At 41.8% G+C, this 288358-nt stretch overlaps 6 protein-coding genes and 1 non-coding gene across 30 annotated transcripts; 2 read left to right on the top strand and 5 right to left on the bottom strand.

Moving 5' to 3' along the window:
- Positions 1-89391: 89391 nt before the first annotated feature.
- Positions 89392-102713, bottom strand: RSL24D1 (ribosomal L24 domain containing 1). 3 transcript variants are annotated; one of them, XM_059700710.1, is made up of 6 exons: positions 102259-102412; positions 98157-98270; positions 96448-96520; positions 93066-93129; positions 92277-92362; positions 89392-90308 (listed from the first exon to the last, which is right to left on the bottom strand). In XM_059700710.1, the coding sequence occupies exons 1-6, from the start codon at positions 102337-102339 to the stop codon at positions 90223-90225; spliced, it is 504 nt and encodes a 167-aa protein (XP_059556693.1). In that variant the 5' UTR covers positions 102340-102412; the 3' UTR covers positions 89392-90222. The 3 variants fall into 3 exon arrangements, with proteins under 3 accessions (XP_059556693.1, XP_059556702.1, XP_059556682.1); XM_059700719.1 differs by lacking the exon at positions 102259-102412 and adding an exon at positions 100788-100929; XM_059700699.1 differs by lacking the exons at positions 89392-90308; positions 92277-92362; positions 93066-93129; positions 96448-96520; positions 98157-98270 and adding an exon at positions 100936-101312 and having other exon boundaries at positions 102259-102713.
- An 11389-nt stretch (positions 102714-114102) lies between these two features.
- Positions 114103-185615, bottom strand: RAB27A (RAB27A, member RAS oncogene family). 6 transcript variants are annotated; one of them, XM_059700648.1, is made up of 8 exons: positions 185456-185615; positions 167284-167401; positions 149477-149585; positions 139940-140112; positions 135930-136015; positions 134098-134201; positions 127197-127320; positions 114103-116437 (listed from the first exon to the last, which is right to left on the bottom strand). In XM_059700648.1, the coding sequence occupies exons 4-8, from the start codon at positions 140090-140092 to the stop codon at positions 116239-116241; spliced, it is 666 nt and encodes a 221-aa protein (XP_059556631.1). In that variant the 5' UTR covers positions 140093-140112; positions 149477-149585; positions 167284-167401; positions 185456-185615; the 3' UTR covers positions 114103-116238. The 6 variants fall into 6 exon arrangements, with proteins under 6 accessions (XP_059556631.1, XP_059556640.1, XP_059556623.1 ...); XM_059700657.1 differs by lacking the exon at positions 185456-185615 and adding an exon at positions 185183-185205; XM_059700640.1 differs by lacking the exon at positions 149477-149585 and having other exon boundaries at positions 185456-185614.
- A 13040-nt stretch (positions 185616-198655) lies between these two features.
- On the bottom strand, positions 198656-202188 carry PIGBOS1 (PIGB opposite strand 1). 8 transcript variants are annotated; one of them, XM_059700561.1, is made up of 2 exons: positions 202048-202188; positions 198656-199025 (listed from the first exon to the last, which is right to left on the bottom strand). In XM_059700561.1, the coding sequence occupies exon 2, from the start codon at positions 198949-198951 to the stop codon at positions 198787-198789; it is 165 nt and encodes a 54-aa protein (XP_059556544.1). In that variant the 5' UTR covers positions 198952-199025; positions 202048-202188; the 3' UTR covers positions 198656-198786. The 8 variants fall into 8 exon arrangements, with proteins under 8 accessions (XP_059556544.1, XP_059556583.1, XP_059556554.1 ...); XM_059700600.1 differs by lacking the exon at positions 202048-202188 and adding an exon at positions 201778-201915; XM_059700571.1 differs by lacking the exon at positions 202048-202188 and adding an exon at positions 201740-201880.
- Positions 201675-232041, top strand: PIGB (phosphatidylinositol glycan anchor biosynthesis class B). Of its 4 annotated transcripts, none has more exons than XM_059700517.1 (12): positions 201675-202218; positions 203733-203868; positions 204304-204421; positions 209021-209125; positions 215152-215282; positions 218102-218242; positions 219766-219817; positions 221122-221333; positions 221906-221970; positions 229366-229582; positions 231170-231350; positions 231667-232041. In XM_059700517.1, the coding sequence occupies exons 1-12, from the start codon at positions 201675-201677 to the stop codon at positions 231802-231804; spliced, it is 2040 nt and encodes a 679-aa protein (XP_059556500.1). In that variant the 3' UTR covers positions 231805-232041. The 4 variants fall into 4 exon arrangements, with proteins under 4 accessions (XP_059556500.1, XP_059556490.1, XP_059556479.1 ...); XM_059700507.1 differs by having other exon boundaries at positions 201675-202476; positions 215164-215282; XM_059700496.1 differs by having other exon boundaries at positions 201675-202476.
- CCPG1 (cell cycle progression 1) lies at positions 226148-278746 on the bottom strand. 7 transcript variants are annotated; one of them, XM_059700429.1, is made up of 11 exons: positions 278608-278746; positions 261492-261560; positions 256111-256231; positions 253204-253280; positions 250130-250334; positions 247854-247949; positions 245880-246131; positions 240166-240287; positions 235152-236560; positions 232695-232792; positions 226148-226660 (listed from the first exon to the last, which is right to left on the bottom strand). In XM_059700429.1, the coding sequence occupies exons 2-11, from the start codon at positions 261549-261551 to the stop codon at positions 226185-226187; spliced, it is 2916 nt and encodes a 971-aa protein (XP_059556412.1). In that variant the 5' UTR covers positions 261552-261560; positions 278608-278746; the 3' UTR covers positions 226148-226184. The 7 variants fall into 7 exon arrangements, with proteins under 7 accessions (XP_059556412.1, XP_059556422.1, XP_059556428.1 ...); XM_059700439.1 differs by lacking the exon at positions 278608-278746 and adding an exon at positions 277947-278088; XM_059700464.1 differs by lacking the exon at positions 226148-226660 and adding an exon at positions 232028-232153.
- On the bottom strand, positions 240812-240918 carry LOC132223799 (U6 spliceosomal RNA). Its single transcript, XR_009450522.1, has one exon. It is a non-coding gene; the product is annotated as a U6 spliceosomal RNA (small nuclear RNA).
- A 286-nt stretch (positions 278747-279032) lies between the features above and the next one.
- Positions 279033-284965, top strand: PIERCE2 (piercer of microtubule wall 2). Its single transcript, XM_059700625.1, has 2 exons — positions 279033-279138; positions 284480-284965. The coding sequence occupies exons 1-2, from the start codon at positions 279124-279126 to the stop codon at positions 284816-284818; spliced, it is 354 nt and encodes a 117-aa protein (XP_059556608.1). The 5' UTR covers positions 279033-279123; the 3' UTR covers positions 284819-284965.
- Positions 284966-288358: the final 3393 nt, after the last annotated feature.

Here is a 288358-nt window from a genome sequence, read left to right as displayed (position 1 = left end):
CTGGAGAGGAACATCTCAGTAATAAGAGACCTGGATCAGGTGAGGAAACCACAGCCCAGAGAAGTGCCCAATTTTCCTGGTTGGAAGTGTGAATAGGAACTAAAGAAACTGAGATGGTAAATGTTGATTCCACTTTTCAACAATCTGGTGGTGAAAGGAAAGAAGGCAATAGGAACTCCTTAAATACTTCATATGTCATGGCAATCACTGGTGTCATAGGGCCTCACCAATGGAGAAACTGTTAACAAATTATGTTGAATCACAGTTCATGATACTGACTGATGAAAGGGTGATGATGTAATGAGCTGTAGAAAATCAACTTTTTTAAATAAGAAGAAAGATACAATTTGATTGCACACTCTTAGATCTACCAATGCATTCAGCTTTTACCTTTTGAGAACTAAGATAAGTAGCTCCTATAAAATCTTTAGGAGACATAGTAATGGAGCCCCAAAGATGCTCATGTCCTAATCCCTAAAACCTACAAATATATTACTTTACATGGCAAAAGGGACTTTTCAGATGTGATTATATCAGCGGTTCTCAACCTGTGGGTCGTGACCCCTTTGGGGGTCGAACGACCTTTTCACAGGGGTCACCTAAGACCATCGGAAAACACATATATAATTACATATTGTTTTTGTGATTAATCACTATGCTTTAATTATGTTCAATTTGTAACAATGAAATTGGGGGTCACCACAACATGAGGAACTGTATTAAAGGGTCGCGGCATTAGGAAGGTTGAGAAGCACTGGATTATATTAAGAACCTTGAGATAGGGAGATTATCCTGGCTTATCCAGCTGGGCCCAATGTAATCAGAAGAATCCCTATGAGACGGAGGCAGGAGGGTTAGAATGTGAGGAGAGGTGATGATGGAAGAGATCAAAATGAGGTGAAGAATGGGTCATGAGCCAAAGAATGCAGGCAGCCTATAGAAGCTGGAAAAGGAAAAAAAAAAAAAAAAAAAAAAAAACTCTCATAGAGCCTCGAGGAGCACAGCTCTGCTGACACCTTGAATTTCTGACCTCCAAAACTGCAACATAAGTTTGTGTTGCTGTAGTCCTCTAAATTTGTTGTGATTTGTTATGGTAGCAATAGGAAACTAATACAGAATCTAAAGTGGATAATGAAGAGAAGATTAATTTGAACATTAAAAAAAAAGATAGGACAATATTAAGTATTATGATATTTGTTTCCTGTCTCTTTGGGATCATTGTTTTTTGTTTGTTTGTTTTGTTTTGTTTTCTGATAACCAAAGTCTTGAGAGTTGTTTCTTTTTTTTTTTTTTTCCAGCTTTTTAATGGTCTGGGCAATTGCATGAACCCAATTCTTGTTACTCCATCTTGGTTGGAAATAGAAGTTTTGTGCTAACTTGTATAAATACTGCCTGGTAAAAGCTTATTTTATCAACTTATTCTAAACAGCTTGCTGATAAGTATTTAATACGTTTATTTATGCACATGATTCCACCCCCATTCAGTGTCTTATAGGTTTTCCTGGCATCCCTGTGAGATGAATGGGGGCATGTAAACAGCCATAAGGACATCTCTTAGGCTTATAGGATGGGGAGAGCTACCCCTTTCCCGTATATTACCAGAAGTGACAGATGGCAGCTTTCTTGCCTAATAATCACCAGATGGCACATAGCCCTGTTGTGCAGGAAGGAGGAAACTGGGTTGATCATGTATTTTCTACACTTAAGCTCTTCTTGCTTGATTGAAATTTGTCTATGCTATTGGCTATATGTCTGTGTTAGAAGATTTTAAAGAATGTGACCAGAACTTTATTGTGGCTGCAGAAGTATTACCATATTATACCAGCTAGTAACTTTTTAGTCTGCTGAACAGACTCAGATTTCTATTCACTTGTATTCTGAGTCATGATATCTGTTTCTATATGCTCTGATCCATTCTAAAACATGTTATTCAGCTATTTTCAGGAATGATAAAATGTCTAAAGAAATGAAGTTTAATCTTTTGAGTATCAGAATTTTTATTATAAAATTTCAAAATAAGTGATCCCCTAAATTTTACATAATGTATTTGATTTTATTGAATGATATCTTATCTAATAAAAGAGAAAGATGCAAATTGACCGTACCTCTGCTACACTCACAAGCCATGCCCACAAGCCACACCCACAAGCCAATTAGAGCAACTATATGCAAATTAACCCTACCAAGATGGTGGCCGTCAGCCAGGAAGCTGGAGCAAGCAGGAGGCTCGGTTGCCAGGTGATGGAGGAAGCCAAGCTTCCTGCCTGCCCTGACAAGCTGTAGCCTCTGCTCAAGGCAACAAAGTTTCAATTATAGAAGACAAATAAATCCCAGATACCTGCTTCCAGACAGCCTCCACTGGGAGCTTGGGTGGCTGGGGGCCGTGGCCAGCCTGCAAACAGCCATTAGCCCCTCACCCAGGCTGACCAGGCACCCCAGTGGAGACCCCCACCCTGAAAGGGTGTGGCCAGCCTGCAAACGGTCCTTAGCCCCTCACCCGGGCTGACCAGGCACCCCAGTGGAGACCCCCACCCTGAAGGGGTGTGGCCAGCCTGAAACGGTCCTTAGCCCCTCATCCGGGCTGGCTAGGCACCCCAGTGGGGACCCCCACCCTGAAGGGGCTGTGGCCAAACTGCAAACAGCAATCGGACCCTCACTCAGGCTGTCCAGGCACCCCAGCAGAGTTCCCCACCCTGAAGGGGCTGTGGCTAGCCTGCAAACAGCCATCAGCCCCTCACCCAGGCTGGCCACACCCTCATGGGGTGAGGGTCCCCTTTGGGGGGCTTGGCCAGCCTGAAAACAGCCATCAGCCCCTCACCCAGGTACCCCAGCGGGGAACCCTACCCTGTAGGGGGTGTGGCCAGTCTGAAAACGGCCCTCAGCCCCTTACCCAGGCTGGCCAGGTACCCCAGCAGGACCCCCACCCTGATACGGGACACCCTTCAGGGCAAGCCAGCCAGCCCCCACCCATGCACCAGGCCTCTATCCTATATATAAAAGGGTAATATGCAAATTTACCCTAACAGCAGAACGACTGAAAATGACTGGTTACTATGACACACACTGACTACCAGGGGGCAGACGCTCAATGCAGGAGCTGCCCCCTGGTGGTCAGTGCGCTCCCATAGGGGGAGCTCTGCTCAGCCACAAGCCAGGCTAATGGCTGCCAGTACAGTGGTAGCCTCTCCTGCCTCCTCAGCAGTGCTAAGGATGTCTGACTGCAGCTTAGGCCTGCTACCCGCTGGCAAGTGGACATCCCCCAAGGGCTCCCGGGCTGCCAGAGGGATGTCTGACTGCCAGCTTAGGCCCAATCCCCTAGGGAGCGGGCCTACCTAAGCCAGCAGGTTGACATCCCCCAAGGGGTCCCAGACTGCGAGAGGGCACAGGCCAGGCTGAGTGACCCCCCCCCCCCCCGAGTGCACAGATTTTTGTGCACCGGGCCTCTAGTTCTAAACATAATTTAATTGTTTCTGTTAGAGACATCAATTGCAGTACAGATAGAGTTGATGTTGTGAAAACAAATGAAACTAAAAACAGAATGAATTTTAATTCTAGAGATAATTCTAGAACTACAATTTAAAAAAGAAGCTGTAAGTAATTATCCTTTGATTAACAGATTATAATGACTCAATGGGAATGAAGTACCTTGTATTATAATCAAAACCAAATTATACCAACATTAATCTGACATGTTTCAATAGGTTCCAAAATTGTAGGGGTCCTGAACTTACTAGTAAAATATGCTTTTTCTTGTCTTTATTTGGCTGGTAGGTTAATCTTTGTAGGATTACAAAAATAGTACCTTTAATGTATAGAGATGATACATGGTATATTATAAAGAGGGAGGCTGCTGTGTCATTGGTAATATTTTCTAAGTTACATTTACGTAAATACTGACCTTTAACTTTCTGGTTCCATTTCCTGTTCAGTATTTTTGCCTCACAGGCTGGCGAACACCTTTTCTCTTCAAAAGGAATTCATTCTACTTAAAGCTACATCACCATGATTCTTATATGTTCATAGATTTGAATGCATATAAAGATGTTTTAATGTCATATAGGTTAAATACGCAAACAATGCCATTTAAGAAATAAAGAGAAGTTCAAAAAACGGTGTTGAGAAAACTGATATCCACATACAAAAGAATTAACTGATTCATTTGAGCTTGTTATTATGTACATTAAAAAATATATATCAACAATTTTATGTAATTTAATCTATTACATAAAACAAACAAAAACCTCAAAAAATGAACAAAATCTATGATGGAATTATTATCCCTGATTGATTTCCATGCATAGTGACTGTCATATCTTTGTCAGTCACCATTTCTTCATCTGAAATCAAGCTTTCCGAGTTGGCAGTTTAGTTGTTTCTTTGAGCGAGGACCTTCAACCCAATCCAAGAAATAACTTTGTTTAATTTAAATTGTTTTATATTGGTATTTTTCACTGTCATTGTTGGAAAATGTAATGCATTTCTTGTCATGTTGGGGTCAACATAAGCCTTATTGCTTTCTTTGAATCTACTCATGAAAAACAAATAATAATGCTTTATTGACATAAATACTCTTTTATTGATATCCTCTTGCTTTGTTAGAATTACAGCCCTGCCCAGGTGGCTCAGCTGGTTGAAGCATCATCCAGTATACCAAAAGGTTACAGGTTTGATTCCTGGTCAGGGCACATACCTAGGTTGTGGGTTCAATCCCTGGCACATATAGGAGGCAACCAATCAAAGTTTCTCTCTCACATCAATGTTTCTCTCTTTCTTTTTCTCTCTCTAAAATCAATTTAAAAACATATCCTTGAGTGAGGATTAATAATAAATAATAAATAAACTTACCCCATGTACAAAAATTAACTAAAAATGAATCAAAGACCTAAACATAAGAGCTAAAACTATAAAGCTCATAGAAGAAATCACAGGGGAAAGCTTCATAACATTGGATTTGGCAATGATTTCTTGCATCTGACACTAAAAGCACGGGCAACAAAAGTGGCAGTAGGTAAGTTGTACTACATCAAAACGAAAAGCTTCTGTGCATCAAGGAACACAATCAACAGAGTAAAAAGGCAACCTGCAAAATGGGAGAACATATTAGCAAATTATACATGTGATAAGGGGTTAATATTCAGCATATATAAAAAACTCCTACAACTCAACAACAAACAACTAGATTTAAAAAGAGGCAAAGGACTTGACTAGTCATCTCCTCGAAGATGATATACAAATGGCCAACAAGTATATGGAAAGATGCTCCACATCACTAATCACTAGGGATATTAAAATTAAAACCATAAAGGTAGCTAAGTATAAATTAAAAAAAAAAAAAAAGCCCAGCAAATAAGTGTTGGCAAAGATGGAGAATGGAGCCCAGTACACTGTTGGGGGTAATGTAAAATGGTTAACCTGCTATGGAAAACAGAATGGCAGCTCCTCAAAAATTTAAAAATAAAATCACCAGGTTATCTAGCAATTCCACCTTTGGGTCTTGAAGAGATAGTTGGATGTTCGCGTTCAAAGTAGAATTATCCACAATAGCAAAAAAGAGGAAACTATCCAAATATGCATTAACAGATGAATGAATAAACAAAGTGTGGTATATACATACAGTTCAATGGAATATATTTAGCCTTACAAAGAATAGAGCCAGGCTGGCTTGGTTCAGTGGTTAAGCATCGACCTATGAACTAGCAGATCACAGTTCGATCCCCAGTCAGGGTACATGCCCAGATTGCGGACTCCATCCCCAATGTTGGGCATGCAGGAGGCAGCCAATCAATGATTCTCTCTCATCATTGATGTTTCTATCCCTCTCTTCTTCTCCCTTCCTCTCTGAAATCAATAAAAAACATATTTTTTAAAAAAGAGTAGAAACTCTGATACATGCTGCAATATGGGTGAACCTTGAAGACATATGCTAAATGAAATAAGCCAATTACAAAAAGAAAAATGTGTGATTCTGCTTAGAGGAGGTATCTTTAATAGTACAATCAGTAGAGACCGAAAATAGAATGGTGGTTGCCAGGGACTGGAAGGAAAGGGAAAGGGAAAGCGGGTTGGTAGGGTGTTATTATCTAAAGGGTATAGAATTTGTTTTGCAAGATAAAAAGGTTCTGGAGATTGGTTGTACAACAGTGTGGATGTACTTACTACTGAACAGCACACTTGAAAATGGTAAATGTGATCAAAAGAGTTCCCAGACCAATTCCAGTGTGTATGGGGAGCAGGGAGGGAGGGGTAGTAGTCCCCAACACCAACAAACAATTCACAGACTGAAAGGACAAAGCAGAAACATACTCCCCTCCCTCTCCCCCATCTTGCCTTGTAGGGCTGGGCCCTCAGCCCAAGCCCCCTCCTTTTCTGAGTGACCACAAGAATGCCGGTATTGACCTAACTCCCCCAACCACCACCTGAGTGGACCAGTGAAGCTCCAGGAATGCAGCTAAGGTCCTGATAAGGCTATAGTGGGGGACGGCCCAAGCCTCAGAATGTGCTGGTCACTTCCTGACCTTTGTGCTGTAAGACCCTGATGTAAAACCCTGACCTAAATGACCAATCTCTGTAACCCACGTCACCCCCTAAGCCCACCCAAATAACTAGCCCTATATAACCTTTGTTCTCCTGGGACACGGTCTCTGGCCTTACCGCTGTGTCGGACAGAGGCTGGGAGCCAATCCTAGGATTGATTAATAAAATTAATAAAGACTCCTTTCTTTTGCATCGGAATAGGCTCCCTGGTGGTGGATTATTGGGGACCCTGAACTCTGGGCATAACAAGACACCAGCAGGGTACCCCAAAATTCAACTCAATTCTGACACTGTCTACCCAGAGTTAGTATCAAATTCCATAGGTTAAGGGTTCAGTCCTACAACACATACACACACACTCTTCAGATGCCAGCCACATGCCCAGGCTACCTGTGCTTCCGACGGACTGGCTACAGACTGGAGATTCCAATGACCCTCTCCAACTCAAAATGGCAATGCAAGTCCAGGGTGTCACCTGTACTTTTGGCCTAAGCTATAAATCAAACCTACTAACTGCCTTCTTAGGTTTGATTAATTTGCTAGAATGGCTCACAGAACTCAGAGAAACATGTTCCTTACCAGTTTACTGCAAAAGGATATAACTCAAGAACAGCCTGGTGGAAGAGATGCATAGGGCAAGTTACATAGGAAGGGGCGCAGAGGCTGCAAGCTCTCTGCAGGTGCACTTTACGTGTTCATGAACCTGGAAGTTCTCTAAAACAATCCGTTGGGGGGTTTTTATGGAGGCTTCATTACACAGCCATGGTTGATTAAAGTATTGGCCATTGGCAATTGATTCAATCCTCCAACCCCTTTCTGCTCCATAGAGTGAGGGTGGTGACATAGCATTGTAAGTTCCAACCCTCCTGCAAACCACCCCTATCTTCAGGGGCTTTCCAAAGTCGCCTCATTAACATAACAAAAGATACCTTTTTTCACATTCAATAGTCAGGAAATTTCAAGGGTTCCAGGAGCTGTGAGCCAGGAATTCTGGATGAAGACCAAATATATATGAGAAAAATATTTTAGTCATCTGAATGACCAAGTATATAGTTCTTACAAATCACAATATCACAGATGATAAATTTTGTTATGTGTATTTTGTGACAATTTTTAAAATTTTTTAAATGTTTTCATCAATTGTTGCTGTAAGTATTCATGCACAGGTTTGTATGGACATAAGTTCTTTGGGAGAAATATCCAAGAGTGCAATTGCTAGGTCATATGGCAGTTGTATGTTTAGTTTTTAAAGTAACTGCCAAACTTATCTTCCCGAATTGTATCAATTTGCATCCCACAGCTATGAATGATCCAGTTTCTCTGTATCTTCTCCAGCATTTTGGACATGTCGTTTTAGCCATTCTGATAGGTGTGTGGTGATATCTCATTAAGGTTGTTTTATTTTAAATATATTTATACTGATTTTAAAGAGAGAGGAAAGAAGAGGGATGAGAGAGAAATATCAATCGGCTGCCTCCTGCATGCCCCACACTGGGGATCAAACCCACAACCCAGGCATGTGCCCTGACCAGGAATCAAACCAACAACCTCTTGGTTCATGGGTCGATGCTCAATCACTGAACCACACCAGCCAGGCTCATTAAGGTTTTAATTTGCATTTCCCTAATGGCTAATGATGTTAAACATCTTCTCATCTGCTTAGTTCCATTTGTGTGTTCTCTTTGGCAAAATGTCTCTTTAAGTCTTTCACCCATTTTCTAATTGGATCATTTTACTACCTGCTTTGCAAACTATGTAAATTTGGGGGAGTCTCGGAAACAATAGCATCTACTTATTGATTCGGGTTGTTTTCCTGAGCAGGATGCAAGGGTGATTTCTTTCCCGGGTCCTTGTCCAGATGGATTTGAAGAATGAAGCCATGGACAAAAGGTGGTAGATGAAAAGGGTGGGAATTTCTTGGATATAAATACAGGGTCCCGCGTAGATAGGGGGGTCCCAAGAGGGTAACCCACAAAGCCCCTTTTCTAAGGTTTATAAAGGCTGTAGTTCCTTGTTTCTTCATGCTCCCTTCTAATTGGTCACTCTTTTGGAGAATATCAGCTTCAAAGCCCAGACCTCACATAGTGCCCTCCTCCCTCTCTCCCCCTTAACTTGTAACATTTCTCTTTCTTCTGTGAAAATCTGTTTTCCTCTTTCTGCCATTTGTTGGCATTTCTCTATCCTCTGAAAGTTTGTTTCCTTTTTCCCTATTCTTTGGCTTTTCCTTATCTTCTGTGACTGTATGCCTTCCTCTCCCCTTTCCCTGGGGCACTTTTTTATTCTCTGTGAATGCATGCTTTCTGGTGGCTTCAAGCCCTCACCTATGTATTCCGCCCCCATGGACCCTCTTTATTCCTAAAACTCCTTAAGCCTGGCTATTTTATCCCTAAAATTCCTTTCACTATGAACAAAACAACCGTGTGAGTAGAAATAAAATTTTTAAAAATAAGTAATATAACGGTTAAACAAATAAAAGAATAAAAGTAACACTCCACAGCAGTTTCTCAGTAGTGACATATAACTAACACCTGTGGTGTTAATTATATTAATAATCCTCCACCCCACTGAGACACTTTGAAATGGATCCAGCAGCCTGGCTGTCGCCCATGGTGTTGTGACAGCTTCCAATCCCCAGGCTCTGCAGGAATCACTGCAGGGTTAACCCCTGGATCAGTCTCTTCTGATCCAGGAACCAACCATGTCCTTTAATGAGGCTGAGATAAGCCAGGCAATTCCATCTAAAGAGGTTTGTTTCTCCTTCCCCAAATTTACCTGCAGAAAAACAGTAACCATAATTGCAATAACTACTAGCATTAGCATAGTTTTTTAGAGTTTACAAAGGGTTTCAAAATCAATTTCACCCTCTCTTGTATTATCTGAGTAAAATTAAAATGGAATTGCAATAAAATAAAATTAACTGATAATCTATGATTCTCTGGAATGCTGCAAATCCAGACAATAATTGCTAGCTCTGTACTGATTCTGCTGAATCAATAAATTCTTTGGAAACAACTTCAGACCCTTCTCGTCAAAGGTAGCTGAGCCATGCTTAAAGAAACTCAGAGTTTATTTTCTCCAAAAAAATGTTGGATTTTTTTTTAATTGACCTCCCCAGCTAGGCTAAAGAACTGAGATCAGACTAAGCAGGGGTCCTCAAACTACATGCAGCCCACCGAAAACATTTATCCGGCCCGCCAGGTGCTTTTGCCACCACTGCCTGTTGCTTAGCAGCCGACTAGTTTTTTTTTAAACTATAGTCCGGCCCTCCAAAGGTCTGAGGGACAGTGAACTGGCCCCCTGTTTAAAAAGTTTGAGGACCCCTGGACTAAAGTCTAAAAACATCTGCCTTCTCTGTGCATAGGATCCCTCCAGCTGTTTACCAAAGCTTTATAAATTATTCTTGAATTACATTTGGAGTGGGCATGTTCATCTTTCAGCTGAAGAACTGAATTCACCTTGTCTTCACGTGTTGCTAGAGGATTCAGCCTTCCAGACTTTCACAATGGATTTTCAACACTGGGATTTTTCGTTGCCTATTCAAAAGTGTTTCCACTAAACAACTGGTGCCCATGTCCTTCCTAGATTTAAATTGTGCACTAGCCTCCCTCTTCTTGGTTAAGAAAACTTCTTCACTTTAATTCCACTTTCTTGGTTTTCTGAAGTTTTTCTTTCTGTCTGGTTCTTAACCAACTCCAACTCTGTAGTCTTGAAGAGTATCTTTTATACTCCTTCAGTTAATGCCAAGTAAGAAATCAACAGACAATAAAGGTCATCTTTCAAACAGTTAAAAGCATGGAGATTCTTCAGAGTCACCATCTATATCTAAAAAACCCTAAGCGACCAGAACACCTGGAATGACAGGAACGACTGGTCGCTATGACACGCACTGACCACGGGGGGGGGGGGGGGGGGGCAGACATTCAACGCAGGAGCTGCCCCTGGTGGTCAGTGCGCTCCTACAGCCAAGCTCCCACAGTCTCTCCCCCACCCCACCCCGCCGGCAGACCCCAAGTGCCTCATTGGGACCAGGCCCTGGGCTGGGACAGGGACCAGTGGTGGGTGGCGGTAGACGCAGCCCCTTTCCCAGAGGGGACAAGGGCCAGCTCCCTCCTCAGGGCTGGCAGCCAACCTCCCATGCCCTTTCTCCACCCTCCCGCCCGCCCGACATTGGCCAGCAGGCCCTGATCAGTCCGCTGCTCGCCCACCTCGGTGGCAGCACGCTGGTGTGGGAAGGGGGGAGGGGAGGTGGAGAACCGTGCTGTGGTGGGGCACTGACAATGGCGGTGGCGGCATCCAGTGTCCATTCCTGCCATTCCCGGCCCAGTGACCACTGCCTCCTCTCCAGCCCAGCCCTGATCGCTGGCCAGGCCTAGAGACCCCACCCATGCATGAATTTTGTGCACCAGACCTCTACTTTTTATAAAGAAATCTGGGATATTTCTTCAGTGCCTTCCTCCATCTGTTGGATTCAAAGAACTGGTGAAGCAATGATTAATTAGACGTGATCTCAGCCCTTGAGGAGCTGACATTTGAGAGATAGATGCACAAACCAGCAATTGCAATACAGTGTGCTCATTGCCATAGCAAAGCTGTGGGCAAAGTGCCTTGAAATCCTGAGAAGAAAACCGAAGAAGATGTGAGTAGAAAACAATGAAGATGTGAGTTTGGAAAAGAAAGAAAATAAATATTAAGTAAGCAACAAGTGCTGGAGATTCATACATACATGCAGAAAACTTTTACTGAACTCCCACCAGAGGCAAGATATTAACCTAGGCCCAAAACACCATTAGAATAAATAAGGTTTCCATGTATCTTGTGCTCTACTAAGGAAGGCAACTTTTTAATGAGATGAAGCTTATAAGTAAGGATTTTTTTAAAGTTTTTGTTTGTGATTTCTTTTCCTTAGTTGCTGATGAGAAACTAAGTGAGGGTAAAGTAGAATCACTGCTTAGGGAAGATAATTCTAAACAGAGAAAGCCATGCAATTGAATTCTTATTTTGTAAACTGTCTCACCAGGAAGAACAATCTCCAAACCAGAAAGGTTAAAACAAATACTGATTGAAAGGAACTGAAGTCCAGTATTAAAGAGAAGAAATGCTCTGTCTAGCTATTTAACGGAATCCAGTGTTCAAATCCAGATGAATTACCTTCAGGCATCCATGATTTAAGAAGTCACGAAGAATGAAAAAGCCTCCAGAAGGTGAGAGAGAGGAAATGTACCAATTTTCCAAGAATAATGGGGACAAGAGAGAACAGAGTTTTTATTTCCAGCAATTATAGATCAGCACATTAGATGTCAATGTTCAGCAAATATTCATTTAGAAATTAAAGCAATAACTGCTTAGGCCATCAGGAACTGCTTATAGTTTGTTTGTTTGTTTGTTTGTTTGTTTACCAAACACTTTTTTAAATGTCTACAAAACACACTACACTATTCTAGGTGCCATTTTTCTGCAAATCGATATTTTTTCCTTCGTTATACAGGCCATAGTTGATCATTTACCTTTAATTCTTTTGGAACATCCTCAGGAGCAAGTAAACAAACTAATCAATACTTGTAGATAAACAGAATCATTTGCATTGAGTGTGCTTGTATTTCAGCAAGACTTTTGATATTCTTTCAATATATATCCTTGTTAAGAGGGAGAAATGTGTGTAAAATGAGTAAAGAAGATCCACAGCTACTTGACGTTTCTGGGCAGTGCCAGGCTAGAACAACTGTTCCCAGTATGATCGCTCATTGAAATCACAATCCTAGGGAGTGCTTCGTAAATGCTGAGTTACTATCTCTACCCCACATACACAAAACCAAACTATCTGATGGCAGGAATTAGTTGTTGAAAGTTTTCCAGATATCACTGATGTAGCTGGTGCAAATTTTGCGTTCAGTAAACCATGATCTGCTGGAGAGTGTTTAGTGGTCTTCTCCAGGGCTCAGGTAGTGACCCTCTAAGAGTTTATTGGCATCATGGGTGAAGGCTCAGAGATCATCATTTTTATATCGGCCAATGGCACCAAGTTGAACATGCTAATCTATACACTGGAAAGCAAAATCAGGTTTCAGAAGGACGACTATGAACTGGAAAAATAAAGAATACCAAACAAGATGTAATTTAAACAGCTAAATTTAAAGTTCTACACCTTGGTTTTTCCCTAAAAAAAAAAAAAATAGTTGAAAAATACAGGCAACCTCTGGTTTAATAATGAGTGAAAACTACCCTAAGGAGGTTAGGTGACCACTAGCTTCAAATGAGTCAACAGTGTGAAATGAATGAATGCCGGGGTTCTTGTCCCAGCATCAAGAAGGGTTCAGGAATCTGGAGAAGGCTGTGCATAGATATTAAATAAGAATCCAGAGACTAATAAAGAGTCCGGAGACGAGATATAATTTTGAAAGGCATTGGGGTTCAGAGGAGCTTAGCTAAAGGAGCTAAGGTCCAAGATCTTAAGTCTAAGGTCTTAGGTTCTCAAGGTCTTAGGTTCTCTCATAGTCCCCAGGACCCCATGCTTTTTATTAACACAACTTGTCCTGAGGCGAGGCAGAAATATACACTTCAAAGGGTATACAGAAACATTGTCAGAATGGAAGAATTAGCCTATGGCTGTACAGGTGTTTGGCCAATAGGAGGCAATAACATGTAGATTAAGATGCCCTTTAACTGTCTGGCAGCCAAGAAATCAATTTAATGTATCCTATTCAGGTTTGGGGAAATTCCTTCAGCCATTCCCAACAGGTAACTACATGTGTGACTCAACCCTGTTAAGTCCCAAAGTCTCATCAACCTTTTGATTGATTGACATGCTGGAATTGGTCTCCGGCAAATGAATGCTAAAAGCCAGTGAAGTATTTCACTGCATTAATAACCATCTTTGTTTCTTGCCAAAGAAAGGGAATAGTTGCACTGTGGTTTTCTGCTCAGGCTGCATATGGAGTGTCTGTCCAGGAAGAACAGGTTGCTCAATGTCAACGTGATTGACATTTTGGACAGGATACTTCTGTGTTGTAGGGGCCTGTCTTGTGCATTGTAGGATGTTTAGCAGCATCCTTGGTCTCTACCCACTGGATGCCAGTCGTATCTGTCCCTAGTCATGACAATCAAAGTTGTCTGTAGACAGTGCCAGTTGTCCACTGGGAGGCAAAAATTGCCTCCAGTTGAGAACCACTGAGTTAGAGGTGCCTCAGCAGAATAGCTGCTCTCATGTTGAAGGGACACTTTGGTGTAGTGGCTGAAAATGTGACCTAAAAAACTTAAAGCCAGTCCTGACTTTGATAATATCTTATGACCTTAAGCAAGTCACTGAACCCAGCTGTGTGTTGCTCTTCTCATCTATAAAACAGGGATAAAAAAAAATACCAGAAGTTATTAGGTTGTTGTAAGGATTTAATGAGTTAATTAATATATATGGTGGCAGATGCTTGATGTTATACAAATATTAGTTGTTATTATTAATTAACTTAAATCAGTCCACTGGCTTCCTGGTGGAAGCCTCAGAAGACGTCCCTACATCTTCCCTTTCCTTTCTCCACCCCACACCCTTTCCAGACCAGCACAGTGTGGTCCTTCTTGAGAATCATGACTGTAAGCCCAAATAGCAAAGGAAGGAGGCAAGAGCAGACAGTGTAGAAACAAGGGGAGGAGACAGGAAGGAAAATCAACAACAAAAACCAGGCCCCGGCCCTAGCCGGTTTGGCTCAGTAGATAGAGCGTTGGCCTGTGGACTGAAGGGTCCAGGGTTCAATTCTGGTCAAGGGCACATGCCCGGGTTGCAGGCTGGATCCCCAGTAGGGGGCGTGCAGGAGGCAGCCAATCAATGATTCTCTCTCATCATTGATATTTCTATCTCTCTCTCCCTCTCCCTTTCTCTCAGAAATCAATAAAAAAATATATATTTTTTTAAAAATACCTGATGTATGAATGAATGAATGAACTATGAGAACCATCACACGGCTGCTCTGTTGAGAAAAAAGCGGATTGGAGACAACCTACTCATAAGTCTGGTCCTTAATGCCAGTTAAGGAGACCCTTTAAGAAATGTTTCCCCTTAGGTACTAGTCAAATTTCTACATAATTTTTGCAAGAGTTTCAACGGCTAGAAAGGCAAAGGACCTTTTGATGAAATCTGTTTAGTTCTGCAGTGGGTGATCTAGGCTTTTCTGGATAATTCTTTAAAAATCGCATTTATAAACAAATGTTTTCCTTGTAATTTTTACCTCTTTCTCATTCCACCAAGTTTTTGTCCCTTCTTATGCCAATTCAAGTGAGAAAACACCTGTGAGGCTGTGAAGCCATGTGTGTCCCTGGAGATGAGCAGGTGTCGGGTGGGGAGGGCGCAGTGCAGGAAGGCATCATGGCACCTTCCCTCTGTCACTGCCGTGTTTTGGGAGAAATGTCAGGCAGCTGTAAAAGGTGAGGGTGAGGGGAGTGGATGGACTAGAGAATCTCTATAAGCCTCAGGCCCTAACATGGAGTAAAGCTGAATATGCAGTGTAACCATATTGTAGTAAGACTGAGTTTTCCCTTGGATTTACCAATATAAGTAACTGGTTCTATGTGCTAGACATGAACATACCCTGTTCCCACCCTACCTCTCCCTTCAAGGAAGGACCTTGGGGACTGTGATCCTCAGGACAGCTTCCAGCAGTCAGCTCCCTGCAGGTCTGCTTCGGCCACAGAGAGCTGCCACGGCAAGGTCACACCGTTCAGGGGGCAGCCTGCTTCCTTCCAGTGACTGAGCAAGGAAAGGCACCGCCATTTTGGTCTGAAGCAAAACACCCTAACAAACAACACTTGCTCCACATCGCCTGCCTGGGCTGGTGGACGCTTTGTCAGGCCTACGCCCAGTTCAATTTCTCCCTCTGCCCAGTCCTGCTTTCCCCCTTCCCTTCACAGGTGTGGCGTCCTAATAAACATCTGTCACCCCGAACTCTTCCAGAAGCATCTGCTTCCAGAGAACCCAACCTAAGGCATTTTAAATGATGACCCCAAAGGATGAGTTCCTAAATTATTTGGAATAAATAAACGGCCTCCCAAGATATCTTTTTAAAGAAAAAATGCTCACTGCGATAGGTCAGTCCTATTATGTCAGTTGGGGGGGAGGGGGTGGGGGGACAGAACTGCATCAAAGTTTATGCAGTTCAATCGTTTAAGGAAGTGACTGTGCTCCTCTGTTATGGGCAAAGGACAGACTTTGTGGCTGAGAAGGAAAGGTTGTGAATCAGAGACTCATGAGCTAGATTTGCCCTCCGTTTTACATCTTTTTGATGCTGGAAAGCAATCGATGCAAATCAGTCAATTCGTGCAAATTGAAGATGGATCTGCTTGTATCTTGTCAAGAACCAAGGTGAAGCTGGCATTGTTGATGAGAGAGCAGCTCAAGGAGAAAAAGGTCATTTTTGAGGCGATGTAAAGGGGCTGGGGAGGGACCTCCACTGCCTCTTTTCCACAGGGAAATCAGCGATGGGAACAGGACAACACACAGAAATTTCTGACTCAAAACCTACCAGGTTGTCTTAAGATCTCCCCCAAAGAAAGAACCCATTATGACTATCATGATTTTAATGAAGGGGGTTTCTGGTTTGTTACAGTAGAAATAAAGCAAGAATTAAAAAGATCTTTGTATTGCACACGATGATAGGCATCAACAAAATACACATTTGTGTGGTTATTCAGTTTAAACACACTTTGGAAAGTTTTACTAAATATGAAGCTAGTGTTATGGCTGCTTTTATAAAATGTTGATTAGGAAAATAATTTCATTTGAATCCAGAGTGATCATTGGTAGCAGACGGTGTCGGATCCTTACCTGCACTTGCAGAGAACCAGGTACCTAGGAATGTACCTTCCCCTGGAGCAGCCCTTGACCAATTACTGGCAAACTATCTATAATAATAAAAGTGTAATATGCTAATTAGGCCTGACGGCCTTCCAGATGACCTTCCGGACAAAGCCAGGGCTGTGAGGGAAGCCCAGGTCCTGGGTGCCAGAGAGAAGCCGGTGCTGGCAGCCAGGGGAAGAAAGGCCTACTCTTGCACGAATTTCGTACATCGGGCCTCTAGTAGCATATAAAAGTCCAGCCCCCTTGCATGGGAGTGGGAGTGAAAGCTGGTGCCCCTCCAACCCCCAGGGTTAACTTATCCTCCAGAGTTCCCTGAAGGAGCAGGCTGTGGCACTTTGCCTGAAATTGCTCTCTAAATTGGCTGCCGCTCCATCCCTGTCTTTCTTCCTTCCTCTACTCCATACATAGGGGGAAACATGGAGAATAGAAGAAACAATTTTTTTTTAAATGCTGTAATGTTAAATCTTATTTATAAACATGATTTTTAAAAATATACATTCCTATCTCTGTCCACTTGGGAGGATCAAAAAGCAATGGCAGTTCAGTAGGAATAAAGATATCTATCCCCTAGATCTTGGTTTCTAATTCTCCACTAAAATATATATGGGGGTTCTTCAGGAAAATTAGCTGAGTTTAGGTCTTGGAACAGGAGTATACAAGATGAGACCAAGGCATCTTATTCTGTCAAAAAGCAAGAAAGCACTAAAAACCAACAGAATCATGTCAAAAAGACCAGCTTGAAGGGGCTTCCATTGAAACAAATGCAAACATCACAAAGACTAATGACTATAATGGATACAAAGCACTAAATAAACAAGCATCCATGAACCTATTATAAAACTCAAGAAAGTGAGACCAAAAAAAATGGGAGAAAAAGAAAGTTCTTATTTCATAACAAATGCAAAAGTATTGATGGAAATTAGAAAATTATTGCATTTCTACCTCTACTGTCAAAATCAATTTTAGGCAAGGATCCTCAATAGTTACTAAAACCACTGAATGAAAATTTATCCTATGGTACAAAATCTGTCTCCATAGATTTCTTACAAATTGCACAGCAAAAAGTATGCCTTTACAATAGAGCATCTAAGAGTCACCAGCTTAACCAAGCAGCCAACCTTGAATTTCTAACAGCAGCACAACCTGACCTTGAGTGTCTCATCATGTGATGCTATATAAAATATGCCATACATGTGAAATATTCTTTCCCAAAAGGTTTAACCTGAATCTAATCAAGCCTCTAAAAGTAATCTGCAATTTACGGACAATATAGGATATAGCAGTACAAGTTCAATAACACCATAAGGAAACAATCAGAAAAATCCAGAATTTGTGGCATTTTACATGACAACTAGTCTGGACTCTTTAAAAGTCAATGCTATTGAGGAGGGGGGAGCTAACTCTTCTAGATTAAGAGATACTAAATATTCATAACAACCAAACGCTAATTGTGAATCTTGATTACATCTTGATTTAAAAAGTAATATATAAATGACGTTCTTGGGACAACTGCAAAAATTAGACTGAATAACAAGTATTATAGCATAGAATATTATAGATATGAACTGTGCATAAATATTATAGCACACTTATTAATTTTAATTTTGATAACAGTATCATGTATGTGTTCTTATTCTTAAAGTGATACATTCTGAATGTATATACTAGTAGAAGCAATTTATAATATCTGCATCTTACTTTCAAATGGTACCACCAAAAAGTAGATATAAGAAATATGGTAAAATATTAACAATTATTGAATATAGGTGTAGGGTGTACAGATGTTCACCATACTACTCTTGCAAGTTTTCTGGTGCTTAAATTTTTTTAAATAAAGAGATGGAAAAGAAAACATGAGGCTCCATGATAGTCATGAGTCCTTGTCAAGAAGTAGTGACAACACTCCCCAGTTGGCCATTTTTTTCCTTCTGTAGTTATTATAGAGCTACAATATACCAGTGATGACTAAAAGAACTTGAACTTAATATTTAAAAGGATGCATGGTTTAGGCCTTAATGATAAATATTTTAGAAAAACTTAATTTTTTCCAGTGGTCTCAAAAGTCATATCATTTTAAAAATATATGGCTTCCTTTAAACTTGAGCCATTTCAGATATTCATTTAATTGGCTTAATTTTAAGCACTTGCTAAGGTTTGAGGCATCATTGGCCTCTTGCCAGTATCAACTGAGGTATTGAATTGTATCTCTGAGCAATCTGCAGTTTCTATAAATACTTGATAAGATCTACTTTCTCTGTTTGAAATTAAAAAACATTTGAACTCTGCTAGAAGAAAAAATATTCTTACTATTCAAGTGGAAAAGTACCTTTACTTATTTGGTTTTCTAGATTCTACCACTTTTAACATGAAATAAATTTATATTATGCATAGGACCCTGAGTATTACAACTTAACATCTCACAGATAAAGAACACAGGCCTGCAGAACTTTAATTATTTGTACAGGATCACATAGCTAACTGGGGGTAAGGTTTTTGACTTCTAGTTAAAATGTAAAGATTTCTACACAACATTGCTCTACCACTTACTGTGTGATCTTGAGTAAGTTGCACTAAACTTAGGGGATAACAGTCTTGTTGGATTATTATCAGGGATCCAGGCTCACAAACCCTTCGCCCACCTCTGATTGCAGATGTGGGCATGATGTGCATTTTTGTGGGAGAGTCGGGCACCTTGTGCTGAATTCTCTACCTCAAACATTCACTGCTTGTCCTTCCCATTCATTGCCTCCACCCTTCTTCCTCCTCATCCAAAGGGAAAAGGTGGGGCTCTGAGAAGTCAAGGTAGGTCTGGCCATTTACATTTTTGAGGTTTATTTTAAAAATCTAAAATAAGTTACAAAAATGATCGTATATTAAGTGAGAAAAGAGTTTCAGACGCTACCCCCCCCCCCCCCAAAAAAAAAAGCACGGGCGGCCGGGGGAGGAGAGGATGTTTAGGATTCCTAAATTTCTGTCCTCTTGCAGATTTAATTATTTCAGAGAGAGAGGCAGGGGGGAGAGGAGTCCTTACATAGACAGTCTAACCATCTCCATTCCCATTCATGCTGTGACGCAGCTGGCTAAGTAGAAGGAAAGCGTAGTAATTCACTTGCAAGTCCTCTTCATAATCAAGTGAGAGGTTGAAAAGAATGGAAGGGGTGACACTGGGAATTCAGGCAGTGCTGTTTTTCAAAATAATACATTGAGAGCCCTCTTATCTGACAAAACTGGGACCAACTGGTAAGTGAATAAATGAAAGTCAGTATAAAGAGGGAACCATATGAAGTGATGCACTCATTAAAATTGTCATTTTAACTTAATGCATAAATCCAAATGCATTCACCAATCTTCTGATGTAGGACCAAGGCCTCTGCTTTTACTATGATAGGGATCGCAATGATCTGACAGCAATATTTGTTAGTGGCTTGGCTTTAGCAAGTGTTTCCAAAACATTACATTGAACTTTCAGAGCAATGGTCTTTTTCACAATTAAAATGCTGTGGTTTATATAATATTTAACTAAATTACATAATTCCAGTAGCACAAGGACAACTGGTATAAAGAGCTTTGGGAGCAAACAACTGACGCCTGGGAGCATACAACTCAACTGGCGGGAGCCGAGTGGGCAGAGGTTTTATAATCATCAATGGATGTGGAAATTTATCAAAAGCTTTGTGCTGCTTTTAACCAAGATCACCATGAAAGAATTCTTATTTAGTCAATACGGTGAATTACATTGATAGAATTTCTGAAGCTAAGCCACTCTTACTTGGTCCAACATTTGTAATACAGGATGGGTTTACTTATATCTGTTGCTTTGGATTTTTATACACCGTCCATAAGTGAAATGGACTTATAGTTATCTTTTCTTGTACTGTCTTTATCTGGCCTAAGATCATACTAGCCTAATAAAATGAGCTGGGAAGTCCCCCCCCCCTTTCTTTCTAAAACTTATAATAAGACGTTAATTTCCTTTCCTTGAAACTTTGGTAGAACTCTCCGTTAAAGGCATCTTTGTCTAGGGCTTTTTAGGGCTTTGGGGGAGTACGGCTGGGGTAACAGTGATTACTACTTCAAATTCAAATGTTCTTTGTTTTCACACCAATTTTGTAATTTCATGGTTAAGATAAAAAAAACAACCTACCTTATTTAATTTTTCAAAACATTTTTGTAATAATCTTGTAAAAAATCACTTTTGAGGGAAAAAAGACTAGAAGTTGTGGCCTCCCAAGAAACGTCAGCAGTCCTCTGATGTTACAGTCTGCACCCATTTGGCACTGATCTGCTTCAAGACTCCCCTCCCTCCATCCTGGCACCCTGCTCTCAACCTGGAGAAGGTACTGGGGAGGAAGGGAAGGTTGAAGGCCAGCACCTATTGTCAACACCCATACCCCAGCCAGGCTTACCTCCACGCTGATGCTATCCAGCTATTAGGATGGCTACTGTTTTGTGGGGGGTTTTGTTTTTGTTTCTTTCTTTTCTTTTTTCTTCATGGTGGCAGTGGAGCCAACCATGAGCTATCAGGTAAATACTTACTTAAAGATTCACACCTAAAATCCTCTCCCACCCTACCTACTGCCCATGGTAGGTACATTCAACCACTGTAGTTGAGCATGTATTTGTGGCAGGCTCTGTTCAAGGTAGCAGGAAACTTCAGTAGGAACAACATACAAAGGAGCCTGCCCTTTTGGAGTTATAGTCTAATGCCATGCTGTCCAATAGAAATATAATGCAAGCCATGGGTGTAATTTTTTATTTTCTAGTAACACACTTTTTAAGCTAAAAAGAAACAGGTGAATTGGATTTTAATAATGTTATGGGCTCATTTATGCCCCTTCCCCCAATTCATATGTTCAACTCCTAACCTCAGCACTTCACAACGTGTATTTGGAAAGAAGGCCTATAAAGAACTAATTAAATTAAAATAAGGTCATTAGAGTGGGCCCTGTTCCAATATGACTGGCCTCATAAAAAAAAGCAGATTAGGACACAGACACACACAGGGAAGACAACATGAAGATACAGGGAACATATAGCCATTTAAAAGCCGACCAGAGGTGACCCAGAAGTAACCAACCCTGCTGACACCTTGATCTTGGACTTGGAGGCTCTAGCACGATGAAAAAATAAATTTCTGTTGCTTAAACTACCCAACCTACAGTACTTTGCTACAGCAGCCCCAGAAAACTAATACCTATATTTAGTCCAATATAGGTGAAACATTATCATCTCAACATGTGAGCATTATAAAAATGAATTACTGAGCTGTTTTACCTTCATTTTTTGTACTAAGCCTTGAAAATCGGGGGGCTATTTTACAGGAGCAGCACGTCTCATGTCAGACTAGACACGGCTATAAGTGCTCAGTAGCCACCTGAGGCCAGCAGCTGCCATCGTGGGCAGCGGAGGTCTAGAGACCAGCCCTCTTCCAAGCCACACCCTGAAGCCCACACGTGCGCTTTGCCTCAGCGCCCCTTGCAGTCTGTATGTGTGCTTTCCATCCCTCTGCTTCTGCAGCATCTTATCGCTGGTTATGGAGAGGGAGCCAGCAACCCAGGCTGAGTTCATCATCCTGCCAGAAATCAGAGGTCTCCAAACAAGACGAGGGGGCTTTTGAACACACACTGTTCTTGGCTGGTCGGGATTCAAATCAAAGAGCATTGTAATGGCTCAGTCATCTCCCTGCTCAGTGTTACACAAGTTTTCCTCTGTGGAGAGTTGGGTTTTTCCACAGCTTCAAACGCAGAGAAATTGAGTAGGACATTCAAAGGTTTCAAATGTGCACTCAGGGCTATGAAAAGAAATAATAGCATAGAACTCCTCCAACTTCCAGGGTCCCCGTAGCAAAAACACACTTCTGTGAAAGACCCTACTGAGATCCAGACGAATAAGATAATTCTTGGCCAAAGACAGCTTTATTCCCATCTATTAAAAGGAAGAGCTATTTCATGTATTCTTCAAATGTTTCCTTCCCCTTCGTGTTGAGCACTGGAGTTTCAGCTTTCATCTTCACTTCTAAAGTTCTAATTCACTAACATCCTAATGAAAATTCATAATACTCTTTAGAGTATACGTAATCCAGATATCAGCTGGCATTGACCTATTTCTTAATATCTAATAAATTAAAATCTCCATGTTATGGATTGTATAAAAATGCAGTGGCCTTCTTGAGACTTCTGTCCATTTCAGAGGGTGGGGGAACTCCCTAACTGCTATTTCTGCTTCTGCCCCTACTGAGTAGATATTGAGATGAGGGGTCCTTTATCGTCCATTCCCATCCTGCTCAACCCTGTTCTGCCCTGTTTGTTCTTGTCCCTAATGTCTCCCCGATGTACCCCTCTAATCAAGACATTTTGAGTGAATAGAAAGCATTATTGAAGGTAATACAGAAATAATTTAAAATTCAATAATAGAGATCTGTATTTGTAAAGGTCTGGTGGCTATTTCCTTAACTTGGGCACCAGCCACTGTCCATATTGCTGCTTCTCTCTCTCCTTCATCCCCCTCCTCTTTTGTCTCTCCCTCTACCCTGAGCTGTGTCTATAACTCTATTCGTTTCTAAGGTACACTACTTCCCTTCTCACAAGTTTGCCTTGCCTCCCACAGACCCCCACACCCTACCCTATGGTTTCACCTGTGCTTCAAGTAGCTTATCAAGGTATATTTGCTCTTTTAAAAATACCTATAACTATACTTCCAAAGGTCTCAATTGAGTCAATTTCAAGATTTGGATTCATCTGTTCTGTGAAATTAAATAATATCCTTTTTCTCTCGTTCTTCATCCATCCTTCCACCTCGTACTCTTTCCATCCATTACCTCTTCATTGAAGTCTTCTATTTCCTCCTTGCCAGAATCCTATTCCTATTTTTAAAGTAAGAATGTGCCCTCGCCAGATGGCTCAGTTGGTTGGAATGGTGTCCTGTACACCAAAAGTTGAGGGTTTGATTCCCTCCCAGTTGGGGAGAGTATGGGAGGCAACTGATCAATGTTTCTCACATTGATATTTCTCTCTCTCTCTCTCTCTCTCTCTCTCTCTCTCTGTCTCTCTCTCTCTCTCTCTCTCTCTCTCTCTCTCTCTCATTTTCTCTTATTCTAGAAATCAATGAAAGCATATCCTCAGATGTGGAGAAGGAAAGAAAGAAAGAAAGAAAGAAAGAAAGAAAGAAAGAAAGAAAGAAAGAAAGAAAGAAAGAAAGAAAGAAAGAAAGAAAGAAAGAAAGAGGAGGGAGGGAGGAAGGAAGGGAATATTATAGAATCTTCTAAGTTTCACTTTCATAGTTCCTTGTTTTCATTTTCTCTGGCTAATAGCCAAATGTGAGTTGATGTTATATTAAGGTGCTTTCTTTTTCAGTGGGTATTTGCATTCTAGCAGAAAAGCTAGGACCAGATCAAGCTGACCAAAGCAAGTAAAAATGCAGGTGTCCTAATCTTAAGCACAAGTTACAGTTATCTAAAAACAACAGCACTCAAAAATAAATAAATAAAATAAAATAAAAACAGAGCACTCCCTTTGCCTTCCTGCCTTTGGTGGCCATCATTAGGCTTGAACAGAAGGTAGGTCTTATAAATAAGAAATATGACTTAGAGGAGTCTAAAACCAGAAGAAGTAAACAAATAATGTCACTCATTTCCATCTTGATTAGAATCTCAGCACCTTAACCAGAGGGCACCTTTGGTTAGGGGTGCAGCCCCCATGGTCTCATAATCAAAGAGACTGGTCATGTTTTAGGAGAGGGTCACGGGGAGAGAGAGGCTGTGCTATGAGGTGTCAGAGTGTGTGAGATACCCCCTGAGAAGCGAGGTTTCATCTTCACCCCCTCCCCAGCAGGCAATTATTTCCCCTTCTTCTTAACTCACCCAGTATCTCTTCATCTCTGCCTTCCTACGGCACTTACTGTCTACCTTCTGAGGGCCTTGGTACTTGCTCTTCCCTCACATAAATGTACCTCTGCTCAAATATCATCTTATCAGAGAGCCTTTCCCTGACCAGCCTATGTAAAAAGAATGCACTGTCTATTCTCGCCTCTCTCTCCATCCTCTGCTTCATTTTTATCCACAACTCTTACCACTGCTTGACATGACATTTTTTACCTGTCTCCTCAATGCACAGCCAGGAATATAACTCAGTGAGAAGAGAGACCTTAATGTATACTCAGCTTTGTTCCTAGCTTGCAAATAGGCTGGCATATAGTAGGCACTCAATAAATATTCATTAAATGGATTGAAAAATCAATCATATTTTTTCATCTATTTTCTATGTATCCCCCCACAGTACTTGGTATATGGCCTAGCATTTCTTGGGAACCTAGTAATTATTTGATGAAGGGAAAATGAAGAAAAGAAGGCAGTAAGGAATGAAAGAGGAGAGGAAGAACAATAGATGAAAGAAAGAGGGAGGGAAGGAAAAAGAAAGGAGGAGGAAGAACTAAATGGCTAAATAAATGAATAAGTGAACAGGTTCTACATAAGCAACATATTATCTTGGGGAATTATGGGAAAGACTGCACGCATCATTAAAACTGACTGGAACAAGAAAGAATAGAGGCTTCTTTCCTTGGTATAGGCATTTACTGCAGAGAATCAAGATGCAAGGAAAATTACTGTAGGAGAATGTCATCCTCCAGTCTGGCCAAGTGAAATATTAGATGAATTTAGGCACTGGCATTGCTTGGCCAAGAGCCACAGAGCTAATTGTTACTTGTTTGGGTCTCTTAAGATTGCATCATTAAAACTTGTATTCTCAGTACAATGAACAAATAAATGTCTGTGAGCCCCATAATTAAAGGATCATCTAGCAAATTAAGAAAATTACTTTTTCAAAAAAGAGGAAATTAAGATATGGAATCAGTCCAGGAACATATTCAACTGCCTCTGTATGGGACCAATTCATATTTTCCCCTTGTCTCTTCAAACATCTTTTGGCCATAAAACCACTCCTTTTTATCCTCATCTGCCTCTTATTAGCCAAGCCATGCTGACTAGCCTTCATGTTCCAGCTACTCGACCATTAGGTACATATGAGGATGGATGGGTTTATTCCCTAATGAATAACCAAAGGGCACTGAAGGAGTCCATAAGATAGTAAAGCATTATGACTGAGAGTTCAGAATCTGAGGTCAGATTCCTGGGTTCAGATCCTGGATCAGTCTTTTAATTGCTGTGTGACTTTGGACAGCTATTTAGCCTCTTAAGTCTCAGTTTTTATCAGTAAAAATATATAATAATAATGCCCAGCTCATATTTGTGTAACAAATATGGTTTATGCCAAAAAAAATGTGATACATTGTATATACAAACATGGTGCTGTAATGGTATATTTAGTATAGTTCTTAGCAAAATAATTAGTGCCCAATAAATGTTAGTCCTTTTCTGTCTTGTTTGGATTCTTTTTTACTCCTTTGACAGATAAATTTCTTAAAGGAAGAAACCATGTCTTCTCTTTTCTTGATAATGATTTATTTTTACTAATAAAATGTTCTTTAAAAAAAAAAGGTGTGCGCTCACTTTAGGGAATCAGCAACCTCCACTTATATTTTGCTAAAAATATCCAGTGTGAAGTCATAGAAAGACTCGTGAGTTTGCAAGTGGTTAGTATGGAACCTACATGGTATTTTCAAGTAATATTTTGTTCCCTAGCATTCCTTTTTTTTTACTCTTCTCTTACTCTCAACCTTGCTGTCATCTTTGACTTCATTCTCCTACTCCAAAAAGTTATATTGGATATTTGACACCAAATTCTTCCCACTTATTTGTTGTATAGTCTTACAAAACTAAAACCACAGTCTCCCATAAAACACAAAACCTAACTGATGAAGGATGATGTGATTTTCCAAAGTTAGGGGTCTGGTCTCCCCACTCTCCCCACTTCCTGATGAGTCAAAATGCTGCTCCTTGTATCAGCTGGAATGGAAACAAGCACGGTAGACACCCTGCTCTAGAATACTGAGGCCAGCAGATGAGACCACCGCACTGACATCTTTGACCCTGACCTACAGTCCTGCTGAGTGACCTTGCCAAGTTAAAGATTGTGTTCTTGCCATTGTTGAAGCTATAAGGAACCATCCCATTAGTCCCACCAACTTCATCTCATTGATTCATCCCCCTTCCATGCCCCAGATCCGTCAAGAGGGATCACAGTGAGAAAGCTAAAAAGGCTAATTCCAATGTAACCCTGATATTTGGAGGGCTAGCAATCTGAATCTGTGCCAGCAAGCCCAGTGTACATTCTTGATAACCTATAATTAAGTCACTGCCTCTTTCCCAGAAACTGGTCTTGCAGGACCTGTTACCTAAATGCTCACATTTCACAGAGGCCATAAACTATGAACAGTGCACAGCCCCAGAGCGGGGTTATTAGTGCTGGTGCCAGGCCAGACCATGAGCTATGGCCTGGAGACACCCAACACCTGGGGCCTTTATGCAAAGGCCCGTGAAAAGGACTGGAAGCATAATCCATATTTGAGGACAAAGACACCAGAAAGATAGAAAAGAGAAGCTCCCTGCATGTTACTTTGCTCAGATTTGGGAAGTTATTCTGCTGAGTCTGCCGGTGTAATAAACAGTGTAACTCCTTTTCTCTAGAGTGTTGCTTGGTTTTTCTCTGGTCTTCTGCAACAAGTATCGTAGCAAGAATCTCCCACCCACCATGGAGCCCATTTGCACTATGGCAAGTCAGAGGTTTCCCATAGAAAGAGAATTTTTAAAAAGGTTAAGAAAGAAAAGAAAATAACACCTTAATTTTGGTCCTCACATCTTTTGGAGAATAAATTTTTGTTGTTGAAAAAAAAAAAGAAAGAAAGAAAGAAAGAAAGAAAGAAAGAAAGAAAGAAAGAAAGAAAGAAAGGAAGGAAGAAAGAAAGAAAGAAAGGAAGAAAGAAAGAAAGGAAGAAAGAAAGAAAGAAAGGAAGAAAGAAAGAAAAGAAAGGCTAATAGAAGTCTGCACATGTCAAAAAAAAAGACTCAAAATGCATTAGAAAATGATAAACCTGAGTATGCAAATAATAATAATAATAAGTGCACAGTTGCTTTCTAAAGAACAGAATCACATTTGGAGATCACTGGGATAATTCTAGTTTCACCATCTGTCAAAAGTTTAAGCTTGTTTTCTTACATAATCAAAACCTGAGTTACAGCTGATATTTATAACATCTGTATTAACCATAATTGCTTCAAGCTCCATTTTGGCACAATTAAGGATAAGCATCATCCTTTGAAAAGTCTATAGTTTATTCTGTTTAAAGCTACTGTTAGAGTTAATGCATTTTTATTTTTCTACTTTTCATTCAATTAATCTGAAATCAAATACACATTTCTTCTGATTGTGTCAACTTTTATGTTTTGTTCCATATATCAAAGCAATAAGTTTGAGTGTCTAGCATAAAGGAATAGATTTATGCATTTTCATTACCAAATCCTATAAAAATTCTTAAAATACACACAATAGTATCACATTTATGCAAAGGTCATATGTAAAGTGGCTTTAGCCATCTGGCTTGAAGCTAAAGAGCCCATGAGTAATTGAAGACTAAGGAACCTGGCACAAAATGTAGAACTTGCTACTGGCTACATAGCTACCCAGTGGTCTTCTATTGCTGGTTTACTGCCAGCTAGTCACATCTGCAACCAGGCAAAGTCAGGCTGCCAAAGGCAGGGGGTCACCATTAAACTATCCCGAAGACATTCTGTTTTCGGGTACCTTCTCACACTACCAGTCTCTCATATTTCACCATCATTCTGCCACTCATGACTTCCTTGGAAATGTGAAAACTCCTCAACAAGACTTCCTTCCCACCTTCAGCAGACTCTTGGCTCTATGTATTTCTTACTGCACTTTCAAAGCACACCCCACCCCAAGCCTTCAGGAGAAGGACCAGGCTCTGAAATTCTTTGTAATGAAGTTATCAGTGTTACTGCCTGCACACTGCACACTCCTACAAAAATGCCAATTAATTACCCCCACACGCTCCCCTCTCCCCAGTAGCCAGCTTTCTTAATAGAAGGGCTGTAGTCAACTCCATCTAGACTGAAGGTCTTACTTCCCAAGCCAACCCATCTGTTCTGTCCTTCCAATCTCCCAAGCATCCCCAAGAGAGAAACCTTTTCTCACGGTTTCCTATAATCAGCATCCCTCTTACCTCTGTCCTACAACTTCTCTGCTTAGTGTTCTAGCCTCCCAAAAATAAGATGCAGATTACCTGAAGTCACTGAGCCTAACGGCCTCAGGTTTTGACTGGGCCAATTCTTTTCCTAGCTAACTACCTGGAAAATACAGTGCCTTGCTAAGTGGCTCCAGCACACCCTGCTTATCACTGAACTATGTGCATCCTAGGACACGGGTGGTGGGCCCACTGTGTGCAGGCAACGCCCCTCCCATGCCATCTATGAGACACTGACATCCGAAACAACCATGCGTGAGACAGGTTTGGGACCCTGCTGATGATGCAGCAGGGGGATGCCTCAGGCTCCCCTGTGTCGCAGACAACGACTCAAGTCACCTCAGGCTTTCTACGGCCCCCTTTCTACTATGTAGGCCACACTGCACATTAAACTCTGACACAACTGGCAACAGTGACCGTTAGGTGCATCCAAAACAGAATTCTATTAAGGATGAGAAGTCAGATTTTAAGAGCTTATATCATATGCAATCCATAGCAGAGGTGCCCCTTGTGTATCTGACCAACAATGATTTGATTTTCTATAGAATGCAGCATTCTGTAAAGTGTAGTAAAGGGCATCTTTGGAAATTCATTATGAAATAATCTGTATTAAGGCATTTATAGCAAGAGACTTGAAACATGTTAGGTTTTCAGAGTAAAGTGTGGATAAGGTTTACGAATGGAGTCCTCAGTTTAACACTACTTTATTCCTTTCACCCGTTCCTACTGTCTTGGGAGAAAGGAACAATTCATCTCTTTGACTCTTTCTACTCATTTACATGTTCCTCAAATTATCTTTCTTATAATTATTTCACAGGTCTCCTCTAAGATAAATTCTCAAAAACAGACAAATCTTACTCTGCATCTTACTTGGTTTTCCACATTCTCCCTCCTTCTTCCTGCTGGTTCCTCCGGGGGTCAAACTGATCTCGTCTCAACCTTTCCCCTGACAGATATTCTCGACCACTGTTTCAGCTGGCTTGTCTAAGCAACCTACCTGCATTAGTTTCACATGAATAAATTACCTTACAACCATCCTGTTCAAGTCATATGATTCTTTTCAAAGTAAATGATGCCAGATGAGTTAGTATCCCTAAAGAACTTGAGTCCAACAATTCACTGAAGTAATCTGAGTGAGGTTTTATAAATTGACTTTCAAAACAGGTATGATCAGTATAAGTTGTTGTTGGTTTTTAATGCAGAAGAATTCAGAGAGAAGAGTTGGAGCATTCCTTGCTTAAGAGCACATTTATATTGCTACTAGGGGCCCGGTGCACGAAATTCGTGCACTGGGTGGCGGGGGGGAGTGTCCCTCAGCCCAGCCTGCCCCCTCTCACATACTGGGAGCCCTCAGGCGTTGACCCCCATCACCCTCCAAGCGTAGGATCGGCCCCTTGCCCAGGCCTGATGCCTCTGGCCTAGGCGTCCGGCCCGGGCAGCAGGGACCCGCAGCTGCAGCGGCCCCGCGATCGTGGGCTTCGCTTTAGGCCCAGGCAAGGGGCCCCTAGCTCCTGGGACTGCCAGCTTCAACCGTGCCCAGCTCCCATCGCTGGCTCCACCCCTACTTCCTGCTATCACTGGCCAGGGCGGAAAAGGCGCCTGATTCTCCGATCATGGCTGGGGGGCAGGGCAAAGGCGGCCCCAGGGCTGCCTTTGCCCTGCCCCCCAGCTCTTAGCTCCCCCCCTGGGTTTCTGATCACTGTCAGTGGCAGAGGGCTTCTTCCTGCTTTCCCTTTCGCCTCCCTGCATTGTGCCTACATATGCAAATTAACCGCCATCTTGTTGGCAGTTAACTGCCAATCTTAGTTGGCAGTTAATTTGCATATAGCCCTGATTAGCCAATGAAAAGGGTATCGTCGTACGCCAATTACCATTTTTCTCTTTTATTAGTGTTGATAACAAATCTGAAAGTCCTGAGATAATTACTAGTTTTTGCTTTTCTTTGATAATATATCTGTATATTGTTTTTATGAGATGTTTTCAACCTGTAGCAGTGAAAATCGCTTATTGATCCGGCCAGCTGTGACAGTATTAACTGAAGAGATAAATATGAAACAATTTCAGGACACCATGGATACCAGAGGCCTGAAAATCTACTGAGAAGTTTGTGGAGTGAAAAAGAGGTTTGGCTATGTGTCTAAAAAAGGAGGTGGGCCCTGACCGGTTTTGCTCAGTGGATAGAGCCTTGGCCCGAGGACTCAAGGGTCCTGGGTTCGATTCTGGTTGGGGGCATGTACCTTGGTTGTGGGCACATCCCCAGTGGGGAGTGTGCAGGAGGCAGCTGATCAATGTTTCTCTCTCATCAATGTTTCTAACTCTCTATTCCTCTCCCTTCCTCTCTGTAAAAACTCAATAAAATATATTAAAAAAAAAAAAAGGAGGCGGTGGGGGCGGGGGCACTAGGAGAAGAGGTGGGTAAAGAGCTGAGGAACCCAAGCAACCAGAAGGCCACTGGAGATTCTTTCCAAACTCAGCCAACCCCTTGCTCCTGCTTCCTCCTTCTTCCCCCTTCCTCCTAACTTTTTCCAGCTGAGGTTCCTAGAGAAAGGAGAGGAGATGAGGAGAGGGACAAGAGTCAGTCATGGCACCCGAGGATGCCAAGGGAAGGAACAGCAGAGCATCAGCTTCCCAGTTGTTCCCCCAAAGATTATGGAAACAAAACACCAACTCCAACTTCTGAAGGACCCTAGGAAGGAAGGGAGGGAGGGAGGGAGAGAGGGAATTGGAATTCCTGAGGGAAAAACAAAATGTTCATTAGAAACCAGATATTGCATAATCAGCATTTCTTTTATTCCTACTGTCTTCTACAAAAATTAAAAGTCATATAACTTCCCAAAGCCAATCTTTGGGTAATTTAAGTGCCTTACGATTGCCTCCAGGCAAACTGAAATATATTAGGACAAGGGAGTGTGTGTGCACATTAGGTTGTATAAGCTCTTTGTAACTGATAGCCAGTGTTGAAAACTTTCATTGCATCAAATTTAGACCTAAAGATATACAAGAATTTTTCCATTTTCATGTTTTAAAATTTCATTGTACTTCTAACAGAATTAGTGAAACAAAAAATGCTGTGAGGTTTTGTTCTGTTTTGTTTTTGTTTTTTACTTTTTTGTGTTTTATTTTTTTATCCTATAGACTAGTAAGCAGACTTCGCCAGCCCTTTCAATGTTATCACAAATAACTCAGTGCCCTCTACTGGCCGTCCAGCCACACTGCTTCTCCGTGGCCTCTGAGGGCTTCCAGGGTTGTTTTAAACCTTCTGCAGCCACAGTGCTGTTTGGATTGAACATAAATCATTTGAGAAACAAAAGGGGAAATAGGTATAATGGACTCTAAAATCAAGCATGAAAATTATTTACAGCAGGGTCAATAATTATGTATATTTCCTCTTTCAATAAAAGATTTAATTGGAACCTAAGGGTATTATTATGCTAAGTGAAAAAAGTCAGATGGAAAAAAACAAACACGTGTGATTTCACTCATATGTGGAATATAAAAAACTCCCAAACAAACAACTAACAACAAATAAACAGAAAACAAACTCTAGAGGCAGATAACGGATTAGTGGTTTGCGGGTGAAGGAAGTGAGAAGGAGGGCTGAACAGATAAAGGGGGTCAATGGATGGTGGATGGAAGCCAGGCTTTTGGTGGTGAACACACTGTAGTATATACAGATGTCCAGTTAGAATGTTGCACACCTAAAACTTATATAATGCTGTAAACCAACATTACCTCAGAAAGAAAGGGGGAGTGATGAAGGAAGGAAGGAAGGAAGGAAGGAAGGAAGGAAGGAAGGAAGGAAGGAAGGAAGGAAGGAAGGAAGGAAGGAAGGAAACGGAGGGAGGGAAGGAGGGAGGGAGGGAGGGAGAGAAGGAGGGAGGGAGGGAGGAAGACATGTGTAGTGAACAAGATTTTGAAAAAAAAGGAAAGTGTAGCCGAAACCGGTTTGGCTCAGTGGATAGAGCGTCGGCTTGCGGACTGAGGGGTCCCAGGTTCGATTCCGGTTAAGGGCATGTGCCTGGGTTGCGGGCACATCCCCAGTGGGGGATGTGCAGGAGGCAGCTGATCGATGTCTCTCTCATTGATGTTTCTAGCTCTCTATCTCTCTCCCTTCCTCTCTGTAAAAAATCAATAAAACATATTTAAAAAAAAAAAAAAAGGAAAGTGTAAAAAATATAACCGTAGAATTTGGGTTGCAAACTAAAGAATTCTGGCTAACTTAGGCAGAAAAGAAATTTACTAAAGGAATTTCAGGTAGCTCATAAACTGATGAGAGATCTAGAAGCTGGAAAAAATATCAGGAGAGAACTCAGACACAGTAACAAAACTGAAATAGACTAGTTAAGATTCCATGGTAACTGCCATAGCGAATAATCTCTAATTGTCCTAAATCTATATGTCATTGCCTCAGGAGTCAAAGCCTAACAAAGGAAGTTATTGGGTCATCTGGCAAAATCTCAATAAGGTTAGATAATAGCATTGTATCAATGTTCATTCCCTGCATTTAACAATTGTGCTATGGTTATGGGAGAGTTTCTCTTGCTTTGAGGAATGACACACTGAAGTGTTTAGGAGTAGAGGGGATCATGTCTATCACTTCCTCTTATAATTTTTTTAATCTTAAAAAAAGATTTAATTGAATTTTTCTTAAAAACAGCCTTGCAAAATGGCTGAATTAGCAATAATTGTGACTTTACGTGACTCGTTTCAGGAGTAGACAATGAACTGAATCAAATCTAACCAAAGTCATCCAGCAAGCAGGGGCGGTGCTGAGAGACCATCATGGTAGCCCGTAAAGGGGGGAAGCTAATTCTCTCCAGGTTTAAACATCTTAGGCTGACCTGGGAATGGGCTTAGGGAATCAGACGCTGTAAGAAGTTCCTTGAGGAGGAAAGTTGGGCATTGTCAGAGAGAACCCATTCAAACTCCTAGAGAACCATTTCTTTGCAGGAACCTTGAACCCTGTAGTGTTTGTTCCAATTGTTTTTAAATGACATTACAGGATGACTCTTGTTGGTTTTTTTCCGATAGAAGACTTTGTCCTCCATACAAAGGTTTATTTTATCCTCAAATATGGGAAACTCAGAGCTTACCAATTTGCTGGGGGTAAAAAAGAGAAAAGTAGTAAATAATCCAAGAGTAATTTGCTCTGTGAGGTCTCATGTGAAACAGAAGGGACATCCCACAGCCCCCTGCCCCTTTCTGGCTGATCTGTTCCTGGGGCTAGAGACTCCATAAGCAACATTCCCTTGCAACACAAGATAGTTATCAGGAAACGGCTTCTCTTGCTGCTAAAAGAGTGAATTGTGGTCCTGACTCAGCAGTGCTGAATCTTTGTGGGCCAGGAACTGTACAGGGGTTGGAGGAACAGAAATACATAAAACAGTCTCTACCCACAAGGATTCCAGTTAAGTAGGATACAAAGACAAGTGAACAAAATTAGAATATAACACTGTATACTCAATGGTAAAATTATGCACAAAGTGGGAGCAAAGAAGAGAAGGCTCAGTAAGATCCATGATTTCAAAGTCACAGTTTGTATTGCACCCCCAAATTCACCACATTCAGTCAGTGAGGATTTGGAGGTCACCTGAATTTCTCTCAAATACTTTTGATAGATGGTTGCAGAGGAAGAAGCTGGTGGTAAATATATTAACAAAGTATGATTTACCTATAATCAGACAAGCATCAAACATAACTAGCAAGCTACTAGGAAATGTGCAAGAGAGAGTTCCAAGGAAAGAATGGTAGGCTGTGTCAGAGAGAGAGGAGGTTGAGGAAAATTCAGATTCCTGGAGTTGGCAAAAGGTCACTACTGCATTCAAGACAAGCCACTTGAGTACAGTGATGAATACAAGAAGCCAGGCTCAAAGATGCACTTGAAAAGGAAATAAATACTGTTGTAGGTGTAATTACCTTAAGACTTGGTTGGCAAACTGTGGCTCGCAAGCCACATGCGGCTCTTTGGCCCCTTGAGTGTGGCTCTTCCTAAGCCTTAGGAGTCCCCTAATTAAGTTAATAACAATGTACCTACCTATATAGTTTAAGTTTAGAAAATTTGGCTCTCAAAGGAAATTTCAATCGTACTGTTGATATTTGGCTTTGTTGACTAATGAGTTTGCCGACCACTGATCTAGAAGAGTCTCAACTGGGCTGACTGGGCACTTCAAGTCTCTGCCACGTATCTGTTCCATGCCAGTAGGCTGCCTCAGGAATGTCCTCATGGAGATGACAGAAACACAAGAAAGAGCACGGCCTCTCGAGTTGTAGACTTAGAAGCACCATACTTGCACTTCTGCTTCATTCTATTACCCAAAGCCAGGCACATGGTCAAGTCCAGAGACAGAGGCAAAGGACACTTCAAAGTTAAATGCCCAAGGGGGTGGATGCAGAGAGGGTTAAAGATCATTCAACCCATCAGCAAGACCTATCAATTCTACCTTAGAAATACTTTCCACACCTGTCCAATACTCCTTCTATGTTATTGCTACCACCACTTCAGTTCACCATGATCTCTCTTACCCATCACCACCTGACTGCTCTGTCCAAATCGTTCTTGTCCATTCCTTCTCAGACCATTCTCACTGCAGCAACGAGAATAAACTGAAAAAGAAAACCTGCTCTGACCACTCATTTAATTAAGTCTGCCAAATGGTTTCCTATTGTTCTCAGGATAAAGGTGAAAATCCTAAGGCCTGAATTGTTTCCAATTTGCAATTGAGGGGTTTTTTTTTTTTAAAGCAAATAGGTGAACCTGGTGAAAGGGAGAAAGAGAGTGAAGAGAGAGTGTGGGAAAGAGAGGCTTTGTAATGACTTCCATGTGAGGACAGCCTGGGAGCCCTTTCTCCAACCTCGTTTCCTTCCATCCTTTCTTTCACTTTATGGTTGGAACACATCATAATTCCCCAACTTGTACACTATTTCAAGCCTTTGGGGTCTTACTTGGACTGCTCTGTGTCCAAGTAGAGTTCCTTTTCCCTCCTTTTGGTACGGATCCAAAACCCTCTGCCTTTCTCCTTTCCTTCTTCCAGGGAAAAAGAAGAGAGGAGAAAAGCCTTGATTGGTTTGGCTCAGTGGAGAGAGAGAGAGAGAGAGAGAGAGAGAGAGAGAGAGAGAGAAAGAAGAAGAAGAAGAAGAAGAAGAAGAAGAAGAAGAAGAAGAAGAAGAAGAAGAAGAAGAAGAAGAAGAAGGAGGAGGAGGAGGAGGAGGAGGAGGAGGAGGAGGAGGAGGAGGAGGAGGAGGAGGAGGAGGAGGAGGAGGAGGAGGAGGAGGAGAAGGAGGAGAAGGAGGAGGAGGGAGAGGACGCTTTTAGCAAAGGCCAGCTTAGGAGTACCCTAATTAAGTTTATAACAATGTACCTACCTATATAGTTTAAGTTTAAAAAATTTGGCTCTCAAAAGAAATTTCAATCGTTGTACTGGTGATATTTGGCTCTGTTGACAAGTGAGTTTGCCGACCACTGCCTTAAGGTAATGCCATGGGAGACAGCAGAGGGGAGCATTTTCCTCTCAGACAATGGCGGTCGAGAGCGTGGGCTTTGCAGTCCTAGAGACCGAGGTTCAAATCCCAGCTCTGCCACTTAAAATAATTGGCCTGCAAGTCTCCAAAAAATGGGTAATTGCAGAACCTGCCTCATAAAAGTGCCGAGCACAGAGGAGACACTCATTGTGGAAACTCTAAAGAAGCCAAAGAAAGCACCATAGTTCTTCAATTCTAAAACTCCTATTTTAACATTTCTGAAATCAGATGTGTCATAGTTCAATTGCCAGCATTTTCCCTCCTTAGCAGCACATAAAATAATGACTCATCTAACAATCAATGGCATCTTAGATTTAATGAGAGTTCATCTCTAACCCCGAAGCAGCCGAGTAACTGGCCTAGCCTTATGCAAATTGGCTTGTGAAGAAATGTCAAAGTGCACATTTTGCTTAAACTCACGGGGTTTAAAGGAATCTCCGGCTCCTTGCTACTAACAATATGGGCCACAAACTAGCAGTATCAGCATCTCCTGGGTCTTGTGAGAAATGCAGCATCTCAGGCCCCATCCCAGACCCATCGAGTCAGAATCCTCCTTTAACAAGGCCCCGAGGTAAGTCATGTTTACAGTCAAATTTGAAACGCACCATTCTAGCTGGCGATTTTTCTTAAATACTCGCCAAAATTTTATTCTTTCATTAAAAATATAATGGCAAATTGGGGTTTAGTTGATGCTTTAAAATCTTTCAATATTTATGATATATTGGGGGATTAATGTAATTAGAAATCAAAATCTATTGAAAGCACAGATAATATTAATGCCAAAGGTAGGGAGATGGAGAATAAAGTTTTAATTTAAAAAAAAAAAACTATTTCTCTACAGCTTTGCTGAATTTGGTTTTGCTATGATGCTCCAAACCGGCACATTTGTACTGCTGGCCAAGTGGAGTACCAACCAGATTGAACACTTACTTTGCACAAGGACTGAACACTTCAGGGCTCCAATTAACCTGGCCTGGCCAGCCTAGGCAAACAATAGGCTGCCAGATATTTGATTGAACATCATATAATTAGAAATACTGGAGTGTTATGAAATTTGTTGCTTGGTGATAGCTACTGTAGAAAACATAAGTCATTAAAATGGACTTTTGTGATGTCCTGATTGAGGATAATAGTACAATCATGACCAGAGGTAGCACAACTTTGATTATCCTATTATTCTCCGTGGTGCGTTCAATCCAAAGAGAACATAAAGTTAAAAAGCACAGCCCCGAAATGGAATAGTTAATGCTCCACATAAAGAGTCTGAATTGCCTGCCAGAATGCAAATAACTGGAGTGATGAATGTGAAAAGATTGCTAGTTCAGATAAACCCCTGGACACTGTTACTTTATAATGCAAATAAATTGGGTTTTCCATCATTAATGTAGGTAGAAGGAATTGGGGTTGGCTTTCTTTTTTTCTTTTTCAATCCTCTTGGTTTTATTACACTGAGTAGGCACACATGACTCCTCTTATAGCCCCCAGGAATCTGGTGGCCTCCCCAGCTTCTGCTGCAGGGGTCCCTTTGCCAGCTGGTCGGAACCTAGCCAAGTCCACACAGACTCTCTCACCTAGGACCCACCTCTGCCCCAAGGAAAACACCCTCACTCACTCTCCTTTGTCCCAACAAACACCGGGTTACTTCCTAAGGGTAACAGTTCTGCTGCCCCATCAGCAAAGCAGTCTGTCTCTCCTTTCCGATTCCCAGTTTCCTATGTGTGGCAGCAACGGTGGGCCCACAGCATGCTTTCCAAGTAGGGCTGTGAAAGTCCTGTCTTGACTTGGGTTCCTCCAGAAGCAGACACTGACACAGGATTCAAGGGCAACTGGTTCATTCAGGAGATTATCTCAGGACACACTGGTGGAGGACTGGGAGCCCGGATGTGGTGGGCGCTGTGAGGCGCTGCCCAGGTCCCTTGGGAAGGAAGTCTCTGAGTGTTACCGGAAGAGCCTCAGCTCTCAGCCCTCCTCTGAGATTGCCTTGCTGAGGAAAACTGCCTCTCCCCAGGTCAGGCCTCCTTCTTGGCACACCCCTCACCCAGTGACTAATCACTGTAAGGTATAAACATCCAACCCACTCACCCCAACTCAGGAAAGCTATAAAGGACCAATCCAACTTGAGAGCTGCCCAAAGGGTCAACTGAGGCCTCTGTTTAAACTACATTGCAGTCCAACTTCTCCCTCTGCTACTCAGCTTCCTTCCCCTCCTTTCTATAGGGTTGACCCCAGAAGAACTCTCTAATAAACAACCAGCATGCTCATGAAGGCAACCTGCACTACAGGAAAGGGGAGGCAGCCCACAGAGGGTGTGTTATCGCGCAGTTTACCACTATGGGTAACTGGAGCTCAATCCACTGGAAAACTTTGAGACACATGCATCTCAGAATTATCTGAGGGGTAAAGGAGCTGAGGTATTCATTGGTTAAAGATATAATTCCTTCAGGCAGAGTCATGGGGCGTGTGCTTGGGCTGGAGTATACAGAAATCAGAGATGCCAGTAGGATATGGGTGGGCTCTGGTGGGTCAGCTTCTAGTCACCTGCTCCAATTTAGGCCTGACCAGGAATCATGTTGCCAGACTAACGATGCTATGAACTCAGAAAGAAAGAAGAACCAGATATGGAAGAGTATGGGAAATGCCAACCACAATGAGGAGTGGATTTGAGCGTGGAGCCCAAAGAGTGGCCATACGTCAAACATTTGTTGAGTAAATAATATCTGCCAGCTATTCTATTTGGCTGTTCTCACACATGAACTCGGTCTTCACAAAAATTCTCCGAGGTATTTCTAGTTAACAAATGAGGAAAGAAAATTCAGAGGAGGAAACTTCTCCAACTTAGAAACTGAATCCCGGATCTTATACAAATTTCTATATTTTTAACCAGACTGCACTGTTCCACCTCTCTAGGAGCAAGAAATAGACTTCTCAAAAAAGGAACATTTTTAGTGAGTCTTAGAAGCAAGAGGGGCACTATCCATAAAGCTAACCATCATTCACTTGTGTGATAAGTGAAGAACCACACCCCCTCCCCCCTGCAAGCAGTCAGTGTGGCGGTCAGGGGGAGAGAATGTAATATCCCCTAACATTAGGCATTCAACAGCTGAATTGAGAATTTGTTTGCAACTTAAAGTGACTATGACAGTGTTATTAACTGAGAGTAACCAGAAGAGTCATGGCTTGGCCATTTTTCATCCAGTGTCGAGCACAGAGGAAGATGGGAGACCAAATAAAGTTGGTGTCAATCACAGGCCACGTCCCACACATCAAGCCAGTTCAACTTATGGGTTACAGGCTGCCTAACCTACGAAATTCACATTGACAGTCTTCCCAACTTCTAAGAACTAGAGCAATAACGGCTACTAAAATACCTATGGAGGGCACCTGGGTTTCATTACAAATCCCATTTTCTTTTTTGAACTTAAAATGAGATTAAACCTGCCACTTATCTAAACTGATGGCGCTCTCAGCAACTTACTTCAAAATATAGAGAATGACACAAAAGGAAGTGGCAGAAGACCAAATCAACTTATAGACTGAGTACAGAAGCCAAAACCAAGGCAGACTTCTCCCCCTTGGCCACAGTCTCCAGATGGTAGGAGGCAGCTGAGGCACCACAAAGGCTCCGAGGAAATATCTGTTCCTCTCCTTCTCCTCAGGCATCAGACTGAGAAACTTCTCAAATGTTCCTTTGTAGTAAATGGTCAATTTTTAGGGCATTTTTCCAAGACTGGGCTTTCAGGCTCAAAAAAAAAAAAAAATAGTGGGGAAAATATTCCACATGGTTCCATAAAACCAGACAAACCAGATGAGCAGGTGGGTGCTGGAGCAAATTAAGCCTGAAACATCACTGGAGGCAGAAATGGCAAAACTGAAGTTGTCCAGCTTCAGGTATGTCATGAATGACAAGGCAGGTTTCTTTGGAAAAGAAAATAATGCAGGACAAATAGAAGGTAGCAGAAAAAGAGGAAGCTAAATATGAGATTAATTGACTTCATAAAAGAAGCCATAGGCATGAGTCTACAGGAGCTGAGCGGGGCTGTTAAGGACAGGACATTGGGAAGTCACTTATTCATAGTGTCGCCAGGAGGCAAAGGTGACGCAACAGCACACAACAAGAGGGAAAAGTAGGTATGTCAGGTGATGGTGAATTAGTGAGAACAGAAAGAAGAAAGACACATCGAATCAAAAGAACAGAAGTAAAAAGTGGCAAGTTACTTTCAGGGTTTTAAGTGGAAGTAGAGAAAATAAGATAGGATTACAGGCAGATAGACATTTTTAAAGAAATAGACATCTAATTCTAGAATATAAGTAAACTGCTATAATGCTCTGTGAAGATTCTGAATACTTCTCATCATTTCCTTTTGGAATCCTAATTAAAGGATAGATCATAGTTCATAGCGTATCAGCTGCTCTTCATCTATTTAAAATAATCCGTGAGGAAATGTTAGCTCAAGGCTGTTAACAGTGCAAACAAATAATACCTCAGAGGGTAATCACCTTGGGAGGAAGTTGGGGTGGCCGGGAGAGAGGGGAGGAAATGCTCCCAACTCCACTATAGAAAAATTGCTAAACTTACGACCTCAGTAATTACTTTGAAAATCGCAGAATGGTTCTTGTTATGGGGATGGGTAAAACCTCGCCATTTATCTATATCTAAGTCTGGGACAGCTGGCTACCCTAACCTTGTCTACTAGACAGAGCATAAATCACAGGCCAGGAAGCTATGAACAGTGAAAGGCACAAAGTTATGAAAATTTATGGTTGTCCAAACAAAACCAAGTGACTATATACTGATTTATTTTTAGATCATCCTCCAGTCACCTCTCCATCATGGTTTGAATTTAGGGAAAGGCAAGTTTGACACAACTGGTGACTTATAACTAAAGCTCATGTTTAAAATAGTACTCAAAAACAGTGACAAAAACTTCATTGCTCCTAATAAAAAAACATTTATCATCAAAGGATTGCTTTATTATTAAAGCTTTTTTAGGAAGTTAGTCCTCCATCCAGAGGATTAGTTTGTCTGAATCCTGTGAATATTGGTCTATGCCTAAAAAGATCAGAAGTGGATGACTGGAGGGCAGATTAGCAATGGGCAAAATTATTTTCTATTTTAAAATGTCAAAAATTATAAATATTGAGTGGGAAAGCAAATTGCAGAATTGAATATATAGTGTGATTACTTTTTAATAATCTCAAAAAACTATATTGTGTGTGTGTGTGTGTGTGTGTGTGTGTGTGTGTGTGTAGATAGAGTAAAAAAGAGATAAGAGGAGACTATACAGGTGTCCCAAAAAATCTATACACATTTTAACAGCTGATAGCTCAATTATGAAAATGTAATGTATTTTAATAAACACTCTCTTTATAATTATTCAAAGTATATGCATACATTTTTTTGGGATACCCTATATATTAAGTTCTAAATAAAGGTTATCCCTAATGTACATAGTTTTTTTTGTACATATGTATGTTTGTTTGTTTGTTTAAAAATAAGCAGTCATTTATTTTTTTAAACCAATGGAAATACTTTTTTTTTAAATCTCATCCTAAGCCTTACCAGCATGCAATCTTTAGCAGTTTTCTCCTCAGTAGTAAAAACAGGGCATACACACAGTTTATAAAGAAAATTAGACAATCTATTTCATTGGCTTATAACATTTTCTAAAACCAACAACCCAAAATTAAAATTTATAATCAAATTATATTATGGATTGTTATTTATTTTCATGAGTGTATGACAACCTTACAAATCAAATGAAAATAAGACTCTTGAGGAAAAAGTGTTTTAATAAAACAATCTTGCATTATATAATGAATTCCATTAATAATAAAGTGTTATAACATTCTGCTTCTCTGACATTTATTGAATTTTTTACCAGCATATCATTATACAAAATAAAAGTTTGGAAACACTCTGGTTCCCTTATTCTAATCCAACTGAAGTATAATAAAAACCGATAATATGAAAAACAAAGCTCAAACATTATGATCTAAATGATAGCAGAAGACACAGAGAAAATGATGCTGTGGACTCAGAAAGAAAGGAGAATTGGACCCAGAATGAAACATGAGGCATGAACTCCGTCATCTTCTTGTCTCCACACCTGGGTATCTAACTCAGCTCACCATGCTTCACCCCCCCTGCCAATGGAAGCATTTTCTCTCTTCCCATATATCACCTTTTCTCTAAGATTGCAACCCAACTTTACTAATTCTCCCTTACTTTACTTTACATTTTCTTTCTCCTTTTCCCTCAAGATCTTTGAAAAGACTCTCCTTCAGCCATATAACCTTCTCAACCTACTGTCCTACAGCTCTTCTCTCATTGGCAACTTTCTCAAGGAAGTTAAATTATCTCTACTTTCTTATGCCAATTCACTCACTGTAGCAAGGCTTCAAACACTCCATCCCCAACACTCCCATGTCGCCTAACAAAGGTCACTGATGACCTCCATTGTCAAGTCCAATGTACTTTCCCCTGACCCTGTTAGAATTCTACACCTCTCTACTGCACGCAATGCCATCAACCACTTCATCCTCCTTGAAACTCTTGTTTCTTGAAACTCTTGATTCCTCTATCACAGATGTCTGCCTCCATCTCTCTGACTGCTTCTTGTTCAGTTTCATTTGCTGACTCCGCTCCTCTGTCTCTGATGGCCCTTATATGTTGACACTCTCTGGGGTACTGTCATTCTTGTCAATAGTGTCAGTGATCCACCAGATTCTCTTCACCATTTTAATACATAGTTTCAGCAACCTGATCCTGCTTCTCTTTACAGAGGGCTGCTCCAGGGTGCTGGGGTTCACTTTGCCTGTCTGCACTAAGACATGGAAGTGCTTGAGCGGTCACGTCACCGAAAGCAGCCACTAGCCGGTGCTGGCAGGTGCCGGATTATAAATACTCCATCTCCCTAAGTCCCAATCAGGTCATCTCCCAAGTGGAACCTACCCTGTCTCCAGAGCTTCCCTTGGGTTTAAAGCAAGGTTATTCTCTGTGGCGTTTTGCTTCCTAACACACACCTTTCTTGACTTACTTCCTTTTCCTAACCCACCTACTTCCTTTCTTACTTGTCTTGCCTATTAAGTAATATTTACATGAATTCCCGTCTCTAGACTACTCCTGGGGAGCCCAGTCTAAGGCAGACATTGGAATCTTTCCTCACACTGCTCACTCTCTCTGGGTAATTATATTCATGTTCACATTATCATCCCTTACCTGTATGCTGATGACTTCTAAATAGTTCCATTAAGCCCTAGTTCCCTCTTGATCTTAGACCTGTGTACTCAACTGTCAACTTGGAAACCTCACCCCTGGTGTCCCCCACATGACCCAAACCCAACACATGTACAAACCTGAACTCAGAATCTAGCACCAGTTGGCTCTTTCTGTATCTTCCCCTTGTGATAGAATAAGGAGAGGATACAAACTCTCCTTCTTTCTGCACCACCAGGAACCTGGGACACATCCAGGAACCTGGGACACATCATCCTCAGGAGGTCTGTCCTTCCCTTACCCTCCATATCTATCCTGTCAGTTCTAACTTCTTAACACCTGTCATATCTATCCCCTCAGCTCTGTCCTCTGGTATTGCCTTGGTCAGATCCCCACTAACTGTTTCATATACTTTTTTGTGTGAAAAGAAAGCATAGTGTACTGTGAGATACTACAGTGTAGGACAGCTCAGCTCAGGCACTTGTGGGTGCAAATCCTAACTGTCCCACATACTATCTGTGAAATGTTGAGAAAATTATCCTTTATGCACCTCAGTTTCCTTATCTGTAAAAAAAAAAAAAATTAACGGTATAATTACCTATCTCCATAGGATTGTTGCCGGGTGTAAATGCAACTTAATGAAGATAATACACTTAGGAGAGCATCTGGCATTTTCTGTTAAAACACACACACAAGCCCTGGCCAGTGGCTCAGTTGGTTGGAGCCTCATCCCATACACCAAAAACACACACACAGCCCTAACCGGTTTGGCTCAATGGATAGAGCATCAGCCTGCGCACTCAAGGGTCCCAGGTTCGATTCCAATCAAGGGCATGTACCTTGGTTGCTGGCACATCCCCAGTGGGGGGTGTGCAGGAGGCAGCTGAATCAATGTTTCTCTCTCATCGATGTTTCTAACTCTCTATCCCTCTCCCTTCCTCTCTGAAAAAAAATCAATAAAATATATATTTTAAAAAATTAATTAATTAATTAAAACATATATATATATATATACATATATATATATATATATATATAAAATTGTTTTTTTATGTCTTCCAAATAGTGAATGGCAGTAAGACTAGTTCATGACAGCAACTAGAATTGGGGATGAGATACTGAGTGTATTCCATCCCAAGTCAGGAGAGGCCCAGGAGTAAGACCTCAGTGACTCCAACACAGAGAGCATCGATAGCACCACCCCAGCCCCTCAGAGCTACCAGAGGCTCTTAGGAACTACAATAAGTCCTCACTTAATGTCATCAATAGGTTCTCGGAAACTGAAACTTTAAGTGAATGACATGTAATAAAACTGATTTTACCATAGGCTGCCTGATATCAGCAAGAGTTAAATTCCTATGGCATATTTCTGGTCACAAAAACATCACCAAACTTTTAAATAAAAACCCAAAGCACTTGTAATATCAAACACTGAACTAAATGTGAGTTTTACATACATTTAAAAAAGACTGATAAAAACAAAAGTGGGAACCAGCCCTGGAAAGGCTGCCCTTCCATCAAAGGGTGCACTCACCCGCACACCCACACTCACTCAGACTGGAACAACTTAGACACGCCAATCAACCTAACAGGCACATCTTCTGAATGTGGGAGGAAACTGGAGAAAGACATGGGGAGAACATGCAAACTTCAACCAGACAGTGGCCCCAGCTGGGAATCTGTATTTTTTTCTCATCAGTGCTATAGAAAAACAATGTTGAATGCCACAACACCATTCAAGAAAATGCTACCTATGGAATTACCATTTTTGTATTATTGCCATTTCACATGGCTCAATTTGATACTTTAATAAAATGTGCAGAAATACGTCTACACCAGAAAAATAATATTTAAACCTACTTTGCTAAGTAGGTTTAAAAAGTGGCCCCTCTTCTTTAAATCATTTCGGAGTTTCTCTGAGCCATATTCCTGTAACTAAATGTTAGATCTCACCTCCATCAAGACCTCATCACCGTGTGATCAGGCAGAGCCAGGACAAGCTTCTGTTTCTCGGCCCTCACTGAACAGATTCCCTGGGCCTCTGCCATGAAACCTGTGAGCCGCCCGATGCTAATTTTAGCCCGAGATCACGGAGTTCTTAGCTTCTCTTCTTGACTTGAACATTAACATCCTCGGCGGAGATGTTCCTCCCTGCAGATGTTCTAAAAAGCTGGTGCAGCGCCTATTTTCAACTTGCGCAGCATGTCAGCAAGTTTCCTGGTCCATTTTGATGGCGTCTGGAAATGACAGTGGCAGCAGTTGCTGCAGACGCATCTCCATCTTACAAAAAGAGGAGAGGAAAAGCACGCCGGCTGATGCTGAAGGTGTGGGGCTGTGATGGCGAACCTTTTGAGCTCGGCGTGTCAGCATTTTGAAAAACCCTAACTTAACTCTGGTGCCGTGTCACATACAGAAATTTTTTGATATTTGCAACCATAGTAAAACAAAGACTTATATTTTTGATATTTATTTTATATATTTAAATGCCATTTAACAAAGAAAAATCCACCAAAAACATGAGTTTGCGTGTCACCTCTGACACGCGTGTCATAGGTTCGCCATCACTGGTGTGGGGTGTTGAACAACTAGATGTGCTGACTTTGCAAAGGCAGCTTGGTTTTCATCATTATGTCCCCGTGAACTCCCACCGCAGGTCCGAATAGTTCAAACTCAACATCACAGCTTCTGGTTGACTGTCCGGGGAGAGGAACATTCTTACTAATCAATGATTTCCCCACATGGCGTCTCTCATCCACTTTTAATCTAGATCCCTGGGCACTTGTGGCAGATCCTATAAGAGAAGGCGTTTTAGGAAACTGGAAGAGCAAGTCAACAAGAATACTAGGTCTGGGGACGACTCTGACATACTGCGAGGTAAAGCAAGGCCCTCCGATTGAGAAACGTTGAATCAAGAGTGGGAGTGAGGAAGACGCCCCGCCCATCTCCAGGCACTGATGCGTGGGGCTGGAAAGACAGCCAGGATAGAAGGGAGCGCATTCATATGTACATTGTAGTGGCCTGACTCCAGTGGCCACTAACAGGCTGACAGTAAGGAGACAGGGTGGCAGCAACAAAGGAACTCAAAGGAGGAGGCCAAACGCTGCTCAGAAAAGGGAAAGGAGAAAAGCAACCAAGCAAGGGCTTTGAAAGGAAGCACATACGTCTAAAGGGGGTTTGCTTTTTAAGTTGTTTGTGTTGGGATGTGACACGGATCCTCTCCTCCGCCTTTCCTGCACAGTCTTCTATCTCAGCCGCTGATTATTTTGCGCAACCGGAAAGCTTTCTGTTGGTTACCGACCCTAAAGAGATTCTGAGTGTGGCATCTAGATTGACCTCGGAGATGCTGAAACTGGGCTGGCGCGAACATCTGGTGGGAGTTCATACTCTACGGCACCCACAGAGGCCGCGCTACGTCTTGAAACGCTCCCCTCACTTCAGAGGAGACTTGACTGACTCAGGATTTACCTTAGCTCTACGAACAGAGGCTTCTTACAACGCAAACACTTGACCCTGCGTGACATCTGCAACTGCCCCCGACACAAAGCCAGCAAAGAACCATTCCCTGAGTTGCAATAAATAATGTATGTTTTCTTTTCATTTATAAATAGAAGGGAAAGGCATCCCAGGGTGATGAGCCTAATGAAATGATGATGTTGTAGTAACACCGCAGCAAAGCTGCACAAAAGGTAAACACCAGATGGAAACAGCACTCAGGGGCCCAGGAGAACCATAAACACCCTCCAGCCTCTACTACAGCAGCGGGCTTTGCGCAGAGGCAGCCGCTCTCAATGCGGCTCTCAGTGCGAGGGGGCCTAGCTCCCTCTGAAGCCCCTCCTGGGGTCAGCACTGCCAGTAGCTCCCAGCCTGAAGGGTAGTCCTCTGAAAAGAAGCCGGAGTGACGTCTAAAAGAAACCAAGCAGATGAGACAGATTTGTACATTTTCATCTATGACTTTCACACAGATGTGTTTGTAGAAACAATCTGAATGGATTTAGCTAAAATAATAAAGAAAATGGGGCACCTAACTATGTACAAAGCACTTCCAGGCAATCCTGGCTGACAGAGACTATCTAGTCGTTCTCGCTGTAAGCTGGTCTCTCAGCACAATCGTTAAATGGATAGAAGTTGGGGAGTAGAAGGCGGTGGTGGCAGCACCTGACATTAGGGTCAGTAGGCAGAGGAAGCAGTTGCACCCCCAACCTCCCAAAATGCTAATATCAACCCGACCAGCCAGCAGGCCTGTGAAGGCAGGGGACCATCTGGGATGCAGGGATGGCCGTGCAGTGGGCAGAGAGCGAACTGCAGGAGATGAGGGTAAGTGGGGACAGTGGAAAGATTTTTGTTGAATTCCAGCTTGGAAGCTGTGATTCACACTAACTCAGCCATTGACATCTCCCGATTGATTTGGGCAAGGCAGGAGACGCTGTGTTATGTAACTGATTTACCAAGCCAGCTGAGCTCCCGGAGCTGATTCTGCAAACTAAGAGAGGAAGAGTGGTCAACCCAGCTAAATAAATAAAATTCCCAAGACCTGGGGTACATTTAGTTATCAACTTCCTGTTGTGCAGGAGTGGGCAAAAGTAGGTTTACAGTCGTTCATATGGAAAAAGACATTCAGGTTAAATACAAAATAACACAAGAATAAACTCTGTGTTTTCTGTACTCACAACTATAAACCTACTTTGACCCACCCTGTATATCAAATCATCACATTGTACACTTTAAATATCTTACAATTTTGTTCAGCAGTTATAACTCAAGAAAGCTACCGGGAATTCTAATGTGTTCCCAAGGTTGAGAATTCCTTAATGTAGGCAGTTGACACAAAGGTGTTTTCAAATAGTGCCTTTTCAAGAGAAATTTTACTAAACATTTTTTATTTGTTTCTTTATGTTATCAAATGGTTTGACACAGCAAGGTGGACATTTTTAACATGATGTTTGTATAAATTCAGCTGCAGTTACATAATTATCCACGTACCTAATGACTCCACCATGTTGGCTAACTGGATGCTTCTTGAGTTTGAAACAAATTGGGGTACAAAGAATCATTTCTTTTCTTTATTGGAGTTTGGGTAATACTCCTTCTGGAATGTGACCTTGGAATTGAGCAGTGAGGATGGCATGGTCCATTTGCCAGGATCTGTATCATCTTTAATTCTCCCAATTATGAACGGCCTGGCTAGGACTCCTCCTTGAATCTTAAATGAGATGCCCACCATATTCCTGTCCTTCCATTTGTGCTCCTGTCTTGGTGCATCTTATCACAAAAAATAAAACTCATCTACCTTTCAAGAGAGGTGAACAGGATGTCTGAGTGGAAGGAGTTGGGGTCTTTATTTTAAGAGACATTTAATGTACCATTTGTGGGTGGATATAACTGAAAGAAGAAATGTTACTTGAAGCATTTTTTTATATCCTTGTTATAATCAGATTTGCATTTTCCCAATGACTTTGGGGTTCCAGGTCCACTAATTAGATATTAGCAGGTACATAGCATTAATGCACATGAACTATTCAATCTCATTTTGGAATATTTCCATCACAAACACAAATGTTTAGTCAAAGAGGCATCTTCCAAATGTTGTAGTCTTTATTTTTTTATTTTTATACTAGGGGCCCGGTGCACGAAATTCGTGCACTGGGTGTGGGGGGGGGGGGAGTGTCCCTCAGCCCAGCCTGCCCCTCCCACATACTGGGAGCCCTCAGGCGTTGACCCCCATCACCCTCCAATCGCAGGATCGGCCCCTTGCCCAGGCCTGACGCCTCTGACAGAGGTGTCAGGCCTGGGCAGGGGACCCTCATTTCCCCCCATCACTGGTTCTGCCCCCAACCCAGGCCTGATGCCTCTGGCCCAGGCATCAGGCCTGGGCAGGGGACCCCCAGACCCCTCTGATTGCTGGCTCTGCCCCTGGCCCAGGCCTCATGCCTCGGCCAGAGGCGTAGACCCCCATCACCCTCCGATCGCCTGATCGGCCCCTTGCCCAGGCCTGACGCCTCTGCCAGAGGTGTCAGCCTTGGACAGGGGACCCCCATCTCCCCCCGATCACTGGCTCTGGCCCCTGCCCAGGCCTGAGGCCTCTGGCCCAGGAATCATGCCTGGGAAGGGGACCCCCATCTCCCTCTGATTGCTTGCTCCACCCCCCGCCCAAGCCTGACGCCTCTGACCCAGGCTTCAGGCCTGGGCAAGGGGACCATCATATCCCCCCAATCCCCATCTCCGCCCCCCACCCAGGCCTGATGCCTCAGCCAGAGGAGTTGACCCTCATCACCCTCCGATCACCAATCACCGGATCGTCCCCTTGACCAGACCTGAGGCCTCCGGCAGAGGTGTCAGGCCTGGGCAGGGGACCCCCCAGCTCCCCGCGGTTGCAGGCTCCGCCCATGCCCAGGCCTAATGCCTCTAGCCTAGGCATCCGGCCCGGGCAGCGGGGACCCGCAGCTGCAGCGGCCCTGCGATCGTGGGCTCCGCTTTAGGCCCAGGCAAGGGACCCCTAGCTCCCGGGACTGCCAGCTTTGACCGTGCCCAGCTCCCATCGCTGGCTCCACCCCTACTTCCTGCTATCACTGGCCAGGGCGGCAAAGGCGCCTGATTCTCCGATCATGGCTGGGGGGCCTTTGCCCTGCCCCCCAGTTCTAAGCTCCCCCCTGGGTTTCTGATCACTGTCAGTGGCAGGGGGCTTCTTCCTGCTTTCCCTTTCGCCTCCCTGCATTGTGCCTACATATGCAAATTAGCCACCATCTTGTTGGCAGTTAACTGCCAATCTTAGTTGGCAGTTAACTGCCAATCATAGTTGGCAGTTAATTTGCATATAGTCCTGATTAGCCAATGAAAAGGGTATCGTCATACGCCAATTACCATTTTTCTCTTTTATTAGTGTAGATATTTTATTGATTTTTTACAGAGAGGAAGGGAGAGGGATAGAGAGTTAGAAACATTGATGAGAGAGAAACATCGATTAGCTGCCTCCTGCACACTCCCTACTGGGTATGTGCCCGCAACCAAGGTACATGCCCTTGATTGGAATCGAACCTGGGACCCTTGAGTCCACAGGCCGACGCTCTATCCATTGAGCCAAACCGGTTAGGGCAAAATGTTGTAGTCTTGACTAACAAAAATATTCAAAGACAGCATTTTTTGTCTCTATAATTTCCTTTCCAGGAAGGAAGCTGCACAGTCATGAGGGCAGCAAACAGGTATTATCTTCTAAAGAAGCAATTCAACAGATGATTCATTACTTCCTGACCTCCACCCAAATCTCTTCAATCCAACTGCAAACTTTAAACTCTGAAGTGTTCAAGTCTTGGACTTCTAATCTGTCTCTTTTTTAAATTTTTATTTATTGATTTGGGAGAGAGAGAAGAAGGGAGAGTCAGACAGACAGACAGACATTGACTTGTTGTGCCACCCATTTATGCATTCATTGGTTGCCTCCTGCATGTACCCTGACAATGGATTGAACCTGCAACTCTGGCACATCAGACAATATTCCAACCAACTAAGCTACCTGGCCAGGACTCAATCTGTTTCTTTTTAATACCTTCCTTCTTCTTTGAAGTCAAAATGCATCTATTGCCTTCAAGCTCAACCTCAAATATGTTCTTTCTGGATAAGTTTCAAAACTAGTAATTTGCCAGGTGTTTTAAATTTTAACTGCCATTCTCTCACTAACCCTGTCATCTATTCAACAAATGTTGAGCTGCTACTACGTGCCAGGCACTGTTCTGGACTCCATGTAGACGTTGTAGAAAACAGAGAAGATGGCACTTGCTCCCTGTACTCGTGGAGTAGTGTGGGAGGGAATGTCCCAGGTAGAGGCTGACACCAATCTCAAACAGAAAATGATGCAATGATGTGTCAACAGTTTCAAAATAAAATTTTAAAAGCACACAAAATACGCTAAGCGAAATAAGTCAGACAGAAAAGGTTAAGAACCATACGCTTTCACTCATATGTGAGATATAAAACTGAAAACAATAAAGGAACAAACGAGAAAAACAAGCAAACAAAGACTCATAGACACAGACAACAGTATTGTGGTTACCAGAGGGAAGGGGGGTGGGTAGTAAAGGGTAAAGGAGGTCAAATATATGGTGACGGAAGATGATTTGACTTTGGGTGGTGGGAACACACACAATACATATCATGTATCAGAAATGTACACTTGAAAGCTATATAATCGCATTAGCCAATGTCGACCCAATAAGTTTAATTTAAAAAAACAAAATAAACTTTTATCTTGAAATCTTAAGAAATATATTCTAAGGAAGTGATCATGTGCCCAAATACATATATATACAAGGATCTTCATATTTTAGCACATTTATTTATTTTTGTGGTGGGGGGAGGGGTGTTAATCCTTACTCAAGTATACTTTTCCATTGATCTTTTAGAGAGAGTGGAAGAGAAAAGGAAAGATCAATGTGAGAGAAACACATCAATTGGTTACCTCCTGCACGCACCCTGACCAGGGCCTGGGCCGGGGAGGAGCCTGCAACCAAGATATGTGCCCTTAACCAGAATTGAACCTGGGACTCCTTGGTCTGCAGGCCAATGCTCTATCCACTGAGCCACACCAGCTAGGGCTAGCACAACATGTAAAACCATGGTTAAATAAATGACAGACTGGTTAAATAAGCTATAGTGCATTATATAAGCTATTCTGAATCCATTAAAAAGATGCTGCTGAAATGTTTCTAAATACATAAAAATATGCTTACAACATAATGTTAAGTGAAAATTGCTAGTTTCAAAATTGTATGCAATGATTCCTCTAAAACAGTGGTTCTTAACGGGGGTCTATTTGTCTCCCAAGACATTTGTCAATGATGGGAGAAACTTTCGGCTGTCACACTGGGATGGTGCTATTGGTATCCAGTGGGTGGAGGCCATGGCTCCCGATGGCATCCTACAAAGCATAGGACAGTCTCCACACGATCATTTGGTCCAAAAGATCAATAGCGCTGACGTTGAAAAAACCGGCTCTTAAACGATCACATAGACACTGAAAGCACAAATGCCTTTCGCATAAGTAGTGTCATGGATGATTTTGGTGTTATTTTCCTCGGTGTGTTCATTCGGATTTAAGGGAGGAAGTATTGACTTTGTAATTAAAAACAAAGAGAAACTATTCACAAATGTGGTGCTGAAGTCTGGGCTCATTACCTCAGCCTCGCAGTGTGTTTCCTCAACTGGCTCTGGCATTTTTGTCTTTTCCCGCCGCCCTCCTGGCCTGTGCACACCTGGCTGCCTGTCTGTGTGATGGGTCTGAGTATTATCTGGTCCTGGCTTAGTCCTGGGACGTGGGTTGATGTACTTGTCTGCTTAGTAATGAGCTAATATCCATCCAGGGAAGTCATCTGTTTTGTTTTGAATAGCATGTTCTTCGATGTCAGTGGATTTTATTCTAAGGAAGTTGGGAGACCTTCTATCCCTCGTCACAGGTTCCAGAAAGACCAGGATGCACAGTGAATGCCTCAATTGCTGAAGTTCCTCTGCAGTAAACCTGCGGTGCAGTTCAGTGTCTCTTTTTTTATTGTTAAAATAGTGTGGTTTATAGGGGTCTAAATGGGCTTGCTAATTTGACTACCTCTTTTTTAAAAATATATTTGTATTGATTTTAGAAAGGAAGGGCAAGGGAGAAAGGAATAGAAACATCAATCATGAAAGAGAATCATTGATTGGCTGCAACCTGGGCATGTGTCCCAACCAGGAATTGAACCAGTAACTTCCTGGTTCATAGGTCAACGCTCAACCACTGAGTCACACCAACTGGGCTTGGCTACCGCTTTTTAAGACCACCATAGACATAAAGAGTAGCAATAAATGCCTTTAACGAGCTCCCAAATTTTATCCGTAGGGAACTCGGGGCCAGGGGTGCTCTACTGGTTTGTGAAATGCTATTGGGGTCCCTGCAGAAACTTTTTCAGGGTTTCTATTACTTTAAACATGCATGTTTTATTCATCAGGGAAGGACGAGCACTGTCAAGTGGGCAAGGCAGATTCTGTTTTCTCTTTCACTGGACTCCTTACTTTTCCAACTAGAGCTTGCATATCCTGTGCTAGACGAGCTTGAAATTAATTTACTGTCACTCTTGCAACATACGCATTTACTGGGACCCACAATCGTGGGTGCAGTCCATTTGATTACATCAAATGTTCTCCCTGCCAAATAAAGAGTGCAGTTAATTCATCAGTAGCTGGGTTGTTTCCATGTGTAAGTACCAGTTTATGATGATTCCATCAACACTTGCACATGAATTTATTTCCCATTCAATCAGTGTTTAAATGGACGTGGGATCAGGCAGAACAAAACACACAGTTTTGCATAATTATAACAGAGCAAACAGAAATCGTCATAGGACGTTAGGATTAGCAACCTCGCTGCAGAAGCACAGCTGAATTAGGAGATGTTGATTTTTAAAAAAATGTCTCCAGGAATAAATCCTCTATAAGCACTGTATTAAATTCCTAATCCCCATCTGGCAATTAACTTTGCATTAATTACTTTAAATTTTCTTATGCTGCATGCAGCTCTGAGTAGAAATCCTACAGACTGAGCTAACTGTGGAGGCACTTCTTGTCATGCTCCATTAACTTAAATTATTAGGTTGTTCACAAAGGCATTTCTTCCCAGACTTGTCTAGGGGGCAAGTTCAATATTTAGTAGCTGTCCCTCTGTGCTTCTCTCGCCTTCTTCAAGCCGTGTTGCTGATGTACGGGTTTGCCTGTGGGAAGCTGGGCTCGCTTGGAAAACTGATTTTAGATTGACAATTGTCTAGGAACTCTCAACTAAAAATTGCACTTGCTGGTTTCTTGCCTCCTCCACACTACTAAGAGAGAGGCTGAATGAAAAATGCTCTAAGTGCCCTAGCTGGTTTGGCTCAGTAGACAGAGAGCATCAGCCTGTGAACTGAAGGGTCCCAGGTTTGATTCCGGGCAAGGGCACATGCCTGGGTTGTGGGCTCAATCCCCAGTAGGGGGCGTGCAGGAGGCAGCCAATTAATAATCCTCTCTCATCATTGATGTTTCTATCTCTCTTTCCCTCTCCTTTCCCCTCTGAAATCAATAAAAATATATTTTTTTAAAAAGTGCTCTAAGTTTTTGTCTTGGAATTTTTTCCCTCCTCCTCCTCCTTAATAAATCATCACAAATACTATTGAATTCTCCTCTTCTACTCTGTCACCCAATTTCCCTCCTTCCATCCCCAGAGGACCACTGTTTCTGAAGTGGGTATCTCTTTCCAAGCATGTCTTTGTAATTTCACTACACTGATGTATATCCACAAACAATGTAGTACATTATTTTACATGTATTTAAACTTCAAAAAAAATGGTCTCCTATTGAAGGTGTCCTATTATATATCACATTTTTTTCACTAAACATCTTAAAGTTATATCTATGTTGTGCACACATATAGATCTAGTTTCTTCACTGAAATGACGGCACTGTGCTCCCGCATGAGACTATGCCACAACTCATCACCTATTCTTGTAGTGAGGGACCTGTAAACAAATGTTTAATTTTTCACTGTTACAACCAGTTGGCTAAGATCCTTTTGACGATCATTATGCTGGGATTTGTATTTGAGACCGACTGACTATAAATTCTGTGCTCTCTCCTCACTCTATCAAACTGGCTCTTCAGTGACATGCTTTTATTATAATCCAGTTTTGTTTTAGCTAAGCATTAAAACTTGGTGATGCCATTTCATCTCCAAATGGGAATCACTTTACTAATCTCATCAGACATGAAGGGTAGACTTAAGGTCAGAGGCTGAGCTGTAGAGCACTGTAGCCACTAGTCACATGTGGCTACTGAGTACTTGGAATCTAAATAGTCCAAATTACAACACGTTGTGGGTGTAAAAGACATACCAGATTCCGGTGGCAAATAGCATGTAAACTATGTCAACAAATTTTTGATATCAAAATGATATTTTGGATATATCAGGTTAAATAAAATATATCATTAAAATTAATTTCATCTATTTATTTTTACTTTGCTAATGTGGCTTCTAGAAAATTTAGTTACATACATGATGATTGGACAGTGCTGGTATAAGATTAATTAGGCTGAAGTGATGGAGTTTGTCTATACCTCTATATGCCACATGAGGGCAGCAGAAAGTTGCTAGAATCAAGATTTCATGTCTGGTAGCACCTTGCAAAGGTGCTGTGCTACCAAGCTGAGAGGCTCAGAAAGGCAGGATGTCCTCAGCCAAGGGGTTACAATGGACTGTCATCAGCCAGAATCCAGGAATTAGATCTGGATCCTGGCTGAGAGGGATTGGAGCCAGGGCGATTCTAGGGGAGAGAGGGCTGTTTAAAATGGACGCTCTAATATGGCACAGGTTTGAAGTTACACAAACCTGTTTGAATCCTATGTGAACCTGGGCAAGTAATTTGACCTCTGCAAGTCTCAGATAGCCCGTATGTAAATTGAGGATGACAGCACTTACTATTTTTGGTTGATAAAATAAAGAGCTGGTTACACATAGTGAATGTTTGCTATTTTCATCCTCTTTATTTTAATCAGTCTTCGACAAAGCGTAAGAAGTGGGCGCCTTCCCTTTGGGATAGGCCCGGCTGCGGGTATCACCACACCCAGGTTTAAAGTGACCTCTATAAAACTCAAAGTTCTCTCAGCTGAGAAGTGATACATTGGATATTTTGTTATCCTTTCTCTTGCCAAGGAAGAGCTTTAAATTGGTTTCGTTTTCTGGCTCTAAGCTGGAGTAATATATGCATTTGTTCATCACAGAAGTTTCCTGGTCCTGTGTGAAGCAAGCATTAGGGATGCAAATGAGTGGAATGTAATCAAGATGCTTACAGTTCAGTAAAAGAGATAGATGGGTTGTCACCTAGCTATGACACACTGTGACGGAGTCCAAGTTGAGTTATGAGGAAGTTGTTAATTCCGTGGGAGAGTGCAGAGGGCTCCAATGATGGCGTTAAAAATAGAGGACATTATTGAGCTGAGAGTCATTCTGCCTCTGAATTCCCGTCTGCCGAGGCCAAATGTCCTTTCTCTCTACTAATGATCTCCATCAACCAACAGAAAAGTGCCACCCTAGAGGGCATCACCAATAGAAACTGCTCCATTGTCTCAGGCCTGAGCTCTGGTTTTCTTCTAAGTGCTACCCCCCTTCTCGCACCCTCCTAAACTTCACTCATGGTGGTCTCTAAAGTGGGTGGGCTATTCAGAGGCTTTGCAAGACAATTCAGAGGGGTGAAGAAAACATTGAATCTTTTATTTGTATTTAGCTTTCAATAATCCTTTCATAATATATATGTGTGTGTGGTATTTTTACAATTACATGTTAGTACATCAACACAATAATGTAACAAACACATGCATATACATATATATTGAGAGTGAGCAAAATTTTTTTAGCGATGGGGTGCACATAATCATCAAAGACAACTACCTTAATGTGTTAGTTAGAAATTGTGGTTTCTAGTGAAAAAAAAAACCTGCTCACACTAGCTTACGGAGAGGGGGTACTTTATGGTGCTCTGAGCTGAAAAGACTAGGTAACCTCAAGCATGTGGGCTCCAGGTTGCCATGATAACGTCATTTAGTTACATACGTGGCGAATGGACAGTGCTGGTAAAGTGCCCTCATTCTCTGTCTCTCGGCTCTTTCTCTGTGCTGGGCAAGATGGCAAATGTGGGCCTGAACTTACGCTCTTTCAACCTAACACCCAGGCAAGGGCCAAAGACACCCCTGCAACAGCAGCGAAGTCCCAGGGCAGGCTAATTAGTCTGGGCGGGGGGGTGGGGGGGCCTGCCCATACAACCCCTGAGGTCAGTGGGAAAGGAATATTCTGGCCACTTGATTTAAGACCATGCTGGGGGGTGGGGGGGGGGCAGGGTTCATGTGGATAAACCCCACAGGAACCACACGGCAAAGGTTTGACCCTGGAAGGAGGAAGGAGACCTGGGGAATCGGGCAGACAGGACACGTCTGAGAGTGGAACCGATTGCCCTGGGGCAGGTCAGGATGGGACAGGTCCCATGCAAAGATGCTAACTAAGATCCATACCCAATGGGCAGCCTTTCTAGCATTCTAGGTGGGCATGAAAAACGGAGGTCAGCTGCTGCACTCATTTCTAGGCGGGGGAAAGCTTTATGTGAAATGTGCATAAAGGCGACACCGCCAAGGCTAGGCGGACATGGTTTCTGATGCTCCCAAATTATAAAAGACCCAGATGGAATGTCTGCCCCTTTAGAACCACAGGTGTACTTTCTCCGAGCGTATCTTACGGTGATCATCACGTTACAGGTCAGAGTGGCCTTGGTTTTCCTCTTGAGTCTGCCACCCACTAGCTGTGCACATGCCGGTAATTTACCAGAAACTCAGGCTCCCGCTTATATCGCCTGTACCTCCCTGGCAGTGCTGTTGTTGGGAGGATGAAATGAGAATACCTAGCATAGTTCCTAGGACTTAATAAATAGGAACTATTGTGTTGACGCTGCTAAGGCTATTTTCCTTTACTGGCGGGCTGGCCCATTTCCTGTAGCTAAGGACACAGGGCTGATTTGTCTTTGGAAACCCCACGGAGTCCCCACGGAGCCCAGCGTGTAGCAGATGTTCCATAAATACTTGTGGAATGATGAGTGAGGGAATGAACGTAGCTTATTTTGTTTCCCAGCATTCCCAGGAGGCTCTATTATGAAATGCTGCTCAGACTTTCAGCTCTACCAAAGGGCCAACTATTCTTTGAAGAAGAAAATTATTTTTTAGGGCTCTGCCTGTAGTCTGCTGAAATATGGACCAACATCACTGCAGAGAAACTGATCAGCGCCCTGGGATTTCAGCACTGGATCTGTGCTGAAGTGCAGAATTTTTCATGGCTTATTCCACGACTCTGTGAAATATGTTGATCTGTTTTCCCAAACGGACCACAAGAACCTTGACTGAGCTGTTCTGGCCCTCTCCAAAGACCCTCCCCTAGTTTGGAAGACTGACAAGGCCTGGGACTGTCTGGCTGCTTGGAAGAGTAACTTGGGAATAAAGGTTACGGGTTTTCTCAGGCCAGCTCTGGACTACCGCGACTCTCAGTGTGGAAGACGTTGCCATGGAAAACAGTTATTTAAAAAGACAGGCTGTTATTTTGGGAAGTAGTGGTCAAGCGGAAAGTGGTACACATTTGTCCACATGCTGCTGAGGAACTCAGTTTCGAAAGTTCTATTTGTCCAAGAACCCGGTGTACCGGTGCCCATAAGGAAACACAGCGGTATCCTCCCCCAGACGCTCTCAGAACCCCCAGCCTCCGAAAGTGATCCTGGCGTCAGCAGGCTCTCACCTCAAGCCCCAGCCGGTAAGCTTCCTGAAGAGCAAAGGCCTGGGAAGGGCTGGCTCACGGCCAGGGGAGCTCTCTGCTGCCTGGATGCTGATGGTACAACAAATGAAGCGGTAGCGTCAGGGCTAACTTCTGATCAGGACCAGAGTCACTTTGGACTTTTTGTGTGACGTTGGAAAGATTCTACTCAAGGCAAGGAACCTCCTTCATGCAGTCCCTCAGTCCAGGCGCCGGACAAGGTGGAAACGACTGCGTAAGTGGGGAAATGAAGCTAACGTGACAGTATTCAACAGTGCGATTCAGGAGGGATGTCACCAGCCGCGGTCCATCAGCAAAGATCAACAAGGAGACGGCGATCCATGAATGAAAACAGCTCAGGGAGCTCTGGAATCCACTTCGGCAACGTTAGCAACACAGTGTGCATGGAACCTGAGAATGACTGCACACGGAGGAGGCGGGCAGCTCCGTTTCCCTGCACCACCCCACCCCAAGGGGGCACTGCTCAGCAGGGAGAGGAAGCTTCCGGCAGAAAGAGTTCCCCTCACTCAGAACGAAGAGTGGGGTGAGCGGCCAACGACCTAGCCTTTCAGGGCACTGCCTCACTTTCACCCGCTCCGACTGGCACGGCTGAGACGCACAGAGAGGGCCAGGAACACGGAAGAAAAGCGGGGCTGCCAGCAGCAGCAGCCACGCAGCAGGAGTGGCCTTGGCTCCCAGTGATCTGTTCTGCAGACAAACCTGGCAGATTTCACCACCAAAGGAACGGATGGCACAGCTGCCCTGGGCCTCCCGTAGATTTCATCAGCTTTTGCCCCACATCTGCTGATGCTGCCCCCAGAATCCCTCTCCACTCCAACCCATGCCAAGCCCCTGCTGGAGCCCAGGAACCATGCTGGCAGCCAGTCCAAGCCTCTGTACAGGACAGCAGCCAGATTCCCAGCACTCAGGGCTAGCCCCTCCAGCTGTACCAACCTGATTCCCATCACCGGCCTCCCTGCAGTGTGCGTGCCCCAGGGAAGACTGTGCAGCCCCGGACGGCACACCGACAGCCAGCTCCTTTGGGGCCTAGGCAAGGCCCTGTCCCCTGTCACTGGCTTGCGCCACTGCCTCACCTGCAGCTAGCCCCTTCAGCTGTGTACCTGCATAGCTCTGACCTGACCCCTCTACCTGACCTCCACAGCTGCCATGTGCCTGTGGTGAGATCCAGCAGCCAAGCCAATACCCACTGAGCTAGGGCCCCTGCAGCTGCCAAGGTGCCTGCAGGTGGCCCCGGCCTTTGCTGCCTGCCCGGGCCCCAACCATTATGTGCACATCTGCGACTGGCCCCGCCACCACACAGGTACCTGCAGCTAAGGAGTGTGCGCACAGCACTGGCTCTGGCCTTCCCTGCTGCTGACCCGGGTCCCTAGCTGCTGGACCTGGAGGCACCACTGAGAACTCAGTGGCCCTTGAATCTGCTGTAGATACGCATCCTGTTCACCAAACCATGCAGTCGTTGATGCTGTGGGCCCCAGCAGGCTAGGAGAGAGGCATCCCATTCTGCTGGCCCCATGCTGCCACTCACCCTTACACTTGGTGCCCTGCACCACAAGACCCCGGGTCACAGCATGCTCTAGCGCACCCTAGGCCAGGGGAAGTTCTTCCCTTACCAAAGGGAGTCCAAACCTCTGGGAGAGGCGGCTGCTTCTTCAAATGGGCAGCCCTCGATGCAGTTACCGTGGTCACAAAGAAGCAGGGCAACAGGCTCCACCAGAGGACACAGTAAACCTCCAGTTACTGGCCCCAAAGAAACAGAGACCCAGGAATACCCAACAAAGAATCCAAAGTAATTGTTCTAAAGATGCTCAGAGAGCTACAAGGGAGCACGGTAAACAATGGAGTTATATCAGAAAAACAATCCAAAGACAACGTGAGATGTTCAGGAGAAAAACAGAGAGCATAAAGAACCAAATACAAATTTTGGAGCTGAAGAATATCATAACTGAACTGAAAAGTCAATAGAAAATTTCAACATCAGACTTTACCAAACAGAAAAGAATCTGTGAGCCTGAAGATAGACCACTTGAAAATATCCAATCATTGGAGCAAAAGGGTAAAAAAAATGAAGGATTGAGATGGCAATGTATGAGGATCCTGAATTTGCTTCATGGCACAGACACACAAATCTACAGCTGCATATGGAACAGAGCCCTATGAGAGAAATCCAAAAACTAACTGAACAATTCTATATTGGGCGAATGAGGAAAAAGGCCCAACCTGCAATGGGGAGGAGAGGCTGACACAATCCTGCCATCACCCCCCACCTGCCGGGAGCCGATCCATCCTTGCTGTTTCAAGGGACCTGGCATATATGGCATACGGTTCTTAATATGTTTGCTCACCTTCTTGGCGCTGTGTTTTAACCAAAGTCACCTCTCCGAGAAAGGTTGAATCCCCAGGTAGGGATTTTCCCCTGAAGTTAGGAAGGGAATAAAACCCCTCAACTAAGTGCCAGGTGGGTAATTAATCCCTTTAACTACGAACAATCATGCTTAAACTACATAATCTTTTCCCCCTGGAATGGAGATAAGAAACGCCCTAACCTTTGTAATAGAGATTGATAGGATTGAATCAACTGGTATAAATACAGTTGTAACAAGACAGAACTCAGAATCTAGAGACAGAGACAGAAACTCAGAACACACCTTTGGGAACCCTGGAGATCCGGGCTAGAGATCCTGGCTAGGTTGCTGATCAACTGAACGCTGTCTCCGTGTCCTTCCTTCTTCGCCGACTCCGTCTACGCCTTTGGGGACCCCTGGACCTGCTGGGGTTGGACCCCGGCATATGGCGCCCGAACAGGGACCCCTAGGTAAGCGCCCCGCACTCGGGACGGATCGGACTCCACCGTAGGAAGAAGGTGGATAGTCTTCGCCGACTCCGTCCACACCTTTGGGAACCCCTGGAACAGGATTCCCCTAGGTAAGCCCCCCTCCCCCATTGAGAACCCCCACACTCGGGACGGATCAGACTCCACCGTAGGAAGAGGGTGGATAGTCTTCGCCGAATCCGTCCACACCTTTGGGAACCCCTGGAACAGGATTCCCTTAGGTAAGCCCCCCCCCATTGAGAACCCCACACTCGGGACGGATAGGACTCCACCAGGGTGCTACAGACCCCCCTATAGAGGATAAGTAGGGTAAGAAGGTGGATAGTACAGAACTTAGATTGAGAAGATGTGCCATACTGAGTCCAAAGAAAGAAGACTCTGTATTGATTCTTAGATTGAGAAGATGTGCCATACTGAGTCCAAAGAAAGAAGACTCTGTATTGATCTTTAGATTAAGAAGATGTGCCATACTGAGTCTAAAGAAAAAAGACTCCGTATTGATCTTTTAACATATATGCTTGTTAGCAGAGGAATTAAGGTTACTCCCAGTCAGACAGAACATTTTATACAAGAAGTATGTCCATGCTTTTCTGAGGAAGGAAAGGTGCCGGAAAGGTAAATGTAGAGGCATGGGAGAAGGTAGGCCCAAGGAGCCTTATCCTTAACCCCACTGCAGCCTTTCTACCCTGGGAAAGTGCAGGATTGGCAAGCTCTCCCTGGGATGATAGATCAGGACTCAGGTAATAGCAGAAAGCGCCAATCCTACTCTTAAAATGGATACAAGAGAGCGTTTCAGGTTTTTCTTTTTAATGCTTGCTTTTAAAAAATAAAAAAGGGGGAATTTGCCGGGAGCCGATCCATCCTTGCTGTTTCAAGGGACCTGGCATATATGGCATACGGTTCTTAATATGTTTGCTCACCTTCTTGGCGCTGTGTTTTAACCAAAGTCACCTCTCCGAGAAAGGTTGAATCCCCAGGTAGGGATTTTCCCCTGAAGTTAGGAAGGGAATAAAACCCCTCAACTAAGTGCCAGGTGGGTAATTAATCCCTTTAACTACGAACAATCATGCTTAAACTACATAATCTTTTCCCCCTGGAATGGAGATAAGAAACGCCCTAACCTTTGTAATAGAGATTGATAGGATTGAATCAACTGGTATAAATACAGTTGTAACAAGACAGAACTCAGAATCTAGAGACAGAGACAGAAACTCAGAACACACCTTTGGGAACCCTGGAGATCCGGGCTAGAGATCCTGGCTAGGTTGCTGATCAACTGAACGCTGTCTCCGTGTCCTTCCTTCTTCGCCGACTCCGTCTACGCCTTTGGGGACCCCTGGACCTGCTGGGGTTGGACCCCGGCACCCACCCTTCGTGCGGTGACTCACAATCAGGAGGAAACTTGCAATTCTGAGATTTCCCTGAGGAGTGAAGGGCTTGAAGTTGGCACCCCTACTTTTAAGAGCTGCAGCTGAAGGCCAATGGGGCTTGCATCCAAGAGACCCAGAAGATTATAGCAAACTGAGAACCAGTTGTGAAAGGGCTCGGGCAGGGCACCCCAAAACTCCCAAGTGCTAACCACACACCTCCCCCCACTCTGTTGCTGGCTCTGTGGGTGTGTTCCTGAGTGCATCCCTAAGAGTGAGCTCTGGTAGAGTGTGCTCGGGAATTAGGCCATGGTCAGTGGACAAGGAGAAACCACAAACTTGAGCTATAGCACCACCTTCTGGAATACAAAAGACAGGTTTGAATTGTAAGAACCAAAGTATACTAGTAAAAGCTTAGTTATAATGATCACTATTTGCTGATGATATGATCTTATTTATGGAAAATACCAAAGACTCAAGCAAAAAAACTGCTGGATCTAATCAATACATTCAGTAACATTGCAGGATATAAAATTAATACAGAAAAATAAGTTGCTTTTCTATACACTAACAAGAAAACATCTAAAAATTTAAAAAAATACACTATCCATTCACATTAGCATCAAAACCAATAAAATACTTAAGCATAAATTTATTTTTTTAATGTATTTTATTGATTTTTTTACAGAGAGGAAGGGAGAGGGATGGAGAGTTAGAAACATCGATGAGAGAGAAACATTGATCAGCTGCCTCCTGCACACTCCCCACTGGGTATGTGCCCGCAACCAAGGTACATGCCCTTGACCGGAATCAAACCTGGGACCCTTGAGTCCGCAGGCTGATGCTCTATCCACTGAGCTAAACCGGTTAGGGCTTAAGAATAAATTTATCCAAGGTAGTAAAAGATCTATAAAATGAAAACAAGATTTTGTAAAAGAATTCAAAGAAGATACAAACAAATGGAAATACATCCCATGTTCACGCATTGTAAGAGTTAATATTGTTAAAATGTCCATGATACACAAAACTATGTATAGATTTAACATAGTGCCTATAAAAATTCCAATGGCATTTTTCACAGAAATAGAAAAAGATCCTAAAATTTGGATGGAACCACAAAAGATCCCAAATAGGCAAAGCGATCCTGAGAAAGAACAACAAAATTGGAGGCATCAAACTATACACTGAGTGGCCAGATTATTGTGACCACCTGACGTTTGTAGGCAAATTAGCTATAATTTCACACTGAAGTTGCTAGAGGGCCAGACCATTATAAATAGGGAAGCAGGTTGTTTACCATGACAGTAAAAGTGATTTTTTTTCTGAAGATATGTTAAACAACATGATTTGACAGCCTTTGAACATGGGAAATATAAATATATACTGAGTGGCCAGATTATTATGACCACCTGATGTTTGTAGGCAAATTAGCCGTACACTGCATCGTATGGGATATGGAAGCCGAAGGCCTGTTCGAACACTTTTGCTGTCTGCAGTTACCAAGATCAAACGTCTCCAATTCGCACAGGAACAAAGGATTGGACAGTCGAGCATTGGAAAAAAGTCATGTGGTCCGATGAATCACGTTTCCAGTTGCACCATACAGATGGTAGAGTGAGAATTTGGCAAAAACAGCATGAAAGCATGCACCCCACATGTATGAGTACAACCCTTCAAGCTGGTGGGGGCAATGTTATGCTTTGGGGCATGTTTTCCTGGCATGATTTGGGCCCTTTAATTCATATGGAACAACGTCTGAATAGCACAACATACCTAAGTATCATTGCTGATCAAGTTCATCCTATCATGTTGATGGCGTATCCCAATGGAGATGGCTTCTTCCAACAAGACAACGCGCCATGCCACAGTGCTCATATTGTGCAGGAGTGGTTTCAAGAACATGAGGGAGACTTTACCTTGCTTAGGTGGCCCCCACAATCACCAGATCTCAATCCAATTGAGCATTTGTGGGACGAAGTTAAAAGAGCCATCAGGCAGCTGGTTCCACAACCATCAAATCTCACAGAACTGGACAGTGCTATTCATCAGGCATGGTGTCAGATTCCTCGCATCACCTTTCAACATATCGTGGAGTCAATGCCAAGAAGAGTCGCCATAATATTAAAGGCAAAAGGTGGCCCAATGAAGTACTGATGGGGTGGTCATAATAATCTGGCCATTCAGTGTGTGTGTGTGTGTGTGAGAGAGAGAGAGAGAGAGAGAGAGAGAGAGAGAGAGAGAGAGAGAGAGAGAATCCCACATTCAAAGGCTGTTAAATTGCGTTGTTTACCCATATCTTCAGAAAAAAAATCACTTCTACTGTTGTGGTAATCAGCCTGCTTCCCTATTTATAATGGCCTGGCCCTCTAGCAACTTCAGTGCAAAATTATAGCTAATTTGCCTACAAACGTCAGGTGGTCATAATAATCTGGCCACTCAGTGTATATACTACAAGGCTATCGTAATTTTACAAGTATGCTACAGCCCGGCCGGCGTGGCTCAGTGGTTGAGCATTGCCCTATGAACCAGGAGGTTGAGTTTGATTCCCAGTCAGGGCACATGCCTGGGTTTTGGGCTTGATCCCCTGTGTGGGGCATGCAGGAGGCAGCAGATCAATGATTCTCTCTCATCATTGATGTTTCTATCTCTCTCTCTCACTCTCTTTTCCTCTGATATGAATAAAAATATTTTTTAAAGTATGGTACAGCATCACAATAGACACAGAGACCAATGGAACAGAATAGAAAGCCCAGAATTAACCCTTAATATATGGAAAGCTAATATTTAATAAAGGAGCCAGGAGCATCCAGTGCAAGGACGGTCTCTCAACAAATGGTGCTAGGAAGAAACTGGGGAAATGAATTGAACCGCTCAATAAATTAACTCAAGTGAAATGTGTGAAGGGGTCAAAAGGTAAAAGGGGAAGAAACATACATAAGTCATCTATGGGCTGCTTATTTTGTTTCCCAAAGCTTAATTCCAGGGCTCTATTTTTCTCCCCGCCACCTTCCCTGTCTCCTTCCCTTACCATATAACAGGTAGAAACTGGTTGGGGACATAGTGGGTAAGGAAGGGAGGGAGGGGTAATAATAGTCTGTCCTCAAGGAAGCTGCAAAAGAGATAAACCGTGGGCAAAAGAAGACAAGAGTAAAGACGGGTGCACGTTCTGTTCTGCTTCTATTTCCTTTCCTTGCCCCTAAGACAGTGAAGGTGAACCTTTTGAGCTCGGCGTGTCAGCATTTTGAAAAACCCTAACTTAACTCTGGTGCCATGTCACATATAGAAACTTTTTGATATTTGCAACCATAGTAAAACAAAGATTTATATATTTGATATTTATTTTATATATTTAAATGCCATTTAACAAAGAAAAATCAACCAAAAAAATGAGTTCACGTGTCACCTCTGACACGCGTGTCATAGGTTTGCCATAACTGGCCTAAGATGATCCTAACCCCAAGCAGAAAACAGACCATTGGACTCTGCAACGTTAGGTTGCTGGTGCAGCTCTTGAGATTAGGTAAAGATTCCGTGGAAAGCAATAAAACTCCAGCATTCAGCTTTTCTTCCCCATTAAACATTTGGCAGTAGAGCCTTTATTATTCCTCAGAGGGAAGGGAAGGGGGGAGGGAGGGGAGAGATGAAAGAACTTGTATGCATATATGCATAACCCATGGACACAGGATGGTGGAGGTGTGGGGTGAGCAGTGAGGGTGGGCTAGAAGAAGTCAATGGGAGGTGGGGGGACATAAATATTATTCTAATTAGAGAGAGTTGTGTTTGTAGAGGAACTGACTCCTTTCATCTGCACCCAGCATTCCATTTTTGACCCTTGTCTTGACCCAGAACTGTCTCTGCCATGTGTATGCTATTTAGCCAGTATGAGGTTTGTTAGGATATGGGCGGAAATTAACTCAAATGGATAAAAGAATTAAACAAAAGACCTGAAACTGTAAACCTCCTAGAAGAAAACAGGGCAGGAGATCCTTGACCTCAATGATGTCTATTGTGGCAAAGATTTTCTGGCTATGACACAAAAGCACAAACAGCCAAAGAAAATCCAACAGCAACAAACACGTGGGAATATATCAAACTTAAAAGCTTCTGCACAGCAAAAGAAACAATTAATCAAATGAAAAGCCCACCTAAAAGCTGGAGAACGTTTTTGCAAACCATGTATTGGATAAGGAGTTAATATCTAAAATATAAAAAACTTACACAACTGAATAGCAAAAAAAAATCTGATTGTAAATGAGCAGAGGAAATTGACATTTTCCCAAAGAAGACATAGGAAAGGCCAACAGGTACATTAAAAACATCGCTAATCATTAGGGAAATACAACCAAAACCACAATGATATACCACCTCACACCTGTTAGAATGGCTAGTACCAAAAAGACAAGAAATAACAAGTGTTCTATAAGGATGTGGAGAAAAGGGGACCCTTGTGAACTGTTGGTGGAAATGTCCATTGGTGCAGCTACTGTGGAAAACAGTATTGAAGTTCCTAAAAACTCAAAATAGAACTACCATGTGATCCAGCAATTCCACTGGATTATATATACCCACTGCAGCTGCAGTGTGCCGCAGGTGGCCCCAGCCTTTGCTGCCTTCCCTGGCTATCTATTTATATAGAAACCCTGGGTGGTGTTCATCACGACCAGAACTGTGACCAAGCAGAAGGAAGTCAATCCTGCAGGGGTTGTCTTGGCAACGGCTGCGCCCTCCCCCAAGCTGTTTCCTGTAAGGGCAGGGTTTGAGGCAGGAATCCGCCCTGGAAGTGTGGAGGCATCCTATCTAATAATAGACAAACATGGTAATTGACCGTACCTTTGCTACGCCTCCCATTGGCTAATCAGTGCGATATGAAAATTAACCACCAACAAAGATGACAGCTAATTTGCATACTGCAGGCAGGGTGGGTCAGCGCCATCCCGCCTGCCCCGCCGCCATCCGGGCCTGCTATTTGCCACCTGGGGCAGTGGGGCAGGACAGTGCCATCCCGCTTACCCTGGCGCCATCCGGGCCTACTATCTGTGACCCAGGGCAGCAGGCATCCCATGTGCGACCCAACCCGGGGCAGCCAGGCAGTGCAGCAGCGATCAGCCGGCCCGCCCGGGTGTCCCGTGTGCGACCCGACCCGCGGTGGCGGGGTGGGACAGCGTGGCTCCTCTGTCACCCCAGCTTCCTCATCACAGCTCCCTTGGGGGCCTGAGCCTTTAGTCGGACATCCCCCGAGGGCTCCCTGGCTGCCAGAAGGATGTCTGACTGCAAGCTTAGGCCTGGTCCCCCAGGGAGTTGGCCTAAGTTGACAGGTGGACATCCCCCAAGGGGTCCTGGACTGCAAATGGGCGCAGGCCGGGCTGAGGGACACCGCCCCAGTGCACAAATTTTTGTGCACCGGGCCTCTAGTATCTTTATAAAGTGTGCTGCGCCAGCACAGCCAAGGGTGTACCTGAGTGGGGGTGGCTGAAAGGCTTAGAAAAGACAGACAAGAGAATGAAAGCCGGGTCTCAGTGGGACACTGCTTCTCTGGGAGACAGTGACCATGCCCACAGCCATGTCTTTATTTTATAGCAGATGCTACAAGGCAAAGTAAGGGCGTGACCAAGATGTTTACAACATTCTCCTGGGTTTCAATCCTACTCAACTACATGCACCTGAACTCTATCAAGACTACATCACTCAGGCACGTGGGGCCACATGTTTGGACCATAGGTTCAAGCTTACAACTACAGCTGTTGGCTATAATTGTGCTGGGAGGGCCCTGCCTTCCAAGCTGGGACTTGCACATGGCAATGAGAGGACTGTGCCCTCTCATCAGTCCAAGGCTTGAACCTGTCCAAAACACTGTAGTGGCTCCCCACAATAAAGTTCTAATTCTGTTTCTTTGTTACTAATGTTGTGGCCCCACCCCATAACAAAGAAACAATTTCCAGAGGATGAGGCCCAGGAATCAGGATTTTAAAAAGATTCCCAGGTGATTCTAATATGCAGCCAAGGTTGAGAACCACTGCTTTAGATAATATTAAAAATATATCTAAACGTGCAATTCTTTGTCCAAAAAATGAGCATGTTCAAAAATTAAATGAAGAAAATTTGGATATACTCGATGGAGATTTTCACACATATTTGAGTGATGATTCCATTGATTCCACAGATGATGCTGAAAGAGAAAATTTTCCCATCGAATTTCTTAATAGTATTACTCCTTCGGGAATGCCGTGTCATAAATTAAAATTGAAAGTGGGTGCAATCATCATGCTATTGAGAAATCTCAATAGTAAATGGGGTCTTTGTAATGGTATGTCATGCACAGAGCAGGGCAGATCGGGAGGTTGCGATGCCACCCTCAGTCACGCTCAGGGTAGGGCCGATTGGGGGGTTGGGGCACGGCCCCCTGTCACACTCAAGGCAGGGTCGATGGGGAGGTTGCAGCGCCACCCCCTGTCACGCACAGAGCAGGGCCAATCAGGGGGTTGGGGAGCTCCCCCCTGTCACTCACAGAGTAGGGCCGATAGGAGAGTTGGGGCACTGCCCCCGTCACACACAGAGCAGGGCGGATCAGAGGGTTGGGGCACCGCACCCTGTCACACTCAGGGCAGGGCCGATGGGGAGGTTATGGTTCTACCCCATCACACAGAGAGCAGGGCCCATGGGGGGGGGGGGGGATTGGGCGCCGCACCCTGTCACACACAGAGCAGGGCCGATCAGGGGGTTGGGGAGCTCCCCCCTATCAGGCACAGAGCAGGGCTGATCAGGGGTTGGGGCGCCTTCCCCTGTCACGAACAGAGCAGGGCCCATGGGGGGGGGCGGGGGTTGGGGCACTGCACCCTGTCACACACAGAGCCGCAGGGCGATCAGGGGGTTTGGGCGCTGCCCCCTATCACGCTGATCCTGGTGCTGGGAGGCATATTACCCTTTTATTATATAGGATAGAGGCCTGGTGCATGGGTGGGGGCCGGCTGGTTTGCCCTGAAAGGTGTCCTGGATCAGGGAGGGGGTCCCGCTTGGGTGCCTGGCCAGCCTGGGTGAGGGGCTGAGGGCTGTTTCAGGCTGGTGGGTGACTGAAGCTCCCAACCGCTCCTTTTTTTTTTTTTTTTCTTATTCTGGGCCAGCTTTAGCTCTGAGGCTTGGCTCCAGCTCTGAGGCCTCGGCTGCTGAAAGCAGGTCTCTGGTTTGTTTGGGTTCTATAATCGAAACACTGTTTCAACTCCAGCTCTGAGGTCCCGGCTGGCTGATAGCAGGTTTCTGGGGTTTTGTTTAGCTCAGCCATGGGCAAAGTACGGCCCACGGATCTGGCCCGTTCGGCTGTTCTATCTGGCCCGCCGAGCTGAAAGAGCGGAGGGTTCTCTTGCTCTCCCCTCCGCCCCTTCACCAGCAGCAGTGTTAACATGGCAACGTTGGGAAACACGGCCACAGCTCCTTCTTCTGAGCCCAGTTTAAGAACCCATTGTGGCCCTCGAGTCAAAAAGTTTGCCCACCCCTGGTTTAGCTCTTGTATTTGTAACAATGCTTCAAACTGCAAGCTCAGAGGCCGGCAGTGGCAGGTGGGTGCTGGGGTCCAACCCCAGCAGGTCCAGGGGTCCCCAAAGGTGTGGACGGAGTCGGCGAAGAAGGAATGACACAGAGATAGCGTTCAGTTGATCAGCAGTCTAGCCAGGATCTCTAGCCAAGTTCTGGTCAGGATCTCCAGCGAAGTTCTGGTTAGGATCTCCAGCCAGGTTCTGTGTCCATGTTCTCTTGCTAGGTACTCCAGCCAGGTTCTCCAGGTTCTCCAGCCAGGTTCTGTAGCCATGTTCCCTCGCTAGGTTCTGTCCAGGTTCTCCAGCCAGGTTCGGTCACCAGGTTCTAGTCAGGTTCTCTTGCCATGTTCTATCCAGGTTCTGTCTCTAGGTTCTTCAGCCAGGTTCTCTCGCTAGGCTCTGTGTCTAGGTTCTGTGGCCAGTTTCTGTCCAGGATCTTTTGCCATGTTCTCTCCAGCAAAGTTCTTCTGTCTCTAGGTTCTGTGTAGGTTCTGTGTCTAGGTTCTGTGTCTAGGTTCTGAGTCTAGGTTCTGTGTCTCTTGGTTCTGTCTTCTAAGTTCTGTCTCCTGTTGTCTTGTTACACCTGTATTTATACCAGTTGATTCAATCCTATCAATCTCTATTACAAAGGTTAGGGCGTTTCTTATCTCCATTCCAGGGAGTAAAGATTATGTAGCTTAAGTATGATTGTTCGTAGTTAAAGTGATTAATTACCCACCTGGCACTTAGTTAAGGGGTTTTATTCCTTCCCTAACTTCAGGGGAAAATCCCTACCTGGGGAAACAACCTTTCTCAGAGAGGAGACCTTGGTTAAAACACAGCGCCAAGAAGGTGAGCAAACATTTTAAGAACAGTATGCCATATATGCCAGGTCCCTTGAAACACCAAGGATGGACCGGCTCCCAGCAAATTCCCCCTTTTTTATTTTTCAAAAGCCGGTATTAAAAAGAAAAACCCCAAATGCTCTCTTGTATCCATTTTAAGAGTAGGATTGGTGCTTTCCGCAATTACCTGAGTCCTGATCTATCATCCCAGGGAGAGCTTGCCAATCCTGCACTTTCCCGGGGTGGAAAGGCTGCAGTGGGGTTAAGGATAAGGCTCCTTGGGCCTACCTTCTCCCATGCCTCTACATTTACCTTTCCTTCCTCAGAAAAGCATGGACATACTTCTTGTATAAAACGTTCTGTCTGACTGGGAGTAACCTTAATTCCTCTGCTAGCAAGCATATGTGTTAAAAGATCAATACAGAGTCTTATTTCTTTAGACTCAGTATAGCACATCTTCTCAATCTAAGAATCAACACATAGTCTTCTTTCTTTGGACTCAGTATGGCACATCTTCTCAATCTAAGAATCAATACAGAGTCTTCTTTCTTTGGACTCAGTATGGCACATTTTCTCAATCTAAGTTCTGTACTATCTACCTTCGTACCCTACTTATCCTCTATAGGGGGGTCTGCAGTACCCTGGTGGAGTCCTATCCATCCTGAGTGTGGGGTTCTCAATGGTGGTGGGGGGCTTACCTAGGGGAATCCTGTTCCAGGGGTTCCCAAAGGTGTGGACGGAGTTGGCGAAGACTATCCACCCTCTTCCTACGGTGGAGTCCTATCCATCCCGAGAGTGGGGCTTACCTAGGGGTCCCTGTTTGGGCGCCAGATGCTGGAGTCCAACCCCAGCAGGTCCAGGGGTCCCCAAAGGTGTGGACAGAGTCGGCGAAGAAGGAATGACACAGAGACAGCGTTCAGTTGATCAGCAGCCTAGCCAGGATCTCTAGCCAGCAAGCAAGCCTCATGTTCGCTTCAAGCTGCCTGGCTGCCGGCCGCCATCTTGGCTGGCAGTTAATTTGCATATCGCCCTGATTAGCCAATGGGAAGAGTAGTGGAGGCATGGCTAATTACCATGTTTCTCTTTTATTAGATAGGATAAAGCTGTAATGCCTACTCTCCCAAACCCCAAAAAGAACCAAAGTACAATTCAAATCCTATTTTGTTCAATGGAGGAGCGGGAGGAGGAAGAAAGATTCTACTGGAAAGATTGGAAATTCCTTAGGTCTTAACTGTAGGAAATGAATTGTGTTTGAATATGGCAACTTAAATTTGCTCACTGCTGGGGAGGAGGATACATAAGTAATAGGGCTTGTGCATGCTGGGGGGAAAAATAGGGCCCAAAGCTTCAAACTCAAGCTGAAGAATGGAAGGCAAAGAGGGGCATGAAGTAGGGCTATGACTCCAAGGGCAATGGAAAGGCTGCATCCATCTTGCAAACAGATGTATGAGCCTGCTGAGGCTACTGACAATCATGTGACCAGTCTGCCAGTTGGGACGATCTGTCTACAAGGCAGTCATGAACGCTGGACAGGAAATATTTTCTCCAATAAGAGAAGCTAAGGATTAGGACAGACTCTGGTCAAAGTCTCAAATGAAAAAGCAAAGGGAATGGGTTACTCTCTTCTGCCCTCTTTCCTCCTATCTTTACTTTTAGTTCTATCAGAGAAAGGCATTGGGTTCTCATGCATGGGTTAAATTATTCAGCTGTTGATTTGAAAGAAAAATTCTGTGTGAAATAATAATAGTGAAATGACCTTATTTATAAGGGTGATTTGGGATATGTCCCATCAATGAAGCATCAAGAACCTCTGTATCAGTGGTTCTCAACCTTCTGGCCCTTTAAATACAGTTCCTCATGTTGTGACCCAACCATAAAATTATTTTCATTGCTACTTCACAACTGTAATGTTGCTACTCTTATGAATTTGATATGCAGGATGGTCTTAGGTGACCCCTGTGAAAGGGTCGTTCGACTGCCAAAGGGGTCGGACCCACAGGTTGAGAACCACTGCTCTGTATTAACATGACCAGAAGATGACATCTTCTGCTTTAACTGAGCCAGTTCTTTTTTTTTTTTTTTTTAATGTATTTTATTTATTTTTTACAGAGAGGAAGGGAGAGAGATAGTTAGAAACATCGATGAGAGAGAAACATCAATCAGCTGCCTCCTGCATATCTCCTACTGGGGATATGCCCGCAACCCAGGTACATGCCCTTGACTGGAATCGAACCTGGGACCTTTCAGTCCGCAGGCCGACGCTCTATCCACTGAGCCAAACCGGTTTTGGCGTCTGAGCCAGTTCTTAAATGACCCAGACTTTCATGTGGACGATTCCAGCCTAATATGGTGTTCAGAGGAGCAGCTAGAGCAGGGGTGGGCAAACTTTTTGACTAGAGGGCCACCATGGGTTCTTAAAATAGACTGGAGGGCCGGAACAAAAGCATGGATGGAGTGTTTGTGTGAACTAATATAAATTCAAAGTAAACATCATTACATTAAAGAGTACGGTCTTTTTTTTCAATAGTTTTATTCATTTCAAACTGGCTGGATCCGGCCCGCGGGCCATAGTTTGCCCACGGCTGAACTAGAGGCTAACTGTAGGAAGAGGGCAACTGCTACTTCTTTCCAAGAGGAAGAACAGAATGGTTTAAACAGACTTGAAGGTGAACATCTCCCTTTGAAAAACTGTTTTGTAGAGATCGAGACCTTTCTGTAGCAGCCTACTGCAGAGGTAATTATGATGGTCTAAATCAATTGTGCTCTTGGTGGATAATTTTATATCTCCAAAATTATGCTTGGAGAGTTTTAAATGGCCAGAGTTTTTCAACATATCAGTAAGTAGAAAATGAGCAAATCAAATTCCAATTCATTTTATGGATCTAATATTGCAATGATGCTTTTAGTCACATAAAAATATATTCACTTGGAATATAAGTATATCGGAAAATGGGCAAATGCAGCTATACTATCAGTAATTAATGTTTTATGTTTCCTTTATTGATATTTATTTTCTGCATCAAAGGATATTCACTAGGTATTATTTTCTGTGAATGATATCTATGAGTAGAGCAAATTTTCATAATTTTTGGAGGGCTCTCCTTTGTTTCCCATTTATAAGGCTACAATAGAGTTGAGAATTTCTTCTTCCAGTTAAGGGCCATTTGCCATAAGGGCAATCAATGCTTCACACCCAAGAAGGGGCATTTGTTTGGATTAAACACTGTCATGGGCCTTGGGGAACTATTTAAGATGAAAAAAAATATTCATGACTCTCTCCCTTTCCTCAAGGCCAAGAGTTGGTGTCTTTAGGTATCCTACCAACGACACAGGCAGGCAATTGGACCTTCATTCTCTCAGTCAGAAGAGTTGAAGCGGCCCCAGATTTTTCTCTCTCACCTGGTTCATGATTTTACAGGGCAGCTTGCAGGACTTCCCTTACTTGGCTGGATTGTCAGAGTGGTTCTGGTTGTGGGCTGACCTGGTGAGAACACTGGTCACAAGGACCTGAAGTACCAGTTAGCAGAATTAGGCAGAGTATTTACTGAGAGTGGCAGAAAGCAGAGTGCCAAATCAGGGTCCAGGGGCGAGGCCAGGAGAAATAGTCTAAGATGCAAAAGGTGAAATGATACTTTAACCAAGAATCAGAGTCAGAAGCTGGGAGTAAGTTGGGTGGCTGAGTGGGAGGCAGGTGGGGGTCTGTGGTTCTGGACAGAGGTCATGAATAAGGAGAAGTTCTGGAAGATTACAGCGACATCTTGAAGAAGGGTGTACCTGACCTGGTCAAAGAAAAGGCTAGTCGCAATGAAAAGCAAGAAAACCACTTTCTCAGGAGAAGGTTTAGAAACTCCTGCACAGGTTCAACAGGGGACCATCCATCAAGGGGATGATAGGAACACTGCTTCTGAATCTGCAACCAAACATTTGGAGAAGATGAAGTACAGCAGGTCCTCAAATAATGTTTTGTTCAACGTTGTTTTGTTAGCACTTTGGTGAGATGCCGTAAGAACTTAACTCTTGTTTATGTCAACGAACCTATAGTAAAATTGGTTTCTTTATACATCATGTCACTTAAAGTGTGGAAACTATAGATGATGCTTAATGAGAACTTACGTGCAAGAGAGCCAATGTGATGGCAACACCAAGGTCTGGATAGACACCAAGAAATGATCCTGAGTATTTCAGGTCCCGTGAGGGAGATGTGAACAACTCCAGAGAGAAACCAAGATGGCGACATAGGTAAACACCAGAGTTTGCTGCCTCGAACAACCACTTCAAAAATACAACTAAAAGACGGAACGGACATCATCCAGAACCACGGGAAGGCTGGCTGAGTGGAAATTCCACAACTAGAAAAGCATACCATGACTCAGAGGAGGCGCAGTGCGGAAGTAAAATACTAAGGTGCGGAGGTGCATGCGGAGCGGGCTGGCGGCTGAGGGTGCGGTTGTCGTTTTCAATCAGGAGGGAGTCTCAGGCTCTGAGCTCCAGTTCCGGGCTAGTCTCTGGGGACCCAGACTCATACGGGAGAAGCGGGATTGTCTGGCATCGGTCAGAACTTGAGGGCAGCTTTCTCTCGGAGGAGCTTGGAGCAATTACCGGGACACTGAGAAGTGGGGCCTCTGAGAGCAGCCATAACTGCTAGGCCCGCCCTGTTGATCCCGTGGGACCCACCCCGCCCCACCCAAGCCCTGCAGGGAGGCTTTTGCTGGATAGCTTAAGGCAGAGGCTAGATTAGCACCTCCCTAGAGATCCAGGAGCTGGTGTACCCAGAGGTCAGAGTGGGACTATCCAGTTTGCAGCTCCGTGGAACCATAAAGGACACACTCAGGGGGCAGACTCAGTGAGCACCAAAGACCCATTGAAGCAAGTCTTGCCCCGGAGGGGTGTCTCCAGCACAGAAGTTCTCCCACTGCAGACACAGCTGATTCTCACAGCCAATTGGCCTGGAGGCCAATTCCTCCTAGTGATACCTACAACAATCAAGACTTAACTACAACAAGGCTGTGCACAAAGACCACAAGGGGGTGCACCAAGAGTGTCCTTCTCAGGTAATTGGGGAGGCTGAACCACTGGGCCCTAGAGGACACTTAGAACAGAAAACCACTTTATCAACACAGGGAAGCATAAAAAATGCGGAGACAAAGAAAAAGGACACAAATGACAGAAATGGAGGAAAGCAAACTACTGGATATAGAGTTCAAAACCACACTTTTAAGGTTTTTCAAGAATTTTCTAGAAACTGCCGATAAACTTAATGAGACCTACAAGAAATCGAACAACTCTAAACAGGAATTTCACTCTCATAATTAGGCTTGAGGCTTTTCTAGATAAAATTTCACCAGATTGGAGTTAGTGTGCAATATGTGGTTGAGTGGTTTCAACTTTCAGTGAGGCAGGCAGCTGTCTCTCTGGGTCTTCCTAACATCACTCCCCTGGCTGCCCGCTGCAACAGAACTTCCTTGGCCCATACGGATTGAGTGCACACTCCTATAGGAAAAAAGAGCAGGCATTTCAGCAGTAATGCTTCTCTCTTCTCAACTCCTCCTTCTCTCTTTGCATTTCTTTCCATTCTAGCACAAAGAACCTTAGCTCTAAACTATTTCTGAATTTTTATGCAAGCAATTTATCATAGAGTCTTAGAGCTGGAAGGAGCATAGAAACCATCTTGTGTAAAGGCATTATTTTGTGGATTAAAAATCGAGGTCTGTGATGCTTACCCACAGTGATAGATGGGGGCTGCACTTAGAGCACAGGTGTCCTGACCTCATTACATCACACGGAAGATAAGGGAAATAATGAACTTTTTCAAAGGTAAATTATGGGGATGCCCTCAGAGCATAGAGATGGTGATTATTTTACTGCCTTGAGCTTGGATTACTGATCTAGATGTGTGAATCTCTTTTCACAGCTAGTTAAAAAACAACAGACACAACATTAACAAAAACTAAAAAGCAGCTCTTATCTGTCCTTAAAACTGGTCAGTCCACAGACTAGTCAAAATAAGTTATAATAAAATAATTTATTTCTAGGTCAAAGATCACTAAATTGGTTTAGCAGTTTCACTTACTACAAAAATTTAATAACAGAAACAACTGTTTCCTCATTCCTGTACTATTTCTTTCCCAAATCCTTCAGGTTTGACAAGACATCTCCTTGAAACCAATTGGATGAAACTGAGGACCCCGGCTCTGAGATTGCTAGCACTGATGTCCAGTCCCATTTCTGGTTGTCTCTTTCCCTTTGCCCTTTGCTGTCCTGTGTAACAATGGAGTGGGGAGAGATAAGCAGACGAATCCCTTGCCATTGTGCTGGGAATGGGAGGGCAGGGAGTGTCAGGCAGCCACGTGTCACTGGAAAATGTTTTGAGGCTATTAAACAAGGATCTTCTCTTTTTTGGAAATTTCCCCTTTGCTTCTGCTACTCATGTAGGTAGAGAGCAGTTGATGCTGATTCCCTTATGAGTGGGTGGGGCAGTATAGAAAGAAGAAACACATGCAATTCTTCCCAGATTTGGCTTCCAAAAGCCTTATAATAGCCAAGACATGAACACAACCTGTCTTTTGATGGGTGATTAGATATAGAAGATGTAGTACATATATACTCAGCCATAAAATAATAAATATTGCCATTTTCAACAACATGGATGGATCTTGAGATTAATATGCTAAGTAAAATAAGTCAGATGGATAAGAACTGTATAATTTCATTCATATGTGGGATATAAAACAAAAAGCAACAAATGAGCTAACAAAACTCATACATACAGACAACAGAATGGTGGTTACCACAAGAGGTTGAAGGAGACCAAACATGTGGTGGAAGAAGACTGGACTTCAAGTGGTGAACACAGAGTAGACAGATGTCTATTATAAAGTTGAACACCTGAAGTTTATGTAATGTTATTAACCAATGTTATTCCAATAAATTTAACTTTTAAAAATGTCTTGGCCCATCTTTTAACTTCCCTTTCTGAGGGAGTACGGGAAGTTAATTGAGATTTTGTGTGTTTTTTCAACTATTAAAAAATTGCAATGTATACCATATATAATTTTATATGTATGTATAGCTGTGATCATATCATACATGCTATGAAGCTCTATATTACTTTAAAAGGGCCTTTATTCTACCCTCACACTTGATAGTTTGGCCATATAAAGAACTTTTGGGACAGAACCTAGCGAGAGAACATGGCAAAAGACCCTGGACAGAACCTGGCTACAGAACTTGGCTGGAGAACCTAGACAGAACCTGGCTGAAGAACCTGGCTACAGAATCTGGCAACTGAACCTGCCTGGAGAACCTGGAGAACCTAGCAAGAGAACATGGATACAGAATTTGGCTGGAGAACCTGGATAGAACCTGGCTGAAGAATCTGGCAACAGAATCTGGCGACCGAACCTGGCTGGAGATCCTGGTTAGAACCTGGCTAGAGAACCTCGCTATGCTGATCAACTGAAAAAAAAAAAAAAAAAAAAAAAAAGAACTTTTGGGGTGTTGCAGACCTGGGGGATGGGGCTCATAGCTGATACAGAATTTTTTTAAAACCTTCCTATTCTCAACATCTCTGTAGTATTTGGTGACTACAGTTCCCAATTCTTTCACAAATTTAAATCATTTGGCTTCTCACCAATAATATCTGCTCATCTCTTTCCTAGTTGCTGAGTCACTTACCATTTCTCCATCAGCTTTCCAGCCCCATGTGGGTGGTGCGCTGGAGGTTTACTAGAATGGAGTGTGTATGTATGTTTCTCATTCTAATTACTTTGGTCTTGGATTACATTCCTCATGGAGACATGTTGGGTTTTACACTTTAGGCCCCTTCACCAGAGGACAAAACATTAAACTGTAAGGAAGCAGCTGAACCAGCATTTACCAAAGAGGGCTGGATTATCCCGGGTGGTGTATTAAATAAAACACAGACGGCACAGGTGGTGCATGGCCAAGTAAATTTTTGTTTTAAGTATAACTTATTGTAATGTGTATTAGAAAAATTATCACCAGCCCATTGTGTCAATCAGGACTGCATTTAGGTGCATGTAAAATGAAGATATGTAAAAAAAAGGTGAGATTTAAAGAAAAACACTAAGCAAAGAAGGTGGTATACAAATTAATAAGATTTAAAACACATTGACTTCTTTTACAGAGGCAAGAGGAGCCTTGAGAAATTAGCATGCATGGTTATTAAGAACGTGGGCTCTGGAATAGTTCTTGCTTGAATTTGAATCTTGACTCTACCCTCTGCGAACTGGGTAATACTTTACATAACCTTTATAAGTTTCTGTATCTGTAAAATGGGGATGAAAATAAAAATACCTGTGTCATAGGACTGTTCTGAGGAGTAAATTAAAGGGTTAATATCTAGAACATAGTAGTAAGTCTTCAATTAACGTTAACTATTATAATTATTTTAGCGATGGAATGATACGGAATCCTTGGGTCAGTTTGTTAAAAAATGTAACAGCCGGGAAAAAGAAAGTTAAAGAAATGAAGGCCAGTGAGTTGTCAATAATGAGACTGATTCTTACAGGTCCGGGCTTCTCAACGTCAGGACTATTGACTTTGGGGCCGGATAACCCTTTGCTGTGGTCCTGTCCTGTGCATTGTAGGGTGTTGAGCAGCATCCCTGGCCTCCTCCCACTAGATGCCAGGAGCACTCCTCCCCTGGCTGTGACAACCAAAAGGACCTCCAGACGTGAGTGAGCAAATGTCCCCGGGCCGAAAGCGCGGCCCACCTCCCTGGACTGAGTGAGAAGTACCCGCAGTGTCGGGCCAGGCGGTCGGCACTCACTAGATGCTAGTCCTCACTCTTACCTCCTTCTCTTCTTTCCACTTCCCCCAACATGGGCTGTGAGAGCAGGAGGAACAAAGGACTGAGATAGGTGGCCCTTCCGGTCCAAATTCTAATCTCATACCCAGTAGCAGAGACTTGTGAGCTCCATTAGCCTTGAGAAGAGAAACACATCAGTTTTGGCCATAAGGAATACATAAGAGCTTTGCACCTGGAGGCCTCTAAGGATGTGTATACCTATGCATATTTATAACACATTGCTGAAATCATTGCACATAAAGCACGGAGACTGCCTCCAGAGAGGCAAGGGCAGAAGGTGGCCGTTTAAACGTTGACGTTGTACCTGTAGACCGTATTCTGACTGGCATCCTGAAAAGTGATCCCTCTTGGGGAAACCGAAGCAACCACACATATATCTACCCTTAGACCTTTCTATAGACCCGTGGAGTGCTGAGGGTGATGGTCACACTTGTTTATGGGGCTAAAAACTTGAAAACTCTTATCAGCTCTGACCGCTATTGCCAACCTACAGCAAGCACACGATTCTAAATGGAAGATCAAATATTTTCCCTCCTTTTCTTTTTTTCCACCATCTCCAATTTGCACGCCTGTGTTCTGCCTAATAGGTACTATTTCAATATGTATCTTTTTTAAAAATATATTTTTATTGATTTCAGAGAGAGAGAGGGAGACATAGAAACATCAATAATGAGAAAGAATCATTGATCAGTTGCCTCCTGCACGCCCCACACTAGGGATTGAGTCTGCAACCCAGGCATGTGCCCTGGCCGGGAATCAAACCATGATCTCCTGGTTCATATGTCAATGCTCAACCACTGAGCCACACTGGCTGGGTTCAATATGTATCTTTTAAAAAAAAATTTAAGAAATATAGGCAGGCTCTGATCTAGCAAATCTGTTAAATGAAAAAAAATAATAATACTTCCATTCTCCAGACCCTGCCCAGCAGCTTGGACACAGTGTCTTTGTTGCACAACCCAGGTGGGAGGATTTGTGCGGTGGGCAGCTAAGGCTAAGGTAGAAGGTTAGACACCGCACAGGGAAGCGGGAGGCTGGCTGTATAAGTGTGGGAAAGGAATAGCATGACACACCTCAAACGAAACAGCACGAAGGGTCCTGCTGGGAGGCCCCACAAATAGAAAGAACCACGCTGCATATGGAAACCAGAGACAGGATCCAAAGACATTTAGCGGGGAGACAGTGGCACGAGTACCATCGTGTTTGCCTTCTCGACTTTTCTTTGCCACTTAATAGCCTACAAATCACCTCAACTTTTCACACCTGTTTCTGCCTCTGTAAAACAATAAAGCTTACTCTGCCTACCTCTCAAGATACAGTCAAGATCAAATGAGGCAGTACATGTGAACAAAAATGTGAAGACCTGAGTGTGGCAGGTCTGAGTGAGGCCTAATGTAGCACTGGGTCCAAGAAACAAAATAGTCAGTATTACAGTAATAATTTTGCATGGTGACAGACGGTAACTAGACTTACTGTGGGGACCACACTTATAAGGAATATGAACGTTGAATCACTACGTTGTACACTCAGAACCAATATTACATGTCAACTATGCAAAATACCCTTTTGGTCCTTTAAAAAAAAAGCAGCCGCACACGTTGCAAGAGGTGGGTAAGAGCAACAGTGAGGAATGCATTAAATGTGCGCTGCCTGGAGAGTTACACGCATTATTGATCTTCGCAGCTCTCTGAACTAGGCATTTTTATTTCTGTTTTGCCAACCAAGTTAAGTGATTTCTTCCAGGAACTACTCAGTCCTGCCTATTCCCAGACATCGTGCTCTTCTCACTCTCACATCCTCCCCTCATTTTTTGTACATTCATAGGCTGTCAGTGTGGGGAGTCTGAAGTATGACTCATTTTTAAGCTTTCCATTCCTTGTAACTTAGTCCACAGCCCTGTCATTCCCACCTAAGAAATATAGGCCGGCTCTGATCTAGCAAATCTGATAAAAAATGAAGTTTAGAGACCAGCCTTCCATTTTCCAGGGTATGTGGGATCTGACCAGGAAAGACTCGGGCGTCTTGGTCACGGCCCCAGGGGCAGCATGGAAGGCCACCGGTGGCAGACTTCCCTTCATACACAGAAAAGCACAGAGGCTGCGACAAGACAAGGTGTGTGTGGAGGGGGGTGGGGGTAGGGGGGTCTTTAATCCCAGTATTACTGTTCTGTTGTTGCTGTAATACTCAACACAAATTCAGTAGCTTCAATCAGCACGAATGCCTTATCTTACAGTTCTGTCGGCCAGAAGTCTGCCACAGGTTTCACTGGCCTAACGTTTCTTTCTGGAGACTCCAGAGGAGCACCTGTGTGCTTACCTTTTCCAGTGTCTAGAGGCGGCCCTCATTCCTTGGCTCGGGACCATTTTCTGCATCTTTAAAGCTAGTTACTCTCTGAGGTCTTCCCACCATCACATTTCTCTCTGAAGGACACAGGCAGAAAAAGTTCTCCTCTTAAAAGGATTTGTGCGATTAGATTGGGCACACCTGGGCAATCCAGTCTACTCTCAAATTCTTAACTTGAATCACATGCAAAATCCCTGTTGCCAACAAGGTACCACATATTCCTAAATTCTGAGGATTAGAGTGTGAACATCTTTGGTGGCATTATTCTGCCAACCACAATCCCCATTCCAATTACAACAGATATAAACAGGTTTGGGAACAAACACAATTGACTCTTGGTAAACGTACAACTAACATAGGGGAAGCAGCGACATGTGGGTGTACTAGCGTCCCTAATTAGCCGACGTACTGTGACTGCTCAGTACCCACTGTGCATCTGTTTTATGGAGTGAATGGACAGAGTTGGTTAAGCTGGTGCAATGTTAAACAGGAGTCAATATGGGCTAGGAAAAAACAGGAATCAGCAGATTTTTAAAAATTTGAACTTGGCTCAGTTCTTCTCTGCAAGGATGTCTTTTTCCCCCACTCCTCAGAGATTTTAACATCTTCTGAGTTCCAAATGACCTGTGTATATGTCTCACTTGTAGTTTGGTTGTAATTATTCGGTTTCACACTCAGACTGGAAGCTCCTTGAGGACAGGCCTTGTATCTGATTTACTGTTGCATCCCATAATCTAGTTCAGTGTCTGAGAAGAGTGAGGGCATGCAAAGGTTTAAAGGGATAAATGAGGAATACCCACCTTCCACATCCCCTTCTTCCAGGAATAGGTACTCAGGGGAATTTACATCCTTGTTTGTCAGCCAGAGTCTTACACAGTCCTCCAGAGCAATGGTCGCCAACCTTTCAGACCTCACCCCCGCGGACCACCAGTTGGCAACCGGTGCTCCAGAGGACTATTTAAGTGCCTCATGGGAGGCTGGAAATGGTGCTTGGCAATGAAGGCTTCAATTAGAACCACTTCCATGTCTTGGCCAACGTGAATAATGCTGCAATGAAATAGGGGTGCATATGTCTTTGGGAATAGATGAATTTGAGTTTTTTAGGTATATATATATATCCAGGAGAGGGGTTGCTACAATAGACAAAGATGTAGTACATTACACAATGGAATACTACACAGCCACAGGAAAGGATGAAATAGCACCATTTGCAACACGGACGGACCTGGAAGACATTATGCTAAATGCAGTCAGTCGGTCAGAAAAGGCTAAGAACCATGCTTTCACTCATATGTGGGATAGAAAACTGAAACTCGTGAACACAAACAGCATGTGGTGATTGCCAGAGAAGGGAATGGGAAGAGACGGGGGTCCTAATATACAGTGGCAGATTTGTCTTTGGGTGGTGGGCACACAGTGCAATATACAGATCTTGTAACATAGAAACCCACACCTGAAACCTTTGTTCATGTTGACTAATGTCACCCCAATAAATAAATAAATTAGAACAATCTTGTTGATGGGGAAAGGGCTGTCTCCCAGATCACTTCTGCAGGGGATTGTAGGGTTCTATTGCCCCGGCTGGTTCTCGTTTTCTCTTTGATTGGCTTAAAAGCAGGTTCACATGGATGAGTGCAGCAGGAACCAGTAGAGCTAATTGCCCTAGAGGCAGCCGGCAAGATTGTGTCGATGCAGTTGTACAATCCTCTTAAGATATAGGATTGCGAGGAGAACCAAGATGGCGGCATAGGTTAACGCCGGAGTTTGCTGCTTTGAACAACTACTTCAAAAGTGAAACCAAAAAACGGAAGGGACATCACCCAGAACCACAGGAACGCTGGCTGAGTGGAAGTCCTACAACTAGGAGGAAAGAGAAACGCACACGGACACTCAGAGGAGGCGCAGTGCTGAAGTCAAATTCTGAGGTGCGGAGTGCGCTGAGCGGGCTGGCGGCGGAGAGCGCGGTTGGCGTTTTCAATCGGGAGGGAGTCGCAGACTCTGAGCTCCAGATCCGGGCGAGTCTTTAGGGACCCAGACTCAAACGGGAGAAGCGGGACTGTCTGGCTTCGGTCAGAGCGAGTGCAGCTTTCTCTCCGAGCTTTGCAGCGGGTGCTGGGACTCAGAGAGGCAGAGCCCCTTGGGACAGGACTGAGAGCCGCCATAACTGCTCTCTCCGGCCCACCCTGTTGATCCTGTGTGACCCGCCCCGCCCAAGCCCTGCACAGAGGCATTTGCCGGATAGCCTCAGGCAAAGGCTAGATTAGCACCTCCCTAGAGGACAGAAGTTCTCTCACTGCTGACACAGCTGATTCTCATAGCCACTTGGCCTGGAGGTCAAACCCTCCCTGGAATTAGCTACAACAATCAAGATTTATCTATAAGACTGCGAACAAAGACCACTAGGGGGTGCACCAAGGAAGCATAACAAAATGCGGAGACAAAGAAACAGGACAAAATTGTCAATGGAAGAAATAGAGTTCAGAACCACACTTTTAAGGTCTCAAGAACTGTTTAGAAGCTGCCGATAAACTTAATGAGCTCTACACGAAAACTAATAAGACCCTCGATCTTATATTGGGGAACCAACGAGAAATTAAGCACACACAGACTGAAATAACGAATATTATACAGACGCCCGACAGCAGACCAGAGGAGCGCAAGAATCAAGTCAATGATTTGAAATGCGAGGAAGCAAAAAACATCCAACCGGAAAAGCAAAATGAAAAAAGAATCCAAAAATGCGAGGATAGTGTAAGGAGCCTCTGGGACAGCTTCAAGCGTACCAACATCAGAATTATAGGGGTGCCAGAAGATGAGAGAGAGCAAGATATTGAAAACCTATTTGAAGAAATAATGACAGAAAACTTCCCCCACCTGGTGAAAGAAATGGACTTACAGGTCCAGGAAGCGCAGAGAACCCCAAACAAAAGGAATCCAAAGAGGACCACACCAAGACACATCATAATTAAAATGCCAAGAGCAAAAGATAAAGAGAGAATCTTAAAAGCAGCAAGAGAAAGAAACTCAGTTACCTACAAGGGAATACCCATACGACTGTCAGCTGATTTCTCAACAGAAACTTTGCAGGCCAGAAGGGAGTGGCAAGAAATATTCAAAGTGATGAATACCAAGAACCTACAACCAAGATTACTTTATCCAGCAAAGCTATCATTCAGAATTGAAGGTCAGATAAAGAGCTTCACAGATAAGGAAAAGCTAAAGGAGTTCATCACCACCAAACCAGGATTATATGAAATGCTGAAAGGTATCCTTTAAGAAGAGGAAGAGGAAGAAAAAGGTAAAGATACAAATTATGAACAACAAATATGCATCTATCAACAAGTGAATCTAAGAATCAAGTGAATAAATAATCTGATGAACAGAATGAACTGGTGATTATAATAGAATCAGGGACATAGAAAGGGAATGGACTGACTATTCTTGGGGGGGAAAGGGGTGTGGGAGATGTGGGAAGAGACTGGACAAAAATCGTGCACCTATGGATGAGGACAGTGGGTGGGGAGTGAGGGCGGAGGGTGGGGCGGGAACTGGGAGGAGGGGAGTTATGGGGGGAAAAAAAAAGGAACAAATGTAATAATCTGAACAATAAAGATTTAATTAAAAAAAATGTTACAAAGCAAAAAAAAAAAAAAAAAAGATATAGGATTGCTATATGTGGTGATTTATAATGATCAGGTAAGCCAGTGAAACACTTCATGTCCTTTTCCCTTTAAATATGTTTAATGAAGGAGACATAGCATCATTTAAGTAGGGTTAAACAGAGTTGCTTCACAATGTGTTTACTATTTGCTTGGTGTTTTTGTCAGTTATTTCAGGGTCATTGTTTCTGCCAGATTATTTCATCAATGGTGCAAACAAGCTCAGACTATTGTTCACAGAATTGGGACAGATTATGGACGTGGAATATGGATAGTAACCTTGTCACAATTGCAGGTTCATCATTAGACTTCAACAATTCTCCCACCACTTTTTATTTAGATTTGGACGTTGTCTAAACTCATTTTGGAAGTTCTTTAGAAATAATCCAGGTATGTTTTGTATGGCCATAAGGGTGCCCTCTGTGAATGGTAGAGAAATCAGTGGAAAGTATAGTGTGGTTTTATCTGCATTCTTGGTCTGATTGCTCTTGTCCTCAATTCACTTGAATATTTCTATTTAATTGGTTAATGTTATTAAAGCTTGGCTTTATGGTGATTTGTATGCATTCAGGGTATTTTAGTCTCATGGTAGTTCTGAGTTAAATGCAGCTGAAAGGATGAAAAGTAGTTTTACTTTTACAATTTACTTTCTTAGTCCACATTTATGAGTAAAAGAAGTGGAAGAAACCATGAGTGACCTCCTGAAATTTGTGCTGAGGCTAAGCCCCTTAATCATTTAGATTGTAGGGTTATCAACTCTGAGAATTACCTGCAGCAGCAAAATTCTACAAAAGGTGGTGGTATGTGTGTTACCCAGGGTGCTCCGGATAAACAGAGCCAAAAGGATGGCTGAAAACTTCCCATATTTAATGAAAACTATTCATCTGCATATTCAAGGTCAACAAATTCCAAGTAGGATAACCTCAAAGACTCATACCCAGACATATCATTGTAAAAATGATAAAATACAGACAAAGAAAAATTTGAAACCATCAAGAGAAAAATGTCATGGATGTTGTCATGTATAAGGGAACACCAGTACGACTGGCGGCTGACTTCTCATCAGAAACAATGGAGGCCAGAAGGCCACTGTCCTGATTCAGTAATGCTACGTCTATAAATCATAGATCTACAGAGCTGCAGCCCCAGTATAGAACTTCTACATACATGTTTACCATCCCAGCCTCATTCCCCAGGCAAGGAAATCAATGGCTACATGTCACACAGGGTTGGAGACAGATGCAGAAGCAGCTCCCAGTCTCCTGACAACTGGTCCAGGGCACCACTCTGCATTTGTTCAGACCCAGCCAACATCACAGGTCCTTTTATATTTCTACCTACGCTTTTGAATTTTAAAAAACCAACCAAGCTTGTTTGTACTGCTCCAGAGAGCTCTAGGACTGGAGCATTCATGCTTGAAAAGGAATAATTCATCAACACTTAGAGAGGTTATTATATAAACTAGAGGCCTAATGCACAAAAATTTATTCAAGAGTAGGTCTTCCTTCCCTCCGGCACCCGGGACCCTGGCTGCCGGCACCAGCTTCCCTCTGACACCCAGGACACGGGCTTCCCTCTGACACCCAGGACACGGGCTTCCCTCCTCCGGCTGCCAGCAAGCACCCTGAACCTGGGCTGGCTTCCCCTATGCTGCCCCCAAGTACCCGGGACCTGGCTGGCTTCCCTCCAACCCCAGTTTCATCAGGAAGGATGCCTGGAATGACGTCCGGAAGGCATCCAGTCTAATTAGCATATTACCCTTTTATTATTATAGATTATTATTATAGATATTAGAGGCCCGGTGCACAAAATTCTTGCACGGAGGGGGGGTGTCCATCAGCCCAGCCTGCACCTTCTCGCAATCTGGGAAACCTCAGGGGATGTTTGACTGCCAGTTTAGGCCCAATCCCGCAACTGGCAGTCGAACATCCCTCCCGCAATCCAGGACCGCTGGCTCCTAACCGCTCACCTGCCTGCCTGCCTACCTGATTATCCCTAACCACCTCTGCCTGCCTGCCTGATCACCCCTAACCTCCTCTGCCTCAGCCCCCGGCACCGCGGCTTTGTCTGGAAGGAAATCCGGAAGGCCGATCAGCTGTCCAGTCTAATTAGCATATTACACATTTATTATTATAGACTAGACGCCTGATGCACAAAATTTGTGCAAGAGTAGGCCTTCTTTCCCCTGCTGCCAGCTCTGGCTTCCCTCTGGCACCCGAGACTCAGGCTTCCCTCGGCAGCTGACAGGCACCAGGACCTGGGCTTCCTTGCAGCCCTGGCTTCATCCAGAAGGTCGTCCGGTCTAATTAGTATATTGCGCTTTTATTATTATAGATTTTTCAAACCCCACTCTCACCCCTAGCCAGTTTGGCTCAGTGGACAGAGAATCAGCCTGAAGGTTCAGGGTTCATTTCTGGTCAAGGGCAGGTACCTTGGCTGCAGGCTTGATCCCTGGTCAAGGTCAGGAGGTGTGCGGGACACAACCAATTGATATGTCTCTCACATTGATGTTTCTCTCTCTCTGTCTCCCCCTTCCCTTTCTCTTTCTCTAAAAATCAATGGAAAATATATCCTTGGATGAGAATTCAAAAAATTTTTTAATCTGAAAAACAAACACCAAAAAAACCAAACAAACCCACTCTCATATTTCAGGATTCCCTAGGATTTCCCTGGGGTTCAAAGCTATGTTCCCAAAGCTCCCCTTTCAGTCTTCCTGGAGGTTGTAGATTTGGCTGAGGTGAGAAAGCAGCTTCTGGCCATCCCACTCCCCAGCTCCCTACACAGGAAACCACCTGCTGACGAGACCTTTACTAGTGCCCCAGAGAAAGATCTAAATTTCCACAGGTTATCTCTCATCTGTCTCAAGTTTTGAAGATGGTACTAGGCAGACCATCGGGTGCCTCAGGTTAGAGAACTACAGCAAGTATAGCTCTTACTTATTAATACAGGGTAATTTTACAAATGTCTTTGATTACATATATATTTCCCCTAATTGTTATCAATAATATTCTTTATAAATGAGCCATATTTTACAAATAAGAACACAAAGGCAAAACCACACTGGAATTCAGGTCTTTTAACACTTGGTCCAGTGATCAGTCCACTTTATTACTAATATTGAAATAAAAATTTAGCCATTACTATATACGTAGTTCTATAACCCTAAAATCTCTCATTTATTCTAATTTCTATCCTAAAAAATAATATAAATATGAGTTACTAATACTATTAACATGCTTAACTTGTAAATAATGTAAAAATACAGAAACATGAAGTATTTAAGTATATACTTTTCTTTAAACATTTCTCCTACCTCAATAGTACATGTGGCTGAAGTTATTTTCTTCCAAGTAATTGATACTTTACCTTCATTTAGTACATTTAAATAATAAATACGTAGACAATGACTATAGAAATTACTTTATGTGCAAATAACGTGTTGACATTCTACCCATAAATTCCATTTTCCCGAAAACAATTATAGCTTTTGAAAAGAAAAGCTCACATAATGTTTTAAGAGGCCCTGGATTCCCCTGCTTCTAAATCATTGTTGAGTAAAAAAAAAAAAAAAAGCCTGTTCTAATAGGAATCTCAAGTTAGAATGTTCTCCAAAGAGAAATGAGAGAGCAGAGTGCCATTCAGGAACGACTATTCAGCACTCACCCCAACCTCCACAAGTCTTTCCAAGCAGGTCAACCAGGTCAAAAGAGTCCAACAGAATTAGGCTTCAGCATGAGGCCATATGTGCTTCTAATGTGTTAATAAACCAAAACATGAAATACTGAAATCAAAATAAGAGATATGAGTACTTGAGGCTAATTACCATGCAGATTGTTAGTTCCTTGTCATATCCCTCCGTCTATAGAGTTAATAAAGGGAAGATTTTTACTGAAAATAACATTTTATTTTATATAACACTAGCCATGAATGTTTGTCATCAGTTACTACATAAGGGCTGCCTGGTGCCATTATCCAAGTGGCACCATCATTTTATGTCCACAATTCACTTGGTATTTATAAAATTTTCATAATTTACATAAGTACATCTATCATTGAAGATTTTACACTGAGATGCAATCTAGCATCCATATTGTCTGATATTTTGCAGATAGTAATGTAGAAGAGATGTTATTTTTAATCACCTTTTCATCTGAGTCACCTTATGTAAAAAATAAATCAATAACTTAGAGCACCTAAGTCTCTAAAGCAAATTTCCAATGTACTCATAGAAATGGTTAAACAGGATTGTCAGAAACAACTTCCATGGCCACATCCTCTTGTAGTTTATGTACCATTTTGTCTTCCAGCTGCTTTCCTTTGCCTTAAAAAAAAAGAAAAATTAAAAATTTTATCAACTCAATGTGACCTTACAGAACTCAACACTTTATAAAGGATCTTGGATGTTTTAAAATAACATTGGCAATTTCTAAGATATTTAAGAATAGTAAATAAACTTATACAGATCTTATAATATGCCACACATTAAGGATTCTACTTACATTTGCTCATTTCACCCTCATAACTACTTGTATTTTATTTCATTTTAGTTATTGCTTTGAGGGGGTGAGAGAGAGAAAGAGAAGAGAGAGAAGGAAGGAGGGAGAGAGAGTTATAGAGAAACACTGATCTGTAATTTCACTAATTTATGCATTCATTGGTTGATTCTTGCATGTGCCCTGACCAGGGATCTAGCCCACAACTTTGAAGTATCAGGACAACACTCTAAACAACTTAGCAACCCGACCAGGGCACATTTTAAAAAAGAGAAAAGCCCTAACCGGGTTTGGCTCAGTGGATAGAGCGTCGGCCTGCGGATTGAAAGGTCCCAGGTTCAATTCCGGTCAAGGGCATGTACCTTGGTTGTGGGCACATCCCCATTGGGGAGTGTGCAGGAGGCAGCTGGTCAATGTATGTTTCTAACTCTCTATCCCTCTCCCTTCCTCTCTGTAAAAAATCAATAAAAAATATATATATATATAAAAAAAAAAAGAAGAAGAAGAAGAGAAAAGCTGAGGCACAGGGACAGGTGAACTTGCCCAAGATCCCTCAGTTGGTAAGTCCAGTAAGTCAAAGTGATGAAATTTGAACCCTGGCCCTCATGGATCCATGGTCCCTGTTCTAAACACTGTACTACCAACCTCAGAGGGTTATCTAAAAACTTAGATAACAATGTTTCATTCCTGTTGTTTTCTGGGTGTCAGTTTGTAACGTCTGTATGTGAAACAAATGCTCCAGGATTCTATTTTGTTTTAATAAAATTTGGTACAAAAACAACCAAAGTACAACTTTAACACAAATCTACTCAGTATGTGCTTACAGAATTTGACCTTTCCTAATAAGCTGTAGGCATGGGATCATTCAGAAATCAAGTCTGCAAGTAAATCTCACCAAAGTACTTGGTGCCAGATGAGTAAAAGGCTGGTTTTCTCACACCTCACAAACTGCACAGACAACTGCCCAAACGAGTGACTGCCAATCCTATACAATAAAAGCCTAAAATGCTAAGGGTCCCACCATTCATTCGACCGTTCAACCAGTTGCTATGACGCGCACTGACCAACAGGGGCCGACGCTCCGACTGGTAGGTTAGCTTGCTGCTGGAGGTCTGGCTGATCCGGACTGGACGAGACGGGCCAGACATGCCCTGGAGCCCTCCCGTGGTCCCTTCCCGGGCCCTGATCGTGCACTGGTGGGGTCCTGGATTGCGAGGGTGCAGGCCAGGTCAAGGGACCCCACCAGTGCACGAATCCATGCACCGGGCCTCTAGTAAGTTACATAAACACAAAGAGAAGGTTTTAATACAAAACTGTAGTTCTCACAACTTACATTATCAGAATTGCCTGGAGACCTACTTAAAGAACAGAGGCCCAGAATCAAAGGGCCAGAGTCTCTGTGTTTATGCTAAGTTCCCCAAGTAATTCCCATACTGACCCGTCTGAGAACCACTAACATAGAACACTATCCTTTAATAAAAACAGGTATGGGGCAAAACTATCTATGAAATTATAACTCAACTCATTTTTATTAACTTGGAGAGATAACTCACAGAAAATAAGATTTTATGGAGAAGAAAAAAAACATGTAAAAAAACTGACTGAAACTGGGAAATATACTGAATAACTTGTAACTGTTTAACCAAGTCATATCATAAATGTTCTGAGATAACATTTACCTGAAAAAATACTCAACCTTAAAAAGCTAATTGATACCAAATTACATAGACCACAAAAATCTAGGTTTTTCATCTCTCTACTTAAAGCAGAAAATTCCTACGCAATGCTTTACTTACATGCAAAAGGTGCTCGGATGAGATGGATGTTTTGCTTGACTTCTTTGATGTCCTGAGCTTTCTGTAGTTCTTTATTTTTCTTCAATCTAGGGTTAACAACATTTAAGGCCAGAATTTTAGTTACTAAACCTTTAGACTGTAATTTTTAATTAATTAATCTGTAATTTTTAAAAATAAAATTTACTAATAAGCCATATAGATGAGGAATGGGAACTCAATCATTTTCTAGTTACAAATTAGATTAAATAGGATTCCTACACTACAAACTTGTTCATTCAGTATACCTAGTGCCTAATAAAATGAGGATTCAATATATATTAGTGGAGTAAATGAAGGAATGAGATTGAAGGAAGAAGTTAAATTTCAGAAATCAATGTCTATTATATACATATAGTGCAAATCTTCAAGCCTAGATCGTCTCTCCTCAAACAGAGAACAGTCTCTGTTACCTAATTTTTTAAAATAATTCAGTAATTACAAGAGACAAACTCGTAACACATTCAACAAAAAACTAACAGACTTGTTCCCAAATATTCTGGCCCCTTCTCTGCAATGCTTTAACAATTTTTTAAAGCTAAAAAGGTGTTGGCACATGCTTCTTTTCTATGACAGCCTGCCATAGAGACAAGAATTAAAGTAAATGTGGCAAAAGCTAATAGAATATGCAAGAGTTATTTATACTATTCTTACCAGTTTTTGTAAGTCTGAAGTTATGTGGGGGAAAAACATGCCTCTAAATGTCTACTAGCAATTATGTTTCCAAGAGTTACTCTATACATATATTCATACCTGTTCATTATAAATTTAGCTTGACGTTTCTGTTTGATCTCTTCAACTCTCTTCATTGCATCAACTACAAAACAATTCATAGGAGTTAGCAAATTATTCACATTCAAGCAAGAGCTTTAACAATAACTTCTTTATTCTGATTTAGAAATTGAATAAATGAAAAACTCATTTTTTTAAAAAAAAACCCTACTAAAACAGCTGAGGCACCCTTTGCTGACACCACTGTTAACTATTTTTTACAAGTGTCATTTCTCTAAGTTTTAATTTACAAAAGCTACTAAATTGCTACTAAAATTGTCCTTCTATAGTAAAGCAGTCTAATGCTTTTCAAATTTTATTCTACAGAGAACTCAGATTAACAGCAACTAATACCATTCTTAGCTTGTCATCTCCATAAATGAAAGACAGCACCTTTCTGGTCATAAAGACCAGTTTTCCTTCAAGTGCCTGAGAGATAATCAGCACATTACGAATACTGGTAAAATGAACCAACCAATTTTACCACATTCTCAACCACTAAAATCCAACTGTTTTTGAAAATGTGTACAGAAGCTGAGTCCAACTATGCTCTAGCCCAGGGGTGGGCAAACTTTTTGACTCGAGGGCCACAATGGGTTCTTAAACTGGACCGGAGGGCCGGAACAAAAGCATGGATAGAGTGTTTGTGTGAACTAATATAAATTCAAAGTAAACATCATTACATAAAAAGGTACGGTCTTTTTTTCTTTTTTTTTAGTTTTATTCATTTCAAACGGGCCGGATCTGGCCCGCGGGCCGTAGTTTGCCCACGGCTGCTCTACTATCTGTATCAGCACCGTCCAATGTAAGATACACCACATATGTAATTTTAAATTTCTAGCAGACACATAAAAAAAAAACAGGTCAAATTAAGTTTAAAGATATATTTTGTTTCACCCAACATATCTAGAATATTGTCATTTCAACATGCAATCAGTATAAAAAATTGTTACAGACATTTTATGCTTGTTTTCATACTAAGTCTTCAAAAACCACATGTATTTTGTATTTACAGCACATTTCAATGCAGACTAGCCACATTTCAAGGGCTCAGCAGACCCTGTGGCTAGTGGCTACCATACTGGACAACATACTCCCAATCTAGAAGCACAGCAAGATAGTCACAGTCTTAAAGTATCTCCCCACAATAGAGCTATTAGTTACAAAGGGCAAAACACAAACTTTACCGTGTGGCAATCTGGCAGACACCCCTTTAGCCAAAGATCAAAGTTAGCATTGCCAGTAATAGGACTAATGAACAGCAGGTGTCTCCTGACAGGAGAATGACAAGAACTTCCCATTACTTGAAACCAAATACCTGGCCAATTTTCTTCAAAGTGGTCAATTTTGTGAAATATGAAAATAAACTCAGCAACTGTTCCAAACTGAATGAGACTAAAACAGACAGGACATGTACTATTCTAGCAACTTTTGCAATAAAAGATATTGGCACAATTAGAAAAATCTAAACAGGTCTATGATTAAATGATACTACTCTATCAATGTTAACTTCTTGACTCTAATAATTACACTGTGGTTTTATGAGAGAATGTTCTATTTTTAGGAAATACATATCAAGCTATTTAGGGACAGAGGAGCGTATGTATGCAACTTAAACAGTTCAGAAAAAAAAAATATAGAAGGAAGGAAAGGGAGAGAGAGAGAAGAAAAGGTAAAAATAATAGAATGTTAACATTCAGGGAATCTGGATAAAGGTATCAGAGAATTCTACTCCTGCCACTTCTGTTTAATCTGAAATTATGTCAAACAAAAGCTTTCTTTCCAGCAACATTGGCATAACCTGGGAGTTTGTTAGAAATGCAGAATCTTAGGTCCCACCCAGACAAACTCTATCAGAATCTGCATTTTAATAAGACCCCCTCCCCCCCAGAAGGCCCCATGGTGCCTCTGGCATTAAGATGACATTTATATGAATAACTCTAAGACAATGTCAACTCTAAATCTGCACATGCTGTGGCTTAGAATAATACAAGATGCGGCAAAAGTAGGTTTACAGTTGTTTCTATTGAAAATACATTAATTAATTAATAATAAAAGAATAAACTATTTCGCATACTCACAACTGTAAACTTACTTTTGCCCTACCCTGTATGCTTGATATGTATCTTTTTTGGTTCTTTCTTTGCCTTTCACAGCAAAAATGATACAGGCAAGTTCTACTACTCCGAAGCACTTTCATACCTTGAAGTTACTCAGAAGGGAACTAACACAAGGGGCAGGCATATCCTTTCTAATAATCAGATACTGCACTTCTGGATATTCCAGAAGACTGAAAACTTTTAAACATAAGATTCTAATAAATACTAAAAATTGGTCTGCAATACAGAGACATGATGGATAAAATACAAATTATTCTTCCTACTATTACTGTTTTCAAACTTCTCCTACTGCTGTTTCTGTGGATATCCACTTCTTAACCAAGATTGCTCAGTCCACATCTTCACACAATTTGATAATATAAGCAATAAATATAAAAATATTGTCAACTGGCTAGTTTACAGGCAAGATGATATTGAAATAGGGAGTGTGGGGAATCAAGAAATCTTTTAAAAGAATATTTTTTTTCTGGAACACTACTAACAGCTATTATTGTGTAAGCCAGCAGGAAATAGTTTTAAGTTCCAAAAGACTCATGCTGTCTACCCAGGAGTTCTTTAGAAAGTCTATTTTTAAGACCCCAATACAAAAGGACATCAGAATCTGTGTAGGAAAAAAATACTCAATAGAGCACTGCTTCTTACAGAACTTGCAGAAGTATAAACAAGTGGGCCAAGGGAATGAGACTGTGATCATAGCGGAACCAATTACCATCTAACAGAAGCAGTGAAATAGGAGAACTCAGTAAGATGCACGAAGAGGGCAGGGACTGTGTGCACTCTGTTCATCCTCACATGCTTGAGTCAGCACTTACTGTTCAAGTATAAGAGTCTCACAGAACACAACATTATTTCTGGCGATCAATGTAACACAAAACCAGCATGAAGGGTCATAGTAACTGAATATCCACATCCGACTAAAATAAGATATGCATGTCAGTTTCAACATCAAGCTGAATAACCACTAAATAACAGCAGTTATAAAATATGTCAGGGTGATATGCAGCTACTGTCGTCAAGGAGTAACAAAAGAGAAAACAAAGGCCAAAATGAAATACATCCCACACTCACCCAACAAAGTATTCTCTCTCTCTTTTTTTCCTTCAGATTTCTGGGTGTTTTGTGTGTGAGCACTTCAAATATTATCAAATTTAATAATTACATTATTTTTATAATGGACACATCAGCCACTTGGGGAAAGGATTTGGGTAGCTTATGAAAATTCCTGGCATTCCCTTGTGACTTACTCGTTTTATTCCACAGCTCTCGCTGGTATTTGACAGGTTCATTTCTGCGCTTTTCAAATTCAAATGAATTATCCTGTAAGAGGGCGAAGGAAACATTTAAAATTTATTCTCCTTTTCACAAGCATTCAGAATGTATTAAACTATGGACACACATTAAGATTCCCCCCAGGGTGATCCCAGCAATACAAGTTTTTAAACGGTTTCTCCTTTACACACCACGATGTACAAGACAGCCGTACTGAAAACATTTCTCTATATCCAAGTGATTGTCAAAGGGAGGGAAGGGAAGAGCCCAAACCCCATTTCTCAGGAGAGGCATATAACACTCATGGGATCAAACAAATTGAAAAAGCTTCCCTAACCTCCCACTCCTACATGAGACTCACAGTCAAAAAACTTTGTCTTAGGCTGAACCATATGAAATTACCATTTTTCATAGATCAAAAGAGTCAAACATTGAGAATTTCATGTGGTTCAACCTAAATACCCATCATGCTTATACATTTGAAGACCTATACACCTTTGTGCTAAAGCATAAAGCTATGAAACTACGTATCTTCAAATCAATGTAGTGCTACTCTACATGACATAAGCTTTGCCCTGAAATTCTTCAGGTCCCTTCTAAGTGTAGTTGGTATTTTGACAGTTAATAATCCTATTTATCTTAAAACATGCAAAATAATTTTGGAAAAACTACAGGTATTTATTGGTTTCCAAATCTACCTAACAGGAATATGGAACAGCACTAGCTCTGTGTCTGGCTAGTTTATTTATAATACACACGACTCTATTTAGATCACAATAACATCAACCATGACAAGGTCACCAGCAAGTGACTGGGACTGGTGTCCTTTCTTCGTTCATATAGCTGCCACCTACAGGTGAAGTGCCTGTTTCTTCTTGCCATACTGAAAATTACTTTTGTAACAGTAACTATAATTTGGCCTTGCATCTTGTCAAAAAATATTCATTACATTCATTGGAAACCTCTGGTTTTGTTAAGGAAGCCAGCAAAGGGCCTCATGGCAATTCTTAGATACTGCCCTTAAGGAGTAGGGGGGTGGGAAAATAGCCATGGGTTTGGGGGGAAAGGAAGTCATGGAGGACGGGGACAGTTGAGATCTTCCTCCCTCAAGGGTAGCCTGTGCAGCAGCGTTCAGCTCCTCCCTTTGAAGGGGCTGAATGTGGACAAGCTTCCCCAGATCCTTTGACCAATTCAGGAATAGCAGCAATATGATGACAGGGACTCACACGAAATTCCCTCCTCACAACAACACTACGAACTAATTTCTCCGCCACCAGACACAAAGTCCTGCTAAGGAAATCTGTGCACTGATAAGTGAATCTATTACAAATCTCATCTGAGTCCTCACTGCTGTTTAGGGATCCTTTAGTTAATTTCATAACTTCCTCTCAAAATCCCTAAGCAGCCATTTCCAACTTTACCTTTTTCTTTGCAAGAGCTAAAAATAGTTTTTTTGAGAATAAGAAAAATCACTTCTACAAACTGGATCACAATTTTTTTTTCCTCTTCAGAATTCTACAGATTTATGGGTTTTAGGATCATGTAAGAATTATTACTATAACCAAATACAAAAAAGTCATTCATCAATCATGCTGTAAGAAGCTTTGTTATAGTTAATTAAATCATATAACCGCCCCCCCCCAATAAAAACCTGAAATTTTTAAATTGTAAAAACTATACTCACCACTGTGAGCTCTTTACCAGCTGCTTTACGGAAAGCTTTAGTCCACCTGACCTTGCGAGGATTGCGCTTCTTTTTAAAGTTTTTATGACACTTGGATTTACAAAACCTGAACACCTACAAGAAAAGTTAAAATAGTGAGAAGTCAATATTAGAGTTTTTTCTATCATAAGGTATTACCCCTCCCAGACAAAATATACTGTAAAGTCTAAGAAATGACAATGTTTCTCAAGCACAATTGCTTCTATTACCATACTATTAAGAAATATATGAACATGCCAGATTAAATGGAAATTGAACTATTTTTTTACTATCAAGCATCATCATAAATAAAAGCTGAGGACCCTGAAAATATGGTTAAAAACTACCGTTTTTATAAAACAACAGTAAAAACCTTACAATGATCTTGAATCAGGAATAGTTTTAAGGAAAGTCATTTATTTAAATCACTTCCCATTTCAGAATAATTTTCAAAATTCACTTTCTATATACCTCAGTGGAAGTAAAAGTTTCAAGCCACCATCCAGAAATCTCCTTTGGTTCTTTCCATCCTTGCACAAAATAATTTCAAAAAGCAACTAAAACTGGCTATAGATTTGTTTTCTAAAATCTACTTGGAAGAATCTTCGTTACTACTTTAATTCTCTACCTTAGTAATGCTTACAATTGAAGGATGCCTCAATGTGCTCCAAAATGGCTTATAGGGACTCATTGTGTAAGTCTAAAATGTATTATTTTGTTACTTTGTAATGTCTTAAAACACATTACAATTTGTGTGTTACCAAAAGAAATATGGCCAAAACCGGTTTGGCTCAGTGGATAGAGCGTCGGCCTGCGGACTGAAAGGTCCCAGGTTCGATTCCGGTCAAGGGCATGTACCTGGGTTGCGGGCACATCCCCAGTAGGAGATGTGCAGGAGGCAGCTGATCAATGTTCCTCTCTCATCGATGTTTCTAACTCTCTATCTCTCTCCCTTCCTCTCTGTAAAAAATCAATAAAATATATTTAAAAAAAAAAAAAAAGAAATATGAGGAGAAAAAGTCATTTTTTTGAGTTAAATTATCACAACTAAGAACAGGTAACCCATTTTCAAAAACAAATCAAAATGAGTTATAAACATTTCAAACTTAAATAAGGCAAAATACTTGCAGATGTAACAAGCCAAAATACTTTTCATTTTATATATACTTTCTTCTATGGGGAACGTCAAGCAGATCATTATACACACGAGGACATACCTTTCTTAGAAATGGTCAGTACTAGGTTAATCTGATCTAGGCTCACACCTCCTGCAGGGCCCTCTTCAGAGAGGTGTGGACGTTTGTCTACATTCTTGAATTCATTTCAAAGTAACAAGAAAATATGAGAACTACTATAGTCTCCTGGGGTAACTCACTATGAAATCATTATCAGTAAAATTTCTTTGAGCATTTCCAGGCCAAAGTATAATAACCTTTTTAAGTAAAAGCCTCCTGTGTTTAATACTTACTAGGTAACTCCTAGACATATTCCCATTTCTAAGATATGTCTAATGAGGGATTTGAACTTGTCCTGGGTATCCTCAATTCCAGAAAGAGTCCATGCGAAGTTACAGGGAAGTCTATTTGAACTCCAAACCTACAGACATTATCTGACAAGCACAATAAAATATCTGAAGAGGGGATGGGGATTCAATCAGCAAATAAGGTGCATCTACTATGTGCCTGATGTTATACTAGGTATAGGGATACAAGAATAACTAAAACATAAATCCCCACCTTGAGAACTTAGGCTAGCAAGCTAAGTATATAAAGTCTCACTTTGCAAATAAGAGAGATTGAGATCAGACTAGGATATAAAAAATGGTATAAAGCTATTTACAATAATCATGTATAAAATAATACGAAAAAAACCACAATAAGGTGGTTAAATCTATAGTGGAGTAGGTGGTGGATGGATTATGTGTGAGACAAAGCTTGAAGGCTCAAGTTTCCCTTTTAATCTTGTCCTCTATCCGTGGTTGGCAAACCGAGGCTCAGGAGCCACACGCAGCTCTTTGGCCCCTTGAGTGTGGCTCTTCCACAAAACACCACGTGCGGGCGCGCACGTACAGTGCAATCGAAACTTCATGGCCCATGCACAGAAGTCTGTATTTTGTGGAAGAGCCACACTCAAGGGGCCAAAGAGCCACATGTGGCTCGCGATCCATGGTTTGCCAAGCTGCAGTTTGCCGACCACTGCTCTAGACCATCCTATCGTCAACTCGCAACAAATGATCCATCAAATCATACCTCAGTCCTCTGACCTTTTCTTATTCCTTCAATTCAACATTTATTAAGCACTCAGTAGGATGTATATATTTTTCCTGTTTATAAACTATGTGAAAATATGGAGCATTATTACTAATTATACCTTTAAGAAGCTACCTAAGAAGTGTAAGCAGGGAAGTCTCTATGAAAGATGGTCTCAAAAGCTAAGAGCATAAAGGCAGAAAGACTAGTTAGGAGGCCAGAAAAATGATGGGTGATGAACCTGGAACCAGGGCAGGAAAAGAGAAAGCAAAAACACCACTCACTATCCACTGCAAAGGCAGAATGAACAGCACTCTTAACAATGAGATAGAAACAAAAGCTGAAAGATTCAAAGATGACTTACATTTCCAGCCAAGCTCTCTAGCAGATGAGAGAGATTCATTCAGAGAGCAAAATGATCTGAGGCAGTAAGGCACCCTCCTTCGTGGGCTCACTCTTAGGTACAAACAGGATCACCCTGTTGGGTGGAAAGTTCAGACCTGGAGCTAAGGAGATACGGCTCTGGGACTCATCAACACAGATAAAATGAGACACCAGCACGCCCCACTATATGGCACTTGGCCAGATGGCACATCACAGGTGTTGCGCTTTTTTACCAGATTACGACTCACTTCATGGTGGTGGTCTGGAGCCAAACCTACAATATCGCCAAGGTGTGCCTGTACTTTTCCTTCATTAATGCTTCAGGGTCCCCACTACTTCTGATTTCCCCAATCGATCTGTTCTGACCCACTGGTCTCCCCTCTCCTTCCCTATGACTACCCACCTCACCGACCTGAACTTCCCACGTGTCTGTCAGATCAACATCCAGCTCTAGAAAGCTGCTCCCACGTCTGTGGTTCTAATTCCAACGCCCAGCTGACAGGCACTGCTGGACAAAGACCATTAAATATGACGACAGATCATCTACAAAGCCATACTGCCCACTGTGAATTTGACTCCAACCTGGCAATGATTCATGTTATACTTTTTTTAAATCATCTTCTCATTGCTCTTTCAAGTACCCAAACACAGATTTGGTCTCTCACTTTCAGGAAGAACCCTCGCTCCTGATGCAATGAGCTCAGTATCTTCCATCTATAACAGAGAGGGAACGCAATGAAGTAGGAACTGAAATTCCTTGTCAAAATCACCTCCAAATGCATGCATCGTTCACAAAGTCTTTCACAACCAGCCCTTACGGTGTATCTATGTGTGCCATCTTATGTTTACAAACTAATCTTTTTGCAAATACTCCTACCCCAGGCCTCTATTTCCACCCACGATGCTTCGTCCTGTGCCTTTGCTCAAACTGCACACTTTCTTTCCACCTAGAATGCCCTCTCCACACTTTCTCATGCACAATTCAAGATCCAGGATAAATGTCATCTCCTCTCCATGCCTTCTCATATATACGACACCCCCCCCCTCCAATAACTGCATAATACATAAGCCGATGAAACATTTCCATCAACCTCCACACACTATGGACAGTCCCAAGGCTGATGCACCCCTACGCTACGGACATTAGCAACGACGCCTGAAGGGGCACACGTTCAGCAAAGCTCACTGAGCTGTAGAGCGGCCACGCTGCCCCGCGGGCCCCGCTTCCCCGTCGGGGCTGGCTGCCCCGCTCCTCCTGCACCTTGCAGCTGCCCACCTCGCCCAAGGTGGCCTGGGACCAGCTCCGATTCGGACGCCCGCAAGGCGCAACTCCCCGGGCGGGAGGCGGAGGCCGGAGCCGACGCGAAGCCTCCCTCTCTCCCGGGGGGAAAGCGGGGACCCCGGCCGAACGCCGCGGGCGCAGCGGTGCGCTCCGACCCTGGCCACCTCACCTTGCAGTCGTTGCGGACGAACATCATGCCGTGGCCCGGGTATATGGGCCCGGAACAGAAGTAACACTTCTCTATACGCATGTTGAACGCGCGTGGGGACCCACCATCCAGACGCCGAGCGTGAGAGGAAGTGACGTACTCCGTCACAGGAAGTGGTTCTCTTCCAAGTCCCCGACCCGGAAGAGGCGAACTCCCGGCTCCTGGGGCCGTGGGAGAGCGACGCGGACCTGACGGCGCCCCCGCGTGGCCGCGCCGGCAAAAGCGCTGCCGGGGGCGCAGGCGCAGAGCTGCGCGTCAGCCTCGCCGCCGTCTGTGGGAAAAGCGAGGCGTGGCTGTGTGCTGTCTGCCGAGCGCGCTCTCGCAGCGCCTCGTTTTCCTCTCTACCGCGCGCTGCCACGGCGCCCGTGCTCATCTCTGGTTTGCGCTTGGCCCCATGGGTCTTTCCCCGCATTGGGTTGCCCTACAAACTCATTTCTCCAGCCCCTTCCGCAGACCCGCCCCAGACTCCCGCCCCTGCACTCCTGCCTGGCGCCCGCTGCGGAACCTCCGCTCCCTGGGGCGCTGGACGGCGCAGTTGAGTCTCTGAGGTTTGGTGGGTTTTACCAGCAATTTTTAAGAGACTTACAGTGCTGTTCTCCATCTTTGCGTCGGCCCCCTTTTAAACGATATACATATGTGGCAAAAAAAAAAAACCCAAAAAAACACACCAAAAACCCAAACCCAAACATTTTCACGGAAAGCTAAGGTTGCTTCCCCAGAGCTCAGTACTCCTCCTCAGGGACAATCAGGTCCTTTTAGTACCTGCCAGAGGTTTTCTGTGCAGAGCCAAACATATATTGTGTGTGTGTGTGTGTGTGTGTGTGCGCGTGCGTGCCCACTCTCTATTGTAACATCGATCAGCATCCCAGGCGCCCTTTTCTGCGTTATCCGTCTCCTCAATGCAAAATGAGCTCCATGAGGGCAGGGGTTTTTGTCGTTTTGTTTACAGCTATATCCCCGGTACCTGGCTCATGAATAAGCCTTTAATACACTTTTTTAAAAAGTCGATGAACATGTAACATTCTTTTTCATAGTGATTTATATGCAATTGTATGAAGGTATGTTGATTGCCTATAGGTAAATGTCCCGACCCGCAGGACAACAATGTGGGAACGAAGAGACACCCTAGGAGAATGAGACAAACAAGGGACACGAGAGAATAGAGGCAAGACAAGAATCTGATCAAGCCTCAAAATTTTTATTTTACAGCGGCAGAATATATATTGTTCCAGGGACGGGGGTGGGTAGCAGGGGTGGGTAGCAAAGCTTATAGTAATAGCCTATCAGCAAGTGGCAGCTATTTGCTTGTGATGTGACAAATGGTGTGTGACAGTTATTCTTTATTGTTAGCTACAGGACACGCGTGGCTTCCAGCAACTGGGAACTGGAACTTTTAGTTTCTAGCAACTGGGAACTAGAGACTTCTAACATTTAGTTTCTAGCAACTGGGAACTAGAGACTTCTAGTTTCTAAGATGGAGTTGCTTGTGCCATGGCTCCCAACATTTCCTCCCTTTTTCTTTAATTAGGGGTGGGCTTTAACCGACTGGGGGAGTAGGGACCTGGTTCCTCCCGTGGGATTGTGGGATCCCACTGCCAATGGCTCTTGGTATCTTTTGGGGAGGAGAGGCAGAGCCAATAGTTATGTATGGATACCAACCTCTATGCAAACCAGGTGTGCTCACAGGGAAATCCAGAGGAGGTCGAAGAAATTTTTTTGTGACCTTCCCTTGCAGTGCTTTGCCGTGCACCCAGGTCGGTGCCCATGCCTTTCTCCTACTATAGGGAGTAGGCAAGCATCCCTCTGGCTTTATGCTGTCCCCACAGGGAGGGAGTTTTGGCAGTCATTATAATCACGTTCACGGTCTAACATGGCTAGACGGTGGTAGTGTACCTGAATAGGTTTGGCCAGAATGCTATCAACTTGTTGTTTTATAAAGTTTGTTAATTTTCTAAAGGCCCAGGGGCCAAAGGTTAGGAATAGGAAAAAGCTGACAAGGGGGAAATCTCTTAGGCCTGTCTAAAAGCCCATGCAACTGCTTCAGAACTTCCAACCCTGTATGCTGATACCACTTCCCAGTCACATTCACAGGTATTATTACAAAGGCAGGTTGGTGCAAGAGCATAACATCAAATGGTCCCACCTCAGTGGAGATACAGTAGGTAAGGTTACAACTTGAACAGGTGATCTCAAACCCTTGATCCCCATGCACAATAGATCCCAATGGGTTAATATGAATAATATCAATAAGCAAAAGGTAAGGAGGAGGAACAGGATTAGTCCAAGTCTGCAGAGTGAAGGTTGGTGGATTAATCATATGAGTCCACTGAACCTCAGCCAAAGTTACTGGCAAGAGTCCCGTCAAGGCGATTAAAGCCAAAATTAACTCCTAGGAAGAGTCCCGAGTGAATGCTTTGAGCTTCCGCATCCAGCCTCTTCAAAGAGCCCCAGGTGAGGAGGGGCCATCTCCGTCTGAAGGGTCCGCCAAGGACGCCTCCACTGGAGCGTGTTCTGCCTCTTCCTCAGAGCTCCGATTGCAAACTCGGTCACTGGGGTCTGCATCTGGAACTTAAGCACAAGTATACCCTCTTCCCCAAGTTAGCAACTTCATACTGTTAGGATCTTTCTATTTTACTAAGGCAGCCCGATGGGCTCCCATGGTCCATTGTCGATCTGCAGCAGACAAACCCTGCGCGTCCAGATTTAAAAAATTTAAAGTAAATAGTGAATGTTGTAATATTTGGTGAGGAGAGTACGGATCCCCTAGCTCCCCCTTCTTTGTTTTTTTTAGATCTGATTTTTCAGGGAACGATGTGCCCTTTTAACTATGCTTTGTCCTTGGGAAATATAGGGGATTCTAGTAATATGAGTGAAGAATTTATTTTACTAGGATTTAATTGCTTATAAAGATACTGGCTTCTTATGGTAGGTATCTTTATTAATAAAGTTAGTAAATTTAGTAAAGTTTTATGTCTGATTTACGAGGTGTAAATACTGTCTATCTTTAGCCTAATTTAAAATGTAGTAGTAAAGAGCTTTTGTTATTTCAAATTATATCTCAAAATTTATTGCTATATTTTAAGAAATTTTAAATAAAATAACTTGTTTTGCCCTTTCTTAGAGGCAAAAACTTAAAATATATATTTATTAATTTTTTATTTAATAAAGCTTTTTATGTGATTTTAAGTATATTAAATTGGCTTTATTAAAAAATTCTTTAAGAGAATAGACTTTTGAAAACATTTCAGGGCCCATGAAATGTCCCAAAGTCATTTCTTGGTTATAGTTTTGAAATCTAACTTGAGAGACCATTAAATATATATATAATTTAACAATTATATACTTTTTATAATTATTAAGAGATATTAATTAAATTTAAACTGGTTTTTGCATTGAAAATTTCAGTTGAGATCACAAAATTAGTCCTCTTTTTATCAGAGCAATAAGCAACATATTTTGAATTCTAATTATTTCAGAGGAAACCTCAATCAGTAACATTAAGACTAAACTTCAAAAATGCAAGGCATAATCAACCAACAGATTTAATACTGTCCTCTAGATTTTGTATGAGGCATACTTAGATTTCATTTAATTCAGTATTATGTCATTTCAAGATATCTAGGTATAAACTCCAAGGTCTTAAATTTTACAACAGCTTTGGAAAGTCACACTTGAGCCTGGCAAGGCAGCCCTGGCCTTTGATTTTAAAACGACCATAATTTTTTCCTCTGGAGAAGGTCCAGAAACAAGCTTGTAGCTATTGTTTTCTGCCCCTTGCTTGCCGGTGGGAAGTTTCAAAATTGGCCTGGGGGAGGAAGGGGGGGGGGCTGTTTTCCCTGGAAGAACAGGTTTAGCCTACCCTGGACCAATCAGATGTAAATTGACCACAATCTTTAAGAATTTGCTACAGGAGGGAAGCAGCCCCTTTCTCCATCAGAAAGGCTTGGCTAGCCTTTTTAATTAATAAAGGGCTGGTTTTTTACCGGGCCAGGTTTTCTCTTTACACGTGAACAGAAATCCTAGACGCATTTTTTTAAATTTTGTAAAACTTTTCAATTACAAGAAGGAGACTTTAAATTAGAATACTGGGGAGGGGGCGTCCATATTAGATGGCCATGTGCTCTCTTTTTCTTTCCACCACATCCTGCTTTAGGGGAAGTTTCAGCACGCGTGGGTTTCTCAGGGATATCAACAGATATTGAAGGGCAGGCAGAGGGTGGCCAGGAACTATCTCTAAGGGCTGTTTCCGCTGTTTTTATAACGTCTTGGATGTCAGGGTCTTTAGGGTGGACCTTAAGGATATCTTGAATAAGATTCCAATATGAGAAGGTGGAGACAGGGATTTTTTCAGGGCCAAAGGTTCGATAGAAATCTTGAAGAGCATCGTCTACTCTTTTCCATCGTTTATGATTAATAGTGCCCTCTAGGGGAAACTATGGACAAGTTTCATGAATAAAGGAGAAGAATCGCCTAAGATCTTTTTTCTTAACCCTTACTCCCCGTGTCCTGAGGGACTCCTTGAGCCCACCTAGAAATACCTCATGAGAGTTCAATGAGTTGCCCATTATTTTTGGCTGGGTAGTTCTCAAGATCTCCTCCTCCACGGAAGCCTCTGGGACGTATAAACCCCGTGCCAGGTCAGCTCGGAATTTTATAAATCTCTGGTGATCCTTATGTAACCGCTCTCCTTTTACCTTACGGCCTCTGCTCGCGTGTCATAGGTCGGGATGTATAACCCCCATACCAGGATATCGACCACTAAGACATAGCGAGCTCAGAGTTTGCCAGAGAGGGAGACACAGGTCGGGCCAGAGAAAAATTACTTTTCCGAGTGATTCAGAGGTTTCACTGCTGGCTTCGGGTACCTTTCATTCTTCCCCGAACGGCGAGGTGAAGCGCTTATTAGTGGACTGGAGGGAGATCAAAGAAAACTAAAAAGGCCAGTCAAAGAAGGTGCCAAAAAGGGTGAAAGCTCTCAAGAGATATTTTGAAAATCTTGTTTGACAAGGTTCGGCTGCTTACCTCTCCAATGATCCATCTCACGGTCGGGCGAAACCGCAGCGATCTGAATGCTGAGTCTTCACTTGCGAGTCAATACTGCGCGGTGACTCAAAGGGGTGCCTGGCCAGGCGCTTCCAAGCAGCCGTTCTCGCAGGGGGTCCCCAAGCCCCACGTTGGGCGCCAGAGCGTCCCGGCCCGCGGGACAACAACAGGGGGAACGAAGAGACACCCTAGGAGAATGAGACAAACAAGGGACACGAGAGAATGGAGGCAAGACAAGAATCTGATCAAGCCTCAAAATTTTTATTTTACAGCGGCAGAATATATATTGTTCCAGGGACGGGGGTGGGTAGCAGGGGTGGGTAGCAAAGCTTATAGTAATAGCCTATCAGCAAGTGGCAGCTATTTGCTTGTGATGTGACAAATGGTGTGTGACAGTTATTCTTTATTGTTAGCTACAGGACACGCGTGGCTTCCAGCAACTGGGAACTGGAACTTTTAGTTTCTAGCAACTGGGAACTAGAGACTTCTAACATTTAGTTTCTAGCAACTGGGAACTAGAGACTTCTAGTTTCTAAGATGGAGTTGCTTGTGCCATGGCTCCCAACAGGTAAACATGTTTCCTATCTTTTTACATAATAGCTATCTACACTGATAAACCTTTAAAAGGAGGGGGGCGTTAATCTATATAGAACTGCTGGGTCGGAGGATACATACAGTTTTAAAATTTGATATATAATACTAAATGTCTTCCAAAAGTTTTAACAACCAATAAGATGCCTCTTTCACCACCTCTTTATCCAAGGTGATTTTGCCAGTCTGAGGTCAAATTTTTCTATTATTTTTTAAAATATATTTTTATTGATTTCAGAGAGGAAGGGAGAGAGAGAGAGAGAGAGAGAGAGAGAGAGAGACATCAATGTTGAGAGAGAACCATTGATTGGCTGCCTCCTGCACGCCCCCTACTGCAGATGGAGCCCCTCAGGCAGACACTATCCACTGGGGGAAACCAGCCAGGGACGAATTTTTCTATTATTTTAATTTCATTTAATTATGCATGAAGTTAGAATCTTCCCAAATGTTTGAAATACACTTTTTTTTGCCTGTTCATACCCATCAGTTTTCTACTGTGTTATTTTTTAATAGTACTTTACATGTTAAGATTAGCCCTCTACTGGCATTTAGAAATTATTTCCTAATTTATCAAGCATTTTCCTCTTCAAAATTGTATTCCATACTTTTCCCCATTATTTCAATAGTATCATTTTCACATTTGAATTTGCAACTACTCTGGAATTTGCTTAAGTGTAAATAATGACATAGAATTCCAGTTTGGCTCCCCCAACTAATTCAAAACGTCACTTCACTTTGGGTCTACCTTTGGACTCTCTGCTTTGTTTGATAAATTTATCTATTTATGTGCCTGTTACAAAGTGTTTATTGTAATTTAAAAATATATATATTTGTATTGATTTCAGAGAGAAAGGGAGAGGGAGAGATAAAAACACTAATGATGAGAATCATTGATCAGCTACCTCCTGTACATCCCACATTGAGGATCGAGCCCACAACCTGGGCATGTTCCCTGACCGGGAATTGAACCGTGATCTCCTTGTTCATAGGTCGATGCTCAACCACTGAGTTACGCCAGCTGGGCTGTAGTTTTTTGTTTTTTGGTTTTTTATAATAACTGGGTTTACCTGCAGTCCTCCTCTCCCTTCCTTCCTTTGCCTTCTTATTCGTTGTTTCTCTGGCTATTCTTCACAGTTTTTTGTGGTGTTGTTTTTGTTTTGTTTTTCATTTAAACTCTAGCATCAGCCCTAGCCAGTTTGGCTCAGTGGATAGAGTGTTAGCCTATGGACTGAAGGGTTACTGGTTCTATTCTGGTCAAGGGCACATGCCCCAGTTGCGTGCTCGATCCCCAGTAGGGGGCGTGCAGGAGGCAGCTGATGAATGGTTCTGTCATTATTGATGTTTCTATCTTTCTCTTCCTCTCCCTTCCTCTCTGAAATCAATGGAAATATATTTTAAAAATAAACTCTAGCATCAGTTTGTCTGGTTATAATCTGCAAATGCATATAATTTTTCCTTTTATCTGGTACTTATATTTTTCTTGTCTAATCATTTAATTAGCAATTCATACCAGAAATTTTAGTAATAAACATTTGCCCAACACTTCATTATCAATCAAGAGACTGAAAAATATTTTACCCTTGTTTAATCTTGTCCTTCTCTTATCCCCCTCAACAACAGAGAGGAACCTCACCAGTCTTCCCAAGCCCTTTACACAGATCCTCTGTTTTATCCTGCTACTTGAACAAGAAATGTCCTGCCTTCACATCTAAATGACCACCCCGCTTTACCCTTTCAATGTCAGAATCCACATCCGTTATCTATGTTTTAATCCCATACTCAGTGCTTCACTTTAGGTTGAATGGGTGAGTAAGCAGTCTTAGAAATTATGTTTTCCTTTCAATTCGAATAGAATATAAGAGAGGGGAGAAGAGCATGTGTTCCACATCCAACAAATTGAATTGAAATCTTGGAAATACTATTTTTTTTTTTTATGTATCCTGCTTGAGAATTATGATTCCTTATAGGGAACAACTATAGGGTTAAGGCTCGGACTGACCTGTTGGCAAAGCCACAAACAAGTCCCAGCTTAGAGGGCACAGCCCTCTTAGCATAATTAGGCTTGGCCTTATGACCATCCCTAGATCTTATCTGGGTAGCTAATGGGCTGTGGGAGATACAACAAGTGCTGCCAAAACAAGTGAAACTCACAAGAACATTGTAACTATGGTGACCACTACCTTGTTTACCTCTGGCTATAAAATAAAGGCTCAGCTTGCCTCTGGATCTCTCTCTGTGGCCTCGGCCAGGCACAGGAAGATCCATCTCTTTGTCTTTTCTACATCCTTCACCGCGCCCCCGCCGCCCCCCCACCCCCCAGACTCCCACACAGCACAATTCCTGAAACTGAAGGTGTGTGTCTCATTATTTCTGAAAAATTCCTCAGCTATTTCCTTTTCAAATATTGCCTCTTCCTTTATTTTCTCTACTTTCTACTTCTAAAATTCCTGTTAGACATAAGTTGGGGCTTTTACCTTTCCCCTATATCTCTCAGTCTCTTTCACACTAACTCTTCATCTATCTACTAATTTCTGTGTAATTTCCACTGACCCAGCTTCTGGGTCACCAATTTTTGCTTCAACTCTGTCAAACTTACCACTTAACATCTGACCATTCAGTTTTGAATATCAGTGGCTCTATTTTTCATAGGTGAGGTCATTTATTTTAATTCAAACCAGTCTTGTATCTTTAATAATGTCTTCTTCTTTTCCCAGATGTTTCAATTCCTTTTATGTTTATAACTAGAGGCCTGGTGCATGAATTCGTGCATGGGTGGGGTCCCTCAGCCTGGCCAGCAATCGAGGCCTATCCGGGGGGCAAGCTGGGGGGGGGGGGGGAGGGCTGTGGGTGGTTGGAAGAGGCTGATCTCGAGGCCCAAATTGGGCTGGTTGGCCACTGCAGTGCATGTCATAGCAACCAGTTATTCTGCTGTTCTGGTTGCTGGGCTTTTACAAATATATACTAGAGGCCCGGTGCATGAAATTCGTGCACAGGGGAGGGGTCCCCTCAGCCCAGCATGCACCCTCTCCAATCCGGTACATCCCTCTCACAATCTGGGACCGCTGGCTCCTAACTGCTCACCTGCCTGCCTGCCTGATTGCCCCTAACTGCCCCCCCCCCCCCGCCAGCCTGATCACCCCTAACTGCCTCTGACTGCCCCTAACTGCCTCTCCTGCCTGCCTGCCTGCCCCTAACTGCCTCTCCTGCCAGCCTAATCACCCCTAACCGCCTCTGCCTGCCAGCCTGATCGCCTTATTCAGCCTGCTGTTCAGTTGTTTGGTCGTCCCTCACTAACCCCCCTGCCAGCCTGGTCGCCCCCCGCAGCCTGCTGTTCAGTCATTTGGTCGTCCCTCACTAACCTCCTGCTAACCTGGTCACCCAACGCAGCCTGCTGTTCGGTCGTCCATCTGGTTGTTTTGGTCATGACGACCCTGGCTTTTTATATATTAGGATAGATTCTCTTAAACATTTTTGTTTTATGGTCTCCATCTGATAAGTATATTACTTAAAGTTCTTAATGACCAAATCCTGCTGGTTTTGGTTTATTGAGGCTGGGGGTTGGGGAAGTAATGAGCTGTTATTTTAAACTGTGAGTCCATGCTTAGTAGGGTGTTTTCCATAAGAATCATGTAAGGCCTGGCCAGCAGGCTCAGTGGTTGAGCATCAACCTGGTCAGGGCACACGCCTGGGTTATGGGCCTGTCCCCAGTGTGCAGGAGGCATCCAATCAATGATTCTCTCTCATCATTAATGTTTCTATCTCTCTCTCATCTCCCTTCTTCTCTGAAATAAATATATATGTATATATAATTTTTTTTTTAAAGAATCTTGTAAGGTCTGAGTGAAGATGTTCCCTCTGAAAAGATTTTGTTCTGCTTCTACCAAGTAAACCAGAGGTATCATCAACCACAAATCACATTGTTAATTCTTTTATCAATTTCTTGGCTTTAAGATACTCCCGGGGGGGCGGGGGAAGGTAGTACACTTGTAAGCTCAAACCTCAAAACTTTGTAATAACTTGGGGTTATAAATTCTCAGGGGAGACTAAGACAGACTGGGCGCAGGCTTTGTGTGTTTGGGGGTGGGTGGCTCTCCACTCCAGCGCGCTACTTCTAACAGATCCAAAGCTCTCTCTCCTGATGGCATATAGGCATTAAAACCAAGCAACACGATTACTAATATTGTCAAAACCCAACCACACTCAGAATCATGTTGTTGTAAGTTCCCTCTGTTGCTGCTATGGTTGCTGTTGTCTGAGTTGTGGGTGAAGAAAGGCAGTATTTCTTCCCTTACTTTCGTGAGAGGTCAACAGTACATTTAAATAATGTGTTCGTTATATATATTTTTAAATATATTTTATTGATTTTTTATGGAGAGGAAGGGAGAGGAATAGAAAGTTAGAAACATTGATGAGAGAGAAACATCGATCAGTGCCTCCTGCACACCCCCTACTGGGGATGTGCCGGCATCCAAGGTACATGCCCTTGCCTGGAATTGTACCTGGGACCCTTCAGTCCGCTCTATCCACTGAGCCAAACCGGTCAGGGCTATTCGTTATATTTTATCCAGCTACTCAAGTGTTGCATAGTGGGAGTTTTTCAGTTATATAGTCTCTATTACATAGCCAGCTTGCTCAAAATAGAAGACCTGGGGATACCATATAGAGTTTTCCATTTATATATAAAAAAAAGGCCAAACAAAGCATTCCTTATTAAACATTTCTTAAACAGATTAACTATCTTAACATGAATTTTAAAAGATCAGAATGTACTTCTCAGTTTTCCTGTCTCATAATAAACCAATATGGATTTATTATATGTGACCATGTCTAAATATTATTGAAGCTGTTTTTATTTTCAAATTCTACCCTCTTTGAACATTCAGTGACTCCAATTTTGAAAACTCTTTCACTTGACCTTGCTGCCTCTGAAGTACTTCATTCAATCAACCAATAACCATTTGAGTATCTAATGTGCACCAGGCATTTTTCTGGGTAGTGGCAAAACAATTTTGGAGCTTATATCTTAGTAGATGGAGACAAACATAAAGATATACCAGGTGGTGATGAAGGACATGTACAAAAGCACAGCTGGGTAACAGGTCAGGAGGTAACAATCTGGTTGGGGCCATGGGGGGGGAGGCGGGGGGAACAACTATTCCCCCCCCTTAACATTTTATTGAAGCAGCTACTATTTTATAGAAGGTGGGCAGTAAAGTCCTTTTGGACAAGGTGACAGAACACCTTTAAAGGGTGGGAGAGAGAGCCATGCAGATATATGGAAGAGTAGCTACCCAGACAGAAAGAACTGCTAATATTCCTGAGGCAGGAGCATATTTGACTGCTCCAAAGCCAGGGTACCTGCAGAGTGAGTGAAATAAGGTCAGAGAGTCCATCTCCCCACATATTCCCTCCTCATCCAATCAGTTACTCTAACCTTCCCAATGCCTCTTGACTCCATCTCTCAGACTTGGTCTTTGTTCAGGCCCTTACCATCCTTGTTTAGTTCATTTAAGACTGGCTAGTACAACACTTCCCATGTGATACGTGCTCTACATATGTTTGATGTAACATATTTGGCTTACTTTCTCCAGAACATGTTGTCTTGGTTGGCCCCTCATCAAGGAACTGATGGAAATTGTGCCCCTGGATTTGGCTTCCTTTAGTGTTATGACCTCTGGTTTGAAACAATGTGATGGGAAATGAAGTTACATTCATATACAAACTTGAGAGACTAGACCACGATCTATAATAATAAAAGCGTAATATGCTAATTAGACTGGACAGCTGAACGACCTTCCAGACATCATTCTGGACATCCTTCCTGATGAAGCTTTGGTGGTGGGGGCTGAGGCAGAGGTGGTTAGGGGTGATCAGGCAGGCAGGCAGAGGTGGTTGGGGGCAATCAGACAGGCAGGCAGAGTAGTTAGGAGTGATCAGGCAGACAAGCGAGTGGTTAGGGGCAATGAGGCAGGCAGGCAGAGTGGTTCAGGGCGATCAGGCAGGCAGGCAAGTGGTTAGGGGCGAACAGGCAGGCAGGCAAGCAGTTAGGAGCCAGCGGTCCTGGATTGCGAGAGGGATGTCTGACAGCTGGCAGTAGGACATCCCTCAAGGGGTCCCGGATTGTGAGAGGGTGCAGACCGGGCTGAGGGACACACACATCCCATGCATAAATTTCTTGCACTGGGCCTCTAGCTTTATTATAAGCTCAATTGGCACAATACTCACTGAAGATACAATTTACTTTTACACAGACTTATAAATAGAAAAATACATTGACTCACAAAAATATGGCACTTCAATAACAAATTTAAACAATGAATTTCCAAAGAGAATACAATTTATTTATTTCAATAATTAAAGACAGTTCATGTATGTGCACTGTATCAGGTATACATCTTTTAATTGTATATTATGTTTAAGGCCAATAGGATCTGTGGCTAATTGCTCATTTGGTTCTTAAAAAAACAGAAACATACAAAATCATCTTCTTTTTAATTATACAAACAGACCATATAAAATGTTCCCTGATATGTAAATGTAAAAATATGATTTACTCCACTGACATGGCCGCTTGAGAAGGTACCACTGTGAGCATGACTCTGCCCTTGAAGTGTCTGAATCTGTCCTCACCAGCATATACAATTCAAATGCATAGGACACAATGGCTTCTTTAGGATTTAAAAGAAGTTCTCATATTAAGGACAGAAATACAAAACATCTTAGTAACCACAGCTAAGTTTTTTAAGGGCGTTGTGGCAAAAATAAACAAAACAAAACAGAATAGGTACTCAAGAAAAAGCCATTTGAAAATAATCATGTAAAAGCAATTACTTTCCAAAAAAGTTGTATTTTTCTAATTACACTTTGCCAAACATCTGCTACCACAACATACATTTATATTTATTTTATGTAAATACATTTATTTAAATTATAATGTGTTGTTCTCTAAATAGTTATTAAACTTTTTGGAAATTTTAATCTATTTAAACAAACCACTTTAATAAATAAGAATTGTCCCCTTTGACCTTTATAAACTGCCACAAAGCACATTTTAAAACCATCTTTAGTTGGGTATAAAGACACTTTGGCAATGTAGAAGAATACGTGACCTTGGCAAGACCCAGCAAATACAGATGCCCCTGATCCCAGTAAAGAATACAGGCCGCAGAACACTTTATTTTCCTTATATTGAGCTGGAGTGCAAATGTAACCACTTAAATTAAATTGTCCACTAAATAGCAAAAGGACGTTTTACATAATTAAGAACAAATTCCTTCAACTCCGCCAATGCAAAAATAAAACAAGTTGCACAGATCAACAATCCAGAGCCTGATGGTGAAGACAGAAGATTGGTAGTTCACATGCCAATTGAAAGAGGACACCAGACCAACATTACAAATATGAAGAAAAAGAAGCTAAATATTTACTTATGACAAACAACTTAGCATAAGCACCAGCTATGTTCAGATGTGGCCTCGTGTAGGCCAAGGATAAATGCTAAGATCACAGTGAACTAAAGCCACGACAGTCTAGTTCTCTGTCCCTTCTATCAAACCTTAAGAGCAATGGGAATACAGCAGCCGCACTGGGCGTTAAGCCCCATTTCAGTTGCTCATGCTATATAGTAAGCCACCCCTGGCCTCAGCCCCAATCCCTTCCCCACAAACAAGAATCACGGTCAGTACATACTTGATTGATCCAGTTTATCCAGGGTCTAGAGATGTGGCCATCATTTGTCCAGTACTCATTTTAAAGAGAATGCTTACATGAATTAATATTTGAGGACACTGAACCAGATATTTGTGCATATTCTTGTTTAATATTCAAGGGGTTTAATATTCAAGGCATTTTAGAAGGTTACCACCTACAGTACAAGTAAGATATTTCCATTTGGGTTAAAGACTGATAGTTTTATAATTGCCTCTAAGGTCTCGAATGTGAGACACTGGGCCGATCTCTGTTAAGGCAGGTGACGATATATTCAGTCATTCTTCACAATAAATGCACTCTTCTGTGGCTACAAAATCCCGAATCCTTGAATGATCTACTGCCATTGGCTAAGTAAGGTTTTAGAAGGCACTTTTGGCTATGTGCAGCATTCCTCCTAACTCTCGGGCTGAATCTTAGAGAAATATTTAAAAAGCTGCGGCAAACTGATTTTAAAACTGGATGCTTTATTGATTGGCCTAATCGGGATCGTGAGGAGTCTGTACACAATGCCCGTCAATCCCTCTCTGTGCCATGTGTCACCATAGAGGAGATTACAGACACGGGCCACTCAATTCATCGTGGAGCTCACTTGACTCTTCAACAGCCGCAGGCCCCCTTCGGCTTTCCTTCACTTAACTGGTCAGCAGAGGGGTGGCCATTGGGCCGCACCACGCCTTCGGGAATCCAGGACTTGTCCACGCACCGCTCCATCCGCTTCATGATCAGGTCCAGGAGCGTCTCGATCGCTTCGCTTATGTTTGTCCCATTGGCAGCGCTAGTTTCAAAGTAGGGGATTCTGGAAGACAGAGAGACGACTCAGAAAATGACCGGTAGAGGGAAAGGACAGTGGGCTCTGCCCTTGATAATTCAACTTATAAAATAGAGAACAAATATGCAGGCAACAAAAGCATTTTACTGCCCTGGCAGGTTTGGCTCAGTGGATAGAGCCGTGTGCAGGCTGAAGGGTGCTGGGTTCAATGTCCATCAAGGGTACAGACCTCGGTTGCAGGCTCAATCCCCGGCCCTGGTTGGGACACAAGGGGGAGGTAACCAATTGATGTGTCTCTCTCACATTGATGTTTCTCTCCCTCTGTCTCTCCCCCTCCCTCCCTTCCACTCTAAAAATCGATGGAAAAATATCCTCAGGTAAGAATTAACAAAACAAAACAAAAGCATTTTGCTACCATAGGGTACATTAAAAAGTGAAAAAGACCTGGCCGGTGTGGTTCATTGGTTGGACATCATCCCGCACACCAAAAGGCTGTCCATTCAATTTCGGATCAGGGCCATGCTGGGTTGCAGGCCCAACCCCTGACCCCTCATAGGGGCATGCAGGAGGCAGCCATGGATGCTTGCTGGCTCTCTCTCCCTCTTCCTTCCTAAAAATCAATAAAACTATTTTTAAGTTAAAAAAAATTAAAAAAATAATTAACACTGCATCCCTAATAGAGATGTAAAACTTCTGAAAGTTTTTATTCCCATTTTACAAATATTAAACTGTGGCCCAGAAAGACAAAGTAACTTGCCCCATTTCGCAATGCTAGAAAAGAACAGAGCTGGTAGTGGGATCACAGCTGTTTGATTCCAGTAACCAACTTAGTCATAGGCTCTACTGGTTGCAAACTTACATACATTATATGGGGATTTCCAAAACAGGTAAATCTCTTTTACTTGCTGCACATAGCAGGGGGGGGGGGGGCGGGGGGCAAGGGGAGAGATGGGACTGCATTAGAGAGAAATGAGAGGTCTCTGGCTGTGTCTGCCAAACGCTTTACTGCCTGTCAACTCCAGGGGGTATTCCTGCACCAGCCACTTGCAGACATTCTGAATTCTGCATCTCAGAGTTCCTCAAGGGTACCTATCTTAAGTGTGCTTATTTTGTTATCCAAAGGCCTGTGGTATATGTATAATTTTTTAAGTAACTCACAAAGCATTATTTCAAAACGCTAAGGCTGCTTTTCACATAATCTCTTGGTGGCCACCCTTTATACATTTAAATTAATCTTTACCACAGGATCAATCAACTGCCAAATTCTTCCTGCTTCTTAATAAAGCCATGAAAATAATAATCAAGTTGTATTTCCTCAAACTGTTGATTTCATTTCTACCACTTAGTAAGGAATTTGACCAAAATGATCTCTGATGTGAAAAAACTCTGAAAGAAAACTGTTTTAGCACCTCAGAGAGTCCTGCAAATGAATTCAGTAAAATATTTTTACATTTATAGGGACTTTAAAATTGTCCACTATTACTTTTCTTATAGAATGTCTTTGTTTTCCTGCATTCTCCTAGCATCTTACGCCTACATCAATGACTCTGATTACAATTTCAGTTACTCTTGTTTTATTTCCTGGCTAGAAGCAGCTTCCACATGAGAACTTTTACAGTTTTAAAACCTTCTTGAGCTTGTACAGATGTTTGCTTCTGTTCTGCTTCTCATGTCACCACAAGTAGGTTAGGCCGGTAGGGTGTTCACGTGTAGGGACAGAAGGCTATTTCTCCATTGGGATTCCCCAAGGTGCTATCTTCCTGCACGCTTCCTATAGAAGCAGAACTTGACCTCTGCAATTCTCTCCTGCTCTAGTATAGCTTCTAAAAACTGGGTAAGAAACTACGATTTCATTTGAGTATTTCTCTATCCATCTCTAAATTTTGCAAGACATGGTTGCTGCAATGATTCTCCCATGCCCTTCATATGCTGACTCTAAAATATCTTGATCAGAAAAGGGCCTACCAGGCGAATTACATGGTCTTAGTGGTTTTGTAACCACTGCCTATCTACCACTTTGGTTACTGTCAGTCTTTTTTCCTCCCTCTTTATCTGTCACCTTATCCACAAAATGAAGATAATACATATTTTCTAACCCCCTGGTCTCATGCAGTATTTGATTAGCAAGTGTTAAGAGAGCACCCTTTATGTGGACTCAATAAATTATTATTCATCAAGTACCTATGACGTTATTGAATTAAGTCCGAGGGAAAGTTTGTGATATTGCCATTGTTACAGAAATTGAATTTAGGATTGAGAGGACTCAAAACTTAAACACTTACATTTTCTTCATTATGTTCTTTCTCAGTTACACCCATGAAGAATCATTTAATGTCTACAGAACATTTCTTATACTTAAGGGGAAGACCTGCTCACTCTGTTACCATTAGAAATATACTGTTTCATGGAAAGGCAACTGAAAAATGCATCCCTCCCTCTAAGAATAATAGACTGAAATTGAAAATACAAAAAAAAAACCCCAATGTAGTCAAACAGTAAACTTCTTGTAAATACTAGTCATGATAATGTACATCTAACTTTTAAAATTTGCACAAATGCAATTATAAACATCTTTCCAACTCTAGTGTCCTCAAACTCATGGAATGTCTCAATGGAATCTCCTTAAGCTCTTTCTACTTTCCATAGTTTCTTCCCTTTCAGCTCCTGAATATTACCTCATAGTAACTTTGAAGGCATAAATGAAAAAACATAGTTGAAAGTATTTTTAAAAACTAGAAAACCTAGGCGTGGAAGTTGCAGACAATTTGAACAATGGTCAGGACCCCTAACCTCTAGAGTCAGGCTTCCTGGAGTCAAATCTAGTAACACTTGTTACCAACTGCGTAACACCGGCAAGCTATTCATCTCTGTGCCTCAGCTGCTTCATCTGTAAAACTAGATGTCAGGATCTTCTTATAAGGATTAAGTGAGTTGACTTTAAAGCACTTATAATAATAATAATAGTAGTAATTAGCTACCCTTTTTTCTTCAAAATATAAAGATATCTGGTACCAAGAATTAGCCAATCAGCTGCAAACTTATCATGCAATGTGACCAAGATGCAACTTTATTATATGACTTGTATATTTATGGTTCAAGACAGGGCATTCATACTGGATGGCTATTGCTGTGTTGGATTGTTGTCATTTTTTAAATTTGACAATCTAAGGGAAAAGAAGTCAGTGCCCCTGACTAAATTTGATATCTGGGACCAGGCCTTCCTGCATCAGGATGGTTCAGTCAGACTTACCTGTCCCAGCCAAAGTGCTCCAAAGCATTTGCCTCCCTTCACTCCTCAAACACCTCATTCCCCAAAGTGGCCATCCCTAAGTGCTGACACAAAATGGACCTTGCTTTATTAATACTACAATATAAATGACGATGCCTCTAGCAGCGCTATGAGCTATTGTCTAATGTTTACTAACTTAAGCAAATATTTGATCGGTAGTATTTCAGGGTATACGAGTTAAGATGTATATTTCAAGTCTCTCATATTAAGAGATGTACAATATTAACAAGATGTACAATATTAAACAAGTTTAGATTTATAACCCCAAATGCAAGTAACAAACTTATACCCTTCAATTAAAGTACACTTTCCTGCCCTTTGTGACTCCAGGTCATGTGACCAGGAGTCAGGTTAACAACCTGAAAATCCTTAGACTGATCATTCGGAGTCTTCTGAGCAATTAGGGCAAACGCGGGTTTTGTTTCTACGGGAATAAAATACTAGAGCTCACTCCACTCTCAGCTCTTTGAACAGCCAGACAAAAAGCAAACCAGATGAGATCCATAGAGAAGACCCCGAACTAAGACTTTCCTTCCGTAATAAAATGATGCCTCAGAGACAGAAATGTGCCTTGTGCTCACATTTGAAAGCTGGACTGCTCAGCTTGTCTTAAGGGCATAGAAAGTTTAGTGGATGGAGTTAATAATGTTTTTATGTGCATATCTTCTTGGTGTTGACTTTTAGAAGGCATTTGAGGTGCTTAATCTGAACACTTCCCTGTATCTGTAAAGAGGAGTAACCGTGGCTCATGGGTCATGGTAAGGAGGCAATGAGATTATACATGTAAAGGGCTTAGCACAAGCCTAGCATCCAGCAAACGCTCAATAAAAGTTCATCTAACGAGGTTTTCTCTAAAAATGATGTTCTGTTCTTCCTAAAATATGGTAGGCAAAAGTTTAGTAATCTTAAATTCAAGAGGATCAGTTTGTTTGTTTTTAACCATAGAAAGAATAGTATTGTTCCTTCTCTCCACATGGTGGCGCTAATATAGCATTACCAGGGAGCAGTATCTCCAAACGTTTGGGGGAAAAAATCTGTGCAGCTAATGGTGATATCAATCTGTAAATGACCATTTAATGGCCATTTGGAACACATGCAGAACACCAATCTAGTGTGCTTTTAAAAAATAGATGAATCACAAATTTAAAAATGAAATGAAATAAAACAAACAAAATGACAAACAGCTTCAAATCAATGAGGAGCATTATCACGTGCCGGTTTTTCACTAAGATATCTATATCCCTACCTCATGCCATAGATTAAGACCCACATCTAACTGGTTGCTTTTCTATTATTTATTTCCAAAAAAAAACCCAGAAGATTCAAGTTTCCAGTCAGAATTTTTCAGAAATAAAAGCAAGTGCATTTGATAATTCTCCCAAATGGTTCTAGATATTTGGCTCACATGTGGATCAGAAATTATGGAGAAATTTTTCACTAAAGTAGGAAAGGAAGTCTCATACTTTTCATAATCTATTGGATGCTAAATGAATAAGCTAGTACAGTCAAGAAGCAATTTTCAACCTTTCTCACCTCATGGCACATGTAAACTAATTACTAAAATTCTGTGGCACACCAAAAAATATATATTTTGCTGATCTGACAAAAATAGGTATAATTTTTACTAATTTACCAAAAAAAGATAGTAATTACCAACCCTTTTTACTCCAAAGGGATTTTTAAAATTATTTTTATTTGTTTTAAATATGTTTTTATTGATTTCAGAGAGGAAGGAAGAGGGAGAGATATAAACATCAGTGATGAGAGAGAATCATCAACCAGCTGCCTCCCACATGCCTCCTACTGGGGATTGAGCCAACAACCCAGGCATGTGCCCTGAATGGGAATTGAACCATGATCTCCTGGGTCAGAGGTCAATGTTCAACCACTGAACCATACCAGCCCGGCTCCAAAACAATTTTTTTTTTAATAAGGTGCCTATACTTGTATATAAAGATTTCTGGTACCAAGAATTAACCAATCAGATGAAACTTTATTATGCAATGTAACCAATTAGATGCAACTCTGTTATATGACCTATATTTATGGCTCAAGACAGGACATTCCCACAGAATGGCTACTGTTGTGTTGACTGTTGTCCTTTCTTATTTGACAATCAAAGAGGTCAGTGCTCCTAACTAAATAGTCAGGCATTGCATGTTTTAAATTCTGTGGCACACCAGCTGAAAATCGCTGCAGTAAAGGGCTGGGGTATGGACTGTCCAGCCTGGGAGATGGTGCCAAATGAACTCCAGATCCTGTTCGGACTTGTGTGGGGCTCTGGAAATTGTCTTGTGTGTTTAGTTGCAGCTGATGTTTGTGGTTTCAAAACATGCCCAATGATACATCCTTAATTTATTTCTCAAACAAAGAAAGGATGTCGTCCAATTAGCAAAGCATCAAACTACTAGAGATCAGGCTATTCATACCCCATTTCCTCTAGTTCAGGCAGACACGGAGCGTTCTGCTGAGCTAAACCGCTTGAAATTCCAGAATTGGTCTGTACTCATGTTATTAATGTGGTAAATAAATGTTTTTAAAGTCATCCTTCATTCCAGAAACTTTTGAGCACCTTCCTCATCGATAGCCAACAGCCTTCAGTGGGAAAACAAGTTGTTTTAATTTTGCAGCCCCTAAAAGTGTAAACCTTAAAAGTTCCCGTCACACACAAAAAAAGTGTAGCTATATGTGGTGATGAGTGTTAACTACACTTATTTTGGTAATCATTTTGCAATATATACACACATCAAATCATTATATTGTACACCAAAAGCTAATACAGTATGTCAATTATCTCAGTGTTTAAACATTTGCTGCCTATTTCTTGGCACAGCACATGAAATATGTACATTCAATCATCATGCTTTCATCGCATTCACAATTTTCTGTATTATCCTCAACTCTGAATCAAGGACAAAGTCTTCTAATGACCACCGACTATCCTCTGTAAGTAAAGCAGAGTGTGGGAGGCAATTTAGGTGCAACCAGAGTAAGGTCCTTGCTTGCCTACTGAGGCTGGTGCTCCCTCCGTACCAATCCTAGTGTGTCCCCCCCCCCCCCAATCTATATCACAGCTGGCGCAATGAACTGTGTGAGAAAAAAAAATCCTTTTTCTTTTTAGCATAGATTTTCCAATGAGAAGTCACTGAGCATGTTACCCTCACCCATGCATGGTATCAGCAGATAAGTGCTTTCTATTCTGGGCATAAGTGTTCTGTCCAGCTATTTTGTCCAGGAAAGTATCTGCCAGCAGGCACACCTGACAGTAACTTGGCATCGACACCAGTGGTTCTCGCCATCCTCAACCACCACCAGCAGCGGCATCTACCAAAAGCAGAAATGGTGGGACACAGCTCTCAGGTGATTCTGATGCACACTAAAGCTTCAGCTCCGACAGCGTCACCTACAAGAGGAATGTTGGCAATACTGCTGCTCTCTTCTGCTATCTTTGTCACTGACTTTGTGGCTATTCTCTCTCTCTCTGTGTGTGTGTGTGTGTGTGTGTGTGTGTTAATCCTCACCTGAGGATATTTTTCCATCGACTTTTAGAGAGAGTGAAAGGGAGGGAGGGAGAGAGGGAGAAAAAAATATGAATGTGAGAGAGAGACATCAATTGGTTGCCTCCCCACACATGTCCCCAGGGTGGGGAATTGAGCCCTAAACCCAGGTACAGGTCCTTGACCAGGAAATTGAACCCCCGACGCTTTGATTCACGGGTCATGCTCTAACCACTGAAAAACACAGGCCAGGGCTTTGTAACTGTTCTTAAAAATGTTTCAGCAACAGGTTGACTTGTAATAGTTTTTACTGGTGGGACTAAAAATTTGAATAAACCTCTATTTTGTTCTCTCCTCTGACTTCAATGACAATATTAGTCAATGTAACATACTGCAAAGCATTGTTTTGCACTTGTTCTACAAGAACTTGATTGGTTTACCAATAATCCACTTTGTTGTGCTAGGAAGTGGCTTAAGAACATCATATTACAATTTAACCAAGTGTATAGCAAAAAAGATTCTGCAGGAAATTAGGGATAAATGGATTCTTAGTCTACTAAAACTAAATTTCCTGACAGTCATCATCATGCATTCAGCTCGCTCTTTCCATTTCGGGCTGCTGCATGGAGTTCTCATTCTCTGATTTCCTTGTCCCAGCACACACAGATGTATGTTCCGTATTTGCACTTAACACGTCCTTTGTTAGGTTTGCAAAGCTTTTCTGAGACACAGTGTGTCATTCTCTGAATGTATATTTCAGAGAATCACTTGTGAACCACTGATCTATTTTTATGAATTGAGGATAGAAGGCAGCACAATAGTAACAAAAATGCAAATTTATCAGACAACATATGTAGATATGTCATGCCCAGCTGGTGTGACTCAGTGGTTGAGCATTGGCCCATGAGCCTGGAGGTCACAGTTCAGTTCCCGGGCAGGGCACAGCCTACAGAACTATACTCTATACTTCCTAAATGTTCAAGGAATTTTGTTTTCCATTCCTTTCCATTCTTCTCCAATAGTTTCAATTCCCTTATCTGCTAATCCCATCTCTCCTCATCTTTATTCAATCCAGAAACTTTAGATTGAGCCTCTCTCTTTAAAATACTCCCCAAACCTGTAATCTGAGCACAGATGAAAAGCAATCCCTGTATCCCCAGATTCCCCACAGAGTCCGAAAGCAACCTGGGGCTCAGGCAGGATGTGGAATGAACCAAGGAAACCAGCAAAGGGCTGAAGAAGCTCGAGGAGGAGGAATCAATCCCGACTCTGCCCCAGACTTGAGAAAACACTTGTTTGACGTAGCTAACTGCACTGGCTGCCCTAGGTTTTGTTCTTTTGGCCTTTACTAACCCGCTTCTCAAAAGCACGGTCTAGGCCCCTGGTTTCCATTGCTTCTTCACTTACTTCCTCCTCACCTCCTTGCGACATGGCTCCCAGCTTCAATGCTGTGTTCTTGTGGTATCTGATCCCTCCCACTACATTACAGCAGTGCCTCTCAAGGGAGGAAGAGAGCATATCTCAACCCCTGTGCATGCAATCACATGGGGAGCTTTGAAAGATACCAATGTCCAGGCTTTGAATATGTGGTGGCTTTGAATATGTCTATGACATTTCCCAGAATTCCCTTCCCAGGTAGGTCGGACCACAGAGAGATTTGGGGGACGGAAGTGAAGCAGAAGCTATTCTGTAGCTCTCACACGTTGTTGCTTACCTGCTGGCTCCTCTCGTTGGCATAAGCCAGCAGCCAGACCTGCACCTGCTCCATCTTCCCCTAGATCCTCCTCCAGCTTCTCCGACTCCTGGGCCAGGTGTGAGTGTTTAGCTCGGTGAGCAGAGCCCTGGCTGCTGCAGGACACCCATGCCACCCAGTTCTGAGGCAATCCCTGTATCCCCAGATCCTCCACATAGTCCGAAAGCAACCTCGTGTTCAGGCAGGATGTGGAATGAACCAAGGAAACCAGCAGAGGGCTGAAGAAGCTCAGAGGAGAAGGAATCAATCCCAACTCTGCCCCAAATGACTGACAAGGTTTGGGTCAGTAAGTATGGGTCCGGCTGCTTCTTGCTCTCTCCCACTGTGGATCCAGCTTCCCTTCCTGACTGCCTGTCCTCTGGACCTCGAGCTTCAGCATCAGACACGAAACTACACCTGACAGAGACTGCCTACCCAGCTCCACGAGAGCATAAAGTCAAACCCCTCTGTAAGTATGTTTGTTCACGGAACCCCGCCTAGTAAGCCACTCCAGACCAATTATGTCAGAAGCTCAGAGGCGAGGCCCGAACATGAGTATTTGTTAAAAGCTCCCCAGGTGCTTCTAACATGGTTCCCCGCCCTCTACCCTGAGTGAAAACCTCCACATCTGACTGCAGATCCTCACCAGCGTGAGCCAGCCTAGTAGATGGGAACCACACCCTTCCTGGTGCTGGATTTAAGATGTAAAATCCTGTTCTGCCCGACCCTGACCCTGTGTATTTTCTCTGATTTAGTCCTTTTCCTTCTCCACAAACACAGCCCCTCTCTACTTCACAGATCACTGCAACCTCCCTGTCTCCAGTCTTTCCTCCTGTTCCATCTCCCCTCTCCTCCTGCCCAGACCCCCTCACAGCCCCCCGCACCCCCCGCCCACCCTGACTGATCTGGAAAAGTGCTGATGACATCCCTCTGTGCTCAAAGGCTTTCAGCAACTCCCTGTCCCCCAGGAAACCAATTTCACTCTCCTGAGGTGATATTCAAAGCTTTGCAGCCTCTGGCCTCTTCCCACGGGGCCAACCTATCCTTGCACTCTCTTCCCAGTGTGACTCCCATCCTTGAGTGCTTTCTGAACCTCCATCAGCCCCAGGAAGAGCACAGCCGTGCTCAGACAATGAGAAGGGAAAGGGCCTCCTCTGGCCTCTTTGGATTCTAACAACCAAGGCCACTAGCCAGGTACCGTCCCTGTAGACCTCACCCCTCCACACCACACATTCCTCCTCTCTCCACCCCTTCCTTCTCAACCCCACTGGCTGCCTCCCCCTGATATTAGGGGTAATTAATACACATACATTTGGGTGCTCATTTTTTTTTTTGAGGCAGAAAAAAAGTAAAGTACAAATTCCTGTGTAAGGGTGCCCTTGACACTTTAATAAAAAGGGCTGACCCCTCCTTTCATGTCCAATGAATGCTGCTGCTATACGATCCTCTTCCCAGAGCTCAAGGACGAAGACAGTTTTAGTTGATTCTCCATAAAAGCACAGCCTAAACCACAGGGGATCTTCACACCCCTCTCCCAGCACAGAAACTTCAAAGCCAAGAAGGCCCTCGTGTATGCTGGAGCTCTCTACAGCAGCACATGAACTGGCTTTGAAATGTCCTTGTTGAACATAAAGGATGTCCTTATCCCAGGGGTCACCTACTTGCATCTTGTAAAGGAGGCCTTACAAAATTAGGACATCTACCCTCAACGCTGTCTTTCTTCAAACACCAAGAGATTGAGAAAATGGGACGGAAGAACTGAACAAAGGCCCTTCTCCAATACTTTTTCTATGATCCCCACTATTATATAATACTAGAGGCCCGGTGCACAACATTCGTGCACTGGGGGAGGGCCCCTCAGCATGGCCTGCGCCCTCTCGCAGCCCAGAACCCCTTGGGGGATGTCCTCCTGCCAGCTTAGGCCCGCTCCCTGCCACTGCGCTCGCCAGCCGTGAGCCCGGCTTCTGGCTGAGTGGCGCTCCCCCTGTGGGAGTGCACTGACCACCAGGGGGCAGCTCCTGCGTTGAGTGTCTGCCCCCTAGTGGTCAGTGTGCATCATAGTGACTTGTCGTTCTGCTGTTCTGTCAATTAGCATATTAGGGTGTTATTATATAGGATTAACATGCAAAGTAGATATTTGATACCTCCTAAGGCCTACAGCTGAGTGTTTTGTTTCTATATTTTGCTTTTACCTTTTTTGTTATTTATTCGTGTGCTAATGTTTAAATTGGACATGTTTTCTCTAGATTTCTCCACAAAAATACTCACCCATATTTCTCTGCAAGTCCTCTGGCCTCCTCCTCTTTCACTGCTCGCTGGTCTTCCAGATCACTCTTATTCCCACATAACACTATATCTGGGTTTTCACAATATGCATGCATTTGTAGCTGGCCTATTAATGTAAGAAGATAAGAAAATTATAGGTGAAAAATAATGTAAGTGTATGATCAACGGAGAATACATGCAAAAGTGCTGTGAAAACTAAATGGAAATACAGATATAGGGACCTGATACAGTGCTTTCGAAGCATCAGCGCCTTCACCTATCAAACTGAATGGATGAGGCAGATATGAAACTACTCCCGCCCTCAAACACAGACCCCAGCTTATGTATATCAGAGAGGAAAGGGAATACTTAACCCTCCAAAGGTGTGCACGTGTGCAAGTGCACCCACATGTGCACGCATGCATACACACACAGACACACACACACACACACACAAACAGGTGGCAGGTGGCAGTCTTTTTATGAAGGCCATTTGAAAAAAACTTAGAGGATTTCCTAGAGCTTATTGCTAATCTTTTTTTTTTTAGAGAGAAAAAGAAATATCGATTTGTTGCTCTACTTATTTAAGCATTCACTGGTAGATTCTTGTTTGTGCCCTGACTGGGAGTCGAACACACAACCTTGGGGTATCAGGACAATGCTCTAACCAACTGAGCTACCCAACCAGGCTACTTATTGTTCATCTTAAAATTGTTTTTTACTTATTTCCTCTCCACAGCAATCACAATTTTAAGAGCTGTCTTCCTATTAGCTAACCTATTTCTACCTGAAGTGTTTCTCATATTTTTCTATTATTCTAAGGCCGAATCAATTCATTTAACGCACAATACAGGATTAAATGAAGAGAGAAAACCCAGAATAAAGAGTCAATGATTCATTCACCAGAACCAAGAAAAAGCAGGAGACTACAATTCTTATTCCACAGCTTTTAGTTCTTTTCACTGGAAAACTGGTAAATAGGCATAATTTTAAATCAAACAAAAGAAATTCATTAAGCTGAGTAGTTAATCTCCCAAAGAAGGAAAATAAAGTCTTATTTCTTACTTGTCACACCCCATAATGAAATTAAAACAGCCCAAGCTTTCACAAAATTGATGGCCTAATTTATTTTTCACATGGTTAACCAGAGAAGTGTTGACATTTTTGTTCCTCATTATGAAGTCATGTTCATTTTATCTTATCAGACATGATAAGTCAAGGCAGCAGGCATGAATTTCAGCTTGATACTTGGTGTGGAATTTCAGAACAACGACCTTTGCCCTAAAGGGACAAGCAGGAAAATAAGAGCTATACAGGGCAAGACCAAGCTGTGTAGCTTCCAATAAGAGCCATGCCCTTTCTTTCCTCTGGGCTGTTACACACGCTGTCCCCACACCCATGAATACCCAACCGCAACCTTCCTTCCCCACCCTTCCTCTAAGACTTGCTTCTTAGTTACCTCTGCTGTGAAATCCTTCTGGTCTCCAGAGTGGCTCTGTGCCTGTTCACACCTTATATGTCCAGTGTCATGGTTATAAGCATGAACTCAGGACCCAGTGTGGCTAAGGTGGAAGCCTGGCTCTGCCATTTGCTACCTGTGCCGCTCTGGGAAATTTATTTGACTGCTTTGTGCCTCAGTTTCCATATGTAAATGCCGATAATAATGGTACTTACTGTTAGGGTCACCGAAGGAGGAATGCATGAGGTCAAAAGTGGTAAAGAATTATAAATTTATTAATGATCTGGAAACCAGATGGGCTGAGCCCCAAAATGGCACTAGCACCCAGGGACAGAGAGTCAGAGATTTTAAAGGACTCCAGGCGGGTTTTTCCGGTGGGGAATTTACTGGGTGGGTCTGGATCCTGGGTAAGTCCATAGCAAATGGAATGTGGTCTAAACAAAAGGGAATGTCAGTTGTGAACTGATCTAAAGGTCAGTTTCCCAGGGGAGGGGATATCAATTCAATTATTTGATCAGACTTAACACTTACTTCATAGGGTTAAAGTGGGGATTGAGTGAGTTAATTCAGTGATTACTCAGGTTAGGTCCATGGACTAGCAGCCTAAGAACTTGTCCCATATCATAAAGAGCCAATATGCTAATTAGACCAAGCGGCAGAATGACCATCTGGATGACCTTCTGGATGCAGCCTGGGCTGCATGAATTTTGTGCATCAGGCCTCTAGTTAGAAATATAATTCTAAGGTCCCAACCCAGATCTACTGAATCAGGAACACTCGGTAGAGGGTCCAGAATCTGTGTTTGTTGTGATAGACAGACAGATAGACAGAATATCTATACTAATAATAGAGGAATATGCAAATTGTCCAGGACGCCATCACAGTAACAGTAACAACCAGCAGGCTGCATGGGGTGACCAGGCCAGCAGGGGGGTTAGTGAGGGACGACCAAACGACTGAACAGCAGACTGCGAGGGGCGACCAGGCCGGCGGGGGGGGGGGGGGGATTGGAGGGGGGAGTAAGGGGCAACCAAGCCAGCAGGGGAGGGAAGTTGGGGTGACCAGGCCAGCAGGGGGGCAGTTAGGGGAGATCAGGCTGGCGGGGGGGGGGCAGTTAGGGGCGATCATGCAGGCAAGCAGGTGAGCAGTTAGGAGTCAGCAGTCCCGAATTGTGAGAGGGATGTCCTCTGGATCAGGCCTAAACCGGCAGTTAGACATCCCCCAAGGGGTCCTGGATTGGAGAGGGTGCAGGCTGGGCTGAGGGGATCCCCCCCCCTCCTGCACAAATTTCATGCACTGGACCTCTAGTACACACATACACACATACACATACATGTATATATGTATATATTTTAAACTATTATTTAGTAAAATAATATTTTTATAGAAGTTATATTAGTAAAATAAGTTTATATAAGTTAAATAAAAATGAAGAAATGCTAGAAGTGAGAAGAAAAATAAAATGTATAAGTCAACAAATGTTTACTTCTAATTAAGATTTGATATTACCAACTCTAACACTGAACATTATATCTTTAAAAAAACAGGACTAGAGAAGAGGAGAATACTTTCCATTGAAGATATGAAATCTTCAATATGAATATTTTATTTACCTAACTGGGCAGTAAGGACTCTTTTATCCTTTAAGGGGAAAAATACATACATACCCATAATTTCACATAATTTTGTCTATTATCTAAAATATATAAAGCCCAGAAGGGCAAGATTTATCTAACGTCTCAGTTTCCCTTTCTACCGATGGAAAAAGAAGTGGGTTTATTCTTTTTCAGTGTCAAAATTCTATGAGCACATATCTAACAAGAGTCCTTATAAAGTGCTTGAGCCTGGCAGGCGTGGCTCAGCGGTTGAGCCAGGAGGTCGCGGTTTGATTCCTAGTCAGGGAAAACGCTCAGGTTGTGAACTCAATCCCCAATGTGGGGGTGTGCAAGAGGCAGCCAATCAATGATTCTCTCTTATCATTGATGTTTCTATCTCTCTCTCCTTCTCCATTCCTCTCTGAAATCAATAAAAACATTTTTTAAAAAGAACACGACCTGAGTAGCTCCACAAGCAGCATATCACATCAAAGGGAGGGCTCCGTCCTATCTGGTTTGGCTCAGTGGATTGAGTGTCAGCCTGAGGACTGAAGGGTCCTGGGTTCCATTCTGGTCAAGGGCACATGCCTGGGTTGTGGGCTCGGTCCCCAGTGGGGGACATGCAGGAGGCAGCAATCAATGATTCTCTCTCCTCATTGATGTTTCTATCTCTCTCTCTCTTTCCCTTCTTCTAGGAAATCAATAAAAATATATTTTAAAAAAGGGAGGGCTCATCAGGCACCGGACCCTGCTGGGGCAAGTTCTGCTTTGTGGGGTCAACCCTCACATAGCAGCTCATACACTGTGACAAGGTTAATCCTCACAGTCAGTGAGCCTGAGAGCCAACCCTACCCATGAATGGGCCAAGAGCAATCAAGACTAAACTACAACAGGAGGGCTCATCTAACCTACAGAATGTACACTTCTTGGGTCACCCAAATAAGGTGAAGGTTCCATCAAAAAACTATGAAAACTGCCCAGCTGGTGTGGATCAATGGTTGAGCATGAACCTATGAACCAGGAGATCACAGTTCGATTCCAGGTCAGGGCACATGCTCATGGGCTCGATCCCCAGCAGGAGGAAGCCAATCAATGATTCTCTCTCATCATTAATGTTCCTATCTCTCTCTCCCTCTCTCTTCTTCTCTGAAATCAATAAAAATATATTTTTTAAAAAGATCAATGGAGCAAAATAGAAAGTCCCAAAATAAACCCACGCCAATATGATCAAGTAATATTTGACTGAGGCCAAGAATATACAATGAGATAAAGGAGATCTATTCAGTAAATGGTGTTGAAAAATTGGACAGGTACATGCAAAATATAAACTAGACCACCTTCTTACACCATATATAAGAAAAAACTCAAAATGGACTAAAGATGTAAATGTAAGACTCAAAACCCTTAAAACTAGAAGAAAACATAAGGGGTAAAATCTCAGACACTTCTCTTAGCAATAGTTTTTCTGATAATTTCCTCTGGCAAGAGAAACAAAAGAAAAAATAAACAAATGGGGCTACATCGAATTTAAAAGGTTTTGCATAACAAAGGAAACCATCAACAAAATGAAAACACAACCTACTAAATGAAAAAAGATATTCACCAATGATGCATCCAGTAAGGGTTAATATCCAAATTTTATAAACAACTTAACACCAAAAAAAACAAATAATCTGGTTAGAAAATGGGTAAAGGACCTGAATAGACACTTCTCCAAAGAGAAGAAATAGAGGGCCATATGACATATGTAAAGATGCTCAACATTACTAATCATCAGAGAGATACAAAGTAGAACTACAATGAAATATCACTGCACTCCTGCCAGAAAGGCTATCATCTATAAATCAACAAACAAGTGTTGGCAGGGATATGGAGAAAAGGGAACCCAGATGCACTGTTGGTGGGAATGCAGATTGGCGCAGCCACTTTGGCAAGCAGTATGGAAGTTCCTTAAAAAATTAAAAAGGAAACTGCCTTATGACCTAATGATTTCACTTCTGGGTATATATCCAAAGACACTCAAAACACTAATTCAAAGGAATATATTCACCCCTATGTTCATTGCAGCATTATTTATAACTAGAGGCCCGGTGCACAAAATTCTTGCATGGGGGGGGGGTGGTCCCTCAGCCTGGCCTGCACCCTCTTGCAGTCTGGGATCCCTCGGGGGATGTCCGACTGCTGGCCTAGGCCTGATCCCGTGGCAATCGGACATCCCTCTAGCAGTCTGGGACCCCTCGGGAGATGTAGCAGTGCACCAAGCAGCAGGTGGCCGGGGGGAAGTGAGCCTAAGCCATCAGTCAGACATCCCCTGAAGGCTCCCGGACTGCGAGAGGGAGAAGGCAAGGCTGAGGGACCCCCTCGAATGCATGAATTTCGTGCAGAGGGCCTCTAGTATTGTAATAACTATGTACAGTGCCAATTCAGTACTGGAAATACCAGTAGGAACACTTTGTAAAGTATACGACTGTCTAACCACTATGCTGTATACCTGAAACTAATACAAAATAATATTAAATGTAAACTCTAATCTATAATATTAAAAGCATAATATGCTAATTAGACCAGATGTCCTTCTGGACGACCTTCCGGACGAAGGCAGGGCTGCAAGGGAAGCCTGGGTCCTGGGTGCCAGAGGGAAGCCGGTGCCAGCAGCCGGGAAGGGAAGGCCTACTCCTGCATGAATTTTGTGCATCGGGCCTCTAGTACAATAAAATTAAAAAACAGAACTATGGTTTTCTATTATCAAAACCACAGCCAATGCCCTAGGCAGTTTGTCTCAGTGGATAGAGTGTCGCCCTGCAGACTGAAGGGTCCTGAGCTCGATTCTGGTCAAGGGCATGTACCTCGGTTGCAGGCTCCTCCCCTGCCCAGGCCATGGTTAGGGGATGTGCAGGAGGCAACCAATCAGTGAGTTTCTCTCACATTGATCTTTCTCTCTGTCTTTCCCTCTCTCTTCTTCTCTCTAAAAATCAATGGAAAAATATCCTCGAGTGAGGATTTGAAAACAAAACAAAATAAAACAAAAAAAGCCACAGCCAATACTAACAAATCACCAAGTAATTTTGAAGTAGGAGGTAATTTTTAAGTGTTTTCATTATAAAGATTTGGATGTTAAAAATTTAACATCAGAGCCTTTCCCAATAGATTTTCTAGGTTTATACTAATGCAACTTATAAAGGTAAATGTACATTCGCAGGTTGTTATTTGGTCCAGTAGCAGGATTTTAGATTAGTATCTCTCCAAAAAGCCAAAATGAAGATATATATAGACACACACACACACACACACACACACACACACACACACACACACACACACACACAGTGCTGGGACCACTTTTGCCAATGGAGTTCTAGAGTCCTTCAGGCAAATGCCTGGCCCTCAAAACAGAGAAGGGGCCTCTAAGCATAGAAGAGACATGCAGCCAGGGGTCTAATCCATTAAGCCTTGTATGTAATCTGTGTAATGTTTTAAACCCTGGGATGATACAAGACTTGATAGCACACAATAGGCAAGCAGATACTTAGTGATTAACCCCTCTAGGCCTGTATATCCTCATCTATAAAAGAGGGATGAGTCTCCTCCGTGGGAAAGACTGATTAAGAGATTTGCATGGAGAGCAGGGCCTTATACCTGGAGCATGGGAAGTATTCGACACATCAAAGTTGGTATTATTAGAAAAAGCAGAATATTTTGGTTATCTTTTCCCCTAAATTAATAGCCATGCTCCTTTATATAGCATTTTAAACAGCACTAGGATTTCTCCCAAGTCAATTTACAACAAAAGTAGAATATAAGAGGGCATTTTATTGTAGGGGGTGGGAGGCAGGGAGACAATAACACTTACTTATCCAGTTCCTGACATTGAGGAAACTTTGTTCATTTGTCAGATCAAAAAGCAGAAGAAATCCCATAGCATCTCTGAAGAATGCTGTTGTCAAGCTCCGAAACCTAGGGACATAAAAGCAGACTGATCACCTAAACCACGGCCCTGTTCCTGAAACATAAAGCCTCTCACCATAGTTCATCAATAACAAATTAGATGTTTAATAACGTGCCATTGTTTATAATAACTTCACATTATACATGAAAGTTATAGCTCTTAGTTATACTAGATTTAGTGAAAAATGTGATTATAAATGACAATTTAACAGTATAAAGTTATGAGTATAATCAATATTAGGTATCTCACAAAATATAATAAATAGCTATCTAGAGCAAGAATAATTGAAAAAATTCAGACTTTTAAAAATGCCAACAATTATCAAAAGTTATACTTGGAACATTCTTCTAAAATAAAAATAACCTATATCAATGAAAAGAATTTTTTTAAACAAATTAGGTGCTGACATTCCAAAAGTACATAAGACAGTTATTTGTCACTTCTGTAAGTTTATGTATTAACAGACCATGTGATTCAAAAACCCAGCCCGCTGGACAGGGATGACAGAACTAGTTCATGATCCTTTAGTATCACCCAGGAATTTATTGTCCAACTGAGAGTTAATTAGACCCAAACAATGGAGCTTGCTATGTATGTTTTCCTTGTCCGGTGAAGGTTGGCTTGACTTGACATTACAATGTGTTTCATGACCTTTTGATTTCAATCTCAGGAGTTAAGGTGGTAGTAGCAATGACTCAGTCCCTGTTCCTTTTTGGTACTTTCTCTTCCAAGGCTTTATCCTGCCGTCTCCCCTCTCTCCCTCCACCAGTCCTATTCACACCTCTTACTTTGCCTTTATACAAAGCCTACAATGGACAGACACAGGCTCCAAGGAAGAAAATACTGGTATGAATTTGTCATCTAATCTTCTAAGCTTTCTCAAATATTTTTAATCAATATTTTTACAAGAATAGTTCTTATCCTTAGAGATACATACCAAAATAGTTAGGAATGAATAATCTGATATTTGGAATTTGCTTAAAAATAATTTGGGAGAGGGAGTGAATAGAAATGAGGGGCATACATAAAATAAGATTGGCCACAGCTTGATGACTGTTGAAACTGGGAAATGAATACATGAGTTCATTATATACTTGAAGTTTTCCATAATGAAAAGTTTTTAAAAAGCCTTCAAAGAATCTGAGAGAAAAATCTGAAACCTTAGCTAACGAAAAGCAATTTTACATCAAGATTCCATGTGGCTAATTTTGGTTAAGCAACTCTGACCATATGGATTAATTCCAACCAGATTTTCCACTCGGTTTTCAAGAATAATACAGACAGGGGTGGGCAAAAGTAGGTTTGCAATCGCGAGTCCACGAAAGTGTATTCTTGTATTATTATTTATTAATTGTATATTTTCCCATACGAATAACTGTAAACCTACTTTTCTTCTCCCCTTTATACCTCTGTGGCTTTTGTGTGGCTGCGTAAATAGCCAAGGTCAATGGAGAAAAGTGTATAAGCCTTTTAAAAATGAAGAAAACAAAAAAGAGACCATAAGTAAGGTTGATCCATTTTGAAAAAGATTCATTTTTTCCTGTGACTTTGTATGAAATAAAGCCACCATTAGCAACTCAGACTGACAAATTTCCTGCTAATTTGGCAGCATGGCTTATCCAGGTGCAAATGACCTGATCAGCTGGCTTCTTCCAGCTCGGGTCCCTGTATGAAAAGTGTAGCTGCTTTTCCCTTTCCTCCAGGACGAAGCACATGCATAACGGAGGACTTCCTACCTCTCCTGCCCTGCTGTGTCCCATAACTGCAGGTGGATTCTCTGGCCTCTGCCCACGGCTCCATCTGGCCCATTGGCTCTGTACACCTACAACAGCAAAGTAAAAGAGAGAGAGAGAGCTTTCTGAGACCAGTGAACTCTTCTTACTTCCGTATTCAGTACAACTATAGCATAAACCTCTAAAGAAAATCCCATGTGGAATATAACCTTGTTTGTATTTTATCCCAAATAATTATCTTTAGGTAACACAATAATTTGCATGAACATGTATATATACATCATATATCTTTATAAAAATATTATGAAAATATAAATAATACATAATTTCTGTAACATAATAATTAGCTCACCTTTCCTCAAAGAACCCTCAGGTCATGCATTTCAAAAAATATTACCTTTCTATGACTTTTCCCATCCTATCTTTAAAAATACTCTCAAAACAATTTTATAGGCAGTACCTCTGAAACTCTTTCTCCATACAAGCAATGAAAACATCAGTACAAACTGTCAAAATCAACTTTTTCAGAACTCTGAATATCAGTAAAAATAATAAGCTTTGTGCTATTTTCACTTATCCTTTACTCATCTCCCCTTTCCTGGCTCCCAGTAGTCCTGAAAACCAACATATACATAACTATGATAACTGTGAAAACCATCAGTATAACAGCAGTGGAGGCAAAACAGGTTTGGAGCTGCCCCTAAAATCTCATCCCCAGAGAACTGAAAGCTGCGTGTAAAGCCCCATTCCCAGGCCCGGTCTTTATTTTACCTGCCTCAGAGCTGGCTCTATGAGAATAACCCTATCCCTTGGGCATTGTTGAAAATAATCAGCATCAAGTATTTAACATTACAGTTACCAAAGGCAAAAAAAGCCAGTTGGGGCTAACAAAAAATCTAACCAAAAAGACTTAAAAAAAGAAAAAACAAAACAGGAAATGAGATGTCTAGACAGAGATTTGAAAAGCTCCAAAATATTCCTTGTTATCTATTAGGCCATGCTCATGTTTAGGGCTATACATATGCCCAGGAAACATCTGAAAAAGCCCTAAGCTCACTCCTCTGGCTGACCTTGAGGCTCTTCTCAAGCATGAAGTGAAGGCTAAGACAGATTTATAAAGCATCTACTAGAGTATTAAGCACATGTCACAGCACACACACATATACACAATGCAAGCCCTATCAAAATCTCAACTAGATTCTTTGTAGAAAGTGACAAACTGACCTTAAAATTCATATGGAATTGCAAGGAATTCAAAACAATCTTGAAAAAATGAGGACTCATACTTTCCAATTTCAAAAGTTACTACAAAGCTACAGTAATCAAGATAGAAAAGTACTGGCATAAGGATAGGCATATAGTTAAATAGAATCGAATTGTGAGTTCAAAAATAAACCTTACATTTATTGTCAACTGATTTTCAATAAGAGTGCCAAGACCACTCAATGGGAGATAAAATAGTCTTTTCAACAAATTGTGCTAGGGCAATAGGGTATCCACATGCAAAAGAATGAAATTGGATCCCTATTCATACTAAGCACACACACACAAAAAATAGCTCAAAATGGATCATAGTCCTAAATGTAAGAGCTAAAACTATTTGCATATCATATATCTAATGAGAACACTTATCTAGAATATATTTAAAACTCTTAAAATTTAACAAAAAGATAACCAACTTCAAAATAGATAAAGGCAATAAAGAGTATATTTAAATAAATAGACGAGGAACCTGATTAGACATTTCTCCAAAGACAATATACAAATGGACAATAAAGCACATGAAAAGATGATTGCTCAACAACATTCATTAGGGAAATTTAAGTCAAACCTACAATGAGATACCATTTCACACCCACTAGAATGGCTTTCATCAAATCGATAATAACAAAAGTGGTGAGAATATGAAGAAATTGGGACCCTCTTATATTTCTGGAAATGTAAAATAGTGCAGCATCTTTGGAAAATTTTGGAAGTTCCTAGGCATATGCATAAGATATTTGAAAACATAAGTCCTCACATAAGAGATATGATAATAAGTCCATGCACAATATATATATATACAAATGGACTTCATATATATATATCATTCATATATGTATATATGAATGTTAATAGAAACATTATACATAAAACTGAAACAACCCAAAGGTCCACCAACAGATGAATGGATACACAAAATGTGGTACGTATATAAGTACAATGAAATATGATTTGATCATAAAACAGAATGAAGTTCTGATACATGCTACAACTTGAATGATCCTCAAAAATATGCTAAGTGAAAGAGGCTAGACACAAAAGGCCACATATTGTATGATTCCATTTATATATGTCCAGAATAGGCAAATCTTTCCAGAATAGACTCATGGCTGGGGGGAGGGGAAATGGGGAATGACTGCAAAAGAGTATGAGGTTTCTTTTCGGGTTGATGAAGTGCTCTAAAATTAAATAATGGTGATAGTTGCACAACTGTAAATATACTAAAAACCACTGAATTATACACTTTAAATGGGTGAAGCTTATGTTAAGTGAATTATATCACAAGAAAGCTATTTTTTAAAAACAAGGTTATAAAATGGGAATTAATAAATAAATATAATCACATATATATATTAATTCTACCAACTATATGTCAATATTGAGACTTTCATAAAGATCCTATTATTACTCAGTGGGTCTGAGTCTCCTGGTAATGGAAGAAAACACCTATGGTGGGTAGAAGGGAATGAATGCTTCTGTCCTGAAGCCAGGGGCGCTGCATCTTTCCCAGGTAGAACATGTTCCATGGCAGGGTCTTTGTCATTGATCTCCTGACTACTTCCTGACCGGATTCATGGTAACAGTCAATTTTTTAGCAAGAAATATAGTCGATGGAAAAACCCATCTTCATTCCTCTGCAACTCTGACACAGCGACTTCCTGCCTTCCCCTCCACCACCAGAATATTTTTTGGTCGTGTGGTCCTTTAAAAATCAAAAACAAAAAAAAGAGCCTCTTGCCCTAGTCGATTTGGCTCAGTGGATAGAGCATCAGCCTGTGGACTGAAGGGTCCTGGGTTTGATTCAGGGCACATGCCTGGGTTGTGGGCTTGATCCCCAGTTGGGGGTATGCAGGAGGCAGCCAATTGATGATACTCTCTCATCATTGATATTTCTGTCTCTCTTTCCCTCTCCCTTCCTCTCTGAAATCAATAAAAATGTGTGTATGTGTGTTGTTGTTGTTTTTAAAAAAAGAGCCCCTTCCCTCATCATTCTGCAGAACTTCTGTTTCCCTTGTTACTTCCCAGATCAACACACACCACCAGCATTCCCATTCCTCTTCCAACCACACCCTCCTGTCAGCAGCGAGTTCTGCCACTTAGTGTCCACGTGGGATTGCTGAGGCCTTAATTAAGAGAAAAGTCATTAAGAATGACATCAAAGGTGGAAAATATAACAGATAAAATAGGGGTATGAGGGACAGGATGTTTTGTAGGCTTCAGAGCAATAACTGTGGACTTCAGATGGAAGCCAAAAAGGTATCAAGGAAAAATTAAAAAGAAGCTTCACTTTTACTTTGTCTACTTAGTTATATATGAATTGTCCCTCAGCACAGCCTTTTAAATCACATTGCCAGGATTAAATATAATACACTTTCATATGTACGCTTTAATTTTTTAAAGATTTTAATCAATTTTTAGAGAGAGAGGAAAGGAAAGGGAGACAGAAATATTAATGTGAGCAATACATCAATTGGCTGCCTCCTGAATGCCCCCTACTGGGGATTTAGCCTGCAACAGGGCATGTGCCTGGGCTGGAAATCAAACCACCAACCTTTTGGTACATGGGATGGTGCCCAACCAACTGAACCACAGTGGCCAGGGCTGTATCCTTTAATTTTAGATTCCAACCTTTGTTGCCCTAATTCCTACAAAGTAAACTAAACAGACAGGCAAATGTGGACTCAGAGATTACATTTTTACTTTTATTTTTTTAGAGATTACATTTTTAGATAGGAGGCCATAGAACTTACCACTCTCTTTTCCCTGAAATCAATGCCCACTGTTGTGATAAATTTGGAGTTGAATTTGCCATCTGTGTACTGGTAAAGTACACTGGTCTTTCCTACTCCAGAGTCTCCCAAAGCTAAAAACTTGATGAGGTAATCATAGTCTCCATCAGACATAATGAAGAACTCTGGTTCACCTGCAAAAAACAAACATTACAAAATATTAGACTTCTCCATACTTTAATATCCAGGTCAACAAGTACGTCTATGTAACACCTATATGCCTAACAATTCTGTGAGGAGAGGATTAGATATTGTTCACTGACACCTAAAGACCTCTTGTAGTAATTTGCTAGAAGAGTTGCTACTGAAATAGTAAATAACTAACAGTTCAGCTTAAACTGAATATAGTACTCTTAAGACAAAAATTCCAAGTGAGAATGATAATTAAGAAGGTAATGGTCATTGTCTTATATGCAAATCATTTGAACAAAAATTAATGAGAGAGAGAGAGAGAAGAATGTTACAGGAATAATAACAATTCTTAGAGCATAAGTGGTTCCAATTCCTCCCCCAGCTCTACTTTTTCAAAGTCTCCAAGTGCTGGATCCTTGACTTGTCTTGCCTTTTACTTGGACATCTAGGCAATTTCACTTATCCCATTCATTTTCCCAGGCCATTATAGTTTCTTCAAAGACAATGCTAAATTAGCAGGTAACATCTGGCTTGCAGCTTTATTATTATTATTATTATTATTATTATTTTATTTCTTTTTTTTAATTAAATCTTTATTGTTCAGATTATTACATTTGTTCCTCTTTTTCCCCCCCCCATAACTCCCCTCCTCCCATTTCCCGCCCCACCCTCCGCCCTCACTCCCCACCCACTGTCCTCATCCATAGGTGCACGATTTTTGTCCAGTCTCTTCCCACATCTCCCACACCCCTTTCCCCCCCAAGAATAGTCAGTCCATTCCCTTTCTATGTCCCTGATTCTATTATAATCACCAGTTCATTCTGTTCATCAGATTATTTATTCACTTGATTCTTAGATTCACTTGTTGATAGATGCATATTTGTTGTTCATAATTTGTATCTTTACCTTTTTCTTCCTCTTCCTCTTCTTAAAGGATACCTTTCAGCATTTCATATAATCCTGGTTTGGTGGTGATGAACTCCTTTAGCTTTTCCTTATCTGTGAAGCTCTTTATCTGACCTTCAATTCTGAATGATAGCTTTGCTGGATAAAGTAATCTTGGTTGTAGGTTCTTGGTATTCATCACTTTGAATATTTCTTGCCACTCCCTTCTGGCCTGCAAAGTTTCTGTTGAGAAATCAGCTGACAGTCGTATGGGTATTCCCTTGTAGGTAACTGAGTTTCTTTCTCTTGCTGCTTTTAAGATTCTCTCTTTATCTTTTGCTCTTGGCATTTTAATTATGATGTGTCTTGGTGTGGTCCTCTTTGGATTCCTTTTGTTTGGGGTTCTCTGCGCTTCCTGGACCTGTAAGTCCATTTCTTTCACCAGGTGGGGGAAGTTTTCTGTCATTATTTCTTCAAATAGGTTTTCAATATCTTGCTCTCTCTCATCTTCTGGCACCCCTATAATTCTGATGTTGGTACGCTTGAAGCTGTCCCAGAGGCTCCTTACACTATCCTCGCATTTTTGGATTCTTTTTTCATTTTGCTTTTCCGGTTGGATGTTTTTTGCTTCCTCGCATTTCAAATCATTGACTTGATTCTTGCGCTCCTCTGGTCTGCTGTCGGGCGTCTGTATAATATTCGTTATTTCAGTCCGTGTATGCTTAATTTCTAGTTGGTTCCCCAATATAAGATCGAGGGTCTTATTAGTTTTCGTGTAGATTTCATTAAGTTTATCGGCAGCTTCTAAACAGTTCTTGAGAGACCTTAAAAGTGTGGTTCTGAACTCTATATCTTCCTTTGACAATTTTGTCCTGTTTCTTTGTCTCCGCATTTTGTTATGCTTCCTTGGTGCACCCCCTAGTGGTCTTTGTTCGCAGTCTTATAGTTAAATCTTGATTGTTGTAGCTAATTCCAGGGAGGGTTTGACCTCCAGGCCAAGTGGCTATGAGAATCAGCTGTGTCAGCAGTGAGAGAACTTCTGTCCTCTAGGGAGGTGCTAATCTAGCCTTTGCCTGAGGCTATCCGGCAAAGGCCTCTGTGCAGGGCTTGGGCGGGGCGGGTCGCACAGGATCAACAGGGTGGACCGGAGAGAGCATTTATGGCGGCTCTCAGTCCTGTCCCCAGGGGCTCTGCCTCTCTGAGTCCCAGCACCCGCTGCAAAGCTCAGAGAGAAAGCTGCACTCGCTCTGACCGAAGCCAGACAGTCTCGCTTCTCCCGTTTGAGTCTGGGTCCCTAAAGACTCGCCCGGATCTGGTGCTCAGAGTCTGCGACTCCCTCCCGATTGAAAACAACAACCGCGCCCTCCGCCGCCAGCCCGCTCCGCGTACTCCGCACCTCAGAATTTGACTTCAGCACTGCGCCTCCTCTGAGTGTCCGTGTGCATTTCTCTTTCCTCCTAGTTGTAGGACTTCCACTCAGCCAGCGTTCCTGTGGTTCTGGGTGATGTCCCTTCCATTTTTTGGTTTCACTTTTGAAGTAGTTGTTCAAAGCAGCAAACTCCGGCGTTAACCTATGCCGCCATCTTGGTTCTCATTATTATTATTATTATTATTATTATTATTACATGACACATATTAAATCAGACTTTTCTGGACTCTCACTGCTTACTTGGAAACTGAGTTCTAGATCAGAGCAGTCACTACACAGAGACCATAATTCACAACAAAGGGCTCATTGACCTGTTCTTGCCTTGATATTCTAACAAGAAATGCTACCTATTCAGCTCTTTGATGTTGACTAACACAAAAGTCCACTTTAGAGAAGAAAAATTATTTTTACCAACAAGACCTAACCATGCTTATTTTTTATCCAATGCAATCAGCACTTTTCATGATTTTTTATTATCCTCTAAATAGATTCAAACTATTCAAAATGTCAGTCTGTCTAAAAATGTAGTCTATCTCCCAGGAAGGCTTCTCTTTACCCTCCCAAATCTAATTCCAAGAAATCCTTCTGAAAATTAGAAAAATAATCAGCTATCCCATTACCACTGACAACTCTACTTGCCCATTCAAACATACATATTGCCCCATCCACACACACATCAGATTTCCTACCTTAGATGCTGCTGATTTTCTTCTCATTGTCTCCTTTTCACCCAGCCCCATACCCAGAAACTTTACCAAAATTCTCAGTATGTCCTATAGAATTATTTCCACAGATCCATGAAATTAATAAAAACTCAGGCAAGGACATTCATCGGTTCTGAAGGTTGCCACCCCAACCCCATCCTCAATTTGGTGACTCACTTTATGCTCAAAAATCCTGATTGCTGAGACCCAAGAGCTACTCCATGTACTTCCTCAGAGTGTCTGAGTGCAGACTAACTTCACATTCAGATACGGCTGGTCGGTCGATAAGGGCAGAGCCTCTACAAACATTCATAATTCTGTTTGCACACTATAAAGAATGACATTTTACAGATGATGGCTTTCCCATGCCATGGTTTCTGTATTCACAGGTATAGGCTGCCAATATTAATGGTATATAACAGAATTCTTCTCCAAAAGATGATCACTTGGGTGCAAATAAATATTCTAGTGTATCATATCGCAGCATCTCACTTGGCTCCAAGTTATTCAGAAATAAGAGCTAAGAATTGAAAAGTAGATCCAGTTAATGTTTAACCATTTTGGGGGGTCCCCCTCAAAATGAATGAGGAAGCAGAAAGCAACCCAAAATTCTGCAATGACAGTGATGCAAGAAGACACTGTGGCTGCCTTATTTCCTCTTTACATTTAATTTGAAAAAAAGTTGGTCATTTCTAAAAGTATGTCTTTATGTAATTTAAGGTACAAAAGAAAATGCTGTCACCAATGGTATCACTATTCTAGAATTCTCTAAACCCACTTGAGTGGAATGTAAAGACAGATGAAACTATCTCTGTTGCATCAAAAGTTAATGGTATCATGGGAGAAGAATCACACATGTAAGTCTACAGATGATCTTCGTGGGTTTTGTTTTCTTTTCATGCTGATAGCAATACATAAGTTTGTTCCTAAACCAAGCCATCAAAAAAGAAGTGTTAATAAACCAAATACTATAACTGAAAGGATAGAAATGCCAACATCAATATTCATCATAGTTTGCATTCTTCAGACTGTAACTTTAGACAATGATCTGCCTTATCTGAAAATAATGTTCAGACCTTTCATTCTCCTGGCTCAGTTTTCTAAAGGATAAATAGAACTCAGAAAGGTTAATTCATTTGCACAACCAAGAATACAGGTCTCCTAACTCCAAGCTCAGTGTCCATTCTAGCCCAAACTTTGTGTCCATCACTCACGTTTTTACAAATGCATGTTGGGCTTAAAAGCAACTAGATGTAGCCCCAGCCAGTTTGGCTAAGTTGTTAGAGTTTGGCTTGCAGACTGAAGAGTCTGTGGTTCGATTCGGTTGAGGTGCATGTGGGAGGCAACCAATCTGTGTCTCTCTCACATCAATGTTTCTCTCTCTCTGTCTCTCCCTCTCACTTCCACTCTCTCTAAAAACCAATGGAAAAAATTTTCTCAGGTGAGGATTAACACAAAAAAAGCAGAGCTGGGTTGAGTCCCCATGTTTCTCACATACCATCTACCCACATTCAGGGGATTTAAGCCTTGTATTTCATGTTTCCATTCTATGAAAAAGAAGATAACATGCACTATCGCAAGACATTGTTCTAAGGACTGAATGGGATACTATTTTTTAAAAATATTTTTATTGATTTCAGAGGGGAAGGGAGATGGAGAGATAGAAACATCAATGATTAGAGAGAATCGTTGATCGGCTGCCTCCTGCATGCCCCCTACTGGGGATCGAACCTGCGATGCAGGCATGTGCCCTGATCAGAAATTGAACCATGACCTTCTGGTTCATAGGTCAACGCTAAACCACTGAGCCACGCCGGCCAGGGTGAATGGGATACTCTTTGTGGAATGCCCAGCACAATGCTTGGCATATCCTGGGTACTCAGTAAACATTAGTGTATTCCTTTCTCCCCATTATGGACAGAGCAGACTGACTCTGAAGACCTAGAACAATTTCTGAAATTGCCACTGGGAAGCTCAAAACATATATTTAGTACTACTTTAAATGTTTTTATTTTATTGTTATAGAAAGAAAGAATTCAAGGAACCATGACCTGGAATTGAACCAGCAACCTTTCAGTACATAGGATAATGCTCAGCCAACTGAGCAACACTGGCCAGGGCTCAAAATGTAAAGCATGAACGATTGCTGACTGGCTCACAACAGTTTGCTGAGTCAACAAGGATCACTTTCAAACTACTTTTTTGGCAGGTTCAAATGATTTTCCATTCATTTAAAATAGATATGTTAATTCAAAAGTTATGACCAGCTTAAAAGCCGATTCAGATTTGTATGAAACATGGCAATCTGTTCTAACAAACTCATACTTGTTCAAAATAATTTGAACGGTTCATACTAATTCAGAGTGAAAGAGTTGAGTAAAAGAGGTTCTACCTAGAAAACCATCTCTGACTGATCTAAAACCACCTTGGTTAAAACCAGACAATCAAAATTATTTGGGTCTGGGTTTTGTTTCTTTGTTTTATTTTTTGGTTAATTCTCACTCAATAATATTTTTCCATTGATATTTTTAAGAGAGAGTAGAAGGGGAAAAGAGAGAGAGAAACATCGATGTGTCTCTCTCACAATGATTGGTTGCCTCTCGCACATACACAGACCAGGGCCAGGATCAAACCTGCAACCCAGGTATATGCCCTTTACCGGGAATCAAACCAGCAACCCTTTTGCTGCACAGGCCGAGGCTCTAACCACAGAGCCACATCAGCCAAGGCTATTTGGGTCTGCGTTGTTGTTTTTTTAATGTATATTTTTTATTGTTGATAGCATTGTAGATGTCGCCCACTTACCCCCTACCCCCTTTACCTCCCTCCTCCCAGCCACTACCCACCTCCCCCAGGTCTTCACCACACTATTGCTCATGTCCATGGGCTATGCACATGGGTATATAAGTTCTTTGGTTTATCTCTTCTCGTCCACCCACTCCCACATCCAAGTATGTCAGTCTGCTCCATGTCTCCATGCTTCAGGTCTCATTTTATTGGTCAATTCATTTTGCTCATTAGATTCCACAAATAAGTGAAATCATGTGATATTTGTCTTTCTCGGATTGGCTTATTTCACTTAGCATAATATCCTCCAGGTCCATCCAGGCTGTCCCAAAGTGGGTCTGGTTTTGATAGCTCAAATTGCTTCAGACTGCTTTTACCTAGCTCTCATAAGTTCAGATCCGGAAAAGCAGGTTCTGACTGGCTCACAGAAGGTTTGATTGATTCAGACTATATTTTACTGAATCAAGCTAGTGCTGACCAATTAAATCCACCTCTAGCTGGGTCATACTTGCTCTAATTTTATCAAACTGCTTATAAATAGTTCAAGTCATCTATAAAATGGTTTTTACTGGCCTACACTGATAAAAATTGGTTTAGAACAGTCCAAATTGACAGATCAGATGTTCAAACAGTTCAAGACTAGAAATATAACATAATAAGAAGCAGCAGCAAAAGCAATGATTTGTTGCTTTAAACTTACACTGAACCAACAAACTTAAATTTTTACTTATAATTACCCCAATTGTAATTAGTCTGTACCCCAAAATGTATCTCCACCACAGTATAGTTTCTTTCTACACTTGAACTGCCTGCACAGTAAACAGTTTGGGAGAAAGGAGTACTGGCAGAGAACACTCAATAAATAATTGGGAAAGATGAAAAAACAATAGGGAAAAGATTGATGAGTGACAACGGCTTCCTTGGTTGAGAAGCCACCTCCCGTTTATCTCAGGGACCTGGCAAAAACACATCAAGCCATGATCAGACAATAAAATAAAGAGTTCAGGCCTGGCCAGTGTGGCTCAGTTGGTTGAGCTTCGACCCAAAACACACAGCCCTAGAGACAGCCCAGTTGGATTCTCAGTCCAGGCACTTGCCTGGGTTGCCCGGGTTTCAGGCTCAATACTCATTAGGGGGCGTGCACGAGCAGCCCATCATTGTTTCTGTCTTATCAATGTTTCTCTCTTTCCCTCTCCTTTCCTCTCTCTCTCTCTCTCTCTCTCTCTCAAATCAATTTTAAAACATATTACAAATATATAAGTGAATAATAAAATAAAGAGTCCAGTTGGGGAAACTTAGCAAATTAGGGGGTTATGTAGTATTTGTCCTGAACTGGCTACAGTGACCAAGCTGATCTGGGTTAGCAGAGACCAGAAGTCTAAAGAGGAAGGAAGCAGAAGGAGTCAGGGGCAGGCAAGTCTTCGAAGCGATAACAAGGATTTTTCAGGGTTTGGGCAGGTTATTGATGGTGACAGGCTCCTTATTTGAACTTGTCCAGAGAGTCAAAGCCTGGAATTAACAGAATTATTCCATCTTTCAGCAGAAAATAATCCTAATTCACAGAAAACGACAACCCCAAACCCAACCTGCAGTCCCACATGTGGCTGTCTCACCACTGCTGATCACCACTAAATGAAGACAACTATATGTGAAGGTTCAACTGTAGGTAGGTTTTCATATAGAACCATCTTCACATAAAAAAAATTATTTTTGTTTCTTAATTTTGTTACTCAAGTCTCAAGTTTTGTTACTGGGGCCTGTTTTCCAGAAAGAAAAAGAAGAAGAAGAAATTAAAAAAAACTCCACTCAGTAATATAAATTATGTTTTATGTCAGTATTTTAGAACAGAGAGGAAAACATAAAAACCTGGTACAGATTTTGACATTTGGGGCACCCAAACATTATTTTGTGCATAGCATTTTCAATAAGTACGCCAGCCTATGGATGCTTGGGAAGCCAATCATCAAGGCTTCCCAATTGCATTGCTCTTGCTAAAAATGGGTCAGAAGCCTAGGTCAGATGTCCATGGGCCAACCACTTCACCTGCATTCGTACAACAATGGTCATCATAGCGCTAGAGCAGGGGTGGCAAACTTTTTGACTCGAGGGCCACAATGGGTTCTTAAACTGGACCGGCGGGCCGGAACAAAAGCATGGATGGAGTGTTTGTGTGAACTAATATAAATTCAAAGTAAACATCATTACATAAAAGGGTACGGTCTTTTTTTTCAATAGTTTTATTCATTTCAAATGGGCCGGATCTGGCCCGCGGGCCGTAGTTTGCCCACAGCTGCCCTAGAGGCAGATGGTAAATACCACACACACTTCTCCCTTCTGAAGGATGTCAGTGCCATTCTGTCACAGATGGCACTATGAGGCAATGAGTAACTGGGTCTTGGCAGTCTATCCACATGTTAGCATGGGCTCAGTTCAACATATTGTTGAAAGAGAAAATTGGAGGTTTATTAATTCTAATGTGCATCCACTTTCTTATTTTAACTTCTGTTTAAAATTGGGGTGCATCTTACATTTCACAGTCTTACAACTCACGATACCTTACAGTTGCTATTAAATCAGGGGGCACTGGAGATACAGTTGTGTGAACATCTTTGATTCGTGTCCTCTAACAAGATCAAGAATGTACCACCAACACATCTCAGGTATGATGAAGCACAGCAGTAAACCTACCTCAGATGGCTGTTGTGAGGATTGAATTAGCATATACAGATGAAGTACCTGGCACATAGTAAGTCCTGTGTAAGTATTAACTGCTATTAGCATCTTCATATAGCAATCTAGCTTCTAACGAGCAATTTGCAGACCATAGTCCTTTCCTAGAACTGTCAAGAAAGAACTGAGTCCGAAAATTTCATAAGATAAAAAATAAGGATCTGTGAAGAACACTTGAACCTGAGGTCATTTCTTTAAACCCTGTAAATACCTTGAAGGAGTAGCATGTAAGTACCTCAAGGAAATGTCTCCTAAAAAGTCGAGAATGCCCCAATTTGGGAGATGCAAAGGACTTTCTTATTCAGCTCACTTCTGTCTCTCCTCCTTATACAAATATTTTTTCAAAGTGCTCTCCACCCTCACTCTCATCAGATGAACAATAAAAAGCAAGGAACACCCACTTCCTCAACATGTACTATGTAGTGATAATTGCCTAATGAGAGAAAGTCAATGATCTTCTTCCTTATTTAAAAAATAGAACATACTTAATTGGTTTTTCAGGGAATAAGATAGAAGAGAGTGGTAAAGATCTATTTCTTGCTCTCGCTTTTACACACACACCATAGCTCAAATTCTCCATGAAGCTTCCTATTAAAGTCAATCATAGACTCCAACCCTTAAATATCCTATCAAGGCAGAATAATCTCAAAACTCCTCCAGATAGCTCAGCCATTTCTTAAAAGCCAAAATTTCCCTCTATTGCCCATGGGATTGGATAATATTAACTGAACTGAGCAACTACCATAGGCCATAGACAGTACTAAGCATTCATGATTTTACTTTATCTGCTTATGATCCTTAAAGGGAACTGAATGTCTGTACAAGACTTACACTGTAAGAGTGGTGTTTGCTTAATGTGATGGCAAGTAGGGTGGGTTCAAATTCTGACGCTTTGTGTAATGTGGTCCAAGTTCTTCAAACTAAACCTCCATTCTTTCAACTGTAAAAATAGAGATAGCATTACTAAGCTCATTGGGCTATTTTAAGAATTAAGTGACATAAACCACAGAAAGTTTTAGACATTGCTTGGTTGATGTCAAGCATTCAATAATTGAAACTTGTCTTTAGCCATACTAATAGCCTCATCAAGTTAATATTAACAAGGCATGCAACTTTATAACCCATTCTTAATGTAACCAGTACCTGAACCTTTAGAAAAATCAGACAGAAATTCAATTTAGGTGTAATAGTTTATGAGGTCCCTATCCATCACAAAAGCTACCTTAGCATTCCAACCTAACAATGAATTTTATCTGTGTGATTCTGGGCAATTTCGGATCTGGAATTTTCATCAGTTGAATCCTCTATTTTTCAGAATAGGAAACTGAGGTCCAGAGAAGGCGAGTGAATGGTCTAAAGTCAACCAGTTGGTTAGATAATGGGGCTGAGCTGGGTCCTATGTCTTCTAAATTCCAATCCTATATTATTTTCTAACACACCAAGATTTTTATTTTATTTGTTTCCCCTCCTTCAGAGCCAAGAGCCTCAATTATAGTTGCTTTGATTCAGGAATCAAAACTTTTCTGAAGAGACATTTTACAATGTACCAAGATACGGTACCAGCAGCCATGGTAATAATTGCTTTCTGACAAAGCTTTGGACACAGAGATGTTGGAATGAAGGACCTGTACTTCTGCCCCTGAAGTCCCTCTATCACAAAACCCTTCCTTCTGATGGGTTCCCCTACGGAGAGAAGTCATAAACTGAGGGCTTATCTGCTTCTTGTTGGTCATAGAAGATCCAAGAAAAAATAAATCTTGATACTTGTACCATATCCTAAAAATCCTAGTTTTGTGTCTTTCCTATGGTTTCAAAATGGAAAGAAAGCAGAACAATTTCATGAATTTTTTCATTTCCCTATAGTTTTGTTTGGTATTGAGCTTGATATTTTTCTCTCAAATCAAGATTATTTTCTCTGGTGCTGCCTTCAGTTTTCTGTAAAAATATTGCTGGCTCTCTCACTTGCTCCTTCAGTCAACAAATATTTATTGCAAATATTTATTGAATGCCTATTCTGGTGCTTGGTGCCAGAGTACAATTGGGAGCCAATATTCACTATGGAAAATGCATTTTCTTGCCCTGGCTGGTGTTGTTCAGTTAGTTGGGCTTCATCCTATGCACAGAAAGCTAGCAGTTCAATTCCCAGTCAGGGTACATACTCAGGTTGTGGGTTCGATCCCCGGTCAGGGTGCATACAGGAGATAGCCAATCAATGTTGCTTTCTCACATCGATGTTTCTATCTCTCTCCCTCCCTCTCCCTTCCTCTCTCTCTCAAAAGTCAATAAAAACATATTTTTTAAAAAGATTTTTTTAAAAAAAATAATTCATTTTCTTATTTCTTCCCTACTGTAGACCTTACACTTTTAGCCATGCCCCGATCTAAGTTCTCCTGATGACTACATCTGCTTCTTTGCATTTTCAAAGAAGCCAATTTTTATGAACATGTTAATCTTCCCTCATACATATAGTACAGCATAACATCAAAATTCACACCACCATGTAGTTTTCCCCTGCAGATATGAGCACACGCCACATTTTTGGCATTCATGTGAAGATACAAAGGGAATAAAAATGTAAAGCTCAATGGAGAATAAAGAGCAAGTTCTGAAAAGAGAAAATGAGGTATATTATAAAGAATTTTTTACTGGAAAATATTTTCAATTTGTGAGAATGGTTATAAAATATTACAATGTCCCTACATAGTTCATGGACTTCAATTGTCCTCACTTGATTTCTGTGTAGAAATAGGCACATGTGAATATAGCTATTACTTTTCAAATAACAGCATGTAACAGCATTTTTGAGAACTATATTGCCATATATTCTTTCAAACACTTTAATGTCCCCTTATCCAGGGGTGCAGTTAGAGAAAACATTTCACATACCAATGATCTGCATAGAACTAGAAAGTCTATCCATGTTTTTTAACTCTAATGTTAAGAAACAGTAGGCTTTTCTTGGTTTCCTATGGCACCACTGTTGACCCATACCTGGCATTCTGGAGGACACATATAATAGAGATAGCAGAAAGGGGGGAGGGAAGTCATACAGAGTAGGACAGGACAAAAGAGGCATTGTATAACGTACCAACATATCAGTAGAGGCAACTTGTTTACCATTGCAATTCCTGTGCCCTGAAGTGAAACATATCTACTTTCACTACAAACACAAGATGTGTGCTCTCCTATAGTGGGGCTGTTCTTTCCATAAGAGGAGACAGCAATTGGAATCCAGCTCTTCTTTGTCTCCTTATTGAAAGATGAGTTTGAGTTGTTGAATTCAGAATATTTTATTGTAACTGCGTTAGACTGTCACCTGCAACCTGTGACTCATAAGGGCATTCCTATCACGCAGAGTTTTGCAGTAATATCATAGGTCTGTCCTTAACAGAGAAAGGAGATGTTCATGGATAAAAACTGACAGGACCTAAGTTTGCATACCTTTTAGCCTAATATGTATAAACGTGCCTGTGACATAGGAATATTCCACTTCCTCATTTAAGCAAAGTGAAAAGACTAAGTTCTAGTAGATGGTGATATTCCAACATAGCAAGTTATTCAGACAACAAATAAATTATCTGTAAATACTGTTGTTGAGTTAAATGTACATTTCCAAATGTATCCTCATTTGCAAAAGCTTCCTCCAGACATTTGCAAATTCTTCGTAAGTATTAAAGAGAACAGACCAGGATAAAGAAAAATCAGCATTCACAACCCTGAGTTGACCAACTATTTCTGAAATGTTACCATCACCTCAGTAGCTGACCAACATAACCCAAAAAACTAATAGTACAAGCAACTATACATTAGGAAATAAGAGGCACTGGAATAATTCTTGAAAATATTCTTCTGGATGATCACTGTCAATGACTCAAATGAGATATTGGATCTTTTAAAAAAATTTATGGAGACCATTGATTCATTTACTCAAAACATGTTATTTGCTGCCCAAGCCTCTTCTACAATCAGAATATGATTGTTTATAAGAATTTATGGAAAGTAAACTTACCAAAACATTGAATGCTATATTACTTACAGTTTGTAACAAGTACCTCCTGTTTTATAGACATATGTAACAGGAAAAAGGGCACACTATAGAACATGCCATTTGCAAAATACAGGCACTACAGTAGCAAAAGGTGTGGCTGTTTGTTTTGCTGAGTAATACCTCAAATAATGTGGAAGCACCCCCATTATAGACACAACCATGTCCCTGCAATGGAATGTCCAGCCCATGGCCAAATGTGCCTCTAATGACACCATGAGGCAGGGACGTCTGTAAGAATTCAACAGAAGTATAAAGTCAATAAAGTCTACTCCCACTCAGTGGTTGTTCGTTGTGAGCACATAGAAGACAGTGATAACAGGTGTTGGGGTCAGGGTCTCCTAAATCCAAATAACAGGATACCACCACCGACCCATGTAAAATGAGCAGCAAAATGCCTAATGGAGATACATGTATCATACCTTTCTTATTATTACAATGGATTAAGGCTAAAACACTGATCATATGGCTTTAAGCCTGGTGTTTTTTCCTCTGTAGCTTAAAATCTCTGAGAATAAACTAAAAATATTTTCCAAAAGTGGAAGAGGAGGAGTGGCTGGTTAGCAGGGGGAATTCTGGTATTAACAAGCTCTGAAGAGGTCAAGTGACGAGGTGGAGGCTATGTCAGAGTGCCACCAAACTCCCGGGCCTGAGACTCAAAGATGGAACCATTGGGAGTGACCGTGCTGCTCCCACATCCAGGACTGTGAGGACAAGTAGCACTCAAAGGACTTGCTATTAGAACATTTCAACGTTGAAAAACACAGAACACCTTTCCATTTTTGACCTAGAAATGGAGTCTGCCAAGCCTTGTCCTCCTAGAACACAGGACATACATGAGAAGACCTTCGACCAACACAGCCTGGCTCCCACTTGGATCTCAGCTACCTCAAGTCTTTCATGTGCTGCAGTTCTGGAAAGGTGTCAACCTGTCCAGGAAACACACCTAATCAAGAATCAAACCACTTCACTTTGTGAAGGAGCAATGAGGCCTCTTTCAGTCCAAGAAAAATATTAGGATGAAAAAAAAATTATGAATTAGAAGAAGCAAGAACTGCTGAGGATGACTGTCCAAATAATAAAAATAATTAAATAAATATCCCTGAGTTGCAGTAACTGGGGAACAGAGGGACTCCTTTATCACTGCCTTTTTAAAAATATGAGAATATGAGTTGACAAGAGAAAAATTCTGAGACGTTCTACATTAAATTACAGCAGGCTAGAGAGTGAGAGAAAGAGACAAGAGTAATTAGTCCTGCCTAATGTGGATCAACAGTTAGCACGCTGGCCCATGCACCGAAGGGTCGCAGGTTCAATTTCTGATCAAGGGCATGTGGGTTGTGGGTTCGCTCACCTAATGGACAAGGTCTAATCAGATATACTTCCTATTGATTCTCAAGAACTCTTTCCTTGTTCCACCTATTCAGTATGCAGAAAATTAGACTGTTTGCATTTCTATCAGCAGCTGTTATAGAATGGGGTGTGCCTTGGGTTTACCTATGCAAAAGAAATGAGGAACTTGCAGCCATCCAGCCAATTTCTAAATCAGCCTGTCGGATCGCAGTTAGCTTTTTTGTTATTGTTGCTGATTGCTAATTTTCTTGCATTTTGTTCAGTAAATGTGATCTCCAGAATATCCAATTTTGTGAGTTAAGTTTAGTGAATGTCCCATGATTGTTATTGTTTTTTATGGGAATAAAAACTCTTATAGTCAAAGTAGTTACCTATGCGATTTAGACACCTCCAAATTATGCTGCTTTGCTAAGTTATTTGCTTCTGCCTTTAGTGCATATATGTTACTTGAAATGCTTATAAATGGGTCATTAATTGAAAAGGCTTAATTTGCACTAGCCTTTTCTCTTTTTCCTTCCTTTTATAAAATATTCAGAGTGGATTCACATGTCCATTCTTGTGAAAATATTTAAGAAAGTGCTGTGTCATTTACACTCACTAAATGACAGCAAGGTTCCGACACATCTGTTCAGCCCATGTTTGCTTTCATACTGTTAGGATAGTCAACTGAGCAATAAGGAATGAACACAATATGTTGCATCATAACATTTTATCATGGATCACGGTAGAGATGATTTTATGTTGGGGAGCTTCTTGTTTGGCTTCTATAAATATGAGAGCTACTCTAAGTCCATAGCAAGTCAATGTCTTCATAGCCAGCTGGATGTTACTGTGTAGGGTCTCAGAAACCTGCATAATGCCATTGCAGCAAATCTTACTGCCTCACAAAACTGCTCTGGTTCAGCTGATTGCACACATTCTACAACAAGTTTCTTTAAGTGAAATCTTACATGGCACTCCAACATACAAAATAAATGAAAGTAAAACCATCCTGATGAAAGGAATGAAGGTAAGACCCCCCCACACACACACACACACACACACACCTCCAAGGCCTGTGGGCACAACAGAGACCTAACAAGAGCTCCATTGTACACATCTGGAAAACCAATACACAAAGCTCTACATTCAACCTGGCTCTGAATCGGGTCATTTGCCTTCAACTTTGTACCCAAACACTTCCTGTCTACCTAAACACCTTAGATTGACAACTCATTTACAAGGTCTCCCAGGCTTTTTTATTCAGCAATTCCTAAAGGTGCCACTTCTCAGATCTCCCACACTTCCACAGTCTTAGGGCTCTTCTCATCTGGGAGGGAAATCTGAAATGTGTTGGGTGTTCCTGGTGAGAATTCCAAGAAGGGCAACCTGGAGTTTGGAAGAAGTCTATAGGACAGAATCTCGGGGACAATGATCATTGGGCACTCATGGGAAAGGAAGAGCTGGGGGCCTAGGGCTGAATAGCCCTGGGAAGATCTAGACCAAACTGGATGGAAGTAAACCAAGAGGCAGCACCACCCCTTAGGACAGGAAACTAGCATCCTTGAAAAAGTGAACTGTCAGAACAGTATTTATAACCAGCAACATTGGTTATCATTTCCTGTATCTAAATGGACACACTGAGGCCATTAGAAAATATATCCAGCTCAGCTGGCATGGCTCAGTAGTTGAGCATGGACCTATGAACCAGGAGGTCATGGTTCGATTCCTGGTCAAGGCACATGCCCAGGCTGTGGGCTTGATCCCCAGTAGGAGGCATGTAGGAGGCAGCCAATCAATGATTTTCATTATTTATGTTTCTCTCTCCCTCCCTCTCCCTTCCTCTCTGAAATCAATAAAAAAAATTTTTTTTTAAAAAGAAAAGATATCCAGATTAGTCTTGATGGACTAACCTATAGTTAGGTGGAACCCTCAAAAGTCAAGATATTCTTTGAAGAACATAGCAAACTTGGAATAATTGAGAATACATTATTTTTTTGCTATGTTAGAAACCACTTTAGACTAAATTAAAGCACAGAATATCATAGAGACGCACAAAATTTTTTTAATACCAATGATAGAAAAACAAAATTATCTCCACTAAGTTAATCTTTTTCTATGAATTCAGAAGAAATTGCTTCTATTGTATTTAATCCACAAAACCCCTTGAACCAGCTTATGACTATGTCAAGAGCAATGGTTTACAGGCATACTTTGGAGATATTGTGAGTTTGGTTCTAGAATCACTATAAAGTGAATATTGCAATAAAGTGAGTCACACATTTTTTTTGGTTTCCCAGTGCCTATAAAAGTTATATTTACACTATATTATGGTCTACTTAGTGTGCAAATGTATTGTCTATAAAATGTACACACCTTAATTAAAAATACTTTATTATTTAACTATGCTAATCATCACCTGAGCCTGCTGGAAAAATGATGCCAATAGACTTGCTTGACACAGAGTTTCCATAAACCTTCCATTTGGAAGAAAAAAAATTGAAATTTGTGAAGTGAAATAAAGTGAAGCTCAATAAAATGAGGTATGCTTGTATATAAAAGCTTTGCTATTTAAAACTCCTAGAAAGTTACAGGAAAGAAGAAAAGGGCATAGGGCAGATGGGAACAGAACAACCCTTCGTGTTGCCTATCAGAGCAGACAGCCTTATGTAAAGGTGGCAAAGAACCAATTCCAGGACTCCAGGGGTTAAGTATAAATGGAGGTGCCAGACAGGTGGCCAAAGTTACATCAAAGTCAAACACAACAAATTAAGGAGAAGTTCAAAAAGGAGAGAGGTGGCTTATGGATTTGGAGGAGAATGTTCCAGGAAATCAGGAGGACAGCTTGCCATACAGACTAGAGGGACCACTTACTTAGCTCAGCAGAAATAATAACTAGAAAAGGCCCAAGTAGTTGTCACTTCATCAAAAGTCAAAGAGATTCTCTTACCTTTGATAAAAACTAACTGGAACTTTAAGAAAACATAATCCATGGGGAGTATCTATGGGAGGAGCCAGGGCTTGTGGAAGTTCTCCTACTCTATGTAATTGTGAGAACCCTACAGGAAGAACTCTGTTTATAATAAAGCTCTATGGTTCTAACTTCGCCTTCCCTTAACTTCCTTTTCCTTTATATAAATACTCCTTCATCTTGGCACACAGAGCGTGCACATGGCTTGCCATGTCTGCAGGCACTGGGTTGCAACCCTTTCTTTTTCCAGAATAAATCGTTTAGGTAACGAAACACCTAGTTAATATTATTTTTCAGCTGACATCTAAGTCAGGGCAACTTACTCCATCCACTTGCTCTCCCCTCTCCTTAGCCCATTCAATCTCAGGCTCCCCCTAATTGCTCCAGCCAGGTTCCTTCTGCCCGGACAGATAGAAAGCCAAGCATCCAAGTTAGAACTTGGTCCTCCAAAGCCGTACCTTGTCTTTGTCATCAGCCAAACCTGAGATAAGGCAACTTTTTCTTCTCTGAATGCACTTCTGAGAAAGATATAGGAAGGCAGAAGGCTAAGAAGACTAAAGTGAGTGGGCAGTACGATCACTCAGAAAGAATCTAGAGGGGCCTGTTTAAAAAAATAAAAAAAAGCAGTAAAGAAACTTCAATATAGATTTACTAACACAAAATAAAGATTATGTGTTCACAGAAAAAGCACAAATCAGCAAGAGAAGGAGCCAAGAAACAAAGAAAGTTACAGACAAGAGGAGCATAAAGCACAGGAAAAGAACACCATGAGATGTAAATATCCACGAGTTTATAAGACATTGATAAGCAACAACTTGGGGAATTTTGTTTTAGTGTTGGAAGGGAATTGAAGAAGCATGATATTAGAGAAGTTTTAATGAGGATGAAATCAGGGTCTATATACGAGAGAGGTGACTGCAAAGTACTGGAAAAGGTTTTATAAGCCACACACAAAAATCTATTGCATAATTCTATAATCATGGCTTCGGAAGTTCACTTTTTAAAGTATAAAGTTAATCTCCACACACCAACACTCTTAATTGCCTAAGTTTATAAGTTGAGTGTTTTGATCTCAGGAATTATCTTTCCATTTTAAAAAATGATGTTATCAATGTATCCTTTTTAAGTTAAACTTGCCCATATGTATTTATACATCACATGAAAACACAATTGGCATATAGCTATCAAGCAATGAAAATAAACTAAAGCTTCTAACAATAAACCCCAATAATGTTAATCAATTTTCCCAGCAATGAAAAATAAACTTAAAAATTTATACATAAATATCCAAGGAAAGCTTTTACCTATTTACATGTTAGAGTCTACTGCAAAGAGCATAATAGAGAAAATCATTCTGCATAGAAATTACAAGTAGTCATTTGTGATAATCTCCATTAACTGCCGGTGCCTCTAAGCATCTGGGATACACATTCCTTTAGCTCCTCTAAAATATTTCTAAACTATGAACATTCTGACACAGGAAGGAGTAGATATTAAAGTTCTATTACTTCTAATCTAAAAGGTCTTGATCTTATGTTCTCTGGAGAGGACAGAAGCTCATAAAAGAACATGTGTACACGTCTACTATTAGGAAATTAGTTTCACATGCATTCTAGTAGAGAACTTTTACACTTTTGTCTGGATACAAAATGTTTATAAACTCAAGAGATATAGTGTGATTTTTCAAACCAAAATCTGAGACATGAGGTCTGCCAGTGGGTTTTTTGTGACCCTTTCAGGAAAAGGCAGAGTTGGAAAAACAGTTTAGTTTCAAAGCATTAGAATTTCTACAGCCTCTCATTGGTTTATGGGGCAAATGCACAAGAACGGGTGAAATGGGGCAGCACCAGAAAACCCACACAGCTGGTCATCACAACTCATCTCTGTGCACTGAGGACACATGTGATTATTTGGGTTCTCTTCACTTCTGACCACCAGGCTCAGCGCTGAGGCCCTCCTGATTCCATCGTAGAGAAAAGGGAAGGGAAGTTGTTTTCATGGAAACACCCTCACCTATTTATGCTCCTTTTCTCACAGCCTCAGTAATTAACAGAAGGATCACAAACTAAGCCAAATGCTTCTCCCCCCACTCCACTCGCACCCTGGAAACTCGTCTTTATAAGCCACATCCAACTCTGGATATTCCTTTAACCAGTTTCTTCTCAATAAGTCTGAGTGCTTTACCTGCTTAACGTTATGGGTATGATGCTAATTCTAAGTCCTCCTCTGCCATCTTATGAGTGTGTCTCATCTCCCCAGTAAACGTGCATGTTTCCTGAAGTCTGTCTACTTCTGTATTGCCTCGCCACCAACACTCACCAGTGGCTGACCGTAGGCCAGCTGCCACTCAACTGCTAATTGTGTCTACCATCTGGCTTTCTCTAACAACCTCTTCCTTCCTCTGGTTCCCTCTGTTCCCCGCTGATTTCATTCAGGAGTGACTCAAAAAATGCCTTGGAGCTCCACTGATAGCTGCTCTTTTTTGGTAAATTAAATTATATTTGCATTCAATTCAGCAGAATTTAATAAGCAACTTTTACCTGCCCAGCACTGTGCTAGCAACTATGAATGGCAGTCACTCCCCTCACAAATTGGTAATTGGGGTGAGGAAACAAAATGAGCTCCTTGTCAACAAAGGACAAGTAAATCAAGATAATAAGGGAGAACAATGTCTGGCACACCACATAGACCACGCAGCACAGGACATCAAAAGTAAAATAGAGGGCTCTGGCTGGAGCGTCGTCCTGATACACCAAGGTTATGGGTTTGATCCCGGTCAGGGCACATAGAAGAGTCAACCAATGAATGCATCAATAAGTAGAACAACAAATCTCTTCATCTCTTCTCTTTTCTTCTCTTTTCTTTTTAAGTTAAATGGGCTTGAGGTCAGAAAACCTGCACTCTGCTTCTTACTTCCTAGCTGTGTGACCTAGGGCCAGTCACCTCCCCTCTCCCAGCCTGTTTCCTCAAAATGGCAATATTCCAATTAAAGATGATTGGAATTAAAGGATACATTGGGTGAATGCATTTATAAACTGTAAGCTGCTGGGTACATGTAAGATGGTGAAGATGATGGTTTTATAAGACAAGAGGACCCTCAGAGGTCAGAAAGAGGGAGCTATCTGACCAAGGCTTCAAGCAGGAGCCAGGGCCTGAGCTGCGCACCTTCAAAGTCAGGAAGGGTTTAGCTGGATGGGGAGGAAGAGGAAAGACAGCATGTTTGGTGCAAGAGCATGTTTTCACTTAAATATGACAAGTATTGAGAGCCCTGTTAACTACCTCACATGCTACACATGTCAGTGCGATGCCACTCTTCCCCTCAAAATTTAGTCAGAGAGACACAAGAGAAACGCACAACTATAAATCATCCCTTGAGGAATGATGCTGAGGCAGTGCGACAAGCTGAAGAGGGCTAGATGACAACCATCAGTGTGCGGCGTGCTAGTCCCAGCTCTGCCACCGTGTGTGTGAGCCAGCATGGGTCACCATCCCCTCCTGGCCTTTCTTTCTCAAATATGAAATAAGAGGTTTAAACTCAATGGTCTCTTCCCTGTACAAACACTCTATGCTGTATGATCCTAGGTTCAAAGTCCAAACTTTAGCCATGAGAAATTTAAATGGGGTCATGGTGTGGTGGCAGCTGTCCCTTGTATCCCCTCTTACTCCTTAAAGCCTAGAAAAGGGCAGCAGCAGTGAAAATGAAACAAAGGAACCTGTGAGGCATTAATTTTAAAATAATATAATGCATTGCTGCCCTGGGGAGAAGATGGAGCCAAAAAAGAGAAAGAAACTGAGAGAAATGCCTGAAAACCATCCCCATTCCCTACGGCCCCACATTTATCTCTGTCCTTGGGAGTGAAGGGTCCAAAAAGAAGACCATGACTGTACAAACCACAGAAGAGGGAACACGAACGACCCAGGCTCACAGCGGGATGTTCTCAGCTAAAGTAAGTTACATAGGACATGATGGGCCGTCCCTGCCGTTCCAATGAAATTTCATTTGCAAACATCATGCCTCTGTGGTAAGATATTTTATCTGGCAATAAGGAAGAGTGAAATGTCAGCGAAGACAACTGGCTGTCACCTTGGCTTCAACGCATTCCCTCCACGGGGGAGCCTTTATTAAGGCATCTACTCATTCAAAACTTGGAGCTTGCCCATCATTATACACCACCCAGCTGACCACATGTTAATGAAAACACATACTGCCCAAGAGTAATATCATCTCCCTTCAGCCTCTATCTCAGTCTCTCTCACTTGGCTTGAAATAGTTACCATTTTACCACAGATGTTACGAAATGACATTCCAAAACCTTCTCTAATTACTTAATGCCTGTGGATTTTCAGAGAATTAGCTTAACTAAGCCATATCCCCCCATGTTCTTACTCTCATTGAAAACACCACTGCTATATGTGTGGGTGTCTCCTGATGCATGCCAGCAAGAGTTTCTCCAGGAAATTGCTTCCCAACCTTCTTCGTGCTATTTATATGACAAAATGGGGCAAATGCTCATGATTGAGGGCAACAGATCTCGGGGCTCTAGCAATGCCAGACCCAGTCCATCCACCCCGAGAGAAGAGGGGTTCAATAAATGTCTCAACACAACGTCAGGGCACAGGCACACCACAGAGACTCTTGCTCTAGGTAGATAGAGAGTGTGAAATTCCTGGGGTACAGGTATATGAATGTTCAGTAATACAAGATAATGCCAAATTATTGTCCAATATACTTGTTTTATGCTCCCAACTTCACATCTTCAACAACATTTGGTGTTTGTTGTCAGACTTCTCAAAATGGTAACATATTGTGATCTAAATTAGCATTTCTCTGATTGTTAATATGGTTGAGCATCTGTTTTTAATTTGTTGGCCATTCAGGTTCTGTTTATGGAAAAGCACATTGATATTCTTTCCCTGTTTTTCTATTGGGTTGTCTTGTCTTATGGACATGCAGGAGGGAGTTCTTCCTACATTCCTGATGCTAGTCCTTTGTCAGTTATAGATGTTGTAAATATCTTCTTCCTGTTTGTGGTTTGTCTTCTCACTTTTTAAATTGCTCAATCTTCAAGTAGTCTAATCTAGCTATCTTTTCTTTGATAGTTGTTTCTGATAATATCCTGTCGAAGAAATCTTTCCTTATCTAAAGAGATAAAAATATTCTTCTACATCATTTCCTAAAGGTTCTGCCTTTTACATTTAAGTCTTTGGTCCATTGGTAATTTAAGGCATATGGAGGGGTTCACTTTCATTGTTTCTCCCTGAAGGATACCTGTCATAGAACCATTTATTGAAAAAAATTCAACATATATGGTCAGATCTGTTTTAGGATTCTCTCTTCTGTCCCTTTGGTCATTTTCACTACCCCTGGGCCAATGTCATAAGGCCTTAATTACCATGACTTTACAATTCAACTTTATGTCTGGGAGGACTAGTCCCCTCCACTGTTCTATGGACATTCTTGACCTTTCACACTTCCATCTAAGTTCCACATAAATTAAATCTATAGATGAAATTTAGAACACTGACATATTCATAATATTGGCCCTACCTATCTGTGTCCATGTATTTATGTCTTTTAAATGCCTTTAAAACTGTTGTCAATAAATTCCCTTCATAAAGATCTTTCACATCGTTAGACTGTTGATACTTGATATTTGTGTCACTATTATGAGTAATATCATACATATCTTCTATTTATTACTTAGCCATACAAATGCTAATGCTTTGTTAGCTAAAAATAGTACATTTTGTTTATCTTTTTTACTCTCTGCCAAAAGCCAATTCTAGCATGTCATAATTGCAAGAGTTTCATCAAAAGGTTGATGGAACTTGGAGACTCAACAAGGGCTGAGTCACATATGTTGTCACCTGTTGGGAATGGCTGAAGGCATTTCCCCAAACCTGAAATGGGATGATTGCTTGCTGCCAGACAGTTCAGGGCATCTTAATCTACATGTTATTGCCTCCTACTGGCCAAACACCTGAACAGCCATAGGCTAATTCCCCCATTCTGACAATGCCTCTGTATACGAAACCCTACCCCTTTGAAGTGTATCTCTCTGCCTCGCCTCAGGACAATTTATGTTAATAAAAAGCATGGGGTCTCTCAGACGAGGAGATCTTAGTTCCTTTTAGCTAAGCTCCTCTGACCCCCATATGCCTTTCAAAATTATGCTTCATCTCTGGACTCTTTAAGTTACACACAGCCTTCTCCAGATTGCTGAACCCTTCTTAATGCTGGAACAAGAACCCCGGCATTAATGGCGCCCGAACTGGGACTTCCTGAACCCTGGCAGCACCAATATTAATGGCGACCAAACAGGGACTTCCTGAACCCTGGCAGATGCTGAGAAACATTCACCAATATTAATGGCATCACGAACAGGACTTCCTGAACCCTGGCAGCACCAATAACTCTCTATGCCTTTTATTTTTATTTCCTGTTTTACTGTGCTAGTTATGACTAACAAAAGTATTGAACAGACAGTTCACAGGATGATGTGGTAAAGGGCTGCACATCATATGTCAAATAAGCATTATCCTTTAAAGGGAATAGACACTATCAACAAAATGGTCATTGATGCCAATCCGATAAAAGGTGTAACTGATTTTTGATGGAACTAAGGGCTGCCAGGCATAAAAGTATAGGCCAAGCTTAGAGCCATGAGAAAGAAGCAAGTACTGGCATGACTGACTGGGAGGATAGGAGAGCATTCATACTTCCAAAGGAATAAGACAGAAAAAGGTAATGATGGATTTAGGGGACATGGGCAGATGGATGTGGCTAATGGGTGCATGAGAAGAGAAGAGGATGTGTCCAAACAGAGGCTGAAAGATGGGAGTTTGGGACCTAGGCCTGTAAGGACTCCTATATGGCTCTAACATGTTTCCATTTCCTCTGGGCAATGGAAAGCCACTGCAGGCTTTTGTGAAGGAGAGGGACACAAGGTCTGTGCCTTAGAATGATGTCTCTGGCAGCCACATGGAGACTGGGAATACACAGAGGATCAGGAGAATGGGGAATGATGGTGAGTGACTTGTGTCATTAATGGTGAGGATAGAGAGGAAGGGATTAATTCAAAATATATTTAGGAGGAAGAAAAATCAGTATAACTTCTTAACTGACTGGAATAGGCATTAAAGATAACCAAAACTTCTAGCTTGATAACTGAATGAATAGTATTATCATTAAGAGGAAAAGATGGTTTGAGATGATTATAACTAACATGTATTGAGTACTTTTCTAAGCCCTTTTAAATACTAATTTAATCCTCACAACAACCCAATGAGCTAATTTACAGATGAAAAAAACGGATGCACAGGAAGGTTAAGTAAGTTCTCCAAGGTCACACAGCCAGTAAAAAGCAGAGCCAAAATCTGAACCCAGACACACTCTCAAATACGTTATACTCTCTGGGACACGTCCAACTAAATGCCCCTCATGTCTGAGGGACATCCAGGGAGTTGTGTTCAACTGACATTTGGAAAACTGAACTCGGGCACAAAAGAAAAATAAGGATTAACAATAGGGATTTTAGAGTCATCAACATAGGTATTTCTTGAGGCCAAGGGAGTGATAACAAAGATATTTAGAGTGAAGAGAGAGCCAAAATAGCAGGATCAGTAAGAGAGATCCGAAAAGGACACTAGGAAGGAGATTTTTTAAATGATAGTCCATAAGCTGGTCAGTCACCACAGCATAGAGGTACGAGCTTAAAACAGTCCGGACTTCTCTTTCTTGTGAAACAGCGGATCCATTCAGTATTGCTGAATGGTGACTCTAGCACTCACGCCTAAAGGGTCCCCTCGCAAACTACATCAGGGAGGAGACGTGCCTATTAACGCATGGAATGGGGAAAACAGACAAAAAATCAATGCCCTCAGCTCCTGGATGATTTGCATCTGTGTTTGTGCAAAGTGGCTCCTATCTCCAGAGGCTGCAACAATGCAAACTCCTCTCTCAAGCAGCACCCTCATCTCATTCATTACCTCCCACCCTCCAATCCCCACCGATCCAGCCTCTGCTCCACCAGAGGGCAGGGACCTCGCCAGGACCCAGACACACCAGAAACGTAGAAGAAACAGGAAGCTGTCCTATTGCAAAGACAGCACAGAAGAACGATGGCTTCTGCAAAAATCAGCTTTTGTTTTGAATGGGCATATTACATGACTTATCAGCTAACACATATGCTATAGCCTGAACTGTAGCTCTAAATCAACCAAGTACAAAGGGAAGAAGAAAGAAATAATAATAATAGCAAAAGATGGGCAGATATTTGAGGAAACTTTAATCCTAAAAAGGGAAAACAGAAACCAAGGGAAGTGGTGAGCATTTCCTCTTTGAGCACTCAGGTACTGAGGGTCTATGGAGGGCAGAGGCTGAAACAGCAGTAGAGGCGCTGAGTCCAGCTCACATGCACAGGTCCTGGTTGCCATGGTGCCATCGGCTAGCTGGCAAGTTTCATCAACATTCTCTTCTGCCACAGTTTCTGTCTTGTGGGCAGCAGCAGGAAAGAAGAAAAAATGTTTATATTCTAATGGCTGCTCGGTCACTGAATACTATGTCTTGGAAGAACAAGGAGAAAATGTAAGAGACAGAGAAAACAACCAAGATAAGATTAAATCCCTTTGGAATGTTTTAAATCTAATCTGGACATTCTATGGATGAACCTCCCTCATGAATAAACATTCCTCCCTAAAGCTTTTTTTGGGGGGGTACCTATAATTCAAGAATCTTGACAGAGAATGTCAGCTTTTTATCAAGGCTATTTTCCACAGTGATTTCTGAATAGATGAAAAGCATGAACGTGTGGCAAAGAAAACTAAGTGAGGTATTGGTCAGCACGCCACAGTGGAAGACAGGACACTGCCTTTGCTCTGACACTAATCAGCCAAATGACATTGGCACTTCCAAATCTCAATTCTTCATCCGTGAAATGGGGAGGTTCTACTAGATGAATGTAAGGGTCCTCCCACTCTCCTAGCCTATGTGGAGGGTGCTCAGGAGCGAGAGAGCCCTTCCAGGTGCCTCTCAAAGAGTATTAGGCTGCTCATGTGCCAGGCTCTGATTGTGCCCAGGGACACCTGGCTGTGAAAGTGACCACAGCTCAACGGAAAAGATAAGTAAACACATACACAGGACACAGGAAATTACTCCCATATATTTAATTAAACCAGCGTTAGTGGGCAGAGGCCATGTCTCATTCATCTTCACACACTCAACATCCACCACAGTCTCTAGGCACTTGGCTAACAAATGATGATTGAATGCACTTGCAGGCACATCTTTAAAATATGATATTATGAAACCTGTTCAACTGTGAGTTGAACTGTGTTGCCCCAAAATTCATACATTTAAGTCCTAACTCCTAGTACTTCAGAATGTGACCTTACTTGAACATAGGGCCTTTAGGGAAATCATCAAGTGGGTGGACCCTAACCCAATCTGTCTAGTGTTCTTAGAAGAAGAGATCTGGACACAGACATGCATAATCAGAAGATGACAGGAAGGGACTCAGGGAGAAGACGGTCATCAACAAGCCAAGGAGAAAGGCCTCAGAAGGCGCCAGCCCAGCCGACACCTTGCTCTCAGACTCCTGGCTTCCAGAACTGAGATGATAAATGTCTGTTGTTGAAGCCACCCAGTTTGTAGTACTCTGTTTTGGCAGCCCTAGCAAACAAGTGGTACAAATCCAAAAGTAATAAAATGTGCTTCAAAGTCATCACCCAGATCTTTCATTACTGCATACTAATTAACCCCCCCCCCCAAATCTATGGACTTTTCCTTACATAACCACAATGCTATTACCAAACCTAACAAGATTAAGGCAAATTTAATTCATAGGAAAGATACACCTTATAAAATACAACTTACACCAAAACACATACTTAACATAAAAGCTATTGACAATATTCAAAACAAAATCCCAATAAGTTTGAATTTTTGTGAATAAAATCCTCAGAGGATGAACAAGACTCTGAGGACAACTCAATTCCTTAGTCAGCTCTCCTAATCAACATACTATCTGAGAATAAAAACCTGTTACTTTATTAAAGTACAGAAAAGAAAGGAGAAATGCAGTCAGTATTCATACCCCCTCTCTGGTAATTGCAAATGCACTTTTCTCAAACTAAACTCAAGAAATTTAGCAGACATCTTAAAGTCTTTGATTAAAAAAAAAAAACCACTAATATGTGCAGTGGTATATGTTAAATTGCACACACTTTAAGTGCCTGAAAATGACATGGCAGAACTCAAAGACTTAAAAAAAAGAAAAATGTAAAACATACCTTGCCAACGTATAAATCCTCAGTTGTTTTTCTAAGACTTTAGAGACTGGAGTTCCCAACACTTCAACAATTAGACAACTCCCAGTCACATGTCCTCTTCAAAAAGCTGACTTTCTATCTAATACAAAGAGAAATGTTAAAGTCAGAATCGCCTACTTACAAAACTTTTTCAAAAGTCTTTTGAAAAGCAGTTTGCTCCATCAACTTGCAAAATCAGGCATCTCTGTAAAACCCACAACCCAGCTAATTAGCCTCAGCTGTTCGTCATATGGTCTGCAGACTAGTCAAGTGATTTTACCCTTTCAAGCTTTCTAAAACCTGATTTGACTGGCCTCTCCGACAGAAGGCGGCTTCTTGTGTTAGAGACTAGTCTGTACTTCAACTCGTTCTCTTCCCCCAATCAAAAAAGTTAAACATTTGTTTTCTTGAGAAAACATCTTTAAAAGTGTCTTGTTCTCGAGCCCCTCCAAGGAATAAAGGAGACACACGGAAGTGGTGGAGGGGATGGGGCTAAGATGACTTACTAGAACTCTCGCTTCTCGCCTTCAGACCCGTAAGTAAGATTATCTGCCGGGAGGTCCACCCAGATATCTTCCTGGCATCTCAAATTCAACTTGCCTCCTTTGCTCTTCTCCCCGGGCCCTGCTTCAGACCCACCTCTCTCTGTGTGTTGAGTAACACAGTCCCAACAAGCCCAGCCAGAAATCGGACGGTCCTCACTGACTCCTCCCGTTCTTCCCCACCCCCTTCCGATTGGCCACCACATTGAAGGGATCTTTCCTTCTCTCGCCTTTATTCCAAGCTTTTATTTCCCATCTGCTGGCTACCATTAACCATGTATTTGTTTTTCTGGCCCTCATCCTGGCCCCACCACTGACGCATCCTCCACATCGCACCCAAAGGGATCTTTCCAGAAGACAAATGGGGGCCGTCACTGTCCTCTGTAGAACCTGCCAATGGCCCCCACAACCTCCACAATGGAACCCCTACTCCTTAGGCTTCTGCCTTCAGTGTCTCTTACTACTCCCTGACTCCTGCCTCCAGCCACCAGAACTATATGTAATTCTGTAAACTAGTGGTTTTCAAAATGTGAAATCAGCATCATCTGCATCACCTGGGAAACTGTGTAAAACGCACATTTGGGGGCCCACCTCAGGCCTACCGAATCAGAAATCCCAAGGATGGGGCAGCAGTCTGTGTTTGAACGAGCCAGACAGGTGACGCTGATACACGCTAAACTGAGCCTCTGGCCTGGACCCACCGAGCTCTGTTCCCAGGGACATGTCCTTTGGCTCCTCCTTCTAAGGAGCCATGCTGAGTGGGATGCCTTTTCTCCATACTTTTTCCTCAAACTGGTCAACCCTGTCTAATTAACGGACTTATTCCTGGTTGGTTGGTGACTATCTGGAACTCAGGAATTGTGTCTTAATAGATGCACTCATTCCACAATCATTTATTGAACACTTACCTGTCACTGAGATAGATGCCGGACATAAAAAATTAGTGACTATATCCTTTGCCACTAGCAGCCACCCTGATGTTAGCAGCTCAAAGTGTCACAGAAGACTCTACCTGCCCAATTTACAAAATCCCATCACCAACTGAAAGAACTGTGGAGAACTAACAAAGTGAACGTAACCAGTCTGACATCTTTCATGGTAACAGAATTTTTGGTTCACATCTGATGCCAACTCAGATGTATAGACTCAGATGTATAAAGGGGAAAGGGTGCATTTTCATGAAAACTTATGTACTATTCTTTATTATCTCACAGCAACCTTCGACTTTGAAGAATAATTTAGTAGAAGAATGTAGCAAGATTTTTATTTTTATTTTTTTTTTTTAAGATTTTTATTTTTTTAAAACATATTTTGATGGATTTCAGAGAGGAAGGGAGAGGGAGAGATCGAAACATCAATGATGAGAGAGAATCACTGGTTGGCTGCCTCCTGCATGTCCCTCAATGAGGATCAAGCCCACAACCCGGGCATGTGCCCTGACCAGGAATCAAACCGTGACCTCCTGATTCATGGGTTGACACTCAACCACTGAGCCACACTAATGTGGCTGTAGCAAGATTTTTAAATCCCAGATTAAAATTCATCAGAGTTAGCTTAGTCTAATTACAGAAGTTGAATAAAGTTTCATATTAGCACTTCTCAGCTTTCAGCTTGCATAGGACTCTCCTAGGGATTTTGATAAAATCCTAATTATGATTCAATAGGAATCTGCATGTCTAACAAGCACTCAGGTGATGCCCAGGTAATACTAACGCACCCAGTCCTAGAGCTACACTTTGCGTAGCAGGTAGAATATAGACAACCCCATTTTCCAGAGAACTATCGGTCAATCCAGCAGAGCAACAAAACCTTTTTTGACCGCTCTGCATGGAAAGCTTTCTAAAATGTCTTTCAGAGAGAACCAAGATGGCGGCATAGGTTAACGCCGGAGTTTGCTGCTTTGAACAACTACTTCAAAAGCGAAACCAAAAAACGGAAGGGACATCACCCAGAACCACAGGAACGCTGGCTGAGTGGAAGTCCTACAACTAGGAGGAAAGAGAAACACACACGGACACTCAGAGGAGGCGCAGTGCTGAAGTCAAATTCTGAGGTGCGGAGTGCGCGGAGCGGGCTGGCGGCGGAGGGCGCGGTTGTTGTTTTCAATCGGGAGGGAGTCGCAGCCTCTGAGCACCAGATCCGGGCGAGTCTTTAGGGACCCAGACTCAAACGGGAGAAGCGGGACTGTCTGGCTTTGGTCAGAGCGAGTGCAGCTTTCTCTCCGAGCTTTGCAGCGGGTGCTGGGACTCAGAGAGGCAGAGCCCCTGGGGACAGGACTGAGAGCCGCCATAACTGCTCTCTCCGGTCCACCCTGTTGATCCTGTGCGACCCGCCCCGCCCAAGCCCTGCACAGAGGCCTTTGCCGGATAGCCTCAGGCAAAGGCTAGATTAGCACCTCCCTAGAGGACAGAAGTTCTCTCACTGCTGACACAGCTGATTCTCATAGCCACTTGGCCTGGAGGTCAAACCCTCCCTGGAATTAGCTACAACAATCAAGATTTAACTATAAGACTGCGAACAAAGACCACTAGGGGGTGCACCAAGGAAGCATAACAAAATGCGGAGACAAAGAAACAGGACAAAATTGTCAAAGGAAGATATAGAGTTCAGAACCACACTTTTAAGGTCTCTCAAGAACTGTTTAGAAGCTGCCGATAAACTTAATGAGCTCTACACGAAAACTAATAAGACCCTCGATCTTATATTGGGGAACCAACTAGAAATTAAGCATACACGGACTGAAATAACGAATATTATACAGACACCCGACAGCAGACCAGAGGAGCGCAAGAATCAAGTCAATGATTTGAAATGCGAGGAAGCAAAAAACATCCAACCGGAAAAGCAAAATGAAAAAAGAATCCAAAAATGCGAGGATAGTGTAAGGAGCCTCTGGGACAGCTTCAAGCGTACCAACATCAGAATTATAGGGGTGCCAGAAGATGAGAGAGAGCAAGATATTGAAAACCTATTTGAAGAAATAATGACAGAAAACTTCCCCCACCTGGTGAAAGAAATGGACTTACAGGTCCAGGAAGCGCAGAGAACCCCAAACAAAAGGAATCCAAAGAGGACCACACCAAGACACATCATAATTAAAATGCCAAGAGCAAAAGATAAAGAGAGAATCTTAAAAGCAGCAAGAGAAAGAAACTCAGTTACCTACAAGGGAATACCCATACGACTGTCAGCTGATTTCTCAACAGAAACTTTGCAGGCCAGAAGGGAGTGGCAAGAAATATTCAAAGTGATGAATACCAAGAACCTACAACCAAGATTACTTTATCCAGCAAAGCTATCATTCAGAATTGAAGGTCAGATAAAGAGCTTCACAGATAAGGAAAAGCTAAAGGAGTTCATCACCACCAAACCAGGATTATATGAAATGCTGAAAGGTATCCTTTAAGAAGAAGAAGAGGAAGAAAAAGGTAAAGATACAAATTATGAACAACAAATATGCATCTATCAACAAGTGAATCTAAGAATCAAGTGAATAAATAATCTGATGAACAGAATGAACTGTTGATTATAATAGAATCAGGGACATAGAAAGGGAATGGACTGACTATTCTTGGGGGGGAAAGGGGTGTGGGAGATGTGGGAAGAGACTGGACAAAAATCATGCACCTATGGATGAGGACAGTGGGTGGGGAGTGAGGGCGGAGGGTGGGGCGGGAACTGGGAGGAGGGGAGTTATGGGGGGGAAAAAAAAGAGGAACAAATGTAATAATCTGAACAATAAAGATTTAATTAAAAAAAAAAGAAAATAAAAAATAAATAAATAAATAAAATGTCTTTCAGACTTCAGGATAACGGTGACATCCGAAACACACACATTTAGCTCTGCCACCTTCCCAAACCTCACTAACATAACAATAAAGGAATTGTACTTAGACATAAACTCACAAGGACAAAGCGAGTGGAAATAACAACATTAAAATGTTGGAAGCTAGAAAGTAGATGGACATGAGGTAACCGATTAGCAGACCAGGAAAGGTGACTCATCTGCCCGGAGGGAAGACCAAGAAGCAACTCCTCACAGAATCTCCAGAAAGGCCCAGGCCTTTGGAGCTGGACATCCCTGGAGGTGGGGGAGGGTAAAGTTACTGCTGAAAGTGGTGGAAGTCTGCTTAGGTCCCAGCCTTGTGACTCCTCCGGCTCTGGCAGAAGTCGAAGGTTTATTCTCTGGAGAGAGTAAAACTCTGAGGGTCAAACTCTTGGAGGCTCTCGGAGGCATACCAACTCCAGTGGGTACAGAGGGAGGCAGTGCGAAGTTACATAGTAAATACTGAGATGCCCCCCTCCTCCCCCCCGCCCACTGACACCAACACCCACCCACGCAATGACTTCCAGAATGCAGGCATTCTCCACCAACCATGTTCAAATGATCTTCTCTGGACAATCTGCCCAACCCAGGAGGGAAGGCCTAAAGATAAAAGGAGCCAACAACATACTGATCTAACTAAAACTAGGATGTGCCGTGGGATGAAGGAGGGGATGGGAGTGGTACACACGTGTAATAGAGGTAGGTAGAGAGCAAGCTAAAATTCTCTTCTTCCATAGTACAGTGTCAATAGGTAATGCCTAAAACTGAAAATAATCAACCATTCAAATATAAGTATGTCATTTAGAGACAGAGGCTGCAACTACAGCAAGAGTCAACTAGCTGTAAGAATTGAAAGCGGATGACTCTCCGCAGCAGGAAATGAGCTGGGGGAGGGGACTCTGATGTTTTTTTTGCAACCAGCTTTGTAGAGCTATGTCCATGTGTAATCTTGATTTAAAAAAAAAAAATGTTTAATTAATACAAAAGAAAATGAATGTCCGTACTTTAATATTTTTTTTTCTCAGCTGATTCGGGACATCACAAACTTGCTGTGCTCAGGGTCTAGGACGGACCCCCACTGAAGCGGGATGTTGAGGACCAGGCTCTGGAAACAGGCTGTCTGGCTATGAATCTCAGCTATGCCACTCGCTGACGGTGTGACCTTCAGCAGGTTACCTAACCTGTCTATGCCTCAGTTTCCTCATCTGGGGAGGGGATAATAACAGGATTATCTCATAATAATTTAGTATTTAATTAAATGTAATAATCTAATACCTATAAAGTACTTAGTGTTTCGCACTAATAAATAGTAAATGTTCAATAATAGTTGTTCGTGTTTAGGTATGTTTGCCCCTGTAATGAATGCCTTCTGACCTCTGTACTGATTGTGTTTTTTATTAGTTTATTTCATTTTCCCTGGCCACGCCTTTCTAGAATCACCCATTCCCCCTTCCAATGTGCAGTTTCTTTTTAAAAAATATATTTGTGTTGATTTCGGAGAGGAAGGGAGAGACAGAAACATCAATGATGAGAGAGAACCATCGATCTCTCCTGCCTTCTGCATGCCTCGACTAGGGATCGAGCCTGTGACCTCCTGGTTCATAGGTTGACACTCTGCCACTAAGCAACACTGGCCAGGCCAATGTGCAGTTTCTAATTGACAAGACACCTGGAAACCAAATGATCAAGCTTACTAGAACTGTGTATAAAGTGTACAAAATGGATGAAAATATGAGGCTGATCGGCAAGTTTCAATATAGGAGCCATCTGTCTGACTGTGTAGAACCCATTGGGTTTACTTCCTAACTGTCAACTGTGGGTCAGCAGCTGGGAGACGCTCAGGGTAACCAATCCCAGGTTACCCAGGACGAGCTGACGGAGTTTCAGCCCTGCAAGTCCTGTGTCCCTGGAAACCCCAGCGCTGGGCAAGTCCCTTCATCCTTTTGAGCCTGTTTCATCATCTATAAAATGAAGGCTAATATCTACTTCAAAAGTCTGTTGAGGAGTAAATGAGAGGATTTTGTATAATACCTGACACATAGTAAGCTCTAAGTAAATGATAGCTCTAGCTACTATCCTGTTATTATCAACTCTAACATCAGTAGCAAACAAAGTACTATTAGAAACCTAAGCTGTACCTTGGTTATTTTCTTACCGGCAAGCTGAAATGTTTGCTCTTGTGAATTGTCTTCCACTCTTGTCCTACACAATTTGTTCAGGAACCAAGACATATTAAAGGACCCTAATATTTCAACATTTCTGACTTCTGCACTGGGCAAAGGCCAGCTGTCCACCATCTTTTGATACACATTTTCTCTTTCACACAACCTAAGTCTTAAGAGTATTTATGTCAGTAGCTGCTTCTGAGCTTCCAGACAGAAATCAGCATGCCACCTCACAAAGGACATCAGGCATCAGACGTGATGAAATTGTTTTTTTAAAGTTGCACATACTTTTCCCCGTCATAATGGCACCAAATCATTGTCTCCTAGTGGACTGACAACTCACTCACTAAATATGTCAATTCTACCCCTAAAAAATAAAGGCTCTTATCAAACAGATGAAACACCATTTCTGACCTCAAAAGCTGAAGTAACTCAGTACTCAATAGATATGAATTACAGCCTGGAGAAAATTACTCACATCCGTGCACCCCACAACACAAGGGTGAGGCTGCCATAAGGAAAGTTGCACCATTAGGGGTAGATAACGGAAAGCATCACAAGTTACTCAAAGCCAAGACATGGGCTGGGAACCCTCCAGGAGGCAGCAGAGGGAACATGAAGAGCCAGGCACGAGAGAGACTTCTCCATATGAGCTCCAAGCCCCCTCCTCCCGTGCTCATGTTTCCTCTGACAACATTCCCACCCAGGGCCCAAGGCCTGGGAGCGTGGAACCCTGGAGAACCACAGGCCCTCGGAGGAGCCTTGAGAGGCATCTGGTCCAACCACTGGGTAAGGATGAACGGATCCCGGACAGAATTTCTCCAAGTCTGGTCTGATGCCTCTGGCAGCAGGTCACCTGTGTGATCACCTGATGGAAATCCAAAGTCCCGAGTCCCACCCAAGCCTCTGTACTAGGATCTTTGAGAGGGACATTCGGGCATTTGCATTTATAACAGGCGTCTGAGGGGATTCCTGGTGATGCACAAGGTGTGAGAGCAGCTGCTCTAGGGAGAAAACAGCAAAATATGCAACGATAGCTGGGCAGATAACCTGCAGGGAAGTCCACGTTTAACCACGTCCAGTCTCAGATTCCAAATCCGTAAAAGAGGAATAATCACACCTCCATAGCAGGATGGTGATGAGAGTGAAAGGAGATAACACGTAAGAGTCTCCAGCATGGTGCCTCCCACAGCAGGTGTTCAATAGTGTTAACCCATCCCCTCTCTTCTTATGTGCATGGCATTCTAAGGAGGGTTTATAACTATCGCCCCTGTTTTGAATAAATGTCATCAAGGAAAGCAGATGGTTGGCTTAAGTTAAAGCCTTGACTTTAATGAGTCACCAACGAAAAGGCCGAGGCCAGCAGCTCTAACCAATGGTTGGCTTGTAAAATGTCTGGGGGACAGTGGTTCTCAGGCCTCGCCTTGCGTCAGAATCGCCTGGGCGCCTTTAAACCAGACCGGGCTCCATCTCCAGAGCTTCAGGTTCTGTAGGTCTTGGATGGAGCTGCGAATATGCATTTCTAGCAAGTTCTCAGAGCGTGCCGACAGTGCTGGGTCCAGAACCACACTCTGATCATCCCTCTACAGCCCCAGGATCTAAAATCTAACTGATCTGACACCTGGTAACAAAACAAGAAAACTATGCTGTATGCATTTCCTGTTTGACACCCGACGGGTTAGTTACACGTAAGTAAAGAGAAAAGTAATAAACCAGCAGTTTCCGAGGCTGTGCTGCCTCTGTTCCAGACAATCTTTCTTACTGTGTTTCTTCTCAATTTTTATTTTTCAATTTCAGTTTGCATTCAATATTATTCTGGACTAGTCTAAGGCATGGTGTGTAGACAATCATGTACTTGCAGAGCGGACTCCCTGATATTTCAAGTACCCAGCTGGGGCCACAAATTGTTATTACGATATTATTGACTAGATCCCCGCTGCTGTCACTTACATCTCTGTGACTGTTCTGTAACTACCAATTTGTACTTCTTGATCCCTTCACCTTTTTTACCCAGTCCCCCACCAACTTCCCCATCAGTCTGTTCTCTGTATCTATGACTCGGTTTCTATTTTGTTTATTTTGTGCTTTAGATTCCACAAGTGAAATCATCTGGCATTTGTCTTTCTCTGTCTGACTGATTTCACTTAGCGTTCTCGCTGTTTTTGGAAAAGCACGGAGAGCAGACTGGGAGAGGCGAGTGCCATCTGCCCGCTCGCTAGATGTGTGGCCCTGCGTGAGGGCCATTGACTTCTCCGAGCCTCAGTTTATTCACTGGCAACAGCGGTAGGCTCGGTCACAGGTTCCTAAACCGGTTACGCACTATCAATCACTACAGCAGCATTTAAAATAAAACATGGGTTCCCCAGACCTAACGCTAAATCTAAAAAATTAGAATTTCTGAAAGAGAGACTGAAACTGCGTTGCTTTTTGTGGGTCTGTTTTAAATAAAATCTCCCTGTGTGATTTTCCTGGGCAGCCAGTTTTGAGGACCCATTACCACGGTGATCGTTCAGGCCTCTTCCAGCATGAAAGCTCTCTGATCTTTTTTATTTCTAAGTCCCTGTGCCCTGAGTCTGGGCTTACCAAAGAACCGCCTTTTATATTTGCTTCCCATGGAGTTTTTACTGCAGGAAGTGAGTACATTAGTTCTCAAAGCAAAGAAACTAGTCTGCTTAACAGTTCCTTTTCTCATGTATCAATAAACTGACATTCTGGTTTCAGTATAAAAAAATTTTTAAAAGCCCAATGTGTAAGACAAATGAGGAATTACATAGGATGAGGGGCATCACAGAGGCCGGCAGGGCTCAGATCATAGACCCTCACAGACCACAGGTAGAACATGTGGATATCACACCAACTGCAGTGGGAAGCGACAGGGGAATTTGAAACAGAAGAAGGATATGATCTGATGTATATATTTTTTAATATATTTTATTGGTTTTTTACAGAGAGGAAGGGAGTGGGATAGAGAGTTAGAAACATCGATGAGAGAGAAACTACTGGGGATGTGCCTGCAACCAAGGTACATGCCCTTGAATGGAATCGAACCTGGGACCCTTCAGTCCGCAGGCCAATGCCCTATCCACTGAGCCAAACCGGTCAGGGCCTGATGAACATCTTTTAAAGAGCACTGGTTTTGTGTGAGGAATGGGCTGGGGGGGGGGGCATGATGGAGGCAAGAATGGCAAAAGACTATGGACACAGACAATAGGGTGCTGAGGGCCTGGGATGGGGTGGGAACTGGATGGAGGGAAGCTATGGGGGGGGAAAGGGACATCTGTAATAATCTCAACAATAAAGATTTAAAGAAAAATAAAATAAAAAAAGAATGGCACCAGAAAAGCAGCAAGCAAGCAAGAAATGATGGCCTTTATCCGGTATCTGGCACATAACCATAGTGGGCACCAAGATATTCCTGGTGATATCATAACCCACTTGTTTCCCTTCCTGTGATAAGACACTGGTTGCTGGTAATGTTCCATCTGAAAGTCACTTCCTTTGAACAACAAAGCAACACAATTTTGGACTGCCCACCTGACAACTGGTTACAATCAAGAAATCTTAGCATAAGGATATAGAAATAGCACATGGGGAACCCGGAGACGTGTCTTCTAAAACCTTCTCTGCCATCGGTTAGCCATGTGACCTTGGGCGCAGCTCTGAACCTCTGAGGGGGAGGGGAGCCTGCACTGTGAGGTTTCTGAGGTGCCTACTGGCCCTTAAATTGTGTGCTGCTGTAAGAGTAAGTGAGGTTTCCTAATCTAAGTTGGCAAAATGAGCTGATGACTCAGGGTAGAGGTGTTCGTCACTGACTTTTAATTTCCCAGAGAGGCTCTGGTTAAGCAGGGAACGGGTGTTAATAAAGAAACCGTGCAGTCTTACTATTTCCTTGGGAAACTCTGGTGGCTGGGGCACCTCTGGCCAGCGGGAACGTTGGGAAGTAGACACGCCTGCTCATCTGAGAGCTCATCACCTGAGGTGCTGAGGGTACAGGTCTCAGGAATGTAGGCACCAAACCTTCAGTCACAGCGCGCTCTGTGGTCGGGCAGCCCCTCTCCGCCCTCCGCCTGTGCTGAGCCACCGTGCAGCGGGCTCTTACCCCTACGGACAGGCTGACCACAGGGTCCACTCCTCTCAAACAGCCAACCTGACTCCTCCTCAAGGACCTCACTCCACGTGGGGCCTGAGGGCCGTGGTTCTCAGTCCTGGGCCCTTCGCCACATGTAAGGACTTAGACTTGGGGTGAGGGAGAGATCAGAAAGACAACAGTGGCACGGTTAGGCTTAGCGACTCACATGATGGAGGGAATGTGTAAGCGGGAAGCTGCAGGCCAGAGGCTTTCTCAGCCTCCGCAGCACTGACACCTTGGGCAGGATAACGCTTTGGCATGAGGGGCTGGCCCGCGCACTGTAGGACGCTCAGCAGCATCCCTGGCCTCTACCCACTAGATGCCAGAAGTAACGTTTTGTATTTTTGACAATCAAAGATGTCTGCAGACGTTGCCCAATGGCCTCTAGGGGTGAGGGAGTCAAAATCAGCCCCGATTAAGAAGCACTGGTGTAATATCACATAGTTAATTATCAGCACTATTGGAGCCTACAAACCAGACTACTAACTCCCAGCTATGTCGGCTCCTCGACAATCAAGCAGGAGCTCCGGAACCCAGAGTGAGTCACTCCCTGAGCAAACACCACAGCCCACTTCCCAGCCCTCTGCGCGGAAGCAGAGCAGGGGCGGTGGGAGCTGGCCCTGGCCCCGGTGACAGAAGCCCCGCCAGGCACGGCCAGCAGCCTGTTGGGCCATGTTCGGCCTCCAGTATCTGACCTTATCTTTCCAAGGTTTGCTGAACCCTTTTACTCATTCTAGGGGTCACCCCTTGCAGTGGTGAGATTCATTATGAAAAAATTCACATATTGCAAGAAACAAAGAAGTCCCAACCATGACCATGGATTATATTTTAAATTCTTAGGTATCTCAAAGGAACATTTAAATCATGACCTATTTCTATATGTGTCATTTTTCCCACCTTAGGGGTAGTACAACAATAAAAATACCTCACTGTCACCTTTAGTTTGCTGATTGAGACCCTGTGTATGCTTTTAATGACATAAATACACAAGAGATACATAACCAGCCAAACTAGATAAGACTGGATCGGCCGCCCAGGTGGTGAGATCAGGGCAAGATAGAGAAACTGCAGTTAATAAGAACAAACAGATGTTTTAGTCTCTTGGCAACCAATTTTATTATTATGCTTTGACCTGGCAGCTGGTAAGGCTTTATATGAATTAATCAACAAAGCTATGAAAAAACAAAATTAGTGGCCCTGGAATATGGTATTCTAGTGGCGGTCAGAGAACACATGTTCATTTTCAGGGCAACTTTCCTAAATAGATACAAATGACCTTATAATAATAATAAAATAACCCATCTCTAAAGGGCAAGTCACATATAACTTTCAACACTCCTCTTGAGTAAACGAGGCAAGTCACATATATCTACCTACATTGGTTCTTACCACCTATCTGCCATATTTATTCTACCAAAATGCAGAGTAATGAGGAGTTTCATAGGAGTGGGCCATGAAGAGCAAGCAGGCTTTCAATAAGACCATACTTGGCTATTGTGGAATTACTCTCAGTCCACCTTAATCAAAGCATCCTACAATAAAAATTCAAAAGGGACAAAAATATTAACATGCCCTTACAAAGACTAAAAACACATAGAAGGAAATACAATCAAGTGGTGGCCCTCAAAAAAAGTCAAGGGCGTCTCCTGAGAATGGCTTTGATTGCAACATATTGGATCTGGGGACTGGAGGACAGCATAACATTGGAGTAATCGCGCAGGGGTGGGTCAACAGGAAAACATAAGCAATTTATACCGGATCTCGTAAGGGAAGACACTGTGCAGCAGACCAGCCACGGACCTAGAGTCCCAATTCTGGCTCTGCCACTAACTGTGTGATCTTACAGTGCCTTCATGTCTCCGAATGTGAATTTCCTTACTACAAAAATCTAGAGCAAAACTAAATCTCCTCCAAATTCTGTCTCCTTCTAATACTTTTGAGCAGGGATCCTCAAACTTTTTAAACAGGGGGCCAGTTCACTGTCCCTCAGACCGTTGGAGGGCCGGACTATAGTTTAAAAAAAAACTATGAACAAATTCCTATGCACACTGCACATATCTTATTTTGAAGTAAAAAAACAAAACGGGAACAAATACAATATTTGTATTTGCATGTGGCCCATGGGCCGTAGCTTGAGGACCCCTGCTTTTGAGTTTACGAGTCCTCTCTGTCCTTAAATTGGACACAGGTGCAGTCACCAAAATGAGCTCAGTCATTCTCTGGACATTATCATGATCCCTGCATTTCCTGTGCATAAACACGGGTTGACCTGACTAGGTGACCAGATTAAATACAAGACACAGTTAAATTTGCATTTCATAAAAGCTGACACTTTAAAAATACAAGTATGTCCCTAATACGGCATGGAACATACTTACAGTAATAAAGTATTCATTGTTTATCCAAAATGCAAATTTTTTTTTTTTGCTAAATCTTGCACCCTACCTCTGACCCCACATTAAAAGTTCAATTTTAAAAATTGATTCCATACATATGGGTGGTTCTAAGAGTGGCTGAGGCACTCAATGGGAGACCTTCTCAAGAATAGCATGTATAGACACACACACACACACACACACACACACACACACACACACACACCAGGAAAAGAGGAATAACTTTCAACACTCCTCTTGAGTAAAGGAGGCAGTAAATACAATGAGTGTTAGACCTCACCGATACAAGACAAAGAATGCGGTGTGCCCCCCTGTCCTGCAAGAGCAGACAGGAGGCCAAAACAAGCTGCATGCTCCCTGCTCCACACATCTCACCCTATGGACGGAAAGTTAATTCCACACCCTTTATCTCTTCCTCCAACTCAGAGCTCACGTCTGCTCCCAAGGTAATCAGCTTAAGGGAAACCAGATCATAAACTCAAGCTTCCTGACCAAGAGGCAGAGGAACAAATATGACCCAAGCAAATACAGCACAGGCTTCAGGAGGGGAGGCGGTGAAAGGGAAAATGACCCTCTGCAGAAGGCAAGCTTGTTTTAACAATGGCAACTAATCTTGCTTCTCAGGGGCTCACGCTTTTTTTTTTAAATTTCAGCTTTATTGAGGTATAGTGGACATGTGAAATTATAATTTATTTTTTAAAAGTAAAAATAAAATTGTAAGTTACTTAAAGTGAACATCGTAGGGGATTTGATGTACATGTACAATGTGAAAGGATTCCCTCCATCTAGTTAAATAGGGGCTCACACTTTAAACATGCAAGCCCTGCTTTGGTTTTCAGGAGATATCAAACCTATCATAATTTATTAGGGAAAATATATATATCACACATATGTAAAAATAATCCTTTTTCACACTGCAGTGAAGACATAAATAGGCACATTCTAAGATAGGTTTAAATCACAGTGGAAGGCAGATTCAATTTCAAAAATAAAGTAAAAGATTAATTACCATACACTGCAAGCCAATTAATTCCATTCTTTCTGGGAAAGAGCAGCATGAAAGCCCATTCAACTGCAGCCAGTACTGCTGCATCAGCAGTAGCAGGATGAGCTGGACTAAAACAAGCTGCTTGGAGCTACTGGCTAAGAAAAATTAAATGTGTGGTCTACATTCGGCAAGAGTTCACTGAACACTCCTTTTGTCTAAGATACCTCGCAGTATAAGCCTCAAAAATGAGCTGAAGTCATGCTCGGCCTCCAGGATATTACAATGTGTCAGAGAAATAAGGACATACACATAAACAGTTGACAGTCTAAAGTAGTCATTTAATTAAATGTCAGGTGCCTCGTTAGCGGATCAGTCTCACAATTAAATGTCAAAATGAGTTTCCAAGCTGGCAATCTCAGGTGGATGCCAGAGAAAGATTAATTCATTGCAGTACAAAGTATTCCTCCGGAAAAGAATTTCCCTTTTCTTGAATTTCCAAGGAATTCTTTCTCCCCTTAGACAAGCATAAGAGATGGAATCACTGGAGACAGCACTGAATGCCCTGACCCAAGTTCTCTGGGCTCCAGAGAAGGGGGCTCCCCACGGCCACTGTGGAAAGAACAGAGCCCTCATCTTTCTACTTGCTTGCCCTTTCCCTTTCCAAGGAGGGTAAAGCCATTCTTGGGGATAACATGAGTGTAGAAGAGGAGAGAGATGTTAGCGTAGCTATGGACATTGCTTCTCTTAGATAAAATAGGAAGAAATAGCAAAGCGATAACCATTTCTTATTCTCCCATTTCCTTTTCAATCATTCAATACATTTTTGAGTGCTTACTATGTGCCAGAAACCATTCTACATGCTATGCATGCCATAGTGAAGAAGAGAAATTCCTGATCTTCGTGGAACTTGTAATCCACCAATGGGAGACAAATATTGAGAGAGAGAGACAGAGAGAGAGAGAGAGAGAGAGACAGAGAGAGAGAGAGAGAGAACAGTATTAGAGATTCTAAAGAAAAATAAGGTAAGGTAAGGGAGCAGAAAATGATGGGAGGGGTGAGGGATGCTATTTTCAATGGGATGGTTCAAGAAGGGCTCTATAGAGAAATGGCTTTTGACCTGAATGAAATGAGTGAGAAGGCCATGCAGACATTGGAAGGAAGAGCATTTCAAGCAAAGGAAACTTCAAGTGCAAAGCTCCCGAGGTGTGCCTGGCTAAAGCAGAGTAAGCAAAGGAGAGCGAAATAGAAAATGAAGCCCTCACTGCTTTGGCTCAGTAGATATCGTGTTGGCCGACAGACTGAAGGGTCCCAGTTTTGATTCGAGTCAAGGGCACATGCCCAAGTTGCGCCCCAGTTGGGGACACGCAGGAGGCAGTCAAATAATGATTCTCTCTCATCATGGGTGTTTCTATCTCTCCCTCACTCTCCCTTCCTCTCTGAAATCAATAAAAATATATTTAAAAAAAGAAAATGAAGCCCCATACCATGTAAGGGGCATGTAGGCCATGATGAGACTTTGTTTTTCTTCTGAGATAAAAGGCTACTGGAGAGTCTGAGCAGAGGAGTGAGTGACTTTAGCTGCTCTGTTGGGAATAGACTGTAAAGTGGCGAGGGTGGCAGTCGGGTGGCCCTGTAGGAGGCATTCGCAGTGATCCAGGAACTTCATGGTGGCATTGGAAGTGGTGAGAAATGGTGATTATCCTAGATAGACTCTCAAAGTATGTAGAACCAATGAGATCTGCTGAAGGATTAGACATGGAAATGAGCGGAAGAGGAGAACCGGGGATGACTCCTGGGTGTTTAGCCTCAGCATCTGGAAGAATGAAGTTGCCATTAACGAGATGGGGAAGCGAAGGGAAAAGCAGGTTGGGATGAGAAAATCAAGAGTCTGGCTCCTACAGGCTGTTGCCCACTCCAAAACCCTTACATCTGTTACAAAACCAAAGCAGTAGAATTGAGGATCTAAATTTCATATGGAAATTCAAGGGATGCAGAATAGCCAGAATAATCTTGAAAAAAATACCAAGTGGGAAGGCTCACACTTCTCAATTTCAAAACTACTACAATGCTACAGTAATCAAGACAGTATGGTACTAGAATAAGGATAGACATAAAGGTCAATGGAACAGAATTTAAAGGTCAGAAATAAACTCTCACATTTACAGGCAATTGATTTTCAGCAGAGGTACCAAGACCATTCAAAGGGGGAAAAATAGTCTTTTCAAGAAATGGTGCTAGAAAACTGGATTTCAACAAGAAAAGAATGAAGTTGGACCCCAACCTCATATCATATACAAAAATTAACTTTAAATGAGTTAAAGATTGAAATGTAAAAGCTAAAACTATAAAACTCTTAGAAGAAAACATAGACATAAGTCTTCATGACTTTAGATTTGGCAATGTTTTCTTAGATTTGACACCGAAAGCACAAGCAACAAAAGAAAAAAATCAAATAAATTATACTTTATTAAAATTCAAAATCAAGGCAGGCCATGGAAATTATGAAAAGGAGGAAAGCGCCGAAACCGGTTTGGCTCAGTGGATAGAGCGTCGGCCTGCGGACTGAAAGGTCCCAGGTTCGATTCCGGTCAAGGGCATGTACCTGGGTTGCAGGCACATCCCCAGTGGGAGATGTGCAGGAGGCAGCTGATCGGTGTTTCTCTTTCATCGATGTTTCTAGCTCTCTATCTCTCTCCCTTCCTCTCTGTGGAAAATCAATAAAATATATTAAAAAAAAAAAAGAAAAGGAGGAAAGGAAGAAAGTGGGAATGAAAAGCAACGTAAAATAGGTTGTTTGGCTCAGTGGATAGAGTGTTGGCCTGTGGACTGAAGGGTCTCAGGTTCGATTCTGGTCAAGGGCATGTACCTCGGTTGCAGGCTCCCAGCCCTGGTGGGGGCGGGGGGGCGGGGGGGCGGGAGGCAACCAATCGATGTGTCTCTCTCACATCAGTGTTTTCCTCTGTCTCTCCCTCTCCCTTCCACTCTCTCTAAAAATCAATGGAAAAAAATATCCTCGGGGGAGGATTAAAAAACAATAATACAGAAAAGAATGATCCTCAGTCAAGTTCTTTCAGCATTAATATTAACCTTTACTCATTCCCAACCAACTAAAGAAACCCTATTTTCCAGACTGTGTCCCGCCCCCGAAGCAAGTTTTTAAGGAAAGAAAAAGAAAGGAACAGTGAAGCACCAACAAATTAAATCAGCAATAATTATAGAAAACTTATATGGCATAACACTACTCGCTCCTCCCAACATCTGATTGAGGAGCCAACCATAAAGGGAGAAGCCATCCAGTAGGAAAAACAGCTGTTAGCCCACAGAGGTAAGGTAAGGGGAGACACTGTGGCAGAAGAGTCTGAGGCCGTGGGGCCCAGGTAGCCAGTAGGAACCAGAGGCTGGGAATGCGAAGTCAAGGGCTCACAAGATTTCCTTCACTTCGGGCCTGACTTTGCTTAACTGTGATCTATTGGGACAGAGACAAGCCTTTGGCAATAGTTTGGAAACCTGTCATCACATCAGCTACCGCCAATACTGAGAGCCTGGCTGCCAGGTAGACTTTCTGGCTGACCGACAGGAGAAAGGGGAACCCTCTCCCACCCGCCAGTTTGCCGTCCAGACCCAGACCAACAAAGGTGTTGCAAAGACGTTCCATAATCCACCTGAAAACAGCCAAAGGGAGCAAAGACCTAGAGGTCAGTGCAGGAGGCCTGGGACCTCCCTTCTCTCCTCCCAGTGAAGTTCCTCCCCCACTAACGGGGACCCCCACGCCTGGATGCCACCCGGAGTTGACCTCAGCCCCCCATCCCAACCTAGGACTAGCCTGCATCAGCACCTCGTGCCCAAGCAGACCTCGGTCCCAGCCAGCTGTCATCGTGGGGTCTGTGCGACGGCCATCCAGGGCCTGGATGCAGCAAAGCAACTTTCCTGGCAGGCTCGGCCACCCGAGGCCAGCGGAGAAGCCGCAGCCTCCAACCCAGCCCAGCCGCAGGACCAGGACCAGGACCAGGACCAGCCCCGCTCCTGGCCGCTACCCGCTCAGCCCTCTGGGCGACGCGGAGCCTGGCCGCGCTGGGGGCGCCGGGGCAGGACGCGCTTCCCGACTCACCTGGCTCAGCGCTCCGTCCGCCGCCGCTCGGCCTCTGTGCGCGCAGCAGCCGCCCCGCAGGCCTTTTTTGGGTCCTTGGCGGGTATTTTCCGTCTGGCCCCACATCACTTCCCGTAAAGGAGAGCGAGGTGGGGGCGGGACCTCCTCTCCACCCTCCACCTCCCGCTTCCTCCTGTCACCTCGGGGCGCACCCCCGCCCGACTCCGAGCGGGTGCTGGGCGGGCGCCGCCTTGCGCTGCCGCGGACCCGCCGCACCTGCTGAGCCGCGGAAAGGTCCGGTCGCCTCCTTTGGCTCAAGCCAGGTCTCCACTGCCCTTTCCTGGAAGGCGCGAACCCGCGTGTGGTGTGTGTGTGTGTGTGTGGGGGGGGGGGGGTTCGTTTTGAACATTAGGTGACATTTACAAACTAACTGCTCCAGGATCAGTGCGCTGCGACATATGGTTAATGACTCTCCCAAATCTCCTCCTCCAAAAGCCATTTTCTGAAGGTGTTTGCTAGGGCATCATGGGTGTCTCCACTTGCAGCAAGAATTGCTGAGAGCTGCAAAGGCAGCCCACGCGGTTCCTAAAGCCCCGGGATCCCTGCCCCCCTCCGCCCCCCGCCCCCCGCACCGGGTGTCTGGCTCTGCCATTGTCCATCCCGCCCCGCCAGCTCCTCATTCAAGTCGGCCTGGGCACAGCCTTCCCTGCACGAGGGAATTCTCTGGCCTTTCTGGAAATGACCTTGGGAGAGCGGAGGGGGTGGTAAATATATTTCTGCAAGGAAATGACAAACAGGGTCTCTGGGCGTACAGTCTAGTTCGGATTATAAAATCACTCAACATTAAATTTCTAAGAGTGATAGAGCAATTCATAAAAAAAAATACAGTAAGGAGAAATCTGCGAGCCTTTGCTGCCCCCTAGGGCTTGCGTGGCCTGCTTGGACCTGCTGGATTCCAGGTTCCCACTGAGAGGGCCAAATTTCCCCTCCAGCGGGCTGGGGGTCTGGGCAGTGGCCTTGGGCTGGGGGTCCGGGCAGTGGCCTTGGGCTGGGGGTCCGGGCAGTGGCCTTGGGCCTGCCCCCGTGGGCTCTCAGGCAAAGCACTTCCCAACCAAATAATTTCACTTCCAAACAGAGCAAAATGAGTGGAAGCCCTAATCCAGCTTCTCTTGTCATCTGCTCTATCTCCCTGATCTGCCTCTATTTGCACCACAAATTCCAGCTGTCCCAGACCCACCTGCCCAACCCCATCATCCTACCAGTCTGTAACTACTCACAGTTTGCCTCACAGTACAATTAGCTTCTCAGATATATGTCCAGTTTACAAAATCACCTATAGAGTAACCATATGAAATTGCCAGGTATTGAATATATATTCAATCTAATATTTCCAGGCAAATATAACATAGTGATCTCAGAATTAGGGGTAACAGATTTCACACAAGGTGACAGTTTCAAGGGATGTTCCCCAGCTGATAGAAGGGCCATCAGACTGTTGTTCGTTGAGGGTAAGACAGAAAAAGTAGCCCCCGACTGATGTGTAGAGAAACAGCCCTGGGAGAGTCACTGATCAGCTAAAATCTGGGGATGGAGGGCAGATGGAGGGGCAATGCAGCAACTGTTAATGGCTGATATGATGATATGATACTGGGAGAGTCCCCGCTTCGGTGCTCCCCACTTGTGTCTGCTGTTATCAGGAGTTTACCAGGTAGATCAGAAAATGAATAGTGGCCTATGGCCCATATTCAGTCAAGCACTCCATTAGATACCCTCAGGGAGCTTGAAAGACCAACAAGTAAGCAGTTAACTTCAGTGCAGTGAGATAAAATCCCTAATAAGGAAGTTAAATACTGCCACTGGAACACAGACAAATGACACCAAATCAAGACTTCCCAGAGAAAGTGATGTATAAATTTTAAAGTACATCAAAGAGCACTATCAAGCCCAGCCCATGTGACTCAGTGGTTGAGCATTGACCTATGATCCAGGAGGCCATGGTTAGATTCCAGGACATGTGCCAGGGCTGTGGGCTTTTCGGGGACATGTGGGAGGCAGCCAATCAATGATTCTCTCTCATCACTGATGTTTCTATCTATCTCTCCCTCTTCCTTCCTCTCTGAAATCAATAAAAATAGTTTTTTAAAAGAAGAACACTATCAAGAGAGTGAAAACATGATCCACAGAATGGGAGAAAATATTTGAAAATCATATACCTGATAAGAACATAGTGTCAGACTATATAAAGAGCTCTTACAACTCAACAACAAAGAACATAAACAACCCAATTTAAAAGTAGGCAAAGGATTTGCGTAGACATTTTTCCAAAGAAAATATAAAAATGGTCAACAACAACAACAACATGAAAATATGTTCCATGTCATTAGTCATTAGAGAAATGCAAATCAAAACCATTATGCGATACCACTTCACACCTATTAGATTGGACAAAACTTTCTTTTAAAAAGGAAAGTGTTAGTGAGAATGTGGAGAAATTGGAACCCTTGTACTTTGCTAATGGGAATGCAAAATGATGCAGTCACTTTGGAAAACAATTAGGAAATTCTTCAAAAAGTTAAACAGAGAATTACCATATGTCCCAGCAAGTCTATTCGTAGAAATATGCCCAAAAGAATTAAAAACAGGTATTCAAATAAATATTTGCACCTGAATATTCATTGAGGTACTATTTACAATCACCAAAGATGGAAACAACCTACTGATAAATGGCCATCAGTGGATGAATGTGTAAACAAATGGTGGTACAGCCATACAATGGAGTATTATTGCGCTATAAGAAGGAGTGAAACACTGAACCATGCTACAATATAGACGAACCTTGGAAACATTATGCTAAGGAAGCCAGTCACAAAAGGTCACATGCTGTATGATTCCATTTACATGAAATACCCAGAATAGGCAAATCCAGAGAGACAGGAAGCAGATTGTTTGCCAGGGGCTGGGCGAAGGGGGAACATGGAGTGATTGTTACTGCACATAGAGTTTTTTGGGGGTGACGAAAATGTAATATGTCAAAAGACCACAGAATCCATCCGGGGAAAGCACTGTTCTTCAGCTAAGGACTTATTTATTTTTAATTAGGACTGTGAATATATTTTTGTTTTTAAGCTTACATTCACAAAATTTTTCAAAAATGCTCACTGTGAATGCTGTGAATGTCAAAGTATTTTCTTTTAAGTATTTTATACCTACTTGTAATTTTTAAAAGTCTTGTTTTGTATTTGTTAAACTGAATACAATTTTCAGGTAATGTTTAAACATTACTTTTCATATCTGAAATAAACTTTTTCTAAAAAAAAAAAGGATGCAGTAGCCAGTTTGAAGGGGCTCCCACTGGCCAAATTTGGGACAATTTGAAGATTAAAATAAATAGCGATAGTCAGGGCTGGTTTTCTGGTCATGCAATTTGCATGTCACCCAGGGCCCTGCACTCAGAATTCTGGCGCTCTGGAGTTACCATTATAAAATTCTTGATAATTTTACCTTTAAATTTGTGTTTTACATGTGAAATCTGATGGCACAATAAAGCAAGCTGGGGGCTTGGAGTATCTGCTCACACATGGTTCTGACTCCTGCTGCTGCCCACTCCTCACGCCTGGTGCCCTGGGCCTTGCCCTGCCTTGTCTTCACTGCCTTGCTCCATGGTACTGACTGGGTCAGCTTGGCTGAGGGAAGCCCATATTCCACCATCACCTTCTACCCCAGCAGGGGCCTGGGCATGAATGCAGGAGGAGTCAGGGTTGGGCACATGCCCCATAGCTCCATCGGGTGGGTAAGAAGGCAGTGCCAAGACACATTCTTGTGCCACTCATCAGGGGCCGCCTTTCACCACCACCCAGGAATCAAGAATGTCCTGGCTGGAGATTGCAATCCCTTGGGGGTTGCCCAGTTGTGTTTGGAGTGCTGGGCCCATGAGGAGACTAACGTCCTCATCCCCACCCAGGACCCTGCATTTTGGTTTTGCACTGGGCCCCACAAATCATGCGGTCAGCCCTGGTGACAGTAATAGATTATAATACATGGAATACAATGGGAATCTGCAAATCAAACTGAAACATCATTTCTGCAGTATTTCTACCAAAATGTAAAACCTGAATCTATCTAATTATGAGGAAGCATTAAAAAAATTCAAATTAAGAAACACTCTACAAAACAGTAGACCAGTATTCTTAAAAAATGTCAATGTCATGAAAGGCAGTGACTGAGGAATGCTCCAGAATAAATGAAACCAACGGGACATGACAACTAAATTCAAATATGAGCCTGGATTAGTTCCCAGAGCAGAAAAAAATCACCTCTTGCTCTAAAGAACATTAATTGGGTTTGGTAGAATTTGGATAAAATCTAAGATTAGATAATATATCAATCTTAACTTCTTGATTTTGATCATTATACTGTAACTAGAGGCCTGGTGCATGGATTCATGCACCGGTAGTGTCCCTCCACTTGGCCTGCAGGGATCAGGCTGAAACCGGCTCTCTGACATCCCCCAGGGATCCCAGATTGCGAGAGGGAGCAGGCCAGGCTGAGGGACCCCATGGGTGCACAATCAGGGCTGGGGAGGGACCATAGGAGGGCTCCAGGGCATGTCTAGCCCTTCTTGCCCAGTCCGGATCAGCCCGACCCCAGCAGGAAACTAACCTACTGGTTGGAGCATCCTCCCCATGGTGGTCAGTATGCATCATAGCAACTGGTTGATAGGACAGACACTTAGCATATAAGGCTTTTATTATATAGGACTAGAGGCCTGGTGCATGAATTCATGCACATTGAAGAGAAATTAATTAGAAGAAATATTTTAGAGGCTGCGGAGGGACCGCAGGAGGACCCCAGGGCATATCCTGACCATCTCACCCAGTCCGGATCAGCTGGTCGGAGCGTGTGGCCTCTGGTGATCAGTGCACACCATAGTGACTGGTCGAATGGTCAAATGAATGGTTGGACAGTTAGCATGTTAGGCTTTTATTATATAGGATTAGGAAAGATAATATTCTTGTTTTTAGAACTTACACATTGAAATATTTAGGAGTAAAGGGCATCATGTGGGCAACTTATTCTCATGGGTCTAGAAAAACAATAATGTGTGTTTGTTTGTATATACATAAATATGGAGAGAAGATTAAATCAAATTTAATAAAATGTTAATATTTCTAGAATTTGTATAGCAGGTATATAAAAATTCCTTTTATTATTTTTGCACCTTTTCTCTAAGTGCAAAATTATTCCAAAATAGTTTTAAACATTTAAAAGTCTCTTCAGAAAATCCCCCAGGATCAAATCTAGTGGCCCTTTGATAATCGATCATTGTCTTGGCTTATTGTCTTGGCTTTCCCCTCTAACTCCTTTTCTCCCCCTATCCTGTACTCCTGATCTTGGGGTCAGAAAGGATTTATAATGAGACTGGAGAAACCACCACCTGATTGTGTTACGTGGAAGGCCCTGATGATATGCCTTCACTGAGGCACTGGTGAAAATACATGAATTGCTGAGGAGGCCACTGATATCTTTGAAAAGCTCAGTGGTAGTTGTCCTTTATGGACTGACATTGACAGAGCTTCCTAGAATCAACTAGAAATAAAAGAATTTCTGAAGGGCAAAGGACAGATGACAGACATAACATTATACTGGGAAGCAAAGGTGGAGTGCAACCAGGGTGTCTTGACCAATAGGGATCTGTGATGATGGCTAATAGATTTATGGTACCCTTTTAAAGTGTAAAATTATGTGGTTTCTTTAATATATTCAAAAAGTTGTATGCTCACCACTATCTAGCTCTGGAACATTTTTAGCACCCTAAAAAGAAACCCTATATCCATTACCAGTCAACCCCTATACCTTCTTTCCCCTAGTCTTTGGTAGCTACTAATCTATTTTGTCTCTATGTATTTGCCTGTTCTGGACATGCCACACATATAGAGTCACTCTTATGCCCAGCTTCTTTCATGTTTTCAAAGTTTATCTATGTTGTACTATGCATCATACTTCACTCCTTGTTAGAGCTGAGTTAATACTCCATTGTATGGGAGACAACCAAGATGGCGACATACGTAAACACCTGTACTTGCTGCCTCTCACAACCACATCAAAACTACAACTAAAAGACAGAACAAATATCATCCAGACCCATGGGAAATCTGGCTGAGTGGAAGTTCTACAACTAGAAGGAAAGAAAAAAGCACAATGAGACTGGTAGGAGGTGTGCAGGTGCGGAGGCGCGCGCAAAATGGGCTGGCAACTGGGTGCGCTGTTGTTCTTTTCAATCTGGAGGGAGATACAAGCTACCGATTGCTCTGAACTTCAGTTCTGGGTGAGACTCTGGGGACCCAGACTCATATGGGGAGAATCTAGACCAGGGGTGGGCAAAGTTTTTGACTCGAGGGCCACAATGGGTTCTTAAACTGGACCAGAGGGCCGGAACAAAAGCATAGATGGAGTGTTTGTGTGAACTAATATAAATTCAAAGTAAACATCATTACATAAAAGGGTATGGTCTTTTTTTTTTTTAGTTTTATTCATTTCAAACGGGCCGGATCCAGCCCGCGGGCCGTAGTTTGCCCACGGCTGATCTAGACTGTCTGGCATCGGGCCGGAACACGAAGGCGGCTTTCTCTCAGAGGTGCTCACAGCAATCATTGTTCCTGCACAGGGCTGCGGGACATGGAGACCTCTCCAGGGCAGGGCTGACTGGCAGCCATTGCTGTTTGCTCTGCCCTGGTGATTCCCTGAGACCCCACCCCACCCAATTTACAACCCCACCCAAGCTGTGCACAGTGACTTTTGCATACGAAAGGCCTGTCCTTTTGTAACCTAAAACCTAACAAACTGCAGCTGGGTCAGAGAGCTCCAAAGCTTCCTAAAGAAGGCCTAAGGCCCAGCAGCAGCAGCCTGCATTGCTTCACAGCTGGGCCCCATCTGGGCACTTCCAAACCCCAAACAAAGAGGAGAAATCTGCAGATCTTTCTGTAGCTCCTGCTGGGTGGCCTCAGGCAGTGGCTGATTTTGCACTGCAGATCCAAGAGCCAGTGTACCCAGTGGTTCAATGTGAGACCATACCAGATTACAACTCTTCACATCCATAAGCGACACACTCAAGGGGCAGACTCAGTGAGCACCAAAGCTCCACTGAAGCAAGTCCTGCCCCATAAGGGTGTCTCCACCACAGCAGTTCTCCCATTGTAGACATAGTTGGTCTTCACAGCCAATTGCCCTGGAGGTCAATTCCTCCCAGTGATACCAACAGCAATCAAGGCTTAACTACAACAAGACTGTGCAAACAGCCCACAAAGGGGTCCACCAAGAGTGTCCACCTCAGCTAATTGAGGAGGCTGAGCCACTGGGCCCTATAGGACACCTAGCACACAAGACCACTCTATCAACCCAGAGAAGCAGCCAAAATTCAGAGACAAAGAAACATGTCACAAATGAAATGGAGGAAAGCAAACTACTGGATATAGAGTTCAAAACCACGGTTATAAGGTTACTCAAGAATCTTCAAAACCTCCGAGAAATTTAGTAAGACCCTCAAGGATATGAAAAAGGACCAATCAGAAATTAAGTATACACTGACTGAATTAAAGAATAATATACAGAGATCCAACAGCAGACTGGAGGATCCCAAGAATCAAGTCAAAGATTTGAAATACGAAGAAGCAAAAAACACCTAACTGGAAAAGCAAAAAGAAAAAAGAATCCGAAAATACGAAGATAGTGTAAGGAGCCTCTGGGACAGCTTCAAGCGTACCAACATCCGAATTATGGTGGTGCCAGAAGGAGAGAGAGAGCAAGATATTGAAAACCTATTTGAAGAAATAATGACAGAAAACTTCCCCTACCTGATGAAAGAAATAGACTTACAAGTCCAGGAAGCGCAGAGAACCCCAAACAAGAGGAATCCAAAGAGAACCACACCAAGATACACCAAAATTAAAATGCCAAGAGCAAAAGACAAAGAGAGAATCTTAAAAGCAGCAAAAGTCAGTTACCTACAAGGGAATACCCATATGACTGTCAGCTGATTTCTCAACAGAAACTAGGCAGGCCAGAAGGGAGTGGCAAGAAATATTCAAAGTGATGAAGAGTAAGAACCTACAACCAAGATTACTCTACCCAGCAAAGCTATCATTTAGAATTGAAGGTCAGATAAAGAGCTTCACAGATAAGAAAAAGCTAAAGGAGTTCATCACCACCAAACCAGTATAATATGAAATGCTGAAAGGTATCCTTTAAGAAGAGGAAGAAGAAGAAAAAGGTAAAGATGAAAATTATGAACAACAAAGTGACAACAAATACATATCTATCAACAAGTGAATCTAAAAATCAAGTGAATAAAAAATCTGATGAACAGAATAAACTGGTGAACAGAATCAGGGGCATAGAAAGGGAATAGACTGACAATTGTGGGGTGTGGAGGGTGTGGGAAGAGATTGGACAAAAATCGTACACTTATGGACAAGGACAGTGCCAGTGGTGGTGGTGGGGGGGGGGGGGTAAGGGCATGGGGTGGGATGGGAACCGGGTGGAGGGGAGCTATGAGGGGAAAAAAGAGGAACAACTGTAATAATCTGAACAATAAAGATTTAAAAAAATATTCCATTGTATGGCTGTACCACAATTTGTTTATCCATTCATCAGCTGATAGACATTTAGATTATGTCTACTTTTTGCCTACTAATGATGATGCTATGCACATTCATGTACAAATTTTTGTGTGGGCATGTTTTTGTTTATCTCAGGTATATACCTGGAAGTAGAAGTGCTAGGTCACATGGGAACATTATGTTTAACTTTTTGAGGAACCACCAAACTGTTTCCTAGCCGCTACAGTTTTACATTCCCACCAGCAGTGTATAAATGAGGGTTTTCATTTCCCCACATCCTCACCACCACTCACTTTGTCTTTTGATTGTAATCATCCTAATGTATGTGAAGTGATATCTCATTGTGGCTTTGATTTGAATGGCTACAGTATCTTTACTAAAAAAAAAAAAAAAAAAAAAAAATCCATTCTCTGGCACTTGATATATGACAACTAAACTGATTAATGCATCCTTTTCAAAAGGAGGATCAAATTCAATTTAACTTGTTGTTACCAGTAGATAGAGGATTATATTAGTTGGCTATAATAGGATTATGTATTCCTACCCATTGTCATGTGACTTGTGAATCCTGTGGGAAGTCTATGTATCTGCCCTTGACTTTGGGCTTGACCACATGGCATGCTCTAAACCAGGGGTGGGCAAACTTTTTGACTCGAGGACCACAATGGGTACTTAAACTGGACACAGAATAAGGAGCTGCGGCCGTGTTTCCCTACGTTGCCATGTTAACACTGCTGCTGGTGAAGGAGCGGAGGGGAGAGCAAGAGAACCCTCCGCTCTCTCAAAAGCCCACTAAACTATTAAGTGTGTTGATTAAATCAATGTATGCATGGATAATTTTCATTTTGTACATTTTGGATTGTTTGGATGCCAGAAACCAATTCCAGCATGTTCAGCAGGGCTGAATCATCTGGAGTGGCAATGGCATTTCCCCAAACCTGAATAGGATACATTAAATTGATTGTTGGCTGCCAGACAGCTCAGGGCATCTTAATCTACACGTTATTGCTTCCTACTGGCCAAACACCTGAACAGCCATAGGCTAATGTTTCCATTCTGACAATGCCTCTGTATAGGAAAACCTGACCCTTTGAAGTGTATATCTCTGCCTCGCCTCAGGACAAGTTGTGTTAATAAAAAGCATGGGGTCCTGAGATGAGGAGACCTTAGAACTTAGATCTTAGTTTCCTTTAAACTAGGCTCCTCTGACCCCCAAATGCCTTTCAAAATTATGCTTCGTCTCTGGACTCCTATTTAATCTATGCACAGCCTTCTCCAGATTGCTGTACCCTTCTTAATGCTGGAACAAGAACCCCGGCACTTGGAGTCTTTAATGAACTTACAACTTTTATAATTCTTTCTTCACTTACTGTTTTTTTAAATTACCCGTACTATCTATTCAACTTAGATTAAGCTATAGTGAATTTACTTTTTAAGAAAAAGAAATCAATAATAAAAATGAGTTTATTTTTTAAAAATGAATTCAGTTTTAAAACACTTTGTAAAACCCTAAAGACTCCACACACACAAAAAAAACCCCTACTAAATTTAATAAATTAATTCAGCTATGTAGCAGGATACAAAATTAACACCCAAAAATTGATGGCATTTTTATACACCAATAATGAATTCTCAGGAAGAGAAACTAAAAAACCAATCCCATTTACTATTGCAAAAAAGAAAAATTAAGATTCTTAGGAATAAACTTAACCAAGGAGGTAAAAGACGCGTATTCAGAAAACTACAGGATGTTGAAAAAGTGACAGAAGAAGATATAAGTGGAAGAATATACTGTGTTCATGGATTGCTAGAATTAACATCATTAAAATATCCATACTACCCCAAGCAATCTATAGATTCAATGCAATCTCTATATTTCATAGATCTAGAACAAATACTCCAGAACATTACATGGAAACAAAAAAGACCACAAATAACTGCAGAAATCTTGAGAAAGAAAAACAACGTTGGAAGAATCACAATACCAGATATCAAATTATACTACAAAGCCACCGTGATCAAAACAGCCTGAATAGATAGTACCTGTTCAATGGAACAGAACAGAGACCCCAGAAATGGACCCAAGCCATTATGCTCCATTAATATTTCACAAAGGAGGCAAGAGCATACCATGGAGTCAAGATAGTCTCTTCAATAAATGGTGTTGGAAAAACTGGACAGATATATGCAAAAAAAAAAAAAAACTAGATTACCAACTTACACCATACACAAGAATAAACTCAAAATGGATAAAAGACTTAAATGTAAGTCATGAAACCATAAAAATCCTAGAAGAAACTATAGGCAGCAAAATCTCAGACATCTCATAGCAATATGTTTGTGGATACATCCCTAGGGCAAAGGAAACTAAGGAGAAAATAAACAAATGGGACATCATCAAACTAAAAAGCTTCTGCACAGCAAAAGAAACCACCTACAAAACAAAAAGGGAGCCAACTGTATGAGCGAACATATTTGGCAATGATACATCTGATAAAGGGTTAACACCCAAAATATATAAGGAACTCATACAACTTAACAAAAGAAAGACAAACAACCCAATTAAAAAATGGGCAAAGGACCTAAAGAGACACTTCTCCAAAGGGAACATACAGATGGCCAAGGGACATATAAAAAAAACTAGAGGCCCCATGCACAAAATTCACACATGGGATGGGGGAGGGTGTCCCTCAGCCTGGCCTGCAATCCGGGACCCCTCAGGGGATGTCCAACTGACGGTTTAGGCCATATCCCTATATATGGTCTTATACAGGGTGGCAAATATGACATCTATTTAACCTGCTAAGCAAATTTGCATTAACCTTGGTGGCTAGGGAAGAATTAATTTGTTATGAAGCTATTATTCATATAGCTAAAGGGCGTTTTGAGATTGCTAAGAACGGATACGATTTTTTTGTTTTTTGTTTATGTTTTCTTGTATTTTTTTTTTGATACTACTTTTTAAATATATTTTTATTGATTTTAGAAAGGAAGAGAGAGAAAGATATCAATAATGAGAGAGAATCATACATTGATTGCCTCCTGCACTCCCCCTACTAGGGATCAAACCCACAACCCGGGCATGTGCCCTTGATTAGGAATCGAACCTGTGACCTCCTGGTTCATAGGTCAATGTTCAACCACTGAGTCATGCTGACCAGGCTGGCTACTACTTTTAAGTTATTATTCTTAAACTTGTATTTTCAGTGAGAGCTACAAATGTGATCACATGTGTACAAAGTGCTTTTAAAAAATCTGATAGTTGAAAGTATTACATATGTCCCCTTTCTCCCCCCACTGACCCCTGCTAGAGCCCCCCCACCCCACCCCAAGCCTTCACCACCCTATTGTCTATGTCATGCATATATATTGTCTATATATGCATACAAGTTCTTTGATTGATCTCTTCCCACCCACCCACCCTTCCCTCTGAGATTCGACAGTCTGTTCCATACTTCTGTGTCACTGGATCTATTTTGTTCATCAGTCTATTTTGTTAAATTAGATTCCACATATGAGATATGTGATACTTGTCTTTCTCTGACTGGCTTATTTCACTTAGCATAATACTCTCCAGGTCCCTCCATGCTATCTCAAAGGGTAAAAGATCCTTCTTTTTTACTGCTGCATATCCCATGGTGTAAATGTACCACAGCTTTTTTATCCACTCATCTACTGATGGACACTTGGGCTGTTTCCAGATCTTAGTTATTGTAAATTGTGTTGCTATAAACATACGGCTGCATATATTCTTTCTGATTGGTGTTTCGGGTTTCTTAGGATATATTCCTAAAAGTGGGATTGCTGGGTCAAATGACAGTTATGTATTTAATTTTTTGAGGAAACTCTATACTGTTTTCCATAATGGCTGCACCAGTCTGCATTCCTACCAGCAGTGCACTAGGGTTCCCTTTTTTCCACATCCTTGCCAGCACTTGTCATTTGTTGATTACTTCATGGTAGCCATTTGGACAGGTGTGAGATGGTGCCTCATTGTCGTTTTAATTTGCATCTCTCTGATGATCAGTGACTTGGAGCATACATAATAATAAAAGCATAATATGCTAATTAGACTGCACAGCCGACCGACCTTCAGACATCATCCTGGATGTCTTTCCGGATGAAACCACGGTGGTGGGGACTGAGGCAGAGGTGATTAGTGGTGATCAGGCAGGCAGGCAAGCGGTTAGGAGCCAGTGGTCCCAGATTGCGAGAGGGATGTCCAACTGACGGTTTAGGCCCGATCCCACGCAGGGGTTGTGGGCTTGGTCTCCAGTAGGGAGCCTGCAGGAGACAGCTCATAGATCAATGATTCTCTCTCATTATTAATGTTTCTATCTCTCCCTCTCTCTTCTTCTCTGAAATCAATAAAAACATTTTTTTTAAAAAAAAGACATTCTGCCTGCGGTGGATAACTGGATTCACTTCATCTACAAACACTGCTGTAAATACCACTCCCAGCTATTTTATAAAATATAATATTTCTAGGAAATAAAATATCCCTTCCAATATTCATTTTTACTTAAAAAGGAAATTATTTACCTGTCCCAATGAAAAGAAATAAGATGGCAAATAAAAGTACAGTAAACATTAAGATTGACAGTACTAGTTTTAAAAATTATCATCTATGATTTATTTATGTTTAAAATGTACTTCAGAAGTTTTTATGAGACTATTTATAGTCAACATATCATTTCAATGGAACTTTAAGCAATTACAGTTCAACTTGCTGTAGTATTAACTTTTCTTCTTTTCTGATTCCTCTGCCAATTTCAACTTTTCTTTTAATTCCTTCTGATCTCTGGAATACTGTTCAAATACTGGTTGAAAAATATATATCCCTCCAGCAATTCCAAGGATGCCAGCAAAAAGCGCTTGTGGAAGAGTCACTCTCCCAAACATGTTTTTTAACAAATGCTACACGGTACAAAGATGGTTTTGAAAAACTCCACTCCACTCAGGAAATCTCTTCAGATCTGTGTACAAAGAAAATGGAAAACAAAGCAATTAGTACAAGATACTTTTTAAAGAGTTCAAGTCACTAGTTTGTTCCAGAGTGAACAGTGTTTCCTCATAATATGTAAATACTACTTATTGATTTAACTAAAATAGGAATACATATATTTAGGGAGTATGGAAAATGAGCATTAGGGGATGGTGTAAAAGCTAAATCCTATTACAGAATGTTCTCAATGGATAATTTAAAAGGGCAGAAGTGAGACAAGGTTGAGCCATATTCTTTATGCCTTTATAAGGCATACCAGTCTGATCTGGAAGTAGGAGACAGAGTAATGTTACTTTTCATTATTATCCCATCTTTACTATCATATTTTTGGCAATATGTATTATTAAATACAATGGTCTTTTAAAACAGGCTAAAAATTGTATGAATTTTCTTTGATGCTTTATTAAGTAGAAGCAAACATCAAATCTAAATCATTTGCCATTCATTTTTGACAAAAATATAACAGAGATTGGATGGTTTTACTTCTAACAACAGAGGAGGTAAGACTCTAGCACTTCTTGGGAAAGTTATATTCCTTGCTGACATCTTAGTCTCGGGAGAAACTAGGTAGGTGTTTATGAATAAGGAAAGCAGAGTAAAAGTTTTACATATTCCCATTATTATAACAATATTTCATAGCCTCCTAGACCAACCCTGAAGGTCACAAAAACCATTAATGGCAAAAATGATACAAAAAACTAGCTTGCCCTTAATATCACTAAAATGTAATATAAACTAACCTGGGAAAGAAAAACCTGTTTTCTCCTGGACTCTACCATTAACTAGATAAATGACAACGTCACCAATCATACTTTGGATCAATGTCTGCTAAGTGTGAGGAAAAAAAAAAAGAAGAAGAAGAAGAAGCCATTTGCTCTTTGGAAAGTCGATAATGACCCTTCTGCCACCAGCTGGCTAACTGACCCTGACCAAGTCATTTTACCTTTTTGAACCTCATTTTCCATATCCATGCAACACGCTAAGTCATCTTTACCTTGCCTATTCCGTTCAACAAATAGTTATTGTGTGATCACCCAGACAGTGAAATGCTGCATAAACACGTTTATAATTACCATTTCAGGCATACCTCGGAGATATTGCAGATGTGGTTCCAGGCCACCGCAATAAAGGGACTATTACAATAAAGCAAGTCACACAAAGCTTTTGGTGTCCCAGTGCGTGTAAAAGTTGTATACACTATACTGAAGTCCAGTAAGTGTAAGTGTGCAAAAAAGAAACAAGATACATACCTTAATTAAAAAATACTTTATTGCTAAAAAAAAAAAAAAAATGCTAACCGTCATCTGACCCTGCAGCGAGTCGTAACCTTTTTGCTGGTGGAGGGTCCTGCTTGGAAGTTGATGGCTGCTGACTGCGCAGGGCGGTGGCTGCTAGAGTCTGGGGCGGTCGGAGCCATTTCTCAAAATGCGTGAGCAGGGAGGTCTGCTGCTGGGACTGCCTCTTCCTTTCGCGAAGGATTTCCCTGTAGCACGCGATGCTGTTGGACAGCATTCTGCCCGCAGCAGAACTTCTTTCAAAATTGGAGTCAATCCTCTCAAATCCTGCCGCGGCCTTGTCCACTAAGTTGATGTAATACTCTAAATCCTTCGTTGTCATTTCCACAATCTTCACCGCGTCTTCCCCGGGAGTAGGCTCCATCTCAAGGAGCCACTTCCTCTGCTCATCCACGAGAAGCAGCGCCTCGTCGGCCGCTAAGACGCCGGCGGCCCCACCTTGGGCGTGTAGGTTCGGGAACCGGCTTCTCTCCTTGAACCTCTTGAACCAGCCTCTGCTGGCTTCGAACTTCTCTTCCGCGGCCCCGGCTCCCCTGGCGGCCTTCATGGAGTTGAAGAGCGTGAGGGCCTTGCTCTGGATCAGGCTCTGGCTCAAGGGGATGTTGTGGCTGGCCTGGTCCTCCATCCAGACCACGAGGACCTTCTCCATGTCGGCGATCAGGCTGTTGCGCTTCCGGATCATGCGCGTGTTCAGCGGCGTGGCGCTCTCCCGCTCCTTCAGGAACTTCTCCTTGGCATTCACCACCTGGCTCACCGTTTGGCGCAGGAGCCCCAGCTTCCGGCCGATCTCGGCCTTCGACAGGCCCTCCTCGCTCAGCTTGATCATTTCCAGCTTCTGATTTAAGGTGAGAGACGTGCGACTCTTCCTTTCGCCTGGACACTTAGGGGCCATTGCCGGCTTACCCGCTGGCCCAGTTCCGATGTCGCTGTACTTCAGGGAGTAGGAAGTCGGGCGGGAGGAGAGGGAGCCCGCGGATGCAAAGCCTGGCTGTGGAGCAGCCAGAACACAAACATGTATCTACTAAGCTCGAAGTTCTGTGAGTTTAGTTCTCAGCGCCCCGAAATAATTACAATCGTAACATTGAAGATCACTGATCACAGATCCCCGTAACAAATAAAACAACAATGAAAAAGTTTAGACTATTTCGAGTTACCAAAACGTGACACACAGACACAAAGTGAGCAAATGCTGTTAGAAAAATGGCGCTGGTAGACTTGCTCTTCACGGGGTTGCCAGAAACCTTCAAGTTGTAAAAAACCCAAAAAAGCAAAAAAGCCCGCAATATCTGCGAGGCGCAATAAAGCAGAGCGCAACGACACGAAGTATGCCTGTGCGCCTCCCATTACCCTTCAGATGTCTGCCCCGCTCGCTCCTCTCCCAGCCACTGACCCCGCCTCCCGCCTGTCCGCGCAGAGGCGAGGTCCGACCATTATTCCAGCGGGTTCTCGGTCCCCGGCGCACAGGTCACCAAACCCCAGGCGGCAGCAGCCCGGGCGGAAGGAAGTGCCTCCGGGAAAGTGTGGGCAGCCCTCGGCCAAGTTTAGCCACCGGGCCCAAACCTGCAGCACCCGGCGGCGAAGCCACTGCCCGGCGGAGTTGGCGAAAGTCGCCCTTTCCCGGCTCCCTCTGCGCCCGCCCGGACGGCAGCTCGCCGAGGCCAAACTTAGTGCGCCCCGAAGCGGCGCGCGCTCCCCTACCTCGCGCCGGAAGGGGGCCCGGGTCCTGCAGCACCTGCGGGATGGAGCGGGAGCCCGGCGACGGCAGCCTCTTCTTCCGCGGCCTCCAGAACCGCTCCCGCGAGAAGGTGAAGCTGCGGAAGAGAAAGTCGGCCTTGTACCTCAGCCCCCAGGAGAGCGCCCGGCGCCGCGGTGAGTGCGGGGGGAGGCCGGCCGGCGCGGGGAAGGGGGCGGGGGCGGAACCCGGCCTCGGAGCGAGGGCTCCGCCTGCTGGGGCGGGGGCAGGAAGTCCTGACCTAGTGCGCTCGCCGCGGGATCCTGGACCCCGGTCCTGCGGGACGGAAGGCCGCCCTCCCCGCCGGGGGAGTGCGTGGGCATGGCGAGGCCAGCCTGTTAGAGAGGGCACCGGCCCCCGCAGCCTCGAGGGGCTGGCTCCCGGAGTGCGACCAGGTCCCGCCCGCCTTAGTTCATTTACCGCCTTTGCCTTCTCTGCCTTCTCGGGTCAGGATGACATGGCAGGAAAAATCACCCCAGCAAGTTGGGGGGGGGGTGTAATATAAAGATGGACTTCCCATACATTCAGGGCACTAAATTCAAATTTTTTTAAAAAAAAATGCTCTGGCCCTGGCCCGTGTTGCTCAGTTGGTTGGAGCGCCCGCCCGTACACTGAAAGGCGGTGGGATTGATTCCCTGTCAGGGCGCTTGCTCTGGTTGCGGGTTCCATTGCCTTGGGGAGGGGGTGGGGCAGGGGCGCTGTAAGGGAAGCAACCAATCGAGGTTTCTCTCGCATTGATATTTCTACACACACCCCTCCGCCCTCCCTCTCCCTCCCTCCCTCTCTAAAATCAATGAACACATCCTCTGGTGAGGATTTTTTAAAAACCATTTTAAACCCTCTATTCAGCCTATCGGCTCCATCTATGGCTAAGAGCAGGGTGTTGGAGTCAGCAGACAGACCTGCTTTGGAATCAATCCTGTTTAGTCATTTGCAACTTTTTTGACTTTAGACAAGGCAATTTATTTCCGAGCCTCAGTTTCCTCATTTGTAAAATGGGCTAATATCTACCCCGTGGCATTGTTTTGAGGATTAAATGAGATAGTGCATGAGAAGGGATAAACTCGGGGCCTGGCATTTGTAAGCGCCACTAGTGCTCTTTAAAAATGCACAGATCGCCCAGCGGGCATGCTCAGTGGTTGAGCCTGGATCTGTGAACCATGAGGTCAGGTCTGGGCTCCACCCCCAGTGGGGGACCTGATCAGTGATTCTCTCTCATTATTGATGTTTCTATTTCTCCCTCCCTCCCTCCCTCCCTCTCTGAAATCAATAAAAAATATATTTTTTTTAAATGTACAGATCATTTTATAAGCTACTGTTCGGCACCTATTACAGAGTTGTTTCCTAAGTTAGTAATTTGTTAGTTGGTTTCTTTCTTTACATACATATATAGGATAATCTACCTAAGGCCTTAGTTAACCCAGTCTCTTTTTCCATATTTTCTCCTTGTACAGTAAGTTTCGAGGAACATTGGTTAAATGACAGGAGTGGTGAATCACCCCGTGGTGCTGGGAGAGTAGTGTGGAGGCGTCAGGGTTCACCGCTGTGCCTCACCAGCCTGCGCGAGGGGCCCCGCCAGAGCAGCAGATCTTAGTTCTGCAAGCGGAACTTGCCTGACTTTTGCGCCACAGTTACCTGTTTTGTTTTTCAGGTCTTCTTGGTGAGAACATTTATCTGGTCTTGTTTACCATAGCATTACGAATATGTAACTGCTTTTTAGTCCAGACAAGTTTTGTTCCAGATGAGTACTGGCAGTCTCTTGAAGTTGCACATCATATGGTTTTCAAATATCCTTTGTATTTTCTTGTCCAGATTGGAAATGTGTATTCAGTTCATCTTGGGAATTGTGTTACTTTCTGTTAATACATTTTCAGTCAATCCTCTATATTTTCTCCAAATAATTTTAATTTATCAAAGTATGCCATTATTTTATGCTAATATTTCATCTGTATATTTACTTGATGTTAATGTACATGACTTCACCTTTAGCATATATTTCCACAGTGCTCAGAACTGTGGAGAAAATATATGAACTAAAAAAACACATTCCTGCCTTGAAGAAGTTAAGAGTTTTGTTGGCCAATTGCATATTTAATTTAAATATCTAGTATAAAATGCTGTGTTTTAAAGCTGCTGTGTTAAAAAATAAAACAGTTTTATATATGGAAGTGAAAATTGGTTTTGTTTCAGTGCTTTTTAAAATTAGTCCTTAATATTACTAATTATGGTTATTTGACCTGGGAATGGACAGAAAGATTGAGGGGTTACACTTACCCCTTAATCTTTGCAAGCATGTACAAGATTCTGCATCTTTTGGGGAATGATAGTGTTCAGTTGCTGGTAAGTTTAAATAAAAGTAATCAAAATAGTTCTCAAATGTAGATTATTCCATCCTTTTTATTTTTTTAATGTATCTTGTTGAAAGTATTACAGTTGTTTCCTTTTCCCCCCCATTTACCGCCTCCACCCTGCCCCTACCCTCCCATTCCATTCTTTTTTAAAGGTTAGTCTATATTAACTAAATGGTATTATTGGTATCATGAAGTTCATTTTTAAAAGGCTATTCTGACCATTTCTGGGAAGCACAGGGTTCCAAAGACATGCTGTGTCTGATGTAGCTCTTCAGTATGCACTAAAATACAAGACTGAGCATGAAAGTGTCCTGCTGGGAGCAATCCTGTTAAGATTTTCAGAATGATTACATTATATATTAATTATTTAGATCCTTCATAAAGAGTCACTTGGGAGCAGGTTGTATCTTGTTTTTTTTAACTTGTGAGCTGAAGACCATGTTATATGAGCTTATGAAGATTACATATAAACACACTAAGAATTGTGTTGTAATTAAAACTTAGACAAAATCAATTTGACAAAAATTTAATGATATGCACAATCATTGTGCTACATTGTAATTAGGCCTCAATAGTAAATAGGGTTGTAATTCCTGGAACATGAATTTCTGGAGTTATTTGCCAGGAGAGGATACAAAGGAAGAACTAAGAGAACACAAGTTTCTCTGACCTCATTGTCAAGATCCTTTAAGCTATCATCAAGTTGGCCTCAGCACTTGGGGTCTTCCCATTTTCTGTTAGGGAAGTACCCCAGAATTCCAAAGGCAGTCCAAATCCTGAGGGTTTTTTTTAAAGCCTGAAAGACATTGAGGTTCTTGGATTTAAAAAAATTAAAGGCAGGATTATACCCTTCCCTTTGCAATGATATTTGATTCCCCATTATTAAGAAACAAGGATCAGACCTATGTTTCTCATGGAACTATCCTGAACGGTAGCAGAGTTTCACCGACATGGGTAGAACTTAGGAGCTGTGAATTCTCTTTTCTTCTCTCAGGGCCAACCAATTTTTCATTTTTAAAGATTTGATTGATTTTTAGAGAGAGAGAGGGAGAGAGAAACATGGGTGTGAGATTGGCTGCCTCCTGCACAACCCACCAAGGATCAAGCCTGCAACCCAGGCAAGTACCCCGACAACCAACTGAGCCACACTGGCCCGGGCAAAATCTACCTTCTTTTAAATTTAAGATTTCTATATGACAACCCATGACAACTGATCATGCAGGGTATCCATTAAGTCTGGATATACATGATGTCATCAAGGAAATCTTATATCTCAGGAATAGGTTTTATTATCAATGAAGGGGTCTTCAAGAAAACTTTCTCTTCCTCCAAGCCCTGTTCACTGTAGCTGGCCCACTTGGCCATTTTGTGATTAAGAGGAAACCTCCCCTGGCCCCCATCCCCACCCCACACTACCACCTCTGCCAAAAAAGCACCTGGTGAAATTCCAGGAGGAGAAAATTAGGATGCGATCATCAGTCATTCATACTCTCATATTGATTATTCTAAATAAGGGTGATATAATTTTGAACTAGAAGGGGTCAGAGAAGTGAAGTACATAGATCAAGGTCACAGCATGTTTAAAGCAGAGCTAAAACTAGGTCCAAGGTCTACTTATTCACAGCCTAATGCTCTTTACAGATCGCTGTCTTTAAACTGCATGAGGTGTATGCACAAAATGAGGGATGACTTAGCACTGCACTGTCTGATATGGTAGCCACTAATCACATGCAGTTATTAAATATTTGTGACTAGTCCAAACTGAGGAGTGCTATAAGTATAAAGTACATACTGGATGTCCAAGACCTAGTATAAAATAATATAAAATACTTGTAATATTTTATATTGATTAAAATGTTGAAATGATGATATTTTAGATAAATTGGGTTAAATAAAGTAACTAAAATTCATTTTACTTGCTTGTGATATTTTACTTTGTGTGGTTCACATTCTATTTCTGCTGGACAGTTAGTGCTGGCTTAGAACATATGAGAAGAGGGATAAGAAAGGAGACCTGATGGGTACCACAGCAGGGCTTTGAGTAGTCAGAAGATGGTGAAGGGCATTTGGCTCCTGGAGCTTAAGGGAGGAATTAGGAGCTTAAAGAACAGGAGTATAGAATGGTAAGCTGCCAACCCTGGCCTCGTCCTCAAGATTTACCCCTGTCATGTTTTCTCCTCTTTGCCCCACACCGCTACTTTGTATTTTCCAGAAACCATATGAAAGTATTACTTAATTCTTTTCCGGTCCTTAGCATAACCTGGAAAGTGATGGTATCTTAACTGTCTGGAAATACTGCTAATAGAAATTTACATCTCCACTTATTTTTGTATTGAGCTAAAATCTACCTTTTATTTTTCATTTTTAAAGATTTGATTGATTTTTAGAGAGAGAGAGGGAGAGAGAGAAACATGGGTGTGAGATTGGCTGCCTCCTGCACAACCCCACCAACGATCAAGCCTGCATCCCAGGCCATGTACCCCGACAACCAACTTAGCCACATTGGCCAGGGCAAAATCTACCTTCTTTTAAATTTAAGATTTCTATATGACAACCCTTCAAAAAGTTTTATTTATCCAGGATAAACAACTCTAGTTCTGAACCTCATAATCAAATAATGTCCTCTAAACATCTTCTAATTAATATCCATCTGAAAATGTGGATCTCCAAACTGAGCCCAATATTGAAAGCTAGGGTAACTAGTTCAAAATAGTATAGTGAGACCATTACTTCATAAATATTCTTCTTCTCTCAGGGCACAAAGATTCTTTTAGTTTTTTAGTGGCTACCTCACACTGTTGGCTCATTAAGTTTGTAGCCAAATTGAGTTTTCAAATGAACTACTTTCAGGCCCAGGAGGTGAGAATGAAGCTTATAGATCTCTATGCAGGGTAAATAGAAGGTATGTAATAAGTGCCCTTTACTGTATTTTATAGGGCACAGTTTAAGTGAAATTATGAAGTACAGCATACTTGTAACTCTAAGATTTACACGTTCATTTATAGGTTATTGGCAAAGAAAAGGAATACAAAGCTAAAGTGTTAGATGCCACTGACAACTGAAAGTTAAGCAACTCTAATTACAATGTAAAGTTAATGAAGTTTGAGCCAACAAAAATACAAATCTACATGTTTTTAAAAACATTTTTTAACAAATCATTAATTATGCTTTACAGCAGTGTTATTTTGATAATGATAATTATGACACATTTAAAAAAACTCTTAAGATGCTAATGTATAGCATTAGAATTACTATCTTTAATTGTTATACTACAGGGGTGGCAAAAGTAGGTTTACAGTTGTTCGTATGGAAAATCCTATATAATAAAAGCCTAATATGCAAATTGACTAAACAGTGGAATTACTGGTCGCTATGATGCGCACTGACCACCAGGGGGCAGACGTTCAGTGCAGGAGCTGCCCCCTAGTGGTCAGTGCACTCCCACAGGGGGAGCACCGCTCAGCCAGAAGCTGGCTCAAGCCTGGCGAGCACAGCAGCAGTGGCTGGAGCTTCTCCTGCTTATGCTGCAGCGCTAAGGAGCAGCCAGCTGAGTGGTAAGGAGCAGCGAGCAGGCAGGAGTAAGGAGTGAGGGCTCCCAGACTGCTAGAGGGTGCAGGCCGGGCTGAGAGGACACCCCCTCCCCCGCACGAATTTCATGTGTTGGGCCTCTAGTAATAATTAAAGAATTAACTTTGGGTTTCACGTACTCACAACTGTAAACCTACTTTTGCCAACCCCTATACAATATATTTACTTTTTAGTTTAAATTTGCTCTTTAATGTTATCTGAATATTATTTTATTATTTATATTGCAAGATGGGGAAACAATGTAACTTAATAGTTAAGAGCACAGGCTTTGGAGTCAGGGAGACTGGGTTTGAATCCTGGCTTTCACACTAACTAGCTGTACAGCCTTGAGAAAATTACCTAACCTCTCTGTGTCTCAGTTTTGTCATTTATAAAACAGTATCAATTTCATAGGATTGTTAGGAAGACTGAATGAGCTGTTACATATAAAATATATACTTAAGCCCTAGCCAGTTTAGTTCAGTGGACAGAGTGTGGGCCTGTGGACCAAAGGGTCCTGATTCGATCCCGGTCAAGGGCACGTACGTACCTCGGTTGTAGGCTCCTCCCCAGCCCGGGTCCTGGTCAGGGCTTGTACAGGAGGCAACCAATCAGTATGTCTCTCTCACATCGATGTTTCTTCTGTCTTTCCCTCTTTCTTCCACTCTCCTTAAAAATCAATGGAAAAATATCCTCAGGTGAGGATTAACAAAAATAAAAATTTAAAAAATTTAAAAATTAAATTAAATATATACTTAATATGATACCTTGCATACAGTACTGTATAAGTTTTATTAAAAATTATGTATTGTTATGCTAATGAAAATAACTAGATATGCTTCTAAAATAGAACCTTAACACGAAATGGTTTGTTGGCTATTTAAATTAAAATTTGTGTGTGTGTGTGCGTGTGTGTGTGTGTGTGTGTAGTGATAGTTGGATTAGCTTGTTGATTTCTTATGATAATTCAGTGTGAACCAACAGATGTTTTTCTTTTCTTTTCTTTTTTTAATTAATGAAGATTTGGATTCCTAGACTTGCCCAAGCACTTCTGTCTGCTATAGCCGACTTGAGGCTTTACTCATTAATGAAGCAACTAGAAAATCAGCAAGTAGCAAGATGGGTGGTAAGTCCTCAACACTTTAGAAACTATATGCCAGTTATTTTCATTCCTGTGAGCATAAACAATATCGATTCCAAAACCAGTTTCAGAAGATAATTCATACAATTTTATAGAGTACTTCCATAATTAAGAACAGTAAAATGCGAATGGCACACACCATCTCTCTTCTGATGGGACTCGAGGTGGTGGAAGTCACTGATGCCCTCAAACCCTGTGAGGGGATGAACCTAGGACAGTGATGGCGAACCTTTTGAGCTCAGCGTGTCAGCATTTTGAAAAACCCTAACTTAACTCTGGTGCCATGTCACATATAGAAATATTTTGATATTTGCAACCATAGAAAAACAAAGACTTATATTTTTGATATTTATTTTATATATTTAAATGCCATTTAACAAAGAAAAATCAACCTCATGGATGGAACTGGAGAGCATTATGCTAAGTGAAATAAGCCAGTCAATGAAGGAAAAATACCACATGATCTCACTCATTCATGGATAATAGAGACCATTATAAATTTTTGAACAATAATAGATACAGAGGCAGAGCTGCCTCAAACAGATTGTCAAACTGCAGCGGGAAGGCCGGGGAGGGTGGGTGCAGGAGGTAGGGGGGGTAAGAGATCAACCAAAGGACTTGTATGCATGCATATAAGCATAACCAATGGACATAAGACACCGGGGGATAGGGGAGGCTAGGGGACTGTCTAGGGCGGGGGGAAAAAATGGACACATATGTAATACCCTATGTAATACTTTAAGCAATAAAAAAAAAAAACAAAAAAAAAAGAAAAATCAACCAAAAAAATGAGTTCGCGTGTCATAGGTTCACCATCACTGACCTAGGATGTCTCCTCTGGAAGCACCTTCATTCCTCCCAACTGTCAGAGTCCTTGCCTCACCAGTAGGAATAGTTCTAAATCACTGCCTACCTCACAAGTTGCCTCAGCCTTTTACAACCCTGTCCACTATTCCTCCACCTACCTGAGACTCAGCCTGGGAAATGCCTTTTCATTAAAGCACTGGTCCAGCTTTGGTTAGTGTTTAATAAAAACAGCTGGACTCTGTAAGGGAGAGGATGTGGAGTAGAAGGCTGTCTTGTCATTTAGCTTATTTCACAGTGGGGAGATAGATTCCTGATCTCCCATTCAAACCTTGAATGGATTTTCCCTGAAGCCATATCCTGAAGAGTGATCGGATGCTGTAGTATTGTTATTTCATTTTGGCTCTTTCCTAAATTAAGTAAGCTTATTTGAGCCGCCTAGAAATCTTACTACCTTTTTTGCATTGTTTTTATTGGCAAGTTTGTTCCAAATTCCAAGGTACCAATTAACCAACACAATTCTAGAAAATAATCTAAATATATAAAAGGCTAATGTGCTAAGTGTCTGCCTGTCCAACTGGTGCTATGATGTGCACTGACCACCAGGGGGCAGACGCTCAACACAGGAGCTGCTGTGATGTGCACTGGCACTGAGGACCTGGCGCCCACAAAGCAACACTTGGCTTCCCCCAAGTGGCACACATTCCCTGCCCCCATCCTGGAGCGACAGCCCACCAAATCACAGCCAGTGCTGCCGAGACCCCATGGTGCAAAATGCGGCCCACAGCCCAACCCAGCCCTGAACGGTCACAGTGGGCACTGGGTAATGATGTCACATAGCAACGCCTGGCTTCCTCTCCCTAGCGATGACTAGTCTCCGTGGAGTTTCTTCGCCCAGGAACCCGACTTGCTTTATAGCCTGGTGCAAACTTTTTACACTTTAACCAAATGTCTGTGAAGCGTTTTCCCATGCCTCACCTCCTTTGATCCTCACAGAAGTCCTGGAGTAGGTAGATAGGAGACTTGGTGGAATCCTATTTTCTTCTCATTAGCCAGAAAACAGAGATTGAGAAAGTTTAGAAACTTGACCCAACTGAAAAGAAGAAAGAAATGGTGGACCTTGAAAATGACTTCAGGTTTTCTCACTGCGCAGAATATAGTCAAACACTGCTATAGTTAAGTATTTTACCCTTTGTTCTCTCTGCATGATCTACAGTAATATGCTTCTTGTTGATATTTACTGCTGTGTTGCTGACAATTACTTGAAAGGGAAGTTGAGGTGCTTCACTGGGCTGGAGAAAGTTTAGCTAAATCAGAAAGCAGGCCTAATTAAGCAAGCTTATTTTTTATATATATATATACATATATACATATACATATACATATATATATATATATATATATATATATATATACATATATATATCTCCTATCTAATAAAAGAGAAACATGGTAATTAGCGTAAGACCCATTGGCTAATTAGCCCGATATTCAAATTAACTGCCAACAAAGATGGCGGCTAATTTGCATACGTAGGCTCCAAGTGGCAGAGCGAAGCCTGGTGAGGATGCAGGCTTCTGCCTCAGCCTGCTGGTGGAGGGCCTCTGGGCCTGCTTGGTCAGCGCTGCTGGGGGGGATGGAGGAGCAGAGACAGCCCGCAGGGGGGCCAGCACCCAGAAGCCCCAAGCCCCGCCTGGGCAGTGGGGTCAGAGTAGCAGAGACACAGCCCACAGGGGGGCCGGCACCCAGCAGCCCCAAGCCCAGCCTCCACGGTGGGGTTGGGGGAGCAGAGACACAGCCCACAGGGGTCCTGGTAGCCAGAAACCCCAAGCCCCGCCTGGGCAGTGGGGTTGGGGAACAGAGACACAGCCCACAGGGGTCCTGGTAGCCAGAAACCCCAAGCCCCGCCTGGGCAGTGGGGTTGGGGAACAGAGACACAGCCCACAGGGGGGCGGGCACCCAGCAGCCCCAAGCCCCGCCTCAGCGCTGGGGTTGGGGGAGCAGAGACACAGGCCGCAGGGGGGCGGGCACCCAGCAGTCTCAAGCCCCACCTCGCCGCTGGGTTCAGAGGAGCAGAGACACATCCTGCAGGGGGGGCAGCACCCAGCAGGCCCAAGCCCCGTGGCTGAGGAGGCTCTGGGGCTGCTGGGGACGCTGGGGACGCTGGGGCCAGAGGAGCAGAGACACAAGCCTGCAGCGGGGCCCAGCACCCAGCAACCCCAAGCCCCGCCTTGACGCTGGGGTTGGAGGAGCAGAGACACAGCCCTCAGGGTGACCTGCACCCAGCAGCCTCAAGCCCCACCTCGGTGCTGGGGTCAGAGGAGCACAGACACAGCCTGCAGGGGGGCCGGCACCCAGCAGCCCCTAACCCCAAGGCCGCAGAGGCGCTGGGGCCACTGGGGCTGCAGCAGAGACACAAACTGGCAGGAAACCTGTGGAAAGGGAGATAAACTATCATAACTTTATCTCCCTTTCCACAAGATGAGAAAACTGACCCCGATTATTTAGTGATATGGCCCACACCTTTCTACAAGCACAGGGTATGTTATGATCACTCCCAGGAAGTGATCAGAATACTGGTCAGAATACTGTTTCCAGGGAATAACACTACTGTGGCAAATTATCTAAGAGAGGAAACAAGCTTTTGTTGGGTTTATTCTGAAGGTCAGAGAACAGACCACCCCAACATATGCCATGTTGTTATATTGACGAGCTTGACCTGCAGATGCTTGAAAAACAGCAAATGCAAGGAGAGGTTTTCACTGAAGTCTCCTGATCTGCCTAAAATCGGACCCCGCAAAAGGTTCCCTTGATGGGAAAAGTGCCATCAGCCAGTGAAGACTGACTCCTGTCACAGGACAGGAGACTAGAAGTTGACATCACATCCAAACTTTGTTACAAACTATCTCCCCCACCCCCATTCATCTTTCCTAAAAATCATGTACTCTCCTCTAAGAGGCCTACATATCCTATCCCCTTTCCCTAGAAAGAAGGTATTTAAATCTGGATTCTAAGCCTCTTTGGGAAGTTATTCATTTTTCCCTGGGATCTCCCACATATACACGAGGTACACATGTTAATGAATTTTGGTTTTTCTCTTGGTAATCTGTCTTTCATTACAAGGGCCTCCGCTAAGAACTCAGAAGGGTAGAGGAAAACTATTTTTCCTCCTCCATAATTCTATCTTGGGAAATCAAGTCCTGGGCTGAACAGTGAGTTTGGCTCAAGTGCCAAGCAGTCCCGGCTGAGGGGAGGGGAACCTTCTAGGGGAAGATCAATGATACTGGCATCAAAGTAGGACAGAGGGCACATGCATGGTTGCTGGTGGGAGTTTAAAGTGATTCAACATTTTTGGAGGATGATTTGGCAAAATCGATAGAATGTTCAAGGTACATCCAAGAGTCTTCTAGGAATCTCATCTGCTGAGATAAAGCACGAGTGCATAAGCCCTGGTCAGGACCCAGGATGCTACTGCAGGCTCTCCTTCCATGATGGGAAAACCTGCTAACAACCTGCATTTTTAGGCAAGGTGGCATCTATACTAATAAAAAGGTAATATGCTAATTAGACTGAACATCTTCCAGATGAGGTTCCGGACGTCCTTCCGGACAAAGCCATGGTGGCAGGGCTGAGGCAGAGGCGGTTAGAGGTGATCAGGCAGGCAGGGGAGAGCAGTTAGGAGGATCAGGCCAGCAGGGGAGAGCAGTTAGGGGGATCAGGTCAGCAGGCAGGTGAGCAGTTAGGTGCCAGCAGCCCTGAGGGGTCCCGGATTGGAGAGGGTGCAGGCCAGGCTGAGGAACTCCCCGCTCCCATGCACAAATTAGGGGCAATCAGGCAGGCATGCAGGTGAGTGGTTAGGAGACAGCGGTCCAGGATTGTGAAAGGGATGTCCAACTGCCAGTTTAGACCTGATCCCGGCAGTCGGACATCCTGGGATCAGGCCTAAACCAGTAGTCGACATCTCCCAAAGGGTCTGAGATTGGAGAGGGTGCAGGCTGGGCTGAGGGACACTCTCCTCCCGTGCATGAATTTCGTGCACCGGGCCTCTAGTATATATATAAAAGGCTAAGTTGACTCACGCATGCGTGATACAGATAAAGCTCTAGCTGGCGCCAATCGCACGCATGTGTTTCCATCTGTCATTGTCGATTGTGAATTTGGTTGACACTTCTATTATAGAGAAAGGGCGAATGGCTATATTAAAATATTTCTTCTAATTAATTTCCTTTCAGTGTGCACGAATCTGTACCCCGAGCCACTAGTTTATTATAAGTATTAATAAATGTTAAGAATGTATTAAATATTAACAGGACATATTTCTTCAGGTAGCATGTTGATTTGCATTAAGAAGACAGATTGGTTTAGCAGATGAGCCCTTGCTAACTGATTCCAGGATAAAGACAGTCTCTGTGTTGTGCCTTTACACACCGCCAAAGGCTCAGCCTACAGTGGCAGAGGCACCAGGCCTTTGATCGCCTTCCTCCAAAGTAGCAGCACTAGTTTCATCTAGTTTAGGAAAGGCCTTTAGCTCCACAAAAATTGGAAACAATTTTAAAAGGCTTTATTTGAAAAGATAGGAAGTTAGTACACCTTTTAACACCCTTGCATCAACTAACAAGCTTCTTTTAAGATGGTTGTTTTGTAGACTTAATGTTGCTTCTGTTTGCATATTCTTTCAAAAACTGGTTTACTAATTTAATCAATTTTCAAGTTAAAAGTTAATGATATCTCCTGACAGGTTTTTTCTCATCTATGTTTTCTTAATTTTTCATCAAGAAATAGGGCAACATTCCAAACCAAGATCAATAAAAACAGTCAATTTACTTGTCAGTATTATAAGACAATTTGAGGAATACTGATTAGGACAATATAATTATGAATCTCAATTCTCTATAAACTATACCATCAAAGAATCTGTGTTTTTGTCTTTTATTAGTGGGAAGTGAGATTTAAATAAAATGCAATGCCATAAAAATGTATTTGAAGGTATAAACTTAACTTTAACAAATATAGATCTAATATCACAGATGTGTATTTGATATAAATTCTTAGAAACAATGTTTGGTCAGGCCTACTTTTAACATTACTTCCCTTTTGATGTGGTTTTTTGCAGCATTTAGACTTGCTTGCTATTTTCCATAGAAGATAACACTAACTAAGCTTTTTTATTTCCCCCTGCATGTATGTTTGCTCATAATTGTTCTTAGTTTTTTTGCCAGTTATGCTCTTGGTTCACATGGTATTGCTGTACCAGAACTCTTACAAACACCATGGAAACTGTTCTCACTGTAATTGCTCTTTTCTACTACCCTTTGGAAGGTTCAAAGTCTATGAACAGGTGAGATATATTGCTGTTAATACAAGATTCTAAAGCATGCTTTTGAAAAAATCTTAAATATCAACACATTGTAATGTCCAGTGGACCCCTAATGTTTATGAAGGTTATTAGACCCACAAATTTTCAATTGATAACATTTATTATAGCAGGAAACAGATATACTTAAAGTGGTAATTAAGAGGAGGTTAATAGAAAGACCGTTTACAAAGGTGTAGACAATGTTTAGAAAAGTCAATAAGGGGATACCATAGTGCACCAGAACTAGTCTCTGCAGGAAGTTTCTATTACCCCCTGACCCCAAGGAGCAAGGAGAGGAAATGTTACGTAACTGAAACTTTGAGAGGGCCCCAACCGGAGACAGGCACAGCTAGCCATTAGCCATTGCAAGGAGAGAGCTGGGAGAATAAAATACCATGACTTAACTCTTCTGTCCTCCAATTAGCCAAAGCCAATTAAAAAGCAAAATAGCCCATTGATAGAGTCCATACAGGTCAGCCTCCCTGCACATGGAGTAGGTGAAGCGTGGAGGAAAACAGGTCTAGAAGGGCAACTAGAAAATATATGGACCTAATTTGGGTATATGCATAGAAACTAGGGAAGCAAATGCCAGCCAAGGGAACAACGTGACCAAAAGCATAAAGCCGTAAAGGGGCGTCATTGTAGTCTGGGCAGCTTGTCCAGAGGAGCTAATGTGTGGTAGGATGCATGGGAGAAGAGCAGAGTAAGGGGTGAAGCTAAAAGGGGACTTTGCCCTTCTCCAGAATTGGAACTCTATTCTATAGGTTGTAGAAGCCCTTGGAGGCTTTTGAGAAGCATGGCATAATCATATCTGATTTAGAAAGAATTCTCTTGTAGTAGCTAAATTATACTGAGGATATAATGAAAGGGAGAAAGCCAGAAATTGAGTCTGGTTAAGAAGCCAGTGTCCCTTTGCATATTAAAAGGTGGTTGCAAGGATGACATTAAGCAAGATCATTTCTGCATTAGACTCTTGACTGAAAGAATAGGCATTCAGTTAAATTATCTATATGATGAGAACTTTATCACAAGGCAAAAAGTGAAAATAAAGAAAATAGGCATCGTAGGCTTGTGGCCAGGCCTAGAAGAAAATTACAGAATATCTTAGCCACACAAATGAATTAGAAGGTTATGCAGAATGCAAGGTAGTTTTGAGGAATGGGCTGTTTTCTTATGCCTTTACAGCCCAGCCTATGAATCCCTGTTTTAGGGATCCATCATTTTGAGGCTTAGCCATTCTCTCTGCTTCTATTCTCATTACCAACTGCCCCATTTCCTGTGTATCTCACATTCACTTTGAGAGACTCTGATTAGGTTTGTTAAATGTCATTGTCCCTATTTGGACATAGCTTTCACACTGGCCAGCCTTAGATTGGCTGCCTGATTCAGTCAGGAGAGTCATGGTGTATAAACGACCACTATCTAAGCATTCGTTCCATGACAGGTACTATTCCTGGCTTGACATTAAATAAAATTTTTCAAACTCCTTTAAAAATGCAAGTATTATAAATGAAAGATTTAAGGGTGGTATGAGAATATTTCAGCATTGATTTCTATTAAAGTGTATAGCATAGGACCTATTGCAAAGTAAGTGCTCAATAAGTATTAATGATAACAATGATGTTGTTATTAAGTAAAGGAATATTTCTGGGCAATAAAAAAAAACACAAGACGATGATGACTATGAAAAGATTCCAGGCAAATGACAGGACTTGATGTGAAATGATGGCAGTGGGAATGGGAGAGAAACAAAGTGGATGTAAAGATGAGAAGTTGCTATTTAAGGAGACTGAGAAATTGAGTGATACTATTAATTTACATACTAGACACTGACCTGTTTTAGGGAAGGTTATGAGGCTTATTTGAGACACTTTGATTTTGAAGGCCACTAAGCTATCTGTGTAGAAATATTCAGAAAGGAGTAAGGTTAGGACTAGATTAAATTATCCATAATCTCCTTTCGCTACTCATTGAAAGAAGTCCTAATAGTAAAAATCCACGTTTCTATCCATGATCATATAGGTTTTATAGCAGGCTTTTATCAGTTATATATTTTTCAGTTGGATAAAATTAGCAGCTTACTTTCAAAACAAAATCATATGGACTCAGAAACCCCTCATGCCTTGGCTGGTTTGGCTCAGTGGATAGAGCATCAGCCTGAGGACTGAAGGGTCCCAGGTTCAATTCCAGTCAAGGCGTGTACCTCGGTTGCAGGCTCAGTCCCCAGCCTGGTTGGGGTTGTGTGGGAGGCAACCAATCAATGTGTCTCTCTCAAATTGATATTTCTTTCTCTATGTCTCTCTCCCTTCCCTTCCACTCTCTCTAGAAATCAATGGGAAAATACCCTCGGGTGAGGATTAACAAAAAAAGAAGCCCATCATAGCCTAAATAATCCTAATGTTCCTTTAAATGCATTTGATTTCTTTCTTAGAAAATGGTTTTGTGTGACTTTTATATCCTTATGAGAGATTTGATCATTTTTCTCATCAGGAAAGCAACTGGCAGAGTTGTATGGCTAAAAGCTAGTACACCTGTCAGCAACACAACCAACATTAAAACATAAAATAATTGCTTATTTCAAAATACTAGAATTGGGATATTAGAGCTGGAAAAGGCATAGATTTTAACCTCTTTTTATGGATGAGAAAAATTAAGAGCCAGAAAGTATACATAACTTTCCTAAGTTCATATAGCTGTTTATACCAAAAGGAAAATGCTCTCATTTAAAGAAAAAAGGTGATATCACAGAACTTATAAACTCACTTCTAGTTGTCTTGACAATACATTTTCCTTGTTTACAGTGTCAAGTACTCATCCCTGGTGGCACTTGCCTTCGTAATTCGCCCCACAGCAGTCATTCCATGGATACCTTTGCTCTTCAGACATTTCTGGCAAGCACAGAGAAAGCTTGATCTTATTCTACATCAGTTTTTACCTGTTGGGTAAGTATTGCTACAATCCATCTATTAATTTTAATAACCTGCAAATTATATATTGCAAATAAGATTTTATATCTTTGAGTCAATTATGATATCTTCTTATGTCAATGAGAATTGTCAGACCAAGGAAACAGAATTATTTCCAAATTTATATTGTAATACTTATGATTCTGATTAACTATAAGTATTTTAATTTGCTTAAATGAATAATAATCTTTGCAATTTTTCTTAGAACTTTCCTGTACTTTATTTCCTAAATATTTCTCAGACACCTTTTAGGAGATACTTGATTCTTTTACATTTGTACAGGGCTGTGTGATTTATAATGGCATTCTCATATTACCTCATGATTTTCAAAATTCTTAGATCTAGGCAAGTGTAGGTGTTTTTGTTTTGTGGAAGAAACACGGGGTTGGCAAATTAAAAATGCATTAACCAGCCCTAGCTGGTTTGGCTTAGTGGATAGAGCATCGGCCTGCAGACTGGAATCCTGGGTTCAATTCCAGTCAAGGCTCAATCCCCAGCCCTGGTTGGGCACGAGAGGGAGGCACCCAAGCGACGTTTCTCTCTCACTCCCCTTCCACTCTCTCTAAAACTCAATGGAAAAAATATTCTCAGGTGATAATTAACAACAAAAAGTTAGGATAGTAGTCAGCCTTTGGGATGGGAGTGGAGATTGACTGGTTGGAGGGATGAGGGGGCCTACTGATGCTCTGTATTTTGCTCTCTATGACAGTTACACAGTCGTGTTCATATAGAGATGGCTCACAAAGCCTTATTCTCATAGTGTACTTTTCTGTATATACGTTTGTAAGTAGGCAGCCTCTGAGATTGCCCCCACTAATCCCATCCTCTGATATTAATGCTCTTGTATAACACTCTTGTCTTGAGCAGGAGGTAGACATTTTGACTTAATTCTAACAAACAGAAATGGCAGAAGGGTGTCCCTCCCACGATTGGGTTATAAATATTGACTGTGGCTTCCATCTTGGGTACCCGTCTCACTCTCTCAGCTGGCTCATGCTGGGGAAAGCCACTTGAGGCAGTCTTAAGGAGGGGGGGGTCACATGTGGGAGCCTGAGCTCTGCCAACAACCATGTGAGTGAGCTTGGAAGCAAATCTCTCCATTACCCCCTATCAAGCCTTTAGATGAAATTATACTCCTAGCCAACACCTTGAGAGCCCTTGAGCCAGAAGCACCCAGCTAAGCTGTACCTGACTGGATACTTGACTCAAAGAAACTGTGAGATAATAAATGTTCATAGTTTTAAGTTGCCAAGTTTTGGGGTAACTTGTTATTCAGCAGTAGATCATGCAGTGTTTATTACTTTTTAAAACCTTGTTTAAATGCAGCTTATGTAATGAAAGATCTTTGAAAATGTGTAAATCCATATTCAGTATGTGAAACTAAAACATTTTTAAAGTGGTTTTTTGGAAATGGCCTTGATATATGGCATTTGCAAAGCCATATGCCAATATGGATTTTCAGTGAGTTCAGAATATTAATCATCCCTTTTGTTTTTCAGATTTGTCACTTTGAGTTGGTCTCTGATAATTGATCGTATATTTTTTGGTCAAGTAAGTCAAATATATTAAACTATTTTCATTCTAACCATTTATTACACTAAAAGTTCAACCTGATTTTTTAATTCATGAATATTTGGGAACATTTAAATGATATGGGTTACATTAAAAAAAAAAAAAAAGACTGCTACCATATACCTTTGGTTCAATTTGTTATGCTTTCTATATAACAGAATTGTGTATTCCTAATTGAAGTTCAAGAGAGTCCAAGGTATTTTTGTCAGGTTTGGAGCAATAAAAGTTTGATTTATTAAAATTATTTTAGTTGTCTTCAAGGTAATCATTCAAAATTCAAATTAACCAGAATATTCTTCAAGCATTTGGTTTGACATTTTAATCTCACAACTGTAGGTTTTTTCTAAGTTCCCTGTTTTTAAGTCACTTATGGGCTCTGGAATTAGATTGCCACAGTTTGAAGCCTAGTGCCCTCATTAGCCTTGTGAACTCGGACAAGCACTGTGAGTGAGCTTGGAAGCAAACCACCTTGCTTACTAGTTTCTTTATCTGGAAATAATTGTGGTACCTGTCTCATAACATTAGAAGATTAAATGAGATACTGCATGTATGATGCTTATAATGGGGCTGGCACAAGTGAGCACCTAATGTTGGCTGTTGTTGCTGTTTATTTTCTGCTTTGTGCCGTAATTCCACTTGTAATATTTTCAAAGCTTTATCTTCCTAGGTAATATGTGATGTAAGGTACTAGAATAAAATTTTTAATGTGGGTGCCCCACATATACACTCTGATAAAAAGTAAATTTTATAAAGTATTTTTGTTGTTGTTAATCCTCACCCAAGGATATTTTTCCATTGATTATTAGAGTGGAAGGGAGGAGGAGAGACACACAGAGAGAAACATTGATGTGAGAGAGACATATAGATTGGTTGCCTTCTGCACTCGCCTGCCCTGGGCCTGGGATTGAACCTGCAACCCAGGCACTGCCCTTCAGTCCATGGGCCAACACCCTGTCCACTGGCCAAACTGGCTTAGGGTGATAAAAATTATTTTTAAGTGTTCTCTTTAGCTTTAATTCTATGTAAAACTTACACTGTCAAAATTGGAATATTTCATACTTTCTTGAATCTCAGAAACCTACTATTTTACAAATGAACAAAGAACACACTAATAACATAAAAAATGCTTTCATATGGTCATTAATAAAATTATTAGTGTAAACTATTGTTTGGTTTTTAGATCATTCCTGATTTAATGTCAAGATTCTTCCAGTTACCCTAATGCCAAAGATTCAAACTTGGCACTAACACATTTCTGTTTCTCTTTCCTTCAACTATGCCAGTGGACTCTGGTTCAATATAATTTTTTGAAATTTAACGTGCTGCAGAATTTGGGGACATTTTATGGTTCTCATCCATGGCATTGGTACTTCAGTCAAGGATTTCCGGCTGTTTTGGGTACTCACCTACCCTTCTTTATTCATGGCTGCTTTCTAGCCCCAAAGAGGTACCGGATACTTTTGGTGACTGTACTGTGGACACTTCTGGTTTATAGGTAAGATTTTATTTATTCAAATAGTTAATTTTGATGATGTTACCAAGGAATTAAATTCTTCAAGAAGTAAACTGTTATCTTTTAGAGATGTATTAACTAATAGGGTTTGGTAATTGGGACTATTTAGCAGAAAAGGTAGTAATTATGTTGGACTCAGAATGAATACTTCTGATAAGTATAGTTTACTTAAGAATTATGTTCAACTTTTAAGAAGCTGGACAAATTTCATTTGCTCTTAGAAATACTAAAATTTTAAATATTAAAGGACCAGAAAAATAATATTTTAAAATGAAAATGTATGCATCTTTCTTCCAAATTTGAGTAATGTCTTGGATTGGTAATAGAAATCCCTTTCTTAGAATGTAATTGTACTTTAGACATTGACATCAAATGTTAGGATTACTTTTAACACATCATCACCTTATAAGTAAAAAAAAAACAAGATTCCTGAAGCATGAAATTCAGTCTCAGTACTTAGAACAGGTCATGTTAATTATATTTCATTTTAAATACATAAGTTTCTCAAAGTATTGTGTAATATGAGAAAATATTTTAATTTTTTTTTATTATAGCATGTTGAGCCACAAAGAATTCAGGTTTATCTATCCAGTTTTACCATTCTGTATGGTGTTCTGTGGTAAGTATTTTTGTTCAATATAGAAAAAAATTACTTATATAGAAGTAGGTAAAAGACAATAAGCTCTCATTAAAGCTCATTAAACTATAAAGTATTTTCAACGAGGCTAAGAGAATTGCTTATTACAAAATAATTATATTTCTGCAGTATTCTTTCTGCAGCCTAAATATCCCTTTTCCTGTGTCCTGTAAAGTGAGATAAAATCTTAAGGACTCAATATCCAAGTCATAAAGATCCAATATCCTTCTGGTGGTGATATTCCTGGCTGTTTGAAATATTTCACTAAAAAAGTGATGGAATAATATGTCTATTTTAGAATAGCTACTTTAAGTTTATAGTTAAAACTACTAAGTTCTTTCATAAATTAAAATATGTTTATAGTTGTTGAAACTAGTTTTTAATGCTTTTGATGCTCTAACACTCACTCTAATGCATATGTAATTTTAAAAGTGGTTCCCACCTAATTTTTTGGCCCTTTCTCCATTTTTTCCAGTAGGTTATTTGCAATATTTTTTTACATGTGACTTCTAAAGTTTTGTATCATTCAGCTCTGGAAAACAAGAATTTTCATATTAATTGCCTTGGAAAAATTATGAATTGAAATTTTGCTAACTTTACATTTAATTCAGAATGACTGTTGATTTTCTTCAAATATTACCAAAAATCACTGGACTGGGGAGGGATGAGATGAATAATCAACAGGGACTAGAGACGGGGCAAATACTGTCTAGAGGAGTTAATACTGTCAATCTTTTTACTTAAAAAAAGAACTCCAAAGAACCCATAGACTTGAACAGCCTTCTTTGACCGAGTAAACATCTCCTACAGACCTCAGATGCACTCTCTTCAATTTAAGTATTAAAAAACACTCTATTAATATATCTGGAGTACTGAAACCAAAGTTAATTTTTGTCATTATTTTTTTTTTTTTAATTCTAACCTGAGGACATGTTCATTGATTTTTTAGACAGATGGGGAGGGAGGGAGGCATGGATATGAAAAAGTGACATCAATCTGTTTCCTCCTGCACACACCCTGACCTGGGGCTGCGATGGTAGTATCCCCAACCTAGGTATGTGTCCTTACTGGGAGTCGAACCTCCGACTTTTCAGTATATGGGATGATGCTCCAACCAAGCCACCCGGCTAGGGCTATATCATTACTTTATGGTCTTGCTTTATATACAATGCAGGCACATATAAAAATATAGTTACCTAACTATATGCCAAGTCTTTTAAGAATAGTGGGCCCATTTACCATAGCAAATTTGTTCATGAATCACTATTCATATTTTCTTTTTTTTAAAGTTTCAGTTATAGTTAATCAAGCTTGGTTTCTGCCTGGGTATTGTCAGACTATTGGAAGACAAATGTGTTTGTTGTTTAGTTTGGTTAATTTAGGAAGTTGTTTTAGTTTTCTTTTTATAATCTGAGTCTTTCCAGCATTTCACTTGTGTATCTTTAGGGAAGGACTGAGTTTTCTGAACCTCTTTCCCAGTCCAAAAGATGTCATCTTTAAAGTGTTAGGATCCCAGTAAATTCTTGTTCTCAGGCCCAAAGACTTAGATAAAATGCTGGTGAGAACTGAGCTTTTCTTGTAATGGACAAGAATTAGACTTTCTTCCATACTGTGTCCACTCAGAAGGATCCCTAAAGGACTGAGACACACCAAAACCCCTGACCTCCTCACAGGATATGATCTTTTCCTGCAGACACGTACCTAAGGCTTTTGAGTGAGCCAAAAGATTGATTCTTAGAAGACTCATACTTCCATTAAGAGTTAAAACTCTTAAATGCCAACAGGTCCAAACAATAGGACCAATGAACTCACCTTGACAGTTTTTGGAACGCTGTCAGACAACAGTTCTCTTTGGAGTTCTTGATGTTTGAGTCTTTTGAAACTACCTGAAATCTTGAGTTATAGTGTACTTCAGATATCAGTTTTATTCTATTCTCTTGTGACCTATTTTGTGGGGTTTATTTTTTGTTAATCCTTACCTTAAGATATTTTTTCAGATTTTTTAGAGAGAGTGGGAGGGGGAGAGGTAGAGAAACATCTTTGTGACCATGGCCAGGGATTGAGCCTGCAACCAAGGTACATGCCCTTGACCAGGTCGAACGTAGGCCCCTTCAGTCCTCAGCCTAACGCTCATCCACTGAGCCAAACTGGCTAGAGCCTGTGCTATCTACTTTAACCTGATTCATATAAACATGACACCTCTGTTGGCAATTGCTGTATAACAAGCCACCTTAAAATTTAGTGGCTTAGCCCGACTGGTGTGGCTCAGTGGTTGAGGGTCGATCCATGAACCAGGAGGTCACAGTTCCATTCCCAGTCAGGACACATGCCTGGGTTGTGGGCTTGATCCTCAGTAAGGTGAGTGCAAAAGGCAGCTGATCAATGATTCTCTCATCACCAAAAGGTTGTCAGTTGATTCCTGGTCAGGGCACATGCCTGGGTTGCAGGCTTGATCCCCAGTAGAGGGCGTGCAGGAGGCAGCTGATCGATGTTTCACTCTCACATCATATGGTTTCTCTCCCTCCCTCTCTCTAAAAATATCTGGGGGGGAAAAATAGTGGCTTAAAGCTCCATTTATTTTTACTTATTATACTAGTAGTTCAGCTGGGCAGTTCTCGTCTCCACTGAGTTCACATATACAAATGTAATCAGCTGCAGATGGGGTACACACAGCTCTATTGACCTAGGTGGGCTCTCACGTTTGGGGTTCAGCAGACTGTAAGCTAAGGCACCTCAGCTCTTCTGTGTGCGCTCACTCTCCAGCAGGCTACCTAGGGCTTGTTCACTTGGGGTAGGCAGGGCTCCAAGGGAAGGAACAAAAGTGTACAAGGCACTTGAGGTGCAAGCATGGAACTGCTGCTTCCACCACAGTCCCAAAGCCCAGGCAGATTCTCAAGATGAGAAATAAATTCCAGATTTGTGTAGGGACTGGGGACAGGAAGAGGAATAATTGGAGCCATTTTTTTTCCAATCTGCAATAACTTTTCTTCTCTAGTTTGAGTTTCTCTCAGTCCTATCCAAAAATGACTCAAGCCTGGAAAACATATCTTCTGTAATTGCCTCTGATCCTTACTGACCCGTATAACCTTGTGCCTGTTTCCTTTCCTTAAAATAAAGTTGCCCCTAGTCTAATAGCACTGAAATTCTTAGCCTGAACCTGTCCTTTGTGCTGGTGTTTCCAGCACCTGCTATCCATGCTGGGCTGGGTGTCTGTTTAACGTTTTCACCAGAGTAGCCAGTGCAGACTTGCTTGTCTCTTATTAGGCCACCTTTTTTTTCCATATACTAATTCTTTTTATCAAAATTATTAAGTGCATTGTTTCAAAGCCATAACAAAGCATTTTTTAAAAATGCTTCTACTGCCCTCTCTCCCATTTCCCCTCACCCGAGGCAGTTGCTTTTAGGTGGTTATTTTGTCATTTCTCTCTAAATAAAATGCTAATAACACCCTTAAAGATCTTTGGTTTTGACTTTACCTCTTGACTTCTCACTATGGATGAAAATATAGCTTCTTTCCTTAGCAAAGTATAACATAAAATGTTGTATGCCTCTGTGTCCAGCTCTCCACTATGGTTCTTGATGGTTCCAGGCCCATTCTCTTGTACATCCCTTTTCAGATTAAACGACCCTTTTTCTCATCTGAACACTGAAATCAAGTTGACTTACAGCTTTCCCAAGGAGTATTTAAAAACGAAAACATCAACTCAAAAATATCTGTAACTGGTAGAACTTGGTAGAGTTATTTTTCTAAACATTGAGTTTTCTAATAATTCTTGCCAAAATGAGGATGCATCCTTGCTACCCCTCAGTGTTTGATGAGATCAGTAACGTACAGCCCCAAACTTCCCCATCCTCTTCATTACAATGAACCTCCTCAGTCATTACTGAAAAATGCAGATTAACACACTAAATATCCAAAACTTAAAATGATTGTGTATATCAAGATACATTATAATTGGTGATTAGGAAATATGGCTGAATTAAGAATAAACCAATTAATGAGGCACCTTCTCATAGATTTGATTTTAGATTTTTTACCTTAGAGAGCAATCAACTGGAACATAAAAGATTTAGAACACTTTTTAAATAGTAGTCTGACGACAGTGATTTGGTAAGAACCCAGTGTGTGTGTGTGTGTCTGTGTGTGTGTATAAAACGCATAGTCAGGTCTTTATTTAAGAATCTCATCTGCCAACTTAGCGTTTTCCACCAACACGGGGAGCAGAAACCTTCACAGGCTTCACAATCTTTTGCTTAGGTGCTACCTTTGTGGGAGCCTTAGCAGCAGCCATTGTTGTCTTTTTAGATGCTTGCGTAGCCTTTTTTGCTTCCTTGGCAGCCCTGATAGCTTGTTCTCGCTGAGCTTTCCTAACTTTAGGCTTCTGGTTCCTCTTGGCCATTATATCAGCAAGAGATGCACCAGTGATGGCCCTCTGGAATTGGACTGCACGGCGGGTTCTTTTCTTTTGAATTTCTTCCGACTGTCCCTTTTTGTACTTTCTTCTGTAGAGGACAGTCCAGTTTATCAGCCGAGGGTTCCTCTTGGAAAGGAATGCCGACCTGCATTTTGCATTAAGAAACTGGAAAACCTTCCTGTTGGTCCTGGCATAGCGCCACCCGTGTCCGGGGTAGATCTTGTACCCACTGAAGCTGCAGAGCTTGACATTCATGGCTGTGGCCACCGGAGAGCAGGAAAGAGGATGAAAAGCTCCAGTGTATTTTTAATTATAAAAATACTCATGGTACAAAAAATGATAAACCATCAGGGTCATCATCTAATCATCTGGCCCCATCCCCCAGAGATAACTATCAATTTCTTATAAATTCTTCCAGAAATGTTCTACATACCTACTTTTAAATATTTTGGTAGGCTCAGATAACAGGAGAAAATTAAGTATTCTGGGATGCTATTTAGCATTGAGTTAGCCACTATGTGAAATGAAGAGGCCTGTATTTTGACAGGTAATTCATATGGCTCATACTATGTCTTTGTTCTACTGGAATTTACGAGGCTGGAAGATTTCTGTAAGTGGCTTTATAGGACAGAAAGAAAACGTGTGTTCCCAGAATCTTCAGTTATTGGAAGCAGAGACTTATATTTCAATTTAGGTAATGCTTATTACATTACAGAGTGATGACGAACTTTGTAAAGCTAGCTCATTTTAGTGACAACTGCATCTCCTCCTTACATGTATGTACAATTAAGAAGACTTACTGATGGTAGTTATTAAGATCTTGTTAATTACCTCTTTTAAATATTAAAGAAGCCCTACTATGTCCCTATAAGAAAACCATGGATTCTGAGCTTCTCTTGTGACTCAGTTTAGCATTCAAGCTGGTTATCTTTCCTATTCTCCCTTTAGCAACATGGGGATGGTTTGAAGACCCTCCGTCATATTAGACTATTCTTTCTCTTCCTAAAGCTTTATTATTTCTCCAAATATGGAAATTCATTTCTCACTGAAAGGATCCATCATTCTAACGTGAGCTAGCCTCAGAAAGTGAAAATCGCCACCAAGTAATGTAAGCATGACCTAACTTAGGAGATTCTCTTCAATACTTAAGAAGCTGGGAATACAAGCACATTATCTTCCTGCATTCACTGCAGAATGCCATTTTTACCACCTTGTATTCACCACCTTGTATTCTACTTTGTACCAGTTGCCCAAGCTACTGTATCCCTAATGCTATAGTTTTTGATAACACTTTTAATGATCATAGTGAACAAATTGTTAATGAGTGAACCACTTTAGAAGCCCATGGTACACTTATTTGAACGTTCCTGAGAGCAAGTAAGGCTGTGAAATTTGAGCCCACTAAGTAGAAAGCACGTCACTTTCAAGTTGTATTCAATAGTCTGCTCTGTCTGTGGCTGGAATTATTACAGATGGCAGAACTTTTGGAACCCTATTTCCATTGTAACGAAGATAGTTCTAGTTCTCATCCTCTTTAGTAGGTTCCTCATTTTACCATTTCAAACATCTTACAAATTTGAGTTTTAAATGAAGGTTTGGGGGTTCTTCATCTGGCTATGTTTTTTATCACCATTCTTCGTAATGTTCTTTGGATAATCGCAGAGTTATTTCAAATAGTACTAGGTGAAATGGATGTGATGGTCCAACTACTGAATGAAATGAACCAGAAGTAATGTTATCTAAAATATTCACAGAACAAAATTGAGCACTTAAGATTTTTTGCCCAACTTTGATTTCATCAAACCTTCCTAGGCCAACTTTGTTGGTTGTAGTTAAATGAAAACAGCTCTAAATTAATTTTATTCATGTTCAGGATAAGACAGCTGATAGCAGTCAGCTAGGTAATGGTCATAGAAAACTGTGTGTTGGCCCCAGTGAGAATTAGTGCTAAAATTTCAGGCAGGCCACAGACTGGATCCTGGATACCCAAATTCCAAAAGAACTATTATCTATTCTGTGAAGACAATGTATGTGGAGTATGAAACCTAATGTCAAGGAACTTTACTAATAAGATTATTCTTTTTGCCCTAGCCGGTTTGGCTTAGTGGATAGAGCATCGGCCTGCGGACTGAAGAGTCCCAGGTTCGATTCCGGTCAAGGGCACACCCAGTAGGGGGCATGTAGGAGGCAACCGATCAATGATTCTCTCTAATCACTGATGTTTCTATCTCTCTCTCCCTCTCCCCTCCTCTCTGAAATCAATAAAAATATATTACAAAAAAAAAAAGATTATTCTTTTCTAGTGTAATGGCCTGTTCTTTGATGGTATTTTCAACAGATTCGAATGTGCTCATTATCAGTGGCTGCTGCTAGAGGGGACTGTGGGAGGGAGACAGGGACTTTTAATTTATCCTTGTTTGTTCTACCAGGTCTTTTTGTCACATAAAAAAAAGGGAAATTGGCCCACCCAGCGTGGTTCAGTGGTTTAGTGTAGACCTATGAACCAGAAGGCTGTGGTTCTGGTCAGGGCACGTGCCCAGGTTGTGGGCTCAGTCCCCAGTAGGGGGCATGCAGAAGGCAGCTGATCAATGATTCTATTTACTTAGCAACTACTATGTACCAGGACAGGCACCAGACATACCTGTTTTACTAATACTTGAAAAAGGTACCATTATCCCATTTGCAGATGGAGAAACTAATGCTCAGCAAAGTAAAGCAATTTGTGCCAGAGTAAGAATTCAAATCTGGGTCTGTTGGACACTCTGGCCATAATTTTTCAATTATATTTCAATTCCTTTTTCTATAAAAAGGTTAAGACCGAGATCACAACGGACAGTGATAGAGAATTGTCAATTATAAAGGTGACCTACTGGTTATATATAACTTGTATGTCCATGACAGCATTACAGCTGTGGTACTTCCACAAAAGATTATAAAACATGTCATGTCTATCTTCATACAGGGTATTCACTAAACCACCTGAAAATGTGGAAGAAACCAGCTCTAAGTTTCCTGATTTTATCAAATATGCTCCTTGCCCTCTATACTGGTTTAGTTCATCAAAGAGGTACTCTTGATGTCATGACTCATATTCAAGAACTCGGATACAACAACAATCTCAATAAATCTGCAGCTTCAGTATTTGTAATGATGCCTTGCCACTCTACTCCTTTTTATAGGTAATAAAAGTTACTCCACTACATACAATCATTAAGAAAATGAAACTACTTTAAAATTCCTTTCTGGTTCTGGAATTAGGAATTTAAATTAATTGATCACTGATTAAATGATTATAAAAAATTTGAAACTCCATATTCACTGAATTTTAAAAAGCATTTGTCAATTAAAATCATATACCACTTTCAACTTCAATATCCTTTTTAAAAATTTTAAACAATTTAGATTTAAGTAATCAGATTCAAATATAATATAAATTTTATATAGATTATTTGCTGATATTCTTAGTAAAGAAATCATCACTGACTTTATCACAAATTTTTGTGATACATATATCTTATATATATACAATTTTAATCTCAAAACACTGACTTCTAGTCCAGATTTACTGCTGGACGACTGTCCTGGTCTTAAACCAGTCTTTTTAAACTCTGGATATCAGTTGTCTCACTTGTAAAAGTTAGCGAATTCGATTAGATGATATCCTAATTCTTGAATTAGTGTTTCTGGGAATATAACAGTAACATTGTCTTAACTCTGCAGGACATTTAAAGACATATGTTTAGCCCAATGCGTGTTATTTCAGGAAGGTGTACTAGTTACTAATTGCCTAATTGTACAAAGGCAAACAGCTTTTCTGCAGGAAATTCTACACCTATTTAACTTAATCTTAATCTGGCTTTAAACAATCTTAAGTTAATTTTCCATGTGCACCGTCAACTTATCAATGTTATCTTTTTAAGGTAATTTATCATTTTTTAATACTCTACTTATATCAATCATTTATACACAATTTGGAAAATTAGGATTACCTAGCAAAAGTGCACAGGTTAGATGTAAGACCCAAATAGCCCTTCAACTTCAGCTTCCCCTACTATATAAGGAAGACTACAGGTGAAAGAGGGACATTCGCCGCCCTCCCTGCTCACATTAGTGGCAACACTGCAGAGAACACGCATTCTAGAGATACCAAGTTGCTTTCCATACATGGTTGCGGTGTTTAATGTCATCAAGTTCTCATCAGAGGCTTTTTCAAAGTACACAATGCAGTAAAAAAAACTCTGATGTCTACTTTGGAATATAAGGCTGCCAGCTGTTTCTGCTTTGCCCATCTTCTCCAAAATTATAAGAGTCATGACGTATTAGGTCTTGTGTGAATTTACTTTGTATGCATTTCATAGGTAAAATAAACCTCTATCATATATTTATTTTTATTAATTTTTCCGAAGGCAAAGTTATAAACATGCTTTTTGCATGGTTCAAGTAATTGGCATTAACTTGTCATAATTCATCAGTCCATCTTTTTTTATACATCCTCTAGTCTTTCTAGGCCATAGTAAAACCATTACTTATTTGGATGTTAATCAGTGAACATACATTACTCTCTAATACTAACTCTTATAAAGATGCTACTGCACAGGTACATGGTGTGAAAATCATATTCTCCAACTTTGAGAAAACTGCATTAAAGGCTTGCTTCTCCACCTAAATTGGAACCCAATATAGATTCAGATTTCACATTTTGTTACGTAAACACGATATATCTTAAGAGCAATTTGAAAACTTCCACAATAACTTTCTTTTCATAGCCATGTCCACCACCCACTTCCGATGAGATTTCTCCAATGTCCCCCAGACCTAACTGGAAAAAGTCAGTATCTTGATGAAGCAGATGTATTTTATCAAAATCCGTTAAGCTGGTTGTATAAAGAGTTTCACAACAATTCAACATTGCCTACTTACTTGATCATTTTCAACGTTTTGGAAGAGGTAAGAAAACATGAAAAAAAGGAAAAACAGTACTTTTATTTCACCTGAAGTTTAGTAAACGCTCACAGAATTAGACAACATAACTTTTTATGGTCCTTCTTAACCCCTATAATTTTATAATTGGCCTTTTCCCTAGACAAAATCAGCTCCAGTTCTATGTATATCAAGGTATATACATTACTTACCATGATTTAAGAAACTGCATTGTTTTATTAAGAAAAGTAGTGTAGGCGCAAATCAAAATAAGTCATTCTAAAATTCTTGAATCAGTACTGAGCAAAATGTAGCCTTTATTTACTTAAACATTTATTTCTAGGAAATCAGTGCTTTCCTAATTTCAAGAAACTATGAGAGAACTGCTACTTTCTTCCACACTCACTTGCCAGAGGGTCGAACCGGAAGTCACATATACATCTATGAACGGAAGTTAAAAGGGAAACTCTATAGAAGATGAAATTCTGAACTGTTTTTAGATCTTTCCCAGAGAAAAAGACACTGCTTGGTAAAAATATTCAGATGCTGCTTAAATACACTAGTAAACTCTGGGTAAGATTCATGGAACTAGCAAAACACCTCTGAACTGCTCTACCAAATATGACTACTGAGGAAATGTACGAAAATTATCATAAAATATAAAATTGTATATTAATACAATGCCCAGATTTTAAATAAAGACCTTTAGTTTTCCTCATGTTGTAGTTTTATTGTTTCTTCCACAATATTCAGATGTGCAAGAAATTTCACAAGAGAACAAGTCAGCAAGCTCATAAGAAGGCAGCAAATTCTTCACAAGTCTACGGGCTCTTGAACCCACAAAAAGACAAGAAGCAAGAGTAAAATTATAAAATGTTAAAGAAGAAATTTCATCACAATGTACTTTTTTCAAGCTCAACTGCAAATTTCACACAAATATCAGTGTTAATTACACTTTGTCATGTATGACTTGAGCTTGCTTTAAGCTCATACACTGAAAGGAAGTCTCATTTCATGCACAGAACCTGTTGCATGCCTGGCTTCCTTAACAGAACTATAGTTGAACATTTCCAGTGCCAAGAAGTATTCAGCAAAGCTACACAGGAAAATGCAGGTTAGTAAGCTTTTGCTTGATGCTTCTGAGTAATACAAAGTCATCAAACAGATACTTAGAAATAATAAAAAGACATTATCTTGATCATTTCATCCTAGTTTCAACACAAACATTGAAGAAAGCATCCGTATTTGCTAGTTTTCTAATTTAACTTAATCCTGATGGTCAATATTTAGGATCAAAAGGTAATTGCCCCAATTCTATTTCGACATTTGCCATGTGTCTTCCATTAGTGCGATCATATTTATGCCATTTACCTTCCCTCTTATAAGGTTGTGGCTGAGGATGCTTCTGCTCTTGTTTTCGATGTCTGGAGTTTTCAATATTTACCGTACGTTTCTTTTTATCTGGCCGACTGAAAGCAGTAAACACATTTTTCATCTATGTTAGAGTTAAACTTATTTAAACAAGAAACAATTTAAATGTTTTTCTCCACTAATCTATTATCTGAACACTGAGAAAGGGTGTTAAATTAATCTGAAGTATAATCATATATAACCATGCCAGAAAGATTCAGTCTACTTTTACCCTATAAAGACAAAAAACAAACCAAAAAGAACCACCTCAGAAATGTGACAATAAAATAATGAGATGTTTCCACTATTTTTCTTACTTTCCTGAAAAAAATCAAGCCCTCCCCATTGGCTTCAACCCTCAGCAGAATTATATGTATATACTAGTATCACTTACAAAACAAAATCTCTTTTCCCTCTTAGAGCTCAAGTTAACCCCTGTTTACATTTACTGGTTTCCTCTCTCTATAATCAGGCTCTGTCACAGTGTTACTCAACCAGTCCATAATGCCACAAGGCTTCTGTCACTACTTCCCTTGAAACAGTCCATAATGCCATCCATGGCCACCCAATTCCCCATCCAAGAAATCTAATCCTTTTTTTTTAAAGCATTAACACACATATTCTTTTTACTTGAGATCATCTTTAGATGTTCATGATGCCACTCTCTGGTCTTGTCATTCTCAGCTTTCTTTTCCTACAACCCCTCCTATGTTGGTGTTTCCCAGGAGTCTGATAAATACTCCAGCCTAGACTACACACACAGTCTGGGCTAGACTAATGGCCAACTAATCCTCACCTTTGGATGGCAATAGGTTCCTCCAAGCACAACTCATTTTCAACTCCCCTTTCTCAAAACCGTAACCCAGAAATCTGGAAATTGTTGCTTTCTACTTCTTTCACAAGAAACACCACTAATTTTACTATGTATTACTCAAATATCTCCCCCTTTCCGTTCATGTCTGTGTTGTTTTAAAAACCAACTTGGGTTCATCCTTTCCAATAAATCTCAACAGGCTACTGCCAGTGATCCAAAATGCCATAAAGCACATCCTGGAGCATAAAATGTGGCTCTTCATGTGAGCTAAACATTGTCTTCTGTTCATACCCCAGCACTATCTTGCCTCCCTAAAGTGGCATGTCGTCACATCTCCAAATACCTATCTGCTTGGCAAATTCATTTCTCCTTCAAAAGTCAGTTTTAAAAAGTTTAGTTACTGACTCTCTCAAAAGCTTGTGAGCTCCTTCACAGCAAGAATTGTTCATTTGTTTCCTCAGTGCAGCCTCACAGCGCTTTACTCATTATAAGCACTATTCACTGAATGACTAATGACACCAGTCTCATTATTTTACAGACACATTACTTTTATTGAGATATATAGGGTGTCCCCCAAAAATGTATACACACTTTAAATGATTATAAAGATGGTGTTTATTAATATACAGTTCATTTTGAAAATTTAAAAGAATCTACAGAAATGAATGGTTTTTGTCAATGCCTGTTTTCAAACTGATGACCATTCTGGTCCAGGCACTGCTGGTAACTCGAAGCAATGGAAAAGCAAACACCAAGAATCATTTTGTTCGCTATTTGTATGCCCTCAATTCATCTGTTTTGTGCCGTAAACTTTATCTTTTATGTAACCTCATAAAAAAGCCTACTGGATAAATTTTATTTGTTCAAAGCTTAGTCTGGCTAAAAAGAAAGAAACATCAACTGAGCTATCAGCTGTTAAAGTATGTATACATGTTTTTTGGGACACTGTATAACTATCTCAAATGTAAAAAATAAAGCTAACATTTGAAGATTAGTCAAGTTTTATATTATTGAATATAAAGGTGATAAGCAAAAGATAGTTATTTTTAGATGTACAAAGCACACACATTAGAACTTGTGGCTTGTCAAGTTTGCCTCTTTAATCATATCACTACAATAATTCTGTAATAAGTGTATTAAATATTGTAATTTAGTTGGCAAATGGAATAGACAAATGAAAATAAGTGGGACATCCAAATCATTACATGTGAGCCCTTCTGACTTCAGAATTTAATTTGAATTGTTCACTCCTAGCTTCCCAAAAGTGAGTAAATAAAAGATTAAAGGAAAATTTCACTTAAGGTGATTACCTTTTCATATAGACTAAAATGAAAAGAAACAAAATAAGCTAATGTAACTATTTGCTTAAGTCAAACTGATTATATGAAATTTTCAGTTTGTAATAGCTATTAACTTGAAATTATATCTTTCAATTTAATTTATTCTAAATTCTCTGGCAATAAAGTACTTTTACAAATAGCACTATTTTTTTGTTGAAGTGCTTTACAAATAGTAACATCCAAAAAACTTATCAAATAATAAAATGCTATCCAATCTATAAATGTTAAAAACTATTATAATAACATGGTGCTATGTAAACCGACCTGGGTCCATATGGAGGGGAAAAAGTGTGACCAAAGAAGTGTCTATATATATATCCATCCAACTTCTCAAACACTCCATCATTATCTACTTGATATTCCTTCATGTCTTTAAGATAATCTTTAACATCATTAACAAAGTCAGTGAAGAGCTTCTGATCATGTATAAAGATACCATGTATGAAAAACTTATTGATGAATTGATCAAGTTCTTTCCAATGATGAAAACTATCCAGTTTCTCTAATAAGTACCTTTCTATTAACTGTCTAAACTCATCTATCCTTACAGGATTGGACACTTTCATATTAAAAAGGTTAATGGATTCCTGTTGAGCACATTCAAATACACCAGAACAAGACTTTCTGAAAGAATTATAATTTTCACTACAGCCATGTTCAGCACTGCATTTCTGTGAATTTGTACTTTTCCCAAATTCTTCAAAGTGAATTGGCTTTTCTTTCCTTCCCTCTCTTTGCATGGCAGGGCCTCTGTTATTCTGGTTTTGTGTACGAGCCTTATACTGTGGATGTAAGTATTCACTAAAAACTGTTGGTTTTTTAGCGGCTCCTTCTTTTGTACCACCAAATCTTTTATTGCCCTTTTCATCAAAGATATTCTTGGTGGTATCTTTGAAATGTCGGAAAGTGGATTTAACTGAATCTGAGAATTTTTTCAGATTTTCTTTTACAGCTTCTTTAGCCTGCTTAATTTTTTCTTTATGGTGCCTCACAAATTCTTTGGTAGAATTCTTCATGGCATCAAATGTTTCCTTAACTGAACCCAAAAATGTTTCTTTTGACTTATTTTTGGCCCTGTAGTTTCCTCTGCTCCCTTTCTTTTTTCCATCAGTTTCTTGTTTTCCATTTTGATCTTTTGCCTCAATATACAGTCTTTCCCACAAATCAGAACGCTGCTGTTCAAAGGTTAGCTTCCGTTCCAGCTCAGTGAGTCTTTCCCGTAAGATTTCTACTTCCTTTTTTTCTGACAAAACATTGGGAGAATCTGGGTTGCCATCTGACTGCCTAGAGCTTAACTGCTGAAGTTCCACCCTTAAAGCCATGGTTTTTAGTCGTTCTCTCTCCAGTTCCCTCCTTAGCATCTTTGCTTCTGCCAATAAAGTCTCCCTTTGATTAAGGATGCTGCGTGTTTTCTGCTTTTCTTCTTTCAAATACTGCTTAAGTTTCTGGTTTTCAGTACCTAATTCAGTACTTGTCCCTTTATCTTCCAATATTCTAATCTGTTCTCTTAGTTTCCTTAACTCTTCTTGTAATGAAGACAATGCTTTTTCTTCCTTCTCCAGAGATATTCTTAAATACTGATTTTCTGTATCAAGGCTCTTTTTTTGAGTTTCAAAGGACATCTTCTCTGCTTCAGTAAGGGTCCAACACTTTGCAAGGTTTTCCTTCAATGACTAAATTTTTGTGAAAGAGAAGAAAGAAAAATGGCAAGTGCTTTAAAAGCTGAATTTAAATCTTTAAGACATATAATTTTTAAAATCTTTATTGTTGAGAGTATTACAAATGCCCCTTTCTTCCCCCGTTTGCCTCCCTCCACCTGGATCCCGCCCACCCCAGGCCTTCACCACCCTATTGTCTGTGTCCATGTGTTTCCCATAGTCACCTGAAATCCTTCCTGGAGAAAAGGAAATAGGCCTCCTATCTGTTGACTACAGGATTCTAACCTCTCATGAGAAGGCTCCTAGAGAGAATGTAGGCAGGACTAAAGGCTTCTGTGATCCTTGTGTGAGGGAGATTATTTTTTATAAAAAAGTTAAAGTGAGAGATGACTTCACGCTTCAAAAAATTCTCTTTATATATACTGCACTCTCAGAAGGAAAAAAATTTCAATAATCTCTATCCTATTTGAAACACCCTAGTCGTATGCAAATTAACATCTCTAAGTTCTGATAAATCATGTAATTTCTCTTGCCCTTAAAAGTACAGAATGAATCTTGCTAACATTTATAACTAATTCTCCCAAATTCAAATAATCTGAAAAACTGATCAGATTAGCTATAAAATTCCAAGGTCAGCACCCTTGATTTAAAAAAAACTCATATTCACTGGGCCAGCATGGCTCAGTGGTTCAGCATCAACCTGGGAACCAGGAGGCACGGTTCGATTCCTAGTTGCGAGCTCAATCCCCAGTGTGGGGCGTGCAGGAGGCAGCCAATCAATGGTTCTCTCTCATCATTGATGTTTCTATCTCTCTCCCCTTCTCCCTTCCTCTCTGAAATAAATTAAAAAAAGAAAAAAAGAAATATATATGTATTTATTTAAGTCCTTTAAGAGAATGACAGTATTTTCCACTTGAAAAATAACTACCTGAAATGGACATTTCACTGTCTGGCTTATGAATCTTCAGAGAACAAATTAAAATTTAAAGTTTCATTATAATCATATCTTTAAATGCATAGGCAGAGGCAGCTACAGAACGACTAGAAGGCACAAAATTCCTTATCCAGTAAACTGTATATTCTTGAATTAAGTGACTGGTAAGTAGATCCTTATAGCAGGTCCTCCATGAAGATCTTCAAAATTCAAACCACATTTAACAATTGGAGACAAAAGCTCTACAAGAACTAACTCAGTAAAGATGTATGCAGGGCCTAGGGAACCAAAAACCATAATGGTGAAAGAAAATGGCTACACTTAAAAATATCCTCTGACCAAGGTAGGGAAAACTACACTATTTACAATTAACTTTAGTAGTCCTTCCCTGAAATATATAATTCAAATGTTAAGTGGGATTCTGTCTTCAGAAGAAATATAATCAGAACCCTTTGTGGGATACATACATAAATTAAGTATAAAGGAAATTTGGGGAAATTGAAAAAAAATGGAACCGTTTATTTTCCTAACCTGATTTTATCTATAATCCCTACACCCTTCCCAGGAAAGAACTAAACAGGAGACCAGCTATTCTGCTGGTCCTCATTAACACACAAATGTGTTAGGTAACTGGACAAAATGAACAGCACAGTTCTGCTGGAGTTAGGTGAGTTTTAGGAAAATATAACATGCTATTTCTTCCATCAGAACTAACAAGAAACCTTAAAGGAAAAAAACTGCCTGATTATTTTCTTTGATCAAGGGAAGGGTTTAAGATATAAACACTCCTCTTTCTGACTGAATGAAAATGTTTTGCTCAGCTCTGTAAAAATAAAGTTAATAATAATGTTATATATATAATATCAATTTAAGATAGGTTAATTGTAATATAAGTGATTAGGACTAACATCTTCGAAGTCAGAATTAAGCTCTGCCAGTTGCTAGCCTTGGGAAAGTTACTTAGCTTTTTTGAATCTCTTTCCAGTCTTTGAAGTGAAGCTAACACTTGCTTAATTCAAATGGTAGTGATGAGAAATGAGAAATACTGTATGTGAGGTACTCACAAAAGTGACAGACACAAAACGTATTCAATCAATAATTATTAATATTACTAGAGGCCCGGTGCACAAAAATTTGTGCACTCAGGGGGAAGGGGGGTCCCTCAGCCCGGTCTGTGCCCTCTCGCAGTCTGGGACCCCTCGGGAGATAACACCCTGCTGGCTTAGGCCTGCTCCCGGGTGGCAGAGGGCAGGCCCAATCCCTAGGTGCAGCCCCTGGTCGGGCTCAGAGCAGGGCCGATTGGGGAGTTGGGGCGCCGCCCCCTGTCATACACAGAGCAGGGCAATCGGGAGGTTGTGATTCTACCCTCAGTCATGCTCAGGGTAGGGCCAATTGGGGGGTTGGGGCACCATCCCGTCACACTCAAGGCAGGGTCGATGGGGAGGTTGCAGCGCCACCCCGTCACGCACAGAGCAGGGCCCATCAGGGGGGTTGGGACTCTGTACCCTGTCACACACAGAGCAGGGCCGATCAGGGGGTTGGGGCGCTGCCCTCTATCACCCACAGAGCAGGGCCGATCAGGGGGTTGGGGTGCTGCCACTCTCACACTCAGGGCAGGGCCGATGGGGAGGTTATGGCTCTACCCCGTCACACACAGAGCAAGGCCCATGGGGGGTGAGGGGGGTTGGGGCGCCGCATCCTGTCACACACAGAGCCGCAGGGCAATCAGGGGGTTTGGGCACTGCCCCCTGTCACGCTGATCCCGGTGCTGGGAGGCATATTACCCTTTTACTATATAGGGTAGAGGCCTGGTGCACGGGTGGGGGCCGGCTGGTTTGCCCTGAAGTGTGTCCTGGATCAGGGTGGGGGTCCACACTGGGGTGCCTGGCCAGCCTGGGTGAGGGGATGATGGCTGTTTGCAGCTGGTCACACACCCTTCAGGGTGGGGGTCCCCACTGGGGTGCCTGGCCAGTCTGGGTGAGGAGCTGAGGGCTGTTTTCAGGCTGGGGGTGGCTGAAGCTCCCAACCGCTCCTTTTTTTCTTTTTTTTCTGGGCCAGCTTTAGCTTTGAGGCTTGGCTCCAGCTCTTAGGCCTCCGCTGCTAAAAGTAGGTTTCTGGCCTTTGCTTACAATGTTGCGATCCTGCTGGCTGAAGCCTGGCAGGTTTCTGGGGTTTTGTTTAGCTTCTATGTTTGTTACATAGTTGCTTGCAGCTCAGAGGCCTGCAGCGGCAGGCGGGGAATGTTGGAGTCCTCCGTCACTGAAGCAAGCAAGCCTATGTTAGTTTCAAGCTGCCTGGCTGCCGACCGCCATCTTGGCTGGCAGTTAATTTGCATATTGCCCTGATTAGCCAATGGGAAGGGTAGCGGTCGTACGCCAATTACCATGTTTCTCTTTTATTAGATAGGATTATTGATTTACCAATCTATACTATAACTATATCTGAATAGCATATTAATTATGGGCTAACAATTTTTATAAAATGTACTAGAGGCCCAGTGCACAAATGCACTGGTCGGGTTCAGCCAGCAGGCTGGCTGGGGTGGGGGGCCGATCAGGGGCAGTGCTAGGGTTGCCCGCTGGGGGTTGGGGCTGGCTGGGGCAAGGGGCCGAGGGCGTTCTGGTAGGTCAACTCTTTGGTCAATTTGCATATTACCCTTTTATTATATAGGATTAGTAGTACACACCTTATAATCTGTAACAGAGACTTGTTTCTGGTCACATTGGGAAAGATAGTCCTTCATGTCAATCAATTCATCGTCATGTATCTTTCTGATTAACTGTTGACGTTTCTGAATCTGAAATGTGCCTAAAAATGAACATTTTTATTAGAGATAAATAACATATTATGATTACCAATATTTTGAAACATAAGAAAACATTTAATCTCCATATATTTAACTAATCAAGATAGGATCATTTCCTTTAAAATAACAGCACTTCAGTTCTATAAACATTCTCAATATATAATAAACAAAGAAGGAATAAGTAAAATCTCATGCTGTCATTCATCGAATCGTGATAGATGAATGTTAATATAACAGACCAAGCCAAATAGGTTAATATATTTTTTGTTTTATTTCTCATATACCAGGGACATTTAGGTGGTTCACAATCCTTTTGATTAAAACAAGCAGCCCACATTACCCTAACAAAGAAAACAATTTATGTAATGTTTTTATCTTACTCTATAAAGGCACTCAGGTCTGGTTTTGGGTTTGTTTTTTATAATTAAAAGTCACAATTTTGCTTCTAAGTGCCACACGTTGTGCTTTGACTCATATTTCTTCCAAGCTAATGAAAGTGTGTGAAGATGCCCACTGGGGCACTGCACAAAATATGGAACGTTTCACGAATCTGAGTGCCATCCTTGCACAGGGGCCATGCTAATCTCCTCTGTATTGTTCCAATTTTAGTATACGTACTGCCAAAGCGAGCACTCAGGCCTGTCGGTTATGAGGGCTCTCTGAAGTACATCAATTACTGCACTCCCCCATAAAGAGAAAGAAAGCAGGAAGTCTATTGACAGGTTATAAGGAAAAACAAAATTTCATATTTTTTCTTACTATATTTTACCTAAGTAATATAAAACAAACCCAAAAGGTGTAACAAGGAAAATAACTGGCTGTGATTATCCACCATTCTCAAAGCCCAAATCTTTTAAGACTGCATTGGTTAGGTCTGTACTGAAGTATCACTATCCCTATCCCAGCAGTGATAAAGGGATCGTAAACCAACTAGGATGCTATCTATTTTTACCTTAAAAATATAAAATGTTAATTTGCAAAGACATGCATTTTCACATGCTGATACATGCTTCATGCATGAGAAAAAAACACCACGAAATAAAAAATAAGGCAAAACGCGTTTGACAATATTATATCTACTGAGTGGCATAGCATTGTGTAAAGATATCACAGAGTTTTGTAATGAAAGGATGTAATGACAGTTTAGTATTTCTTCTCTTTCACAAATTAATTTTTAGTTTCTTCAATACATCTTGAAAAACACTGAAAACTTTTGCCAAATTAGACAACTATTACCAATTAACAGCTGATATTCTGTTAGGATTCACATCCTTTCTTTAAATTTTCTAATTTATAAAAGCATGGCAAATTTGTTTCAGTATTACTCAAAAGAGTCTCAGATTTTTAAAATGGTTGAAATAAATACATCTGTAATTCCCAGAGTGACTGAAAATCTTTCTTTTCAAACTTCTAATAGGATGAATTCCTTCGCTCATTGGAAAATAACCTAAAACTATGTATTGATATCTGATTTGGCAGTACTATTACATAGCATAGGTTTGATGACTGTCTTTATGTGGACTTTTTCAACCTATTAGGTTTTTGGTTTTTTTCCAAAAGTGAGGTGGAAGCCACTCCCTGAAGTTTTGGTCCTCCCCCCATACATACACATCTTCAGCTGCCTAACTATAAAGTGTTATTGCTCAGAGTATAATCTTTGGCCTTCTGGTACAAGCCTATTTATCTTAATCTTATTAACCCACAGTCAGTTTTTGCTGTCACTGCTGTTAAGACTTCTCTACCAATCTCAACAGAGCTCCCAGCCGCCTGTTGGGCACAATTTTGGGGACAACTTCATAAAAATAAAATAAATTAAAACTTTAACTGTTGCCCTAAACCATTCTAAAGTTGGGTAAAAACAAACCAAAGTGGCTCTCCATCTATTTATTTATCACTTACTAAAACTGTTCCCCATTAACACCCCCACCTCCGAAAGTGAAGCACTAGCACACTTACTGCAATTTAAAAAACAAACCACCAACATCTCCATTTCCTAGCTCAAAGTTGTCTTTTCCATTACTAGTTCAATGTCCCTTATTTCACCAACCTTTTCTCCATATGCACTATCATTATAATTAAGGCCCTGGTCACTGAATATCTAAATTACAAAACTTTCCGAATGATTGTTTTAATTTTCCCCATACCATTTTTCTTTCCTACACTTTTTCTCTAAAATTATTGCAATCAGTTCACTCTATAAATCACACTCTCCTACCAAGTTCCAAGATGTTTTACAATATAACAGCATCCCACAGAGTCCATCCTTACACTCCGTTATTTCTAAATATCAATTCTGCTCTAGTCCAGGCAGACTGCTTCCAAACCCGGCAAGTTTACTTTCAAGTTATCAGACTCTCCATTGCAGGAATGTTCCACTTTCCTTCCACTTCGCATAAGCATAATTAAGACCAAACACACTTCAAATCCTACCATCTCCAGGATGACTCAATAAGTGTAGCTTTCGAGCTATAAATTGTCTGTTCTGCATAATGTGGTACCTACTTATATTCTATTATGTTGTTGTTCAAGAGCTGGGCAGCCTATCAATACTTAAAGCAACTTCATGAGAAAACGGAATCAACTGACTTTCACTAATGATTTAGAATATGGATAGCTTATGAACAAAGAAAAGTAAGGAAGATAGGTGCATCATATATGATATTTCTTTAAACCTCTATAAGCAGTTTCAGAACCTTAAGCAGTCGCCAATACCTGTAAGTACATTATTTTACTATCCTCAGTCAAACTATTTTTCTCTTCCTTCCAGGATAGGTCTGACACTCCAAAATTATATAGAGCCAAAGTTGGTAAATGTTTTGAGTGGCTCCTTTAGTAGTATGTTTTTGTTAAATGATTATCAAACAAGCCAGCTGGTGTGGCTCAGTGGCTGAATGTCAATCTAAGAACCAGGAGGTCATGGTTCCTTCCAGTCAGGGAACATGCCTGGGTTGTGTGCTCGATCCCCAGTAGGGGGCGTGCAGGAGGAGTCGATTAATGATTCTCATTATTGATGTCTCTCTCTCTCTCTCTCTCTCTCTCTCTCTCTCTCTCTCTCTCGGATATCAATAAATATGTATTTTTTAAAAAATGATTATAAAGAAAATGATTATGGTGTACAATGACTGACTTCATGGTGCATGAGAAATTCAAACTGGCTCTGAAGTCAACTCTAAAGAGCTCTTAAAGTGTTGCGATCAGTGACAGAATTTTTAAAAAATGTGATGTAGTTTAAATAGTGATCTTGAAAAAGTAATAATTACTCAGGTAAGTTTTTGTATGTTCATTGAGCCAATCTATTACTATATAAACCTTCTTCATATTATGTTACTCAGTCTTTTCATATTCTGAAAATTTAATTTCAAGAAGTGCAGGAAAATGTTTTAGTAAATATAATTATCAAAGTAAATATTACAAATGACCCAAATCCTAAATAATGGTAATAATTTCTGAATTTTGAAAGCACTCCTCTCTAACTTGGTCTTACTACAAAATACTTAAAAGTTCATGCAATTGGTGAGGTTTTAATGGAATCTGGATTAACATTAAATTACTAATTTTATTTTTAGTAGGAAAAAAGATTAAGATAAGACCTTCTCCTTTGTTACCTCCAGGTTTACCTGTGGGGGGAAACATCATGCTCAAAAAATAAAATATATTCATATTCACACATTTGCTCCAGCTAGATAATAAAAAAGTTAAGTCAAATCTCATGACAACAAATTTCAAGGAAGGACACAAATTACAGTTTTCAGTAATAAATTCAAGCAGGAGTGTAATTACTTATTTTTATTAATATAAAGTTAAATACAAGAAGAAACACATTTTACTGACTCTGACTTAAAACAAGCATTGACTGTCTTCAGTAAGTTACCTCACATTCTACTACATTGAATAATGTATTTTTTCCACAAATCAACATGGAGTATTTCTTCAATCTTTATATAAGAAACACATTGGTAGAAGGAACTAACAAAACAGGGATACTTCAGAAAGTTAAACTGTGGATTATGTACTAAAAAAAAAAATCCTAAAAGTAGTTAATACAAGGCAAACTAAAATTTGTTGACAAGATCTAAGACATTTGTTTTGATTCTAATATAGCAGTGTGACTGTTCAGTTCTCACTCTCAGCTTTGTGCAAATTCGTATATCTATACATATAAAAGCCAGCGACCAGAATGCAGTAACGACCGGAACAACCAGTTGCTATGATGCCCAGAGTGGCCAGTGAGCCTGCCCTATTGGGGGCGGGGCCGGCTGGCCAACCTCCTGCAGCGCCTCCCCCCCAGCCAGCCCCGCCCCCGATGGGCCCTCACCACCCCAATCAGCCCACAGCCTCTCCCTCCCCCCAGCCAGATCCACCTCCCTCAGTCCCCCGACTCCGATCAGGGGCAGGGCTGGCTGGCCAACCACCCGCAGCCCCTCCCCCCGGCTGGTCCCGTCCACAATCACCCCCCACTGGCCAATTGCCCATGGCCCTTCCCCCTAGTCAGCCTAGCCCTGATAGGGCCCCAATTGGGGCCGGCCCAGCCAGACCCCACCCATGCAGGAATTCATGCACTGGGCCTCTAGTACCTTAAATAGGATTTCATATTTGGCCTAACCAATGTGACTCAGTGGTTGAGCACTGACCCATGAACCAAGAGGTCACGATTGTATTCCAGGTCAGGGCTCATGCCTGGGTTGTGGGCTGGATCCCCAATAGGGGGCATGCAGGAGGCAGCCGATCAGTGATTCTCTCTCATTACTGATGCTTCTATCTCTCCTCCCTTCCTCTCTCTGAAATCAATAAATTACATATTAAAATATTGAGGGGAAAAAAGATTCAATGGTTGGGCTCCCAAATGAAAAATAACACCACATGAAAGTCCTTCCTCTTTTTACCCAAGAGACTTTCACAGGCTTTTCATTAAGATAATCAATGTACATAAACACTAACAAGATTAACAGTGAGCAGAGTAAACTGTAATGCTAAACTACAAAACTACAAATGTTAACAAGGTAGGGGAGGGTGGGGGTAAGGAGGAGAGATCAACTGAAGGACTTGTATGCATGTATATAAACCTAACCAATGGATACAGACACCAGGGGGGTGAGGGCATGAGTGGGGGGTTGGGGGGCAATGGGGGTCTAAGGACACATAATACTTTAATCAATAAAGAAAATTATATATATATATATATATATATATATATATATATATATATATATATATATATATATATGGCTTGAGTGAAACCTGAAGGCAAGAACAAAAAACAAAAACAAAAAATCTGAAGGCAGAAATAATGAGCACCAATTATTGACATTTCAATCGTAACTATTTCAACTGGGATTTAGATAATCCTCAGAGTTCAAACTACTTTAATTGTGGTTCTAAAATAAACAATTTACCTCATTGTAAGCATTTCAGATTTTTAATCTTCTAATCTTTTCCTTATAAAAAAAATACATGCCAATAATCCTTACATTTCTTAAATACTGCTTACTTTAAGTAAAAATAGCTTTGTCATTAAATATATGAGGTTTCCTCACTCTTAGTAAGTGTCTCTACCCTAAGCCATCAGTTTGTTTAACAAATTTTCAATTACTTACCATAGAAATGTCCAAATCCCATGCTGATTGCAATCACCAGAGCTAGTATAACACACTTATTGAGGCCACTACTGAAATGGCGTTTACCCAGCTCCTTAGAGGGTTCCGTTTCTTGGTCAGCGAGCAGTCGTTCTTCAGATTCTGAACTAGAAATAGTTTTCTTCCTAGCACGGCGGCGTCTAAAGGCAGGACTGGGCTGATGGCTGGTTTCATCACTACTTGATTTGTCATCACTCGGCTGAGATGAAAATACTATTTTAAAAAAAAGTAGATAAATATTTAAAATTTTTATGAAAGTTTCCCTAGTAGATATGATTTAGAATAATCAATGCCATCCCTACATGCTTTTTTTACATAAGACAGCCAAAAACAAAACAACACAATATGAACTCAAGTTTTCAAGGTTATGAACACAATGCCAAAACATAAAATATTTCAACTGTGATACACAAGAATCTGTTAATCATATTCTGTGCCTTTGAAGGTCTAGCTGTTTTATTGTTAAACCTCTCTTATAGTTTATACCATCAGAACATTGATTCTCATAGTCTATTAAATTTATTTGATAGTAGAGCTATAAACAAATACTATTTCTAGAAGAAAAGAAAAAAACACCCTGTATCTCTTCCATTTCAATTTAAGCTCAACTGTTTTAAGGAACACAGGGACATATACAAGCAGTTCCTTGGTGTTTTTCTAGTTTCACTTCCATTCTATGAGTCCATAATCAAGGTTCAGAGCACTCTAGTTAAACACAGATTTCCAGAAGTCAGATGAGCCCTTCCCTTCAACTGCCACTCTTACTAGAAGGCTATTAATTTCACCCTTCTAGTAAATATGTCAGCATGAGGAAGTGACACAACAGCTATCTCCGATATTAAGGAATAATCTGGTGCTGCTCCTTTATGAAAAGAATAGTAAACCATCACTTAAAAAAATTCACAAGAAATCAAAAGTCCTGAAAACATATATACCAGAACAATTATCTTGTTTTTCATATGTATAATTTATTAACACGGTTTTATATTATCAAAAAATTATATGTTGACTCAGAAAATTACGTGACTCTGAAATTCCCTCTGACCAGTTAGAAAGAAAAAGAGCATTAAAAGTAAGGATAAAATGTGAGCTTGAACTTGATACACAGAGCTCCAAAACAACAAACATTCATGTTTTAAAGAAGCAAAACAGTTCTTCAGAAGGCAGGTTATCCATGCCAAAGGAAAGCTGGTAACTTAGGTTAGGCAATACTTTTTAAAGAAGGATTATGGAGGGTTCAATTAACTTTCACATTTACAACGAAATACACAAAGACAGAAGGCACTAATGAATATTCCTAATATTTAGTGATACAGAAGCTACTGAGAGATCTTTTGTTCATGACCCTTATGCCCATCATGTTTATCTGGTTATTCCTGACCAATAGTTTTTCCAAGATGCCACCGCCTCAGCTGTGAGGTTACATTTCTTGGACAAAGAGAAAGAAAGGAAGACTTAAATAAAGCATTACATAATACAAAAGCATTCATGATCATGGATGGAGTATTTAAGTCAGACTTTCTGACAGTATTAAGATGGGTCAATGTAAAAACAAACCTTTAGCCAAAATTCCTTTAATAAACTTTCAATTCTACATTTAACATATGGACTTCATTATATATTCTAAGTAAACCAGCCTAACCAGTATTAATAAATTTACATCCTTATCTAATGCTTCCATCTTTTTAACCCATACATATGATAGCTGAAATATTTTTATTTTTATAAGTCTTTTAAAGCTTCATTTGGCCCACAGTCCAAGATGCAAGCAATGCAAAGGCATGCAATAAGCTTAGCCAGCTTTATCACAAAATAAATTTGAACACCTGCTTAGAGTATCATAGCTGACAAGAGATATCTTTAAAGCACTAAGTAAGCAGTAAATGTGACTAGGCACACTCAGCTCTAGAAAAGCTGATAGATTAGTCACACCACCTTGGAAAAGGAGTTGGCTAGGAACATGGTGTTTCAGCTGATCATCCCATGCCCTTATGCATTCAGGAATCTTCCACAGCTTCTCCCACCACCTTTCTTTTGTGAATAAACAGGGAAAAAGATGTATAAAGCTTTATTATAAAGAATAAAAGGAAAAAAGAGAATTGAAAATACTTTAAATTATCATTTAACATTATTCGTGCTCCATCAAAATCTAACAATTATGCCTTTTTAAAAAACATATACAATACAAACTTTTCTACAACTACCAACTTTGCTCTCTTAGGGGAGGAAAGAGTCATATGGAGAGGGAGAGGAGTGTTCTTACATCAACAAGGGATTACTGTCACAAGAATTTAATTTACAAGAAGAAAAAAACTGAAGTTGAAATCCAACACAGATGAAGAAAGGAAAAAAAACAAAATAAGCAATAGGGTAGCAGGAAATTAAACTGAGAAAAATATGGGATAAGGCAAAGAGAACAAAAACTCTGGGCAACTGATATATACTAGTATATGTAGTATTTTCAACATAGTCCAATGTAACTTATTATTTTTAACATGTTCTCTATTGAAGTAATTCCTTTGGGAGGGATAGCAATTGATAAAAACACCTAATAAAATATACCTCTTAACTAAATCTATAAAATTCCCAAGAAGTCCAAATTTAGAAAGTAGATTAAAACTAGAATAATGTACTCTGAAGTGTCCAAGTATCTGAAAAATAACAGCATGTATAGCATCAATTTCTTAAATGTCTGCTTGGACCCTTCTCCACTACTCCTACTTCATTCAATTACCTTTTCTGGCCTACTAATATTCTCAGATTAAACCACCACAGCCTTTAAAAAAAGTAATTGAATATATATAAAAGTATGAATCCTATATTTTAATAAATAAAATTCGGTGACCAAAATGGATTCTAAAATCAATTACGTTTGCCCTATTCTAGCCAACACCAAAGTTTCTCTCTGATCACTAAGATCATCTCATAAGTATTTAAACATTTTGAATAAAGTATTTTCAAGCTCTTGTTCATAGTCAAACTACTGAAACACTAGTTGAAAATAACTCATTAAATGAGGTAACTAAAAAATCTCTACTTAACATTTTATTAACTTAAACTGAATAAAAATTCCATTGTCTGATTTTGGCAAATGTAAATATTAAAGAATGGTAAAATCTAAAGAAATGATCTAAAATAGATACTATATGTTCCTGTTTCTGCATCAAATTAAGAAATTACTGGAATCACTGGCAGTATTCCAAGGTGTCTCAAATAATTCACTTTTAAGTTCTAATTGTGGGTTAATAACTGTTGGTTAACTATAGGTTTGTTTCTTATATTTTCTAGTAACTTGTGTCTAAATAGTTATACCACATTGAAAGATGTTATATGTCCCTAAAATTGAGCCAAAAAATTTTAGAAGGGAATTAGTTTAGTAACTCACACTTTAACCTCCAAATGATTCTGTCTGAACAATAGGCATTAACTGCATTAACAACGTGACTTACAATAGGCACATTTTCATAACTCAATCTAAAATGAATGATCCGAAGGTCAGGGTTTTGGGATGCCGCTGCACTGCCAGCTGCTTGAGCCCTGTTTGGCACATAGTAGCACTCAGTAACTGTTTGTTGAATGATTAATAATTGAAGAGAAAGAAGTTTCACTATTTTTACAATGTAAAATTTTTATCATTGTAGGTAGAAATCTCAACATTCTCTTGCTTTTAGGCAAAATGGCACAATCTCCACTCTTAAAGATTGAAAACATGTCAAAGGGAGTGTTTGAGACATTAACAAACCTCCTTCTTGAAGCCTTTTTTTTTTTTTTTTTTTGGTCTTTTAACTTAATAAGAGATGGCATTTATTGTTATAGCAAAAGACTGTCTCTAGGCCCTAGGAGCAGGGGTCCTCAAACTACGGCCAGGCCCGCGGGCCACATGCGGCCTGCTGAAAACATTTATTCGGCCCGCCGGGTGTTTTTGCTGCCGCTGTGTGCATAGGAATTTGTTCATAGTTTTTTTTAAACTGTGGTCCGGTCCTCCAACAGTCTGAGGGACAGTGAACTGGCCCCCTGTTTAAAAAGTTTGAGGACCCTTGCCCTAGAGTCTAGGAAAACATTAAATATAACAGTAAATTTTATAAAAATGTTTGAGTTTAATTCAAATATTCAAAACTTGAGATTTAGGATTATAAAACAAGTCGTTATATAAAATATGGTCACAGGAGTCTGTAAGTCTGTTATCAGTGTATTCTTTGTATAGATCTTACCAGTTTCTGGTGGACAGAATGTGTATTGGCTGCTAGAGGAAGAGCCCATGTTAAAGTCTTCTGGACTCTGTGCTTCTTTAACACTTATGGCTTCTTCTTGATTTCCAATTTCTTCTAACTTAGGTGGCTCAAGGGTCACAATATCAGAATCGTCACTGACAGTTCCAAAAGAAACATTGTCTTCAGGTGACTTTTCTTCCTCTCCCTGAGGAATCATAATTTGAGAGATAGTAAATTCAACAATTATTTAGGGGCCTTATTTTTCTACACAGTTCAAAGTGTCAAATGGTAGTTAAGTAGTATGGTAATTTGGGCTTGAAATAAAAGATATGAATCCTGTCTAATAGGAAAGGATTACTCAATAGTAGCTTCATCTTTTAGTATGAAAACCCCTTCAAACTCTTTGGGGACTCTAACTACTGACAACGCCTTGTAGGCTGCAAAAGCTAGGAAGCCTACCTTTACAACCCAAATGAACACAGAAAGGAGAGGATTTCTTACCGGTTCCATGGGTTTATTTATGTGTAACCCAGTAGTCAGGGAGCCCATTAAAAGACGGATGAAATTTTCTTGGTTACGTATGTAATAAACTTTTAACATTTATGCCATGTAAAGATCATCTAGCTATCTAGTTTTATCTAGAAGTCAGGTAAATGCTAAAGGATAAGATTTAGTTTGTTCTCATTAAAAACTGACCTTGATTTTAGCTTAATTTCTCAATATAATTCAAGAATATAACCTAATTAGACAAACTATATACCAATACATCGACAAGGCTTGTATACCTATGGATTGATGTTGAATTCTGAATCCATTTTGTCTGACTGTCTTTTCCTGTCTGCTAATGGTATTTGTCATAATACCTGTACTTGTTCTTTGTGTTTTTCTATATAGTTCAACTGTTTATAATGGCTGAACATGTGTAACTGTTAATACTCTTTTCATGGCTTACATAAGTGTTATACTAGATGCCAAATACAGAAAGATGAGAGACAGAAGGCAGGACTCAAATCATAGTTCTCAGGATAGAAATGGTCCAGAGCAGCCGTGGGCAAACTACGGCCCGAGGGCCAGATCCGGCCGTTTGAAATGAATAAAACTAAAAAAAAAAAAAAAAGACCGTACCCTTTTATGTAATGATGTTTACTTTGAATTTATAGTAGTTCACACAAACACTCCATCCATGCTTTTGTTCCGGCCCTCCGGTCCAGTTTAAGAACCCATTGTGGCCCTCGAGTCAAAAAGTTTGCCCACCCCTGGTCCAGAGTGTTTTTTTTTTAAAATGAAGGCCATAAAACCTGACTGCCTTCCATTTACCTGCCTTTCCTGGTTTGGGAAAATGCAGCCTCAACTCAGACCCTCTGGTTTACAGTGTTGCCCCATCACCAACAATCAAGATGACATCCATAGGGAGACTTCCTAGGAATGAGCCTTCCTAGAACTGAGAGACCACACTATTCGACCTTCAGATTTATGATCAAAAGGGGGAAATGTGGATGAAAAAAGGGGATTCTATGGAAAGTAACCTCACAGGATGATCTGATCATAAATTCCTAACTGGGCAGGTGCCGGGGTCCAACCCCAGCAGGTCCAGGGGTTCCCAAAGGTGTGGACGGAGTCGGCGAAGAAGGAATGATACGGAGACAGCGTTCAGTTGATCAGCAGCCTAGCCAGGATCTCCAGCCAGGATCTCCAGCCACGTTCTGGTCTGGATCTCCAGAGAGGTTCTGCTTCGGATCTCCAGCCAGGTTTTGTAGCCATGTTCCCTCGCTAGGTTCTCCAGCCAGGTTCGGTCACCAGGTTCTAGTCAGGCTCTCTTGCCAACCTCTGCAGTCAGGTTCAGTCCAGGATCCCTTGCCATGTTCTCTCCAGCGAAGCTCCTCCATCTCCAAGTTCTGCGTAGGTTCTGTCTTCTGAATTCTGTCTGTTGTTGTCTTGTTGCATCTGTATTTATACCAGTTGATTCCAATCCTATCAATCTCTATTCCAAAGGTTAGGGCGTTTCTTATCTCCATACCAGGGAGTAAAGATTATGTAGCTTAAGCATGATTGTTCGTAGTTAAAATGATTAATTACCCGCCTGGCACTTAGTTAAGAGGTTTTATTCCCTCCCTAACTTAAGGGGAAAATCCCTACCTGGGGATTCAACCTTTCTCGGAGAGGTGACCTTGGTTAAAACACAGCGCCAAGAAGGTGAGCAAACATATTAAGAACTGTATGCTATATATGCCAGGTCCCTTGAAACAGCAAGGATGGACCGGCTCCCGGCAGGCAGGTCATGGTAGGTAGTCATGCCCCAGGCATATAAACAAGCCCTGTCCATTATATCTGTACATCTAGGTCAACGCACCTATGAAATAAACTGTAACCACCTAAGATAGTACATAATCTTGTTAACTATCATGTAATCCAATCATTACCTTACTTTTTCTGGCCCCCACATAATTTTACTTAATTTCAAATGCATAAAAGAAAATGCAAAACTTATTTGAGATCTTGCTCCCAGCATTTGAGTCAGGGGTTTGGCTCAAACTCTTAAAAAAATTATATACCGCCAAAACCGGTTTGGCTCAGTGGATAGAGCATCGGTCTGGGGACTGAGGGGTCCCAGGTTCGATTCCGGTCAGGGGCATGTACCTGGGTTGCGGGCACATCCCCAGTGGGGCTGTGCAGAAGGCAGCTGATGGATGTTTCTCTCATCGATGTTTCTAACTCTCTATCTCTCTCCCTTCCTCTCTGTAAAAAATCAATAAAATATATTTTTAAAAAAATTATATACCAAAAAAAAATATATATATACAACCTACTTTGAAAGAAAATTATATTAGTGGTTGTATGAATAAGACTTAACACCTTACCAATGAATTACTTTTCTAAATTAAAACACATCTGAATCAGGAGTTTAAATAAAAACTAACAACTTTAACCTTAACTGATCAATCTGGGGACTCTCAAAATTTTCAACAAAATTTATTTCTAATTCAAATAGGAACAGAATGCACAACTAGAAATGGAAGCTTTGATTAGCATTCTCTATGTTTACCATATTTCCACAGAGTAAAACACAAGCTTACCACAAGTGCTAACTGTGTTTCCTCCAAAGCTGGATAAGCAGTTTCTCCCGCTACCATTGTGACAGTTTGGCTGCTCTCTGATATAAAGAAAAAATCAATTCAATTACATTCTATCACTTTGGCAATCTTCATATATAATGATCTGGGTGCAAAAAAATGTATTCTCAAATTTTCAAAGTGGATTTAATCAAATGACATAATCAAATGACATAAGTTATTCTTCTATTGCTAAAAAGATCTGTATTTCAAATATAATTATTTCAATATTTGAAATTGTCAGGGGATAATTTTAGACACTGAACTGAACTCAGTTAAGAGCAACTAAAGCAATATACTCTCTAAGTAAACAGTCTTTACCTTACAATACCAAAGTACTTACTTTAAAGCAAGGTGTTTATAAAAATCTGTTAACATGGAAAACCAATTCTCAGATATCTGATGGATCATATCCTGCATTGTTAAAGTTTATTCAAGCTAAAGGTACCACTACTCTAACGTCTATCAGTGTCTGGGAACACAAGAATCAAAACTATGACTCCGAATTATAAACTATCCTATGTAATAAAGAGGTAATATGCAAATTGACCATCACTCCAACACACAAGATGGCCTGCAGGAGAGGGCAGTTGTGGGCAATCAGGCCAGCAGGGAAGGGCAGTTGCGGGGGGATCCAGGCCTGCAGGGGAGGGCAGTTGGGGGCGACCAGGTTGGTAGGGGAGGGCAGTTGTGGGCAATCAGGCCTGCTGGGGAGGGGAGTTGGGAACGACCAGGCCGGCAGGGGAGGGCAGTTGGGGGTGACCAGGCTGGCAAGGGAGGGCAGTTGGGGGCAATCAGGCTGGCAGGGGAGCAGTTAGGTGTCAATCAGGCTGGCAGGTTAGGGGGTGATCAGGCCAGCAGGCAGAAGAGGTTAGGGGCAATCAGGCAGGCAGGCAGGCAGGTGAGCAGTTGGGAGCCAGCAGTCCAGGACTGTGAGAGGGATGTCCGACTGCCCGTTTTCCATATGAACTAGTTGTTCATATGGAAAATAATCCTACATAATAAAGAGCTAATATGCTAATTAGACTAAACAGCGGAACGACCATCCAGACGACCTTCTGGACAAAGCCGGGGCTGCAAGGGCCCGCCAGACATCCCTCGAGGAGTCCCAGATTGGAGAGGGTGCAGGCTAGGCTGAAGGACAGACACACACACACACACACACACACACACACACACACACACACACACACCCATGCACAAATTTCGTGTACCAGGTCTCTAGTTTATAATAAAAAATAGACTGTAAAAAATCACGAACTTGAGCCCTGGCCAGGGTGGCTCAGTTAGTTGAGCATCATCCCTGCACCAAAAAGGTCGTCTGTTTGATTCCCAGTCAGGGCACATGCCCAAGTTGCTGGCTGAAGTCCATGGTCAGGGTGCTATTCTAGAGGCAACCAATTGATTGTTCTCTCTCACGTTGATGTTTCTCTCTTTCTCCCCCTTTCTCTCTCTCTCTGAAAAATCAATAAAAACATATTTTAAAAAGGACTTGGAAAAATCTACAAGAGTTCATATTAGAAAGGCTATACAATATTAACAAAATTTGAAAGTAGTAAAATAATATAATAATAAGTGTAAATTTATGCATAGCAAAGAACATACAGGGTGGGGCAAAAGTAGGTTTATAGTTGTTCATATGGAAAATAATCCTACATAATAAAGAGCTAAAAATATGCTAATTAGACCAAACAGCGGAATGACCATCCGGATGACCTTCCAGACGAAGTCGGGGCTGCGAGGGCTGGCCAAGGCTGTGAGGGGCTGCATCGAGCCTCTAGTACAATAATAAATGATAATACAAGAAAGAATAAACTCTATGTTTCACATACTTATAACTGTAAACCTACTTCTGCCCTCCCGCATACCAAATGTTTACAGCAATTATCTCCAGACCAAAAAAATTATGGGTAGTTTGATTTCTTTTTTTTTTTTTTTGCTCATCATTTTTTCTCTAACGTGTATTTCCCATATAATTTAATCCATACAAAAGAAGAAAAAAAACATACACTGCTTTTGTATGTTATAGTCCCTAACAGAATATTAATTTGGAGGTAAGACTCCTCAATAAAGGTGGACTTGGGTCCAAGAACTCCTAAGGAAGTACGGAAATTTTTTTAGATACATGAGTATATGCATTTTTTGGGAGGGACTGTCCCTAGCTTTCAGTTTCTCAAAGAGATCTCTGACCCATGAAAGTTGACAATCACTGTTCAAAGGAAATCAGTAATCAATAGGTAGGCTAAAAACAAGATTAACAGGTATAATCTATTGTATTTCTAGCCTGGACACCTCCACTTGATTCTCCAGGGGGGAAATGTACTGTTTAAATTTTTAGTAATTTTTTAAAGACGTTTAGAAGTAATTTAAATACGAAGATTAGAATATACATTCATTATTTGGGCATCATATTTCTTCATATGATTAATGTGAACATCAAATCCCATAAGAAGTGGGATTATACACAATGTAGATGTAACACAGTTGTTAAATGCCATTTACCACTTCTAACCAAAGTACTCTGAAGTGTGACAATAACTGGAAAAGTTTGGTAAATCTCTTGTGATAATTTAATAATTTTGTATATCACTAGTCTTAATCAAGATTGATAATATTGAGTCACTGAAGGACTCAACATTACATGTGCAATATCAAAGAGTTATCTGGAGGCTCAAACATATACTACAGCTGCAAATAAACAAGGCCCTGGGAAGGCTGGTACCACCAGACTCTGCAGGGTTGCCCACCTAGTCCATACTAACACATTAGTCCTTCAATGGCCTAATCACTTAGCTGTCCACCTAGATTTGTAATGTCCCAAACACGTCCAATTTTAAAAAATAAATATATCTGACTTATTAAACATCTTACCTCCTTGTTCTAACTGCAATACTTGTAGCTCCTCTTGCTCTAAAGATGAATACTCTGGGAGGAGCTCACAGCTGTCACTGGCTGTCCCATGTTCAGAAGCCACCATCTCTATATCAGACCCCTAGGGAAAAGTTGAAAATCAGTTATTTGTCTATCAGGTCATCAAAGTTTTGAATACAAGTAGATGCATCCATTATTTAAAGTCCAATGTTGCTATACTCCAAGGAGAGCAGTATCTAATCTGACTACCTTTTGTTCAATTTACTCCATAAAGGCCTATGGCAGGGAAACAGCAAAATGGAGAACAGGTTTAGATTCTAAAAGTGAAGTCAGACTAAAAGTTGAATGCTCTAACTGCTCTATTTCACAAAACCAAACAATAAATTTGAATCCCAACAGATAAATGTTTGTGAGCTATTTTTATTAATTTGCTTCTACTCAAGATTACGGAGTTTGTTAGGTAAGATAGGTATAAAAAATTAGAATTTTAAATTTACAGCCTATTCAGAGAAACAGCCACATGCAAATAACTACTTATTACAGCAATGTATAAATGAAAAAGTTTAAGAGCAAGGCTTACAATGAACCCATTTAGATTAATGGGGTTCCTTTTTAGAGTATTATTTATTCTTCCAAGCTTGTCCTTCCTACTGTGATGTTAGACTGTCTTTTACTTAATAAATAGTTAGTGGATTTTGAGGGTTTTTTCCATGTGTCTTAATTAGTGAAATAAAGTTAACCACTAGTTAATTCTGCCTCTAACCGTGCCCTCAATTTTCCTATAGTTTACTAATCTATGAAACCAAAAGGTCTGAGTTCTCCTGATAAAGATACAACAACAAAAAATTAAAAGAACTCATTAAAGGATTGGGTTTTAAATAATCCTAAATGTAAGTTTTTGGGGTTGCCTAAAGTGGGAGGAAATAGTAGAAACAGAGGCAAGGTTAGGGATGGACTGGTAGTTTCAGGGGAGATCAGTTGTGGCCTACATCAGAATGGCGACAGTAGGAAAAGGAAAACAAAAACAAAAACATGTAAGACTTGATAACTAGATATGATGGGAAGAGGGATACGAGTATAGATATGATCTAGTCTGTGACAAGCTATCCCTAACACAGAATACCCTCATGCCAGAGAGGTTTACTTGCTGTCTTGCTTCACACTACACTCCCAAGTAAGACTCCCACAGCTGCCTAGTTAATTATCTTTGAAGGAGAAGTTGTTGCTAAGGGAGTTGAGCTAAGCTTGGTAGAAAACAGGTTAAAATCAGAAAAGTCACTGATTTAAAAAAAAACCTACCTCACCCAAATAAAGAAAAGAAACTGCCCAGCTGGTTTGGTACAGTGGATAGAGTGTCGGCCTGTGGACCAAAGGGTCCCAGTTCCGATTCCCCTCAAGGGCACTTACCTCGGTTGCAGGCTCCTCCCTGGCCCAGGCCCTAGTCAGAGCCGGTGCATGAGGCAAACTATCGATGTGTTTCTCTCACATCGATGTTTCTCTCTGCCTTTCCCTCTCTCTTCCATTCTCTCTCAAAAATCAATGGAAAGGAGAAACCAAGATGGAGGCATAGGTAAAAACCGGAAATTGCTGCCTCCCACAACAACTTCAAAGCACACGTAGACTCAGAGGAGGTGCGGAAGTAAAGTGCAGCGGTACGGAGGCTCGAGTGCGCGCACAGAAAGGGGTGGGCACCTGAGGACGCGGCTGTCTTTTTGAATCCGGAGGGAGTCACAAGCTCCCGACTGCTCTGAACTCCCGGTTCCGGGAAGTCTCTGGGGACCCAGGACTCATACGGGGAGAAACAGGACTGTCTGGCAGCAGGCAGAACTCGAAACTTGAGGGCAGCTTTCCCTCAGAGGTGCTTGCAGCAATTACCAGGACACTGAGATACGCGGCCCCTTAGGGCAGGGCTGAGGATCTGCCATAGCTACTGGCTCCGCCCTTTGATTCCCTGAGACCCTGCCCCACCCAGGCTGCGGCAGAGGCTTTTGCATATGAATGCCCTGGACCTTTGCAACCTGAAAATTACCTAACAAATTGCAGCTGGGCCAGACAGACCCAGAACTTCCAAGAAGGCCCAAGGCCCCACAGCAGCTTGCATTGCTTCACAGCTGGGCCTCATCTGGGCACTGCCAAACTCCAAAAAAGGAAGGGGAATCTGCAGTTCTCTTCTTAGCTCCTGCTGGGTAACCTTAGGCAGAGGCTAAATTAGCACCGCCTTAGATCCAAGAGCCAGTGTACCCAGTGGTCAGAGTGGGACCATCCAGATTACAACTCCTCAGATCCATAAGGGACACACTCAGGGGGCAGACTCAGTGAGCACCAAAGCCCCACTGAAGCAAGTCTTGCCCCAGAAGGGTGTCTCCAGCACAGAAGTCCTCCCACTGCAGACACAGCTGATTCTCACAGCCAATTGGCCTGGAGGTCAATTCCTCCCAGTGATCCTACAACAATCAAGGCTTAACTACAACAAGACTGTGCACAAAGCCCACAAGGGGGTGCACCAAGAGTGTCCACCTCAGGTACCTGGGGAGGCTGAGCCACTGGGCCCTACAGGACACCTAGCACACAAAGCCACTCTATCAACACAGGGAAGCATAAAAAATGTGGAGACAAAGAAACAGGTCACAAATGACAGAAATGGAGGAAAGCAAACGACTGGATATAGAGTTCAAGGCCACGTTTATAAGGTTTTTCAAGAATTTTATTGAAACCGCCGATAAATTTAGTGAGACCCTGGAGGATATGAAAAAAGACCAACTAGAAATTAAGCATACACTGACTGAAATAAAGAATAATATACAGAGATCCAACAGCAGACAAGAGGATCCCAAGAATCAAGTCAAAGATTTGAAATATGAAGAAACAAAAAATACCCAACCGAAAAAGAAAAAAGAAAAAAGATTCCAAAAATATGAAGATAGTGTAAGGAGCCTCTGGGACAGCTTCAAGCGTACCAACATCAGAATTATTGGGGTACCAGAAGAAGAGAGAGGGCAAGATATTGAAAACCTATTTGAAGAAATAATGACAGAAAACTTCCCCTACCTGGTGAAAGAAATAGACTTACAAGTCCAGGAAGCGCAGAGAACCCCAAACAAAAGGAATCCAAAGAGGACCACACCAAGACACATCATAATTAAAATGCCAAGAGCAAAAGACAAAGAGAGAATCTTAAAAGCAGCAAGAGAAAGACAGTCAGTTACCTACAAGGGAGTACCCATACCGACTGTCAGCTGATTTCTCAACAGAAACCATGCAGGCCAGAAGAGAGTGGCAAGAAATATTCAAAGTGATGAACAGCAAGAACCTACAACCAAGATTACTTTATCCAGCAAAGCTATCATTCAGAATTGAAGGTCAGATAAAGAGCTTCACAGATTCATCACCACCAAACCAGCATTATATGAAATGCTGAAAGGTATTCTTTAAGAAGAGGAAGAAGAAAAAGGAACTGTTACCATTTACCACAGCATGGATGGAACTGGAGAGCATTATGCTAAGTTAAATAAGCCAGTCAGAGAAGAATAAACACCACATGATCTCACTCATTTGTGGAATATAATGAACAACATAAACTGATGAACAAGGACTGATCCAGAGACGGAGAGGCATTGATTGGACTGTCAGGCCTCAGAGGGAAGGTAGGGGAGGGTGGGGGTAAGCGGGAAAGATCAACCAAAGGACTTATATTCAAGCATATAGGCCTAACCAATGGACACGGACAACAGGGGGGTGAGGGCATGAGCGGGTGGGGGGGGGGGGGAGGATAGAGGGTAACGTGGGGATAAGGACACATATGTAATATCTTAATCAATAAAAAATATATTAAATAATAATAATAATAAAACATCCTCGGGTGAGGATTTAAAAAAAAAATCAATGGAAAAATATCCTCGGGTGAGGATAAAAAAAAAAAAAAAAGAAAAGAAAGAAAAGAAACCATATCAAACTCAATTGGTAAAGTTGCTATTAAATTTTGAAACTTTCTTGCAGAAAAGCAATGATTTTTTGTTAATGTTATTTTCTAGAAGATATGAGTAATTGTCTAACCCTCACATTATCAAAGTAATTATAAAAAATACCATCTAAAATATTTTTGAAGTTTGACATACTGTTCATTTTAATTTTTTATTTATTTGAGAGAGGGAGAGTTATATCAATTTTTTGTCCCACTTATTTATGCATTCATTGCATAAATGAATTGTTTCTTGTAGGCACCCTGACCAGGGATCAAACCCACAACTTTGGCATATCAGGAAGATGCTCTACGCAACTGAGATCAGCCATTAAATCCTTATTAATGAAGAAAAACAAGTGAGGCTTAAAAGATCCTGAAAACAAAGAGAGAGAGAGAGAGAGAGAGAGAGAAATCCATTAAACTTTGAATAGGTATAGATGATTTTTATGATATTGCTTCTATTCTTAGTATTTTATGATTTTTCTATAATGGACATATATTACCAGTGTGAGAAAATGTTTATTATGTACTAATTATGAAACATCAAACTTCTATAATAAAATTAATTTTGTGATACAGTTCTAGCCATAGTGCTTTTCCTACCAAATTCTACTACTATATATCACAAGTGGAACACATATTCTCCATGCTCCTTTCTGGGTGTTTTTAAATGCAGGCTCTGATATTTCCCAGTTGCACACTTTTGGCAAAATTACTTAACCTCTCTAAGCTTTACTGTTCTCAACTATGAAATGAGAATGAAAACAATCTATGCCAGATATTTAAAATTATATGAGAACATAGGGAAGGCACAGAACCTGACCAATAATAAACCCTCAATAAATATTTTCCTACTGTCTCAAAGCTGAGAAAAGTAATGTGCAATAATGTAGATGGTATTGGCTCATAGAGTTTTCAGCAATGAAGTTTAATGCAGCTGGGGAAATGTCCGAGCTAGAGACAACGAAACCGTATGCTTAAATGTAGAAAAAATACTGACTTTCAAAGAACTCAACTTTTACATCACTGCTAACATAGTAATATTACAAACTAGAGAATTTGTAATTTGTGCACTAGGGGGAGGGGAGGTCCCTCAGCCCGGCCTGCACCCTCTTGCAGTACAGGACCCCTGGGGGATGTCCAATTGCCCGCAGGCCCCCAAGGGGTCAATGGCGCTGCCATGGAGGTGAGAGGCTCCCGCCACTGATGCTGCGTCTGCCAGCCTTAAGCCTGGCTTCTGGCTGAGCAGCGCTCCCCCGTGGGAGCTCACTGACCACTAGGAGGCAGCTCCTGTGTTGAGCATCTGCCCCATGGTGGTCAGTGCGTGTCATAGCGACCGGTCGTTCCATTGTTCGGTCGATTGGCAGATTAGTCTATTATATATATAGGACTGCCTTATAAAAAGTATTGAATAGCATACCTCATGATTGATGACAGTCCAACCACAAGATGAATCACTGTCACTGGAGTTTTCAGCCATTTTTCAGGTCTACAAACACAAAAATACATTGACATGTTAGACATATTTTATTTTTTAATGTTTTTTAATTGATTTCAGTGAGGAAGGGTGAGGGAGAGACAGAAACATCAATGATGAGAGAGCATCACCAATCAGCTGCCCTCTGCATACCCCCTGATGGGGAACAAGCCCGCAACCCAGGCATGTGCCCTGACCAGGAATCAAACCATGACCTCCTGGTTCACAGTTCGAAGCTCAACCACTGAGCCATACCAAGAAGGCGGGCATATTTTTTTAAAATCCTATTAGAAGAACTATATGTGACCCAAGTATGAAAAGTGACTTGCTCTCTCTCATTTGAAACTGAGACAACCTACCCATGAATTTACCATACAAGATATGATTGCTTAACTGAATAAACAAATACAACCAAACTTTTAAAACAAGGAGATCCTCCCAAACTGCATATGGCTGGCTATCAGTCCAGATATAGGAATTATGTATTTTTGTCTGCCAAGAGCATCTCCTCCTGCTGAAAAAGGCCTTTCCCCCACATTTAAGCAATCCTATCCTATATAATGTATCTATACTAATAAAAGGGTAATATGCTAATTAGATTGGGTCAACCGGCAATCTTCCGGACATCCGAATTCCTTCCGGACAAAGCCATGGTGGTGGGGGCTGAGCAGAGGCAGTTAGGGGTGATCAAGCTGGCAGTAGAGGGCTGTTGGGGGAGAGATCAGGACAGCAGGGGAGGGCAGTTAGGGGCGAGATCAGGCCAGCAGGGGAGAGCAGTTAGGGGTGATCAGGCAGGCAGGCGGAGGGGTTAGGGGCAATCAGGCAGGCAGGCAGAGGCAGTTAGGGGTGATCAGGCAGGCGGGCAGGTGAGCAGTTAGAAGCCAGCGGTCCCAGATTGTGAGAGGGCTATCCCCCAAGGGCTCCCCAATTGGAGAGGGTATGGACTGGGCTAAGGGAGCCCCCCCCCCCATGCATGAATTTCGTGCACCAGGCCACTAGTCTATATATATATATATATATATATAAATGCCTAAGCGACGGACCGACCAGTCGACCGGTCACTATGACGCGCACTGACCACCAGGGGGCAGATGCTCAATGCAGAAGCTGCCCCCTAATGGTCAGTGCACTCCCACTGCAGGAGCACAGTTCAGCTGACCGACCCATCTCAACAGCCCACCAGCCCAGAATCAGCCACCCTCTCCCTCAGGTCCAATCTCCGGAGAATGGGCCAGGCACCAACAGACCAGCGCTGGTGGGTCTAGTGGAAGTCGGTCTCAGGCACCACAGCTGCTTCCCCTCCCTAGACGCTCAGCAAGGAAGAAACAATACAAAAGTGGCCGCCAGGTGGCTCCCAACAACCAGTGTGAACATAAGCAGGATGGATCCAGATCCCTGGATGGCAAGGGTATCCTACTGCCCTCCCGGAGGGCCAATCACATCCCAGCCCCCCCACCCTCCTTGGGATGGGTGCCAGACAAAGGGCTCATGGCTGGCAAGCACCACTACAGCGGCACAGGCCTCTCCCGATTGGGACTGACAGCACGATCCCACGGCAAGCGCAGCAGGGCCGGGATGAGCGGGAGCAGCAGGCAGAAGTAGCAGGCATGTTGGACTGCAGGTTTTAGCCAATCCCTGCAGGCCACCCCAAGGGACCCCACCTGTGCATGAATTCATGCACCAGGCCTCTAGTATATACATATGTATATGTATATATAAACTTCAAAACCAAACTCACTGAGTCTGCCTTACTGACTGTTATATACATTTAACTCTTATTGTACAGTGTATGTACTTCTATCATTACACATATACTGAGAACACAATTATTGTACATTAGAGGCCTGGTGCACGAAATTCGTGCACAGGCGGAGGGGGAGCAGGGGGGGGGGTCCCCTCAGCCCAGCCTGCACCCTCTCCAATCCGGGACTCCTCAGGGGATGTCCAACTGCCGGTTTAGGCCCAATCCTAGGCCCAGCAATTGGACATGCTCTCACAATCTGGGACTGCTGGCTCCTAACTGCTCACCTGCCTGCCTGCCTGCCTGATCGCCCCTACTGGCCCCCCTGCCAGCCTGATCACCCCTAACTGCCTCTGCCTGCCAGCCTGGTTGCCCCCAACTGCCCCTCCCACCAGCCTGGTAATCCCTTACTGCCCCACCTACAGGCCTGGTCGCCCTCAACTGCCCCCCCCCCGACTTGGTCGCTCCCAACTGCCCCCTGCCAGCCTGGTCACCCTTCACTGCCCCCCCTGCTGGCCTGGTCACCCCACACAGCCTGCTGCTCAGTCATTTGGTCATCCCTCACTAACCCCCCTGCCAGCCTTATCGCCCAACTCAGCCTGTTCGGTTGTCCGTTCATTCATCTGTTCGGTTGCAATGGTCCCTGGCTCTTTATATATATACTAGGGGCCCGGTGCACGAAATTCGTGCACTGGGTGTGTGTGGGGGGTGTCCCTCAGCCCAGCCTGCCCCCTCTCACATACTGGGAGCCCTCAGGCGTTGACCTCCATCACCCTCCAATCACAGGATCGGCCCCTTGCCCAGGCCTGACACCTCCGCCAGAGGTGTCAGGCTTGGACAGGGGACCCCCATCTCCCCCCGATCACTGGCTCTGGCCCCCGCCCAGGCCTGAGGCCTCTGGCCCAGGAATCATGCCTGGGCAGGGGACCCCCATCTCCCTCTGATCGCTTGCTCCACCCCCCGCCCAAGCCTGACGCCTCTGACCCAGGCTTCAGGCCTGGGCAAGGGGACCATCATATCCCCCCAATCCCCGGCTCAGCCCCCGCCCAGGCCTGATGCCTCGGCCAGAGGAGTTGACCCTCATCACCCTCCGATCACCAATCACCGGATCGGCCCCTTGACCAGGCCTGAGGCCTCCGGCAGAGGTGTCAGGCCTGGGCAGGGGACCCCCAGCTCCCCGCGGTTGCAGGCTCTGCCCCTGCCCAGGCCTAACGCCTCTGGCTGAGGCATCCTGCTCGGGCAGCGGGGACGCGCAGCTGCAGCGGCCCCGCGATCGTGGGCTCCGCTTTAGGCCCAGGCAAGGGACCCCTAGCTCCCGGGACTGCCAGCTTCGACCGTGCCCAGCTCCCATTGCTGGCTCCACCCCTACTTCCTGCTATCACTGGCCAGGGCGGCAAAGGCACCTGATTCTCCAATCATGGCTGGGGGGCAGGGCAAAGGCGGCCCCAGGGCCGCCTTTGCCCTGCCCCCCAGTTCCTAGCTCCCCCCTGGGTTTCCGATCACTGTCTGTGGCAGGGGGCTTCTTCCTGCTTTCCCTTTCGCCTCCCTGCATTGTGCCTACATATGCAAATTAACCACCATCTTGTTGGCAGTTAACTGCCAATCATAGTTGGCAGTTAATTTGCATATAGCCCTGATTAGCCAATGAAAAGGGTATCGTCGTACGCCAATTACCATTTTTCTCTTTTATTAGTGTAGACTAGAGGCCCGGTACACAAAAATTTGTGCACTCGGGGGGGAGAGAGGGTCCCTCAGCCCGGCCTGTGCCCTCTCGCAGTCTGGGACCCCTCGGGAGATAAGGACCTGCTGGCTTAGGCCTGCTCCCAGGTGGCAGAGGGCAGGCCCAATCCCTAGGTGCAGCCCCTGGTCGGGCTCAGAGCAGGGCCGATTGGGGAATTGGGGCACCGCCCCTGTCATGCACAGAGCAGGGCGGATTGGGAGGTTGCGATGCCACCCTCAGTCACGCTCAGGGTAGGGCCGATTGGGGGGTTGGGGCACCGCCCCCTCACACTCAAGGCAGGGTTGATGGGGAGGTTGCGGTGCCACCCCGTCACGCACAGAGCAGGGCCAATCAGGGGGTTGGGGTGCTGCCCCCTGTCACACACAGAGCAGGGCCCATCAGGGGGGTTGGGGTTCCGTACCCTGTCATGCACAGAGCAGGGCCAATCAGGGGGTTGGGCTTTACCCAGCAAAGCTATCATTCAGAATTGAAGGTCAGATAAAGAGCTTCACAAATAAGGAAAAGCTAAAGGAGTTCATCACCACCAAACCAGTATCATATGAAATGCTGAAAGGTATCCTTTAAGAAGAGGAAGAAGAAAAAGATAAAGATACAAAATATGAACAACAAATACACATCTATCAACAAGTAAATCTAAAAATCAAGTGAATAACTAATCTGATGAACAGAATAAACTGGTGATTATAACAGAATCAGGGGCATAGAAAGGGAGTGGACTGACTATTCTTGGGGGGGAAGGGTGTGGGGGATGCGGGAAGAGACTGAACAAAAATCATGCACCTATGGATGAGGACAGTGGGGGGGGGGGCTGTGAGAGCGGAGGGTGGGGTGGGAACCGGGTGGAGGGGAGCTATGGGGAGAAAAAGAGGAACAACTGTAATAATCTGAACAATAAAGATTTAATTTTTTAAAAAAAGTTTTTAAGTATTATTTTATGACTCGTGCCCAGTGCATGAATTCATGCACACTGAAAGGAAATTAATTAGAAGAAATGTTTTAATATCGCTATTCACCCTTTCTCTAAACTACAAGTGTCTACCAAATTCACGATCAGCAATGACAGATTGAAACACACGCATGCGATTGGCACTAGTGAGAGCTTTATATCCTCTACTAGAGGCCTGTTGCATGAAGAGATTCGTGCAACAGGCCTTCTCTTCCCTTGGCTGCTGGCACCGGTTTGCCTCTGGCATCCAGGACCCAGGGCTTCTTAGCTCTGGCAGGGCTCCGGCCGGAACTGGCCCCGGGGCCGTCCGGCTTCACTGCTCTGGCCCCGGGGCTGTCCAGCTTCACTCCACCACTTGGAGCCTACACATGCAAATTAACTGCCATCTTTGTTAAGTTAATTTGCATACTCTCCTGATTGGCTGGTTAGCATAGTGAAGGTATGGTCAATTTACATGTTTGTCTATTATTAGGTAAGATAATAAAAGTCTAATATGCAAATTGTCGACCAGGAGTTCGACAGGGAGTTCGAATGCTCGCTATGACGTGCACTGATCACCAGGGGGCGGCGCGGAACACAGTGGGCGTAGGCGACACAGCGCTGGCAGTGGGCAGCAGTGGAGGCACTGCTGGCCCCAATGGGTCTTGGCGAGAGAGCAAGACTGCAGCGGGATGGTGGAGCAGGTGAGCAGGCCACAACGGAGGGGGGCTGTGGGGGGGGGCATCCCCGACTGATAGTCCTGCAGATGGCAACCAGCAGCGTTGCTGGCAGGCCCTGATCACCCAATCAGGGCCAGGCCCCAGGGCTGGGATTGGGAACTGGGGGTGGGTGGCAGTGACCAACCTCCTGTGGCACCCAGGCAGGGAGGCTGCCACCTCTAGCCGGCTACCTGGGGGTGACAGGGACAAAGGTGCAGTGAGAAAGCGGGGTGTCCGCTGAGCTCACTCTCATTTCCCCTGCTACCCTCCCCTTGTACGCCAGGGCTCACACTCTGGAGAACCCACCATGCTCAGGTTGCCAGGCGCCTGCGAGGAGCCCGCCCTGCACCTGCACAGCATCTTCCAGGTGAGCCAGATCAGTGCACGTCATAGCAACTGGTAGGACAGTTGGACACTTAGCATATTAGCCTTTTTTATATATATAGATGAGGATCATCAGTTGAAAATATTACCTCTTGGTAACTTTAACATTATTTTTAATGGTGTATTTTATTTCTTTTTAAAATATTTGATTTTAGAGAGATGAGAGGAGAGAGGGAGGGAGGGAAGGAAGGAGAGAGGGAGGGAGGGAAAGAGGAAGAAAGAGACAGACATTGATTTGTTGTTCCACTTACGTATGCATTCATTGATTGATTCTTGTATGTGCCCTGACAATGGACTAAACCTGCAGCCTTGGCTTATAGGCGGGACAACATTCTAGCTAACTGAGCTATCCAGCCAGGGCTGTGTATTTCATTTCTATAGGAGCATTAAACTGTACACTGGTTGCAAATCAATGACTGGCTAAATATTTACTTACCAGGTAGGCTGAAAGGAGTCATGTTGGACAAGTAAGTAAATAATGTATCTTTTTAACAAGTTCACAATTATGTATTTATTACATAAGCTCTTCCACAATAGCTCCAGGGAACTGTTACAGATCCTGCCTAAACTATGCTTATTCTAACAACCAAACCATACACAGCCATGAGACTAATATGAAACACTTGAAAGAAACAAACCAACATGAGTCACATCATTGCTTTTTCTACCTTAAGAAGAAATAGAACAAATGATTAAAACAAAAAACAACAACACTAGCTGAAAAGACCAGGGGAACCTAAAGAAATTCATTTATCATGGGATTTTTGACTGTGTTGTATCAGTGAGGAAAGAATAAAATATTATAATTATGTAAAATTATATGTAATATATAAAGTATAAATTATATATCTATAACTGATTTTTAAAAAGAATTAGCCTGTTAAAATTCCTGAAGTCTCATAGCCCTTTAGTTATTGAGCACCAAGTGTATACAAGGCTCTGTTCTTGGCTCTGGAAATAAGAGAACAAGACAGGCTACTCTAAGTCTCAGCCCTCATCGGGCTTAAGAAAAAGTAAAGGCAGAAAAAGTTAAAGAATATAAAAGTTTTAAGAAAGTCAATTATTCGAGTATGAATGGAGTATTTTAAGAACAGATACGAATCTTTTAAAAGGCACATATTAAGATGGGGAAGCAACTAACGGGCACCCAGACCTATGGGATGCAAGGCATCAGTGCAATATTCCATGATAAAGGTGAGCATGTAAATTTAACCAGTATTGACAAAGGAGGGGTTAAAAGAGAAAGGGAAGAGTTAGGAGAAATTTGAGAAGATGGGAAAGATTTTTTTTTTAAGAGAATTAAATAACCAACTATAGTAAGTGCAGGTTTCTGGTAAAGTGAGTGGGTAACTGGAAAAACCTTTCTCTATGGAACAAAAAGTAGATATGACTTTGACATAAATAAAAGTGGCTGAAGCCTACAGCACTCTTCACCATATGAAAGCTTCTCTCCTTCCCTTTGCATAGCCCATCTTCTAATCTCTTCTAGTAGCTTATATTCTCACTGTTCCTCCATAACTCACCCCTAAGACTTAGATGCTTTATTTTCTTAATAACCTTCCAAAACTTCTGAGTTGCCAGGCCCAATCAGAAAGATTTAATATGGGTATATCCCGTGCCCTTCTCTATTTCCATTTAAACAGTTCTTTTAAACAGGTAGTTCCTAGCTTTTGCTTTGTAACAAAACAATAGCTCAGATGAAATAACATTTCAAAAGAAAGTTAAATACAAATTGCTAAATTGGGACAGCTTTATCATATTTGAATTTCTCAAATCAAAGAGCCCAATTTAATCAAGCCCCAATTTGATTCTTTGTTTAAAGTCTTGGAGGAAGGACAAGATTGACATCTAGCCCAAATAAGAAAAAGATTCTTACAGGCCATAACACCAAAGTAACAGTTTGGATAAACAAAATTCTGTCATACTATAGAACCATTTAATTCAGCTGCTCTCAAAAAGTTGGATGTGCTGCAATTAAAGCAAAACTTAAAAAGTAACTTTCTGAGCCCCACCCTAGAGGCACTGACTCTGTAAACTGCCATTGTAAGTGATCTTCCTAAAATGATAACCTCACATCATTCCTTAAAAATGTTAAGCTTTTAGCCCAAGCTGGTTTGGCTCAGTGGATAGAGCGTCAGCCTGTGGACTGAAAGGTCCTAGGTTCGATTCTGGTCAAGGGCACATGCCTGGGTTGCAGGCTCAAACCCCAGTGGGGGGCATGCAGGAGGCAGCTGATCAATGATTCTCTCTCATCATTGTTTCTATCTCTCTCTCCCTCTCCCTTCCTCTCTGAAATCAATAAAAATATATTTTTTAAAAATGTTAAGCTTTTGCCCAGCCAGCAAGGCTCAGTGGTTGAGGGTTAACTTATGAACCAGGAGATCACTGTTTGATTTCCAGTCAGGGTACATGCCTGGATTGTGGGTTCGATCCCCAGTGTGGGGCTTGCAGGAGGCAGCCAATCAATTATTTTCTCTCAGTATTGATGTTTCTATCTCCCCTCTCTCTCACTTCCTCTCTAAAAGCAATACAATAGTGTATATATATATATATATATATATATATATATATATATATATACTAGAGGCCCAATGCACAAATTTGTGCACAGGTGGGATCCAGCTGGCCCCCCCATGGGGACCAATCAGGGCAGGGCTGGCTGGGGGGAGGGGCTGCCCCCCGATAGCAACTGGTCGTTCTGGTTGCTTGGCTTTTATATATATACTAGAGGCCCGGTGCATGAAATTCATGGGCGGGGGGGGGGGGGGGGGGGGAGGCAGTTCCCTCAGCCTGGCCTGCACTCTCTCCAATCCGGTCTCACTCAGGGGATGTCTGACTGATGGTTCAGGCCCAATCCTGCAGGGGATCCCTCTCACAATCTGGGACTGCTGGCTCCTAACTGCTTGCCTGCCTGCCTGCCTGATTGCTCCTAACACCTCTGCCTGCCTGCCTGATCGCCCCTAACTGCTCCCCTGCCTGCCTGATTGTCCCAACTGCTCCCCAGCCAGCCAAATCATCCCTAACCGCCTCTGCCCTGGCCCCTGCACCTGGGACCCGGGCTTCCCTCCCTCTGGCTGGCTACAGGCACCTGAGACCCGAGCTGGCTTCCCCCAGGACCACGGGTGGCTTCGCCTGGGCCTGACTTTGTAAGGAAGGATGTCGGGAAGACGTCTGGTCTAATTAGCATATTACCCTTTTATTAGTATAGATACTTAAGATATTTTAAAGTTAAGCTTTCAAGTACAGTCTTCAAGAAAATGCCCAAAGGTTTGGAGTATCTTTTAGTTTTTATCTCTAGCATCTTGTCTTCTCTCCAGCAAATCCCTTTTCCCCCTCAGACTTTTCAATTCCCCTAAAATATTTGGCTTTCAGTTAACGCTGTAGATTTTGCATACTCCCCACCCCTTATCTCAACCCAAATACTGTGCCTATTGCTTCCTATCTCAGCTAATACATCACTTCTTTGTGAACCATCCCCTGATTTCAGTCCCAAAGACTCCAGCAGTTTCCCTAATCTACTAAAAATAGAATGTTGGGCTGTAATTGCTTATTTACTTGCCTATTATATATCCCCCAAATAGCACAGTGCTTGACACATATTAGGCACTCAATAAAGGTAAACAGATTTCTTGAGTGATGTGACCTAAATTGTTCCTCAAGGAACTCAAAATTCTGGAGGAATTCTGAGGTTTCTCTCCCATTATTTTGACCATAAGTAAATACATAAACCCTTCTGCATTTAAGGGCTTTACAAATAATTACAGATCCCAAGACCTTAGCTTTTTACTGAAACAAAAAAGTCACAGAAGATTTTGAGGAAAGGAATAGAAAGCTCACTCTGGCTGCCTTCTGAGACAATACTATGAAAGGGCAAAGACAGAGGCAGGAAGACATTTGCAAAACCACTACAATAATTTAGATGAGATGATGGTAGTTTGGAACAGGGTGGCAGCAGTGAAAACAGTGGACATATTATACATATATTTTGAAAGGTATAGAGTCAACAGTGCTTTCTGATGTACTTAAAAATGGGTAAGAGGAACGACTCTTGGCCTAAACAAATACAAGAATTGAGACAGGAAGACTTCAAAAGCAGTAAGTTATAAAAGGAAAACTGGTAAATCAGTTTGGGCCATGTTAAATTTGAGACAGCTATTATCACATCCAAGTGGAAACAACAAGTAGGCTGAATTTAGGAGACATTGATGGGCCAAAGATGTAATTTTAAAACAATTTAGGTGGTAGTTGTCAAAACTAACAATACAGCAACAATATTAATTTTACCTATAAAGTATAACCTAAGTGAATGTTACCTGACATGATGGTGCCCTTCATCATTCCTGGGTAGCTACATTTTACTATGGAAAAGGTAAGGTTCCCACCACTCTATCTTCTAGAATTAGACATGATGAGGAATAATAGGGGCATTATTCCCCCACAGGTCTATAATTCCGACGAAAGACAACCAATGGGCTGACAGCAAAGGTCCCAAAAGTGCCGTGCACTATAAATGTGATCAAAGATGAGAGTCAGTCTAGATAGCTTTCAAGAACCTATTTCTATAATGGTTTTCAAAGGTTCTGAAACTTTTATCTCCCCAAAAGGATATGAAAATGTCTACTCTAAACTGGACTTCATTTGAGAAAAGGAAGAAGATTCAATATCCCAACTAATGAAAAACTTTAAATGTCTTTTCTGCCTGGCCAGTAGGTGCCCTTGACCAGAATCAAACCCGAGACCCTCCAGTTCAAGGGCTGACACTCTATCCACTGAGCCAAACCAGCTAGGGCTGTTTATTGATTTTTTTAGAGAGAGAAACATCGCTTTGTTGTTCCACTTATTTATGCATTCATTGGTTGAGTCTTTCATGTGCCCTGACAGGGGAATCAAACCCCCTTGGCATATGCGGATGATGCCATAACCAATTGAACTATACTGTCAGGGCAAAAATAAACTTTTTTAAAAAATGTTTTTTATAAACATTTTTAAAAATGAAAAGACAAACCCAATTTTAAGTATAGTGAATGATACAAATCCAATCATCTTCCAGGTGATCAGTTTCTTCAAGAGAATCATATTAAAACACTAGAGGCCCGGTACATGAAATTCATGCATGGAGTGGGGGGCATCCCTCAGCCCAGCCTGCACCCTCTCCAATCTGGGACCCCTTGGGGGATGTCCGACTGCTGGTTTAGGCCTGTAGGATCGGGCCTACACCAACGTCGGACATCCCTCTCACAATCCAGGACTGTTGGCTCCTAACCGCTTGCCTGCCTGCCTGAATGCCCCTAACCACTTCTGCCTGCCAGCCTGATCACCCCCTAACCACTCCCCTGCCAGCCTGATTGATGCCTAACGGCTCCCCTGCCAGCCTGATCGCCCCCAACTGCCCTCCCCTGCCGGCCCAATCGCCCCCAACTGCCCTCCCCTACAGGCCTGGTCGCCCCCAACTGCTTTCCCCTGCCTGCCAGGTTGCCCCCAACTGCCCTCCCCTGCCGGCCTGATCTTGCTCCCAACTGCCCTCCCCTGCCAGCCATCTTGTGGGGGCCATCTTGTAATGACGTCACGCGTGATGCCACCTAGACTTTTATTATATAGGATTTACCATCATCTTAGGTATCAATGGAGACCTGACAGTAGAGAAAAGACTTTGGGCTTAGATAAGTCCACAGTTCAGTACTTATGGCATCAAAATGTGGGTCCTACAGTTATCCTGCCTCCTGGTTATAGTCGTCATATAAGTGGATGCAAAGATAACCTATCTGTAGTAAGCAGGCTCTCCTACTTCTAATCGAGTGGAATACCATTTAAAACACTGAAATCTATCGCAAAAGATAGGCATCTGGAAAAAAATCTTAAACAGGAGCAGTAATTTCATTTTATTCATGCCCAGGATACTGTTACATACAACAGATAAACCTTTTGATCTAGAAAATAAACTCTGCAAGAAGTGAGTCAAAATACAATTTCTTCACGAGTTTCCTTCTATGATGCAACATCCCTCAAATTGGGAAACAAAAGCAACTATTGCCATATTTGAAGATAAAAGTATCCCCTTTTGCCTCAATCTAAAAGAAGCCACACCTTTGATAAAAAGTTTGAAATAAACTGAATAAACAATACGAATCCAAAAGGCTATGGGAAAATTAAGATACCTGTTAGTATGGAAATATTCCTTTCACAAGGTATTCTTTCTGAGAAAAATCCTGACTTTCCGGGATTGTTATATCTTAATTTTGGACAAACCTGAAAGAGCCAACAAATATATAAACTGAGTCAGGTCCATATTGCCCTTATTTGGACACCAGAGCCCCTGGTGGGGGCCCTTTTTCCCTATTAGGGATAAGTAAGACTTTTGGGTCCTGGCTCTTTGTTTTCTTCTATTCTCAATTTCTTAAAAAGTAATCTGTTTTCACTTGTTAAAATATATATATTCATCACCTAATCTTTTTCTTTATTTTTATTTTTTGCAGAGAAGGGGAGGGGGAAGGGAAAGGGAAAGGCACGGGCCTGCTCTCCAGAGGGAGAGTGCCACATAAGCTATATTTTTGTTTATTTTAAACATACTTTTCACAAAAGGATTACCTGTCCTAATTTTTTTTACAATTGTCTTCAGCTTTTTCATTTGAGAAAAAAGATGAAAAGATGGAAAACAAAGGAATTTTATAAATTTTTATTGTTTCAATTTCTTCAAAGTTTGCACACCTTATTACAGAATAATTAAATATATATTCATTGTTACTTTCTAGTAGTAACGTTAGATAAAAATGTTAGTAAAGATGTTATTTGCATTATTAACTAATCAAATAAGCAGTTTTACCAACCCATAATAAACAACCTATTTTTTTGCTTTTATTCTATTTACTTATATTTATTCTCATAAGTCCTCAGAATTTATTGACAAGTTTCTAAAAGACCTTATGCTTGTATACAATATGTGAACCTTGCTGTAAGAGGCAAAGGTGACTTCCCCAGAAGGAGGCATCTAAGTTCTAAACTATTTATTTTTTAATCCTCACCTAAAGATATTTTTCCATTGAGTTTTAGAGAGTGGAATGGAAGGGGAGAGACACAGAGGGAGAAACATGGATGTAAGAGAGAGACGTTAACTGGTTGCCTCCCAGACGCGCCCTCCACCAGAGTCTGCAACCAAGGTACATGTGCCCTTGACTAGAATGGGACCTGGGACCCTTTAGTCCTCTGGGCCCACCCTCTATCCACTGGGCCCAACCGGCTAGGGCCTAAACTATTTCTTGCACTGAAAGACCAGTGCTTACACATACAATTTATCTCTCTCAGAGGACCAGTTCAACTTAAAGTGCTATTTTAAAATATTAAAAACAACATCTACTTTCTACTGTTAAGTTAGACTTATCTTCGTTATACTTTAGATGTGCGATTAAAACAAATCAAAACCAAAATTAAAAGCACAACCATAAAAGCACACTTCAGTTTCAGGACCTTTAAGGCAGCAGAATGCAAAGTCACAATCAGGAGAGGAGCCAGGTTTCCTTCAATCCAAAAAAAAAAAAAAAAAAAAAAAAAGCCAAACAGCTCTACCAGAAATATCAAACGAAGATCACCTTTGACTTTTCTCCAAACTTCCCAGTCAAAAAAGTATATATTACACTGAGTCATTACACTTCAAATACGTATGCTTTATGTAAATGCTAGCAGGCCAATAATACTTCGCAGGAGTCGCTCTTACAAAGTGGTAGCATTTTCATATCTGATTGATCTTCGCCAATACCCCATGAAGTAAAGCAATTGGCTGTTATTTACAACACAAATAGAAACAACAGGGACCCATAACATTGTAGTACTTGCAAAACATAATTAAACATCTGACTCCCAATCCAATTTTTTTTTTTTTTTTACATTCCATTGCACTGGCAATATGAACCAGAAGTAAGGTTTCAGGATAGTAATTTATAGACAAGTACTAATGAAACATTAGATTTTGACTTCCCAGGATGACAGAGAAAATTCTTTTACTTCCTTAACTCATTTTCTAATACTTCCTTCAGAAAACTCTACAGACCTTTAAACAGGTTTCCACACATTAAATGCCCTTAAAATAAAAATCCCAAAATTCATCAGTTAGCTGTAATCCTCCCCATATTACAGAGCTAAATTTCATTTTAGAACTCAATTTGAGATATTTTTTTCAAGTTTATTGGACATGATCTTTGAAGCTGACTTGTATTTTTTTAGCTGTTTTAATCTAGTCAAAATTGCTTAACTGCCGGGAAGACAATTCTTGAAAATGTAAATTATCACTTACAATTGGCAACTTCCTCACCTTAACCACACACCAACACAAAAACAATCTAGCCTCTAGTAGTTCCGCACTGTTAGATGAGTCTGCATTTTCTGTTTTAAAACACCCTGGGCATACAGGCCTTGCTGCTGTGTCCACATTCTTAACATGCTCAGAAACTGCTACTTCTATGATCTTAGCAGTTCGCTTAATTTTTAGAAATCTTATTTAACTTGGATAAGAATACAATATATAACCTGAACCACAATACTTGTGAACAGTTCATAAATCAAACATGTTAACTATACATGCTTCTTATGTCCTGTAAATGGACCCATGTATCTATTAAGATATTGAGCCAACACAGTAAAATGGCAAAAAGGTAAACCCCAATTTTTCAAGGCTGATAATTAACAAAAATACATCAACTGTTCCTATAGAACAATATGGCCCTTCCTGTATGTAAAAAAAAACACACAACAAAATGTAGGCTTAATAATATGCTACTTACCTACCATATCTAACATACCCATAATAGGAAACAAAAATTAACATAAATTCAAAATATCAAACAGTACTCAAAGTGATTCAATGAAAACAAATTTAAAATTCCCATTTTATAATAATTGCTTAACATTTCCACTGTCAAGTGCTTACAAAATAACAAATGACAGATTTGTTATATCCAAATCTGGATATATTTTCAGATTAATATGTCCATACTTTTTATCACCTGATGGATTTATTAAAATAATCAAGATTTTACTGCCTTAATTGAAGAAAGGCTTAGCACATTTTTCTTTGATTTTACTGTATTAAGTGAAAACAGAGCAAAATCAGATGAGATGTACAAATACTAAGAATTATTGTCATGGTTGGTTTTTTTTTACCTTTCCAGTCCTACTAATGAACTCTTGTCCCTTTCAAGAGTTAAATTTTTTGTTGTTACTTATTTGCTTTTTTAAGTAATGTTTAAAAAGTCTTTATAACTAGAATTGCTGCACCTATCTCCATTTTTAAATTAAGTTTTTTTCTATAGAAAATTTGGGAAATACCAGAAAGTATAAAGAAAAAATTATTTGTGCCAGACCAGCATGGCTCAGTAGTTGAGCACTGATCTATGAACCAGGGTCATGGTTTAATTCCTCCTGGTCAGGGCACATGCTGGGGTTGCAGTCTCGATCTCTATTGTGGGGCGTGCAGGAGGCAGCTGATCAATGATTCTCTCTCATCATTGATGTTTCTCTCTCTCTCTGAAATCAATAAAATCAATCCTTCCTCTCTGAAATCAATAAAAATATATTTTAAAATAAAAATAAAAAATTTGTAATTTCACTTTTATAATTAAAACTATCCTTTCAGTCTTATTTCTGAGGACCAAAAAGGGACCACATATTAAACCTGACAAGTTCAGGGGAGGTCTTTGGTCATAACATACATACCTTTGCAATTTCTGGCTAATTTCCTTTTACCAGACCCCTCACTGCATCAGAGCAGAGACCACAAAACCCCATTGTTATTGTTACCGTGTTGTTAACTGCTAATTATCCTATATCCACAAATGTAAAAGTATGTGTCTGTTTATTTTACTCTTTATCCAATCCCAGAGATTTCCCTGCTTTGCTTTCTCCCACTTTACTAATACTCTATTATCAATGGATTTCATGTAATCCTTATTCCTCCTCCTTTGATTAGAATGTATAAAGTAAGGTGCAAAGCTGCCATTCTCTGGAGCATTTTCTCAATCCGCTGAGATTTTGCTTCCCAGCAACTGTCTCAATTTGGCTCAAACACATAAAAACTCTACAGGTTTAAACGTTTCTTACATTGACATTTCAAAGGCATACAATTGCTCTACATTCTATGTAGTTTACAAAATTAGAATCACACTATTCTCTAACCTGTTTTACTTAAAAATTACTATTTCGCACATTTAAGAATGATTTTAAACATTGTAAATGATTTTAACAGCTTCTTTAATTCGAATCCCAACCTTAGGTAAGGGTTAAATTTATGTTTTAAAAGAATACCCCCCCCCCCCTTTCCGGGCCAATGTGGCTCACTGGTTGAGCATGGCCCCATGAACCAGGAGGTCATGGTTAGATGCCAATCTGTGCACATTGGCAGGGTTGCAGGCTCCATCCCCAGTAGGGGGTGTGCAGGAGATAGCGGATCAATGATTCTTTCTCATCACTGATGTTTCAATAAAAACCTATTTTTTAAAAAAAGAATTAGAATTCTGTTAACTTCGTAATAGGTAATTAATTAGTTAATTAATTTTAAAATAAAAAATACCCCCCCCCCCCCCCCGCAACACACACACACATACTTCCTCTTTCCCTTCCCTTTTAGGCTCAGAGCTCAGGAAATAATAATAAACCATTCACACTAGGATGGTGTGATAAATATCACCGAAAATTTGGAGCCTAATAATATTAAAACCTTAAGCCAAAGGATATGATGGGCTAATAGTGACATTTCAAGCACTATCCAAAGGATGCGACCTTACTGGAAAATGCAAGTCTCCTAACATTCGTAATACCCATTCTAGCTACAAGAAAACTCCGTTCCGTTTTTTCAATAAAGCTAGAGCGAAGCAGTGTAAATTTCATCCCCGCAACAAAGTACCTTAATGGACTGAGTTCGTTAAAACTGGCACTCCCACTGGCAGAGTTGGATTCATCAAACAAGGGAAACACGTAAGGTTTGCAAGGCACTCTATAGAGAGCTAATCCAGCAGATTTCTCGATTAGAAGGCCGACGCTAACGGGGGCCGCTGGAGGAGGACACAGATATGGAGCGCCTGGTGTACGAGCAGAAATCTCACCTGCACTATTTAATATTTAATTTTTCTATTCCTGGCATCACGGGGCTCAAACGTCACCAAAAAAAGATGGGCCGGCTGAAAACCCGGCAGGGTGACGCACGTAACATCTCACCATATGGATTCTCACCCAAGCCAGCCCAGGGGAGGAAGGAGGGTCCCCGAGCCGCACGCTTCCCCCGCACCTTGAGCGAGCGCAGCGCTGGGGTCTGCACGTGGCAGTCGGAGGCTGCAGGACCCCCAGACCCGACGCCTCAGGAACCGACACCGGCTCTTTGCAGACTACGGTTCCGAGGCCACCGGTGCGGCCACACGCACCAGGCGGCAGGAGTCGAACTCCGAGCTCAGCCTCAGAGGAGACCGCGCGAATGCCTTCGCCAGGCGTATGAGCCGCGGATGCCAGCCAGGGCCCTGACAGGTGGCCGCGACTCCTCTCCTGGGGCCCAAACCCACCCCGGGCCGTACCTGAAGGGGCAGCGCCACCTCCGCCCCGAAGTGCCGGCTGTTGCGGTGGCGTTGGTCACAGCTCCGAGCCCAGTGACGCCTCTAATAAAAATAACAACCTGCTCGCAGGCGTCCGCTCCCGAGAGGAGGCGGCCGGCGGAGCGCCGCAGCGCATGCTGGGACTCGTAGTCTCGCCCCCCGCCTTACGTCGGGGGGCAGCGGAGGGAAGAACTACGACTCCCGAAGAACAGTGCAGCCCGCCGCGGGGAGACGGAAGGAAGCCACGAGTCTCATAACATCCGGGCCCGGGCGCTCTAAAGGCGGAGAGGCGCCGCGGAAGGTTGCTATGGAGACGGGCTGCTACAATCGCTCCAAAGGATTCATGGTTTCAACCCTGAGGACTGCCCGGGATTTTGATCCAGCCCATGTTTTCCCTTCTCTTTCAGGCTTTAATTGGGTGTACATAAAAAGCCGCATCCTTTGGCCGCCTCGTCATCCGCTGAAGAAAAAGACTGCCTTTGACGAAAAAAGAAAGATATGGAGAATGACCGGGTATGGCTAAGTGGGTTTGGACAGAGGGCTAGATGTTTTTGAATGTTCATTTACTTTGCTTTAAATTTGGGGCATCCACCCTAAAAAAAACAAAAACAAAAAAACCAACAACAACAACAACAAACAATACCTTTCTAGGCAGCCACTGAGCTACACAGATGCAAATGTCCAATGTTGAATTAAGCCAGAATTGCTCTAAAGGTATAAAGATGATTGGGGATGGTATGCAACTCGTACCGTATGGCGAACCATTAGGTGATGGCTTTGAACAACAACAAAAAATGTACCTTGTTCATTTTTCATTTATTTACATTGTACCTTGCTCAAATACGAGCTACAAAAGGTAGGTGCACTCATACTGTTGATGGAAACTAGAAAGCTAAGCTTTAACTGTCCCCCAATTGTGGAAGGAATAAAAAAGTTAACAAAAACATTAACAAGAAAGATGGTGGGCCTCGACAGAAACAAAAGGTGTCTCAAACTGACACTTTTGTGTGTCTTTTTGCTTTGGACGTTACTATAGTTAACATCAACTGTGACACCAAAAAAGAAAAAAAACACAATTTTATAATTACAGCTTCTCTAAGAAATATTTTTTAAAAATATACTTTTATTGATTTAAGAGAGAGGAAGGGAGAGGGAGAAACATCAATGATGAGAGAGAATCATTGATAGGCCGCCTCCTGCACGCCCCCTTCTGGGAATAGGCCTACAGCCCGGGCATGTGTCCTTGACCCTAATCAAACCGGGGCCCTGACATTGCTCTATCCACTGAGCAAAACCAGCTAGGGCTAAGAAATATTTTTATTAGTTCAATGGCTTCTATATTTTTTAATATGTGTTTATACTGAAGGACTTTGAAAAATTAAAGTGGCCCGGCTTTTTCTAATTCTAGGAAAGCCTTACAAATTAAATTAGTAAGAAAGCTACTATCATCTATTTGTAGGATTGTATTCTTTCCCAAGCCAATTCTACAACATCGTCAATTTTAAAATAATCATTTACAATTTTAATTTACCTTTTTATCCTTAAGTAAAAAACAGTTGCTGACCCCATGCATAACTGACAGAGAACTTAAAATAATCATTTTATTATTCTTTGTATTAGTCCAGTGATGGTGAACCTTTTGAGCTCGGCGTGTCAGCATTTTGAAAAACCCTAACTTAACTCTGGTGCCGTGTCACATATAGAAATTTTTTGATATTTGCAACCATAGTAAAACAAAGACTTATATTTTTGATATTTATTTTATCTATTTAAATGCCATTTAACAAAGAAAAATCAACCAAAAAAAATGAGTGTCACAGGTTCGCCATCACTGTATTAGACTATTTTGTTTAGTTTTATTTTTATATAAATATATTTTTATATTTTATTGATTTTTTACAGAGAGGAAGGGAGAGAGATAGACACATCGATGAGAGAGAAACATTGATCAGCTGCCTCCTGCACATCTCCTACTGGGGATGTGTCCGCAACCCAGGTACATGCCCTTGACCAGAATCGAACCTGGGACCCTTCAGTCCGCAGGCCAACGCTCTATCCACTGAGCCAAACCGGTTTTGGCTGTTTAGTTTTATTTTAAACTGTATACAGTTTGAACTCCACATTTAAGATTATGAGATTTGAGGAGGGTGAACCCAAATAAGAAAGCTGCAGGGAGGGCCTATGACAAAAAAGTAAAAGTAGTGTGTATTTTGTTTCTAAGTCTATAAAACATTTGTGAATTATCCTGGAGGTCTAAAAGATTTAGGTAGACACTAATTTCCAGATTGTGTGATATAAATTATACCAACAAAGTTTATCAGCTAACTTATCCTCTATTTTAACTAGATTTGGTTTTCTGTATTACATTTTGCACCAAAGCTGATCAGAATTTAGAACCAGAAGTAGAGGGTGATTTGATGAGAGTCCTCTGTGAAAGAGGTTCTCCTGGACAACCTGACTGGGTGTCCATAAATTAGAGTTGGTATTTTTCCCCACAAATCACAGGGCAGTCACCTTCCACCTAAGAGGCTTTCCCTGTGCAGAGGTAACCTAGACGTTTTGAGAAAAGCTGTCCTGTTGATACACCATAGGATGCTGGGAGTTTATTATCATCCAATGTCTGTGCTCTTGATATTTAAAAAAAATTAATAGGCAGCATCAAAAAGAATAAATAGCAAAATCTGATGAGTTCTATTTCTAATTTTGCCAGCTTCCTATAAGATATATGAGTATTAACTGAATATTAGTAAACTAGAGGTCCGGTGCATGAATTTTTGCATGGGTAGGGTCCCTAGGCCTGGCTGGTGATCAGGGACGATCGGGGCCTGCTGGCTGCCAGCTGGGGCCTCCCTTCCTCGGCTGCTGGCTGCCGGCCGGTGCCTTCCTTCATTCTACGCAACCCTCTGGTGGTCAGCACACATCATAGCGATCGATCGATCGAACTCCCAGTCTCCTGGCTGAACTCCCAAGGGGACACTTTGCATATTAGCCTTTTATATATATAGATTGTAGTATACTAATTTAGTGTTGTTAACCTGTAAATTTCAGAACTGAATTCTGGAAGAGCATACAAAAGCATTGAGGTAAACGTGCAAAAAAGAAAACGATAAAAAATGATTCCATTTTACATAGCAATTAATCTTTACATCCAATTTTCTTTCAGTATATATACCTTCATAAGCACAGACTAAGGCAGCTTTTTAAAACCAATTTTACATATGATATACAAAAGGGAAATGATAATGATGAAGGGTTGGATCATAGGTTGATAATCATTTAAATCTGAACAAAGGAAAAGAAAGTGTACTAAATACTTCACATTTGCAGATTTGAACTCAAGCTTTTACAACTAATAGGTTCTGAACATTAGTAAATTTAACTTTGTTGAGACATTTTATAGAACTAGAGGCCCAATGCATGAAATTCGTGCAAGGGGCTTGGCCCCCACCACCGCTGTGACGGGGGGCCCCTGCTGCCGCAGCTTCTTCCGAAAGGACATCTGGTCTAATTAGCATATTACACTTTTATTATTATAGATAACCCAGGAATTCAGGGTGAGTTGGGTTACACTAAGAGGAACCTAACTAATCTGATTCAAGTATGCAACTCAGAAAAGGCTTTGTCCTCACATTAGTTTGACAGAACAGCTCTATAAACATTTTTATCTCCTTTTAGAGTTGAAGAAGCAGATTATATGCTTGCTAATTTTAAGGATTTAGAAGTCTTAAAGGGTCTCAGTTTCATGAATCACAATCTGCTGTAGTTCCTTAAATATTTTGGATATTGATCCTTTATCAGATGTATCATTGCCAAGTATGTTCTCCCATACAGTTGGCTCGATTTTCATTTTGTTGATGGTTTCTTTAATTTTTGGCATTTTTATTATATGTCTGGGCATGGGCCTGTTTGGATTCTTCTTGCTTGAGACTTTCTGTGCCTCCTGAACTTGTATGACTTTTTCCTTCACCAGGTTAGGGAAGAGTTCTGCCATTATTACTTCTAACAAGTTCTCTATCCTTTGCTCACTTTATTCCCCTTCTGGCACTCCTATGATGCAAATATTGTTATGTTTTATGTTGTCTCACAGCTTCCTTAAGCTGTCCTGTTTTTTTTGTTTGTTTGTTTTTTGTTTTTTTTTTTGGTTCTCTGATGGAGTTCTCTTCTAATTCACTGATTCAATCCTTGGCTTCCCCTAATCAGCTGTGTATTCCTTCCAATGTGTTCTTTATTAGCGTTATGTCATTCTTCATTTCAGACTGGTCTTTTTTCATAATTACTATGTCTTTTCTCATGCTGTTGAGTATACTTGCCATCATTATTCTGAACTCTGTATCTGATCAGTTTCTTATTTCCATTTCATTTAGCTCTTCTGGAGAATTCTCTTGCATTTAGGGCTTTTTTTGTCTCACCACTTTGGCTGCCTGTTTGGGTTTGTGTCTGTGTATTAGGTAGATCTGCTACAACTCCAAATCTCTAGTGCAGGACAATGTCAGAAGCTGTTTGTGACTGGCCCTAAGTACCCTGTTAGGAGCTCTCAGCAATCCACAACTTGTGTCTTCCTCTGCTGGGGCTGGGTGCCTTTTGAAAGACCAAGATGTGCAGCATCTAGCCCCAGGCCCAGAAGGAGACCAGGCAAAGACTCAAAGCCTCCAGAGATCCACCTCTACCTGCAGTGGGATTGACACTGATTAACCTCAGGCTATTGACCACTGGGTTGGACGAGAAGTCTTCCAACAGGGTGGTGCAACTGCCTTCCCCTAGGCAAAAACCACTTGGACAGGAAAGTACTGCCAGAGAAAGATGTCCTCAGCAGCATGAGTGAATGACTCAGCACAGGAAACCAAGTTGGCTGCCCTCTAAGCTCCAAACCCAGAGCCCCCAACCCTGGACTCTACTCACACTCCTCCAGTCCATTCTGCCCTCTCCCTGCCGGGCCCAAGGTGAGTGGCTGCACATAAAATTTTGTGCATTGGCCCTTTAAGAGGGTGTGTGAATTTTAAGCCATCTCTCCCTGGCAGGCAGCAAACCTGCTGCTTTTCACAGCCAGATATTATGTGGGCACCTTTCTCAGTTCTGGTGCTCTGGGCTGGGGAGCCAAGCTTGGGGTTTAGACCCCAGAGTTCTCAGTGGGAACCCCCCACAGTTGAGATATCCTTCCTGCACTTCAGCTACTGTCCCTGGGAGCCCGGCCAGCCCTTTCATGCCTCCGCACTTCCTACCAGTCTCTATGCAGTCTCCACTTTCCCTCCTTGGTTATCAAGGTTCTCTCCAGCTAGTCTTCAGATGATTTTTGGGGGTGGCTTTTCTGTATTTTAGTTGTATTTCCAGTTTGGTCCTGGGAGAGTGTCAGTGTAGCTTCCACTTACTCTGCTGCCATTTTGGATCTCTCTGTCCATTTTTTAATTGGACCATTGTTTGGTGTGGGTTTTTTGCTTTTGAATTATATGAGTTCCTTGTATACATTTTTTAATAACCTCTTATCAGATATATAGTTTGCAGACATTTTCTCCCATTCTTTAAGTTGTTGTCTCATTCTGTTCATGGTTTCCTATGCTGTGTACAGACTTTTTGGTTTGATATAGTCCCACTTGTTTATTTCTGCATGTGTTACTTGTGCTTTTGGTGTCACATCCAAAAAACTGTTGTGAAGACTAGTGAGTTTTTTTCCTGTTTTTTTCCCTAGAGTTTTGCAGTTTCAGGCCTTACATTTAAGTCTTCATTTTGAGTAAATTTTTTTGAGTTAATTTTTTTGAGTGGTATTAAAATTAGGGCTGGGGCTAAGTTTAATAGTTTGGGGGTTTCCCCCCACCAACAACTTTATAATTGAGAATGATTTTATGTGTTTATATTTTAGGATAAGAAAAGTACTTTAGCTTCAACTTCAGACACAGAAATGAAACCTCAACAACTGCCTACTTGTGTGAACCCTGGCAATCCTGTGTTTTCATGTATGTTGGATCCAAAAACACTCCTTACAGCTACCTCACTATCAGAGCCTAAGATGATTATGTATAAAACCAATTCAAGTACTTATGGTGAATGTTTACCTACACCACAGTTTTTTCCCTGCATTTATACTCCAAAAGAGCAAGAATTTTCAAGGCATATCAGAGCTACGGGATTTTATCAAAATAACACTCTAAATACTGCACCCGACAAAACCAGAACCTATAATTTTCAACATCCTCTATGAAAATATATTCCTTTGTATGTTTAACAGAAAATATACTCAGAAAAAAAAAATGAGTTTTAAGTCTAAGGCTAGAATACCTAATTGGGAATATGGAAAGATTTTAATTTTAAAAAATATTTTAAAGAAATAAAGTATTTCAACTGATAACTGAGTGACATTGACTTCTTAAAAATGTGTTAGAATAGCAGAATAAAAGGTAGAAGCATTTTTGTACATCCTAGCTTTATTTAGTTCATGTATTCCACAATCTTAAAAAAAACTTTCATGATCTCATTTGTCTACTGGATATATTTATTAAGACAAAGGAACATAGGAGCTCTAAGAAAAAGATTGAATTAAGGAAGACTCTGACCAGTAATTTCCCACTTGTGTGTTATTTCAAGTAATGGCTTAGAACCTGGGGAAATGTTAATTCCCTCTGCTAGGCTCATGGAAGAGAGGACATTTTTCCCCCATTTTTTAAAATTGATTAGAGAGAGAAACATCAATTTGTTGTTTCACTTATTTATATATTCATTGGTTGCTTCTTGTATGGGCCCTGACTGGAGATTGAACCCACAACCTTGGTGGATCAGGATGACAATCTAACCAACTGAGCTACCCTGGTAGGGTGAGAGGACTTGTTATTCATTCATTCACCAAGTAATTATTTTTAAATTGATTTTAGAGAGGAAGGGGGAGAGAGAAACATCAATGATGAGAGAGACTCACTGATGGGCTGCCTCCTACACCCCGCACTGGGGATCAAGCTGCAACCCAGGCAAGTGCCCTGACTGGGAATCAAATTGTGACCTCCTGATTCATAGGTCAGTGCTCAACCACTGAGCCACACTGGCCAAGCCAGCAAGTAGTTATTGAACCCCTACTTATGGTAGACACTATACTATGTAAATATACATACTATTAAAAAAAAGACATTTATGTATGTTACTTTTGTTGTTTTGTTACCAGAAAAGGGCCTGGCCCTGATCAGGTCTACCTAGGGCCACTGGTAGTGTGTGGGTTCTTGACTTCGTGCAGGAAAGATTTCATAGTATGAGTCCAGATGGTTTTTAGAGGACATTTATTAAAGCTGAGTGAGTGAAACAAGGAAGGGCCTAGGATAGACGAAGCAATGGGAGAGGGACTAGGTGGGGAATTGACCTAGACTGGCCTGCTTTGGCTTACTGGGAAGTCAGAGAAAGGGGGCACTGGGGAATAAAATATTCTAAAATATTTATGTTTATACGGGTGTCCCAAAATATATATAAACACGGTTTGAATAATTATAAGGCAATGTTTATTTAAAATACTTTCTGAAAGTTTGCGTTACACCAGTTCATTTTTGCAGATGACCTACATTAGTACCCGTTTTCGCTAACTGAAAGAAATCCAAAGAGGATTTTTGTTTTTACCAAAAACTGTTACTGTCACTGTTTCTATTTTTCTCTTTGTTTTAGGCTCAGGATATTAACATCAATTAGGATGAATAATCTTGTGAGTCACTAGGGGATCAGAAAAGCTTGACCACCTATTTACAAAAATGGCTTGATGTGAGGAAAGAGCCCATTCACTCTGCAGCTTCATGAAATTCTTTCAGATACCCCCAAATTTGTTATTCGGTAATGGCACAAGCAAGAAGAGAAATTGGTTCTGTTCACTTCCTCTAAATTGAGGCTCTGCACAAGATTTTCAGACAAATAATGCAACAGAATTTGAATGTACTAGTCTTTTCTCTACTTAAACTATACAAACCATTTTCTCCTCTGTAGATATAACAAGTGGAGTCAACTTTTTAATATATAATATATAGTTATTAGCCTAATGTTCTTTACTATGGCAGGTGGTTAGGCCTTTTGTTTTGTTGTTATTGCTAAAATTCTCATATGAATATCTCCAAATTGAGCATATTATCTGGAATGCCATTATGTAGTCATTCAGTGCCTATTAAAGTCTAGGGACTACTAGGCACTAAGAGCCTGCCCTCATGAAGTTTAGATTCTAGTAAGTCCTAATAGGGGAAAACAGATTTAAAAACATGTATAAACATGTATACATATATAATGTAAATATTTTAAAATATTTATTTACATGGGGTGTCCCCAAAAATGTATCTCACACTTTGAATAATTATGAAGGCAATGTTTATTAAAACATTTTCAAAATTGAGCTATCAGCTGTTAAAGTGTGTATACATTTTTGTGGACATCCTGTATATGTAACACATACATGTTAAACATGTATTTACATACATATAGACAAATATTTTATAAATTATGCATGTATATTTACATGTAAATATATCTATACTAATGGCCCAGGGCACAGATTCGTGCACATTGAAAGGAAATTAATTAGAAGGTGGCCGATGGGGTGGGACTGGGCGAGAAGGGCCGGACACGCCCTGGAGCCAACCTCCTACAGCCCCTCCCCGGCCAGCCACACCTGGGGTGGAGCATGGCTGGAAGGGCGTCTGTGGAGTGAGCGGGGTCCCTCCGGCAGGTGGGGTCCCTCAGCCTGGCCTGCGGGGATGGGGCCGAAACCAGCTCTGTGACATCCCCCAAGGGGTCCCGGAGTGCGAGAGGGCACTCTGCAAAGTTGCTGTCGTAAAGGGTGTGGAACGCAAACACAAGTGAGCAGTAAACCAGATTCAGAGCCGACAGTGCCCCAGCAGCTACATAACCCACGGCTGAAGGTGGAATCACGCAGCCCCAGGAGGAATTGGACTTCCTCTTCTCTGGTTTTGGGGTGCATCACCCGAGAACCACAGCTGCCAAGTCACTGCAGCTCAGCAGCTCCTGTGCTGAGCGTCTGCCCCCTGGTGGTCAGTGTGCATCATACCTATCAGCCGGGTGGACAGTGGCTTAGCCTTTTATATATATAGTTATGTGTAATGCATGCATTTATTTTATATATTTTATACATATATTTTACATGTAAATATCTGTATATATGACTATATGTATGAAACATGCCAGGTGATAAGTGTTATGGAAAAAAATAAATAGGGTTAGGAGAGAGGAAGTGCTCGGGCAAGAAGTTATTTTAGGTAGTCAGTCAAGGAAGGTCTCTGATAAGGTTTGATCACAGCCCTGAAGGAAGTGAAGGGACTATGTGAGGAAAATCAGCTGTTGCTGTAACCAAAACCAAGGTTCAGCTGCCTGCCACCACAAAAACCAAACTGATGAAACAGGCTAGTAAGCCAGGACAAGCAGAATAAGGAAACTGAGATAGTTAAACAGCAGTTTGCAGCCATCTACAAAATCTCAATGCTAAGCAGTTTGTGGCCATCCAGTAAATCCTATCGTCCTTAAACCAGGGACACTTAAGAGTAAATGGTTTGCACTTTTCCCCAACCAGAGGGTGAATAGCTTAAATCACCCCACTCAGGAAGACAGCTGAAATCCAATTAGTGTCATTTTGCCAACCACACCCAAGGACAAATGAAGTTCCAACAATAAACCTCATTCTGATGAATTTTTTATTGAGATCCTCCCATAACACCTCCCCTAAATGCTCAGCCTTTAAAACCCTTCAAAACGAAGGTCCAGCATGCTCTCC

The sequence above is a fragment of the Myotis daubentonii genome, chromosome 1, assembly GCF_963259705.1.
Source record: "Myotis daubentonii chromosome 1, mMyoDau2.1, whole genome shotgun sequence".
Taxonomy (NCBI): Eukaryota; Metazoa; Chordata; class Mammalia; order Chiroptera; family Vespertilionidae; genus Myotis; species Myotis daubentonii.
The sequence above is the reverse complement of the archived record's forward strand: the minus strand, read 5'-3'. Positions and strand labels throughout refer to the sequence as shown.

Excerpts from the sequence above, each read along its gene's own strand:
- CCPG1 (XM_059700429.1), bottom strand. The coding sequence starts at position 261,551 with ATGGCTGAAAACTCCAGTGACAGTGATTCATCTTGTGGTTGGACTGTC. Across the intron at positions 246,132-247,853 it reads TAGCCAACTCCTTTTCCAAG|TATTTTCATCTCAGCCGAGT; the intron begins GTGGTGTGACTA and ends TTTTTAAAATAG. Across the intron at positions 240,288-245,879 it reads GGGATTTGGACATTTCTATG|GCACATTTCAGATTCAGAAA; the intron begins GTAAGTAATTGA and ends GTTCATTTTTAG.
- RSL24D1 (XM_059700699.1), bottom strand. The coding sequence starts at position 102,709 with ATGCGGGGAAAGACCCATGGGGCCAAGCGCAAACCAGAGATGAGCACG. Across the intron at positions 101,313-102,258 it reads TCGTCCGCAACGACTGCAAG|TGCCTGTCAGCTGGGCGTTG; the intron begins GTGAGGTGGCCA and ends TTTGTCCAGCAG.
- PIGBOS1 (XM_059700542.1), bottom strand. The coding sequence starts at position 201,241 with ATGGCCCCTAAGTGTCCAGGCGAAAGGAAGAGTCGCACGTCTCTCACC. Across the intron at positions 199,026-200,352 it reads CGCTGCAGGGTCAGATGACG|ATCTGAAGAGATTTCCTGAG; the intron begins GTTAGCATTTTT and ends CTTTGTACACAG.
- PIGB (XM_059700496.1), top strand. The coding sequence starts at position 201,675 with ATGCCTGTGCGCCTCCCATTACCCTTCAGATGTCTGCCCCGCTCGCTC. Across the intron at positions 221,334-221,905 it reads TGGACACTTCTGGTTTATAG|CATGTTGAGCCACAAAGAAT; the intron begins GTAAGATTTTAT and ends TTTTTATTATAG. Across the intron at positions 221,971-229,365 it reads ATTCTGTATGGTGTTCTGTG|GGTATTCACTAAACCACCTG; the intron begins GTAAGTATTTTT and ends ATCTTCATACAG.
- RAB27A (XM_059700648.1), bottom strand. The coding sequence starts at position 140,092 with ATGTCTGATGGAGACTATGATTACCTCATCAAGTTTTTAGCTTTGGGA. Across the intron at positions 134,202-135,929 it reads GACACAGCAGGGCAGGAGAG|GTTTCGGAGCTTGACAACAG; the intron begins GTAGGAAGTCCT and ends TTATGTCCCTAG. Across the intron at positions 116,438-127,196 it reads GGACTTGCAGAGAAATATGG|AATCCCCTACTTTGAAACTA; the intron begins GTGAGTATTTTT and ends TCTGTCTTCCAG.